This window comes from Pinus tabuliformis, chromosome 7, assembly GCF_031772625.1.
Source record: "Pinus tabuliformis cultivar Carrire ecotype Pingquan chromosome 7, CPIR1, whole genome shotgun sequence".
Classification (NCBI taxonomy): domain Eukaryota; kingdom Viridiplantae; phylum Streptophyta; class Pinopsida; order Pinales; family Pinaceae; genus Pinus; species Pinus tabuliformis.
In genome coordinates, this window is record NC_142293.1 from 466,048,640 (window position 1) to 466,336,997 (window position 288,358).

Genomic DNA, 288,358 nt, shown 5'->3' on the forward strand with positions numbered 1-288,358 from the left:
TACTACTCTTCCAAGAGAATTCGAAAGGATAGAAAAGGTTCAGACAACCTCCAAAATTTTAGAGAGTGCACGAGAACTTGAGAACAAGTGCACAAAATTATATGAGGCCGACATAGACTTATGGAATAAATTTTAGGACAATGTTGAGCTCAAGGAAATTGGTACCAAAATGCAAATTGTGGATCAATGGAATGAGACTAGACATATTAGTTTGACATCTCTACCTACGCCAAAATGCAGAGATGCAATGGTTTAAAGTGCGGTGTTGGGTAGGAATATTAACCAATGGAGAGTGGAGTAGTAGAAACTGATTTAGAAGGTGGTACAACTACATGACAAATCCATGCAACTCACAAATGATTTCACTGCAACACATACTGCAATGCACAACCTCATTGTTGAGAATGAACCCTTGTTCCAAAATACTCATATGCACGTGGAGGTTGACACAAATATTATTGGATCAATAGAAGCAACAAATAAAACCACACAAAAGGTGAAATAAATGTTTGAAAATTTTGTGGTGAAGACTGTAGAAGTACTTCCTTCCATTGGTGCACAAAAATAATAGAGTGGCTCAAGATGAGACACGAATAGTTTTGGGGTATTATTGGGCTTAAGAAGGAAAAAGAAGAAAAAGGAGATTTTTTTAGAAAATTTTCCTAAGTGTGGAGATGCCGCGTAGAGGATGGTGGACACTATGCACAACATTCCATGTAGGTGCCTGAAAAACCACATAGATGTGCGACGAATATTAGGAATACCATGACATAACTGAAAGAGTCTTTAATTAATCGTGTATCCTCCAACTATGAAGGTTGGTTATATACGGGTAGTGGTGGAGATTCATCTTGGTGTTGTCTAATAATCGGTTACAGCATGACATGAACAAGGAAATCTCACCAGGGTGAGCTAGCTAGGTGAGCTGGCTGTAGATTCCCTGGAGCCAGATGCCAAAGACAAAAGCTATATAAGGAGTTGTTACTGATAGAGTGATTTTGTTCTGCCTTTTGTTCTACTATTTGATTAATGGTTGTCGTGTAGGTTCTGTTTGAGGATAATTTTGTTCTTCTTTTGTTGTAATGTGGCTTTGATACACTGTTATTTTATTGTCAAATACTATTATGTTCATTGTAATGGTGTTGGCTAGATACTTGAATGTGAATGATGAAATTCTAAGTTCCCGCATTTAGGTGTATAGAGCTTGCATATAACTTATGTTATTGATGTTTAATACAAATATGAAGTATTCATAGGCTTTGTTCAAGATTCATGGTTTTGTCACTTATGTGTTTTATGCCAATGAACTGACCAATGAATGAGTTATAGAGTATTTGTAAGGTTTATGGAAATCGTTTTGTGGGGATAACTTATGTATTTTAAATAACTATGTCACTATATAAATGAATGGAGTTTGGTTCCTCTTTTCCACATCGGAATTGACTTGCACTCACACAATGAATGCTTGTTGGATGTTTAATTTTCTGATTAAACCATATACTATGATCGACCAATACCCATCGTAGATTTTGGGAATGTTTTGATTTATGTAGTAAGGGTGTATGAATATATTTCTGTTTAATGAGTATATTTGCAACATACAACAATTGTACTAGCTTGGGGTGGGTTACTTTTAACCGTAGTGGTCTCCATTTCCCCTGTTTCCTTGCATAACCTTCAAAGGTTCTGCAAACCCAACAATATACCTTTAATGAGACCTCATCTTATCGTAGGTGTTGAAAATTTTGGTAACCAAGGGAGATTTGTTGGCATAATTCTGAACCCTGGACCACGTGTACCACATGTATCAAGGAATAAATATAAAATCCACGTATTCCATGGAAAATTCTCTCTCATGGAGGCTTCCTAAAAGGGATATGGAGATCCAATTCAATCATTAAAATAAGGAGAATAATTGCGTTGGGAATAAACCACACATGGGGAGCATTTTATCACAATTGGAGATCACAAATATCAGATCATAGCGTCATGACCTTTTGACATCACTCCAAGGTTCACAACATCAAATATTCAACTTGACACTAAGATACTACTTCATTCCAAGGATCGATAAGAGGAAGTTTGATGATAAAGATCTTGTAACATGAATATTATGGATGGAGTAATCCTTCGATCTAAACCAACTTTCAACCTTACAAAAGGTAACTATTGCATCCTTATATTTAGAACAATATTTATTTGTATGGTATCGATGGATTTGTGAAAGGAAAAAGGATTATATTGTATCTTGGTCAATTTTAATGGGGGAATTGCTAGCACATTATGGGGATATTAAGATAAATGCATTATTTATTCAATTAATAAATCTTAGGAAAATAAGTTCAATTATAGATTACCTTCAACAATTCCAAAAAAATGTGTCTTAAGGTAAAAAACATTCTAGAGGATAATTTGTCACACCTCTTTATGGGAAATTTAAATGAAACCATCCAACATGAGGTGTGTCTCTTTGAAACTAAATCCATAGAGCATGTTTTCAGTCTCGCAAGGAAAGTTGGAATTAAAAATATGGCTACTAGAAGAATGTTCACTAACAACAATAGAGAACATCATGCTTCCTCACATAACCTCACCCAATCGATAACGTTGACACCTCAAAAAATGGATGAAATAAGAGAAAATGGAGTATGTTTCAATTGTAACAAGTATATATAGTAAGGATATTAAATATGGCGATAATGAATTATTATACATAGAATTTGAAAAGGAAAAGGATCAAGAATTAGAACCGTCACAAGTTCTAGAGCCAGAAGAGACTACAAAAAATATTGTCATGCATTGGTCGACATCATTACTCCACAAACCCTCAAGATAGAAGGATACATCAAAATTAAAAGCTAACAATGTTGATTGATTCATGTAGTATTCATAATTTACAAAATTAGAAAAACTTCTCAATTGCTTTGTATTTCTAGAACTAAAATTAAAGTAATGATTGCAGATAGAGGTACCATACAGTGTTCATGGAAGTGTCATAGTATTAACTTGAATAGGGGGAGTATTTATTGGATAGTCCTATGATTGCAATCCAAATGGGTGGTGATGATGTTGTATCAAGGGTCCAATGCGTACAATTATTGGGAACAGTGACCCTTAATTTTCAAGATATTTTCATGAAATTTTCCTCAAAAGGAAAAGAAATCAATCTTAAAGGTATCCAAGGGAAACCTTCTAAAGTGATAAGCTCTAACAACACAAAAAAATTACTCAAAATGGAAACCATGTTGTAATTGCGTAATTATGCTCACTATATGTTCAAATATCTATATCCTTTGCTCCAAATGTATGTGCAAAAGGTTATCAACAATTATTCCAAGGCATTTGGACATATGCCTTAGGGTCTTCCACTTGCTTGAGATCATGACCATGTTATTCATTTGCAACATAGAAGTATACCGCGTAACATTAGTACTTACAAGTATTGATATGCATGAGAGTGAGATTGAGCATATGATTTAAGAAATGTTAGAGGTTGACATAATTCAACCTAGCCAAAATGCTTTCTCTTCACCAATGGTGATTATTACAAAAAATGATGGTTCATGTTGTATGCGTTCAAATTATAAGAAACTCAAAAAAATTACCATTAAATATAAGTTTCTTGTTCCCATCATTGGTGAGTTATTAGATGAATTTCATAAAGCAATTTTATCTACTAAGTTGGATCTGCATTCAATATATTATTAAAACCAAAATGAGGCAAGACTACATTTCCAAAACATCATTAAGAACACCTAAAGCTCATTATGAGTTTTTTATTATGCCACTTGGACTTACTAATGCACCTTCATATTGCATTTGAAATCTTGATGAATTTTATTTTCAAATCCTTCCTTAGAATATTTATGTTTGTATTTTTTTATGACATACTAATCTACAGAAAATCATGGGAAGAGAATGTACAACATGTTGATAGGGTCTGAAAACTATTGGAAGAGAAACACCTAAATGTAAAGCCTTCAAATTGTATTTTTTGGGGATGAAAAAGTGGAATACTTGGTCATATTACATCTCATGAAAGTGTCAGTGGATCCTAATAAAATTAAAGTTGTGATGGAATGGAAAATCCCAAAAACATTGAAGAAACTCAAAAGATTCTTAGGATTAACAAGCTATTACTGCAAGTTTGTCAAGAATTATGTCCAAATAACAACACCTCTATCAAAATTATTAGAGAAGGAAGCATTTTATTAGAATTAAGAAGTAACCAAATCCTTTGAAAAACTTAAGGAGGCTATGTCTACAAGTCCTATCTTGGCCATCCTAATTTCACAAAAACCTTTGTTGTAGAGTGTGATGCCTTAGGCCATGGGATTGCTGTAATTTTAATAAAAGAAACACGACCCCTTTCTTTTAAAAGTATCCAAATTAAAGGGAAAATATTGCTCAAACCCATTCATGAAAAAAAAATATTGGCCATACTACACGTGATTAAAAAATGACTTCTTTACCTAATAAGAAGACACTTCAATTTAAAAAGAAATCATGATAGTTTTAAGTACTTCTTGGGGAAACAATTATCTTCAAAATAGCAACAAAAATTGGTTACCAAGATGCTATGTTATGACTTTGAAATTATCTACAAAAAGAAAAACATAATATGGTGGTAGATGCATTTTCAATGAAAGAAGAATAAACATAGCGTTACTATATGCTATTTCTATCCAAAAATCTAATTGGGTGGAAGAAACAAGGGAAAAATGGAAGCAATAGTAGAAGGCGTACTAGATCATTCAACAATTACAAGAGGGCCTAAGTACATTAGATAAATAATGATCTATTATGGTATCAAGATTGCCTATATTTATGTAAGAATTCCTAACTAAAAGAAAATGTTCTTTTGGAACCACACACTTATCATATAGGAGGACATTTAGATTTCTTGAAGACTTAAATAGGATCAAGAAGGATTTTCTATGGGCAGGTCTTAAAATTAATGTTCAAAATCTTGTGTCTAAATGTGTGGTTTTCCAATTGAATAAGGAAGAGACAATCAAGATCTCAGGTTTCCTACAACCATTAACTATACCAAATCAATGTTAGGAAGGAGTTTCATTGGATTTTATTATGAGTTTAATCAAATATGAAGGAAAGAATGTCATTATGCTAATAGTAGATCATCTGAAAAAACTATGCCCATTTTTTCTCTCTTTCTCATCCTTTTAAATCAAGTATAATAGCCACACCATTCATGGAAACAATCCAAAAGATACATGCAATCTCAAAGATTATTGTAAGTGAAAAATATATAGCTTTCATTGGAAAATTTTGGACTAAATTATTTTCTTGATTTTGTATGCAATTATCTCACAACTCATCTTAATATCTTCAATAATATGGGCAAACAAAGTTTGTGAATAAATATTTGGAAGGATATCTTTGTTTATTTGCATGTGATAAACATACATAATGGGTCAACTGGTTGACTTTGATAGAATAGTGGTACAATACATATCTCCATAATTAATAAAAAATGTCCCCATTTATGGCACTTTGTTGATATCATCACCCATGGATCACATAACCCTTAAAAGGGATTGAAAAGGTTGAAGTAGCAAAGGACCACATAGAGCATCAAAAAGAGGTTCTCAACTATTGAAGGACACCTTAGTTATAGCACCGTAATAGGATGAAATGAGAAGCATATCAAAATTTTAATGAAAGGGAATTTGAAGTGGGGGATTAGCAATTTTTAAGGCTACAACCATATAACCATATGTTCGTCAAGCAAAAAAAGAATGATAATAAATTAGCACCCAAGTATTATGTCCCATATAAGAAGTTGCAAAGGATTGAAAGTATGGCTTACAAATGGGAGTTGCGTCCATCTTCACATGTACATGTAGTATTCCATGTTTCTTGCTCAAATAAGGCAATACATGACAAGATATAAGTTTAAAATATTCTACCAGAGATTAATGAAGAAGAGAAAATCACACTACAACCAAAAATAATCCATGAAAGAATGATTAATCATCTGCAAAATTGAGCAATTACTGAGTACCTCATGACATGGAATAACCTACTAGTAGAAGAGGTGGCATGAGAAGATGAGTTATTCTTGAAAAAAAACCATTAACTAGTCAAGTGTTGAGGGTGACACTCGTTTGAAGGGGAGGGGCATGTTAAGAATAAAACCATTTTTAAGCCTTATATTGAGTTATTACATTTCTAGTGTTATATTAGTAGGTCAACCAGAACCTTTCAAGTTAACATTTCATTATAATTGTACTCTTCATCTCCGCACACGCACACATATCTTTTATTGTGCATTGGATTAATTATAAAAGGAGGGTTCCCCCTTAAATTGGACTATATTCATTGAAATTTTATTGTTTACAAGGTGCTTGGATTATAAGATCCAATCATAAATGTGACATTTTCCACTATTTACTTATCCTCTGAAGGCATTGAGAAAATTGTCTAGGACATACTTAAATTGCTTTACCGTGACTATAGACGCTCCTTTCATTTAGAGATAATCATTTGCAAATTTACGAGTGATTGTTCCATTTTACCCATCTTGTGAAACTTATTCCATGTAACATACTCAAATCTTTTTTAGTTTCATGTTTTCTACTTCAGGAGTTCACCATTAAAATATATAAAAGGTGTGAGAGAGGACAACATTATCTTAAGCCTATGTTAGTTTTAGAAAACTTAGTGGGTCTATAATTAAGTAAGGGGACTATCCATGGAGAACCAAACCATGTTGTTGGTCAGTATTTGTCATGGATGTCAAATCAAGGACCAAGAATTTTTTGAAGTAGATCTTGGAGTTATTTGAAGGAATTTTTGGAGCAGTAGTGTTGTTGAAGAAATCCTTCAAGACTTGTTGGAGGAGTTGTTGGAAGTCTTGAAGACAGCATTGAAACCTCCTTGAAGAATTGGAGCAGATTGAAATGGTTGGAGCCCTTAGAGGATTAAAGTCCTCACACATAGGGTTGGAGCCTTGTGGAAGATCAGGTTGGACCCTAGACTTGAGGATTGGAGTTCTCAAGTAGACCAAGTTGGAGCTTGGATCTATAGTGAGGATTGGAGTCCTCACCTCAAGTTGGAGCCTTGGAGAATTTGAAGAATTTATTGTACAGGTTGGAGCCTGGTTGTTTGTAAGAGGATTGGAGTCCTCATTGATTCTTATTAATAAAAATATTTTCTTGATTGTACATCTTATATCCTAATTTTATTAATTATCTAAACTAGCATGGTTAACAATTGAAAAGAAATATTGATTCAACCCCCCATCAATATTTCCAAAAACTTTAACTCATGGTACAAAAAGCTCATTAAATCCAATTTTTTGAGGAAAATAAAATAGTACTAAGTATTTCTCTCAATCAAACACATTATCCATCTCCATTTTGATAATCATTCTTTTCTATTTATTTGCTTTTTTAGAGTGTATAATATTTTGGACCAAAATAATGTTGCCTATAATTTTTCCTTTCTACTTGAAGCCACCTAAGTTGTCTAAAATAATATTGGAGATAATATTTTTTAGGCTATTTGCCATTATTTTAGTCAAAATATTGTAAGAAGAGTTGCACAAGGATATTACACAAATTCATGTGAAGGATGAGGGATTGACATCTTTGGGAATAAGAACTAGAAAAGAAAAGTTGGTATGATGACCTAGGTTCTACTTTTTTTGAGTACATATGAGCATGTGCCTTAGAATTGCTTTCATAATGGACCATCAAGCAAGAAAAAAATATATGGAGAAGCTATTCAGACATAGGGCCTTGTTTAGAGCAAGTCCTCATAGGGAGTATTGTTTTAGCCTCTTCTATCTTTTTGCATAACTCCACATTATCTCTTTCAAAGGTTAACATGGGGATGTTCTCCTACATTTATTGAGTTAATTCTACATCAACTTCTTCCTTAATGTAGATATTTTCAAAATGAGGTCTTTGTTCCATCAACAAGGATTATCTCCTTGATGTTCCTTTGTTGAGTTTTGTTTTTTTGTTTTTTGTTTTTAATTGGAAATGACAATTTTTGGAGAATTAGTAACTTCGATAAGATTGGATGCCACTATTAATACAACTATTTCATGAATTCCACTAACGAGTCAGTTACAATATGTCTCTGGAGACTTAAAACCACACAATTGAGGAAACAAACAATTCAACAAATAACTTCAACTAAGATCCTTTGACTTCTTCTGTTGAGTTCTTGCTTGTGAAAAATGTTGTGTTTTTGTTTGTATATTGAAGCCAAATGATTTTGGATTTTATTTTCCACATATTTTCTTCTAATCAATTTCTTTGTGTATTTTAAGCACAAATATCATTCCTCCATCTAGATTTGCTCCAAAACAACTTCATTTCCATTATGTAATAAAGATATTTCAATCACCTTTGAAATATTATTCTCTCTTGATCTCATTGTATAGAGGAGGTTTTTTCCCAATATTTGAGAGCACTTTTCATTGCTTCCAATCTCTACTCCTCGAAAAAGGACACTCAAAGATAGGGTTACTCCATTCTTCTCTCAAATGATTTCCATGGATGTTGAGTTATAAATATATAGAGGGGTGAATCTAAAGGTAAAGTCCCAAGGTCTTGAGCTTGACAGAAGGAAATAATAATGGGTTTATGGTCCAAGATCGTTGAGGGGGTAATATTGGAAGATATTATTTAGTTTTTTGGGAGAATATTACTCTAGATGAGGAAACTTGTAAACTATGTGACCTAGTCCAAGCCCTCTATTGATCCAAGTATATTTTCCTTTCGTAGGTTTAACGTTAACTAGATCCCAATCCACCATACAGTGTTCCATGCATTCTTGAAAAGGATCTTAACTATGTTTCCTCCTCTTTTTCATTATTGGAGAGGACCACATTAAAGCCTCTTGTCATTGTGCCATTCCTGTGCAAAGTATTTAATACATGAAGAAACTTCCAACATTCTTTTTTTTTCATTTTAAATAGTTGTCATATAGATATTAAAAATGTGTAATTTGTTACCTATTGGCTGGTGCATTAAACATGTCAAGATCCATTGTTTGGTTTGATTCCAAAATTCCATCTTTAGTAAGGAGTTGTTCCATAGGGTATATATGCCCCTAAGCTCTTGCCTTGTCTGCTACTCCACAAAATTTCCAGTTTTTTATATCTTTGACTTCCTCAATCTTAGTCTCTTGGATCATGAGAACAATTGATTTCTTGAATATAACCAGATATCTAAGTGCTTTTTCTTTGTACAAACTCTATCAGTGGATTTAGACAAGTCTATTTTGACAGTTATTGGAACCTTCACGACTAATGGAATGAAGTCGTTCCTAGTCTACCACAACTATCTGTTGAATTTTTTGTCTTTGAGAAATTCACATTGCTCAAAAGAGATTGAATCTGGAAACACCTTCTTTAACCCATTTTCTGTTACCTCTGATATTACCTTTAGCATTGCACTACACAGTGAGATTTTTCTTAAAATCTTTGAAGAAATATGTATTATCCTTTTTTTTGCATAAGCTAAATAAATATTCAGTTCTATATTGCCTTGACTCTTCTACTACTTGATAAAGATATTATTCCATAAATAATAGAAACCATTAAAGAACTCAATAGTCCAACCACATGGACTTAGGAATTTTCCCTTTTGAAAGGATTCCAACATTGATCTAGGCTCCTCCTTCATAAATTCTGCATTAAATTATCATTTTCCTCATTATCAAAGACACTAGGAAATAAAGTGGTCATTTTTAAGATCTATTCTATGTTATCCCTCAGAGGTTTTTTATTGATCTGAATTTATGAAGGAATGAAATAAAATACAATTTTAAACCAAAAACACAAAGGTACAATGAAATTGAATTTCAATTAATAAATAACAAATGTTGAAAACTATTTACATGCAGAATGAAAACAAACTAGCTTGGGCGGTAGTAGCTTATCTCTGAGAAGAGATGTGAAGACTACATGCCTTCTAAATTGAGTTACAATGAGGCTCTTAGGAATTTTTATCATGAATAAGAATGAGGATCTTAGGCCTTTTTATCATGAATAACAATGAGAAACCCTGAACATCCAAAAACCTAACTCTAGGAGATGAAGTGCCAAAAGCTTATGGGCTCGATTGGGTTAGTTGGAACGTTAACTTCCCGAGGTCATAACTTTGGCATATGATCTCTATTTGTTGTGCATGATATACCATTATAAAGGTATATCCGAGGACAAAATATTTTGATTGTAAATATGATTCAAAGTCTCAAATTTACTTGTTTCCCCAAAAAACACCATTTAGGGCCTCAAAAGAACTCTAAAAGTTGAAAACCCGAAATTTTTCTTTCTTTTATTTCAAGGATATGAACTTATTTCTATCTATAGTCATATGCATTGAGCAACCACTATCAACATACCATATGTTTCTGTTTCTTTGAGACTTGAGAGCGAGAGCACACCTTTCTGTCTTCCTTTTCCATACTTGTTCATTCTGATTTTACGAGAAGTCCTTTGAAGAACTTCCAAGTCTACAATCTTTGTCAAGTGTCCAAAATTGTTACATTTGTAGCATTCGACATCATCTCTCAAATGATCAAATCTATTGATATTCTGCTGAGTTCTGGAATATCCATTTCTCAAAGATCTCCTGGAATTATATTCATTCCAAACATACATTCGACATTCTGAAGCTCTATGTCCAAACCTTCCACATGAATAACTATGATCATAAAAGATAGGTTGATACCTGAGAGGAAATCTTATTCAAGGAATTTTCTTCCAAGGTTCTTCCTGCAGGTCTTGATCTCTCGATATAGATGGGAGATCTACCTGCTTTGTAGATTTTTCATATCCATATTCTTTAGTAGTCATAGAAGGACTTGACTCCTTTTCAAATTTTTCTTTGTAACCAAGACCAGTCTTATCGCTGCATGATCACTGGTTGTTAATGATTTCATCCAAAGTATTTGAGCTATTGGCGTAGTTTTGAAGAGTTTTCCATTTTTTACTTCCTTTTGTAAAGAAACGATTTTAGCTTTCAATGCTTCTATTTCCTTGTTGCTTTCCTTTAATTCTTTCCTGAGCGATTCTTCATTTCATTTGTATTCTTCAACCTTGATTTTAAGATTTAGGACCTGTTCCTTTTCTGTCTTTAATTCGTCTTCAAGAGTGTTGACGTGCTTCTTCTCGACCTTGAGCTCTTTGATAACCCTGATCACTTCGTTTTTAAATTCAACATCAGTCATTTCTTCTTCTTCGTCTCCTTCTATGTCAAGTGACTCTTGTTTATTATGCTTGGCCATAAAAATACTCTTCCATTGAATTCTTCTTCATTATCACTGTCTTCTTCGGATGAGGAGCTATCTTCTTTGGATAAGAAACTTTTCTTAAACCATTTCTTCTTTCCTTGCTTGTTGAACTTCCTGGGACTTTTATTTCCTTTCGTAACAACCTCATTTTTGTGAGGACATTTGGCTACAAAATGCTCAACCTCACCACAATCAAAACATATTAATGGAAGTTTAATTTTAATTTTTTCCGTACCTGTTCTCATTTTCTGCGAGAAATAGGCAAACTCTTTATATGAGAATTCTTCTTCATCTTCTTCCTTTTCCTCATCCTTACAATTGCAAGTTTTTACTTTCGGAGTTTGCTTGTCCTTACTATTCTTCTTGGATGCCACAAATGTTGTTTCTAAGTGAGATGTGCCATCCTCTTCTTCAACCCTCATTTCATATGCCGTAAAAATTCCATGCAATTCATATATGTTGAGATTGGTTAGATTCGATCTATCTTCCAAGATGGATACCTTAGGGTTAAATATTACTAGCAAGGTTATGAGGATATTTCAAACAACAATTTTCCTTTCAACAGGTTCCCCCAAACCTTCCAATGTATTTTTTTTTTCATCAACACACTGAAAGTATGCAGAAATATATTCATCTTCCCTCATTTTGAGTTGCTCAAATTTTTTCCTGAAAAATTGAAGTTTTGCTTCTTTCACCTTTGAGTCACCTACATATATATTTTCAAGCTTGCCCCATACCTCTTTAGAAATTTTGCAAGTCAATACCTTAAGATAAACAAATTCAATAAGCCCACTAATAATAAGATCTTTAGCCTTTGCATCATATACCATATTTTTCTTACCTTGTTCATCATGAGTCGGTGTGAAGCCTTTGTCAAAGTTTCCCATACTTCGTATCCTTGTGCCAACAAATGAACCTGAATTCTTCCACTCCAAAGTGCATAGTTATTTCCATTGAACAAAGGAAATATATTCTTAGTATACTCCATGATCTCCTTCCAGTTGTTAGACTACTATTGAAGGAACTAAGCTCTGATACTAATTTTTGGAAAATACTAAGTTGGGGGGGGGGGGGGGGGGTGAATCACTATTCCTTAGCAACTAGCACTTTTAAATCTTTTCAGAGCATTAGTTAATCTTCAATTAGTATTAACGTTTATGTAATAATAACAATAAATAAAAGAACACACGAGGCACAAAAATTTTAGGTGGAAAACCCCCTCCGGGTCAAAAACCACCGAACACTTTTCTAATAAATTCTTTAATCTTCAGCTCCAACTGAAATGAAAGCAACAACTTCCTAGAATTCTAGAAAATAATTCTTCTACAACTCCCATTGGAAGGATGCCCCAATGCCCTGGTTTCTTTAGTAATCAACGAAATGGATGCCCCAACACCCTAGACCAACCTACCACCCTTCACGGGCTCCAACCTGTAGGTGACATCATGCACCTTCCTAGCACCTCCCTGCCACCCTATAATGACTGAAATGAGACAAGAGTGTGGATTCTTGTACCAGGGACAATGATCCACGATACAATATGATTTACAATGATTTTGATCAAACACTCAATCACACTATGATCTGCAACCCAACCATGACATCATCCCAACAAAGACTCCTATACCTCCCAACAGTGCCTTTTCGACTCTAGGGAAGATTAATTTTTTTACAATAATGACTCTTCCAATGATGACACTTTTACAAATGGCTTTTTTACAACTTTACAATCATGAATCTTTTCCTTGACACTTCTTCACAATATACGGATGACTATCATGTCCTTAAAGGATGTCCCGCTGCAATGCTTCCTTTGATTTGATACTTCATCTCTTGAATGCTCACTTGATGCTGTCCTTGAATCTTCTTCTACTTGCATGCAAATTTTCCTAGCGAAACCCAATCTCAAAAGGAAAAGCAAAATACCCTTCAACTTACCTCTACCTGCAGAACACATGTAAGTGCATAATAATGAATAAATTAAAATTAAAATTACAATGCGTACCTGAAATGTTCTTGTCACTTTTGTTGTTGACTTGTTGCAGCAGTAGACAAAGACTCCCACTCTTGATATAGGCCTGGACTCTATGCAAGAATATATCCAAAAATGACCTAAAGATATATACAATAGAAACTGATGACATACTCTAGACTTGTGATGAACCAAGTTCTAAGTACAACAACATAGACCATTCTATCAACTATGACAAGACAAGTAACATTAACATACAACATCATATAGATTTAGCAGACTTGGTGTAGCATCAAATGTGTACTATCAATAATAGGACATCCGAAATGTGGTATCAAAACTAACTGTGACATTTAGAGACATAGAGATATAACCAAGACCCTGTATATACTTACGTTGTCCTCCAAAAATATATGTCAGAGATGATACTCAAAATTCAAATGTAAACACTTAATCATACATACCTTGTTGTAGGAGACTTACCCTTGACTGTTGATGTGTGGTCCTTACTGCAGTGATCCTTGAATGCATGCTTTTTCTTGCCTTCTAGGAGCTCGATATTGAATCTGTTGTATCTATGTCATTTCGGATCCCCATGGTCTGAAATTTCGTCTTGTAGTAGCCCTTTGAGTCCTCTTTGCCACCCCGTATGTCTGATCAAGATTGGATTCTTCAAGAAATAGTTATGTCCAATCTCCCACGATGACTGGATTATAGCCTAGTTCAGTAGAGCGAACTTGTACAAAGTACTATATATCACGGTTGCGACCTTCGGCCCTGAAAATTCTACTCAACAAACCACAATCTGTCCTATTTCTGTGACTATTTACAAAATTTGAATCCAATGCTCTGAGAGAAAGTTATGATGATTTTCCCAACATCACATGTTTGACATGGAATTCGAGAGCCTGAAAAAACCCTAACTTCCTTAGATCATATCTCCGAAAATATAGTGAACCAAGATTTGAAATTTGGTCACAAGGTTCATAAATATTTCGGCTCAAACTGATTTTAATTTCAGCTTCTTAAGCTTCACAGAAAAAAATTTATATCTAAATTTCCACGATGACGTTTTTGAAGCCACAAAATCCCTACAAGAAGAGGATATGAGCGTCATTATTTATATGAATGTCTTGAGTTGAGAGGGTCCTCAACAAGTGAACGTTGGAGGGATTTTAGGAGGAAAAAAACATTACTAATTATTGACTATTCAATGACCACAACCAATTATTTGTGCCATGCCACAACCCTATAGGGTTCCCACTAACTAGGGTTAATAACTTCAAATGCAAATAACTCTCAAACCATGAAGAAATGGGAGGCGTACCATATATCAACGGAAACATCTCGATGAGTAGAATCCATAGAGAATATATTTGACGCAAAATAATATGGGTTGTCAAGTCAAAATTCCATTGCAAGATCAGGGTAGCCCCTGGTGCTGCTTTGGTTGACATTAATGACAACCACTGATCAACAATATCCCCCTTTGGCATTGATGGCAACACAAGTACTCCCCCTGCGATCATGACACCTCTTCCTACTGCCTTATCTCCCCCTTTGTCATCAATGGAAAAGGGTAACTCCCCCTAACAAACATCCATCCTGCGGACCTGTACACACCTGCACTCCCCCTTTCTACACGAGTAGATAAGAGAAAGATTCTAATGAAAACTTGGGAGAATCCCAAGCTTTTAGCAAAGATACTGAAATGCTTCACGAGATAATGGTTTGGTAAGGATGTCAGCAATTTGTTCCTTTGTGGCAACATATTCAAGCTTGATATTCCTTTCGGCGACCTGCTCTCTAACGAAATGATATTTAATCAGAATGTGCTTCATTTTGGAACGCATCAAAGGATTCTTGGAGATACTGATGGCACTGGTGTTATTGCAAAATATGGGAATAGGCTCATCAAACTTGACTTGAAGATCTTGCAAATTTTTCTTCATCCAAAGCACTTGTGTACAACAAACTATTGCCGCGATATATTCTGCTTCTGTTGTGGATAACGAGATTGAAGACTTCTTTTTACTTAACCATGAAACAAGACAACCACTTAGATAAAATGCTTCTCCACTGGTACTCTTACGATCATCAACACTTCCTGCCCAATCTGCATATGTATAAGCTTGGATAACCATATCATTTCCTTTGGGATACCATAGACCATATTCCATTGTGCCCTTAAGATATCGATGAATTATTTTGATGGCAATAATATGAGATTCTTTTGGTGCTGCTTGGAATCTTGCTACTTGTCCAACATCAGGGCAAGAGGCTGTCACATATAAGAAACTACCAATCATGGATCTATACAACCTTTGGTCTACATCCTTTGACAAATATTCTAAGCTTAACTTGCAACCTTTTATCATGGGGGTAAGGACTGGCTTGAAATCTTCCATCTGGAAATTTTTGAGCATTTCCTTGATGTACTTGGTTTGATATATGAATATTCCTTTATCTTGCTGAGAAATATGAAGCCCCAAAAAGTATGTCAACTCGCCAAGCATAGACATTTCAAACCCACTTTGCATTTTTGTGGCAAAGTCTTTACTTAATTTTTCATCATTACTTCCAAAGATTATATCATCCACATATACCTCGATAATCGTTAGGTTATCTTGATCCACTTTCACATAGAGATTGTTTTCAACACTCCCTTTCTTGAATCCTTGTTGATGTAGATACCTATCAAGACGATCATACCAAGCCCTAGGAGCTTGCTTGAGACCATATAGTGCCTTCTTTAATCTACAAACATAGTTTTCTTTGTCAGTGAGTAGAAAAACTTTGGGTTGTTCAATGTAAACTTCTTCTTCCAATTCACCATATAGAAAGGCTGACTTAACATCCAATTGGTAGACCTTGATTTTTCTCGAGCATGCATAAGCTAGAAACATCTTGATAACTTCCATTCTGGAAACATGAGCAAATGTTTCTTGAAAATAGATTCCTTCAACTTGTGCATATCCTTTGCAGACTAATATTGCTTTATTCCTAGTAACATGTCCGTCCTCATTCAATTTGTTTCTGAAGACCCATTTAGTTCCAATAATATTTTTATCCTTTGGTTGTGGAACCAATTCCCAAGTGTCATTCTTCTCAATTTGATCTAGTTCTTCATTCATAGCTGCTACCTAGTGTTCATTTTGAATAGATTCCTCAAAATTCCTAGGCTCAAAAGTCGCTAAAAGGGCAAGATGGGTTTGCTATGATGAACAAAGCTGTCGACTTCTTCTGGTTCCAATTCCTTCATTTATGTTGTCAATGATAATCCTGCTAATCATTTCTTATTTCTTCTTGGTTGACTGGTGTTTCTTTATTTGATTGGTCTTGTTCTGGAGCTTCTTCTTCATCCTTCACAGATTCTACCTCAAGACCCTCAGATTTGCTTGAAGAGACGATCTCATTGTTATCCTTGAGAACACAATCTTCGTCAAAAGTAACATTTATATTTTAAACTATTTATTTTTGCCTTAGATTGTAGCATCTATAAGCCTTTATTTTGCGCGAATAACCAATGAAAATACCTTTGTCAACACGGGAATCGAACTTACCCAATTTTTGGTCTTCTCTTTTGATGTTGCATTTACTTCCAAATATTTTGAAGTATTTGACATTAGCTGGCCTTCCTTTCCATAGTTCGTATGGAGTCATGTTACAATTGTTCCTGAGCAAGCCTCTGTTTATAATGAATACGATAGTACCAATTGCTTGAACCTAGAATTTATCATCTAAGTTTGAGTCTTTTAACATGGTTCTAGCCATTTCCTATACGGTTCTATTTTTTCTTTTAGCTACTCCATTCTGTTGTGGTGTTCTCGTTGTTGAGAATTTCCTTTTTATTCCATGTTCATCATAGATTGCTGAAATGATTTGGATGTGAATTCTCCTCCATTGTCCGATCTTAGGCATTTGATCTTCAAATTGGTTTCATTTTCAACCAATTCCTTGTATATTTTGAAACATTCGAATGCCTCAGACTTTTTCTTCAAAAAAATGATGGTTGTCATTCTGGTGTATTCATCTATCATTAACATAAAGTATAATTCACCATCTAAACCTTTTGTTCTCATAGGACCACATATATCAGTATGTATTAGTTCCAATGGATGTGACGCAAAATGTTCCTTTGTCTTCAACTCAGCTTTTGTCTTCAACTCAGCTTTTGTCTATTTGTCGTGCTGACAAGATTCACATATCGTATTGGTAGGTTTTGAGATTTTCGACATTTCTCTATCTACTTCCTTTTTGCTGATCTTGACCAAATTGTCAAAATTTATATGTCCCATTCGTTTGTGCCATAACCAACTCTCATATTCTTTTGCCAAGAAACACCCTTTAGGTGTCTCATCCAAAATATATATGTCATTTGGAGCTCTACTTGCTGTAGCCACAATTTTACCAAACTTGCCTTTCCTAATTTCACATTTCTTCGAGTTGAATAACATCGTGTGCCCTTGCTCGCACATCTGTCCAACACTGAGAAGATTGTGATTCATATTTTCAACCAACAACACATCCTTTGCTAATGCATCCTTGCTTCCAAGAGTGACTGTACCTGCTCCTATGACATTTGAAGACCCATCATTTCCAAAAGACACTATTCCATCCTTCTTTTCTTTAAAGGATATGAACTTATTTCTATCTCCAGTCATAAGTGTTGAGCAACCACTGTCAACATACCATACGTTTATGTTGCTTTGAGCCTTGAGAGTGGGAGCACACCTTTCAGTCTTCCTTTTCCATACTTGTTCATTCTGATTTTGTGAGAATTCCTTTGAAGAACTTCCAAGTATACAATATTTGGTCAAGTGTCCAAAATTGTTACATTTGTAGCATTCGACATCATCTCTTAAATGATCACATCTATTGATATTCTACTGAGTTCTGGAATATCCATTTCTAAGAGATCTCTTGGAATTATATTCATTACAAACATACATGCAACATTTTGAAGCTCTATGTCCAAACCTTCCACATGAATAACAATGACGATAAAATATAGGTTGATACCTGGGACGAAATCTTCTTTGAGGAATTGTCTTCCAAGGTTATTCCTATGAGTCTTGATCTCTTGATCAAGCTGGGAGATCTACCTACTTGTTAGATCTTGCATATCCATCTTCTTTAGTTGTCATAGAAGGACTTGACTCCTTTTAAAAATTTTCTTTGTAACCAAGATCAGTCTTGTTGTTGCATGATCACTAGTTGTTGATGAGTTTGTCCAAAGTCTTTGAGCTGTTGGCATAGTTTTGAAGATTTTTTCCATTTTTTACTTGCTTTCGTAAAGAAACAATTTCAGCTTCCAATGCTTCTCTTTCCTTGTTGCTTTCCTTTAATTCTTTCCTGAGCGGTTCTTCAATTTGTTTGAATTATTCAACCTTGATTTTAAGATTTAGGACATGTTCCATTTCTGTCTTTAATTCGTCTTCAAGAATGTTGACGTGCTTCTTCTCGGCCTTGAGCTCTTTGATAACCCTTATCACTTCGTTTTGAAATTCAACCTCAGCCATTTCTTCTTCTTCACCTCCTTCTATGTCAGGTTCCTATTTCTTATTGTGCTTGGCCATAAAAAATACTCTTCCATTGAATTCTTCTTTGTTATCATTGTCTTCTTCAGTTGAGGAGCTATCTTCTTTAGAGAAGAAACTTTTCTTAAACCATTTCTTCTTGCCTTGCTTGTTGAACTTCCTGAGACTTTTATTTCCTTTCGTAACAACCTCATTTTTGTGAGGACATTTGGCTGCAAAATTCCCAACCTCATCACAATGAAAACATACTAATGGAAGTTTACCTTTAAATTTTCCTGTACCTATTCTCATTTTCCACGAGAAATAGGAAAACTCTTTATTTGAGAATTCTTCTTCATCTTCTTCCTTTTCCTCATCCTTACAATTGCAAGTTTTTGCTTTCGGAGTCTGCTTGTCCTTACTATTCTTCTTGGATACGGAAAATGCTATTTCTAAGTGAGATGTGCCATCCTCTTCTTCAATCCTCATTTCATATGTGGTAAGAATTCCATGCAATTCATCTATGCTGAGATTGGTCAGATTATATCTATCTTCCAAGACAGATACCTTAGGGTTAAATCTTGCTGGAAAGGTTCTGAGGATCTTTCAGACAACAACTTTCGTTTCAACAGGTTCTCCCAAACCTTCCAATGTATTTTTTGTTTCATTAACACGCTGAAAGTATGCAACAATATATTAATCTTCCCTCATTTTGAGTTGCTCAAATTTTTCCCTGAAAATTTGAAGTTTTTCTTCTTTCACCTTTGAGTCACCTGCATATATATTTTCAAGCTTTCCCCATACCTTTAGTAGTTTTGCAACTCAATACCTTAAGATAAACATATTTGATAAGCCCACTGATAATAAGACTTTAGCCTTTGCATCATATACCATATTTTTCTTACCTTGTTCATCCTGGGTTGGTGTGAAGCCTTCATCAACGATTTCCCATACTTCGTATCCTTGTGCCAACAAATGAACCTGCATTCTTCCACTCCAAAGTGCATAGTTATTTCCATTGAACAAAAGAACTCTATTCTTAGTATACTCCATGATCTCCTTCCAGTTGTTAGACTTCTATTGAAGGAACCAAGCTCTGATACCAATTGTTGGAAAATACTGGGGGGGGTGTGAACCAGTGTTCCTTAGCAATTAGCACTTTTAAATATTTTCAGAACATTAGTTAATCTTCAATTATTATTAAAGTTTATGCAGTAATAACAGTAAAAAAAATAACACAGGAGGCACAAAAATTTTAGGTGGGAAACCCCCTCCGGGTCAAAAACCACCGAACATTTTTCTAATAAATTCTTTAATCTTCAGCCCCAACTAAAATGAAAGCAACAACTTCCTAGAATTCTAGAAAAGAATTCTTCTATAGCTCACACTGGAAGGATGCCCCAACACCCTAGTTTCTTTAGTAATCAACTGAATGAATGCCCCAACACCCTAGACCAACCTACCACCCTGAAGTGTTCATATGCTCCAACTTGTAGGCGACTTCATGCACCTGCCTAGGACCTCCCTTCCACCCTATAATGACTGAAATGAGACAAGAGTGTGGATTCCCGTACCAGGGACAATGATCCACGATACAATATGATTTACAATGATTTTGATCGAACACCCAATCACACTATGATCTGCAACCCAACCATGAAATCAGCCCAATAAAGACTCCTATACCTCCCAACAATGCCTTTTTGACTCTAGGTAGATTGATTCTTTTACAATAATGACTCTTCCAATGATGACACTTTTACAACTTTACAATGATGACTCTTGGCCTTGACACTTCTTCACAATATACGGATGGTTATCATGACTTTAAAGGATGTCCCGCTACAATGATTCCTTTGATTTGTGTTGAGCCTCAAACCTGCACTTCTTTACACATCCTCTCAGCCTCCTTTTCCTATTCATTTCCTTCTTTTGTCACTCATTCCCTCCATCAAATTGCTCAAATCATTGTATTTTAGGACCTTTTACATGGTTTGTTAATTATGCTAATGACTGTGTTGTTGGTTTAGAATTTTGGTTCAAAGTGCTGCGTTTCCGTAGCTCACACAGGGTTTCCGCAGCTCACACAGGGTTTCCGCAGCCAACCCCAGATTCCGCAGCTGTTTTCTTAAACGGTATGTTCCAGGTGTCCTCGGGGAAGAAGAGCCACATGGGCAAGTTCGTGGAACCAAGGACATGGTGTGTGTCCCTCCAGCTCACCCAAACTGGTCATAAAAACCCGTAGTCAACGCAGAGGCAAATTCGGTCAAACAAAAGTCATTGGCGGTGACACGGCTCTGCGTGTTCTGTTTTGGAGCACGTGAAGAACAGGTGGCACCTTCTTCAGCCACGAAGACAGTGGGAGACATGAATCCAACAGCGGATTGAATGCCCACAACGACCGTTGCCTAAATCCGAGGACGCAGCCAGATTACGTGTTTTGACACAGCTGCTTGAATAGCTGAAGTTTCGTTAAAGTAGTTTGATTTCCTCTGTATAAATAAAGCGTCTTTGAACGCTGGATAGTTAGTTTTTTTTGTAATCGTTTTGAGCTCCCCACTGTATTTTTAAACTTGCAAATCAATACATGAGAAGACTGTTCTGTTTCTAAGCATGTAACTGTTCTTTGGATTGGCTGAAGTGGGCAGAGGGCCCCTGTTTACTACAGCCACTGTACAGTAGTTTAATTCCCTGCATTTCGTTTTCTGATTTCATGTATAATAGCTGTATATATGTCTTTTTATTTGCTGCAATGTTATTTCTTTTCAAGCATGTATAATAGCTGTATATAAACGTTGAATTCTGCTTATTTATATTTCTGCACTTTTCCATGACTGATCAGTGTGTTATGCAGGTTTCTTAGGCGTGCCCGGGACAGTTTCTTTCTTTTCTTTTTCACAACTAGTGACACTTGTGATCATCTTGTCTATGTTGCTGACCTTCTTTGTTTTGCAACCTTTGTTTCCTTACTATCATTTCTTTAATGTGCATAGTTGCTTTCTGCTTTTAGACATCAAGTTGTTTACCTGTAGACATCAAGTTGTTTACCTATTGATGGTTTCTTCTCCATAATCTAATATCTTTATTGAGGACCAAAATATCACTTAGCACAGCTTGGTTTAGTTGCTCAAGAACTCACAATTGCTTGGCTTATTTTTAACTGTTTCTCACATGATATATTCAGTTAAAATACAAGAGGTTAAGAAGAAGTTAAAGTATTTGTGACTAGTTTTTCTTTTATGTAGATTTACTTCAAGTTTCACATTGCTTAGTTTTTATTGTTAGCTAGATTTGACATAGATTTCATCTTCATTTTCTTGCAGCAGCAGAGATACTGGGCCAATGTCATTAGTCTTTTATTTGATGCCTTCATTTTCCTCTAAGAGTTGATTTCATTTCAGTTGTTGTTCAAAGCTTTCTTGTAGAATACTTTTAAGTTTTAAGAAATCATTTAGAACTCATCACAATCACACACACTTCACTCGCTTTATTTCATTTCCATCACATCACAGTAGGAGAAATATATTTGAAAACAAACTTAAAAAGTTAAAAACGACAAAAGCTTAAGAAACAGTTGCCTAAGTACATACAGTACACATCACTTCATCAGCTTACGAGCCCCGGATTGACATTTAAAAGTTGCAATTTAGACATCACTAAATTGACCAAACATTTTGGCGCCGTTGCCGGGGAAGTGAAATTAGGTAGCCAATTCTTAAAAAAAAAACAAGAAAATTTCAAGGAAGGAAAATTAATAACCTCTCAAAGTATGCTCTCCTCTTGCACCTAGAGTGATCTGGAGGATCAGAAAAGAGAAAGTTATTGGTTTAATAGTTTCTTGAGTATGCTCTCTTCTTGCACCTAGAGTGATCTGGAAGATCAGAAAGAGAATTATTACCCCAACTTGAAGGAAAATAAAAAAATGACATGAATAGAGCAAGAGATTCTAGGGGAAGGTTTTTAGCTAGAGCTAAGAGTTTGATTTTTACAAGTCCATCTACTTCAAGGAATAGACAAGAGACACCTCCCTCATCTCCAACTGACACTCCTAGCCCTAGGATTCCTGGAATTCAAGAGGTAAGAGTTGACTCTCCCACACCTTCTATTGAATTTGAATCAGAAAGAGATCCTTTCCTTCCTTCTACAGAAGGACAAATTGTAATTGAAGAGGGAGAAATTCCTTCTCATTCACCCTTTGTAGAAGAACCAGAAGACTCTGAAGTCTCTAGGGAAACTACTATGACAGAGGAAGGAGCTGGTAGAGGTAGAGGTAGAGGAGGAGGAGGAGGAAACAATGGAGGAGGTAGAGGTAACATTGGAGGAAATAGGGATGGAGATAACTCATTTGGGTTTCCTATAGTCGATGAGGACTCCCGAGCCACCATGAAAAACATCTCACCATCTGTCCTCCCAAACTTCCATGGGTTAAGGAATGAGGACCCTGAAACATTTCTATTTGAGTTTGAAGTTGTATGTCGAACTTATGATTATCTGGATGACTCTCAAAAACTCAAATTGTTTCCTTCAACATTGAAAGGACAAGCTTTGAAATGGTTCATGGGATTACTCACTCAATCCACTAGGTCTTGGAATGATATGAAACAAACATTTTTGGATAGGTACCTGGACTATTGTATGCCCACCAATCACAAGGATGAGGTATTCAAAATGGTGCAAAGAGAAGATGAAAACTTGGAGGATTTACTTGAAAGATTTCAATACAACCTGAAAAGAGCAAAAATGAGTAACTTAGATGAGGAGACCTTGAAAGCCCTCCTATTAAAAGCCATTAGAGATGAATGGATAGATATTCTGAACATGATGGGGAAAGGAGATATATCTCAACTTTCACTCAATGATATAGCAGAGCTATGTGTCCATCTCTCAAGGGGGAAATCAAAAACTCAAAAAGGGCCTAGAGATCCTTCTCTCATCAGAGCGAATAAATCTGCAACTGGATCAGTAAGTAGGGCTGAGATTGGCAATATGCTTGATGAATTTAAAACTGATATCTTAGGAAGTCTTAGTGAACAATTAGACACCCTTAAGATTCACAATAAGCAAAAAGCAGAAGCTGAGGCTTTGGCCATCTTTTGCCCAAAATGTAGAAAGAAACATGCTCTAAGGGAATGTCCCTTGGATGCAAAAGTTGTAGAGACATGTGTAATTTTTTCAGAGAATCATGAGACCAAGGATTGTCCTTCAATCCCTGGGCTCAAAGCTGTCTTTCAAGAAGATCCAAATACACTTGAATCTCTCTGTTTTGTTGCAAGGAGACCTTGGCAAGGGCAACAAAATCAAGGGTTTAACAACTCTATGAATTTTCAACCCCCACCGAATTGGAATCCTTGGCAACAACCTTGGTCCCAACCTCAAAATCCTTTTCAATCATGGGTACAAGGTATGCAAATTCCTTATGGGAGATTTGCTCAATTCTACCAATATCCTCCATATTTTCAAAACCAACAAGCTCCACAACTTCCAAATCAAAATCCACAACTATCATTGCCATTTCCACAACAACAACCTTCTCAACAGAATCAAAATTCTCAACTCTTGCTTCCATTCCAACAGAAGTCAAATCAACTTCCTTCTCAGCCACTGCCAAACCCCAATAATAAAAACCCTCAAAATGCTTACATGATGGAAGGTCAACCATTTCCTATCTATATGATTGTTCCTCTCAATGAAGTACAACTCAGATCAGGTAAAATTCTAGATAAACCTTCTATAAATACTCAACAGCAAAGCATTTTTGAGGAAGAGTCTCTTGAAGCAAATAAGGGTTCTGAAGCATCTCTTCAAAACCCAAACACTCAGAAAGGAAAAGAAAAAGAATTAACCCCCACAACTCCCATAGTTGAGCAACCTACATCTTTATCCACACCTCCTTTTCCTGAAAGATTACAAATTGACAAAGGAGTGGAAAAACAAATTTGGTTGCCTCACTATAATTTTCTAGATGAATTGAAGAATGTCTGTATCAAGATTCCCTTGTTACAAGCCATTAAGGAAATTCCTATTCTAGCAAAAACAATAAAGGAGTTGAGCCTTAAAAGACCAGGAAGGAAACCAAGAGATACCAGAAGGATCCACCTGGTAGGAAAAATTGCAGATATCATGATGGGAAAAATTACTATGCAGAAATATGTAGACCCTGGTAGTCCAATTGTCAAAACACATATCAATGGGGTAGAAATACCAAATACTTTGATTGATTTAGGGGCTGCTATTAACATTATGAGTAGACAGACTATGGAATAGCTAAAACTTCCTAATCTTCTTTTTACACCTACTTTATTGCAATTGGCAGATTGATCAATTATTAAACCAGATGGTGTATTAGAAGACATTCCAGTCTCCCTAGACTCTTGGGAATATCCAGTGGATTTCATGATTTTAACTCCCAAGAGTAATCTAGGAGGACATCCTCTTATTTTAGGAAGACCTTGGCTAGCCACAGCTGATGCTTTCATAAGTTGTAGGTCTGGGGATATGTATATTTCTGATGGTAATTCGACAAAGAAGTTCAATCTGTATCCTCCAGCAAAAGCAATTACAGAAATAAGAGATAATGAGTGGGTTGATGATGAAGATACTATACAACCTGTCTTTACCATTTCTGAGGTTAGTGAAGATAGTCAAATTCTGAACACATTAGAAAATTTTGAACCATCTTCAGAATATGACTCCACACAATTTCAGTTGGATTCTGACATTGAGTTTCTATCATCTAGACAAATGTCTCTTTTCTCTATGGAAGAGTTTGGTAGTTCTGCCATTGAGATTTTTCCAGGAAAAACATTGAATATCAACAGAAACTTGGAAAAATCACAACAAGGGGAGCTAACCAAAATCTTGCAAAAACATTCTACTGCATTTGCATGGGAGTATACTGATATGAAAGGCATTGACCCTAAGACTTGCATTCATCACATCTACATTGAGGAAAATAGTAAACCAATCAGACAACCTCAAAGAAGGATGAATCCAAACCTTAGGGAGATAGTGAAAGAAGAGCTCCAAAAGTTACTTAATGTAAACTTCATTTACTCCATTTCAGATAGCCGGTGGGTTTCCCCTTTGGTTATAGTACCTAAAAAGAATGGTAAATGGAGGGTTTGCATTGATTACAGGGAATTGAACAAAGCAACCTTGAAGGATCACTTTCCTTTACCCTTTATTGATCAAGTATTAGATACTTTAGCAGGCAAAAAGTATTTCTCATTTTTGGATGGTTTTAGTGGTTACAATCAAATTCAGGTAGCACCTGAAGATCAGGACAAAACCACATTTACCTGTCCATGGGGAACTTTTGCTTACCGAGTACTTCCTTTTGGATTATGTAATGCACCTGCAACATTTCAAAGGGCAGTATTAGGAATCTTTTCTGATCTAATTCATGATTGTGTAGAGGTCTATATGGATGATTTTACAGTTTATGGTAATTCATTTGAAGAGGCATTAGAAAATTTGGAAAAAGTCCTTATAAGATGTAAGGAAACAAATCTTTCATTAAGTCATGAAAAATGTTTTATGATGTTTACTGAAGGGATTGTTTTAGGACATCATATTTCAGGAGATGGAATTAAAGTTGATAGATCAAAAGTTGAAGTCATCTCCAAGTTACCTATTCCAAATTGTCAAAAAGATGTTAGAAGTTTTCTTGGGTTTACTGGATATTATAGAAGATTTATTGAAAACTTCACCAAGATAGCATCTCCTCTCTTCAAATTACTTACAAAAGACTGTGAATTCAATTGGGATCCTGACTGTCAATCTGCATTTGAAACTTTGAAAACAAGGATATCTGAAGCACCCATTTTGAGGGGGCCAAATTGGAAACTTCCTTTCCATATTTCTACAGATGCTTCAGATACAGCTCTAGGAGTTGTGTTGGGTCAAAAGGATTTAGTTCCTTATGCCATTTACTACACCAGTAAAAATTTGACTCCTACTGAGTTAAATTATACTGTAACTGAAAAAGAGTTCTTAGCCGTTGTTTATGCAATTAACAAGTTTAGACACTATATAACTGGCTATGAAACTTTTGTCCATACTGATCATTCTGCAATTAGATATCTTATGAAAAAACCTGTTACTAATGGCAGAGTTACAAGACGGCTTTTACTTTTACAAGAATTCAATATTACTGTGTTAGATAGACCAGGGAAACAAAATACAGTAGCTGATTTCTTGTCTAGAATCCAAAACACTAACGAAGATTCTCCTGTAGAGGATAAGTTTCCAGATGAATATCTGTTTGCAGTAACTACTAAAACTCCTTGGTATGCAGATATTGCTAACTATTTGGTTACAGGGAAGCTACCTCCACACTTATTTCCTAATGAGAAAAGGAAAATTATTCAGGAGAGTTCACATTATTCATGGATTTCTAATGAATTGTTCAAAACAGGGCTAGATTGTGTGATCAGAAGATGTGTTCGGGAAGATGAAATGCCTGACATCCTTAAGGCATGTCATGATGAACCGTGCGGCGGACACTTTGCTGACAAGAGGATGGCCTATAAAATCCTTTCTTTAGGATATTATTGGCCTTCTCTCTTCAAAGATGCAAAACAATATGTCAAAAGGTGTGACAGCTGCCAAAGAGTTGGGAGACCAACTCCTTAGAATGAAATGCCATTACAGCCACAGGTATGCATCAAACCCTTTGAAAAATGGGCTTTAGATTTCATTGGACCCATTAATCCACCATCTAAGCAAAAGAAGTATATATTGGTTTGCACTGATTATGTTACTAAATGGGTAGAAGCAAAGGCATTGCCTTCTGCCACTGAAAATTCAGTTGTTCAATTTCTTTTTGAGGATATTTTTACTCGTTTTGGTGTCCCAAGAGAAATTGTGACAGATCAGGGAAGTCAATTTACATCTAACTTGATGGAGAAGCTGATGGAAGAATACAAAATCAAGCACAGAACATCTACTCCATACCATCCGCAAGCAAATGGTCAAGTGGAATCTACAAACAAAGTTCTTGAGAGAATCATCACCAAAACTGTTCATCTCCACAGAAGAGATTGGGCAGAAAGGCTTCCTGAAGCCTTATGGGCCTATCGAACTACATGGAGGAACACAACAGGACATTCTCCCTATGAACTTGTTTATGGGAAAGAAGTCCTGCTCCCCATTGAGTTTCAAGTCAAGACCTTCAAGATAGCAGTTCAGTTGGGGATGAATCTATCAGAAACCCAAAAGCACAGAATGGAGCAGCTGAATGAGCTAGATGAAATAAGACAAGATGCAATTTTAAGGACCGATCTAGTTCAGCACCAAAGAGCTAAATGGCATGACAGATATATCAAAGAGAAAAAGTTTCAAAAGGGAGATTGAGCGTTACTGTTTGATTCCAAGTTTAAAGACTTCAAAGGAAAATTTCAGACTCATTGGCTTGGACCATATGAGATTGATGAAGTCTTTAGCAATGGAGCAGTTCGAGTCAAGACTATTGATGAGCTTCAAACTCCTCTCATTGTGAATGGCCACCGATTGAAAATTTATCATAAGCCACTCTCAAAAGAGGACTTTGTCAAAGTATTTCAAGAAAATTCTGCAATGAGGCTGGTGGAGAAGAGTCCTTCTCCTCCATCAGCCTAATCTTTGTTTCTTACAGTTGAAAAAAAAAAAAAGAAAAAAAATCTTTTGTATAAGCCTGAAAACCAATCTTGAATTGGCAGTCTTATACAGAAAATATAAGGTGAAAATCAGGGGCACCTGACACTTTATATTTTCCAAAAAAAAAATCTCTCTCTCTTTCCATCTCATTCGCCATTTCAATTCATCCACTTCACTTCCATCTCCATCTCCATTCCACTTCATTTTCATTCCATTTTGATTCATCTCATTTCATTTTCATCAGTAAAGTCCCTCTCAGGACTATTTCATTTAGTTAAGTCTTCTCTAACTACTTTTTGTAGAGACAGAAGGGTGTTGTTTCAGTTTCCGCAGCTGGGAACTGTTTCCGCAGCTAGCACCAGTTTTTGCAGCTCGCACCAGTTTCCGCAGCCAGCACACTCTGTCTCTACAACAGCAGTACTCTGTTTTCAAAAATCACAGTCAGAGGTATCAACATCACCAAGGGCAGCAAGGATAGGAGGCACCTGCAAGATAAGAAAGCAATAAGGGGTCAGCAACCTTAATCAACAAATGGCAAATCTATGAAGGTATGATCAAAATCTTTTCCAAACAACAATTTAATGTCATTTTACGCATAGTTATTAAATCGTGGAAAGAGCCACTAAATGCAATGATTCGGCAAGATCATCCCACTCCTTCTCCACGATCATGCCTCGTCCACCTCATACCTTTCTAACGGTTCCCTCATCATCATTAATTCAAAACTCGAGATGGGGCTGCTCCTCCATTACTGGCCGTACCTCTGTGACGTGACCCAATGTACCACGGCTCTCCTTACCGTCATTTCCGCAGCCAATGCTGAGACGTGTGCGTAAGCCACCCGACTCTAAAGGATTCGGCCGTTATTCCGTTCACTTATCACTCCATCTCCGCATGCATCAAACTCATTTCTCGTGTTTGTCTTCTACTCTCTCGTACTCACACCACTTCCACTCTCATTTACGCTGCAAACTCCACAGCTCTGTTCTCTGTTTCAAACCCCGATTACTGTTCTGCAATACACCTTGCATTACGTTACAGCTACTCCACTTACAGCCGTAATCCACCTGTTTTTCCTATGAGCATCCTCCTTGACCATTCACACGCAGTCAAAGCTTCAGCCGAAGTTGAAAAGCCGAAGATGGGGAAGCTGCTTAGAGCTGAACCTGAGGGTCCGAAGTATTTAGAAGGGTATCCACAGACAAAGGAAGCATTAAAGAAAGCACAATGGCTGAAGTTTATCCAGAAATTCAGAGGGTATAATAAGGAGGTAACGAAGGCATTTGCTCGATCATTCAATGGAAATACCGTGGAAGTGGGGGACTTGAAGTTCACAGTAACAGAGAACACCATAGCCACAGCAACCAGTCTACCTCAAAAAGGAGAAAGATGGTTTAAGAACAGAACGGTGGAAGACCAAGGATGGAAAGACATGCTTAAGAACCCAGGTATGGACACTTCAATATTCACTAAGGGGATTCCTGTACATGTAATTAAGGAAGAATGGACTGCATTGTTATTACTTGTTCAAAAGTTTATCACATGTGAGGGCCGCTTTGGCACTATGTATATGTACCATGCAAGAATTATGATGAATTTCATGGAAGGTCATGCCCTCAATTTACCCTACTTTCTGTTAGCAAGCCTAAAGAAAATGAGTTTCACTGTCCAAAAGAATGTAGGCCATATTGAATCTCACTTGTATCATCACGGGTTCATTAAAATTCTCATAGAAGAGCAGTTAAAGAATAACAAGGATACATGGGAAAAGTTTCTAACCAGAAACCATTTCCAAGAGGTGACTAAAGCCTCTAGCAGTTCCCCTAGAGTCCCAAAAAGAAGTAGGAGAAGAGAAAGAGGTGCTGCAGCCCAAGATCCTCCTACAAAAGAAACTGAGGAAACTGCTCAAGAAGAAGAGGAAAAGGGAGATAAAACTAAGAAACAGAAAAAGGATAAAGGGAAAACAATTGTTCAAGAATCATATCCATCACCTGAACCTTCAGTAGAAGAAGACTATCAAACCTTGGCTGATAGACTAGTACAACTCCAAGCTACTCCCCTCTCAAAGAAGAAACAAAAAGAAAAACAGAGTAGTCAGCAAAAGAGCACTAGTGTACAAGTGAGAAGAAGCAGTAGACTTAAAGAAAAAATGAGTGTGACTAAAGAAAAACAATCACATTTCATTAACTTGGGAGAAGGCACACCTGAAAAGACTCCAATTCAGCTAGTTATTGAGCCAAGTCCTCCACGAGAGGAAAGTTCCTTTCAGTAAGAAAGAGAAAACAGTCCTCAAGAATTCGACTTCAGGCCGAGAAGAACACCTGAAACTGACCCTGACCAGCAGGAGGCATACAATTATTTAGAGACCTTGGAGCAATCAGTTGCAGGTCCAAGCACTATATTGCCTCTTGAGGAACGGGTCCAATCTTTAAAACAGGAGGTGTTTGAGCTAGAAGTCCTGAACCGGCATATTAAACAAGAAAACGAAGCATTGAAAGAACAAAGCAAGGTGGACAAGATTGTCCATGACAATACCATGCTTCACTTAGGACTGTGGCAGAAGAAGAATAGAAAGTTGAACAAAAAGTGTAAGAAGCTGAGCAGGGCACTGATCAATTTGAAATTCAGGTGTTTAGTCAAGAAACCGAGGACCATTTTGGCATCAAGGAGAAAGAGAAGAAGGCTGGATGTTTTGGCAGAAGCATCTGAGCACATGGATTGAAAAACAATGACAAAGTTTTGGTTGCATGAGGACATGCAACACCTTCACAGTGGGGGTATGTTGAGCCTCAAACCTGCACTTCTTTACACATCCTCTCAGCCTCCTTTTCCTATTCATTTCCTTCTTTTGTCACTCATTCCCTCCATCAAATTGCTCAAATCATTGTATTTTAGGACTTTTTACATGGTTTGTTAATTATGCTAATGACTGTGTTGTTGGTTTAGAATTTTGGTTCAAAGTGCTGCGTTTCCGTAGCTCACACAGGGTTTCCGCAGCTCACACAGGGTTTCCGCAGCCAACCCCAGATTCCGCAGCTGTTTTCTTAAACGGTATGTTCCAGGTGTCCTCCAGGAAGAAGAGCCACATGGGCAAGTTCGTGGAACCAAGGACATGGTGTGTGTCCCTCCAGCTCACCCAAACTGGTCATAAAAACCCGTAGTCAACGTAGAGGCAAATCCGGTCAAACAAAGGTCATTGGCGGTGACATGGCTCTGCGTGTTCTGTTTTGGAGCACGTGAAGAATAGGTGGCACCTTCTTCAGCCACGAAGACAGTGGGAGACATGAATCCAACAGCGGATTGAATGCCCACAACGACCGTTGCCTAAATCCGAGGACGCAACCAGATTACGTGTTTTGACACAGCTGCTTGAATAGCTGAAGTTTCGTTAAAGTAGTTTGATTTCCTCTGTATAAATAAAGCGTCTTTGAACGCTGGATAGTTAGTTTTTTTTGTAATCGTTTTGAGCTCCCCACTGTATTTTTAAACTTGCAAATCAATACATGAGAAGACTGTTCTGTTTCTAAGCGTGTAACTGTTCTTTGGATTGGCTGAAGTGGGCAGAGGGCCCCTGTTTACTACAGCCACTGTACAGTAGTTTAATTCCCTGCATTTCGTTTTCTGATTTCATGTATAATAGCTGTATATATGTCTTTTTATTTGCTGCAATGTTATTTCTTTTCAAGCATGTATAATAGCTGTATATAAACGTTGAATTCTGCTTATTTATATTTCTGCACTTTTCCATGACTGATCAGTGTGTTATGCAGGTTTCTTAGGCGTGCCCGGGACAGTTTCTTTCTTTTCTTTTTCACAGCTAGTGACACTTGTGATCATCTTGTCTATGTTGCTGACCTTCTTTGTTTTGCAGCCTTTATTTCCTTACTATCATTTCTTTAATGTGCATAGTTGCTTTTTGCTTTTAGACATCAAGTTGTTTACCTGTAGACATCAAGTTGTTTACCTATTGATGGTTTCTTCTCCATAATCTAATATCTTTATTGAGGACCAAAATATCACTTAGCACAGCTTGGTTTAGTTGCTCAAGAACTCACAATTGCTTGGCTTATTTTTAACTGTTTCTCACATGATATATTCAGTTAAAATACAAGAGGTTAAGAAGAAGTTAAAGTATTTGTGACTAGTCTTTCTTTTATGTAGATTTACTTCAAGTTTCACATTGCTTAGTTTTTATTGTTAGCTAGATTTGACATAGATTTCATCTTCATTTTCTTGCAGCAGCAGAGATACTGGGCCAATGTCATTAGTCTTTTATTTGATGCCTTCATTTTCCTCTAAGAGTTGATTTCATTTCAGTTGTTGTTCAAAGCTTTCTTGTAGAATACTTTTAAGTTTTAAGAAATCATTTAGAACTCATCACAATCACACACACTTCACTCGCTTTATTTCATTTCCATCACATCACAGTAGGAGAAATATATTTGAAAACAAACTTAAAAAGTTAAAAACGACAAAAGCTTAAGAAACAGTTGCCTAAGTACATACAGTACACATCACTTCATCAGCTTACGAGCCCCGGGTTGACATTTAAAAGTTGTAATTTAGACATCACTAAATTGACCAAACAATTTGATACTTCAACTCTTGAATGCTTTCTTGATGTTGTCCTTGAATCTTCTTCTACCTGAATGCAAATTTTCCCAATGAAACCCAATCTCAAAAGGAAAAATGAAATACCCTTCAACTTACCTCTGCCTGTAAAACACATGTAACTGAAATAAATGAATAAATACAAATTAAAATTACAATGTGTACATGAAATGTTATTATCACTTTTGTTGTTGACTTGTTGCAATAGTAGACAAAGACTCCCACTCTTGATATAGGCCTAGACTCTATGTAAGACTATATCCAAAACTGACCTAAAGATATATACAATAGAAACTTATGTCAGACCCTAGACTTGTGATGCCCCAAGTTCTAAGTACAACAACAAAGACCATTCTATCAAATATGACAAGACAAGTAACATGAACTTACAATATCATATAGATTTAGCAGACTTGGTGTAGCATCAAATGTGTAGTATCAAGAATAGGACATCCGAAATGTGGTATCAAAACTAACTGTGACATTTAGAGACATAGAGATATAACTGAGACCCTTTATATACTTACGTTGTCCTGCAAAAACATATGTCAGAGATGATACTCAAAATTAAAATGAAAACACTTAATCATACATACGTTGTTGTAGGAGACTTACCCTTGACTATTGATGTGTGGTCCTTACTGCAGTGATCCTTGAATGCATGCCTTTTCTTGTGTTCTAGGAGCTCGATATTGAATGTGTTGTATCTATGTCATTTCATATATCCAAGGTCTAAAATTTCATCCTATGGTAGCCCTCTGAATCCTCTTTGGAACCCCACAGTTCTGATCTAGATTGGATTCTTCAAGAAAGAGTTATGCCCAATCCCCCACGATGACCTGATTATAGCCTCGTTCAGTAGAGTGAACTTGTACGAAGTGCCACGTGTCACTATTGTGACATTTGGCCCTGAAAATTATACTCAACAAACTAAAGTCCGACCTCTTTCTGTGACTATTTACAAAATTTGAATCCAATTCCCAAAGAGAAAGTTATGACCATTTTCCCAATGTCACATGTTTGACATGGAATTCAGGAGCCTGCAAAAATCCTAACTTCCTCAGATCATATATCCGAAAATATAGTGAACCAAGATCTAAAATTTGGTCAAAAGGTTCATCAAGAGTTCAACTCATATGGGTTTTAATTTCAGCTTCTGAAGCGTCTCATAAAAAAAGTTATAGCAAAAATGCCACAACGACCTTTTTGAAGCCACAATAGCCCTACAAGAGGAGGATATGAGGGTCATTATTTATATGAATGTCTTGAGTTGAGATGGTCCTAAGAAAGTGAACATTGGAGGGATTTTAGGAGCAAAAAAATATTATTAATTATTGACTATTCAATGACCACAACCAATTATGAGTGCCATGCCACAACCCTATAGGGTTTTAGCCCACTAACTAGGGTTACTAACTTCAAACGCAAATAACTATCAAACTGTGAAGAACTAGGAGGCGTACCATATATCAACGGAAACATATCGATGGGTAGAATACATGAGAAGATATTTGACGCAAAATAATATGAGTTGTAAAGTCAAAATACCCTTGCAAGATTAGGGTAGCCCCTGGTGCTGCTTGGGTTGAGATAAATGACAACCACTGACCAACACTATCCTATGATGAATAATGTTGAATGTTTTAGATGTCATAATTTTGGACATGTTGCAGGGAGATGCAGAAGTAGAATGGTTCAAGAAAATAACCGTCACACAAAAATATCATCAGCTTCCAGGTACTTTAAGGGATATTGTTTTTCTTGTAATATGGTTGGTCACAAAGCCATTGACTGCTATAGAGGAATATGAAACATATAAGATGTTATGATTGTAACAAGTTTGGGAATATAGCAAAATAATGCAGGAGAAAGTTTTAGCCAACGTACCAAAAGGAGCAAACATTATCACACTCCAAGGTATGGAAGACGAAGGAAGTACAATCAGAAAGATGTGGTATAGCTCAATATACGGACATAATAGACTCAAGGAAAGCTAAAAGTGTGAAACTTCATAATTCCAATTCTCATATGCAGTTATCATGAAGACAAGTCATTTATATACGTGAGTTATAAGCTGCACAGTCGCGTATATGTTGGTTTGATGAAGAAGTAGTGGAATAGACTTAGGAAAAGGGGTCTGATATGGTTCAGTCAGTTATCAATTATCTTTTCTATTCTGATTGATGTATGTATGAGTCATTGGTGATAGGCAGGTCATACTCACATAGTTGAGTTATAGAGTCATGTTATTCTATTGAAAAATATATTTGCAGACTCTGCATATGCTTAGGGGGGCATGGTTAACATAGTGCATCTCTAAGGGGGAGAATATCTTGGTCCACCCTTTCCCTTGATGTCAAAGGGGGAGAGTATCTTGGTGTTTTTTGATATATCTAATAGGTTCTACAGCTTGACGTAATAAACAGCAATATGGTTGCCATCAAGTCCAAAGGGGGAGATTGTTGGCATTATGATATGTTGGTTCACCTTGTCCAAGTAGCGTATACACACGGGTTCACAGAACAAGAGTGTATACATATGCACACACTTTCACATAAGGAAAAACGTGTATGGAATGGAAAATCAAGGATAATGAATACCAGCTACCATGGTATTTACCCATGGTAATGAGCGCAACAAAAAATATTGATACCATCAAAGAATACTAGTAGCATAACTATGGTTTTCGTCTGAGGTATTGACAAAGGATCTAAGTATATAAGGAGGAGAAGATCAAAGGGCTAGGTGTGCAAGTAATGAATATCTTATGAAGAGTTAGATCAAAAGAAAATATGCATGTTATGGGTTTTTGGTGCTTTTCTTGATCTGAACTAAGTATGCACATAAGTGGTTGATGATGGATGAGATCTAATGATGGATCAGGTTCATAAGACCTGAAATGAATTATCATTATGTGGTCTGATAATGGATAGTCTAGATCTGATTGCTAACAAATGTTTTATCCTTTATATGCTATGATCTGAGTATATGTGAAGTCTGGAATAGCTGCAAAGTTATAAGTATTTATTTGCAGATCTATATGCTGGTTCGCCTTGGTAAAGGTGTGTATACACGCTAGTTCAGCACTTCGAAGTAGCATATACATTATGAAATATGATGTTTGAAGTTATAGTTGGTTCTGGTTGTTGATGCAGAGTTCTGGGTTTTGCTCTATGTTCTGGTGACAATGTTCTGAATGCTCAAGTTGATTAATTGTGATTTGCTTTAGTGTTGATGGGTTTTCAATGATTGGTTGTATGCAGTGGTGATTGATTTTGAGCTTCAATGTTGTTGATGGGTCCATTAGGAAAATTGGATGAAACATGGCCTTCATATTGTGTTGTTGTGTACCAGGAGTATCCAGTCTGAAAATTTATGAAACGTGGTCCCTTGAGGAATAGAGAAGGTTGCAACCTTCTGTAGGTCAGCGCCTATGTACTAGTAAACATTTTAGCCAGTAAAAAAGCAAAGGGGTTGGAGCTCCCATCCAGTAGCAGCTGGAGAATGAGTGAAGGTTGGAGCCTTCTGTAGGTCTGTGCCTACATACTAGTAAACATATTGGCTAGTACAAGAGCTAGGGGCTTGTAGCTCCCTTCCAGTAGAAACTGGAGAATGAGAGAAGGTTGTAGCCTTTTGCAGGTGGGTGCCTACGTACTGGTATGAGTTTGTGCCAATACAAGATTGTAAACATGTTTTTATTATATTAAAATAAGACCAAGACGACAACAACAGGTGGTTTTTCTCCCGCATTGGGTTTCCACCTTAAATCTTGGTGTTTATGTGTGTTGTTTAGGTGTGATGGTTTATTCTATTATTACTGCACATGGTTACTGTTTAATGTTTAATAAAGTATCGATTCACTGATTCAAGATCAACCTATGATGACTTAACTGAATCATCAGTTCACTAGATATATGTTGGTTGCCTTAAGAATAGATGCATGCACACATGAGTTACCTTCACTAAAGTAGCGTATACAATTATGAAATGAAAAAGTTATTGATTTGTAAATACTGATTCACCCCCCCCTCAGTATTATTTCCAACAAGGGTCACCACAGAAAACATAGATTTCAGTTGTTTGTCTGAACTTCGGATGGCACAGAAGCACATGAATCTTAGACAAGAACAGGAGTACCAAGCCTCAGACAAGTACAGTGGATAGTATTTTCGGATGGTTATAGTGGTACAAAATCTCTGATAAAGTAATAGTGATTCTATGTCTCTCTAATGGTTAGTGTCCTAGTGTATTGAACAACCTCGACATAACTATGATCCCACAATAATATACTTAGCATACTAGACAAGATCATAATGAAGCTCTTGGTGCATTGATAAAGGCATGGAATCAAGGTCACAATGAAGATCTAAATGAAGACAAGAGACCTCGTTGACTGGTGAAGCAACAGTAATAAAGACCTCAGGGATACAGTAGTGATGGCCTCAATGATGATGATCTAAGCAATGATGAAGAAGAGGATTGGTGTCTTGGTCTTGGAGTGGCATAATAAGTCAAGGGTCATGGTCTTTGTATTCGTCAATTGGAATCTCTATAAGAAGAATTTTGTACGGGTTTTCCTCTCCAAGAGGGAGAGGTTTTGACCCTGGTAGAAAGCCAAACATCTTGTATTCTTGTCTTTTTGTTTTGGTAGCTATTTGTTGAACTACATAAGCCACACTCTAATAATAAGGAAAGATTGTACTAATAAGAAAACCTGACAAATAGTTATCATGCTAAGAAGAATCACATTAACTTCACTTGCCCTAGATTCTTCAACATGATTGGCTGCAGTGAATAGTATTTGGACATCCAAAAACTTGCAGTGAAAAACGCCTTCAGCATAAAAATAGACACCCATCCCCCTGGGTGGGTGCAATAGCGTAAAAACTGAGTGAGAAAATAAAATAAAATGCTTTGTTGTTGTTTTATTCATTTCTTGTTGGTTAATATTTTTGCTATAGTAGAGATGTGTCTTGTTTACAATACATATCTCTATTCTTTATAATATTACTTCATTCTTGTAAATACATACATATATCTTGTAAATCCATACATATCCCCATGAAATCTCAAATGATTTGTTGTTGTTTTATTCATTTTCTCATTCGTTAATATTTTTGCTATAGTAGAGATATTTCTTGTTTACAATACATATCTCTATTCTTTATAATATTAATCCATTCTTGTAAATCCAAACATATATCTTGTAAATCCATACATATCCCCGTGAAATCTCAAATGCTTTGTTGTTGTTTTATTCATTTTCTCGTTGGTTAATCTTTTTGCTATAGTAGAGATATGTCTTGTAAATCCAGACATATCTCTATTCTTTATAATATTAATTCATTGGTTAATGAGAAGTCTTCATATGGGGTGGCAAGAGGGGGAGGGATTCTCATTAATCCCGAAGTAATCATTGAATTTAGTTATGCTTGGGGACTAGGCCGAAATACCAATAACCAAGCTGAAGCTTATGGAATGCTCCTGGGACTAATCTTGGCACAAAGAAATGGGATAAAAAAGATTCAGGTGTTAGGAGACTCCATGATAGTTATAAGGCATATGATTAACACTTCAAAGGCTAAAATCTCTAACCTAAATCAAATCATTACGAGAGCCCAGAACTTGATCCATGCTTTCCGCTCGGTGACCTTCTATCATGTCTTGAGGGGAAATAATCATGATGATGACAAACAAGCCAATAGGGCAAGCCATTTAGAGGAGGAAAATGTGTAATCAATGATGTCATGAGCACAACAAAAATTCCTTAAGAAATTGAAGAGAGTTATATGTAGGCCGGAAATAAAGCCTCAATGGATAGATATGGAGGTGGAAAAGTTACAACTATCATTCCATAATGAAATGAAGCCCCACCCTTCTCCCCTAGCTCTCCCATGTCACATTCCCCCCCCCCCCCCCGCCTCCCCCTTCCTATCCTTTCCCCCATCCCCCCGCTTCCCTTCCCCTTTCTCCCATTCCCCCTCCCCTTCCTCATTTCCCTCTCCTTCCCCATTCCCTGTGGCCCCTCACCTTTATAACCGCCACCTCTGTGTTATAAGCTCTGCCCTGGGATCCTCCTCCCCTTGTCGTATCACCCTTTGCAAGCTCCTGCCAACCATGCGGACTCATGGCAAGCCGAACATCCATACTCGCTCGAAACGTGGCATCCTATGGAAATTTTGTACCACACATGTTTCAAGAATAAGTCACAGCATGTGGCCTCACCGTTTTGGCCTTGGTGCTTGGAGAATTGGACAACGCATCACCTCGGGCATCTGTAGGGATTTGAGTTTTACAGAGAAAAAAATTAATTCAAGACCTTAGTGAAGTCGGGCTAGTTCGTGGGAGAATTGTGGGAATGACTGATAGAGATCAAGAGCTTGGTGAGAAATTAATGGAGTAAGGTGGACTTATGATGGAGTACTCATGGGATCTCGATTGCAGCAATCTCCTTGCTCATCTCTGCATCACCTCCAGGTTAGGAAGCAGGTATAAAGTGCAAATCAGTGTGTGGATTTTGTATGTTCTAAGGTTTGAGGGTGGGACGATGGCCTCTACAAAACCCTGGTGGCTAGAGCTGAGGCTGTTGTGTATCAGTTTCTGTGTCATGGAGGTTGGGAGTTATGCTGTGAAGAGTCAAAATGAGGGAAGGAAGTTATGCCCATCTTAGGTTTTGAAGGAAAATAAAGAAATTTTGAGCATAATTGGAAGGTCACGGGTGTTGGGCTTGGGTTGTCCGGAGTGTTTGCAGTCAGACTGGCAGTTTTGGAAGCCAACATGTAGGGTTCTGAAGATAGTTCTTGGTCGGGCACGTGGGGAAGCCACAGGCCGAGGTCTAGTGGGTTGAGAGTTAGTTCCTTGGTGCAAGGTGGCAGATACAGACCCTCTTGTCTCACTTGTGTTCAAGATCATTGGGACTTGCGGGAAGCACTGTCAGAACTCCAATGCAGCATGCATTAGCAAATGCACAAGAATATGACCATTTAGGAAAGGGTAATTGAGAAAAAGGAATTTATCATGCAACTTGAGGATGAAGTGGACACACTACATCATCAGCTGCAAAATTTGAAGCTCAAGGTGAATGTAATGGAGGATGTTTTGGAGGCAAATGTGGAGGGGGTGACCGACCAAGAGAATTCCAAAGGCTTAGAAGAGGCCTCCCCAAGCCCGAATCTAAACAACCCAGCCTCTATGGATATCTGACCATCTCTATATTGGTTTTGTTTTTGTTTTATTAAAATGATGACCTATAAATCTATATATCTCTTATTTCAATTTTGTCGAACTTATAATTGTAGATATCCCAGAATGGGAAATTTTTGTAAGTAGGATAGCCATAGCTACTGCAATAGTCTATATGGACCAATAATTTTTTATCATCTTGTTGAAGCAGTGATAAATCGATGTAAAGACACAATTTTGTTGCGAATGGGCGCGACTTTTTTAACATAAACTATACTCATTCCAGTTAAAAATAAAATCAGAAGTCTTCATAAAAATATTGACATAGATTGGTAGGACACACATTTATGATAATCTTCTTTATATTAATATTAATAAATCATAATTTTAATACTAAATTATTTAGATTTATTAATTTATTTTTATTGTGAGGTTTTGTGGAGAAATATGTAATTAATTTATATTTAGTTAAGTTTTGATCATAATTTTTTGCATTTATTTTATTGCTTCATATTAGAGATATATATATATATATATATATATGAATTATTAAATTTGATTTCTCTACTATGTTATTGGTAGAGAGATGTGAAGTATTATTTCCTAGTTGCAAAGAAGATTGCTAATTTTGTTGAGATTTCAATTGTAGCTTCAATAAGCTTTTGCTTAGTTGCCTTGTTTTTCCTGATTTTATGGGGAAGATGGCTTAGCTAATATTTAATACTAAAAAATCATAAAATCACAAAAGTTTGTCTGTTGATCTTCTTCCATGGCGAGTCCAGGAGGACTAGAATGCTATGGCATTAGCAACCACAAACAAACAAGGAACCAACCAACGATTCTTGATCTAATTTTAAGGTTTTAGAAGATCATATCATATGGGACTGCATTAAATTACTCTATGAAGGTGGGTGCTATATCAACCCTATTTTTCTCAGACTTGAAAGACATAGTACTAGCGTGGAGGGACTATCACAGTGGCATTTTTTCATCTCAGGATAAACGATTCTTCTCTAATCTTATCGAAAAAAGGGCAATTTAACTTGTTTTTTTAGGTAGTTATTAACCTCAACTTACTTGGCTACATGAGATTCGTACTTGCTACCTTTAATTATGCATGCCTTTAGTGGGATAATCCCCTAGGTAATTTAGCTTAATTGAATCCATTCACACTGCAAATTTTTAAGATTAGGGTTATGCAAAAAATGATGTGTATGGCATGGCCTCTTACAACGTTAGTTGTAGTGATAGTGATTGAACTTGTAGGGCGATATTGCTTCTCATTAAATGGTGGTGCATGATAGTGAAATTACTTGCATGTTTATTCAACATAACAATGTTTATTTGATAATAACTTCAAGACAAAATTGCAGTGTGGTCAACCTATTGTTTTTTCTTTACCGAGTCATGGACGTAAGAATGTTTTTTCTTAGTTTGATTATCTTTTAACAAATAACAAATAACACTGGTTACTTGTGCACTTATTATATTAATGTTGACTTCATTATGGATTTTTCAATAATAATTGATTCATCGTTTACTTTGCATTACTTATATTTTGACTATAAATATTTGTCTATTTGTTAATGTAAAACATTATACAATTAATTTTTTTATTTTTGTGATATATTAGAATTTTATTTTTTATCATTTTATAGTTCAAAATAATTAAATTTTTATTGTAAAATTAAATTAAAAATTAGAAAAAAGGAAAAAAAATCAAAATTAAAAGGAAATAAAGTGAAATACAAGAATTAAAAAAAAATTATGATTAATGAAATGAAATGATATTTTAACGCCCACGAGACTAAAAATAGTCTATGAGACCATTAGTTCCCTGCTTTTTGCTCTTTGCAATTCAATGCTTTTTTTATTCAAATTGATGATGAGTTGGCCCAACCTTCCAACAATCCCCTCGCTAAAAAGACAATGCCAAGAAACTGATGCTAACATGTTCTCATAACTTTCTCTGATGTCTTTGAATGCATCACATTCCAAAATGAAATGTTTTCCCGATTCCACAATGCTAAACGTGCAAAATGTACTCACCCGTTCTTCCCAAGCTTCTTTAGGCCTTTTCTATTGTCCTGTGTCACACCGAAGTTGATGTGAGTTGGTCCTTAATTGAGCAATAAGAACCTTTGCCCTCCACGAAATGCTAGCTCTAATGAACTCCTTCATTTCATTTCAACATTATGTACATTAATTTATATAATAATATTATATATATTTATTAGTCTTTAGCAAAGGTTAAAATGATAGCAATCATTTAGGTTATTGACTTTGCATTAGTTATATTTTAACTATAAATATTTAGCTATGTCACAATTATAACAATCATAAGTTACTGACTTTGCATTAGTTATATTTTAATTATTAATATTTACCTATTCTCTAATTAAGCACATTTTTCTGCTAGGTAGGGGTGGCCAGAAACTGTTCACCCCAACCAATCATAAAGCTTCATAACTTCTTCGCTAATTAAGCATGCTATTTTGCGAGGTAGGGGTGAGCATTCACTGTTCATCCCAACCAACCACAAATTTCCATAACTTCATTTACATCTGCCTCCTCAAATTAAAAATCGGACACATGTAACTTATTTTACACTGCCAAAGTAATTTCTCTTATGGTTAATTGCTTTATGAAGGACATATTTGGGGTGAGAACTAACACCACTACGAAGACCATGGAGTAGGCAATGGTGGAACTCATATGGGAAAATGAAACGAGCCCAGGACGAGTTGGACAGGGTGGTTGGGTGCAACAAAAGGGTCGAAGAAAGTGACACCGATCATCTATTGGAGAAATTAATTCAACCACCTACTAGGTGTCATAACAGTCAATCCAAGTGTCATAGTTAGTTTGAGTTCAGTCCAATTTATTTGAGTTCTAGTTGAATCTCAGTCCAATCATTTATTACTATTGTCTCCTATGTAATCTATTTAGTTGTTGAGAATATTGAGAAGAGTACTTCATTCCAAATTTTTCAATCTTTCACATGGTATGAGAGCACATCCTGCATAAGACTCCTTGAGATAGAAGCACAGAACGTGAGAAAATATGAGTCAATCGTGAGAAGCCTATGATGTTTGAAGAAACCAACAAAAAAAGTCACACCACACTTTTTTTTAAGAAGCACAAGTTGTCCTAGTCATATCATGGTATCTGAAGCCACTCTGCATGCATAGGGAGCCTTCCGTGAAAGGGCTACGAATCCATAGTGCTTTGATTTTATGGTTAATTACATCCATAAAGATAGAACAAGTGCGATGGAAGTGGGAAGTTACGAAACAAAAAAAAAAATCTTGGTGAATCGCAAGTCCTCGTTGTCGAAAAGTGCAACGACAAGTGAACACTCAAAAACGTTGCTAAAAAATTCCGTTCGAAAACACTAGAGGATGCGACACAAAAATTCAACTTACGTCTTTTCATGAGGAAAGAAGTTCTCTATGGTGTATTCGTAATTTTTTGATTTAAAAGACCCCTTTTTTAATGCCCCTCCCAACATTTACCCGCTTTACAAGCTCTCAGGGTAAATGTGAGGCTGAGTGCTAATATGACATGACCCAACCTCCAAGTTCCAATTAAGGAAGTGGGGCCTACAAACTTAACACTTACTGACATCCTATAGGGACTATAAATCACTCAAGAGATGAAAAACCACCCTAGGTGATCAATCCCTGAGTTGGAACCCTTTTTTACCAACCTAACACCCCAACCACACACACAACAAGGCAAGAGTATGGTTATGAGGCCCCAACCACACACACAAACCTATTTCCATGCAGTTATGACCTAAATTCTCTAGTTCAGTGCCAACAGTCCCAAAATCTAAGCCACTTTTCTAAGCTAGCCTCCAAAACACTGCTCATAACTTCCTGTAACTTTCTAGAATCATAATTACCATGACAACAATGCCAAACAATCAAACTTGAAGCCAAAACATGACCTAGACTACCTAGTACACATTAGACATTTCTTCAAACATATAGTAAACATGTAAGTTATAGGTCATGAATTCATATCTGATTACAAATCTCTAAAATTCATATGAGGATCACCAAGAAGGTATAATACCCTCTCAATTAGTTGCAACAACACTTGTTAGCACATTCATTCATCAACCATTCAGATACTTATCAAATCATGAACAAGAGTCATAACTAGAGCACATCATAGAACCATGCTTATAACCAACATATAACCAGAATATTAACCATGACAAATCAACCATCAAATCAACATAATAACAAGTACAAGTTATCATAGATAATAATAGGAAAATAACTCTTATTAACATATGCAAAATCCAACCAAGTCAGGGACTTCCATGTACTACCCGACCATAGATTGGGCTGAACCAAATATTTCTTTCATACAATCACCCCCATGCCATATTCCAAGCATGAATGTGGGATCCCATAGGATAAACCAAGACATAATCAAACAAGGAATCCATAGGTTAAACCAACTCGAACCTCAAGCTATCGTGATCTCACTTAAACTAGCCCTGAGATAATAAAACCAAGCCCACCTTGGATGCCTCAAAATTTCTTCACCATATCTTGAGGAATTTTCTTGTCTCCACCCACCTCTTGAGGGCTTCCTGGAGAAAAGCATTTCCACCCCCAACCCTTGGGAATGTTCCTAAAATCACCTCACCCGACTCCAAAACCTTATGACAATCCAAAACTCAACCAAGAATGAACCCCATGATACCATGGCTATCCAGGAAATGGCAAGGTAATGATGAAACCATTTTCAAACTCAGAAAAACTCATGCCAATGACAGCGAATGAACCAAATAAACAATGCATGTACCATGCATTCACACCTTAGCTAGGAAATCACACATGCAACCTGTTATTTGCAAAATCCTCCTAATGAAGTTGTTGATCCCACCTTCTCCTTGCTTTCCTTCGCTTTCCTTTGCTTTCTTGTCCAAGTTCTTATTCTCTTTCCTTTACTACACTTTCTCCAAAGATGGAAAAAAAAGTTATGAACTGATTCTCTGATTTCCTTTTTGTCATTGATGTCTCATTTTTCTTCATTTTCTCTCTAATTTCCTTACCATGCAAATTTGTGTTTTTCACCTTCCTTTTCACCTATTTTCCTTTATTTTCATAATTAAAAGTCAATTATTGCCTCTTTGCCTTTGCCAATTTACATAGCCATTAATAAACTAAAACTAATGCCCACTATAGTGTTTCTCCAACATTCAACTTGGAATATATGTCCCATCACCTTGGTCTTATATTTACTTTATTATCCTTTATTACCCTTTATTACATGAAACTTTAACACGGGGTTATTACACCTTTAAAGATAAGTTTTTCCTTCATCATATTCGCAAGAATCTTTTTTTTAAAGGTGTTAAAAAAGGGTGTTTCTTTTTGTTTAAAGGTGTGTTCTATTAAAAGAAATGGTTTTCTACTCAAGTTTTTTTAAAGAGAGGAATTTTCCATAATAAAAAAAAGGGGCAATGCTTTATTTAAAAGGATTTTTTTTTCTTCTTATTTTTATTTATTTTTAAGTCAAAAGGGTTTATTCAAGGGGCTTTGACAAGGAGTTTTTGACAAAAAGGGGCGCATATCCAAATTTCAAAATACCTTCCTCCAACACTTTGTCACAACCATCGTTGTCAAAACCAGAGTTGATAGTTGAATTTATTTGAATTTGTGCAGCAGAGAAGCCATGCCTTATCAAGTGCAATGATTTAAGAGTTTGCAAAGTCATAACTACGAGGAAAAAGTTTTCATTGCAGAGAATTCACTATGTTTGCAGGTTAATATGCTTGTTGAGTCATAGTTACCCAGGGCTTAAAAAAAAGGGAAAAGCTAAGAGAGTGAGGAAGTCGAAGAAACAACAAGAGTTGTTTGAGGCTTTTTTGAAAGATTTGGAAGAAAAAAGGAAAAATAAAGCCTTCACATTGAAATTCATAAAGGAATGTGTAGATGACAACATTCTTCCCCTCATTGCAAAAGTAAAGAGAACCAAGGAGGCTTGGGATACTGTTTGGTCAATTTAGTGATGTCTAAATTGCAACTTTTAAATGTCAACCCGGGGCTCGTAAGCTGATGAAGTGATGGGTACTGTATGTACTTAGGCAACTATTTCTTAAGTTTTTGTCGTTTTTAACTTTTTAAGTTTGTTTTCAAGTCTATTTCTCCTACAGTGATGTGATGGAAATGAAATAAAGTGAGTGAGGTGTGTGTGATTGTGATGAGTTCTAGATGATTTCTTAAAGCTTAAAAAGTAATCTACAAGAAAGCTTTGAACAACAACTGAAATGAAATTAACTCTTAAAGAAAAAAATGAAAGCATCAAATAAAAGACTAATGACCTTGGCCCAGTGTCTATGTTGCTGCAAGAAAATGAAGTTGAAAATGACATATACATTAACTTAAAAACAAGAGCAACTATTTTAATTCTTCAATGAAATCTCAAGCAATGTACAATCTAAGTGACAAATCACACTACTTAATTTTCCTTTAACCTTTCTGCCTTTAGATGGATTGATCATATAAGAAAGAGTTATGAGTGAGTTAGCAATGTGAGTCTTAAACAAAATAACCAAGCTGTGTTAGTGATATTTTGGTCCTCGATAAAGATATTGAATTATAAAGAAGAGACCATCAACAAGTAAACAACTTGATTAGTAAACAATTATGCAACTTAAAGAAATGATAACAAAGAAATAAAGGTTGCAAACAAAGAAGGTCAGCACCATTAGACAAGATGATCACAAGTATCACTAGCTGTGAAAAAGAAAGAAAAGAAACTGTCCCGGGCACCTAAGCAATCTGAAAAAAACACACTCATCAGTCATGGAAAAGTGCAGAAATATAAATGGACAGAATTCAAAGTTATATACAGCTATTGTACATGATCAAAACGTAGTAAGCAAAAGCATTCTGTACAACTATTATACAAAAGCTGATAAGAAGAAATGCATGAAATGAAAAGCACTGTACAGGCCGTAAGTAAACAGGGGCCCTCTGCCTACTCCAACCAGCTCAAAAGATCACTTAAACGCTCAAATGGAGAACAGTATTCTCATATATTACGTTGCAAAATGGAAAGTACAATGAGGTTCAATATTACATAACAACATCTAGCTAATCAACATTCAAATACGCTTTATTTATAGCAGAAAAACCAAACTAACTTAATCACAAACTACGCTATTCTAACACATGTGTGAAGAACACGTAATCTAGCACAGTCCACGGATTTAGGCAACGGTCGAGGTGGGTATTAAATCTCTGGTTGGATTCGTGTTCCCCATCATCTGCGTGGTTGAGGAAGAGGCCAGTTGTGCTTCACGTGCTCTAAACCGAACACGCGGAGCCGTGCCACCGTCAATTACCTTCATTTGACCGAAGTTGCCCCCTCGTTGACCATGGGTGTTTACGACTGTTATGGCTGAGCTGGAAGGACACACACCATGTCCTTAGTGCCACGCACTTGCCCATGTGGCCCTTCTGACCGGAGGACACCTAGATCATGCCGTTTAAGAAAACAGCTGCGGAAACTGGGATCAGCTGCGGAAACTGCAGGTTTTGAACCAAAATTCTAATCCAACAACACAGTCATTAGCATAATTAATAAACCATGTAAAAGTCCTATAATACAATGATTTAAGCAAATTGATGAAGGAAATGAGTGATAAAGGAAGGAAATGAGTGATAAAGGAAGGAAATGAATGGAAAAGGAGGCTGAGAGGATGTGAAAAGGAGTGCAGGTCTGAGGCTCAACAGATACCCTTGAGAGGAGTTTTGTTGTAAGGGGGAGCAATCAAGTTGAAGATCAAGGTGAATCTATAGCAGCAAATTTAAAATAACATGAATAATTTGATGAATCCCACTTCAAAGTGGATGATAATGATGATGTTGTGTTACCAACAACAGAGAAAGAGTACAAATATTCTTATGAATTCCACTGTGCTCAATAACAAGTGGATGATGACTATGAAAAAATTGCAAAAGAAGCAAAGAAAGAGCACACAAATGATCCTCAATCCCACTGTGCACAACCAAAATTGGATGACAATCAAGTGAATCTAGCAAAAAAGCTAGATGATGATAGTGAAGCTGCCATTGAAGCGAATTCAACAATTAAATATATTGATGTTAACTTTGATGAAGACGAGTTGCCTAATGATGAATGGTTGCATATGATGCAACAAAAACATCTTTTTGATAAACTACTATTTGGTGAGAAAATCCCACTTGGGTCTGAAAACCAAGTGGAAGACAACCTCTTTGAAGCAACAAACGTTAGTAAAGAAGTGGAAGAAATAGAGGTAGAGAAGGAAGCACAAGAGGAGAAATCTCTCATTGCAGAGCTGAAAGAACATAATTGATCTAGTTCTACAAATGTTTTTCAACTTAACCTTAATTATGAATGTGCAGATGTTAACAACAAGTTGGAAGAAGCAAAAAAAATTGAAGAAGAATTAAGGTTCCTTGAAGCATGGTTTGGAACACCATGTTTTGATGGAGCTTGTGCAAAAGTTGCAACAATGAATGTTGAAGACAATATGGATGCTATAGAAAATGAAAATGTTAATGAAATGTTCAGGTATTGGATTCCTGAAGAGATAAATTTTCATTATAGACTTATGTCGTAGCAAAATATTGATGATGAAAAGCACACAATAGAAGATGACATGTGGCTAGAGTCCACATATAAGCCTACATTTTAACAAGTAGAGGAAATACATGGACAACATGGAACAATGAAAGAGCTGTAGCAAAAACTGAAATTTGAAGCCTGCAAAAAAAATAAAAATTTGAAGCAAGTTAGAGGCTACATGATCTGGAAGAAAAGAAAAATAAAAGGAAATCTAGTTGATGTCAAATGTTTTTAAATTTTAATCCTAGTTGAGACTCAGACTAGTTGACATCTTAGTTTAAATTTTTGTGGTTGTAATTAATGGGGGGTGTTGGAGAAACTAATTCCAAGCACCTGCTAGGTGTCATAACAATCAATCTAGGTGTCATAGTTAGTTGAGTTCAATCCAATCCCGTTGAGTTCTACTTGAGTCTCACTCCAACTATTTATTACTATTCTCTCTTATGTAATCTATTTAGTTATTGGAAATATTAAGAAGGATACTTCTCTCCAAATTTTTCAATATTTCACATTGACTTATTATCTTCATGAAATTGTGAAAGAAGTGTTCTGAATACACCCGGTAGTTTCGTTACTCGTTCCACACAGAACATATGACAACTTTGATATTGGGAGATTTGTGATACCTGAACATACCCTAGTAATCATGAACATGTGGGAGATTGGAAGGGACCCTGCAATCTAGAATGAGTAATTGTCCTTGAGATAATTATCAATGATGAGATGACCAATTTGGATTATAGGGGCCAACACTTCGAGCTAATACATTTGGAGTAGGAAGGAGAATGTGTGTAGGGCTTCCATTGGTGAGTCAAGTGATTCATTTGGCATTGGATTCACTATTCCATTCATTCAACTAGGCACTTGCGAAGGGCATGAGTGCAGAACAAGTGGACATGACATATAAGTTTGGACTTACTATGGCAAAGGCGGTGCCACTAGAAGTTATTTCTGTGCAAGGAACTGTTTCACTTTGTTTCATTTGGTCTTGGATTGGTGATCTATTCTATATCCACAATGTTTAGCAGCACTAGACACAATATTGTTTTGCTTGTCTTGTTTTCTAGGGATTCTTGTTTGGTGATTCTATCTTAGGAAAAGGATTTCCTGAATCTCGATGTTTCATTTCTATTTTCCATCATTTTTTTCCCAAGTTTCTAACAAATCCACTGGAATTAAGCATTATTAGCTGTGAGTGCATTAACTAACAATGCTTTGACCTGTTGAATGCATTCCATCGACAATGATTCTAGCTTTGTTTCCTCCCTCTCGTCTCTTTGTTTCTTGATTTATCTCTGAGGTACATTTTCCAAATGGGTATTCATCAGAAGACTTTATTTCACTTCATTTGCATTTTCCCATCACTATGTTTAAAGTTGGTTCGATTATGCAGATATTTATTAAGAGATATATTATTACATTTATAGTTGGCACTCTATGAGTTTGTCCTTGGGGCTTCATTCCCAATGATTTGTTGACTTAGAAATATTTTCAAGCCTATGTTATTTGCTGCTTAATAATATTTTTGAGTTGTTTTGGAAATATGAAGCTTTTGATGAACAATCGACATAAAATTTTCAAGCCTAGGTTTTTTGTTACTCAATCATATTTTTGAGTTGTTTTAGAAACATGAAGCTTTTGATGAACAAGAGACATTTGAGTGTAGTGACATTGATCTTTTTTAGTTCTCAGGTTGTTTTCCATTTATTAAAGGTTTCTGCAAGTAATATCCAAAGGCTCAAGTATTGACTTTAGGGTTCGGGAATCACCATTCCTAATTGTAGTGACTTGAATCAACTTTAGATATTTCTTCCATTGAATTAATATGGTGGATTCTTTCTCGTTGTGACAGTTTGGGGAGGGGATTCAATGCTCGAGGTCAAAGGACTAAATTGGACACTAGTTGCTTCAAAGTTAACTATATTAGAATAAGTAAGTGGAAAAATGTTTCAAACTGGGAAATGAAACAAATCAAGGACTAGACATTTAACACAAAACAACATCTTCTTGGTTCTACAGTGGATGCTCCATATCTCCATCACTTCTTGGTTCTATATTGGATGGTGTGAATCACCCAACAATTGCAACAAAGTCCACAGTTTTTGAATAGTGCACTTTACACTCCAACTCAAAACAGAAAATCACTTATAGCTTTCCATGTAGCTAGCTTTTTTGTTGTCTCTTCTCAAAAGAAACACAAAACTTTCTATTCTTTGGATTCACTTACCCAAGAAAGTCACACTTCTACAAACTACACATGGATTTATTTGTACACAAAAACTAACAACAAAAATGCATACTTATTTATGCAAACCTTAACAGTAGAAACTTGTGAAAATATCACCACTGAAACCATATTGCAGTAACTGGTATTATTTCTCCTAACTATGAATTACATTTGTAGTTTATTGCTATGACAATAATGAAATAAACACACTACAATCTTCACAAAAATAATGCAGAAAATAATAGCAATAAAAAATGAGAAATATTCTAGCACACACACATAAAAATTGACACAATTATTTTTGGACAAATGTCCCCGGAAAAACACAACTTGGGAAAATCAGTGCAGCAACTGAGGGTTTTTATTATTATGCAGCAGTGTAATAATCTGAGTATAATATAATTGTTAAATATTGTCTATCTTGCAAAAAAAATATTGGCAAATATTATCTGAGGGAAATTACCCTCACTCTGAGAAATATCGACACTTGGCTACCTCTAAAAACAAGTCATCCACCTACTTATGTGTAGTCCCCACGTCACCTCTACGTAGTCCCTCAAACACTTTAGCTTGGAAATTCTACAAATCAAGTTGTCCTCCCTGCTACTGACTGGGAAACTATCTCTCCGACACTCTGGAAATGTCTTCCAGCCTCTAGAATTGATAACCAGCTTCACCTCGGAAAAATTGAATTTCCTAATGAAGCTTCTTCATTGCCTCAATGCAACCTCCTAGAGAAATTTCGGCCTCTCTATAATGTACTCACTAAATTTTGAAAAATCTTCCTCCGACTTCACTTTCCCTTCCCCTCTCTGTCTCTGCTTTCCTTCTGAAGCTCGAACTCTTCTGACAATAGCTTCTCTTTGGAAAAATAAAACTCTCCAAGGAAATCGATCTTTGTGTGTGTGTTCTCCTTCTACCCAATGACTTCTTATAATCTTCTGTTGGTCATCCATTAAGCAAGATTAAAAATTAATCAAGGGATAAGATTACATCATAGTCAATCTGTGTGAGTTTCTAGATGATTCATATCTTATCTCAATTAATATTGATTAATTAACTAGATTTCCTAAGTTTAGACTTAGGAAATATTTCAAAATAGGCTAATAATTTAATTAAGACACTTTTATGTGGAATTTACAGAAACAATTTATGGGTTATGAAGAACTCGTGTGTTTTAGCCTCTCCACAAAGTTTTGAGCCTAGAACACCTCCAATGATACAAAAACTAACTCTCCCTCTTAGCGAGGAAGGTGTTATAGTGCTGCACCACCGCCACAACGCTCTATATCTATCATCCTTTGTCACACTGATGATGTCTGGACACTGCCCACCAACCACTACGTAACTCCGATGTTGCATTTGTGTTGCTGCTGACACTACTATACTGCTACCAACTCTGCATCTGCACTGCAACTCCCTCTCATCTATTGTTGTTGCAAATGCAACACTGCGACTTAGATGCATCCTAAATACTGAATCAATTGTGTCTTTTGCATATGTCTCCTAAGTTCTAACTACTACTAGCCACTTCATTGTCTATTGAATAAATTGTGTTGTTGCTGACTCTACTACTGAGCCACATGCTCTGCTTCCAACACTGCATTGCGCTCCTCAACACCTGACTGCCACTAGTCTACAACTATCACTTTGGTATCTGATTGCATCATTGACAGTGATCCATCCTGCTACTGAATACTATGGGCCCCTGTAACAAGGTAATGATCCATGAGGAGTGCACCTCAATGGACCCTGCCCAACCTTTGCATTACTCTGGGACTATAGCTCCATATCGCCCCACCTCTTTCTTGGAGGTATAGCTGTAAACATAAAGAAATCTCCCTCTAACCTAGACGAAAACTTGTTTATCTCTGTGGACATTGTTGCCTGGTTCTACTTCTCATGCTTGTCCTTCTTCCTGAGAGGAAACTACGCACTATAGTGGCCAAGCTCACCACACATGAAGTAGTTGACCTTAGATAGGTCCTTCTTCTTCTTCTTATCCCCCTGTCCATGACTAGGACCCTTTGATGCTAGGGCCGCATTATCTTATTCACCCTTTGTGCCCATTTTTCTACTCCTGTTGATGGTACTTTTCAATAGAGCACGCCTCAACTCCTCCCGCTGTAGGTATACCCACATTTTGTCACATCCAGGAAATGTGTCTCTGCCTAATATACTTTGGATGAAGACCTGTCAATCTTATGAGACACTATTCAGTGCCATCCGTACAAGCTCTGTTGGTTGGGGTGCCTCCCCAATGACTGCTCGATGATCTCAGACCTCCTGAATCCTGGTGAGGAAGGGATCTATGCCTTCACCGTTCTACATCCTGACGCTCCTCAACTTCTCCTAGAGGAACATCTTTCACTGCTTGGAATCACCCTTATATAGTTGGATGAGAGTGTCAAATATCTTCTTGGTAGTACATTTTCCAAACCTATATGGTCTCAGAGTCCATCTAGGATCAACCACTTTGCCTTAGCCATTTCTTTCCTATACTCCTTCAGTTGACCCGCATATTTGGGAATTGCTACCACATTCTCTGAATAGGTCTTTAGGACATATTCATCCAGTAGGAAGGACATCCTAACCTTCCAGATGAAAAAGTTGGAGGCTCCCTCCAACCTATCCTGATCTCTAAGCCTAGTTGTGGCCATCTCTAAATTTGATCGGAAATCTCCCTCTTTCCCTATGCTTGGTTGTTGAATATGCTACTCACACTCCCTTTCGGAGTGGGAAAATATGCTCACACCTACTACCAATTTGCAACTGGAAAAATCAGATCTCTAAAACTCAAGATCCCCTAAGAGAAATTTCCCTATGCTTGTGCTCTTTCTCTTCCACCTGACGTAGAATTTTGTTACTGAAAATACCTTCTATGTCCAAGCAAGGAATCTGCTCAGCAAAATTATGATTTTCCTCACTGTAATTGCTTTCCACATTTTCTACTGTCTGTTGGAACTACTTCTAGGATATGAAATTTTTTCTTGCCACCTGCACTGGAAAAACTGAACCCTCTGCCTAGTAGTTCGTTATGCTAAGCTAGCTTTTGTATAAATTTGGAAATCATGCTGCCATACTCCCTATGAATTTGGAATATTCCTGCCTATCATTTTTGAGCTTCTTACCTGATCTATCTCGCTCTGATACCATGTGAAAATTTCACCACTGAATTCCTATTATAGCAGCTGGTACTATTTCTTATAACTGTTAATTAAATTAGTAGTTTATTGCTACAACAACAACGAAATAAACACACTGCAATCTTCACAAAAATACTGCGGAAAATAATAGCACTGGAAACTAAGACATATTCTAGCACACGCACATAAAAATTGACACAATTATTTTTGGACAAATGACCCCGGAAAAACCCTACTTGAGAAAACCAGTGCAACAATTGAGGGTTATTATTATTATGTAACAATGAAATAATTTGAGTATAATATGGATGCCAAATACTGATTATCCTTAAGAGAAAATACTGGAAAAAATTATCTGATGGAAATTACCCACTCCGAGAAATCACTGAACTTGACTGCCTCTGAAAAGCAAGTTGTCCACCTAGGTCTGCGCAAGCCCTGTGTCACCTATGTGCAATGCCTCAAATGCTTTAGCTCGAAATGTATGCAAATCAAGTCGTCCTACTTGCTACTGACCGAGAAATTATCTCTCCAGCACTCTGGAAATGTCTTCCGGCCTCTGGAACTGATAATCAACTTCACCCTAGCGAAATCAAATTTCCCTCTGAAGCTTCTGCATAGTCTCTACGCATCCTCCTAGAGAAAATTCAACCTCTCTGCAATGTACTCACGGGATCTGGAAAAATCTTCCTCTAGCTTCAGTGTCCTTGCCCCTCTCTATCTCTATTTCCCATTTGAAGCTCCAACTCTTCGCACAACAGTTTCTCAATGGAAAAATCGAACTCTCCAAGGAAATTAGTGTGTGTGTGTGTGTGTTCTCCATCTGCCCATCGACTTCTTATAATATTTTTTTTGGCCTCCAATGACAAAGATTAAAACATAATCAAGGGCTAAGATTATAACAGAGTTGATTCATATGAGTTCCTAGATGGTTCACACCTTATCTCAATTAATATTGATTAATTCACCAGATTTCCTAAATTCAGAGTTAGGAAATATTTAAAAATAGGCTAATAATATAATTGAGACACTTCTAGGCGGAATTTCCATAAACAATTTATGGGTTATGAATAACTCCTATGTTTTAGCCTCTTCACAAAGTTTCTAGACTAGAACACCTCCAATTCTACAAAAACTAACAAAACCAATGCACTCTTACGCTACTCTAAACTCTCCAATCTATTCCTCCTCTAGTGAGGACTGCACTTCTGACAGTTCCATGATCCAAACTACTCACTTAAGGGAGTTAGGCCTGACCAATCTCTAATACTAGGTTGTTTACTAGAAAATGAAACAAACCATCTAATATATATTCAACTTAACATTTTTTTATTCATAAAGACATCCATTTCTACACTAGTAGAGTCCTACTAGAAGACTTCATCTTCTATAGTAACCAACTGCCATATTTTCACTCTTAAACCTAGAGCTAAACCAATATTAACAAAGAGTTGTCTACATTTGAGAACATAATCGCTACATAATATCTATTACATTTATTTGCATTGGAGCATTACACTCCAACGAATGGTGACATTATTAGTAGTCGGGAGCCTAAAACTTCCTACTCAGAAGTTAAACTGTGGGAGAGGAATCAAATCATAAGCTTAAGGAATTTAGCAAAAACCAGTTTAACCTAATTTGGAAACTTCTATAAGTTGGAGCCAAGGTTGGAATTGTACATTGAAGCTATAGCATAAACTATGCCATCAATTGTAACAACTACTATTACAATAACAATAGTTTTGAAAAGAAATTCAAGACATTACCATCCTTGGAAATGCTCCCTAGAAATGAGATTCTCAATGGCTACATATTTGTATGTGACATTGCCACTATGAAAGAAGATCTCAAATGACAACAGTTTGGTGAACCTCACCTGTCTCTCTCGTCATTGTTTTATTTCCAATTCTGTGCAATACAATAAGCCTATTTGTTTTTTAGTTTGTAAGTGGTTTTTTGTTAACAAATAGGGCCTCTGTCATTGGATTATATGCCAATTTCTATCAAATTCATCCTAAATTTGCATTTTTCCTCATTTGTTGAGATACACTCCATCTTTGTGTTATTAAGGTCACCAAAACTTTCACTTTAATTTGAATGGTGTAGTTAACTCTATTCGTTGCATGAACATAAGGTAACATGTATTGGGGAGATTTTGAACCTGTGTCTGAGCATTGAAAGTGGCTTGATTCAACACTTGATCACATCCTGCTTCAAAATTCCATAAAGCTAATTATATCATGAGGTTATGTTGGAATTTTCTTCTGGACTTGCAAAAAACTATAGATAGTCCCATTTAGTGAGGTTGCCTATGAGATAACTGAGCCATGATAGTTAAGTTAGAACTTTTCTAGCGTAGATTTAGGTTATAATACAATTTGTTTGAGACCCCCTTATAATGTAGAAATCCAAATAATATTAATTTCCCAACCATGCAGGGATCTAAGGAGGCATACAACTTTTTATTAGGGTGCTAGGAGAAAGCTTTTCCTACCTTTTTGTCTTTTAGCAGAAATTTCATTAGCATTGTTCGAGATAAATCTTTTTTTTACATGTATTCCAATATTTCTAGGGTTTGGTTTGAATTTTCTAAAATGTCTTGATTCATCCTATGCAACCTATGTGAATATATCTACTCCATGTTACTTTGTTTAGAGAATCTTCTAACAAGGCTAGTAACTTGAAAGATGATGATAAATTTCAGAAGAAGTTTTTAGAATTGAACTTATATGAAACTAAAAATGATAGTCTTGAAAGGAAAGATTTTGAGAAATGTTGTGGTAGACCTAGCTAATTATAGGATTCTCAAAAGTTCTATTAGTGCAAGTGTTCCCCTCAGCTTAAAGAGAGGCCCAAGAAATGTAGTGCAACCATGTTTATTCTTCAACATTTGTCCATATAATAGAAACATTGTCTGATGGCCTTAACAGTGAGGGGGAACAAACCTATATGAGTCATATCTCTTCAAGGGATCCCCTTTCAAACAAGACTTCTTTGGATAAGGATTCTAGATGCATTATCAAGTAATGAAGATGCATAGGGGGAAAAAATTGCATCCTTCGTTGATGATGGGTCCTCTTCTCAATCTCTATCACCAGTTTCTACATCTGTGATAAATACAAGAGTAAAACCATCCAATACAAAACTTGAACATACTTTTGCAGTTCAACAAATGGAGGATGAGGTATTGACTTTGCATAAGTTGTTTTAGAATATCATAAATTTTGTTTATCGATGGAGGGGTGTTTGCATTTGTGACCCATTTATTGCATGTGTAATCTAAGTGGTACAACTATTTGACTTCTTGTTTGAAATTTTATTAATTAAAATTATTTAAATGCTCAATCCATTGTGTTGATATACTATGCTTATCCATTTGACCACACTTATGAAGATGATAACCATGAGCTCTATATACCTGCATGTAATGGTCTAGTGGGATTGCATAACACATGCACACACACACACACATATTTATGCATGCATGTGTGTTTATTGATATAGATAATGATTGATATATATGTCCTATCTCCCCGTGTAGACACAGTTAATGTGGGTAAATCACAATACATAGTGGAATGAAACTACACAATATAACAAGGTTCTATGTAGTGGTGAATGATTCTAATATGCCTGAATCTCAGATTTATCTAATTTCATAGATGAACACCTTATCTATCTATTTAAACAATAATGTCATTTAATGAGACACAATTGGTTTATATTTAGTTTTAATTGGATTTAAACTTCGGTCAACCTTGAGATTTTGAAATATATATATAGTGGATATAATTTTCTCATCCTTAAAATTAGTTATTATCGATGAAAGTACTAGAAATACTGAGTGCAAGGATATGCTTTGCGATATTGAGTGCAAGTGTATGCTTTGCCATTTCATCAAATATGGCACTAGGAGTGTGCAATACTCTCTTTTTTTTGTAATTTTCCTTAGTACAACATTTATAGGCCTTACAGAAAAGTGATTATTATGCGGATGGAAGTCTGTTAATTTTGAATGGATAGAGGTCATGGTTGCCATTGGACAGTTGCAATTGAAAATGAAGCCAACCATAATACATATAATGGAATCACATTTTGATTTTGGAGGTGAAAAGTAGGGCAAATATCTTTATATTTTTTTACAACCATATGCTATCAACCACAATTAGTGGTAAAGCCCTAGAGTTTTTTGTACCTACATTTTCACACGCAAGATTTATTGAAAAGTGTTCTTTGACCAAATTTTCCCTGACCAATTTGCTTTCAACACTAAGAATCCTATGACAATTTTCTAAACATGTTGCGTAAATGGGTAGTGCATGATTAGATGATCATTTGTTTCATTGCATGTTTGATACAAAAATATACTAATTGGTTTAGAAGATATGAGAAAGGAATATTATCTTTTCTTGTAGCTATCTCTTGTTCTTCCAGACCTTAACATTATAGTTTATGGTAATTATATTCTCAACAATCTTAATTTGAATCCTCTCCCATATCTGTTGCTTGCTAATATGTAAAGAGAATGCATGTTGACTGTGCAATGCATTTGCTTCCTCCATGTCTTCTCTCAAGTAACCAACAACTAGAGTAGTAGCTATAATAGCAGAAGGTGTCCCAAAAGGAGATACTAAAAAATTGATTGCTTATGCTCGAGCTAATAATAAGGTAAAAACATTTTTCATTAACATTTTTTCCCTGATGTTTTTTCAATACCTTGTGTGCCAAGAAAATGTCACAGATTGGTTGTGTAATATGGGAGAAGGGAAAATAAGGGATGTTTGTCACTTATAGTTTTTTAAGGTCCCCTTTCAATGTTAGGGACTTTCTGAAGGTTGCTAAAAAAAGAGTCAGAATTACCCTTTTCCTTTTTAATTCTAAATACTTAAAAATGTATTGCAGGTTATAATTGGACCTGCTACTATAAGTGGAATTTAGGCCAAAGCATTCAAAATTGGTGATACAACTGGCACAATTGACAACATTATTCAATGCAAGCTGTACAAATAAGAATCCATTGGCTTTGTTTCTAAATCCATAATTATCCTAAGCTCCCTCTTAGGTTGGAGTTTCCTTAAGTAATACTCTACTAAATTTGACATGACATAGTTTTCAGTTGCATTGGTTGCTTTTGATCATCTACATGTATCAATCTAAGCCATTTCTTCCTTGTGGAATTATTTTGTTGTCTTTGAATTTGCTTAGCTTTATTTCATTGGTAAGTTTTTTTTGTTTAGGCATTGCTGACATTAGTTGCATGGAGGGGGGATGTTAAATGAACTCTACAATACTATTGCGTCTGTAACTCATGGGATATATGAAAGTAATTGATATTTATTATGGTCGTCGTGAACTAATTATTTACAAAGTTTTTTTCCTGCATAGATTCTAGTATCTAAAAGAATCCATATAATTCACATCCCTTGGAAACCTTACAATCCTTTAGGTATCATAATTGGTGGGGATGTGTTTCCTGGTTGAACATTGTGTGACCATGTCCTGCATTTTAACAATATTCCACAAGTAAAAGTTATATTACAACAAGTAACCTTGCAGATAAATTTATAATTATAGTAATATTTGTACATTGGTATCCTTTTTTTCATTCATAGCCATATTTATGGGTTTTACTTGGTATCTTGTATTTTGCAATGCACTTAAGTGCTTTATTTATTTTCTATTAATATTACATGAAGAAGCGAAAATTTGGAAGTGCCATAATTTTATTATCACAGTGAAAATATGAGTTGTATTGAAGAAAAATATGCACATGAAATACTGAGCAACTTGTTGCAATTAACTGCCTCAAGTTAAAATGATGGTTATGCTTTGGGGAACTCGGTGGTGATTTCTCTAATTCACTTTCATTTTAGTTAACAGTAAAAACATGAATCCAAATTCTTAATAAGTTGTTGGCATTAAATTCTCTGCTATAAAATGTTCTTAACTCTTGCATCCACTTATATCTTGAAATTTTGTTGTAATCTCGAAGCCATTTTATTTGTAACAAGGTTTAACCATTATGGTGGTAGTAGAAAATTCGCCAATTGATTTATTTTATACATGATTAATTTTGGAATAGTTTACACAATTGAGTTTTGTTGCAAAGAAAAAACCGATTCTTGGTAATAACTTATTATGTTTCGGTTTTCCAAACAATCACAAACATAGATAGGAGAATTACAAATTTCAGAGGTGGTTTGTAATATGATTTGTAAAGTCAAAAATATGGATTGCATAATGGTGACATGGATTTTTTTTCTTTGGTTACCTATGGTATTTTCTTCTGGTTGATCAATGTTATGGTAAATTTTATTGAAGGAAATTGTGAATTCTATTTTTGCAACTAAATTATGTATTATTGTATGGAGTGGAAACTTGTGGGTAACAGGGATTACTCACTCATCCTAGGAAGCCCTAGTTAGCAACTATCGATTCCTATATAGGACGTTATTTATGGGATATTACAATTTCTAAAGTATATTCAATCAAAAAACTCACCTTATGTCCTCTTACAAGATCTTTTTTGGACCTTAGGAAACTTTTATGGATTCTTCAAAACTATAGCAATGAATTATGATTGTCTAACTAGTCTAGTTCTTGCTATAGAACAAGTGTTGCATTAAAAGAGTCCTTAAACAATAGGATGATCCTAAATTTCAAGCAATATTTTTATCCCTCCACCATTCAAATCATAGATTATACTGACCAATCTAAAGATGAAGGGACTAGATCCATGTTAAATGATGAAACCCCTAATATCGCTTGCTTACCTTCTATGGAACCGAGTAATAGTAATACTCAATTGGATGATTATTTTTTGATAGCTTATCTTGGTTATACTCCATTCCAATACTTGGATGATTATTTTGTGGAGAAATCTATCAACACCTATGTTAAATTTATTGAAATATGTCTAGAAAAAATTCTAATATAATAATAATAATAATAATAAATAAAAAAAATCCTATTACAAAGATATTCCTCATCATTTGATTAAGATTGTAATAACATGCACAAAATTTCCCCATCCATATATATGCATGATATCTACATTCAATATGGGTTTCATCTTATTTGTCAACCACAATGATAGATGAATCTTACACTCAAGGATATTGTCAAAGAAGAAATAAAAAAATGGTTAACTATAGGATTCATTTATCTAATATTAAAGAATGAGTGGGTTTATCCACTCAATATTATTCCAAAGAAAGGGGGCAAGTGAATAAGGTGCTTTGACTATAAATAACTCAATAAATCTACTCAAAAAGATCATTTTATTCTACCTTTTATTGATCAAGTTCTTGACATTTTCCCCGAGAAAACAATATTTCTATTTTTTGGTGGTTTTAGTGGCTAGAGTAAAATCGAAATCACCCCAATTGATCAAGATAAAATAACATTTACATGCACCTAGGGAACCTTCACTTATTGGATCCTTCCCTTTAGGTTTTGTAACACACTAACTACTTTTCAAGAGACATGTTGAATATTTTGTCTAATTTAACACCTATGTACAAATGATCATGGATGATTTTACTACATTTGAAAATTATTTTGATGAACTTTATCTTCTTCTTTTTTTTAATTGGAATGAAATCACAAGAAATCCTAGAGTAATTCCCCACATTTCATGGATGGTAAACTGTTGGCCTTGATTATGGGGCCTCTCCCAAAGGATTAGCTCAAGTGGTTTAGACCCAAACATGAATTTATTTGATATTATTGTTGATCACAAGTTCAACTCTCTTTGATTCCTGTGATAAAGGTTTTATATAAATTAGAAAGAGTTCTTCAAATATGTCAACATGTTCATATTTCTATGTGTCATGAGAAATGTTTTATAACGAAGGCTGAACGGATAGTTTTAGGACACCACATTTCAGTTAAAAGAATTCAAATTGACCTTGTAAAAGTCATCATCATTAGAAATATTCCAAACCGTATAAAACAACAAGATGTTAGGAGTTTGTTAGGGAATGAAAGTTATTGTCATAATTTCATTCAATATTTTAGTAAACCAACTCATCTATTATTTGTTCTTCTTTATAAGAATACATAATTTACTTGGACTCTAACTTGCTTGCAAGCCTTTCAAATTTAAAAATATAAATTGACATTTGCTTTCTTTTCACAAGGACCAAACTATGAATTAACTTTTCATATTTATCTTGATGCATATGGCAAAAATTTGGGTCTCATGTTAAGGAAGAAGGATAGCATTGCTATGCATGTTATATATTATATAAACAAAAATATTAAAAATGTTGAGATGAGTTATATTGTGATTGAGATTGAGTTTCTAACAATGGTGGTCATAAAATATTTCTTCATTATAGGGTATCCTTAATTTTTCCACAATTATCACTCCATACATGTTCTTAATGTTACAATTATTCTTTTGTTATTGCTTCTTCAAGATGTTGACATAACTATGCAGTATAAGTATAGTTAGGTGAATGTTGGTGCAAAATTTTTGTCCCAAGTAGGAAGAAATGCAATGATGACCTAATGGATGATTCATTACCCAATGAGATTTTTTTTTTTTTTTTTTTTCCGGTATTTGTTAGCACACCTAAATTTGTAGACATTGCTAAGTATCTAGTAATGATCAAGATGCCACAACATTTGACTTATTAATGCATTGTGCACTAATATTAAAGAGTGAACCCTTCACCTACACTAAAGGCTACTTGTTTAAGCTTGGACTAGATCAGATTCTTCAACCATGTGTTTGAGAAGATGAAGTGTATGACATGTTAATGGATTTCTATGATGAACCATGTGGAGGGAATTTTGTTTTAGAAATGATTGCAAGGAAAATCCTCTCCACTAGTTTTTATTGGCCAATACCCCATAAAGATTCCAAGGAATATGTAATATGTTATGATGCTTATAAATGCATGGGCCTATTACCAACCCAAGTAGATAACCCACAAGAAGAAAATTTTCTCCTAATTGATTAACTTGATAGCCAACAACCTTTTATGATCCATAAAAGGTTATGTTTCATAGCTATCCACATATGTTTGATCAATTCTTTTTCTCTCACCTAACATACTTTTTGAAGGAAGGTGGTCCATCTATTACAAGGTGCAAAAGCCATTTCTATAATCACATGCTTTGGCTTGATGTTAAGGGAATTCTAATGTGAATTACATGCTTAGCCAGATGATTGAATACTCTTGATTATATCCTTGTTCCCTTGCTTCACATAGGAGGTTTCCCATTTGCCCCCAGTCCAGTGTGATGTTCCTTGAGGTCTTTCTATTCAACTACTTAGGCGAGGCACAAATAAGATACATTGGTTGATACAACATGCCTAAGGTAATCCATACTTATCTCTTTCCATCAGTCCCTTGTATTGAACTCCATTCTTTGGGTTGATTGTCATTTGTCACTAGCACTAGCACCCTCTTATCCTCAATTTTGAGCAAGGACCTAGAAACTTTTTCCCTTAAGAGGTTGACGCTACTAAAAGAAAGATAAAATCATATGTAGCCACAAATGAAAGAAGATGTAAAATTCAGAAGATGGTCGATACAATCTAAAGTGTGTAACAACCCTGGGTTATATTTCCATGTAAAAAGGCAAAAAATCAACCAAGGTCATGGGACACGTATTCCAAGTTAAATGGAGGGGGGAAACATGACATTGGGGTCACTTGTTGTTAATTAATGGCTATGGAAATTGGCATCGACATTGGTAAAGGCAATAAATGAAAATTAATCCAAGGAATAAAGGAAATTAGGAGAACAAGAAGATGAAGAGACAAGAATATGCATGCAAGGGAAATTCAAGAGAAAATAAAGGAAAATGAAAGAAAAGAGGAAAAGAAAAGGAAGAGAAACCATATATCAATGATAAAAGTGCACCTGATAAACAATTGACGACTTTTGATCGGTTCTAGAAATCAAACTCCAAGAGGAGAGGGAGAGCACCTAGACACAAGCAACCAATCAAGCAAAGGAAAGCAAGGGAGTGCAAGAGGAAGTTTGGACAACAATAAGTAAGGGAAGAAAATAGTTGTGGATTTGCAGGTAAAAATGTTCACGTGTGATTTAGCATGTTGAGATTTGAATGCATGGTACATGCATTTGGTCATTTGGTTAAGATTTGGATGGTCGGTAGACTTTAGATCCTGGTTGAGGTGGTCTCAAGAAAATTCCCATCAGTTGAGGGTGGAGATGGAATTTCTCCTAGAACTCTTGATAGGTGGGTGGAGATGTGAAAATCCCCCTGGGTATGGTGAAGAAAGTATGAGACATCCAAGCTTGTTTGGTTTTGGAGAATTTTGGACCGATTTACGTGAAATCATTATGGTTGAGGGTTGAGGAGGTTTAACCTCTAGAAACCCTAGTTGGTCCTATTTTGGTTTATCCCATGTGATCCCACATTCATGCTTGGAATATGGCACAAGGGCGATTGATTGAAAGAAATATTTTGCTTAGCCCAATCTATGGTCAAGTGGTATGCGGAAGTCCGTAACTTGGTTGGATTTATGCATATATTATTATGTGTTATTTCGTATTGAGATCTACGAGCACATGTATTGGTTATTGTGTTGATTTCATGACTAGTTGTTCATTATTATATTCTGGCTAAATGTTGGTTACATGTATGGTACATTTATCATTATGTGATGTGCTCTTGTTATGTTTCTATTCCATGGTTGACAGGCTCTTGGTTATATATATGAATGCATGAGCTAACATTTGTTTGTACAACTAATAAGAGAGGGTAGTGCGCCTTCTTGATGATCCTCAAATGATTTAATGAATGAGTGAGAAGATAAACATTCATGAGCTACGGGTAGTTTGTTTACAAAGTGTTTGCATAAATGACTATTGTGTGTTGGATGGTAGAGTTTAGGAAGTTGGCCTGGAGGCTAGCCCTGAAAATCTAGAATAGGGCTTCCAGCCTCCCCCTCAAATCCTAGAAAGTTTGGCTATAGCCACATGGAGGGTGAGTTGTGCATGCGACTGGTGCCTTCTAGCCACATGCACAAGCCTGCATGCATGTGACTGGGGGGTAAAATGGCTGAAAAAGATGGTTCCAGCTCAGGGAAAGGTCATCAATGAGATTTGTCTAATGTTTAGGTGATCATGTGCCCCTCAAAGGTTACAATAAGTTTGGATATGTGGGCCCCACTTCCATAACTAGAACTTGGATGTTGGGTCATGCCATAGTAACTCTTAACTCATGTTTTCCCTAGAGAGCTTGTAAAAGAGAGTAAATATGGGGTGGGGTGTTACAAGGTGGTATGAGAGCGAGGTTGCAGCACTAGACCTCAGGGTAAAATCAGATTGTCATCCATGTTTATATGTTTGGAATGCATAAATGATAGTTAATTGTTGTTATGTGCATTATGGTCATATGCATGCCAATTATTGTATTGCTGTCATGATTACTTGCATGCTAGATGCTAGTTAATTAGTGTGTTCATATGCATGTGCATATGTTATTCATGCATGATAGTTAATTTTTGTTATGTGAATTACAATCAATATTGTCATTGTGGTTGCTTGCGTGAAAGATAAGTTCTTGATATTATTATGTATCATACTAATCTAGATTGACTTGTGCATATGTAATAGCCTCCCGTTAGATACATTGAGGTATGGTTTTGACTATGTCTTCTATTTTGTTTATCTAACATGGTATGATTGCAGGACAATAGAAGATTAGGGATGAAGAGCGGAATAGTTGAGTATAGTTCATATGAATCCCTGTACAGACCAGAAGGGACATTGGTAGGATGGGAGAGATTAGTTGAGCAGTAGAGAGAGGGATACTCTCTTGGTTTAGTAGATACATTAAGAAGTCTGAAGGCAGAGATTGTAATTTGCAAGGAAAATAATGAGATTTTGATTGAGGCACAAGAAAGGCTTGTGATAACTCAAGAAAAGCAAGTCGAGGTTAATGCAATCATCCTCCTGAGCCTTTCAGATTTGCAGAAGCAGGGACAACTAGGAATTAGTCATGGGGATAAACAAGAAGAAAAGACTAATGGTGCAGATGGAAGAAGGTCTTAGAAAAGGCATTGGTTGGGCAAGGATGATACAGTAAAGAGTGGAAGATCCTTGGATACACCTGAGATAAGGGCTATCACTCGTGGATTTTATTCTAGTTCTTCTTTCAGGAGACATTATCGTCATCATTGCAAACATCCTTATACGAAGAGAGAGACGGGGTACTTTCCAAAAGAGTTCAAGAAAGCCAAGCCTCCTACTTTTGATGGTGATTTGGCTAAGTTAGAAGATGCAGAAGCATGGTTGCATCAGATGAGTTTGAAAAACTCTTCAGGAAGAAGTTTCTGTCTAAGAGATATTATAATGGAAAGGCCAGTGAATTCTATGGGCTCAAGATGGATTCCATGTGTTGTCTAGGTAAACCCTCTTTGTGGACAAAGACGATCCCTCTAGCCCAATGAGTGGGTCTAGCAACCGAAGTGATAATCTACCAGACACTTTCCTAAGTTACAATTGAAAAGAGAGACGAAGAATATGGCCTACCTCGTTCTGATGCTATCTCGATCTCCTTTGTTGAAGACCTTGGATCACTTGTGTCACGGGCTCGTTCCTGCTGCTCTCAGCATTTATGCACTTGCACAAGAGATCAAGACATAACAAGGCATGCAAATACAAATAGCATATTCAAAAGAAACCTACTTAACTGATCAAGGAATGTTAAGCTAAATGATAAATGATCATACGCATTTAGGGAAAATGAACCGGCAATTGTATATTAATAGAAAATAAGGGGAAGCATATAACCAAGCCTTGATGTTGATAGGCTCTCCTTGAATGAATATCCAAGTCCAAGATAGCCTCTCCAAGCACTCCTCCTCCAAGCCAAATGAGTAGCATATAGGCACAATCTTAGCATAAGGGTGCAAATAGACACAGACCAACCATTTGGGAATGGGAGAGGATGAATATATAGGTAGGGAAAGGGATTTAGGATCTCTCCAAAGATAGGAGCAAGCCCTCATCTCAAGGAGGTAGCTCATAGGGATAAGACCAAGAGGCCAAGTTGAGAGAACTCGACCTCATCCATGGCGAACAACCTCCAACTCACTGCTCTGGAAGCTTCTAAATCACGAAGCTTCTCATCCTCATTGGGAAAATTTCCTTTTTGGGATCATCGCGAGTATACAAGTAAACAGAGCGATGCCATCGTGGTTCGAAGATAATACAACAAGCGACCATCGCGGTTTTTAGTCTCATAAGAGCGATGATCCTCAAATTAGGGTTTTAGAGTTATTTCCTTTAGGGGAAGCTCAAGGCATTTTCCAATAAATGTCTTAGGGAGGATCTGAGATGCATATATGAATGAGTACACTGCGTGATGGTCATGTTTCGAGCACTTCGAGGTATGTCACAGGGAAATGCGGGAGGTGTGACAAAATAATGTCTAACACTGTGATAGATGAAGAGTATACAACCAGATTTCTAGAGTTTTTGAAATATTACCTCATCTCAAGGATGAGAAAGAAAATATCCAAAGGTTCATTAGTGGATTGCCATTATCATTTAAATACTATATTGAGTTTCATGAGCCTTGGTCTTTGGAGGAAGCCATCAAGAAGATGAAGCATGGTTATGAGAAATCAAAGCGCAAGCCTGAGTTCAAGTGTGACTGGAAGGTAATGAGAAGAATTAGAAGGAAAATGGCCCAAGAAGTGAGAACGACCTCAAGATGCAGGTGAGAAGGAAAATGTGGAACCTCATAATAAGTTTAATGCAATTGAGAAAGGACATGGGTCTAAGCCTGGGGAGCAGTAGAATAAAATCAATGACACAGAACCAATGTGGTGTTTAACCTGTGGTGGAGATCATCGCAAGAAGGATTTCCCTTTTTATCAGAGTGGCATGTCGGAAGCGTGGTAGGCCTCAGATCTACAATGCTCAGGAGGCGAAGAAAGTTGAGAATGCAGGTCAAAACATTCCCTAGATCTATGCAAATGTGGATAACGGTCAGGTAGATCATTAGACATCCATTATTGATATGGAAGGTGGAACCAGAGAGATACTTCCAGGAAGATCTCCAATGCATTTGGCAATAGAATAAGCTCATGCTTTAGAACCAAGTAATAGAGCAAGTTAAAGTGCATAGAAGTACTTTTGGGCTGAGGAAGCTACACGGAATATGGTTGATGAGATGCAGGTGTGATAGTTGGTTTCCATTTGTAGTTGAATTCGTCAAGGGAATGGGAATCCCTTGAGAGATGATATGTGCAGGTGTCAAGTTGCAGGGCAATGTGTTGGGTACAACAAGGCAAGGTAACTAGTATATTGTTATATTTATTTATGCACTGGCAGTTGTGTGTTTATCGCAGTATGATGCAGGAATTACATGGAAAAAGAAATTGTCGTGGATATTGAAGAAGGATCGATTTAAGCTTTCAATCATTGGAAGCACTAGGAAACATTGGGGGTTGAGTCATGGTGTTTGTTGAAAGTCTTGTGTTTTCTGTGTTTTGTGATTTGTTTGTGCTTGATTTGCAGTTTTGACTATGACTGGTGCATGGCCATGCCACTTTGTTTGTGGTGTTTTATTGTTGTTTGGGTTTCCTTCCTTTCTTTATATTTCCTTCTTGTTCTTGCCTTTTATGTTTCGAGGGTCTTGGGAATTGGTAGGTAAAAGAAGAAAGTTAATGGAGATTGGGAAGAGCCGATTGAAACCTAACAAGTAATATAATACCCAGATGAATAAATGACAACTAAAGGAAAGAATATGACAACCAGTTGGGTTGGTTAGGTCCATTGGGGTAAATGGACAATGGCAGGAAAATCATGAGAAAGGTAATCAGGAAAGGTAAAGTAGATGGATTTGAGGTACCATATGCCTTGGCTAAGTTGGGAATTATTGTTCTCAATATTGTGCATGTGTTTCACAGATAAAGGAAGTTCTCTTAACCTTGACCTTATGAACACTAGTAATTGTGTTGTGATCATGATTATGCTAATGTTTATATGTGTGTGTGTGAATTCCACTGTCTGACAAGGTCATCATAGATCATTATTGTGGAAGAATGATTGCTTTATGCAAGTGAATGGCATGAAAAGGTTCCTAGTTTTATGAGGAATCAATTGGGAAAGTAGCCTTGAAAGGTCTATGAGGTTAGTATCATGTGGATATGATTTTGATATTATGTGCTTCTAATTATGCCTATGTTTATGTCATGACAGGAAACGATGAAGGAAACATCAATGGAATGAAAATAGTGTGATATGTGTCATGTTGGGAAAAGCATGGATAGTGGAAAGAGCCATAGACCCGAGACTTGGGTTATGGATGCACACAATAAGGCATGGTAAAGACTCTATGGGAAATAATTCCTGGTAGAGACAACATGGCCTCTGGATGTGCAGTACTACTATTGTGTGCATGTTGTACATGTTGTGTTGTGTACATGCGGTACTGTTTCATGTGTATTGTGTAATCGTTGTATTGTGACATTTGTATTCATTATGTTGTATTATGTGTACGTATATGTGTTGTGTTGTACATTGTGTATGTGTATGTGTTGTGAAGAGGATTGGTTCTCAGGATCATCGGAGGTTGTGGGTTGGGACAAGATCTCTAGAGCCCTGTAACAACTTGGGTTCCCTAGAGGTTGTGGGTTGAAGCCCTATAACAACTTGGGTTCCCTGGAGGCTGTGGGTTGAGATAGTGGTCCTTGGAGACTTAGACAACTTGGGAAGAGACCAATATTGAGTTGTTGATACTGAGGATAGAGGCAGTATAGTCTCTGAATTCCATTGTTGTTGGGATTACATGTGGAAGAGAAGAGAAGACACTTGTTATGCAGCAAACTCATAGAAAAGGCAGATCAACGACTTAAAAATTATCCTCTTTGAGGGGGAACCTCCTTTACATTACATAAATAAACAATTCTTAGATGATACAAATGAAAAGACCTCCTTTGTATATATAGGAGTATAAGGGGTCACAATATAATTAGAGCCTACATAACAATAATAATGTAAGGGCACAACAATAACAATAGTGGGCTTCTATGGGGCACAACAATAACAATATGGGGGCTACATGGGCATAAAAATAAAAATAAGGGGGATACACTAGTATTATAGGGACCTAAGATGCCCCTCTCCTTCAAAAAAGTGTTGTCCTCAATGATTGAGTAGTTTTAGATGCTTCTGTATAAAATTATCATCCTCCCATGTGGAATCTTTAGTGGGTAAGTTCTTCCACTTAATGAGATACTCTGAAATTGATCGATTTCGTAGCTGTCAGGTTCTTGTTTCCATGACTGCTTCAGGATCAAATATGATTTTTCCTTCTTCGTCAAGTTTTGGCAATACTATTTGAACTAGAAGCTTGTCACCAATAACCTTCTTTAAGCATGAAACATGGAAAACTAGGTGTACTAGGGAAGATGCAAGCAACTCCAATTTGTATCCCATAGTACCAATCTTTTGCAAAACCTTGTAAGGACTGTAGTACTTGGGTGCTAATTTATTATCATTCTTAGCTTGCTTGAGAGCCATTTGTTTGTACGGTTGTATCCATAAATATACCCAATCACTTACATCAAAACTTATTTCACTGCGATGTTGATCTGCCTGTTGTTTCATTCGATTTTGTGCCAGAGTGAGGTTATCCTTTAAGAGCTGGAGAACTTCTTGTTGATGCTTGATGTGATATTACACTTATTGAACTATGTAGAATAATTTCTTCTCAGCACACTTATGACCTTTAGTGTATTTTTTATCACAACTGTAACAAAGTCCTTTTTCTATTTTTTCCTCCAATTGTTGTGGTGTCAACCTTGTAGGTTGTGGAAGACTAGGAGAAACAACACTTCCATATTTATAGTTGTGAGTAGTAGATTTCCTTGTTGCATAATTTTGCTTTCAACTTTTCTTGCCACCCTAAATGCCTTCTCCAATGAATCGGGTTCCCAAAGGTGAACCTCAGGTTGGATGTTATATTTTAAAGTCCCAAGGAAGACATCAATCTTATTCTCCTATGGAATTAACCTAATATTCAATTTTTGGAATCTTCATTGTGCTCCACAATTTAATCCTTTTGTTTGAGATTTATAAATTGGCTAAAGAAGGTGTTTCTATTTGTGTCTTCATAATGTGTTATCATTTCCTCCACAAAAAAATGATGAGGTGACAAGTGATTTATGAGAAAAAAGCCATCTATACCACACAAATTGATTGGGTTTTAAATATAAAGATATAATACATACCTTTTGTGAGGGTTTCACATCTTGTAGATAAAAATATTGCTCCATATGTAGTATCCATGTTACCGGATCCTTGCCATCAAACTTCCTTATATCTATCTTTGGAATGTGGTGGTTCTTAAACTCCACAACGGAGTCTCTAAAATCACAATTCATATTCCTTTTGTCCTCATCATGATTTTCATGGATTACCTTGTCACCACCGGGAAGCCTTTCTTGCAACAACTTGGTCAAACCTTCCATGTTTGCTTTTAAACCATTCTCGTCACCTTTTAAACCGTCCATGTCACCTTTTAGTTCATCTTTTGTTGCTATTTGTGAGAGCGAAATTTGTTGCACTTGGTCCTGTAATTTTGATATATCATGTTGCGATTCTTCCTCTTCATGCGTCATAGTAGAGCTTTCTGAAGGCTTAATGGGTGTAGAATTATTTTGATTAGGATGAATTTTAGAACCCAATACTGGTATTTATGATTCAATATGCCCTTGAAATCACTTCAAACTACTTTTTCAAACAAAAGTTATGCAATTTTTTTAAAAAAATACACACATTTTCTTGCTTTGAGGAGCTCAATTTTGAAATGGTTGTAACTCTGTAATTTCGGATCTCCAAGTTCTGAAATTTCTTCCTGTGATAGCTCTCTAAGTCTTATTTCCAACCCCATAATTCTGATCAAGATTGTATTCTTCAAGAAAGAGTTATTCCAAATCTCCCACAATGACTTGATTATGGACTGGTTCAATAGATCGAAGTTGTATGGGATGCCATGTGTCACTATTTCAACCTTAGGCCCTTAAATTCATACATGAAAAACTAAAGTTGGTGCACTTTCAACTACTTTTTACATAATTCAAATCTCATGCCTGAAACGAAAGTTATGACAATTTTCCCTAGGCCACCTGTTTGATATTGAATTTTGGAGCCTGCAAAAACCCTAACTTCCTTAGATCATATCTCTGAACATACAATGAACCAAGCTCTAAAATTTTTACACTAAGTTCACCAAGATTTCATCTCTATGTGGTCAAAATTTCAGTTTCTGAAGCCTTATAGAAAAAAAATTATAGCGAAAATGCCAAGATGACCATTTTGAAGAAGCGAAACTCTAGAATCCAAAGCTCTGATACCATATGTTCTGCAACCAGCTCATATAAAAGATAAATCAATGACTTAAAAGTTATTGTCTTTGGGGGGGAACCTCCTTTAAATTACATAAATGAACAATTCTTAGATGATACAAATGACAAGGCCTCCTTTTTATATATAGGAGTCTAAGGGGTCACAATATAATCACAGCCTACATAACAATAATAATGTCAGGGCACAATAATAATAGTAGTGGGATTCTATGGGGCACAACAATAACAATATGGGGGTTACAAGGACACAATAATAACAATAAGGGGGATACACTAGTATTATAGGGACCTAACAAACTGGGTGCTTTCCAGTTTGGGAAACCAATATAGTGTGTGTACGGAAAGGAAAAAAACAAAGGCATAAGCAGAGAACCATTTGAAAGATAAGTATCAACATTTCATTTCAATTTTTTATTTCAAAATTATGAACATAATCTAGGTTTCTCATTTATGATGGTTGAGTTTTGAGCTAATGAGAAGTGATATGTTTATACATGATGATTTGATCAAGGAGTTAATTTGACTTATTGCGACATGAATTAAAAAAATTGCAAATGTCACCTTATTGATGAGCTAACAACGAAGCATGATTTGAATGTATTACAAGTCCTTTTCAGTCTAATGGAAATTATGTGTTTGGTATAGGAAAGTATGGAAATCACTGTTGAAAATGTAGCAAGGAATGACTTCTTTGACTTATTCCTTAGTCAAAGATGCCAATTCAAATTCAATCTCATAGCTGCTTGATTTAGCTTTCAGTTAACACGTGTGATGTGGCCTATCACTGAGTTATTTTCTGTTAATTTGAGTTATATGGCATGTAGTGAGTTGCGGACTAGTTGACGGCTAAAATTAGCTAACTAGTGGATTTAACTCTAGTGTCTATTAGTTAACTAATCTCTAGTTCTAGAATAGATATAAATATGAGTTTAGTTGAGTAGTTGAATTTCTGTTAACTCAACTTCCTCTCAGTAATTTTATCAACTGCTAAATTTAGCCCTAGTAGATCATGAAATTCGAATTGCATATTGAGATTGAATGAAGGCACATATATATTTATTTATTGTACATAGGTTTTTGTGTATAGGATTGAGGATCAAGGCAGAGCAATTTCTCTAGGGAATTTTGCAAGGAAATAAGAGAAATTCTTATTGTTTAAGGGAAAATTTGCGCTCGGAAACAGGAGCTCCTAGCAGGCCTTATTTTCTTAAGTGTTTGGAAAGCCTTGAGAAAGAGTTGATCAATATTGTAGGGAGCTTCAGGCTTGAAGTAAATTCTATGTAATAGATCAGATTTCTCAATTGATTCAATACAAGCAAGAGGAGTTTTTCCTAGTTGGGTTCCCCAGATATATTGTGTGTTCTATGTGTGATTGTGTTTCTATTCATTGTTTTCTTTCCACAAATTTTTGGTAGAGAAATCTTGTGTCTTTTTTGATCAGTTTTCTCTCATTAGCAGTTGCAAGGTTTCAAGGATTTTCTACATGGTATCAGAGCTAAAAACAAGATAAATACCAAGTTCCTTGATTATATTCAAAGAACATTTAAGAGAAGATCAATTAGTGCAAGAATTATACAAGTGTGGGAATCATGTCATCCTATGGTTTAAGGATAAAGAATGCCCTAGAAGAGACTTCAAACTTTTTTGCATGGAAGGGAAGAATGGAGGTTGTTTTAGATGATAACGAGGTTTTAGAATACATCAAGACTGATATTCCTCAACCTTCTACATCAGATGCACAACAACTGGCTCAATGGAAGAAGGACACTGCCAAAGCTAGGAGGATTATCCTAGGAGTCAGAGACCATATTGTTCCAAATTTGCATGGGAAGAATACAACATTCTAGATGTGGAAGGCCCTTATTGATCTATTCGAAAGCAGTAGTGATGCCAAAAAACTTGCTTTGAAGGACAAATTGAGGAACATTCGAATGGGAAAGAATGAGCCCATTGTTACATATCTATCCAAGTTTTCTCAAGTGAGGGATGAACTTGGAGGTGTTGGAGAGACAGTTCCACCAACAGATCTTGTGAGCCTTGCTCTTCTTGGGCTTCACAAATATTGGCATAGTTTCTAGGATGCAGTGAATGGAAGAGATAAGCTCCCTAATTGGGAGAGACTATGGTCATATCTTGTGCAGGAAGAGATAAGGATTAACACAAGGGATGGAGTCTCATCTAGGATAGAAGATGAGGATAACTTTGCTTTAGATGGCAAAAGGAAGAAAGCCAAGGGTAAGAAGGACCAAGGCAAAACCGAGAGGCAAGGAATGAAGGGTCTTAGAAAGATCAAGTGTTTTCATTGTCATGAGTTTGGACATTATGCTACAAAATGCCCAAATAAGAAATCCAAAAAGCATGATGCAACAAAAACAGGAGGAGAAGCACTCTCTTCTTAGTTCAAATTGGATTTTTCTTTAATAGCTTGCATGGAATGCGTAGTTCGAGGTAGTGAGTGGTAAATTGATTCATGGGCTTCATTCCACATGACAAGGAATACAAATTTACTCAACAGTTGGGAGGAGAAAGACATGAAATTCCATATCGAGCTTGGAGATGATGGTAGATGCATGACCATCTCAAGAATGTGATGTATGTCCCAGGATTGAAGAAAAACCTTGTCTCAGTGGTAGTCCTTGAAGACAAATGGTATAATGTAGTATTCAACAAAAGGAACTCATACCTTAAGAATTATGCTTCAGGACAAGTTAAGCGGATTGGTGTCAAGATCGAGAACCTCTACAAATTGGAGGTTGATGCATGTGCAACCTTGAGCAGCAAGAAAAAGAGTTCTCACAGGAGAGATGTGGCAGTTGTGTGAGAGCAGGATAGAGCTCCCAAGATGAAGTCTCAACCAATATCTTAGTTTCAATGTAAGCTAGTTGGAAATTGGGCTGACCAACAAGATGATGATGATGACCATAACCTAGGGCGAATGGAGGAAACCACTCAATCAAAGACTTCCAGTATAGGGAAAGTTTGAGCCAAGTGGGTAGAGGATTTGGTTAAGGGAGCTCAAGAGAGAGTTAAGTCTCCCAACATCAAGAAGAAGACACCTAGGTACATAGGCACATGTCACTAATGACTAAAGTGGTGAACTCATAGAGAACGATGGGAAATAACAAGTCTTCAAAGCAAGTTTTAGAGAAGGAAGTTGTGAAGTATTCTAGTTTAGAGGGAGAAGTTGCAACAACAGAGAACTGTGTAGAGTTGAAGACAAATCCAGGTGGAAAATGTTCTTCCAAAAATCCCTTCCTTGCTAAGAAGGAGTGTTGAAAATGTAGCAAGGAACGACTTCTTTAACTTGTGCCTTAGTCAAAGATGCTAATTCGAATTAAATCTCATAGTTTCTTGAGTTAGCTTTCAGTTAACATGTGTGATGTGGCCAATCTATGAGTTATTGTCAGTTAGTTCGAGTTAGATGGCATGCAGTGGGTTGTGGACTAGTTGATGGCTAAAATTAGCTAACTAGTGGAGTTAACTCTAGTTTTTGTCAGTTAATTAATCTTTAGTTCTAGAATAGAGATAGATATGAGTTTAGTTGAGTAGTTGACTTTATGCTAACTCAACTTACTCTCAGTTAGTAGGTCATGCAATTCAAATTGCCTATTGAGATTGAATGAAGGAACATATGTATTTATTTATTGTACATAGGTTTTTGTGTAGAGGCTTGAGGATAAAGGCAGGGAAATTTTTCTTGGGAATTGCACAAGGAAATAAGAGGCATTTTTTTTTTTTTTAGGGTGAGATTTGCGTTAGGAAATATGAGCTCCTAGCAGGCCTTATTTGTGTAAGTGTTGGGTAAGCCTTGAGAGAGAGTTGATCAATATTGTAGGGAGATTCAGGCTTGAAGTAGATTCTATGTAATAGATCAGATTACTCAGTTGATTCAAGCAAGAGGGGTTATTCCTAGTTGGATTCCCCAAATATATTGTGTGTTCTATGTGTGATTGTGTTTCTATTCATTGTTTTCTTTCCACAATTTTTTGGTAGAGAAATATTGTGTCTTTTGTGATCAATTTTCTCTCATTAGAAATTGCAAGGTTTCAAGGATTTTCTATAATGCACAGGTTTTGGTGGTTGGAATTGGTTGCAAGAATGTTAGCAGCAACACCAAAAGGAATTGGAACATGCAATAGCATGTTGGTAAAGGAATTCAGGAGCAGGGCCATTGTGGGACACTGTTACTCAATAGTGTCCATTTCTTGCCATAATAATGCTATGATCGGTATGATGCTTTTGAGGCAGGTATATGCCTTGGTTTTTGGACCTTCTGATGCGAGGAAACCTTGCCAAGGGATGGATCGCCCGAGGGATTGGGTAGAAGAGAAGGGGATGTCAAGGAACTTAGAAAGTGAGTGACTGCATAGAAGGGGGTGATTAGATTTCCTGAGGGACTGGGAGGTAGAGAAGGGAAGGTCGGGGAATAATTTTTTTTTGGTCATTATCATTTCCAGATGGAATCAAAAGCACATTGAAAGTGTGCCCATGAACAATGAGCTGGTAACTGTTCACTGAGAGAACAAGTAGCGCAAGGATTGTAGTGTTGGACATTGCAGGCAAGCTTTGATTTTAGCAGTGGATTTTGGACTTCCTAGGAAGGAGGTGAATTCCTGGTACTACTTTGAGGGTGGAGGTGTGAGCCTCTAGAATCCCTTATTGCGGATGCGACATCGTATCCTTTTATTTGCTGGTAAGAGAAAATGTGCATATGTATACATGTGTATATTTCTATAAATACTGTATCAAGTTGAGTTTATAAATCTATGTAAATAATATGTTTATTTGTTGGTTGAATAAAATGTGCATAAATATATATGTGTTTATTATTGCAAATACTACATCGAGATGGGTTTATAAATCTCCATAAGCAGTATGTTTCTCATATTTCAACAATTGCCATTGTAAATACTACATCTAGTTGTGTTTATAAAGCTCCATAAGTAGTATGTTTTGCTGGTCATAAGTGTCATAGAATATTGAGGATAGTGTTCCCCCAAGGGGGAGGGGTTTGTAATGACCCAGGATTATATTTCCATGTAAAAAGGAAAAAAACAAACCAAGGTCATGGGACAAGTATTCCAAGTCAAATAGAGGGGGAAACATGACATTGGGGATCTGGTTAATTAATGGCTATGGAAATTGACATTGGCATTGACAAAGACAATAAATGGAAATTAATTCAAGGAATAAAGGAAAATAGGAGAAAAGGAAGATAAAGAGACAAAAATATGCATGCAAGGGAAATTAAAGAGAAAATAAAGGAAAATGAAAGAAAAGAGACACCAAACGTTAGTGATAAAAAGGACCCTGAGAAACAATTGACAAATTTTTATCAGTTTTAGAAATCAAACTCTAGGAGGAGAGGGAGAGCATCTGGACACAAGAAAGCAAGCAAGAAAAGGAAAGAAAAGGAGTGCAAGACCAAGTTTGGACAAGAAGAAGTAAGGGCAAAAAATAACTGTGGATTTGTAGGTAATAATGTGCATGTGTGATTTAACATGTTGGGATTTGAATGCGTGGTACATGCATTTGGTCCTTTGGTTACTTTGTTGTTATTAGCATGGGAATTGCCTAGATTGACAGTGGTTTCAGCCTTGCCTTTCCATTTCCTGGATAGCCATGATGTAGTGGGTTCCTTCTTGTTAAGCTTTGGATGGCTAGTAGACTTTGGATCCTGGTTGAGGTGGTCTCGGGAAAATTCCTAACGGTCGAGGGTGGAAATGGGATTTCTCCTGAAACTCTTGATAGGTTGGTGGAGATAGGAAAATTCCTTTGGGTATGGTGAAGAGAGTTTGAGGCATCCAATCTTGTTTAATTTTGGTGATTTATGGACCGATTTAGGTGAAATCACTATGGTTTCGGATTGAGGTGGTTTAGCCTCTCGAAACCCTGATTGGTCCTGTTTTGGTTTATCCCACGTGATCCCACATTCATGCTTGGAATATGGCACGAGGGTGATTGATTGAAACAAATATTTGGCTTAGCCCAATCTATGGTCGGGTGGTGCGTGGAAGTCCCTGATTTGGTTGTCTTTATGCATATTTTATTTTGTATTGAGATCTATGAGCATGTATTGGTTATTGCGTTGATTTCATGACAAGTTTGTCATTGTTCTATTCTAGCTAAATGTTGGTTACAAGCATGGTACATTTATAATTATGTGATGTGCTCTTGTTATGGTTCTATTCCATGGTTTGACAGGCTCTTGGTTATATATATGAATGCATGAGATAACATGTGTTTGTACAACTAATAAGAGAGGGCAGTGAGCCATCTTGATGATCCTAAGATGATTTAATGAACCAGTTAGTTTATAGGCATTCATGAGCTACAGGCGCACTTTATTTACAAAGTGTTTGCATAAATGACTATTGTGTGTTTTGTAAGTTTGAGCAATATTAGAGCCTGGAAATTGATTTCGGAGGCTCCCATACTTGGATGATAGAGTTACGGGTAGTTTTTGGAAGTTGGCTTGGAGGCTAGCCTTGAAAATCCAGAACAAGGCTTCTGGCCGCACCCTCAGATCCTGGAAATTTCAGTTGTAGCCACATGGAAGGTGAGTTGTGCGTGCAGATAGAGCCTTCTCGACCTATGCATAGGTTTGCATGCATGCGAATGAGAGGTAAAATTGGCGAAAAAGATGGTTCCAACTCAGGGAAATGTTTCCAGTGATATTTATCTAATGTCTGGGTGATCATTTGTCCTTGGAAGGTTGTAATAAGTTTAGATATGTGGACCCCACTTCCATAACTAGAACTTGGATGTTGGGTCATGTCATAGTAAATACTATGACATGACCCAACATCCAAGTTCCCCGGAGAGCTTATAAAAGCGGGTAAATGTGGGGTGGGGTGTTACAAAGTGCATGGACGAAATCCTAGCTTGAGCTCTACCCCCCTCATTAGTAACACCTAGTTCCTATTGTATCATGATATATCTAAATGAAAGGAACTTATGAATGTCCCAACCTTGATGAGAAGTAAATTGTTGCATCTTTAAGGTGGGATTGCAAAGCATCAAACAAGTTGGTTACCCAAGCTATGTAAGAAAAAAAAAGAAAATCATTAAAGTAAAAGACGCATAAGAGGGGTGGTAAAAATAGCCTGAGGAAAGGGGAGTCTCATACCCCTATAATCTCCAACTCTTCACATCATTACACTCAAGGTGTTGGACCTCATTCAATTGTTACCATGATAATGACTTCTTCCTTGAAGGATTTCCCTTTCCATGCCCAACTTTAATCACATGCATCTATGGATTTATGTGCCTCCCTAGGAATTTTCCTTCCCCTTGGGATTGGAAGCATATAATAGGGCTAATTGGACATAAGTGCAGTAACTTGCTCACAAATCATCAACTATAAAGACATTTGAAGGCAATGTTTTTGTGAAGCATTTTGGTGCCCTTTGCATTAAATATGGTCCACTATGATACTTTTATGGTTTCTTTATGTAATGATATTGATCTTAATTGATCTTGAGGGTATGTCTCAGGTGTTTTCTTCCAGATGCATTGGATATTCCTTAAGAGGTGGCTTGACACATTTACAACACCTTGAAGAGGATGTCTATCCTAGCATGAGAGCACTTATGACCTTGTAGCCACAATGTTTCCCACAAAGAGATGAGTGTTGGGCCTCGAGGATCCCTTGCATGGATGCATGGCACCTCCTACACCTCTAAATGCTAAAATGATGAGCTAAGAAGTCAGGGAATTATTAGGATTGTTGGGCCTTGAGGATCCCTTGCATGGATGCATGACACCTCCTACACCTCTAAATGCTAAAATGATGAGCTAAGAAGTCAGGGAATTATTAGGATTGATGATGTACCCTAGAGGACCTAAGATGCCCCAAAGTTGGCATTGCACCTTCTTGATTAGCGTTGCCTTGTTCCAAAACCCAAATGACGGTGATGATGACTTGAGACACTTTGGGAGGGATGGTACACCTTCTCTTTATGATGACATCATACTCTAGGGTTGCAACATGAGTATGATGACATCATACCCTAGCCCTTTAAGTAGGCATTCCATAGATTAATCTTTAAAATGTAAAAACTATGATTTTATGCATGTTTTGCCCTCAATTTTAGGGTTGACATTTAGGTCTTATTTGTTAAGTGATACACGAATAAATGAGATTTATATGTCTTTTTATAAATAAGTGTTAGGGGTACATTTATGATGAAAATCCTAGTTTGAGGTGCGATGTTGAGAGTGAATTTTACTAACACAATTGTGTTCACAAGCCACCACTAAACTTTCATGATAAATGACATTTAAAGACCATTAAAATAAGAAATGAATATTTGTCATTATATTTGTGATAGTTTGAAAACTAGCTTATTTATTAAATATAAAAAAATACAAAAACCTTAAAATATTTTAACTTATTATTAATATAAATTAATAATTTGATGTTTCAAACCTAATCTCACATGTATAATAGCTAAGAACATCAAAATCCATAATGTATGACATTTAATCATAAATCAAAATTAACCACTATATTTTATATTTTTTTTGAAATTAATCTCTATATTATTCAACAAAAACATATAATAAAATAATACTTCAAACCCCATATATATAATGATTTTGGATGGTAAATAACAAATAGGTTTGTAATCTCACCTCACATAAATCAATACGTTTATAATGTCACCTTACATAAATAATGATTTGAGAAATAAATTTGAAGTACTTCTATGTATTAATTAAAAGTAAATTTTTATAAAATTTTATTAATATTAATTAAAAGTAAATTTTCATAAAATTTTATTAATATTAATTAAAACATAATAAATATATTTTATTAATATTAATTAATAAAAATAATAAAATTTCATTCATGTTATTGATTTATATTTTAAATAACACACTTTATTGTATTGTTTTACGTGTCATGATTTTGTTGAAAAAGAGCTGGATACACCTTTGCTAGAAATTCATCGAGAACATGCACAAAGAAACTCTTATAATTATTAATTGCTGATACTACGAGGAGAAAAGGTATTAGGTGGTTTTCACTTCTATCTAAGTGGTTTTCACCTGATCTGATGTGTACAATAGTTGTTTCCGATTAACAGCAACGCGAGATCTTTTAGCCATTTTAAAATTTTGAATTGAAGCAATAACCATGCTTTCTTGAAAATTTGATTTTCAAAATAAAATTTCGGAAAAGCTAACCGTTAAGAAAAGCATAAAAAGATGGCGTGATTCACCATATATATAGAACTCAGGTCTCAATTTCGTTGATGTATATTTCGCTTTTCTCTGATCTTTTCTCAGGCGTTGGTGGTTTGGCATGTTATGATTGAATGTGCGGAGCGCTCCATTTTTCTTTGTGTGCGTTTGTTTTTTTTTCTTTTTCTTTTTCTTTCTGTGCGTTGTATGTTATTGTCTGTAGTTGTGCATGGTGTGTTCGTGAAATCAACGCCGGTGAGTGAGAGCATAGAACAGAGAAAAAAAAATTCCCAAATAAGAGCAGAGAGGGAAAGATCCCGAGGCATAAGTATTTCTGGCCGTTCAATCGCTGAACCAAACCGGCCAAGACATTCTCCATTCCTCTTCTTGTTGGATGGATGAGGTGAGGGAGATTTGAGTCGGTTTGTAATTTGATTTGATTTCTTAATATCAATTGCAATTGCTATATCTAATTCTCCCGTTTTTGTTTTAATAACCTTGCGAACTTTCTGGGTTAATGGTGTTTTTTAGTTTAGCTATCTTCTGTTTGAAGCTTTTCTTGGACTATATAGAAATTATATTTAGAAATTACATCCAGGAAAAAGAGATCGCCAGAGAGGAAAAAGTTTTTCAAGAAGAGCAGAGAAGAAATGGTCCCGAGGCAGAGTTGCTGTTGGGTCGTTCGATTGCTGCAATAAAGAGGCCAAGAAAATCTCCATTCCTCTTCTGGTTGGATGGATGAGGTGAGGGAGATCTGGGTTCATTTGTAATTTGATTTGATTTCTTAATATCAATGGCAATTGCCATATCGGGGTTAATGGTGTTTTTTTGTTTATTTATTTTCTGTTTGAAGCATAACTTTAAGGGTAGAAGGCCGAAAAATATTCTACAAGGTACATTGTAGCTCCTTCCCACTACATCTTTGTGCTTTTGTGTTTTTTTTTCAGATTTGATTTTTTTCAATTAACGGCAATTGCAATCTGTAATTGATTTATTAATTTATTTTTACATTTTTCTGGGCTGATGGTGCTTTGTTTGTTTAATTCTTTCAACTTCCAGAGCATCTGCTAACACATATAGACTAAGGAAAGGGCAGAGCGAGCATCACTGCTATGGAGCACATTCCTAAGGTACCATGCAGTCCCTTCCCCATATCTTCTTGCTTGTGTTGTTACAATTCATACCGTTTATGATATCAATTTTAGAAAATTTAAAATAAAAATACAGAAGCTATTCTAAATTTCTTTTGTGAAGTAATTATAAAAATAGCATGCGACTCCAAACACAATCGTAATGAGACAGTCTTAAGACTCCAGGCAAACAAACAGTTCGGCGTGTTTGTTATATAATCTTGAAATTCCAAAAACGAGCTCAACGATTCGGTTGATTCTAAACCCAGATATCTTGAAATAAAATTTATTCACTTAAAATGGAGCTGGGTTTATGAGAATTATATGTGCAACGGGAGCAGGGCTTACGAGAGTTATACATAGGACGGGAGCGGAGTGGAGCAGATATTACTTCAAACTTCGTCTTACTCCTGAAGTCATTTCTTCAATTAAATTATGGAATCCGAATAATGAAGTGCCAGGAGGAGAGAGACTTTAAAAGTTTTTTATTACCATCAGTAAATATAATTATTTATGTCAGAATTACTCCTAATACATAATGAGGCCTGACATTTACATTTGTTTTCTCATTAATATCCTTTCCTTCTTTCTATTGCATTATTCTGCCTAAGCTTTTCATCTTTATTTCCGGATCTTTAGCTTCCTCAGACATGGCTGCACTGCCCTTGTCTACGCACAAATTTAGAAAGTTGTTACATCTTTCCCTCAACTGGAGTTGTGGTGGTGGGGATTGAACTTGGAACTTTTGTCTTTCAAAAACCACATTCCTCTATTCATGAAACTACTTTCCTTTCTGTTTTATTTATTTTAGCTGACGTGACCGATAAACATATGTGGTAGAATCGCACACGGTGTGTCGAGCTTTATTTTTATCTGACGTGTACAGTAAGACCTGGTAACGAGCCACGTGTTCAATAAGCGAAGTGCTCGATGTGTTGGTTTGTTTCGTCTGACGTTTATGGCAATTGGCTAGCTGGGGCATTCAATATGATGGAGCATACAGGTTCAGACATGCCGTGCTCTGCTAAATCTCGATGACAGTTTCAAAATAGACGAAGTTATATTCTGAACATTTTATTGTCGGTTAATCAAATCGAAATGGTTACTGGTGTATTAATGCAATGCATGTGGTCGTTTGTATTTAGTTTGTTATGGAAAAGTAACAGTGGGTTGAAATTAAGAATGAAAAATTTAATTTATATGGATAATTAATTTTTAATTTAATATAAATGAATTAGTTTGCCTACTAGATTAGGGTTTATGGTGAAACGGTAACTGGTCTTAAACCCCGGGAAAATAAATAAATTAGTTTGAATAAATTAATTATTTAAATTATAGGATTATATAATATTTATTAAATAAAATATAATTATTATATATTTTTTTGGGTTGTCTATCTTAAGTTGGATAACTTAATATTTAGAAAATCGACCAAGTAATTTTTTTGGATATGTATATTAATTTGGACGACATATTTCAATAAAGTTAACATAAGTGTAAAATTATTAGTAATGATAAACTTGAATCCGTCGTATAATGTGTAAAAAATAACAAAACTCTTTTGGGATTAAATGTAATTTAAAAAATTAAAATGATAAATTTAAATCCATCGTATAACGTGTAAAAAATTAATAAAACTCTTTTGGTTGTGAATATACGGATAACATATTTGGGCAAGGCAATCGCAATCCAGGGTTTTTTGAAAATAATTATTAAACCTAAAACGTATATTGTAGGCCCTAGTTTGACGTGTGGTGTCGGTAAGGGAAATGCGGCGTAATCGTGTGGTGTCGGTAAGGGAAATGCGGCGTAATCAAAGTTTTAGCACCTTAAAGCCACCAGCAAAGCCGGCAAGATAACGCCGTACTTTGACATCCTCTAATTCCAGATTCCAATGACGAGAAACCTCCAGCAATTTCAGTGGTTTAAGCCAGGAGTTAGAACACACAACATGGTTAGGTGCAAGCAATTAAAGAGATCGAGGTGGCAGCAAGGGCAGCCATTAAAGAGATCGAGGTGGCAGAAGGGCAGCCATTAAAGAGATCGAGGTGGCTGCGAGGGGAGATTTAGTTCGAGTGGATTTTGTTGTTTAATTACTTGATCGATGAGCCGTTGTTTCATTTTACCAAGTGGCATTCCGGTCAGTATCTATGTTTTTCATAATTTTTCATATAACGTTATTTGGAAAATTTTCACATTATTGTTTTGGCTCGGAGGAGGCAAAAGCCATTTTTATTGTTATTATTTGGAAAATTTTCACATTATTGTTTTAGCTTGTGGGAGGCAAAAGCTGTTATTGTTGTGTTTATGTCTGGTGTCGGTGTGAGATTAGTAGCATGGTACAGAGGAAGAAGCTTCTGAATAAGAGAAAAGACGGAAAATTCCTAAAGCAGAAGTATTTATTTCTGGGTCGTTAAATAACCGAAGCAAACTCGCCAACACAATGTCAATTCCTTTTCTCAATGGATATATGAGGTGAAGGAAATTTGATTTCTTTATATCAGCAGCAATTGCCATATTTAATAACCTTAACTATTTTTAGGCTCTTCGCGTTAACGCTATGGTTTGTTTTTTAATTTCCTGTTTCCAGTTTTTCATCGACTATGTAGAGAACTTGCATGGCATTGAGTGCAAAAGGCGGAATAATGTTCTATTCTACCAGGTACATTGCAGCCCATTCCCAGCACTTCTTTTTTTGTGCTCATTTGTGGTGTTATTATCATTTGATTTCTTTAAATTAATAGCAATTACAATTGGTAAATAATTCATTAATTTATTTCTCAATTTTAATGGCCTAATAGTGCTGCCTCTTTTTATTTATTTCTCAATTTTAATGGCCTAATCTTGCTGCTTCTGTTTATTTATTTTTGCTTCCAGTGTTTTTGTTAGCATATGGAGAAGGGGACTGAGTGCCCAGGGCAGAGCGAACACTATTGCAAAAGAAGCAGTAAGGAAGGAGTGAGCAGTACTGCTATGGAGCAATGATTTTAAGGTACTTTGCCACTGTTCTTCAATATTTTCTGGCTTGCTTTGTGTTGTTCAATATTTTCTGGTTTGCTTTGTGTTGTTGTTGAGTTGACAATATTTACATGGAGTTAAAAATATAAAAGCTATTCTGAATTTCTTGCTGAGTGATAGAAAAAAATAGCAATGAAGATTAAGTTAACATGTAAACACTATCTAAATCAATCATAGTGAAACATAGACTCAAAAGGGACTTTTGACAAACAAACTGAAATAAATAACAACGTGTGCTCCATGTTAGAGACTCTATATGATCTTAAATTTCATGAAACAAACCTAAAACATCATCCAAGATGGGCTGTCTTGTGGTGCACCTTTTGTGGTGCACCTTTTCAAGCTGGCCACCTTTTCATGGTACAAAGCTGAGCTTCAATATAGCTGGTTCATCCTTAAAGCCTCTTGAAAGCTCCCTCACAGCACACAGAGGTCCATCAACCTCCCAAATTGTGTACAACAACATAACATATAGGCCCCTTCCAAATGGATATGCGAACTCCAAGACTGCCATGTGTCTTCCAATTTGCTACTCAAAGCCATTCTAAATTTGGTACACAACTCCAAGGTCCTCTTCTAAAGTGGCCAAGATCCCAAAACATATACCCTGTCACCACTTCCAATGTGGATAGTCCTTGCAGCCAATCACAGAAGGAACAGCCCTCCTGTAACATCCCAACATACAACACCAACTCCAAAAGCCGCAAAGCCCCCAGGGCTCCTTTTCCTTCACTAATCTTGTCTTAATTGAACCTTTAAAAGTGAACACAAAACCCTGAAGCAATACCCTGCTTCCAATGATCTCTCTAGCATATAACTTCATCCATAAAAGGTAATCAAAACACCCTAAACTTCCCTTGAAAGGTGCATATGAGGTCTCCAAATCACGTTCAAAAAACATTCAAACACCCATAACCATCTATAACGACATAGATCGGCCCAAATAGTGCTCCAGATTAGCCTCAAACAATGCAGGTCAGCCCAGGGTTTCCACATATGGGTCGGCTCAACACTCTTATTTAGTTTATTATTGTGCATCCTGGCTGATTGCTTGGAACAAAAGACGCTGCGTTATACAGTGAGCCCTCATTTTCATCGTGCAACCTGAGCTGCTGGCCTAGGCTTTCATTCACGCCTTCCGACTTCCGAATTCTTCTTGCACAACGGTCTGAGAGAAATAATCGAGGGTTCTTCTTCTCCAATCTGAAGTTCATTTCAATCTTATCAGCTATGCTAACGTGGGAATCCAAAGCAAGTGAAAACCTCATTGCCGAATCTAAATCCATATCTTCAGCGAAAGAATCACTATTCTTATTATCAAAAATTTCTGGCTCAAGGTCCTTCTCATTATTTGGACCAAGTTGAGGTTCCAGCTCACTTTTTATGCTATCACGGTGATTGACCTTTCAACAGCAGCTTCCTTTTCAGTATCATATACTGGAGAACCTTTAAAACTTACAAAATAGCTTTTGCTCCAATAACTTTCCAAGGGCTTCATCATTTGCAAAGTCAAATGCACACGTTTTAGACATCATTATAGTATTTAACCAATTCCTGGCCAACTCTGTCATATTCATCAGAGTGTTCAAATTTGTCCTTTATGGCATCGGAATAACCCTTTCCCTGATCATGTGTGCCACCAGACTGCTCACTTTTAGGGTCATCCCATTTGTTTTTATGACTGTCATCAAAGCCTAGTGGCTTTTCGAAGCATAGTCCATTTGAATTTTTATCGACACCATTGTTGGGGATGCTTTGTCACTCGCATTTTAACAATATGCTGGCTTATACCTTTTTGTCTTTATGGTCACGGCCAACCTCTTCATCAAAATCTGGAGGACAGAGTCCAGACAGAACACAGGAAATATGACTTGTCTCAACTTTGTGCAATGAATAAATCTAGTTCAATGTGTTCATTAGTGTTTTTTTTTGGTATTGTTCTGTTAGATCTGTAGCAACCTCCTCACTGATTTCAAGAGGATTGTCTTTCATAGCATCAATGCCATCATTCTTTGAATTGTTCTATTCTTGATAAAAAACACCAGTGCCATCGCCCCCAATGGGACTGCAAGGTTGTTCTTAATGTGGATCTGTGGCAATCTCTTTAAAAACAGCCCTGTCATCTTCGAGAGGAAGGCACAGTAGGTCCCTTTTTTGGAGGGCAGCCAACAACTCCTTATCATATTCTTCCAATCGTTCCTGAAAGTCTTCTTCTAATGCTTCATCTGTAAAACCATCATTATCATCATGAATAGGGGCTTCAAAATCCTTAGATGGCTGTTTGATGCCTTTATTTTGAATTTCAACAACATTGTCTTCATCGACGGCCAAGACATCTCAGTCTAGGGATGCTTCACCTTCATCTATTTCTTCATTTAGCACCATAGGGCAGTCTTCCTCCAGGGAGGCTTCATTGTCATTTTCATAGATATCTTCATTTCCCTCCAAAAGAGCAAGAAGGCCTTCCTGCTGCAGGGCTGACAACAAATCCTGATAAATACTTTCAAAATTCTGCGATCTTGGGTCACACCATCTGAGAAAGCTCACAATCAAATCCTTGAGGGAAGGGATAGCCTTTGGACTGCAAGAGTACTAGAGTCAACGAATTATTTCTGGGACGTTCGTTCGCTGAACCAAACCGGCCAAGACAATCATTCCTCTTCTAGTTGATTGGCTGAGGTGAGGGAGAATTGGGGTTTTTTTTTTTGATTTGATTTCTTAATATCAACAGCAATTGACATATCTAATTCTCTCGTTTTTATTTTAATAACCTTAATTACTTGCAGACTTTTTGGGTTAATGGTGTCTTTTTGTTTTTGATTCTCTGTTTGAAGCTTTTCTTCAGCCACGTAAAAGTTGCATAACTCTAAGTGCAAATTGCAGAATAGTATTCTACAAGTTACATTGCAGCGTCCCAACACCTCCCTGTGCTTATTTGTGGTGTTATTCATATTTGATTTTCTTCAATTAACAACAATTGCATTCTGTAAGTAATTCATTGATTTATTCCTAGATTTTTCTCGGCTTGACGGTGCTTTGTTTGCTTATTTCTTTATGCTTCCAGAGCATCTGCTAACATAGAGACACTGTGCAGAGGGCGGAGTGAGCGTCACTGCTATGGAGAAACATTGTTAAGGTAAGCTGTAGTTCCTTCTCAATATTTTCTTGCATAAGTTGTTACAATTGTTAGCATTTATGGTAGCGATTTTGTTTTGTAGATTTCAAACTTTACAGTAAGTTATTCTATATCTAGGTTAGCACGTTATTCCTCTCCAAAATTAATCATAATGAAACGCAGTCTTAAGTCAAACAAACACTACGGCGTATTCCATTTTAGGGTGTTTGTATAATCTTGAAATTCAAAAAAGAATTAGGTTGATTCTAAACCCATAATTGCATTTTGATACCCTCAAATAAAACCTATTCACTTAAATTGGTGCTGGGTATACGAGAATTATATGTAAGGTCCTCGCGTTTATGAGAGTTATATGTAGGACCGGACCGGAGCAGAGCAGAGATAAGATTGCTTCTTTCATGCTTCGTCTTACTCCTCCCGAAGTCATTTCTTCTACTAAATTATTGAATCTGAATAATGAAGATTGAAGTACTGGAAGGAGAGAGCGTTTGATAGTTTTATTTCCAGATTACCGTCGGTAAATGTGATTATTTATGATCAAATCAACGAACAAATTGGAGCATTGGCCTGACGTTTAATTTTTTTCTCTCATTAATATCCTTCCTCTCTTTCGGCTGCATTTCCCCTAAATCTTCTTAATTTTATTTTCGGATCTTTTGGCTTCCTCAAACATGGCCGCAGCGTTGGCAGAGGAAAAGAACTGCAGAATTTTGGTATTTTTGTCATAACTAGGCCCCTGTACCTTTAAGTGCTGGGCAGACTCTTCCTCCCGATGGTCGGCCTTTCTCGATCATCCGATGCTGGTCTCTCCTCCTCGACGAAAGGAAAGCCAGCCCCTCACCGGCACATTAAGGGTCAGTTCCGGTACATTAAACTAGCATGCATTCATCTTCCCCAAACCCAGGTGCTGTTATCTCCCAGAGCACAGGTTTTTAGCCTATGTAATACAGGGCATCAGAAGAACACCTTACCTAAACAGGCAATTAGTAGCTAACACTACAGTGCGTCACAGTTTACCCATGAACCTTGGTGAGGGAATTATGTATCTGATCGCTACCTTCTTTGTTATTTAGTGTGTCTGGAACCGAGTAGAAAGAAAAGAGTGCGGTCGAGCTCCGTCCCCAGGAGAAAGGACAATAACCCAACACTGCGGCAATTCCTGCTTTTGAACCCCACAAAAAATAGAATAGGGGAAGTGCAAGAAATTCTCCCCTAACCGGCACATAAAGGATCAGTTCCGGTACATAAAACTAGCATGCATTCATCTTCCCCAAACCCAGGTGCTGTTATCTCCCAGAGCACAGGTTTTTAGCCTATGTAACACAGGGCATCAGAAGAACACCTTACCTAAACAGGCAATTAGTAGCGAACACTACAGTGAGGCATAACTTTTCCTAAACACAGTTGGAGCCATGGCAGTCGGAGTTTGAACCTGAAACCTCTGTTTCTTGCAAAAATCACACTCTTCTATTTGTTGAAACCACTTTCCTTCTTGTTTATTCTTTTTAGCTTAAGTATATATAGATGGATGCATACCGTTTGTTTTTATTGACCTGTATAGCGAGTGAGACCTGGTTATGACCAAGTGTTCCAATTGGCCAAGAGCTTCTGATGGGTACTGTAAAACTAGAAACCGGATCTCAACCCACGTCTTCAATCGGCATGATTGAATATGATGTAGTGTATAAGGTTAGACTTGCTGTGATCCGCTAAATTTTAGTAATAGTTTAAAAATAAACGAAGCTATTTTCTTAAACTTTTACTGTGCTAATCAAATTGAAATGGTTGTGTATTAATCCAATGCATGCGGCTAGTATAATATTTAGTTTGTTACTGAAAAGTAATCGTGGGTTGAAATCTAAGGATGCCACGTTCAGGAATAAGGATGGGTATTATTAATCAGCAGGGGCATTAATGCCACATTTTAGAGGCTTGCCTGTCCTCTTGGGGGACCCGTCCAATGGCTAGCTGGGCGTGGTTTCATATGGATGGGCAAGAACGAGAAAATAATAATATTTATCGATGATTTAATTTAGGAGAAATAAATTAATTTGATTTACATAGATGAATTAATTGTATGATATCGTTAAATGAAATATAATTGCACTTTTTTGTGTATTGAGTTGGAAAATATTGAGTAAGGATGAAATATAAAGATGATATATTAAATTTGAATTGAGTTTAGGATAAAGGTAAAGAAATAAGTAATATATTTTATTGATTTTTGTTGTTGTATGTTAGTTAGTTTATGATTGCATGAATAATTTAGGGTGTGAGTAGTTTTGATTTATAGGCATTTAAGTTGGTTTGAGTAGTTTTGATTTATGGCATTTAAGTTGTGGAATGTAACGATTTTTTTAAAATTAAATATAAATTTTAAATTGTAATTTTTTAAAAATAAAATATATAGAGCAATGAGATATAATATTTTAAATTGAATTGTATTCCGAGATTTGTGAATTTAAGCTGTGAAATGTATTGCATTTATTTTTAAATTAAATATACATTTTAAATTGTAATTTTTTCAAAAATAAAATATATAGAATAATAAGATATAATATTTTAAATTGAATTGTATTTAGCGATTTGTGAATTTAAGCTGTGAAATGTATTGCATTTATTTTTAAATTAAATATACATTTTAAATTGTAATTTTTTCAAAAATAAAATATATAGAATAATAAGATATAATATTTTAAATTGAATTGTATTTAGCGATTTGTGACTGAAAAATGTGCATACAAAACATTGAAATAAGTTTTGGAATAATTTTTATAATTATAATTTTTCCATTTTTAATAAAAATAGTATATATTTATTATTTATAATTCGATTACAAAACATTGAAATAAGTTTTGGAATAATTTTTATAATTATAATTTTTCCATCTTTAATAAAAATAATATATATTTACTATTTATATTTATTTATTAATTTTTAATAAAAATAATATATATTTATTATTTATAATTCGATTAAAATGTGTAAGGGTAAATAAAGAAAATAAATTGTTTTTCACTGATATATTCAGTATTCACATTTTGTTTAATTTCTTAAAAAATAATGAATGTTATAAAAGATTTAAACATATTAACTTCAATTAAATTTAATGATCTATTTTGTACATTTTTATACTTACTTTGAAGTTAGAAACATTATGTTTAGTTCAATTTTTAAATTTATTTATTTAATTTTATTTATTTATTTTTTAATTTTGCTTAGGAATCCTCTCTTCTTTTCTGCTAGGGTTGAATGGTTTTTTTAGCAATTTTTTTTAATAAATTTATAATGTGATTAAATGAATTATTATTTATAATGTGATTAATATTTTAAGGAAGTGATCAACCTCAATCCCGAAAAATGGACTTATCTTTATGTCTTGACCAATGCTACGAAGAAAATGAACATTTCCAAGATAAAAATTAATTCTCATGAACTTCAAAGTGACATCGGAAGTTGGTCAATTTCCAAAATTCATTGGGACCAAAGAGATTGTCATCTTTGTAACACTAAGAGGGTTGAAGATGAAAGCACTTTCTATTTCCAAAATTCATTGGGACCAAAGAGATTGTTATCTTTGTAACACTAAGAGGGTTGAAGATGAAAGCACTTTCTCTTGGATTGCTCTGCTCTTACTATCAACCTTCTTGATCCTTCTTTTATTAAGTCAACAAAATTACAGTGATTTAAGAATATTCTTCTTCTTTAAAAAAATTGTTAAAAAACCTTAATTAATATTTACTTTCTTAAAGTCTTATAAACCATATTGATTTTATAAATTTTAATCAAGGTTGCCCCCTCTCCCCTACCCTATTTGGCATTTACATCGATAAGCTCGAAGGCTATTTAGAGGAAGCAGGATGTGGTGGCATGATCTTAGCTGGGATAGTCGTCATCCTTCTTCTTTATGCTGACGATATTGTTCTTTTGGCAAGGTGCCCATCTGATCTTAATAAGCAACTCAAGCTTCTTAAGGATTTCTGCTCTACCATGGGTATGACTGTTAACACTGACAAAACAAAAGTTATGATTATCAAATCCAAGAAGGACACTTATGCTAATTTTATGTATGACAATAATAACTTGGAGGAAGTGTATTCTTACAAGTACCTAGGAATTGATATTCATCACAAGCTCAACTGGAACCATAGCATTGAGAAAAGGATTAATGGGGGGTGGAAAGCTTATTTTGGTCTTGAAAATAATTGTAAAATAGCAAACCTCGTAATGTGGGATAAAAAAAAGTTCCTCTTTGAAACTTTAGTCACTCCTGTTATCTTATATGGCTGTGAGGTTTGGGGTTGCAGCATCTCCAGAGAATCATGGAGAAAGATTGAGCAAATCCAGAAGCATTTTATAACTTATAACCTGAAAATTAAAAGTAATACATCCTATCCTATTCTCCTTATAGAAGCAGGTCTTTCCCCTATTGAGAGCCTAGCTATGCTTAGGTTTCTGTTGTACAAGCACAAAATCAGTAACATAGACGATCATAGACTTCCTATGCTAGCTTTAAATTCTAGCCAAAACCACTTAAGGCTCAATCGAGGGTGGCATAAAGACACAAGGGCCTGGTTAAACTATTGGGAGATCAACGAAAATGATGCATTACAAAACATAAATAACATTAAAGATATTGTTACCTCTAAGTTCAAAGAAAAAATGTGGTGTGAGAAAGATTTAGCGGCTAAAAGAAAATTAAGTTATTATAAGAAGGTCATCAACCCCACCCTAGAAGATCAAAAGTATCTCTCTATTTTAACTAGCTCAAAGAAGAAAATTAATGTAGCAAAGATTAGAACGAATTCTCATGAGCTCCATAGTGAAACAGGTCGTTGGGCAGTTCCTAAAACGCCATGGATGGAAAGGATCTGCCATATATGTGAGAATAGGAACATCGAGGATGAAAACCACTTCCTCTTAGAGTGCCCCGCGTATAACCACATTAGATCTCAGTTCCACAATCTTTGTTACAATACTGACCTTCCTAGCCTTTTACAATGTCAAAATTATAGTGAGTTCGGGAGGCTTCTCTCCAAGCTTTTTGAGCATAGGAATAAAATCTTAAATCAAAATAAATAATTTGTTTCTTTAGGTCCGATAGACCTTTGTTTGGTCTCAGCGGACATTAACATCATCATCATCATCATCATCATCAACTTTTTGAGCATAGGAATAAAATCTTAAATCAAAATAAATAATTTGTTTCTTTAGGTCCGATAGACCATTGTTTGGTCTCAGCGGACGTTAACCATCATCACCACCACCACCACCACCATCATCAGCATCACCATCATCATCACCATCATCATCATCATCATCACCATCAGCATCATCACCATTAGCATCACCATCATCATCAGCATCAGCATCAGCATCACCATCATCATCACCATCATCATCATCATCATCATCATCATCAATTTAATAAAAATTAATTATTTTATAATATTAAATTTTTTTTCATACTTACGAATTAAATTCTTTCATATAATTTAGTAGAGAAGATTTCTTTCATTTTAATGTTCCCTCGCCACATATATTTTTAACATTTAGTGATTGATGTTCTAATTAAAATGAATATACATTAAGATTTATTTTTATTAATAATAATTATATTAATATATAATTAATATGGTGATTAATACTAATTATAAAAATATAATAAATATATAATAATTATTAAATATTTGATCTAAATATATTTTTAAAAATACAAAAATATTTTTTAAATAAAAAAATATATTTTAATATTTTAAAAATCAAAATCATAATATTAAATAATATTTAAATAATTATATATTAAAAATTAATAATAAATTTGTTTATGAATCTTGTATATAGTGATTGTGCATTTTCTCGAGGTACTTTTAGATATTAAGTTATTTTGTTCAATTCTTTATTCTATTTAAATATTATTCTTGAACATAGCTATGATTTAGATCAAATTTAAAATAATAATAATAATAATAAAATCATTTAAAATAATAATAACAATTAAATCAGTTTTAAAATAAAAATTTAATAAACACAAATTTTATTAAATTTAACAAATAAAAAATAATATTATAATATAATATAATATAATAATTAAATAATTATTATAATAAAATTAATTTATATTAAAAATAATGAAAAATTAAGATAATAAAATAAAATTATTTTATATTATATAAAATATAACAAATGAAATAAGGGGGTTTGATGACCATAACGGTTGGACAAGTCAATGCGGATCGGAAGATTATTATCAAAAGTTTTTAATAAAATACTTAAAAGTAAAGAAATTAAATATCCCAATTTAAATTTGCTTCGATAATTAAGAAAGTAAAATTTCCCGTATTTACCTCATTTTAATTTTTATTTATGTATTTTTTATTTATTTATTTTTCATAAATAATTTTAAATAGTTAAATTTACAAAATATATTTAAAAGTATCTATTTTTAAATTAATTTTACATAATATAAATGAAATAACAACAATATGATTAATGTAAAAAATATTAACAAAATAAAATTATAAAGTAATATTCAATCCATTATAACAAAAATTATTTTAAAATTTAAAATAATAAACTTAAATTCATCTTATAATGTATAAAAAAATAACAGAACTCTTTCGCTCTATATATTATCGGTGACATATTTGGGCAATGCTATCACAAACCAGGATTCTCTAAAAATAATTATTAAACGTAAAACTTATAATGTAGGCATTAGTTTGACTTGTGGTGTCCCCAAGGGATTCACACGAACAACAATGCAGTGTTATCAAAGTATAATCACTTTAAAGGCACCAACAAAGCCCGCGACATAATTTTGAGATACTCTGGTTCCGGATTCCAATGAAATGATGGAAGCAGTGTTACTTCTTACTCACCGCAAGGACGAGAAACCTCCAGCACAGGACGAGAAACATCTGAGCAAGCATGGGTGGTTTAAGCAACAATGTCGGACAACATAGGCAAAGGCAGCAGTTAAAGAAATAGAGGTGGCAGCAAGGTGCAACAATTAAAGAGATAGAGGTGGCAACAAGGGGAGAATTAGTTGGAGTGGATTTTGTTGTTTAATTAATTAACCCATCAGCGATTGTGTCATTTCATCAAGTGGCATTCAGGTCAGTATCTATTTCTTTTTCATTATTTGTTCTCTGACGTTATGTGGAGAATTTTCACAATAATGTTTTATTGTTTTAGCTTGTAGGAGGCCAATGCTATTATTGTTGTTATTATTATGTTTATGTCTGGTGTCGGTGTGACATTGACCTCAGAAAGCTAGAGAGCAAAGAGCATGGATATGTTTTATTGTTTTAGCTTGTAGGAGGCCAATGCTATTATTGTTGTTATTATTATGTTTATGTCTGGTGTCGGTGTGACATTGACCTCAGAAAGCTAGAGAGCAAAGAGCATGGATAAGTTCCTGAACAATAGTAGAGAGGGAAAATTCTTAAAGCAGAAGTATTTATTTCTGGGCTATTTAATAGTTGAAGCAAACTGGCCTAACACAATGTCCATTCCTCTTCTGTCTGAATGGATGAGGTGAAGGAAGTTTCATTTCCTTATATCAGCAGCACTTGCCATATTTAATTCTCTGGCTTTAGGCGTTAATGTTGTTGTTTGTTTATTTATTTCCTGTTTCCAGTTTTTCTTCGACTATATAGAGAATTTGCATGGCATTGAGTGCAAAAGGCGGAATAATATTCTACAAGGTACACAGTAGCTCCTTCCCCACTCTTCCTTGTTTGTGCTGATTTGTGGTATTATTATCATTTGATTTCTTCAAATCATCGGCCATTGCAATTTGTAAGTAATCCATTACTTTATTTCTAGACATTTATGGGTTAATATTTCTTGCGTCTTTAATTTATATTTGCTTCCAGCGTTTCAGCATATAGAGAGGATAGAGGACTGAGTGCAAAGGGCAGAGCAAGCGCTATTGCAAAGGAAGGAGTGAGCATTATTGCAAAGGAAGGAGTGAGCATTACTGCTATGGAGCAATGTTTTTAAGGTATTCTGCGGCTGCTCCTCAACATCTTCTGGCTTGCTTGTGTTGTGTTGTAGTTGATAGCGTTTATTCAGGGTTAAAAATGCAAAAACTATTTTAAATTTCTAGCTAAGCGATTAAAGGAATAGCTATGAAGATTAGGTTACCGTGTGAAGGGACCTCGAACAAACAAACTGTCTGAATACGTAACAACGTGTGTTCCATGTTAGGATGTCAACATAATCTTAAATTCAAGAAACAAATCCAACGATTCTGGCTGATTCTAGTCCCACATCCTGCATGTTTTCTATCCTCAAATAAAATATATTAATGTAAATTATAGTTGGGTTTATGATCTATTCTCAAATAAAATATGTTTATGTAAATTATAGTTGGGTTTATGAGAATTATATGTAACAATGGAGAGCGGGTTATTCTGGTTGTAGATTACCTTGTTTCACACTTGTCCTAGGGTCATTTCCTCCCGTCAATAACTGAATCTTAATAATGTGGGGGGTGAAAAAACTAGAATGAAAATTTAATTGATAGTTTCTACTCCCATTTGTAAATGTGATTATTTATGTTTCAAATTTTGGCTAGATTGTGTACTTTTAGTGCATAATGATGAGATCAATGAATAAATTGGAGCATCTTCTTCTTGTTTTCGAATCCATAATTAAATTGTAGCATCATTCTCTATCATTTGGTCACTGATCCTATAATTTTTGGCTACATTGGCCTGATGGTTACATTTTTTCTTCTTAATATCCTTCCTTGCCACTGCTTTTTTTAGCTGAAACTTGTCTTTGGCTTCCTCAGCCATGGCTGCACTGTCATTCTCTACATATTTTTCTATGCAGATCTAGAACTTTATTTCCTCCGTCCATTAGAGTCACGACAACTTGAGATTGAACTTGAAATCTGTTTTTCTCTCGAAAACCACTCTCCTCTATTTGTTAAAACCACTCTTCCCTCTGTTTATTCATTTTAGGTGACATGTGTAGTGGAATTACATGGTATGTAGAGTGTCAGGTTCATTTATTTTATTTGATGTGTATGGTATGAATTAGTCATAACCCACGTGTTCAATTAGCTCAAAGCTTAGTGTGTTAGGTTTATTTATTTAATTTGATGTGTACAACGGTATCTAGCCATGACCCACATGTTCAATCAACTCAGAGTTTCGTGTGTTGAGTTTATTATTTTACTTGATGTGTATAGCAAGACCTGGTCACAACCCCTTTTCTTTCTTTTTTCATTTTTATTTTCTTGGTTCCCTTCCCCTTTTTAATTTGATAATGGGACTTGGAGAAATTGAGCTTTATAGCAAGGTGTCATGGCTCTTGCATACCATTTAACTTTAGTTTCTTCTACCTTGAACATTTTAGCTCTTAGTTTTTTCTTAATAGGCCTTTTCATAGATGGAGCTTTTATTTTGGACCTTGCTACATTGGTATGATAAGTCAATCAAGAAAGGGGAAAATGAACCCTTGGAGCTTTGAATAGATGGTGATTGGTTGTACTGTTAACGGATTCCTTGAGGTTAAGTTCATAGGTTCAAAACTTATGGGTAGTCCCACTTGCCTAACCAACTAAAAAAAAGAAAGGGGAAAATGAAAATGCAATGGTAATGGAATCACAAGGCTTGGAAAATTGGCTAGGGAAAATGACTTGAAACACCTTCCTAGGTTGCTAGTAGTACAACTTGACTTATAAGGTAACACACTTCTTTGGAGGTAAATTATGAGCACCCCATAGTACAACCTAGTAAGAGACAACAATTTAGAGTGTTGTGAGCCATTATAGAATACATCATTAATCACTATGCCCTATGACCCACATCTAAAGAACAATATCATCATGTGTGGAAAAAAGAGGTTAAGGTGCAACATCACGAGGTTCATCTGAGCAAATGATGGGAACAATCTCTGGAAAATATCCTTACATAAGCATAGATCTCATTTGTGGGACCGTTGATTGTGATAAAAATCACAAGTGAATCAATCTTCTAGCTACCCTTACATGCCAGTGGATAACAAGGCCATAATTGGTAAACCTCTCAAAACAAGTAAAAGCATAGATCTCATTTGTGGAACTGTTGATTGTGATAAAAATTAGAAGTGAATCAATCTTCTAGCTACCCCTACATGCCAGTGGATAAAACAAGGCCATAATTGGTAAACCTCTTAAAACGAGTAAAAGGTTGCTAGACCATAATCGAAATAGATTCCTTATTTCAACCAATGTAAGGTCAAATCAAGGGCTTTCATTGGGGAGACTCTTTATTGATTGCACAGGGCCATCTGGCACTGACAACACATGGGAGCTACATGGCTTGATACCTAAGTCACATGACACGAGGACACGTAAATACGAGTATTCAACACGAGACACAATGGCCCCGAAAACAGGACACGAGGGACACAGGACACGAGGGACACAGGACACGAGGGACACAGGAGGGATCAAAGGATACATCAACCCCCAATGGCTAGCGGAGTGTGTGATATTTCTAAGGCACTTAATGCACACAACACCTGTTGATAATATGAAGCTTCCCACTTTCCATGAAGATTTGACATGCGTTGCTTAACCTTTCTTATGTTGACCCTTGCCTAGATCTAGATGAACAGGTTTGGTTTCCTTCTTTTCCATGTCTAGTTCCTAGGTGAAGTCCCTAGCCCCTTAGTCTAAATAATCCTTTGTCCTTGTCAAGGATTTTTGGGTTCTTACCTAAAACATTATCTTCCTAGCTCGATCATCCTCATCTTATGTGATGAGATTTTCTCCCTAGGTTAGTTAGATATGCCCTTGATAGGTATCAAACATTCTCAATTCCATTTGAAGGCACGCATAAGAGTTTACTTGGTCAAATTTTGACTCCCCTTTTCATGATATGTCTATTGCACATACTACATTGGTTGTAAAGCTCAACCCATCAATGTCTCTTGTGTACCATCTACAAAAAAGAGCTCCCATTTCTAGAAAAAGCCCTGGATTTCCAAGTAAACTAGCATTTTGATAGTACGCAAATGAGTAACCATGATGGAAGGATTTTTCCCAGTGGTTAGTTGTTATTTCCTTGAAAACTATACGATGTTTCCTTTTCTAGAAGTACTGTCCTTTTGTCTTTATAAGGGTTCCTTCTTGAACTTCTTTTGAATTTTCTAAAATGACAACACTATTAGATTTGCATTTTAAAGCACTCTAATCTCCTTCTCAACCTCTTGGGTTGCTTGGAGCAATTTGATCCTCCAAACTCACTTCCAACTAGAGGCTTTCCATCACAAGTATACTCTATCCATTTGTTTGGTTCATCTCTCTTGTTGAACCGGTTGCTTTGGTTTAGCGTTTCTTGCCTCTGTCCTTAGTGTTTCCATATATCCTCTTCAACCACACCCCAAGGGAGGTTACTAGCACATCAACTATAGGGAGCACCTCATAATGGAGAGCACACTTGATCTTGACTCTTTGGAAGTGCTCTCTGTATGGTAGATCGTGTGTTGTACATATTGTTTTGCTTTGGGAGACATTGTACAATTGTTTTGTTGGTAGATCCAACACTTTGGAGCATTGCAAGAGTATCAATGTTTGATGGCTCTCCCTCCTTTCAGTTTGGTTTGGTTTCTTTTTCTCTCATAGCTGAAACACATAGTCTAATTACCCTTAACCTACTTTCTAGTTATCTTTTTCTTTCCAAGTGTTAAAGACCACTTCTAAACCTAATCAATGTACTTCTTAAAATAAACCACATCCCTAGGTGAACATGAAATTAGATTTCATCAAGTGATCTGATGGCTCCTTTTCCCTCTTTTCTATTTTTCCCTCAGTCCTCAATTACCCACAATAACTGAGTGGAGGCTCCACTCGTTCCATCCTTCTTCTCTATGGTAGTTGCGCCATTTTTGTGGTAATGTGGTGCCTCACTCTAATTGCTGTGATAACTTTGGTAAGTCCACTAGCAAGTTCCTATAAACACTTCACTTTCTTACATGAAAACATAACTTTCCTTTTCTCCCCTTGTTAGCTCATCTTCATGGAGAACACTTGTTCTTCCATGTTCATGGAGAACTCTTTCTCTATTTCTCCTAGTCATAGGACTTGGGCTCCAACAATGTATTTTCAAAAGATGCTTCAAACCTCTCACATTTCAATCAATTGAGTATTGTAAAAATAGCTAAAAACGCTTACCCAAGTCAAGTATTAATTGAAAAAATCTTCCCAAGAGCCTCCTAAGCAAGGTTTTCCCTCAACAATGCCACTTCAACAATTGCCTCAAGGGCTTGCTTCTAACATAGGACCCTTCCCCTCTTTCCCACACATGAACCAAGTGTACCATGGATATCTTTGAGTGTCTTCCTTCAACAATACACATCAATTTTGTTTAAGGCAAGTGTTTCATACTATGCCACCCTTTCCTTAGAGCCAAGTTTACATGCAACCTTTGTTATTTCCACCTAGACAAATGGACATACAACTTACCTCGATGTGTAGGAGATTAGACCAACTCATGCCCTACATAGACAAATAACTTAGGAAGAATATAAACTATTCAAAAACTTAGAGAGTCACCTTCAACCCTTAGAACATGAACTTAGAGCCTTAGAAGCCTTTTAAGAGGTTGTGATCTCCCTCATATTGTAACTCAACCCAAACCCCAACCTTCAACCTCCTTGTTTGGTTTAAGTGGTTGCTCCCTTTCTAATCTAGAGTTCTATGGATCGATATGGGGATCTTGGGGACCAGAGATAGGAAGTGGTTGAACTTAGAAAGAATAGTCCTACCCATACCTAGCTGCCCATATATAAAAAAATAGGGGGCGCCGACGGGTAACATGCACCAGCATCAATAAGTGGGATGGTTCGACCTAGTCTTAACCATACCATGGTCGATTCCCTGTAATTCTTTCTCTGAAGCACCAGTGAGGATAGAAAGTGACTCTAATGCCATCCAAATGATGTACCTCTATAATATATCCAAGGTTAGCCGGGATCAAAACTTTTTGAGAAAAGTGCCTCTCCTTCTTCGAGGGTTTCATAATAGTAGGCTCCTTGATATTACACCTCATATTTTTTACCATTGTGCGGAAGGCAAAAGGTTGGTTAATTAAGCTCAAGCCCTCTTACAATAGGAACTGGCGAAATTCATTATGGAAGTGAGCCCTCCACACTTATAAGGAAGGACGAGGATAAGGAGATTGGAGGAAGAGATCCGGCTATCCACCACAGGAGGTAGGATTAGATCTTATCTGGCACCACAGAAGAGAAGGAGGGAACCACTAAAAAGGCCAAGTTGGAAAGAAAGGTAAGGCTAGGAAAGAAGGTAGGGAAGGACAGGAAGAGAGAACCAATAAGAGGGAAGGAAAGGAACCAAAGAGAGGATTAATAAGGTTGGTTAGAAGCACAAGGATTCAAATTGGGAGGGAGGAGAAAAGGGAAGGACAGGAAAGAAAGAAGGGAAGGAGTGGGATTGGAAGCGCTAGGTTTCAATAAGAAGCACAAGGTTGAATTGGGAAGAAATAAGGCCTCTCTAAGCTATTCATTCCCTCCCCCCTTCCATTTAGTTATCTCTAAGTATGGAAAAAGCACTTCTCATACCTTCTATTAAGGAAGTATCCTTGAAGTATGGGTTGGGCTTCTCTTCTTATCTTACCTACCTTCTTAGATAAGCTTCTTATCCTTCTTACTCTATCTTAAGGTTGCTAGTTATCATATGAGTGAAACCTCATTCTACCTTACTTCCCTTCCTTCTTGCATAGGGTAGCTTACTTTCCCTCTCTTAAGACAAAGTGAAAAAAGAGCAGATTTATGAGCAACGATACCTTCTTGGGAAGAAAGGGATGTTTGAGCACTTGGAACATGCACGTAGAATTCATTTATGAGACACTATGATATGGCACATTTTCTGACTTGCTGGATTCTCTCTTGCTAGCTAGTTGGGGCGGAGGTCATCACTGGCTGGCTGTTTCTGCTGGCTGGTGGGCAAAGGATAGCTTGATTAACAATGAATTTCTTTAGACAAAATGACACTTGGACAAGATCAATTACCCTAGATATCAAATAGGTCCAAAGGAAAAGTTATATTGCTTGAATGTAATATAATCGCTTTTCACAAACTATTCTATGACTAAATTTCTTACTGGATGATTGAATGGGCAAAGGATAGCTTGATTAGCAGTGAATTTCTTTACATGAAATGGCACCTTACAAGACCGATGAACCCAATGACCTTCAAATTCCGAAGGGCGGGAAAGAGTGACTGAAACATTGCGGTCGAATGCGGATTTGAAAAGCCTTAAAGCTTGTTTCCCTCAGTATAAGGTTGGGTAGCTGACTCCACACCGCTCATTGTTGCAATAAGTATAAGTCTGTATAAGGTTGGGTTGAGTCCACACCAACCAGCCAGTTATAAAGGTTGGAAGGCAAGCAATTTAACGAGCGAACTCTAGCTAGTGATAAATAAAGCAAGTTGCCGGTGGGTTTCTAGGTGTATATTGTGGTGGTAAGCAAATTCTTTATCCAACAACTAATGGGGTATAGGTGGGTAGAGTGAATCTGAGCATCCTTGCGGTTGCCTTAAGTATAAAGTTGGGTAGTTAACCGCTCATAGTGGCAATAATTCGCAAGTAATGTGGGTGGCAAAATATTGTAAGTAAAGAAGGTAAGTGAAGTAGTTGAATAACTAGGTAAGAGTTTGTAATTAAGGTCTGTCTTTAGGGTTTGGCAGGAAGGTAGTCTGGTTGGGTAATGTTCGTTTCGACAATTTGTCTGTCTGTGTCTGGTTGGGGTGTGATTCAACAACTACGGTATACTCCTACCTGTTTTCGCAGTATCTATGGGCATTCCTCTACCTGGACTGAACACTACGACCTGTTGCAAGAATTCGGAAGCAAGTAGGGCAGGCAATAAATGGTTATCAACAACAACAAAAGTGGATTGGTTCAATAATTGAGCTACTAACTACTTCTGGGGTATACTTAAAGAAAACAACTAAAAACAAATGGGGAAGAGGTAGCAGCTCTACACAAACTTCTGTCTGTTGAAAACAAACTTTTGTTTGATGGATTGGAGAGAGGCATCTTGTCAAGTAGTGGGTTTTTTGGGAAGGTGGAAGTGTAGATCGAGCTTGAGCAGTAGATTGCAGCGCTGGATATCACTTTGGTGGAGACCCTGGCGCGTTGGTGGGCAACACACAAGAGCACGTTGCAATCATGGGAATACACAAAATCCTTACAAACGTGGTTTCTATCAAATATTGGGGCTCCACCGTGTAAGTTCCTGCACTTTCATTTTGGTTCCGCGATTCAGTGGGGATTCGAATATGGTGAAGCACATCCGCAGTTGTGAAATCTCATGGATGACGCAAAGTGTTCCTACTCAGCGATGGGTGCATGAATTTGTGCACACCTTAGAGCCATTATTGAGGAGCTGGTATCTGCATGAGGAAATCCAACAACAGACACATAGTTGGCCGAAGCTATGGGAAAGGTTATGCAATACTTTCTGAATGTGTGGGGAAAAACATCATTTAGTGAAGTCTTGCAGTGCATTTAGTGTTTCTCGTAGCAGGATCATCCGCAATGTCTGAGTGTAGGCTCTGTAGAGGAAGGAAACTGCATTCACTCATTGTATCATATATGACACTACTTCCGACATACGATATCAATTCAGACTGTTATCAACCCATCAGCCATATGGGACTTTGTATGGGACTTAATACTTTTTATTGATCCACCATATTTGTATGTACGCTTGTTCATGCATTATTACTCTACCCCACCTGGGGCTCGTGTCATCCTCACCTTCGGTTGGTTCTCTCAAATGGGTGTCCCTATCTATATATTTTACGAGTATATATTAGGACATCAATGGGTGGGGTGAGTTGTTTGTGGGTAGGCTTATGCGAGACCATGGCAAGCCCCATATCATACAAAGCTAGCATGCATCATGTACTTTACAATCGTGGGGCCAATATCTATCGCCAGGGCGAATTGACTAACTTGAGTACAAACTACTAGAGGATTTAATTCAACCAGATTGGGTATGAACTCATGGTGGATTGGGTCCTATAGCTCTTATAATACCCTACAAAATGGGTTGGGCATGAACAACTTGGTGGGAGGGTACGAACAACTGGGGGGATTGCTTTAACCGGTGGATCACTGGCCGGGGTTGGGTACTGGCTGGAGCTCGATTGAGTATGATATCTCTACCACACAAATTGGATTGAGCCTATATCTATCTCTCTTACTATACGTATACCAAACAACCTGGATTGGGTCATACCATACAAACTGTGGGGACTAGATTGGATCCTAGATCTCTTGATGGCTCAATATTGACTCAACAATAGAAATAAGACGAGGTTCAAACTAAATAATATTCCAGGCCAACACCATTATTGTAGGCATCTATCTCTCGCATGGAATGGACAACCATCATATAGGGTAACGAATCATCGGTGCTGTAATGGACACCCATCATATAGGGTAATAAATCATTGGGGCACTGGACAATCATCGGGAAAACAACCCTGGCCAGTCACCGGGGGAGAACACAACATCGCTAGATAGTCATATATCTTGTGTTAGAGCTGGACAATAATCTATCTCTATGCCGGGAATGGGTGCAATACAACAACAAACACCATACCAATGGACCCCTAATCTCTTGCATGGTCAGGCATCTTTCTCTTGCCAGAATGGACATTCATCCTATGTATGGGATAACGAATCATGTGGGGCACCACTGGGTAGGCATGGCTAGGCATCTATATCGTGCTAGAATGGACAGCCAACACTAGACAGTAAGATACCTCTTGAATGGACAACCTAATAGATATATGTAATATATATCATATTGTGGATAGGAGCTAGATAATTAACAATGGCTAGATGGGATTTGTATTGCTGAATCATGGCTAGATAGAGTTTGGGTTAGTAGATCATTAATAATGATTTTATGAATACTAGTTTACAAGGTCAATAAAACAACCACACCTATATAACCTAGGTATCAGAAAATAGAAATAGGTATCACCTAGGCCTAGATATTGGATTACAAAACAATTCCAATCAACTACTTAGTTTGTTGGTTGGATGGAGAGCGAAGCAAGTTGAGACCATGTATGCTTGGCCATGAACAACTACTTATAGAGGGAGCCATAACCCACCCCAGCAGGTGAGTCCCTAAGATCTGGAGTATCCAGCTGTCTGAGTCATAGTTTTCTTTTATCTCATAGAGGCCTCGAATCGCTGGTCTATGTGGCTTAGAATGTAATCCACATCTCTCGAACTGGTCGGGGTGAGTCAAAAGGAGACAAGAGAAAGCTTTGAAACTTGAGTGCCCATGCATAGCTCTTCATTGGGACGAGTCTATTATACACATATTCACAAGGGCGAGCAAGTGCAGGAAGAAAAATTTCCCTACGTTTACTCAGCCGATGAACTAGGGTCGGGGAGGAAGGCCTGGTGGATCTCTAGAGGATTGGTTGTGAGCGCTCTTCTTGGCCTCCATAGCTAGCTGGATTGCTAATTTATCAGCGGGTGTCGGGCTTTCAATTACTTAGTCATTAATTCTTTTTGTAAGTTGGTATAGCGAGTGAAGGTGATCTATCTGTGACCAATGCCCGTGCATAACCATGGAGTGTACGTGTGAGAGCCCTAGACCCCATGCCATCTATGCCTTTTCCTTCTCCTCTAATAGTTTTAGGGAGGGCTCTATATTGAAAAAGGTCAACATGTTTCGGGCGAATATAGATAGCTGCCTAAAGGGACGTATTTTAGCTCTAAAGATTTGGCGGGTCGCTCTACATTTTGCTTATAAATCTAGTTGTTTTCGTCAGAGTCTGAAATCTATAGAGGTCCTCTATGTTCTACGTCGGCCGGTGAAATACGAAAGGAAGCTCGGCCGAAGGGTTGATTTGGTAGGCCACTCTAGTTTGATGCAAGAAGTCCCTGCTGAACTATCGTGCTGATGGAATGGTGGAACTACAACCCCCACGACATATTTTGAGCAAGGTTCGAGGTCTCTACTTCCAGATAGGTGTTCTTCACCATCCATGCACTTGATTGGAGAGGAACAACATTGATTGCACTCGGTCGATTAAAGAAGTTTTGGAATGACAAGATCTGCCTATACCTGTCGAAAGGAGTTTATGCCTGATCGAAGTTTCTCTGGGCAAGAAACCTACGGAGAACGGGAATGGCATGTGCATTTCTTATCAATAGGTTGAGCCATTAAGTAAAGTCACTTTGTATGCATATTAACTTTTGAACTTGAAAAGGGGCCAACAAACATTGAAGCTTGAAATCATTCCCCCAATAGTTTTGAAAGCTTTGAACCATGCAAGCTCTACCCCTTTCTCGCCAGTTCTCTTTCCGCGACCAAAACATTAGTGAGTGTTCTCCTTCGCCTGCTACTACGTATATAAAGTTTCCTTAGTCAGGTGACATCAACTATAGATAGTTCTCACTTAATCGATAATTTATTCCCATTTGTTAATACATAGATAATATGTTAATTTTTGGTATGTTCTATGTTAGAGCAATTTATTCAATTTCTTTTCCATATTAGCAATCACATCAGCATAAAGTAAACTGCAGTACTATGAGATCATGTGCATGGGCAGCACAATGATACATTAGCAGGGGCAACAGCATGATGATGATGCACATTAGTTTGAGCATCATTATGATGGATAAGATCATGGACTTGGGCAGCGTGATGATAATTATGATTAGTGTAGCATGGTGCAGTATGCAGTGGTGCAACTAGAGGACCAGATGGAGCACGATGATAGGTATCAGTTGAAGCAGAATGTCTTCAACTGATCTCATCGTTATAGGAGATGATCTATGCTTAGATCTAGACAAGTCAAAGTATTGACTTTTGTTGTAAATGTACTATCTCTCTCTCTCTCTCTCTTTCTCTGCTGAACTTTGAAGAACATAAAAGAAGAATTGATCAAGGTTTTCCCCACGCATTGTGGGGTTTGTCCCTAGCTTGTGCCACATCTTGTGTCCTCTTGTCTTGGCTTGTCTTCTGTGATTTATATTTATGTTCTATCTGCAGTTTACTTTATGTTGATGTGATTGCTTATATGGAAAAGAAATTAAATAAATTGCTCTAGCATAGAACATACCAAAACTTAACACTTGAAATGGAACACTTACCAGATCCATACTTAGTTGTCTCTAAGGAGATATCTCAGAGCTGGAGCCTAGAACAGTCAATAAAATTGATTAAGATTTCTCCTTGCCCCCTCGTGTTCGCTTAGGGCCCATAACTCGTATGGCCTAGAACTCTAAGGAGATATTTTGGAGCTACCGCAGTAAAGTTCCCACGTAAAATCTTAGAGCTGCATGTATGAAAATCCTCGAAGATATTACTTACACCAGCGAAGGAGGTAAGATTTGTGTGTCAAACCAAGCTTGGGCGACCCCTTCAAGTTGAATGATTGCAATCTGAAGTTTTTCTTCTTCAATCAGTCCTTCAGAAGTTTGACATAAGTGGAGAGACTACAGATCTAGGAGTCCACAACATCCCCATTCATTTACCTAGAGAAATTAGGAAGTTGTGTCTGGGTATCCAAATGGAGAGGTGCCGGAGAGCAGTGCTTAAGTCTGATGAGCTCATGAAGGGCGAGAGAGAGATCTTTAACTGGAGATGAGAGCGCAAAGGTAGAATCATCGGGAGAGTGCTCTCTGCAGGGCGACGTAATTTTCATAGGGTTTGAGCCCTAGATGGATGCTCGAAATGCAACAACTGTGATTTGGCAGTGGAGGTTGCAGGCCAACCCTAGCACACTGCCTGAGGGAAGGAGGGTGGAGCCACCCCTAGCACATCCTTATGAATCACCAATTTCATCCTACTGTAGTAGAAGCATCTCAGATCGAAGCTTTGATACTAATTTGATCTAAAATACACTCAGATTTGATAGAGAGCATTAAATAGTTTAACCTAAATGCCAATGAGAACACAGAGAAACAAGAGACACAGATAGAGTAAAATGACCAATTGCTTATTTAGGTAAATAGACAACCTTATATAGATTGATGAGAATACAATTGTATAGACCAAGTAAAACAACAATTATTCCATGTAGATGTGGAAGTGACTGGCTCTCCTTGGGATGTGCGACCAACTCATGGAGAGGAGGTGCGCCCTTGGGATGTGCACCCACGTCATCAGGATTTCCCACCAGGACTACCCACAAGATTACTTGTTGTACGTAAGGTGGATTGTACCCACTTTGGCCTCAAAGCTAGATCTTTGCATGCATGTTCTTCATCTTTTAAATCGGAATCTCAAAATATAATCTAAATAGTTGCATGAATCATCTTTGAGATTTGGAAGAGGAGAAAGAAAAAAGGTGGTTGCATGTTATTCCTAAGATGCATGTGGGGGACTTTCTTCAAAGAAGGCACTCCTCCCATTTAGGGCTTTTCTGTTGCAAGATCTAGCAATCTGTGTTTCTTTACACCATCTAGATATCTAACGAAGATGCACTGTTTGCTTTGAGCCCACAAGGCCTTCCCATTTTATAGAGGAATGGGGACCCACGCGTGAGATCCTAAAATGCGGAAATGTGTGACATTCAATTGCATTCCACTATGAGCTTCAAAGGGTGTTTTTCCCTTGATGGATTTGCGAGAAGATCTGTTTTTTTATGTATGTAGCACAATTGATTGCTTCAACCTATTATCCCCCACAATGTCCCGACTAGAGAGGAATCGATGGAGGTAACCATAGACCAAGCTTTTAGTTTGGTAGGGAGGGCTCTCTTTGAAATTACAGTCAAAAGATGACTGAGATATAAAGGATTTTAGGCTAGATATATTTAGATTAGGGTTTGATTTGATTTTGATTGTTTGTTGGATGATGGCTTAGGTGTAGGGAGCTAGGTCTAAGCTTTGAGAATCAGATTTGTAGAGATGTAATGGCGCAAGGTAGGCACACACTTCAGCATTCTAGGGTTGTCATTGTGTATATGGGAGATAGGTAGGGTTTCTAAACAAGCATGAGTTTCATGAATTCATTTATATCAGAAGAAAAATGAACAATAATGTGAAAGCTTCTCCAAAACAAAGCATTACATGAATGAATTCTGTATATTATCTTAGGAAACAAACACATCAAACATGGAAATGGAAATGAAAGATACAATACATTAAAATTTATGATCACAGAAGGAAAAACATTGCTAAAACACATACCATAGGAATCCCACTATAATAGCTGCAAACTCTGTCTATTAGTTCTTGCCAAATTTTCAATTACACTAGCATTCAAGGCTTAATTCCACTGCATCCAACCCTTGAAAATGATTACAAAAGGCCTCATATAGGCTCTGAAGTCGAAATCCTCCCTAGGAGGTCGAATTTCCAACAAAGAAAGTCAAATACATGCACCTATCTGATCATTGCTACATACTAGGGAGGTTACTCAACCATTTCCTCTTTTATCTAACTATCACAAGATATTTATCCAAAGCATTAAATGGAGGATAAGACACCTATTTACCCATATAGTAACCCATTTACATTTACATTTGACCATTTACATTCATCCACTTTCACCTTTTGACTTTTACAAAAGTCAAACTAGAAACTTTGAAAAATTACACAGTGAAAATTTTAATTAAAATCTCAGAAAATTGCAGAAGTGTAGCGCCAAGTTTGAGGCCATTTTTAGGTGCCTTCCTAAAGTCAAAATTGAAATCTGAAAGAATGGTAAACTAGCCTTGTCTGTCTAGTTTCCAGAACATCTTGAATTTTTGAAAATGACCCATGGGAAGGCCTCCAAAAACTCATTCTCCCAAGGTGTCTCCAGAAGAGTCATGCCAGAACCAAAAGGTTCGCACCAGAACTAGAAGGGTCACACCAGAACTAGAAGGTTCGCGCCAAGTTTGAGGCCATTTTTAGGTGCCTTTCCTGAAGTCAAAATTGAAATCTGAAAGAACGGTAAACTAGCCTTGTCTGTCTAGCTTCCAAAACATCTTGAATTTTTGAGAATGACCCATGGGAAGGCCTCCAAAGACTCATTCTCCCAAGGTGTCTCCAGAAGGGTTGCGCCAGAATCAGAAGGGTCACACTTCTCCCAAAATGCAACAAAACCCTCGATTTTCACAAATTTTTCTCCTGCACGATGATGACTGAGAGATGCTTGAAATTTTAAGAGTGAAAATGAGTTAAAAACAACTCATCTTACCCTTTTAAACTTGAATTTGGAACCTTGACACTTTATGACCTTTGAAATTTGAAACTTGGTAACTTTATTGGCTTTCTTGAGACATTGGGTCTTTTTGGAACTCTGAACTACAGCCTTTGGAACTTTGAAGTACTTATTACATATAAAAACATAAAATTACATTTGATATCAAAATTTATTGAAGAGACTTGCTTATTACCACTCCTCCTTTGCCAGATTTTATGCATGAAATGAGAGTTTTAGTGACCTTGAAACCCTAATGACCTAATGGAGACACTCAACTGAATGAAATCATGATGGTGATGACTGACATGATGATGATAGTCTCTTAATGATGATACACTTAACTGAGTGATGAAAATGACTGACATGTGAAATTCTTGAGAGAGGAAATAACCCTAGACACATTGACCAGTGACCAAATTTTATTCTGAAAACCTAGTGACATGATAAAATTTGACTTTGAGACTCCCAGCAAAACTTGGTAAAAGCATATTTGATCACTGGTGACATGCATAACTAATTGACACTAACATTGGCTCCAGCTGGGGATGGCAGCTCCTTAGAGGTGTCAAGAATACTGTAGACCTAGTAGCCTTGTTCATTGGGCATGAATCAAAATGCAAAAACTAAACTCAAACATAAAACTAACTAACTAATTCATTGACTTGACTATAAAGAACATATTGACTGAAAAACCGACTTTACAACATTTTAACAAAAAGAAAACAATAGTTGACCATAGAAGCCTTATGGCCTTCTCCTCGGGCTTCAAACTTCTGATGATAACTGCCAACCTGCTGAAGATGTGTATACAATCATGTGTAATGATCCCTCCAGTGTAACCAATCTAGCAAATGGCTATTTATTTGAATTATGCTCGTACTTTCTGTTGGAAATACTGAGTGGGGGGGTGAATCAGTGTTTCTTTTTCAAGTATTGTTTTACCAGCTAAAACGTTTATATTTAGAACACAAAATGAACAACAAGAATAAATGATTTTATTAATATAATCTTTACAGTAAAATAGATACAAATATAAATGGTTGCAATCAGTTGCCAGGCACCAACTTGGACTTTTGTGAGGCTCCAACCTCCAGAGCACCAACTCTATTTTTGTCAAGGCACCAACCTTGGACTTAGGAGCACCAACTCCCAAGACATCAATCCTTCCAGTTCTGAGGCACCAACCTCAAAGACACCAATCCTTCCAGTTTTTGAGGCACCAACCCCAAGGACACCAATTCTTCCAACTTCTGAGGCACCAACCTTAAGGGCTCCGACCCAATCTTGTCAAGGCATGTTTGATAGTAATGTTCTGCTCTCAGAACTTTTCTTTACTGAGTTCTGTCTGTTTACAGCTTCACTGTAGTCTCCATGCTACAACATCAATGGCAACCGGTCTTCTTATGAAGGAGTCTTTACAACTCTTCATGTTGTCCACACAGAGTTTGCAATAGCCATCATGATCTCTAATAATGTCTCCACACAACTTTAGTGAGTCTACTATTAGCTGCACTAAGCTCTGCACAAGAACCAACTTTCTGTTCAAGCATCTGTTCTCACTGTCACAGTAAATGCTTTAGCATGACTGCTTCTCTGCTGGCTACTTCTCCCTTCAAACAATGTCAGATAAAACTTTATTTATTACATCACAGAATTGTTCTACAGACTGCATTGTGTACCTGATTAATTCATCACAGGTCTGAGTCTTTCACAGGGTAACATGATCAGCAGAGATGCTCTTCCTTCGAATGCCTCCTATCCTGTTGGACCTTCGGCTCTTTTCTATCCTGCTGAACCTATGACCGCCTTTGTTTCTTCTAGTTTTTTCAACAACGACATTCAACTTTACTTGTTCTCTGTTTTTGTATCTTCCTGATGCCTCTGACCGTCAGTTTCCTCTTTCCGCTGGCTCTTCGGCTTCCTCCTCAGTGATTGTAGTTTCCTCTGCGCTCGCTTGATCCTTCGGCTTCCCTCCTCGGTCGCTGTAATTTCCTCTGCCTATTCGAATTAACCAATGCTTCACGGACACGTTAATTCAAAAGAGTAGGCCGAATTACACAGGAAATGATGCTTATTAAACAATATCAGAGAGGTCTCTTTTTTTTCTTTAATAACGTTCATACACAGGACTTTACTATTTACAGAGAGACTGTACCAATCAGGAGGCCCCACCTGCCATGTTACCATCACAATTGCAGTCACCATCGTTCAGGCCCACTGAACTATCAGAACCATTATTATAAGCTTTTGGCCTAAAAAACCAAACCCTGGGAAATACAAATATTGAAATACACAGGAATATATGGAAAAACTCGACCGAAACGCTTAAGGGCGGACTTCAAAATCATTACACCCGCATCTATAACTGCATCGGGTCCGCTCCTCCACAACATTATCGCAATCGACAATCGCGGCTTCCGGAAGGCTTTTATAAGTCGAGCTCATGACACTACTGATGGCCGATGGCCGATTCTCTTGCAGATGCGATATGATATTAAGCAGCAGTTGATAACCCCTTTGGGTCCGTGTGTAATCGCAATCGCAGTTTATAGTGCCATCCCTTTATAACTTGCAATGGATCACTTCCGACATGGCGGACACGATATAGCATTAAGTCAAACTATAATGTTGCATCGGGTCTGCAACATATATCGCAATCGACGCTTTCAGGGGTGACAGCCCTTTGTGTATTGCGATATGCGAGTTCCGATGGGCAGATGCGATATAACAATAGAGCCTTTCATAATGTTGCAGCAGGTTCGCAACATATCGCATATATATATATATATATATATATATATGTTGCAATTCGCAAGTTTTAATGCGGCAAGGCTTAGAGTCAGAATATATTAAATACACTGAAAAGCATGCTTCAAAACACTTACATATATATATATCGCACATGTATATCGCAGTCGAGGGTTTCCGGTACTGGCACATAGTAAAACCCGCCGATTATAACTTCTTCGATATATATACTTTCCGCCTCCGATAGTGTATTCCGATATATATATATTTTCCGCCTCCGATAGTGTATTCCGATATATATATGTTTTCCGCCTCCGATAGTGTATATTGTGCATATATATTATATACTGCTCGACCTCTTTTAACTCTTTTGCCTCCTTTAACTCTTCCGCATATGCTCCTCCGATATGTTCTTCTTTGGCATATATATGACATATATATATGGCTCCTCTGATAGTTCTTCTTTGGCATATATATGGCTCCTCTTGTAGCTCCGATAGCGCTATTTATGCTCCTCCGATATGTTAACTCCTCTTTTGATGACTTCTTCCTCTCGGTTCTACTTGGGCATGTATTACATGCGATGCTCCTCCGATGTGGCTCCTCTTGCTCCAATGTCTTCTCTGATACCTTCATACTTTGATGGCTTCTGTCTTTTTCGATATGCGTCTCTTGCTCTGATATTCTGCAATACTCTTAAGCATAAGCGATAGCTTTGATATGCCTCCTTTGTTAACTCCTTCGTTAACAGAGTCTTACTCATGGCTTGGCTTTCTTGATGGCCTTGCTCCTGTTTCTTCATGGATCTACTCTGCTTCCCCTTGGCTTCATATCATCATCTAGTATCTAGAATATTGCCATATTGACATCAATGACAACCTAGGTCAACAATCTCCCCCTTTGTTATTGATGGCAATATTCTTCTTCTCCCCCTTTGACATCAATGGCAAAGGAGTGCTCTGGGACTCCTCCTATCAAACTGCTTCTGTTCTTTATGAATGGTAGATCTTCATGGGTCTGTTACTCCCCCTGTCATGGTGCTCTTCTTTTTACTCAAAATAGAAGGATTGATACTATATCATCAATTAGCACATTATCCCCTCTTCATGTCTCAGAACTACTTTATTATGGCTTCTACAATGCTTAAAGATGCTCTACTTCAATGCTTTCAACCAGATTGCAAATAGCCACACACCAAGTGTCCAAGTCCAGGTTTTTATGCTTCAATCCATATTCTATTGTCTCCACAGTCAGAATTGAGAGGCCTTCATAGTCCGAATCAAGAGAAAATGCCACTGAAATTGTCTTTCTAGCTATCTTTCTTCAGATCCGAGTTCCTTTGTGTCTCTGTGCTTCTCCTTAAGTCACTGCCATCCAGTATTCAACATCATTGCATTTGGATGAAATGGTGAGAGGTTGTGCCTCACTATTGCTATATTTTCTAAGTGACCAGTATCAGCTTAAGTTATATTTGACTGCACAACATTCTCCTTTCTATGATCCATCTTTTCCTTGTGTTCTTGTACATATCTCTGCAAGTTATTTCCGCTAGCGGATTTAGATATCCAATCCGTGACTGTCTTTTAAATTCATTTTGCTGATTTGCATCTTCTTGCAATGCTTTAGTTTTGTTTGAAAGTTGCCTCTATTTGTGTACATAATTTTCCTGTTCTCACATTAAATCCCTGAGTCAAGACATTTAACATCTGTAATATCAACACCATAGTTATTTGCCCTATTTCTTTAGCATTAGATGACCTTCTCTGTTGCTCCAAATACTACTTAGAGATTAAGTGGAAAGCATCTTTAACAACAGTCCAAAGAATGGTTACAGGATCATGTTCTTCAATGGAGTACTCCTGAGAAATGATCTTTATCAAAGAATGATTGTTAATATAGCTCAACAAGGATTTCATAAGGACCCTTTCACTAATAGCTTCTGCAATAATGATCAAGAATCACAGGCTCCCCCTAACTGTATGCATCATCTCTTTTGGCAGAGTCTTCCCATCAAATGCTTAGATTGTCAAAATTTAGGCCAATAACATATGTTGTTGGCTGGAGAGTTCAAGGGACTTTCGGATTGTATTTGCTTCCTTCTCCATACTTGTGTAACTTTCTTCTTTTGCATGGTTCTAGCTTGTGTAAGAGCCCAAGTTAAGTTACAATCACGTGCCATATGACCAATGTTATGACACTTGAAGCATTCTACATTGTTCATGAATAAGAATTCATGATTTCTTCCTGCAAAATTGTTCCTTGGAGATTGTTGGGGACCATAATATCTATCTTTATGAGATGGTTGGGGACCACAACATCTATCTTTATGATATGCTTTACAATCTTTTGCCATGTGACCAAAGTTTGTACAAGAATAACAATAACCAAAAAATAAACTTTGGTACCTGGGAGATGGAGATTTCCTTGATGTACTTCTGAAGCCTTTCTGCATTGAAATCCTTTGATGATAACCATTGCTTCTCGCATCTTTGACATCATCTACATTTCTTCTTGGAGTAGGATTTCTTCCATTGTTGCCTTGATTTTTCTCCTCCCCTTTGCAGGAACTGGGAGCATCACCATTTCTTTCTGGTTTCTTCACATCCCTTTTGTTTGAAGCATTATTATTCTTGTTTGAGGATTCACCTGCATAGCCGAGACCTGATTTATCAAATGGACATCTTTGATAGCTAAGCATGCCATCCAAGGCTTGAGAGCTCTTCAAGATTTTGTTCATCCCTTCAACCTTTTTTCTGAGGAAGACAATCTCTTCTTCCAATCTTTCACACATTATTCTTCTTAGCAAGTTGTTTCTTAGTTTCTTCCTTGATACGAGTAGCTTCATCTGCTTCTATTTTAAGGGAGATGATATCTGACTTCATTTTGAAGATTTCTTCATTTTCCTTTGCTAGATTGCTCTCCATTTCTTCCTTGATCCTTGTAGCTTTACATGTTTCGGCCTTGAGAAGTTTGATGTTAGATTTTAATTTGAAGATTTCTTCATCCTTTGCTTTTAGTTGACATATCATGGTGTTTCTTTCCTTTCCTGCTTCATCAACTTGTCCTTCTATGGTTTCCAATGCTTCCATTGTCTTCTCAGCTCCTTGTACTTGTTTCCTTGCTTCTTGTAGTTGAGATTTGAGAGAGGAGACCTCTACCTTGTACTGACCAATATATTCTTCAAGTTTGTTCAAGCTCTTGTGCCTTTGTTCAAGTTGACTTGACAAGGTATCTTCCCGTTTCTTTGCTTTATCCAATTGATTTGTTATGGATATGACTTCTTCATGATGCTTTCTTTTGCTTTGATGAAATTCCTTCTTAAGCTTGGCAAGCTCCTCATCCCTTTCTTGTACTTGAACCTTGACAAGGTCAACTTTCTCCCTTGTTTGATCTTGGTCACCAGCTAGTACTATCTTCTTAAGTTCCTCATTTTCCTTTTTCAAATTGTTAATCTCTTCCATGGCAGCCATAAATTGAGCGAGGAGATCTTCTACAAATTTTTTTTCATTCTATTCATCTTCTAGGTCTGCTTTAGCCTTGATGTCATCATTCTCATTTTCAGCTTCTATGATGGGTTCTGGATTTCCTTCTTGATTTCCATCATCTTCTTGACTGATGGTCATGGTCAATGCTCCTTTTGAGTGAAGGTCATGAAGTTTGTCCCATATACCCTTTGCTGATGAATATTTTCCTAGATTGTTCTTTATAGAATCAGGCAACCCATTCAAGATTGCCTTCATTGCTTTTGCATTGTACTTCTTGGATTCTCCATCCATCCTGCTATCAACAATCACTGCTTTCTAGATTTCAATGCCTTTAGTCTGTAAGAAATTCCTCATTCTTGCTTCCCATATATTAAATTTCCCATTGAACCATGGAGCCTCCTCAAATTGATTGTCTTCTATTTTAGTGGTAGAGGGAGACACATCCTTAGGAGGATTGGAGACTTTCTTCCTTGACTTAGCCATTTGTGTTCTAAAGATCAACCTTCAAGCTGTTAGGCTTTGAATGAAGGTAATGGCTCTGATACCAATTGTTGGAAACACTGAGAGGGGGGGTGAATCAATATTTCTTTTTCAACTATTGTTTTACTAGTTAAAACATTTATATTCAAAACACAAGATGAACAACAAGAATAAATGCTTTTATTAATATAATCTTTGCAGTAAAATAGATACTATAAATGGTTGCGATCAGTTGCCAAGCACCAACTTGGACTTTTGTGAGGCTCCAACCTTCAGAGCACCAACTCTATTTTTGTCAAGGCACCAACCTTGGACTTAGGAGCACCAACTCCCAAGACATCAATCCTTCTAGTTTTGAGGCACCAACCTCAAAGACACCAATCCTTCCAGTTTTTGAGGCACCAACCCCAAGGACATCAATTCTTCCAACTTCTGAGGCACCAACCTCAAGGGCTCCGACCCAATCTTGTCAAGGCATGTTTGATAGTAATGTTCTGCTCTCAGAACTCTTCTTTACTGAGTTCTGTCTGTTTACAGCTTCACTGTAGTCTCCATGCTACAACATCAATGGCAACCAGTCTTCTTATGAAGGAGTCTTTACAACTCTTCATACTGTCCACACAGAATCTGCAATAGCCATCATGATCTCTGATAATGTCTCCACATAGCTTTAGTGAGTCTACTATTAGCTGCACTAAGCTCTGCACAAGAACCAACTTTCTGTTCAAGCATCTGTTCTCACTGTTACAGTAAATGCTTTAGCATGACTGCTTCTTTGCTGGCTACTTCTACCTTCAAACAATGTCAGTTAAAGCTTTATTTATTACATCACAGAATTGTTCTACAGACTGCATTGTGTACCTGATTAATTCATCACCAGTCTGAGTCTTTCATAGGGTAACATAATCAGCAGAGATGCTCTTCCTTCGAATGCCTCTTGTCCTATTGGACCTTCGGCCCTTTTTTGTCCTGCTGGACCTACGATTGCCTCTGTTTCTTCCAGTTTTTTCAACAACAACATTCAACTTTCCTTGTTCTCTGTTTTTGTATCTTCCTGATGCCTCTGACCATCGGTTTCCTCTTTCCGCTGGCTCTTCGGCTTCCTCCTCGGTCGCTGTAGTTTCCTCTGCGCTCGCTTGATCCTTCGACTTCCCTCCTCGGTCGTTGTAGTTTCCTCTGCCTATTCGAATTAACCAATGCTTCACGGACACGTTAATTCAGAACAGTACGCTAAATTACACAGGAAATGATGCTTACTAAACAATATCAGAGAGGTCCCTTTTTTTCTTTAATAACGTTCATACACAGGACATTACTGTTTATGGAGAGACTGTCTCACTCAGGAGGCCCCACTTGCCACGTCACCATCGCAATCGCAATCACCATCATTCAGGCCCACTAAACTATTGGAACCGTTATTATAAGCTTTTGGCCTAAAAAACCACGGGCAATACAAATATTGAAATACACATGAATATATGGAAAAACCCGACCGAAACGCTCAAGGGTGGACTTCAAAATCATTACACCCGCATCTATAATTGCATCGGGTCCTCTCCTCCACAACATTATTGCAATTGGCAATCACGACTTCCGGAAGTCTTTTATAAGTCGAGCTCATGACATTGCCGATGGCTGATGGCCGATTCTCCTGCAGATGTGATATGATATTAAGCAGCAGTTGATAACCCCTTCGAGTCCATGTGTAATCGCAATCGCAATTTATAGCGCCATCCCTTTATAACTTGCAATGGATCACTTCCGACATGGTGGATGCAATATAGCATTAAGTCACACTGTAATGTTGCATCGGTTCCGCAATATATATCGCAATCGATGCTTTCAGGGGTGACAGCTCTTTGTGTATTGCGATATGCGAGTTTCGATGAGCGGATGCGATATAACAATAGAGCCTTTCATAATGTTGCAATGGGTCCGCAACGTATCACAGTTATATATATATATATATATATATATGTTGCAATTCGCAAGTTTTAATGCGACAAGGCTTAGAGTTAGAATATATTAAACACACTGAAAAACATGCTTCGGAACACTTACATATATATATATCACAGTTGGGGGTTTCAGGTAGTGGCACTCTTCTCCGATATATATATACTTTCCACCTCCGATAGTGTATTCCGATATATATATATTTTTCGCTTTCGATAGTGTATTCCGATATATATATATGTTTTCCGCCTCTGATAGTGTATATTGCATATATATATATGTTTCCTGCCTCCGATAGTGTATATTGTGCATATATATTATATACTGCTCCGCCTCTTTTAACTGTTCTGCGTCCTTTAACTCTTCCGCATATGCTTCTCCGATATGTTCTTCTTTGGCATATATATGACATATATATATGGCTCCTCCGATAGTTCTTCTTTGGCATATATATGGCTCCTCCTGTAGCTCTGATAGCGCTATTTATGCTCCTTCGATATGTTAACTCCTCTTTTGATGACTTCTTCCTCTCGGTTCTTCTTGGGCATGTATTACATGGGATGCTCCTCCAATGTGGCTCCTCTTGCTCCTGATACCTTCATACTTTGATGGCTTCTGTCTTTTCCGATATGCCTCTCTTGCTCTGATATTCTGCAATACTCTTAAGCATAAGCGATAGCTTTGATATGCCTCCTTTGTTAACTCCTCCGTTAACAGACTCTTACTCATGGCTTGGCTTTCTTGATGGCCTTGCTCCTATTTCTTCATGGATTTGCTTTGCTTCCCCTTGGCTTCATATCATCATCTAGTATCTAGAATATTGCCATATTGACACCAATGACAACCTAGGTCAACACTTTCTTTGAGCAGGTAGAAAAAACAAAAGCTAGGCCACTTCAAGTGTCCACTGAACATGTGTACATGATCCATAAATATAATAAAACTCATCTTCCTTGATGACTGCAACAACTTAACAAAAGGATCCTGAAACTCATGAATGACTACCTTTTCTTGATGATCAACAATGAGACAAGAATCTTCTTCCTTTTTAGACATTGGTTGTTTTATAAAATGAAATTTGTCATTCTCAAGCAAAACAGATGTAGACTGCAAATTTTTGGATGAACTTTGTAACGAGACTCTTGCTGAACAAGACAATGAAGCCAGCTGCCTGATCAAATTCGTGTCATCTTTGTTTCAAAGCTCATAGTTAACTAATGGAGAAGGACTTTGACTACAGATACCATCCACAACATCAGCTATTGGATCAAGGAGAACTTGAGAGGATTGCTGCAACTTGTCATACATTGTTTCCAATGAGGCTACATGATTTTCTATAAACTCTTCATGTTCCACACTTTCGGCTGTATTTTCAAACTGAATGTTGCTTGGTAATGGTGATTGTGGACTGAAAAAAGGTTCTATATTACAAACAACATTCTCAACAACTTCAGGAGAAGGTTGTCGACTGCTTTCAACTTGCTTATTTGCTTCCTTGGTAACCTTATAGTTTGCTCTTATTATTTCGAAAGAAGAGAAACACAAAGGTAAGGAGTCTTGGTCAAGAATTTCATGGTCTTCTCCCTGCTCAACATCAAAACTGAAAGATTGCTTAATTAAAACCTCCTCACCCTTGTTTTCAGTTTCACAAACAACTAAAGGAGGATCACTAGGGTTGCAGAACCCATCCAAATAATCAGATATCAAATCATTCAAAATCAAAGAAGGTTGTTGCCATTTTAAACTAGCTTTAGACTGCTTCTCTGCTTTGGTGAGTTTATGATCTTCCTTTATTAATTCAAATGCAACATAACATAAAGGTAAAGAGTTACCGTCATCCATTTCATTACTCTCTTTGTGTTCATTGTCCAAGTTGTAAAACTGCTTACCTAATTTAGAGTTTTCATCAAACTCCTCCTCTTTGTCATAAACCACATGTGCAAGCTGACTGTCTTCCTTAAAGTGCTGAAAACATGCTGCTGGTTGCTCATCGAAATCATCATCATATTCATCGTACTTAGGCAAATCAGGTTCAAGAGAAATGTCATCAAACATGAACATTGATAAAGAAGACTGTTTTCCTTCATGTTGATCTATAAATCTAGTTTCAGGACTGTCCTCAAGCAAATACATAAAACAATCATTTTTTGATCTATGATAACTGAGATTAGCAGCAAAATGGTTAGGGTCAGCAACCTCTTCTTCTTCTGCAATAAGTGGGACATGGTGTTTTTGAACAAGAAGTTTATCTCTCATGATGATATTTTGCATCATTTCTTCCACTGTGCTTACCAAAATGTTGAGCTTCACTTTTGAAGATGTCAAGTATTTCTTCTCTATGTTCTCCCTCACTTCTCCTTTCAACTATGACCTTTTGACCAATAGATCAACAAATGTCAAGGATACAACTAGAGCTTGATCGAGATCATGAATCATTCAAAGGCTTTTCATAAGGCAATCAAGTGTCCCGACCACAGTTTGAGTTATAGTCTGATCTTTCTCTTGCGGGCTCAAAACTTCAGGGCATCGAACTAACACATGAAATATGCCTGGTCCTCCACTCGAGATAACAACTTGCCATTTTTCTAAATCGAAAGCAACTGTGCAGGGCGAGTGCCCCCATTATGAATTTTTGTTAAGAAATAATTATTTTCTTTTCTTCCTGTTTCATGTCGAAATTCAAGCCTTTCACTGCCTGATGTGTGGGGTGGAGGGGTTTGCTGCATGGTTGTCCCAGCCCCCAATGAACAGACCAAATACCGAATCTATTTGTTCCATTCACTATTTCATGCATTCGCAGAACACCATCATTCTTTTTCCCTACACACCGCTCGACAAACTGTCGTCCCACTAATAATAATGTGTGGATACTGAAGGAAGTGGATATCGAAGTAAGTCCAAGAGATGGAAAGACAAGTATCGAGTGGCGGTCCCAAATGCAGTGACTAGCTCCAATCTGTGACAAGACGCACGCCCTTCAACTCTATGTCTTTGTAAGGTTACACACCAATGCATTATATCCCAAGTGATTACACACCATGTGGCAGGGTGGTGGCAACTTCGTGGATCGACGAGAGTGAACTTTCAAATTGGTAAGCGAGATTCGAGGCGAAGTGTTCGACTAGGTTTGGGTTGGTCCTAATGGATTGCTAAGGTTGGCTTGCTTTTGAACTCTATCCTTTGGCTCACCAAATTATTATTTACCCACTCACCACAATCCCTAGAGGAAGGAACTACTCTCAACCAATGGGAGAGGAATGATGGCATAGTGCAAGTGGATCTACTGGTACTGTGTCATCGACTTCTGGATCAACTGGATCACTGACTGCTATACTGGCCACTTTCACTCCCAAAATGTCATATCTATCGTCTTGGCCCCCAAATTGGTGATACAACACGTTTTTTCTTAATAGCTTTATATTCGTCAAGGTCTAGAAATCTCGATCTTGACAGATCTAGATGAATTTTGGTTTTCATCAACCTTTAAGTAAAGCCCCAACATTTGTTCTTATGAAAATTACCATTAAGATTTATTCCCCTCAAAGAGAATAGCAAAGCGTAGGTTTCTATTTTTTCCCCTCATTGGCTTTCAATATGCTATGCCTTGAATAGGAAAATCCCAAGGGGAGGGGGGCAGGGCCCTTTGCTCCGCTCGCCCATGTTGCTTGTTAGTTACAGTATAGATGGTTTTACTTACATATATGTCTGAATGAAAACGAATGGGAGATAGAAGCAATAGCTCCGTGGAGCTTTCTTTGTGGTCCTGTTTGTTGCAGGGCCCAGTTGATAACTACAGAGTTTACCACCATCTGAAATGCACAAAACTTCAATTGGTGGGAGCCGTTTCATGAGGATCATCCCTTTTCTTACGTGCAATTCCCCTCTTTCGGTAAGCATTTGGCATCTCAACAGATAAACATTTATCTGAGCTCATACTGTTTCTTATATGTCGTTTGAAAGCTGCTCCAAGGATCCAACGAATAGCTAAGGTTTGTTGACGATCCCTGGCTACAATCTCAAGTGCATTATAAGTGGTACCTGCTACTCGTACTTCCCCCACTTTGCATATGGGCTTTGTTAGGGTCCTATAATAATAGGATTCATAATTTTGAATTGACTATGATTAAGTCTTGTAATATTGTACATACTTTTGCTTTCTGCAAAATGTTTTCCCATGTTAAAAATAAAAAATGTAAAGATGGTAAGTCCTAAAAGAAAAATCAAAGGACTAAAAGAAAAGGATCAAGAAAAATAAAAGTAAAATAAAATATGAACCCCACCAAAAAAAGATAAAAAATAGATTTTGAAAGTGATGCAAATTCAAATGCCACTATTTTTACTTTGCCTTGCAAAATAAGATTGTGTGCAACTTGTCAAAAATGCCACAATCCATGATGGTCAAATAGTTTAATCTTGACTCATTCATGCTTTAAATTTCACGCTGATAGATAGAGAATAAAGATCTAGCCAAATTGTTTAATCTTGGCAGATCAGTAGTTAGATAGAGAATAATAATGAGCTCATCAGTTTAATCTGAGCCATTGGAAGTTATAAAATTAGAATTAGATAGTTCACTTATCAAAGAAAAAGAAATAAAGAGTCAGCAAGCTCAAATGCACCCAATAAATGAAGAGAAAATGCTAGGGTAAATAAAGGGTAGGTAAAAGAAGTTTGGAATGCATAAGGTTGTTAGCTCAAATGCACCTTCATCATGCTTAATCCTATGTTTCATGTGAAGGAGGAATTATCAAAGAAAGAGGACATTCACAAAAGTCATATGTTACTTTTGGTATTTACCCTAAAAGTTCTATATAATTTTAGGCCTGAATACTAAAGCTCATTCACTAATTGCCCCTCATTTCACTAAACCCCTACATGTCTAATTTATGAATTTCCCTTCATTACCCCTTCATTACTTTTCATTCCCTAATATTTTTCCCCTTCTTAAATTCCAAAGGACCCTTCCCTTTTCATTTCCCCTTGTAAAAATATCCGTTCCCCTTTATTTTACCTTTTCCCTTATTTCATCTCATTTGCCCTTGTAAACCCACTAAAATCCCCTTATACTAAGTTTAAAAAGTTAAAATGTATTGGGCCCCTGAAACCCTTTTAACTCATCCCAAATGTTTTTCTAAACACTCGCTCTCGTATTCCCCAAACCCTTTATATTATTCTAACCTATAGTCCTGCTTTATATATTTCACCTTCCCACTATATTATACCCCTGATCCCTAAAAACCTTAGCATATGGGTTATAACCCATGGTCCCCACTTCTATTTTAATACCCACTGCATCACTTATCCTCGGGCCCTGCCAATCAACACCCCGACTCATCCCTCGCAACTCCACCATGTGATAACCCTTCGATCACCCACCTCTAGATCCAACGGCCCGCGTTTTATCTTACGCGAGGAGGCAGTATTATGGTTCATCACACCGCTTTTGAGTGGTAGGTGGTATTTTTCAGAGGATGCGATATAACGTGGGGTTGCGACGAAAAAAAAGGCAAGTGGGGAAAACCGCAAGAGCCACTAGCCCAAGCAAAACAACTTTTATGCGCCAATATCATTGACTCAGTCAATGATATTTGGCCATCTATACAGGTGATATTTGAGCAGAATGATTTGGTCAAAGAAGCTGGTGAAACAATTCAAAGGGTAAGAGCCGAACTTGGGAATAAGCCAGAAGAAGCCTCAAGAATAATCCAGTTCCTTAACTCAAAGAACAAGTATGAATTGCAAGAGCTTGGAATAAATGATAGAATTGAGACCATACTAGAGGTAAAGAAGGTAATCACCAAGAGGAACCTGATGATATAACTTGAGGAGAAATGCCAAACAATGGAGCTAACAATAGCCCGGTTTATGGTGAAATTTGATGCTTTGAGGCAGAAAGGTCTGTCTAGTCCATTGGTGATTAATGACATGTTGATGCCACATGAAGACTATGATAAGAAAATCAGAGAAGTGGCAAAGGAACAAGCCAACAATTCCTCCATGAAAAGGATTCCTACAGGAAAGGTGCTTTATCAAACTTATGAGAACCTCTTTTACCTCCAACATGAGGTAAAACATCTCTTTATAAACAAGCCTACTTTTGCAAAATACACAAAAACTGATGAAATCTACAGAAGAATGGTAAATATTGAATTACCAGATCCAGAGTCTTGGGAAAAGTTGAATGATTTACCATGAATATGAAAGGAAAAACAGAGCAATCAAGAGCAGTCAAGGTAAAATAGTAAAGAGTAACAGAGTTTAAAGATGAAAGAGTATCAGTAAAAGGAAGTATAAGAGAAAGCAAACGACAAGAGAGAAAAAGCAGCGTAATATCAATGAAAAGCCAACAACAAACAATAAAAGAGGGACAACTTGCATCAGTTACATATCCTTCTATATCTTCTTGCATGAAGATATTTCTTTTTCCTTGAATAATGCCTAAAACAATTTGGCATATTTTATAATAGTTTTTTTAATAAATACTTCATAATTTGAAGTATTAGGTGGATTGCTGAACATTTCTATAGTTATATTGATCTAAAACCTGAGGGTTTATTGTAACATTTTCAAGTCAGTAGACTAGACTGAGTAATAAAGGCATTGCATTACAGGATTCATGTGTTGGGCCACTTCAGTGAAGTATCTTTCATTTGTTAAATTGTTATTTTCTTAAGTATTTCACATACATACATGTTTTCCAATTTGAATGAAATAACTGGAATGTTACTACAGAATTTGTTTAAGTACACTCTGTCTTGAACAATTATTCATTTTGATGTTTTCTTCTGATATCCAGAGTAGGGAATTCTTCATTGCTCCCTAGTTTTGATTGACCTCTTTCATTTCCCTCATTATCCAGTTTGAGGAATCCTTAACTGCTCCTTGACCCCGATTGAAAAACCACTTCACCATCCAGCCTAAAAGATCTGAATTTACTCAGCTACCTTGCCCTGTGAACACTATCTTCAGGACTTCATTCAATCTTGTTCTCTTGACATTTGGACTCCATGGCCCAATGGTAAAAAAGACATTTATCTATCCATCTAAATCAGTGATTCCACCACCAAATCAAATCAAAACCCAACCAATCTTAAATAACTAGCCTAAAATCAGTTAATCCACAAAGTTAAATCATTAAGAGAGAGCCCTCTCTGAGCATTAGGAAGGCTAGATCCTGATCTCAAAAGTAGGTTTGTGGTTACCTCTATTATTTCTTTAAACACAACATGACAACCCTAGGGAAATTTTAGAGTGATAACAGGCTTTATATTCCCTATGATGTTAACCAGAAGTTTGGTTACACTGCGTTCAGTTCGCGCTAGGCGGTGGAGAGTTTGATAAGCAATAGCACAAGCTCTTGTTCTTTCACCATCAATCATGCAAAAGTTGATTGACTTATTGATCAATCGTTCTTGTTCACCATCCAACCCCCTGGTATAGCTCAAAATTTCGGAGCAATTGTATGTCCCTGCCCTATGACCCCCCTAGGTTTTGATGGCAAAGGCCCTTCCCCTTCTCTGGAATTTAGATTGTGCAATTATTTTTGTCCATCCTTCTTCGGAAAACTCCCTATCATGCATGCAACTGTTTATGCTCATCCTGCCAATCTACATCATGCAATATGTGCATGACATATAAGAGTGAAATGTTATGTTCCCCCTACCTCCCGGTAACACAAAAGGGTTGTTTATAAGGTTCTCCCTATCGGTTCGCAAGGTTATACTAGAATTGGTTATGACGATCAGTGAAGGAAATAAGTAAGTCGCCGATTGTAGTTTCATTTGTTATGGTTATCCCAAAATTTGTTCAACTACGATAGTGCCCTTTGCCCTTCTTCTCTAATACTGCTTGGGGGGAACCTTAACAAGAGAAGGATTTCTGTAGTGGCTCCCGCAAAAACCTACTTAATGGAATTCATTCCAAGGAATAACCTTACGAAGGGGGGTGTACGGGTCTCGAGAAGTAAGCCTAAACATTCCTCACCCTCCTCTGTTGGGTGAGTCCCCCTTCATGATTGGGGCTTTTCAAGTTCTAACTCAGGACCAATTAATAATGACTCGTATCATTTCGGTAACTAGATAGAGTGGATAAGTAAATGATTGACAGAATAGGTACGGGAATGCTTTCATCATGATAGAAATATCACTTTTCGTGGACAAAAGAGGATATTTGGAGGATGCGTTAGCAGGCTCGACCAAAGGAAGAGGAAAAAAGGTACAAAGTTGCTTTCCCACTGAGGGGAAGGAAGATGGAAAGATCTAACGAGAATCATATGAACCCTTATTATATACATAATTACGTATAATAAAGTCACTAGAGAGATAAGATAAAAAATGTTGCTATTTTATATGTAATTACGCTCTCGAATCCAGTTATTCATTATATATGTAATTATGAGCATAGAGAAATGACTACTTAAGTCCTTTATATATGTAATTACGCCACTTGTGGAGTATTTCACGTCACACTTCCCAAAGCCCTCATTTATTTCCTAGTCCTTTTGGCTTCAGCCAGAGAGATAAGAACTGAGAATCTCTTTTTAGGCTTGGCAGGACCGGAATAAGGGCTTATGCTCTTTCTTTGGCTGGAAAGCTCTAGCTATAAGCCCAAGAGATATGAATATAAAGACAAATATAAGTATCATTTCGGTAACTAGAGATAGATTCTATACTTATGCTAAAGCTAATTCTAGATAGAAATGAATATATAAAGTCAAGAATTATTGATTAATAGTCGCCTACCACTAACTTGAAATAGTATAACTAGATAAGCCTCTGGGAAACAACCCGTATTAGTGCCGTAACACGCTAACTCACTTTCATATAGAGTCATTACCTACTTGAATCTATATGTATGTCATTACTCACTATCTCTTTATTTATGTAATTATTGAATTGATTGATGCTCGTAATTAATGACATAAAGATGGAATGATATAAGAATATCCATTTCATGGCGGCGACTTCGGGTGTAGATTGATTAAGGTGCAGATTCGGGACAACCTACTATGGATCATCAAAAGGCTCATCACTCCTAATTTCTGGTTCGTGATTAGGGTAAATACAGTGACTACGGCGACTACAAATGCCGACGGACCTATCTTCTACAAGGGCCAGGGTTGACAAGCGAGGGAAAATGCCTCCCTCTCGTGGAAATACATAGTAGGGAAAGACGGCCGACTCAATCTCCACCGCAGGTAGGATGAGGATCGCCTTAGGGCTTTCGTACGTAGGAGGGGGTGCATCGGGCCCGATTCCATGGGGTTAGCGACAAATGGCTATATCAATAAACAAGCACAATCTCTTTTGGCATGGGCTGGGGAAGCAATGATACTTCATTGTAGCCAACAATTCTCGAATAACTCCTTATTTCTAGTAATAAATATCCTGCCTGTGGCTCTTCGAGCAAGGAGAAAAAGGACCCTCAAACGAGAGCTACCCACAAGCTCTCGCACCCTTCACTTCCATATTTCTATTTTTTTAAATCTATTTAATTGCCCCACTTTCACTAACCTTTCTCACTCTAATTCCGGAAAAGGCCTTCCTTTATTGCGTATATAGAGGAGGGGCCATGTTGAACCTTCAGGTTGATGCTCTATTGTTGGCGAAGCAAAGGGGATACTACACTACTATACTACATTTTCTACTTAAGCTGATCCAATGTCTTTATACCTTCAGAAATTGAATCAAGCTCAACTCAAGTTGTTGTTAGATTAGATATCTGCCTGATGTCAAATTAGTAGTTATAGCCATCCTTCTATACCAATTACTATGCTTTCTGACCTAAGGCGGGAGTAGTATTCACAGTTTATTACTCAAGATGGGAGTAGTATTCATAGTGTGGTGGTCAGTTCAGTTCGAAGCTAAGCTAAATAGAAGATGTACCAGGCTCTGCCTAATGAGTTTGAATGTATCTAGTATCAAAGGGTTGTGAGAAGTTCTCTTCCAGGTGGGCTTAATAAATAGTTAAGGCACACCATGTAGGTCTCTGATAATGAACTTAAGTAAGACCCAAGTTGAAATAAGCTCTGGTGGCCTTTAGGTAAGAAGAGATCCTAATGTGGGAAGATCCTAGTAAAGGTGTCAAGATGCTAACGCCGAGGAGTGGGGAGTGAAAGAAATATAATGCCTTATTGGAGGGAAATCCTATAGGGTGAAGACCCCTAGATAGGTCAGCATGCCAAGGCCCTATCTTTTTGGTAGGAAACAACCTTCTTACATTGGCCTGGGGATATTGGGGATATAAATTAACAAACTACGCGAAATATCTAGTATACTGTTATGTCTTTACTCCATTCGACGATTATATTAATTACGGGTACTTTTCCCTCCTCACCCTCTGGTCGAGCAAACCAGGGTTTCTTAAATCACCTCGACGATATAAGTCTAACCAGTCTCATTAGTCAGATCCTTTCTCTCCCATTATGAGGTCTTAACTCCACTTGGCTTTACCCCCTTCTTAGGTCGGGCGAGACACAACACGTACCTCGACTTCCTACGTCAATCGAGCGACTTTATAGCTCCCTCGTAGCTCACCCATGTGAATGAGTTTCGTTTCAATTCCTAACTTTGGCTGGCAGCAAGCATAATATCATATACAAAGAGATATCGAAAAGAGAAAGGAATATTGTATACAAAGAGATCAAATTTGAAGGTATCTCTTCTCCCGTTGATTCTTTAGGCTTGAACCTCGCACCTTTTTCATTAGCAAGAACAACCATCCACCCCATCCATCCTATCCTATCCAGCTAGACAAGCAATCATCCCAGCAGCAAGACTAGCGAGTGCTTTTACCCACTTGAGTTTATAGACCAAACCTATACCACTTGATTCATGAATGCACTTAGTTAGTGAGTTGGGATTGCCTTACTTAGGAACGCCAGAACCTTTAGCAGGCACAGAGTGGAAACTGCCTTATTCTCTCTCTAAAGCCAACACTTTAGTATGGATTGTGGGAACCTATTGATTCATTATAGCTAGAACATTTAGCAGAGATCTTGGATGGGAACTGTCGGATTTAGGATGCGCAAGTAGGCTCGACTGATAAGGAGAGGATGCCCACGACAGGGCTCGACCAACGAGAGAGGATGCGTAAGCATGACTCGACCAACGGGAGAGGAACTAAAGCCAGAACTTCAGAGATTGGAAGGAAGGGAGGCCTTGCTTGGACGATGGGTGGGTAGAGCATTTTGATATTCAATTTCCCATTCCATGCCTTGCTTTACTTTCGTGTTACCTACTATCCCTCCACCTTTCTTTTTACCAACATATTTCTTCAGGCAGGGATGCTTAAGGGGGTACCACTATTGATCTTGTTGGGGAAACAAGATTTACTTGGTCAGAGACTAGTGATGGATGAATACAATATTCCTAGGAGGACTTTGACCATGCCTAAAAGCCTTTAAATAATAATTGTTACCATAAACCCTATTCTCTTTACCTTGAATTGTTCGAAACTTTGTTATTGAACCCACTGCTTGCTTAGGCACTTACACCTTGAGTATTTACTTGGAACACAAGCCTACTTGATTATTACCCAACTTAATTGAAAAAGTGTCGGTTTTATTACAGAAGATTGGCTTTTTAGGGTGGTTACATGCTGCTAGGCAGGGATGGAAAAGCTACGATTGCTACTTGCTGGTTGTTATTGGCTTTGAGTAGTTATTTAATAGCCAATCGTTACTGGTAGGCTGGGAGATGAAATAAACCATGTGGGATGGCTAGGAGATGAAACAAAATGGGCTGGGCCAAGAAGGAAACATAGCGGGCGATATTATTTACGTTATTGTTGCCTGCCTTCTCCGGCTTCAATAACTGCCCTCATTGAACTTTTGAATTGGAGATCTGCTTTCATCGAACTTACTGTTGCTTTTGACCTTCCGAACTGTCTTTGTCAACCTTCCAACCTACCTTCATCGAACTTGCAACCGAATCAGAGACCTGAGATATTCTCTATCAATCCCTGCCTAGGATCTTTGATCTTGATACCCGGATCTCTTCTTCTTTCCACCTGACGACGATGAACTTGACAGGGATTTCTTGTGCTTGTTTCGGGGCTACGACTATTCCTCTTGCTTCTGCTTTCTCACTACTCTAGCCCTTACCGTTGTTGCTCTTGCTTGCCTCTGCTTGGTGGCGGGGTCTGGGGTCATCTGGCTTATTGTTGTTGTTGTTATGGGTGGTGTGGTTCTTAGGGCGGAAAGAGTCGTCTCAGGTGTTCATTTGGGTCGATGGGTGGTTCGATCGGTGGGTTCGTCCCTGCAAGTGGCTAGTTTGTCCCGCTTTGCACCTTGTCCCCGTTAGGGAATTTAATCTATTGGTGGTAAATAAATAAAAAAGGAATATATGTAACAGTTCCTTTGTTGCTCCGTCCAGTGGACAAGATCCCCTCTCCACATCAGTTTGTTTAATTGTCCCGTTCTGTGCCTGACCTTAGTTAATGTGCGAAGCGACCCTTCTAACAAGGCTCCTGGGCTACTGCACTTTCTATCGCTCACTTGGTGTCCATCCCAATGTCTATCCCTAAGACTTAATCCATCTATGTCTCTCCCTCCATAGATGCATAGAGGGGTCTAGCCTTCTTTCGTTTAAGTGGTAAATTCAGTAATGAAAGGTGGAGTGGTTGCTGAAAGGTATTGGCCATTGAAGATGGGAAATGTACTAATAGAAGGTGGTGTGTCAAGATATGATAGAGAATGCGAACACATCCTCACCCTCCTTATGTCAGGCGAGCCCTACGTCTTCCCCCTCGGAAGGACGAGCAATAAATCCCTATCGAGATGGGAAATGAACTAATGGAAGGTGGCATATCAAGATAATAGAGAGTGCGAACCTGGCCTATCAATACATAAGGCTAGTTTATTGATTGAGAATGAACTAGCTGTTAGTTTTTGGTAGCATCAGATATGCTCTAGCCATGAAAATTGGTGGAGAGGCTAAGGCACATGAGTTCTAAAGAACCCAAAAATTATTTGGTGAAATTCCACCTGGATTGTATTTTATTAAAATAATTAATATTTTTAATGGGGTTCCTAAGTCTAAACTTAGGAAAATTAAAGTATTAATGGGTATTAATCAAAATATGGGTGAGAATGTTCTAGAAAGCGGATCAAGTCAAGTTTTTAATCTTAACCGTTGATTAGAGACTTAATCTCGGCTGTTGAAGTCTCAACGAGAAAAGTATAAGAAGGAGGCTTGGGGTTCATTCAGGAACACAACGAGAGAACGAATTGATTTAGAGTTCGAAATTTATGGGGCTAGGAAGCTGAGAAATTCGAACTAAGTGATCATTTTGCAGTAGAGGGGCAGGGATAGTTCGGGAATACTGGGCAGAGAGGTGGAGAGCCACCAGTGGAGGCAGCGCAACACCTAGAGGGACTGACGTTGGGCCAGTCTAGGCCCACACAGAGCCAGAAGGGCTAGCGCAGAAGGGAAGTTGCCTTCACATAGAAATCTGGAATTGTTGGGGAGCTACCAGAACAGTCAGGAGAGGTTGACGCAGAAGCTCCAAGAGGCAGAAGAGACAGCGCAGGGCTGACGCAGAGCCTCTGAGGCTGACGCAGGGCCTACGCAGGGCCAATGTAGAGATAGCCGGGGGTTTTCCAGTTCTACTGTTGGATCAGCCGGAAACTGTAGGCTGAAGTGATGTAATCTCACTCAATTTTTTGCCAGTATCTTTTTCTCTATAACTGGACTGTTGGGACGGAATCTAGAATTGTATTAAGAACTACTGCTTAATAATATAAAACCCTTAGAGTTGTTCCACCGGTTTTCCCGCATTGGGTTTTCCCGGGGACTATTTTGTCCAAAAATAATGGTGTCGTATGTATCTTGTTCTTTGTTCAGTTTCTTGTTTCATGTAATCAAATTAAACTGGTGTAGGCTGCAGAAGTAATTTACTTCAATCTTTTTCAGAAAATAACTTGATAATGTATATTAAAATCAAGTAGGAGAAATAAATTCAGTTTTGCTGCAATAGGGGTTCCTTGAGTATAGGAAGTTTCACATGGTATCAGAGCATTTATTTTGAAACAAGAAGAGCAGATCCAACACTAAGTAGAGAGGCCAATAGTTGCATTTGGCAGCAATTCGAATCCCCTTGAAGGGATTGCATAGTCCTTGCCGGGAAAGCCGAGATTTTGAGGAAATCTCTCTCAGTTAGAGTCGACTGAGAGGTACAATTTCCGGTTCGTGAGCTTGTAGAGGCAGAGGGAGTGACACAGAGCCTTAACACAGTGCTTGAAGGGCGCAGTTTCTTTTGGGGCAGAAATCCGTCGGAAAAGAGCGAAGACACATAGAAGGGGAATTTTCTCCTCAGAGGACTTTTTTTGCCAAAAGTTCGATTTTTTCACTTTCCAGGCAGCAAACCAGTGTTGCGCAGTGACTATAGGAGTGAATTCGATAGTTTGGGTGAGATGGCATCACATGGGCTCAGAGATCAGGACAAGTTGGAAGGAGCTTCCAACTATGTCATATGGAAGACTAGAATATTAACTGTTCTGGAGGAGTACGATCTCGAAGCTTACGTCAAAAATGTTGTGGTTGTTCCCGCGGACAATGATAAGAAGAAGGAGAAGTACAACGCCGAGCAGGCAAAGGCAAAGAGGTACATACTCGATGGAGTTTGAGATCATTGGGTGTCTCACACTTGCAGGGCAAAGATACAACGCGAGAAATGTGGGAAGTTTTGTCTTCACTGTAAGGTTCTTCCGAACAACGGAAGATGTACTTAGAACAAAAGTTGCAGCGGACATTGATGTAGAAGGGAGAAGGCATTAACTTGTATCTTCAACATCTTCAGGACACCAGAGACCAGCGTGCTACAGTGGGGTCTACTGCTTAGTCTACCACGATGGTAAGGACGACCCTGAATGGAGTTTTGGATGAATGGCAAGCCTTCATCCAAAGTATATTGGGCAGGGAAAGACTACCTTCATGGGAGGAAATGTGGGCAACCCTTCAACAAGAAGAAGTAAGGAGGGATCTAGTTAAGGTCAACCTCAATGGCAGCAGTGGGAGTGGCATGAAGACCAAGGAGGAGGAGGAGATCGCAGCTCTAGCATCAAAGGGACAGCAGAAGCATAAGTGGAAGGACATTTTGAAGGTGAAACGTCTCAGATGTGGCAAGATGGGCCACTTTGCATCCCAGTGTCTTTTGAAGCAAAAAGATAAGGATGAGAAAGATGATCCTAAGGCTGCTCCAACAAAAATTGATGAAGATGAGTTTGCCATGAGTGCCCACGCATCTCCAGGAGGGAAATGGGGCGATATAGAACTGTAGTCGGGAGGACTACATGTGGGTAGGATCCTTGAGGAACACACGTCTTGGATCAATTCCTTGTTGCGAGAGCTCGAGATTCAGTAATAGTGAGATGGAATTAGTGTCAGATGATGCAGTGGGTTGGTTGGAGAGACAAATGTAGTAGCTTGAGACCAAAGACTGATCAACGCAGAGCAAGGTTGGCAGCAATGTAGATGGTACAGTGCAAAAGTCAGTGGCAACACAGAAGATTCAGAGGGTCGGAGACTAGTAGCAGTCAGATTCCAACATTCACATGGTATTATGCTGAACACAGTTAGTTTAGTAATTTTGGGTGTTTTTCAGTTGCTTCTCTCAACAACTGAGTTGCAGTACAAATGTAGTGTTAGTAGTGGCAGTGCTAGTAGCATCGCAGATGTAACATTTGAGAGGGAGTTGTAGTATAGATGTAGTAGTGGCAGTGGCAGTGTCATGGGCAGCAGTACCGTAGCAGCAGTAGCATATTGTTGATGGCAACGATAGTGCAGATAGGAGATGCTTCAGAGACAGAGCAGTGTGCAGTTGGACACTGTTGCTAGAGCACATTCCTCGCTAAGAGGGAGCGTTAGTTTTTGGTAGCATCGGATGTGCTCTAGCTGTGAAAATGGGTGGAGAGGCTAAGGCACATGAGATCTAAGGAACCCGGAATCCGTTTGGTGAAATTCCACCTAGATTGTATTATTTTAAAATAATTAATATTTTTAATGGGGTTCCTAAGTCTAAACTTAGGAAAACTAAAGTATTAAGGGGTATTAATCAAAATATGGGTGAGAATGTTCTAGAAAGTGGATCAAGTCAAGTTTTTAATCTTAGTCGTTGATTAGAGAATTAATCTTGGCCGTTGAAGTCTCAACGAGAAAAGTATAAGGAGGAGGCTTGGGGTTCATTCAGGAACACACTGAGAGAACGAATTGATCTAGAGTCCGAAATTTCTGGGGCTAGGAAGCTGAGAAATTAGAACTAAGTGATCATTCTGCAGCAGAGGGGCAGGGATAGTTTGGGAATACTTGGCAGAGAGGCAGAGAGCCACCTGTGGCGGCAACGTAACACCTAGAGGGACTGATGTTGGGCCAGTTTGGGCCCACGTGGGCTTGACGCAAAGCCAAAAGGGCTAACGCAGAAGGGAAGCTGCCTTAACGTAGAAATCCAGAACTGCCGAGGCGCTGCCAGAACAACTGATAGAGGTTGACACAAAAACTCCAAGAGGCAGAAGAGATAGCGTAGGGCTGACGCAGAGCCTCTGAGGCCGCCGCAGGGCCCGTGAAGAGATGCCGGGGGTTTGCTAGTTCTGTTGCCGGATGAGCTGGAAACTGCCAGGTGAAGTGAGGTAATCTCACTCAGTTTTCTCGTAGTATCTTTTTCTTTGTAACTGGACTGCTGGGAGGGCATCTAGAATTGTATTCAAAACTACTTCTTAATAATATAAAACCCTTAGAGCTGTTGCTCTGGTTTTCCCGCATTGGGTTTTTCCGGGGACTATTTTGTCCAAAAATAACGATGTCCTATGTATCTTGTTCTTTGCTCAGTTTCTTGTTTCATGTAATCAAATTAAATTGGTGTAGGCTGTAGAAGTAATTTACTTCAATATTTTTCAGAAAATAACTTGATAATGTGTATTAAAATCAAGTAGGAGAAGTAAATTCAGTTTTGCTGTAGTAGGGGTTCCTTGAGTATAGGATTTTTCACACTAGCACTGGTCAATTTCAGAGTGGGAAGGGTGAGAGAGTTCAACTCCTGGGTGAGTGAATGGGTGAATGGGTGAGCGATTTCAACATTGGGCTCCTGGGTGAATGGGCGAATGGCTTCATGGGCAATGGCTGGTTTTGTGTCCGGCTGGTCTTGTTTTTCTGGCTTCATGGGCAATGGTTGGCTTTGTGTTTGGTTGGTTGGTGGGTTTCTACTGGCTAGGTGGGGTAGTCACTGGCTGGCAAGACTTTCTTACTTTAAGGCTTTCTTAGTGATTTTTTAAAGCCAAAATGCCACTTTTTTCATCTTGATGACCCCAGATAACTTAAAGGTTCGAAAGGTAGGTTCAATTGCTTGAAACATGGTCGTAGAATGCGCTTTTGAAAAACTATTCTATGGTAGGCTTTCTTACTGGCTTTGTCCGGTGCTTTACGACTACTTTCTTTCTTGCAATGCTCGTTGACTTTGTATGGTTGGCTGGGGGGGCTGGCCAAGTTTTAATTTGACTGGCTGGCTTTATGGCTTTGTTATGTGAGTTAGAGAGTTCAACCTTTCTGTTCCCTTTCTAAGATTATATGAGAAGTTGAATGAGTACAAGTATTTCCTCCCTCTGCCTTTCTTACATGCATTCTTAGATTAGATGAATGAGTAAGCCTAATCTCCTTCCCCTACTTTTCTATGCTTTCTTTTCTTTCTTAGATGAATGAGGGAGGGGGTATTCTAGGATTCTTAGCTTCATTTTATAGCTATCTTCTTAAAAGGATGATTCAAACCTTCTCTTAGCTTATGGAAGTATGGAAGAAGGTTAATTTTCTTCTCTCTTAGGGCTCATGAGTGGGTTTCCATCCTCTACTCTCCTATGCTAGTAAGAAAATGAAAGAAACTTTCTTAGATAGAGTCGTAATCCTTCTTTCTATGGCTGAATGTATGGGTAGAAGTTGTCCCTTACCTTCCTATCCTTCTTACTTTCCTTCTTAATTGAGTAAGTCTTTCTACTACCTTCCTTTCTTAATGAATAGGTAGAATATGAGTTAGCTTCCCTTCTTAGCTTATTTTCCCAACCCACTAAGACTTCCCTAGCCTTCTTAGATGAGGTATCCTTTCGAAGCTTCTTTTCTAAGCCTTCTTAGATAAGTTGGTAGCCTTTCTTAGCTTCTCTTATTAGATGAGTAGCCTTTCTAACCCTTCCTTATACTCCAAGTTGGAGAAGACCTGGAAAATCACCTTGAACCCATGCCAATCCACAAGCCAAATAAACCCCACCACCTTACCTTAATATGCTTGGTAGGACTATGCTCTTCTTCCATAATACTTTGGCAAGAGAAGCTCCATAGGCTGACTGGGAAGCCCAATTTCTTTATGAAAAATGCATTATATGGCTTTTGTTCCGCCATGTTGATGATCTAGCTGGATAAGGATTTATGAGCACTACCATCAATAGATATAGGTCTGGTGAAAGCTAACCCCATCAAGATAAATCAAGGTGACAGGTCCCCCATAGAAAAGAAAAAGAAATAGGTCAAGGTGATATACCCCATTAATGAATACGATAAGTCAAGGTGAATATATCTTCTCTACTTGAACTAATTAATCCCACTTAGTGGTTAATCTATCTAATGACTGATCAATCTCAAGGTGACTATATCTACCCTATCAAATGGAAATCAAGGTGAAGTACCATCCAATGAACTTGAATGAGAGGCAATCTCCAATACCCAAACATGAAGTACAACTAGCTTGGCTACCTTAAAACCTACACCCACTCACACTAGCATTCTATAACACATACCTAGAGGCAATATATAACCTTCCATCTAGGTCATCTAGCGTACATTAGTCAATAAGAATTAGATCATGATTTCAACCTTGAGCTACTATACATGCTTAGATAAGGAAAGGAAGTAGCATTACTTACCTATGCTAATACGCGAAATGGGAAACCTCCTAACCTAGTTGGTGCCCTTATAATCCTTAGCTAGAGTTTCTGGGCTAATAAGCCGTGAACCTTACCTCGTGCTGCTATTTGTCTTGTTATCATCCCGACCTCGTCCTAGTTGTTCAGCTTGAAGCTGCAAGCTGGAAGCGCCATAGATTTCTTGTCACCGACCAAAGGCAAAGGCCAAGGGACATATCCATTTAGTTATAGGAATTATCAATAGTTCTCGTCCCTGTCGTGCTGCTATTATGCTGTGTGAAAATTTCTGAACTTAAATTCTACTGCAACAACTAATTTATTTCACCTACTTATTAATCACAATAAGTTATTTATGAAATCCCTTCAACAAATATTAAAATAAATTCTACAGCAGTTATCACACAATTACCTAGAGAAAAATACATGCACAAGAACCAATCATATAAACACAGTTGTTTTTGGAAAATTGTCCTCGGAAAAACCCAATGCGGGAAAACCGGTGCAGCAAATGAGGACTTTATTAATCTTTAGCAGCAATTTCTTTTACAAGGAATGATTTTTACAGAGAAACTGAAAGAAAACACTTGAGACTTTCCCTTTGATATTTTCTGACACTTTGGAGACCCTGCTCCCATTCCTGCATCACCTCTGCGCCACTTTGTGGCTCAACGTGGCTCTGCGTCCCTCTGTGTTAGCCTGCGTGAGGGCTACGTCTCTCCTCTAGACTGCGTCTCTCTTTGCACTGTCTCCCACTGTCCCTGTGTCACCTCCTCCTCAGTCACTGCTTGCTGCTGATGCCCTCCTCTTCCTCCACCCTGCAACTCTCCCTCTGAAATCGATCTCCTTTACTTGAGAATCGATTTTTCTTGAGATACTAAGTATCTGTCGGTGTGTCTCCAAATGATCCTCAAGTTTTCTCTTATACTTTTCCCGTTCATGAATCAACGGCCAAGATTAAGTTTCTAATCAATGACTAATATTAAAATAGACTTGATCCTCGTCTCTTAGAATCTTCTCACCCTTATCTTTATTAATACCCATTAATATTTTTCTTTTCCCAAGTTTAGACTTCGAAACCCATTAAAAATATTAATTATTTTAATAACTCCTCATCTCGGGTGGAATTTCTTAAAACGATTTCTGGGACTTGGAGATCTCATGTGCCTTAGCCTCTCCTCCAAATTTCAAGGCTAAAGCACATCCGATGCTACCAAAAATCAACACTCCCTCTTAGCGAGGAATGTGCTCTAGCAATGCTTCACCATAGAAGCATCACACTGATCCTCCGCATTGGTCCTTTGTGCTGATGCTTGACTTGCTGCCCCACATCCATTGCACTGCTGCTTCATGTACTGCTGCCCATGACATTTCCACTGCCACTACTGCATCTATACTGCAGTTCCCTCTCAACATGCTGCATCATGCTGCCCATAGCATTGCCATTGCTAACTGCTGCACTGCAACTCCTGACACTTATCCATTTCTGCTACTGAAATGGATTCTTTACCATCCCCATCTTCTCCCTGAAATAAACAAACTTTGTTCTTCCTAGAGCCTTGGTGAGGATGTCTGCCACCTGTTCTCCTGTAGGAGTGTACCTCAACTGTACTGCTCCTCGTTGGACATAGTCTCTGACAAAGTGACACTTGATATCAATGTGCTTCGACCGATCATGAAATACTGGATTCTCAGAGAGCTTGATGCAACTCTGATTATCACACATGATCCTGGTCGCTTCCATCCTTCTCCTGAATAGATTCACAAGCAATTTCCTAAGCGATATGGCTTTGCACGAAGTTGTGCTCGCTGCCATATATTCCGCTTTAACTGAGCTCAAAGCCATGGATTTCTGTTTCCTACTACACTAGGAGTTCATTCTCGATCCAATGTTGAAACAATACCCAATTGTACTTTTCCAATCTACTGAACTTCTAGCCCAATCTACGTCAGTGAACCCACTCAGCGTGATTTTATTGCCTCAGGTGTACAATAGTCCATGCTTGATTGTTCCTTGTATATACCTGAGAACATGTTTGCTTGCTGCCCAGTGCGCCCTCTTAGGTTCCACCATGAACTCACTGAGGGTGTTGACAGCGTAAAAAATGTCTGGCCCGGTACTGACCAAATACATCAGGGACCCTATAAGATGCCTGTACAAGGTGGGATCAACGTCTTTATATTCTGATGCATCAATCTTCTTCCAGCTGGTGATCATTGGAGTAGCCATAGGTCTACAGTCTTGCACCCTGAATCTCTTCAAGATCTCTGTAGCATATCTCCCTTGTCCAAGGAAGATTTCACCCTTCTACGACCAAACTTCCAACCCCAGTAAATAGTGCATTTGTCCCAAATCCTTCATGTCGAATTTTGTGGCTAGGTTCTTCTTGCAGTCTTTGATGAGCCTGGATGATCCTGTCAGGAAAAGATCATCCACATATAACACTAGGATTAGAGGCCCATTCTCTATGATAGTATAGTAGAGATTAGGGTCTGCGTCACTCTTGACGAACCCCATATTTTGCAAGTAGCCATCAATTCGAGCGTACCATGCTTTAGGTGCCTGTTTAAGCCCATACAAGGATTTCTCTAATATGCATACATGAGATTTCTTCTCATGTGTCTCAAAACCTTCTGGCTATTCAATGTATACTTCCTCTTCTCTTACCCTGTTCAAGAATGACGTCTTGACATCCATCTGATGAATATCCCACCCCATCTGTGTTGCAAAAGATCTCACAGTTCTAATAGAAGTATACCTAGCTACTGGGGTGAAGGTTTCTTCGTAGTCTATCCATTCCTTCTGAGCATACCCCTTAGCCACAAACCTGGTTTTGTATTTCTCCACACTGCCGTCTGCAACATATTTGACCTTGTAGATCCATCTCGAACCTGCCATTGACTTGTCCTGAGGCGTAGTTACCACTTCCCATACATCATTAACCATTATAGAGCTGTATTCCTCCACCATAGCATCTTCCCATACTTGATGATGCACGGCCTCCTGAAAACTAAAAGGTTCCCCACCCTGAGCTACTAAGGCTTGGTATCTGTCTGGCTGTCTTCGCTCCCTTTTATTATTCCTGGGTGCACCAATGAAGTCCTCTGCATCCCGTAGAATCTGTCGGAGTTCCAGGCTTGTTCTTCAACTAGTAGCAGGCACATCTATCAACTCTTCCTCTTCCTGAGATTCTTCTTGTTTTGAAGCATTGTCTTTAGGAGAATTTCTAGTACTAGTTTCTTCTGGTCGAAGTGGTTTGACCAACGACTCGTCTTTCCACTGCTCCTTGGAAGGCATTTCTCGGGATTTCCTGAAAGCTCTGTCCTCCATGAACTTTACATCCCACCGAACTAGTACCTTCCTACTCCCTGGAAGATATACACTATATGCCTTAGCATTCTCGCTATATCCCACAAGATATCCTTTCTCAGCAGTTTGATATAATTTCTTTCTCTTTTCTTCGGGTATACGGCAATACGCTTAACTCCCAAATATCCTGAAATCACTGACTTCAGGTGTCTTCCCTGTGAAGACCTTCTCCGGAGTAATTTTGCCCAATGCCTTGTGTGGAGTCCTGTTCTGGACATAAACTGTCATGCTGCATGCTTCTGCCCATAGGAATTTAGGCATATCCTGATCATACAACATTGCCCTCGCTGCTTCCACAATAGTCCTGTTTTTCCTTTCCGCTACTCCATTTTGCTTCGAATTGTAGGGAACTATCCACTTTCTTCTGATGCCTTCCTTAGCACAAAAATCGGTGAAGTCCTTGTCAACATACACACCACCATTGTCTGAGCGCAACACTTTTATCTTCTTTCCTGTTAGATTCTCCACTAGAGCCTTGAACTCTTTGAATCAACCAAAAACCTCATCCTTGGATTTTAGAAAGTAGATCCAAGTCTTCCTGGAATGGTCATCGATGAGGGTGATGAAGTATTCGGCACCACTGAGAGCTTTTGTGGACATTGGTCCACAGATGTCTAAGTGTATCAATCCTAGCGCACTTTTAGCCCTATTGTTACTTATGGAAAACGCTGCTGTGAAAATTCTATCACTGCAACAACTGATTTATTTTTCCTACTTATTTCCAAATAAGTTATTTATGAAAATCCTTCCGTAAACATTAAAATAATTTCTGCTGTAGTTATCACACCATAATATAGAAACAAACACATGCACAAGAATCAACACATTGACACAGAGATTTTGGAAAACAGTCCCCGGAAAAATCCAATGTGGGAAAACCGGTGCAGCAAGGGAGGATTTTATTATTCATCAATTCTTCAGTACAACTGGGTGCCAAACTGACTTACCCAAAATTTTTCAGCCCTTCTCCCAGTCTCAGCGTCAGGATGGCTGACCTCTGCTTAGCTCCCAGACCCTCTGCGTCAGCTCCTGCCTCTCTGCGTCAACACCGGGCCTTTCTGCATCAACCACACAGACCCTCCAGTGACTGCGCAGTCTGCTGCCTCTGCGTCTGCCTGAGAGACACTGCGTCTACCTCTCCAACCTCTGCGCTGGTCCTCTGGTGCAGTTCCCGACTCTTTTCCGTACTCGCTGCCTCCTATTGCTCTCCAGAACACTAGTTTGAATTTCTCAGCTAACGCCACTTGAGAAATCGAATTGACTGGTCTCCCTTAATGTGTTCTCCACCTGACCCTCAAGCCTCTTCTTATACTTTTTTCGTTGGTCCACCAACGACCGAGATTAAATCTCTAATCAACGACTAATATTAGATTTGGCTTGATCCATGACTTTTGGAACCTTATAATCTAGTTTTATATTAATACCCATTAATATTTTATTTTTCCTAAGTTTAGACTTAGGAACTCCATTAAAAATATTAATTATTTTAATATCTCCCAAACCAGGTAGAATCTGTCCAAACCATTTCTGGGTCTTGGAGATCTCATGTGCTTTAGCCTCTCCACTAATTTTCATGGCTAGAGCACATCCGATGCTACCCCAAATCAACACTCCCTCTTAGCGAGGACTGTGCTCTAGTAATACTCCTCACTGAGCATTACCCTGATCATTCAGCACTGGCCCCTGTGCTGATGCTAGGCCTCCCCACCCAACATCCTCTGAAGTGCTACATCCTGTACTGCTGCCCATTTCCCTGCCACTGCCATTGCCACTGCTGCGACAACTCCCTCTACATTCGTGTTGCTGCTGGTCCATCCTCCCAGCACTGCATCTGCATTGCAACTCCCTCTGCATCCATGCTGCTGCTAGTCCTTCTTCCCAACACTGCATCTGCACTGCATCCTCTTCTCATCATGCTACATCGTGCTACTGTTGACTGCTACTGCACTGTAACATCACCCCCATTTCTGCTATTGAAATGGATTCTTTATCATCCCCATCTTTTCCCTGAAGTAATCGAACTTTGTTCTTCTAAAGGCCTTGGTGAGGATATCTACCACCTATTCTCCTGTAGGAGTGTAGCTCAACTGTATAACTCCTCGTTGGACACAGTCTCTGACAAAGTGACACTGGATATCAATGTGCTTTGACCGATCTTGAAACACTGGATTCTCAGAGAGCTTGATGCAACTTTGATTATCGCACATAATCCTGGTCGCCTCCATCTTTCTTCTGAATAGGTTCACAAGCAATTTTCTAAGCCATATGGCCTCACATGAAGCTGTGCTCGCATCCATATATTCTGCCTTAGCTGAGCTCAAAGCCACAGATTTTTGTTTCCTATTGCACTAGGAGGTCGTTCCTGATCCAATGTTGAAACACTACCCAGAGGTACTTTTTGATCCACTAAACTTTCTGCCCAATATACATCAGTAAATCCACTCAATCTGATATCCTTACTCTTGGTGTACAAGAGTCCATAATCGACTGTTCCCTGTAAATACTTGAGAACATGTTTGGGTGTTGCCCAGTGCGCCTACTTCATCTCCACCATGAACTGACTGAGGGTGTTGACAGCATAGCAAATATCTGGCCTGGTATTGACCAAATACATCAGGGACCCTATGAGCTACCTGTATAAGGTGGGATCAACATCCTTGTCTTCTGATGCATCAATCTTCTTCCAGTTGGTGATCATTGGAGTAGCCATGGGTCTACAGTCCTCCATCTTGAATCTCTTCAAGATTTCTGTAGCATATCTCCCTTGCCAAAGGACGATCTCCCCCTTTTGCTACCAATCTTCCAATCCTAGGACATAATGCATTCGTCCCAAATCCTTCATGTCGAATTATGTGGCTAGATTCTTCTTGCAATCCCCGATGAGCCTGGATGATCCTGTCAGGAAGAGATCATCCACATATAGTACTAAGATTAGAGGCTCATTTTCTACAACCAGATAGTAGAGATTTGGATCTGCATCACTCTTGACAAAGCCCATTTTCTGCAAGTAGCTATTGATTCGACCATATCATGTTGTAGGTGCATGTTTCAGCCCATACAAGGCTTTCTTCAATCTGCATACAGGAGACTTCTTCTCATATGTCTCAAAGCCCTCTGGTTGTTCAATGTATACCTCTTCTTCTATCACTCTGTTCAGAAATGTCGTTTTGACATCCATCTGATGAATCTCCCACCCCATCTGTGCTGCAAGAGATATCACGGTTCTAATAGATGTATACTTGGCTATTGGGGTGAAGATCTCTTCGTAATAAATTCCTTCCTTCTGAGCATACCCCTTAGCCACAAACCTGGCTTTGTATTTCTCAACACTGACGTGTGTAGCGCATTTGATCTTGTAGATCCATCTCGAACGTACCACTGATTTGTCTTGAGGCCTTGGCACTACCTCCCAGACATCATTCACCATTATGGAGTTGTACTCCTCTACCATCGCATCCAGCCAAACCTGATGTTGAGCTGCCTCCTCAAAACTAGCAGGCTCCCCATCCTGAGCTACTAACGTTTGATATCTATCTGGCTGTTTTCACTCCCTCTTATTGTTCCTTGGCGCACTGATGAAGTCCTTTGCATCTCGCAAAATCTGACGAAGTTCCCTGCTCATTCTTCCTCTACCAGCAAGTGCTTCTGTTAGCTCCTTCTCATCCTGTGATTCTTCCTAACCCGAGGAAGAATTATTTTCTTCCGTTGGTTGAAGAGGTTTGACCAATGGTTCCTCTTTTGACTGCTCATCGGAAGGCATTTCTCGAGATTTTCTGAAAGCCCTGTCCTCCATGAACTTCACATCTCGTCAAACTACTACCTTCCTACTCCCTGGAAGATAGATTCTGTATGCCTTAGCATTCTCGCTATAGCCCACTAGATATCCTTTCTCTGTAGTTTGATCCAGCTTCTTCCTCTTTTCCTCGGGCATGCGGTAATATGTCAAGTTCCCAAATATCCTGAAATGACTTACTTCAGGGGTCTTCCCTGTGAAGACTTTCTCTGGAGTAGTCTTGCCCAATGCTCGATGAGGAGTTCTATTCTGAACATAGACTGCTATGTTGCATGCTTCTGCCCATAGGAATTTTGGCATATCCTGATCATACATCATGGCCCCAACTGCTTCTATAATAGTCCTGTTCTTTCTTTCTGCTACTCCATTCTGCTGCAGATTGTAAGGAGTTGTCCACTCCCTTCTGATGCCCTCTTTAGCACAAAAATCAATGAAGTCCTTATCGACATACTCTCCACCATTATCTCAGCACAAAACTTTTATTTTCTTCCCAGTCAGGTTCTCCACCAGAGTCTTGAACTCTTTGAATCGACAGAAAACCTCGTCCTTGGTTTTTAGAAAATAAATTCAAGTTTTCCTTGAGTGATCATCAATGAAGGTGAGGAAGTACTCGACATCACTAAGAGCTTTAGTGGACATGGGTATGCAAATATCTGAGTGTATCAATCCGAATACACTCTTGGCCCTGTTTTTACTTCTAGGAATCGCTGCTTTGGCATACTTTCCTAGAGCACATCCTCTGCATACATCATCTTTTTCCGTACTAAGATCCAGAATTCCTGTTACATTGCTCCGGAGAATTCTCAGAGCCCCATGGTGTAAATGTCCTATTCTTTTGTGCCATAGTTCATTCAAATCCTTGTCTCCATGACTGCCTATTAGTGCCATTGGTGATTATAGTTGAAGTTTGTACAACCTGTTACTTTTGATCCTGATCTACACTTTCTTTTTCCAGCTCGGGTGTTTGATGTATACTTTCTCCTGGATGAAGAAAATGTCATAGCCTTTGCCTTGAAGTTGCGACACAGAAAGTAAGTTCATCCCCAATCCCGGTACATGCAGCACATTGGTAGCACGGAACCGCTCTCCCGTTTTTGTTTGAAAAACTATGGTACCCCTCCTTACTGGAGTACACTTTGCCTTGTTCCCCACGGTGATTTGAAAGTTCATCTTCTCCTCTGGATAATCTGAGAAACATTCTCGAATTCCCGTCATATGCCAAGAGGCTCCACTATCTATATACCATACCTCTGATGATGCAGAGCTAGTCACACAAGCCACTTCTTCTTCCAGCTTGGAAGCCAACATAGAGAAATCGAAATCACTTTCTCTTGTGCAATTTTTTGAAAATCTGTGCGAGTCTCCTGACGTAGATGCCTCTGCATCATGGTCTCGACCCATAATTGATTTTCCCTTCCTGTCTCTGATTACCTCCTCTGATGCCATGTGAAAATTCTATCACTGCAACAACTGATTTATTTTACCTACTTATTTCCCAATAAGTTATTTATGAAAATCCTTCATGCCAAACTGGCTTACCCAACAGAGAGAAAATTCTCCAGCACTTCTCCCAGTCTTAGCGTTAGGTTGGTTGACCTCTGCGTAGCTCCCAGACCCTCTGCGTTAGCTCCTGCCTCTCTGCGTCAACACTAGGCCTCTCTGCATCACCCACGCAGACCCTCCAGTGACTGCGTAGTCTGTTGCCTCTGCGTCTGCCTAAGAGACACTGTGTCTGCCTCTCCAACCTCTGCGCTACTCCTCTAGTGTAGTTCCCAACTCTCTATTCCATACCCGCTGCTTCCTGCTTCTCTCCAGACCACTGGTTCGAATTTCGCAGCTAACCCCGCTCCAAAAATCGAACTGACTGGTCTCCCTTAGTGTGTTCTCCAACTGACCCTCAAGCCTCTTCTTATACTTTTTCCATTGGTCCATCAACGGCCGAGATTAAATCTCTAATCAACGGCTAAGATTAGATTTGGCTTGATCCATGACTTTTGGAGCCTTCTAACACAGTTTTATATTAATACCCATTAATATTTTATTTTTCCTAAGTTTAGACTTAGGAACTCCATTAAAAACATTAATTATTTTAATATCTCCCAAACTGGGTACAATTTGTCCAAACCATTTCTGGGTCTTCGAGATGTCATGTGCTTTAGCCTCCACCAATTTTCATGGCTAGAGCACATCTAATGCTACCCCAAATCAACAGCTGCTTTGGCATACTTGTCCAAAGCGCACTCTGTGCATACGTCATCTTGTTTAGTACTTAGTTCCGGAACTCTTGATACTGTTTTCTAGAGAATTCTTAGAGCCCCATGGTGTAAGTGTCCCATCCTCTTGTGCCATAGTTCATTCAAATCTTTGTCTCCATTACTGTCATTTAGTGCTATTGGTGATTCTAGCTACAACCTGTACAACCTGTTACTTTTGATTCCAATCTGGGCCTTCTTTTTCCAACTCAGGTGTTTGACATATACTTTCTCCTTAGTGAAGAAAATGTCATAGCCCTTGTTTTGAAGTTGAGATACAGAGAGTAAGATCCTCCCCAATCCTGACATTTGCAACACATTAGTTGCTTGAAGTCGCTCTCCTGCTTCAGTTTGAAAGACTACAGTACCTCTTCCTACTGGAGTACACTTTGCCTTATTTCCCATGGTGATCTGAAAATTCATTCTTTCTTTCTGATAATCTGAAAAACTTTCTTGGATTCCTATCATATGCCAGGAAGCTCCACTATCTATATACCAAACCTTAGAGGAGGCAGAGCTTGCTAAGCAAGCGACTTCTTCTTCCAATCTGGAAGCTAACATAGAATAATCGTTATTCACGTCCCTTGTGTATTCTTCTAGAAATCTACGCGAGTCCCCTTGAGTGGATGCCTTTGCATCATTCTCGTGATCCATAGTTGATTTTCCTCTCCTGTTGCCGGATCTTTGCTCTGATGCCATGTAAAAATTTCTAAACTGAAATTCTACTGCAACAACCGATTTATTTCACCTACTTATTATTCACAATAAGTTATTTACGAAATTCCTCTGGCAAATATTAAAATAAATTCTATTACAGTTATCACACAATTACCCAGAGAAAAATACATGCACAAGAACCAATCACATCAACACAGTTGTTTTTGGGCAATTGTCCCCGGAAAAACCCAATGCGGGAAAACCGGTGCAACAGATGAGGGTTTATTAATCTTCAACAACAATTGCTTTTACAAGGAATGATTTTACAGAGAAACTAAAAGAAAAAAACTTGAGACTTTCTGACACTTTGGAGACCCTTCTCCCACTCTTGCATCACCTTTGCATCACTCTATGTAGCTCAGCGTGGCTCTAAGTGGCTTTGCATCAGCCTGCGTGAGGGATACGTCTCTCCTCTGGATTGCGTCTCTCTCTGCATTGTCTCCCACTGTCCCTGCATCACCTCCTCCTCAGTCACTGCTTGCTGCTAATGCCCTCCTCTTCCTCCACCCTACAACTCTCCCTCTGAAATCGATCTCCTTTACTTGAGAATCGATTTTCCTTGAGATACCAAGTATCTGCCGGTGTGTGTCCAAATGATCCTCAAGTCTTCTCTTATACTTTTCCTGTTGATGAATCAACAACCAAGATTGAGTCTCTAATCAATGGCTAAGATTAAAATAGACTTGATCCTCGTCTCTTTGAAGCTTCTCACCCTTACCTTTATTAATACCCATTAATATTTTTATTTTCCTAAGTTTAGACTTAGCAACCCATTAAAAATATTAATTATTTTAATAACTCCTCATCCGGGTGGAATTTCTCAAAATGATTTTTGGGTCTTGGGGATCTCATGTGCCTTAGCTTCTCCAAATTTCAAGGCTAGAGCACATCCAATGCAACAAAAAATCAACTAGTTGTTGGTTATCATCCATACCTACAAGCAATTGGTCAGGTTGATGCTGTTACCAATCCAATTGGTCTGGTTAAAGCTGTTACTTATCCAGAGAATATCCAAGTTTAGCTTATCAATCCATAGACAAAGGAAAATAAAAAGGTGAAGCTAGAGCTAGTCATTGATATTGTGCAAAGCTGAACTTGGTATAACCAGAAGTTGTCCCATCAAAGCAAAGTTGTATAAACATAAGTCCTCCCATCAAAGCAAAGTGGCCGAATCAAGTTGATCAAGGAAACAACCTCTTTTCACCGGAATAAGAAGAAATAGTGTGAAGTGTCTCGTCTACCCATTGTATCATCCAAATTGTCTAAACAAAACATACTGTTGCTGGCTAACTCACCATCCAACCAATCTATCTCCAACAATTGCTATTCTTGCTAGCCATTCATCTAAGCAACCTAACCAGCCTACAGAGATCGAGAGACTGATTGACTGAGCCAACCAATCGAGCCTGCCAAACCTTCGAACCCTTCAAACTTGCCAAGATGTCTCACACTACTACTGATTAACCACCACTACTGATCAAGCATCTAACCACTACTTACAAAGTTACAAGCCTACCACTACTACTACTCATAAAACTAACTATTAATATAGGTACTCGTCACGTCTATAGGAAGGAACTCTCATAAGTCATTCTTCCTTTGACAACTTCCAACCCTTCTACTTGTTGCTTGGACTAGATGAGTTGTGTTGTCCACCTAAGACTTCTTGCGTTCGCTCAGCAAGGGTGGCCCTAACCCTTGACCTTTAGCTGGGTTGGCCCTGACCCTTATTGGGCTTAGGCTAGCGTGGGTTAGTGGGGTTTTGATCCTTGCCTTCCACAACTTGTGGTCTTGGCTTTGACAAGTTGTTCCCTCCCCAAATCAGCTTCCTTTATGGTCTTATCTCAGCGAATCAGCTTGGGTAGCGAGCCCTTACCTGGACGCCTAACCCCTTTAGCTGCTTTGGGCTTAACCTTCCCTAGTTGTCTTAAGCCTTACCCTTCAACTTGGGGCTTGACCTTCAACCTCGGGTGGGGCATCGATATTGATTTGAGGAAATTCCCCTTCTAATAGCTACTTAGATGTTTATATCGTGAGTGAGTGACCGAGATTCAGTGCTAAGATGAGACGAAATACACCTTTCCAACATCTGACAAATAGGAGAAGGACACTTGACTTACTTCCTTCTATGTAAATAATAAACACCTCACCGATGCATCTGATTGCCTTGAAACGTATGTGTTCCAGTTAAATCCAAATCCATGGTATGACAACAATTATGCTTCCTCCCCCACTCATTATGTATCTAAGTAATGGTTGGTGCAGATCGACCAAGATGCCCTGCATGCATTACGCGTTCTCTCTGCTTTCACCTATCTATCCCCTATCCCCAAGAATTGAGTGAGAGAATTGATTTGATTACCTAAATTCAATGGCGGAGTAGGGCTGGACAAAATATTGGAATAGTCAGTCGGGAAGAAGTACGCATAGTCCCGGGCGGGCAGCTGCTTCTTATCGTCGAACTCTCCCTATCTAAGAGGTAGTTCTCATCGCTAGCCTGACAATAAAGACTTGGGTTCTTCCCAGTCTGTGATGCTGCCTCATTCATTGCCCCTTCCCTACCTCCTAATAGAATAGGGAGTGCTTGTTTCTCTTCTTATACGATTCATGCAGGTGCCTTCCCCTTTTGTGATAAGATAGCCAGGCAACATTCGATAATATCCCCTAGGTCCGCCCGTTCATATCATAATGGGCGATTCGTTCAGGGCCCCTTAGCTACAGGCATTAATCGACCTACTTCGTTCCGGACCAGGTAGGATATAAGATCTCGAGCCAGGGATGTAAATCCAACTCCTATACACTTACTTCTTACGACGCTGGCACGCGAGCAAGCATTCGATCAACAAACTTTGATATTTATTACGCATTATTGGATATCTTTGCTAATTTACTTAGAGAAGCATTCCCTTCCCTCTGTAGGTATTTATTCTGTCCCGAAGGGAAATGCATTAGTGCAACCCGAAGGGGCAAGGTTGAAACATGACCCTAAGTGTAAAGGCATTAGTGCAACCCGAAGGGGATGGTGTGAAATGAATGGGTTACAACAATTAAAAGACAAGTTACTGTACAAATGGACAAGGAATGGATTTACGCCTGTATCTTATTTTTCCTTTGGCCCCCCCAATATAGGGAAAAAAATGTTGTCTCCTTCAAGACGTGACATTACGCCTCGTCCATCTTCTCTTCTCCATATGAAATAGCTACGAGAATTATACCTCTACCTATAGTATAGTAGCAAGGGGCCCCTTTAGATTCACCCACCCAACATCAAAGTAGCTAGGTAGACTTTGTTGATGAACAAGTTTATTGACGTGATACCTTGAGCATAATGAAGCATATGAAGCAGAGCTCAGGTCAGGCTATCCTTTTGCATGGTTGTTGCCCCAACATGTGTAGACTACAATATTGTAGGGTGGTTTCCCCCACAGTGGTACCATGAAAAACAATAGTGTGTTAGTACGTCAGTAAAGTGATTGTGTTAGGTGTCTATATTAGGGAATAAGTCGCACACTATCCTTAGTGGATCTATAGTGGAAAGAGAATGAAGTTTGTAGTTGTCGTAATCATTTGATATTATATGGTTTGCCGTTAGAAGGTGCTTGGAGAGGTGAATAAAGCGTATACTGAGAATCCGCCGAAGATTGACTCGTATCATTTATGTTTGGCCGATGCTGGCTGGAAAGGAAGGTGAAGCTTAGTGGTAAATTCCTAAATTACTTATAGGTTGAGGGGGAACCTTTGGATTAATTTATTGGATACCCAAGAAACATAATCTTTCATAGAAACAACTTCTACGACGATAGATGGGGGTTGGGTTTGGCATCTTTGCCCTGTATGGTTTTGAAGTTAAGAAGAGGAACCCTCCATACACCAAACCACCCACTTAGCTACCAGAATTCTCCTCTAAATCACGAACAAACTCAGATGAATATGTAGGCGGGGAGGGTTACAAATAGAACTTCACGCATGACGATTGGTGTTTTCTAATGTGATGCCGATTGTTGATTTCTGTAGCATCGAATCTGCTCTTGCCTCGAGATTTTGCAGAGAGGCTAAGACACATGCATTCTTCAATACCCCTAAATAGTTTGGGAAAATTCCACTTAGAGATGATTTAATTAAAATAATTAATTTTTTAAAATGGTTCCTCGAGTCTAAACTTAGGAAATCTGGTTAATTAATGGGTATTAATTAAATCAGGTGTGAATCTTCTAGAAGGAGACGAGGATCAACTCCCAGTTAATCTTAGCCCTTGATTATGTTTTAATCTTGGTCGTTGGTGCTCCAACGAGAGATTATAAGGAGTTCGATGGGCACTTGAAGAACATACTTGCGCAGTTCGATTTTGCTGGGAAGCCGATTTCTTGTGTAGCAGCTGTGAGTTGCCGAAAGTGATTCAATAAAGTCGAAGTGGTGAGAGAGGGGCAGGGATAGTAGACTAGAGGAGAGCTTCTCCAGATCCAGAGAGTGCAAGGCAAAGAAGGCAGAGAGAGGTTCAAAGAGGCAGCATAGTGCCATGCAAAGGGAGTCCGAAATTTTGCTGAGGAGCAGTCGAGATCTAGTGCCAGAAGCCAAGGTGTGAGACCGAAGGGCCAGAGGATCAAGTTTCCAGCCAATAGAAGATTAGAGGAGGAGGTGACATAGTTCTTAGAGGTTGTGACGCAGATCTACGTAGGCTGACATAGAGACTGCACAGAGGCAACGTGGGGCTAGCCATCTAGAGCCCGGATCAGATTCAAATCGCCAGTAACAGTGTGAGATTTTTCTCACTGCCTCTTTGCCAGTTTATTCTCTGTTATCAGATTTCCAGTTTGGGCATCTAGAGATTTGCACTTAGATTACTATTGCTTAATAATAAAACACTTAGTTGCTACACTGGTTTTCCCACATTGGGGACATTGTCCAAAAACAACTGTGTAAATGTGTATGTGTTTATTTCTCTCCAGTGCAATATTTAGTTTCCGCATTATTTATTTTGTGTAGGCTGCAGTGTATGTATTTCGATAATTGCTATAGAAAATTGCAAGTAATTTGTTTAAAGGAATTTAACAAATAGGAGAAATATCATTAGTTTGCTACAGTAGGAATCGGGTCACCGATTTTTCACACAGATCAATCAACTACGCAACCTCTTCATTTTCTAAATGCCCAACCGTTCTATCTCGTTGGGCGGATGGTATAATAGGCGTATCTCACTCCTTCCTTTGCATTCACGAAATTGGTTGGCTAACCCTCCATGGTAAATAACTAACCTCGCAAGGGGAGGTAGGCAGTCGGGAGGGGTAGGAGAGAGCCTGGTACTTCGGTTTGTTTTCTAGTCGGATCGATCCAAGAAAAAGATTGGGTATTGATCCGGGCACAGGTGGGAGTTGGGAGTGGGTAACACCTAACCTAGGGGGTATGAGTAACCCCGCCTTTCCATGAAATGAGTGTTGAGTGGAAATATAAAGAGTTTGTTCTAGACAGATAAAATAGTGGTTGCCGGAGGAAGGAGACAAAGCAAGTCGGGATTGCCCATTCAATCGAGAACGAATAGAGCTCCTTAACACCTTTGAAGGAGAAGGCCTACTTCCCCATTCGTATACCATTCTAGTGTGTATTGAAATAATCAGAATCAAGTTAGGCTATTGTACATTGCTTTTGAATGTATTCCCGCTTTCCTATATAATTTGCATTGGATTCAATCTTCTCTAAACTCCTCAGTTCTATAGAAAAACGGTTCTCCCCTTCGGCCAGTGGGTTACTTTGGAGCTTTTCTGTTCGACTACTAAGCGGGATTAGGTGGATGGACCACGAGCTCCCCATGTTCAGCCGACACTAATTCGAATGGTTTTATTGATGCTTGAATTAATAAGGGCGAGGAAACTATTCAAATGGGAGTTAGGGGATTTGGAGAAGTTCATCTGGATGAGCACATTGTAAGCAAAAGGTATATTTCTCTGCAAGCAAGCATTATGGCAATTACCATTAGGCATGGATCAATCCACCCCATTTTTGCATTTATCTATTTCAAGTGGGCTTCTCCCTTATTCCATCAATGGCTTTGCATCCTCACTCATTTTTTCTCCATCGAATGAATGCTAATTGATTGGTTTGACAGGTTTCTTTACGGCGCACCCAGGGTGAATGTTCATTCACGGTCCCTCTGAATGGATTTCCTGCTCTCGCTCTCTCCTGCTGTCGGTACTGTCTACTCCAGGTGCTTTTGAGTAGACCTATTATCCACATGCTTGACCGATATTGCTTCCACCAAGAATTCCTCCCACTATATCTCAATGATAGTAGAATACTATATCCATGGCCAAGCATTTGAAAAGGTGGGATTGGATCTAAATGGTAAACTTTCTAGATAATAATTGGTTGGAGTATTCCTCCTGTTATCCAGTAAGGACGGGTAGCTATAAGGAGTGGGTTCATCTCACTTGTGAATTTGAATGACCTACAATATTAGGCTGAGTATTCTGAATGACGTGGGATAAAAACAATTGATTAGCTATAGGCAGGGAAATAATGAACGCCGAGCGAATGCATGTGAATGACGAATCCCGCTTTTCTATATCATAATTTTGTAAGTTTCCATCCAATAGTATTGATAAACCTATAATGACCAACTTCCTTAGTAGTACAAAATTGATCAATTCTTTCAGGAGGAAATAAAGTGGTTTATGTATGTGGTAACGAATTCACAAATCGGGGAGGACCAAACACGATAAGAATCTGGATTCTGAAATCTATACCTAAAGTTTTTATAGCGCCAAACACCCCTACTTTTATGTTAAGTGAATCCCACCCACTAGATTAGGAAGGCTCGTGCAAAGTGTCACTTCCTTATCAAAAGGCACATGATCTAAGCACATTAACTGAATGACTAATCTTGGAATGAGAGCAAGCTACCACCTACATCCAGGGTTGGGGAAGGTCTTGGCTATGGTATGTGAAGATGCAACTACTGTGCTGGGAGATTCATTGGATCTAGGATCTGGAAATGCTAGGGAGTTCTTGTAGAGGTTCTTGCCCCCGCCCTGAAAAATGAGAAAGGGGATTGCCCCATGCTATTATAAAGCGGTCATTAAGATCATCTTTCGGGTCTACATGATGTACCATGATACATTCGAGGGCTATTGGACCTCCAAATCACCTGGGTTGGTTGGTCAGTTGGTTGTTGGCATGCATCCCTTGTTGGTTCCTTGGTTCATATAGGAATTAAACCCTAACGAAATGCGATTTCATGGGGTCTCTAGGTTTTGTATCTCTACAAGTGAAAGGATTTCTCCTTGTTAATTTGTTTCATTCTTGTTAATTATATCTACTATCTCAGTCTTGTAATAGGAATTTTGAATGAGTATCTTGGGCCCTCCCTCTAAAGATTGGGTATAAAGAAGAAAGAAGGTATAAGACTTCGGTATAAAGACCCTCCAAAGAATGATTCTTGGTGACTCAATAAATGATATTTGTGGATGGGTATTGTGTATTGCTTTATTAGGTCTTATGATTCTCCGGTTTATAGAAAGGTCCAAAGACAACCGGCTTAAAGAGGTATAAAGAATAGGGTATACCCGTTGCTTAAATAGGTCTGTGGAATAGGGTATAAAGAATATCCCTCTTTTGCCCTTCCGGTGCAAAGAGGGTGCGTTTAAGATTTAATATATAAGCGGTGTAAACCAAGGAATCTACTGTGTAAAAGAGTAAGTAATATAATACCTTTGGTGTATCTTCAGTCTCTCTAAGGCACAATTCCATCCTTATAAACCCTGGGTGTAAAGTGAAATCTGATGTCCGGTCGACCTCGTACAAAGTGGGGTCTAAGTGGTTGTCCTTGATACTCCTCGATACAACTAGAATATGAGGAAGTAATTTGTTGGTAACCACCCTATTCTTCTCATTTAAGCAAGGCTTCATAAATTCAAGCCCACTAAGCAGATGAATGGGATTAATAATGGTTATAAGAAACATTATGGGAAAGTAAGATGGGACAAATTGGCTGGAAACAAAGAGAACGTCTATAATAGCTGATAGTAATTACGTATATATAATGCTTATATACAGGATAATAGAGATGCCCAAGGTTACTTATTTGCCAGGGGGGTCGAATCGATACAAAGAAAGCGAAACCTTACCTACCAACGAGTGGATATTCACGAGTGAACGATTAGATATTGGAATTGGACTAGTCCCCCCCCTTCAAATCCCCGTGATTATCCCTCCATAACTACTTTAGAGTCGCCTCATCATCATAGCAATAATTAGGATTCTATCTCTTGGCATTTCCCTTGGATAACTGCTTTATGACTGACCCACCTTTATAGCATTTCGTAAGAACCCGTTCCCATAGCATTTCCCCTAGATAGTTACTCCACCACTACCGCAACTCAATAGTAAGAATCAATGTAATGATCTCCCCACCATCCCCCCTTTGTAATTGCCGCAAAATGCCCCAACCTGATAGCAGGAATTAGGTCCTCTTTTCCACCCTTTCCCCTATATAATTACCCATGTGAACCTTCCAAAACCAATGGCAGAAATTAGGTCCGTGAAGCCAATCCCACTAAATCCAAAAAGAAACTCATTAGTAAAGCTGCCCTTAATACTGGGGTGTTATTCAGTAACCAAGTACATAGGGCCCTTGAAGGGAGGTGTGGGTTGTTAGCTTTGATAATGCTTCGATAACACTTGTGCCCTCCTAGATGTTTGGTTTTATTATCCTATTTATCCCAAGAGCAATGTGATCTCAGTTAGTCACAACCATAAGAGAAAATACCCCCTACCTTGAAAGTATTTACCAAGTCTCTTAATCTATGAATGCCTATATTGTACAATGAAAGGGGGACTATAGTATTTTTCCTTGGCCCGAGCCACACCTTCTTAAATGAGTGGGCTAAATACGTGGTGGAATAGAAGGAGATATATCTGTCTTAATAGTAATCTCACTAACTCAGCTTTTCAGTGATGACACATTGTAACTAGAGATATTATAAATACAAAACATAACTCCATAAGAAATCCTTTCTCTTTATTTAGGATTCTATTAAGAAAATAGAGCAAGTCTACTTTTTCAAAGGTGAATGGGAACGTAAGGCACAACGAGGAAGGGGAAGACCTAGATAAGATAAACAAGCCCAAAGAGTGGGTAATTCTATGAATGGAGGCGCGACTTCGTCTTCCTTCCATAACCGTAGTCCATATCTACATTCTTTTCATAAGGTTGAATGGGAAAAGAACCATAGTACTTGTGCGTTGATTCCCCCCTATATGGCAACACCCTATCATAGCATTTGACCTATGCACGTTGAAAGCCTGGGAACAAGGCTACGAAGAACTAGTAGCTTCCTTTGCTTAGATGGTGCTTAGATGGGCCAAATCTAGTGCTCTTTGCAGTGACTTCTTATGGCTATGGAACAAGATTTGAAACGAACTATGGCTATGGATCTCGATATGGGACTTAAACCACTGGATCAACTGGGGAACGAATTCAAACTAAAACTAGGATGGATGATAGCAACCTTGTAGCGATCCGAGATTTGAAGAGTAGGACTGGGCAACTATAAGGCTAGAAAGCTTAAGATTTAACTCACCAGTGCATCACACAACCTATGTTACCAAGACTGGAGCACCTCTGCCCCAAATTGATGACCTTCTTACTCCAACTGTGGTGGAAGTGTTGCTGCAGTGTCTTCGAACTTACTCAGTACAATCTACTATACCTCGGTCGAGATATGGAATGGTTGCACAACTCAAACTGGATGGATAATTCAGTGATTTACCTATATACGTAGCACTCCAGACCCCTCGTCGAGGCCAGAAAGAAGGATTTATATACCTTTCTCCACTAGATGGTACTTGCAAGCAGACTCAACTCTAAGAGCAATAGTGTGAAAGCACTCCAGCTGATCTCTTTCTTTTCGAGGAGGATGACCCCCCATAGTAGAGGAACAATTTATCACATAACAATACTATAAGCACAAAAACCAACCGAAACACAAACCATGGGTAAACACGCATACAGGAACCCATTAGTGGCTCGGTGGTGAAAGACAAATAGCCAACTAGCACGTTTAGTTACTGCCCCTTTTGTCTGGGACTGGGATTGCTGCTTACACCTTGGCTCTGGTTGCTTTCATTGATCTTGGCCTTTGTCTTGTTAGACACTGGTCTGTGCATCCAAACCGCTCGTCGAGACTAGAAAGAGAAGGAAGGATTTAGCAGCGATTATCCACCATACATTACCTGCACTGCAACCAGGCATTACTCTGCCCAACACTACTATTAAGTAAGCAAGGATCATGCCCCACCTACCACCGCTCAATAATACCACCTACCTCAACACGAGGAAGTAGGGATGTAGTAACACTCACAATCGACTATTGATCGAAGAGAAAAAAGAAGCACCACGAAATCACAGCCAGGTACCTATCGCAACAACGTAACGAATCAACACCTCTCATTGATACCTAGCTCGCCGAGAAACACATCACCAATCATATGCTAACCAATTTCTCATAAATCCATCGCTAGCCCATCTACAGATCCATCGTCATTCATTGGTTGGAATTAGGAGATAACGGAAATGAAGTAATAATTAATCTATTGCTGAGTGAGCTAGCTCTCTACCACCACAGGGATGCTTGCCTACCTATCCGTTGTTCCATCCGCGCTTGGATCGATCAATGGGATGGCTTCTCTTTATCCCCGCCAATTCATTACAGAAAGAGACCAATCTATTCTAGGAAAGCCTCTTAAAGGCCTTTATGTAAGGGTTCGCATCTTGTCGTATGCCCCAACCAGATGAAAGCCCCACAACTGGCCAGGTTGAAGGGTTCATGAAAGCCCCAAGTGGAAGGTAAAGGGAGCAACCCAACCAACCACTACATATAAGTTCCGTAGGCACACAACCAAGCTATGGCAAGCAACTAATTTGTTGAGCTCTTTTAGCCACTTTGCCTAAGACACTTTTGGGACACTTTCTTTGGCACTTCTCCTACCCCGTGAGCCTATTGTGCTTGCCTATAGAGTAGCGACTAAAGTTTAAAGGCTCTACTTTGGCAAGGTCTTGAGCGATAGAAACTTGTCATTCGATAGATAGACCCATAGTCTAAGATGTGTTTTTCTCATTATGAAAATAAGTAGATTGAAATGAAAATGAGTGGGCTAGACAGTGTTTTTAATACTCGTCTAATAGACTCGTCTAATGGACTCTGTTATTACAGAGTATTATGGGTAAAAAATGTTGAATTTCCATGACGTTGGGTCCAGGTTAGAGTCTTAAAATCACTGACGCTACCAAACCAAAAATCTCAACCATAAACTACTTTGCACAACGGAAATATAAAGCAGCAAATCGCATATGCACAAATATACACAGTTTATAACAAAATTGTACAATATGTACAATCATCAATCTTCGTTATATTAAACCAAATTCTGAATAATACAACAGTCTATGGTATATAAGATACAATGACATACGTCGTTGCAGCTTCTATGTCGTATCTTGTCCTGTCGGTCCTTCGCTTTCGTACTGCTCACTAGCTGCCCCTTAGTCCTTCAAAGGAAAACACATCAAGACTCCAGGAGGGCTGCCACCTAACACTGCTACATGTCACTTCTGCTGCATGTACACGGGGTCATAAATATGCTCTCTGAGTAGGCCTAATTCCCGAGTTCCAAGTGCGAGGCTAGCAGTTACCTTTGTCCATCAAGGTGCTACACTTTGGCACCAATCTTCACCCAACCTTCAGCACCTCTTCGTTACTTCAAGATATTTCATCTAGGGCTACTTTGGGTAGCCAACATACTGCCCTCCAATCAGATCAGTGGTACCCAATCCAATCACTGCAGAATCTGCACTGATAGAGGCTTATGGTCACTCAAACAAGCCTCCAAATTGGCTCCCAAAGGCTGCTAGAAAACTGATCCAAATCTGACCCAAAAACTCTAATCCAACACACATGAAAACTGTTGTCCAAGTCTGCGTTTGCTGTTGTTCCTCACTGTGACTGGTTAGGGCACCTACACGCTGCAACAACCCTCAAACAGTCACCCAAAACAGCCTTCAAAAATTGCGGCCTTATCAAGGAAGGGTCTCCTCCATACGTGCTGCTGTTTTGGGCACTTTTCAGCCCAAGAACCCTCCATGCTATCCCTGTTTTAGTTAGGCAAGGTCTGCGGCCTACCACAGGGACTTGCTGTCACCTACATCCAACCAAAATAGTGTTTCCCTTACCTTGAAGCTGCCCACACAGACCTCTGTCCTCCCTTCTTCAAACTCGGCCTGGCTGTAGCATAGAAAAACGCTCCACACAGTCATCAAGAGGCTCCAACAGCCCTAAAGCACCCACGCTGTCCCTACCTTCTTTGCTGCAGCGAAATCAGAGTGTCCTTCTCTCCGATGAGTTTGTGATCAAGTGAGTGTTGCACTTTTGGATGCCTTAAAACACATCACATCACCCTTTATTTACATCCAATAAAGGGGCTCCAACGAATAGATGAAGAGACACATCTATTGGCTAATTTTTATATCAAGCCTGCATGACTTGAAAACCAATAATCAATTGTCAACTTCAAAAATTCATTTCTCCACTTCTACAACTCAGAATTCAACGATTCTCGAAGCGTTGGATTCTCCTTTCCGCCCTCTATCGTCTCAGGGCATCACATGTAGAAATGTGCCTCCAGAATTGCCCTAAACACGATTGGGTGCAAAACCCCATCCTTGGGTTCCAAGTCCACAAGTGACCCTTGTGTTGCTTTGCCCTCCAAATCCTGAACCCTAGAGCTTGGAGTACCTCCCAAGCTGCACAAATCAACACTCCCTCTTAGCGAGGGAGGTACTTCTAAGACTAGGAAGTAATTCATCATCATCATCATTACTCACAACACTTGCCCAAATCCTCGCACTCACAATCGCAACAATCCCTGTACATTGAACTACGCCCTTCTCGGAAGTGTCGTTGTCACTGTTGGAAGCACCCTGCTTCTTCTTCTTATCCTGTAACGCCTTCCACTCTCTCCATGATTCCTTCTTCGTAGTTGTAGGAGAACCGTTACTCCCCACTAACCATGTGCTCTTGTTGGACTACAGAGTCCCCCTCTGAATCTGCAAGCTCCCTCTCGAACTTGACTCCCTCTGAGTCTTTGGAACCTGGACCTTCTCTGGAAGGTGTACCTTCGTCTCGGGAACCTGTACCTGCTCCTCTGAAGCCTGCCGCTACTCCTGCTTCTCTGGAACATGCACCTGCTCCACTTGCTTATTTCCGTGATCCACAGGCTTGCCCGTCAACCTATAGAGACCATGCTCTCTAACTCCGAGTACAATCCCATTGGACTTAGAGCCTCTAGGCCTGAGTCTTGCCTTCCCATCCTGGAACAAGACCTCAAACCCCTTCCTCTCGATCATCGAGATGGAAATCACGCTATATCTGAGTCCTGGTATAAACAATACATCTTGGACCTGCATCACACGTCCTGTCTCCATCCTGAATGGCACAACACCTGATCCTCGGATCTCCAATTGAATCTTGTCGCCCAAAACCATGTGCAACTTCGAGTCCCATTTAGCCAGAGTCTCAAAAACCTCTTGTGACCCTTGCATATGCTTCGTCGTACCACTATCCACGTACCATCCATCCTCATTGATAGTACTTTGCGAGAAATGAGAAATCATAGCAAAGTCCTCCTCTTCCAATCTCTTGGTGAGATCATCTATCTCAGCTGAAGTGGCAACACTGGCGACCTGCTTTCCTTTCCTCTTCTCATCATCTCCCTTCTTCATCGGATGTCTCGACGAATAACGACCCATCTCGCCACAGTTGAAACTTGAAACACTTGACTTTACTCAAGTCCTTTTGCTTACCCTTCATTCGCGCTTCCAGTGCCATGTAATCATCTGAAGCCCTCTTCTTCGGATGAAGATCCTCGTCTTGCAACTCTTCTTGAATCAAGTCATCCCACAACCTATCCCAATCTGGCAGCTTCTCCTTGGCAACAATCCCTTTGATGAAGGGCTTCCAATCCTCAATGAACCCTTTCAAGGCAATCCTTACCATATCTCCATCTGAGGTAGACATGTTGAAATTTCTAAGTCTAACACGTCAGAAATTCTTCCTGCATTATCTGGCTTATTTCACCTACTTGTTTATTTCTTAACAAGTTATTTAACCATATAAATACTGAAAATAAATACAAATACAGTCTCAACCATCTACAGATCATCAACTCAAATAACAGACAAACACACAAGGGACACCGTTATTTTTGGACAATTGTCCCCAGAAAAACCCAGCTTGGGAAAACCAGTGCATCAGTTATGAGGGTTTATTATTAAGCAACTTTCTTGAGTACAACTAGGGTGCCAAACTGGCTCACCCAACAGAGATATCTATCTAATAGTAATGCCTCTCTTCGGAAGCAGATATTCATCAAGTCTGCTCCACGAAAATCTATCCAACGGTTCTCTAAGGCTCTACATCAGCCCTCTTGGCCTTTGCATCACTCTGAAACCCCCTGCGTTAGCGTTTTGCTGCTCTGTGCTGGCTCTCCGTGTTGAAAATGGCAACAAGAAATGCTAAAAATAGAAATGCTAAAAATAGCATTGCTATAAATAGCAGTTCGGGTACTAGTGTTGGATATAGCAACAAGGAATGAAAAATGGAAGTGCTAAAAACAGCATTGCTATAAATAACATTTTGGGATGGATTCCTATTTTAGTTAGTCCCTGAACTAAAATAGAGAAGTAAAATTCGAATTTGATCTTAGCAGTTGTTTGTAAAATAATTAATTAAGTTAATTAGTTGTAGAAAATCAAACATGAAGTCTATCTGAAGACATGCAACAGTTTCTCCATTGATTGAAGAAGTTATCCCTTGATTAAAGGAGATCAGGATGAGTTGTACTTTGAGTTGTAATTAGTTAGCTTAGTTAACTGAGTTAAGTCCAGTTAGATTAGTTCAAATAGTTTGTTGAACTAATTGTGAGTTCAGTTAGTTAATGCGTGCATGCGTGTAACTGCTGCACTTTAGATAACTGAATATTCTCTCATAAATAATTCATGCATGTCAGTTCAATCAGAGACCCAGTTGAGATCAGAGGAAGGGACAATGTACTATCAGTTGGAGGAATTTTCCTATATAGGAAACTCATCCATGTAGAAGGAATTATCTCCTTTAGGATTGTGCAGTTACTTCTAAGTTTAGTGAGTAGTGTGAGAGACCAATTCACACAGGTGGCAGCGTTAGACCCCAGGAGAAACTGCGCAAGGAATTAGGAGGCTTAGAGGGCAGAGGGAAAGGTTTGTGAGAAGCCTTTGACTGTCTATGAGCAGCAGAGGGATTGTATTGAGAGCTAGATAGCTTGTGAGCTAAAGCTTTGTGTAATCCGGACATATTTCCACTTGTATGATAATACAGAGATCAGGGTTTTTAGCTAAGGCTTTCTCCAGAGTATTTTTCTGTGTTTATGTGTGATTGATTTCTCATTCTCAGTTATATGTGTTCTCATTGATCTTGCTCATATTCGATTAAGCTTCCGCAAAGTTTGTTGTAGAAGTAGATCTTGTATTTTGCTTTAGTATATTGCATAATCTGTTGATCTACAGTGGGAATTTCTACATGGTATCAGAGAAAAGGTGATCAAAGGCGAAGAACAATATATAAGAAGGGAGAAGTTCGAAGTTTGAGGTTCCTGAATATAGAAATCGAGTTCTTATCACATCTCAATTTCACTAATGGTGTTCAATGGTTTAAGACTCGAGTATGCCCTTGATGGTAGCTCGAATTATATAGCCTGGAAGGATCGCATGGAAGCAGTATTGTTAAAATTGGCAATTAGGGCCAAACTCCATGTGGGTCATCTTATTTATGGCAGCTGATATTTTTATTGGATCCCTCTCATCAAGAGCTGTAGGATTGATCTAAAGATCATCCGATTCTGATAAATATTTATGTAGATATGAATTTATTTTGATTATGGAATTATTGTCAAGCCGACCAGCAACTTGAGTAGGCTCAGAAGCCCAATAGACGTGTCTATTCATCATCCACGTTTTAGTATAAATAGAAGAGGATTTGAAGTCATTTTCACACACTCTTCATGTGATCTCCTCCTTTCCACGTCTTGGGTTTTTGGTGAAGGAGAGACACTAATGAAGATACATTGAGCCAAGTATAATGCCCTAGTTGCAGATGAAGCCCTAGTCATAGTCAACGTGATGCCCTCAACATGATGCCCTAATTCGTGTCTATGGAGACATCTATATGCAGACATAAAACGCTGAAATGGAGATACATACACACAGTAATGACAATATATATTCATAGCAATAGAGATATATACATGTTGTAATGGAGTCACCTTATCCACAGTAAATGGAACATTCTTACGCTAATCATAAAGACCTATATACAGTTCATGAAGAGAAAATACACACTGTTCATCATGAGGATATTCTACTGTAAATGGAGACATATATGCAGGTATATGTAGACACCTATTCCGCTGTAAATGGAGACATATACGCAGGTATATGTAGACACCTATTCCACTGTAAATGGAGACATATGTGCAAGTAAATGTAGACACCTTATTCACAGTAAATGGAGACATATGCGCAGGTAAATGTAGACACCTTATTCATAGTAAATGGAGACATATACGCTGGTAAATGAAGATACCTTATACGCAGGCAAAGGAGACATTCGCAGGCAAAGAAGATGTATTAGGTACAGTCATATTCAATAGGATAAGGACACAGTTGTGATCTATGAATTAGGTCAATACGTGAAGCTGCATTCAATGCATAGAGCCGCAGTAAAGGCATGAAACCGCAGTCAAGCAAAGTCACAGTCAAATGGATTACTGACTTGCTATAACTGGATGATGAGATAAGGATTCAATGAGGAGATCCTTGGCTTATGTATCATCAACGTATTCTTGTGGCAAAGAGGATCTATGAAATCCTTCAGCAGCATTATCATGATTTGGGCAGCATGATGTATGAGATCATGGGCAGCATGATGTATGAGATCATGGGCAGCATGATGCATGGGCAGTGTGATGTATGAGATCATGGGCAGCATGATAGATGAGATCATGGGCAACATGATAGATGAGATCATGGGCAACGTGATGCATGGGCAACATGCAACATAGTGATCATGAGCAGCATGATGATGCAAGAGGCAGAATGATGGTGCTACATGGTAAGTTGCAGCAAATGGATGAGATGTAGCACTATGATAGGTGAAGAAGTCACCTTAGAGAATCAGTTGAAGCAATATGTCTTCAACTGGTCTCATGCAGATATCAAAAGTCAAAGTGTTGACTTCTATTGTAAATGTACTCTCTCTCTCTCTCTCTGTTGAACTTTGAAGAACATAAAAGAAGAATTGATCAAGGGTTTCCCCACATTGTGGGGTTTATCCCTGGCTAGCGCCACATCTTGTGTCCTCTTGTCTTGGCTTGTCTTCTACGATTTATGTTTATGTTCTATCTGCAGTTTACTTTAATGCTGATGTAATTGCTAATCTGGAAAAGATATTGAGCTGAATGTGAAAATTGAAATGAATTGCTCTAAGCATAGAACATACCTAAAATTAACAAGTATTAGAGGATAACAGTCTAAAGGACTTCATTGATCAAGAAGTCCTCAAGTCGGCAGCAGCTGATGCTACAGAATTGGCGGAATGGAAGAAATATGTGGCTAGAGCAAGGAGAATCCTCTTGGAGGGAGTTCGAGACCACATTGTCTCGAGCCTTCATGGGAAGGAGACACCGTTTTCGATGTGGAAAACATTGAAAGATCTATATCAGAACAACAACGATCAGAGGAAGCTGGCGCTGAAAGACAGGCTTCGAAAAATCAAGTGTGAAAAGGGCGACACGATCTCTACATATCTGAACAAGCTCACCACCTGCAGGGATGAACTTGGTAGTGTAGGGTTCACAACAGCCGATGATGACATGGTGAGTCTTGCTCTCCTCGGTCTTCCTAAGAGCTGGCATAGCTACCAAGACTCGGTTAATGGAAGAAAGAAATTGCCAGATTGGGAACGACTTTGGTCAGATCTGATGCAGGAGGAGATAAGAAGAAGCACCAGAGATGGTTCTTCATCCAAGGAGGACGAAGAAAATTGTGCCTTAGCGAGTAAGGCAAAGAAAGGGAAGGAGAAGGTTTCTCATCCCAAATCGAGTTCTTCCTAGGGTGGGAAGAAGTTTGACAAATCGAAAGTGCGATGATTTCATTGTCATGAGGTGGGCCATTTTGCAACAAATTTTCCATTGAAGAAATCCAAGATGGGATCCAAGGAAGGATTTGAAGGTGAGCCATTGGCCTCATAGTTCGAGTTGGATTTCACCCTCTTTGCATGCATGGTTTTATTCATGGTGGGATGTGGTTGGTTTTTTGATAATGGAGCTTCATTCCACATGACCGGCGATAAGAGTTTGTTCAGTACCTTGGAGGAGAAAGATCTCCAGATACTCATAGCGATGGGTAATGATGAAAAGTATAGTGTCTCAGGAGTAGGCACAGTTGTTTTTCAAAAGGAGCATGGAGCTCGCATTACCTTGATTGATGTGAAGTATTGTGCCAGGACTAAAAAAAACTTGGTATCGATTGCAATGCTGGAAGATAGAGGCTATGATGTAGTCTTCAGTAAGGGAAATGTTTTCCTACGACACATCACCATTAGACAGGTGAAGCAAATCGATTCTCGAGTCAAGAACCTGTATGCTCTTGAGGTTGAAGATGCATGCAAAGCCTTGAGGAGCAAGACAACTGTTGAAGACTTGGTGGTTGAGAGGGAGAGTACATTACCTCTCAACATGCAACGCCAGAAGAAGTCTCAGACAATTGTGGAGGAGCCACGATTGGTGAAGCAGCTTCAGGAGGTTGTGGAGCAGCCACAACTGGAGAAGCCGAGAGGAGATCGAGTGGAGGCATCCACTCATGCAGAGACCTCCAGTAGGGGGAAATTTTGAGCCAAGTGGGCAGAGGGAGCACATGCATCCATACCTCTAGGTAGGAGGTGGGGTGATGTGGAGTGACAGTCCCAAGAAGGCTGGAATAGGGGCAGGATCATTGAGGTACCCAACCTCTTTGATTAGACCTTGCTACGGGAGCCCCGACGAGGAGTAGCAGGACTGGCTGAGTGGGTAGAGACAGATGCGGATGGAGCGGCAGAGAAAGCTACAGTGCAAGAATCCCAGGACAGTGCAGAGCTAGCAGGCTGCAACAATGCGAGAGGCACAGGAGTGTTGCACCAGTGCAGGATGGCACAGAGAGGTGTGCAATGATGTGAGATGCATGGAGTGTTGCAGCAGCTCAGAGGTCAGAGAGGGAGCACTTGTCAACGACAGAGGGAGCTTTAGCATCAGAGGGTGTTTTTAGCTCAACAGAGAGGTCAGTTGGGAGTTTTTTTTGTTTCTAGAGTTGCTGGAGCAATAACACTTGGGAGAAGTGTTGCATGCAGAACATTCCAAAGGTTCAGGATCGGGTTCGAGTTGAATGCCTTTGAGAGGGAGTGTTGAAAATGGAAACAATAAATGCTTAAAATAGAAATGCTAAAAATAACATCGCTATAAATAGCAGTTCAGGTACTAGTGTTGGACATAGCAACAAGGAATGAAAAATGGAAGTGCTAAAAATAGCATTGCTATAAATAGCATTTCGGGATGGATTCCTATTTTAGTTAGTCCCTGAACTAAAATAGAGAAGTAAAATTCGAATTTGATCTTAGCAGTTGTTTGTAAAATAATTAATTAATTCATCTTGAGTTAATTAGTTGTAGAAAATCAAACATGAAGTCTATCTGAAGACATGCAATAATTTCTCCATTGATTGAGGAAGTTATCCCTTGATTAAAAGAGATCAGGATGAGTTGTATTTTTAGTTGTAATTAGTTAGCTCAGTGAACTGAGTTAAGTCCAGTTAGATTAATTCAAATAGTTTGTTGAACTAATTGTGAGTTCAATTAGTTAATGCATGCATGCATGTAACTGTTGCAGTTTTGATAACTAAGTATTCTCTCATAAATAACTCATGCATGTCAGTTCAGTCAGATATCCAGTTGAGATCAGAGGAAGGGATAGTGTAATATTAGTTGGAGGAATTTTCCTATATAGGAAGCTCATCCATGCAGAAGGAATTATCTCCTTCAGGATTGCGCAGTTACTTCTGAGTTTAGTGAGCAATGTGAGAGGCCAATTCACACAGGTGGCAGCATTGGACCCCAGGAGAAACTGCACAAGGAAATAGGAGGCTTGGAGGGCAGAGGAGAAGGTTTGTGAGAAGCCTTTGACTGTGTATGAGCAGCAGAGGGATTGTACTGAGAGCTGGATAGCTTGTGAGCTAAAGCTTTGTGTAATCCAGACATATTTCCACTTGTATGATAATACAGAGATCGGGGTTTTGAGCTGAGGCTTTCCCCAGAGTATTCTTTTGTGTTTATGTGTGATTGATTTCTCATTCTCAGTTATATGTGTTCTCATTGATCTTGCTCATATTCGATTAATCTTTCGCAAATTTTGTTGTAGAAGTAGATCTTGTATTTTGCTTTAGTATATTGCATAATCTGTTGATCTACAGTGGGAATTTCTACACTTTGGCCTTTTGGGTCACCCACACAGACCCTGTTAGCCTCTGTGTAGTCACTCTGGCCCTCTGTGTGGCTCTTGCTGGCTCTGTGTGGCCTCCTCAATCTCTGCGCTGGTCCTTCGACACTATCTCTACCTCTCTGCTATCTACTCACTGCCCCTTGTTGCAACTCAGATCACTTGTTCGAATTTTCTCAGCAAACCCCGCTTCCAGAAAATTGAACTAACTGATCAATCTTGGTGTATCTCCAACTAGCCCTCAAGCCTCCTCTTATACTTTTCTTGTTGAGTCTTCAACGGACGAGATTAAGTCCCTAATCAACAACTAAGATTAGATTTGGCTTGATCCATGTCATTTAGAACATTCTCACCCAGTTTTATATTAATACCCATTAATATTTAAATTTTCTTAAGTTTAGACTTGGAACTCCCTTAAAAATATTAATTATTTTAATATCTATCTAACTGGGTGGAATTTCCCCAAACCATTTCTGGGTCTTGGAGATTTCATGTGCTTTAGCCTCTCCACCAATTTTCATGGTTAGAGCACATCCGATGCTACCACAAATCAACACTCCCTCTTAGCAAGGAATCTGCTCTGGTAATGCTCCACCATTGAACATCGCACTGATCATCCAGCACCGGTACTTGTGCTAATGCTTGGTCTGTTGCCCAACATCCACTTCAATGTTGCCCATGGCTCTACGATTGCCACTGCTACATCTGTACTGCAGCTCCCTTTGCATCCGTGCTGTTGCTAGTTCTTCATCCCAACACTGCATCTGCACTACAACTCTCTCTCAACATGCTGCATCATGCTGCCCATAGCACTACCACTGCAACTGCTACACTGCAACTCAGTTACCGAGAAGGAAGTAACTGATCTACCCAAGAACTAACATCCTTGCCAACCTGGAAGCCTCCTGATGCTGAAGCTACCTTTGCTGCTATCTGGTGCTTTCTCTGTTGCCTTTGCACTCTTTCAAACACCTTTGTGCCTCTCACACTGCTGCAACCTCCTTTGTGCCTTTCTGCATTGCTGCAACCACCTCTGTGCCTCTCGCACTACTGCAACCTCCATTGCGTTGCTACAGACCTCTGCACTCTAGCACTGCCTTGTCGCTTCATCCGCATCTTGCTTCTACCAACAACCGTCATCCTACTACTGTCACTCAGGGCTCCCGTAGCTGGATATGATCCAAGAGTTTGTGTATCTCAAGGATCTTGCCCTTCATCTTCTGTAGTCCTCCTGTCTACAACTCGATGTCACCCCACCTCTTCTTTAGAGGTGCATGAGCATTCATGGCACAATCGTCATCAGTCTCGACTTCTTTCTCCGCCTTAGCCGGAGCTGCCTTGGAGTCAGAAGCCTCTCCCTTATTCTTCTTCCTGGGACATTGGGTTGCATAATGACTCAACTCTCCGCAATGGAAGCACTTTACCTTGGAGATGTCCTTCTTCTTCCTCTTCCCTGTTGTCCCGTAGATGCCAAAGCCGCATCCTCCTCCTCCTCTTTCTTGATTCGACCTCCTTCACTGCTACTTCCCACCTTGGTCAACCGTTTGATCTCTTCTTGGCGAAGAGCTGCCCACATCTTTTCCTATCCTAGAAGATCAGCTTTGCTCAAAATGCTTTGGACAAATGTCTCCCAATCCTCGGAGATTGCATTCAAGGCGGTCCTCACCATGAACTCCTGATCCGGTGTGGCCCCTATGGAAGTAAGTTGGTCCTGAATCTCTTGCAACCTGCTGAGATATAGATCTATCTGCTCTCCCTTCTGCATCTGATACGTCCACCGCTGATTCTCCAACAGCATCTTCCTTTACACGGAAGTGCCCTGATACAATGTCGTCAAGGTATCCCACATCTCCTTTGTCGTGTTCTTCTCGGCAATATGCAGTATCACATGATCCTTGACCCCATCAAGGATTATGCACTTTTCCTTTGCCATTGCATCATCATACCTTTCATTATCAGCTGGGTTGACGGGGACAACCACGGTCCTTAAGACGAAGCCCTTGATGTGATATCTATCCAGAACATACAGGATCTTGGCCTTCTAGATGACAAAGTTGGAGGCCCCATCCAACCTGTTCTGATCCCTCAGTCTGTTCATTGCCATCTTCGCTCTTCTAGTGGACTCCTTCTGAGTCTCGACTTCCCTTCTGGAAATTCTCTCCTAGACTCCCTCTGAGTCTCGATTTCCCTCCTGGAAATCCTCCTGCCAATTGTCGAACTACTCTCGGATCCTCTATGCACCTACAACACGGGTTTGGATTTCTTGGCTAGAAATCCCTCAAGGTAGCAGTTCCCTCTATCGTGGTTTTATCCCGTTAGGTATTGTTCTGCTTCGACAACAACAACGCCCCACTAGCTTCCCAATCCACAATCTGCCCACAGCTCCCTAGGCCCCAACAGTTGAAGAAACTGAGCCTCTTAGCTCTGCGCAATCCTAGCAAGGCTGAATCGCCCCTCTAGCCAAATGCGTCAAACATACCTAACTGAATAAGATGACGTGGCTCTTCGTGAGCCTCTTCTTCCTCTCTTTGCCTCTGCACTAACCGTCTATCTGGCTCGAAATGATGATGCAGGCCCTTTGCGTTACTCCTTCACCGCTGCCTTCTGCTTAGGAACAACTCTGTCTCTTGGGACAACTGTTTCTGCTGCAAATTTTTTGATTTAGCTAGTGCCTTCAGCTCTCCTGTGATCTGCAATGATCTGATAGCATGTTAAAATTTCTAAGTTTTAACACGTCAGAAATTCTTCCTGCATTATCTAGTTTATTTCACCTACTTGTTTATTTCTTAACAAGTTATTTAACCATATAAATACTTAAAATAAACACAAATACAATCTCAACCATCTATAGATCATCAACTGAAATAATAGACAAACACACAAGGGACACCGTTAATTTTGGACAATCGTCCTCCGAAAAACCCAACTTGGGAAAACTGGTGCAGCAGTTCTGAGGGTTTTATTATTAAGCAACTTTCTTGAGTACAACTAGGGTGCCAAACTGGCTCACCCAACAAAGATATCTATCTGGTAGTAATGCCTCACTTTGGAAGTGGATATTCAACAAGTTTGCTCCACGAAAATATCTCCAACGCTTCTCTGAGGCTCTGCATTAGCCCTCCAGGCCTCTATGTCACTCTGAAACGCCTTGCGTCATCCTTCTGTTGCTCTGTGCTGGCTCTCTAGCCTTCTACGTCACCCACACAGGCCCTGTTGGCCTCTGCACAGTCACTCTGGCCCTCTGCGTGGCTCCTGCTGGCTCTGTGTAGCCTCCTCAATCTCTGCGTTGGTCCTTCGGCACTATCTCTACCTCTCTGCTATGCACTCACTACTCCTCACTGCAACTCAGATCACTTGTTCGAATTTTCTCAGCAAACCCTGCTCTAGAAAATCGAACTGACTGATCAATCTTGGTGTATCTCCAACTGACCCTCAAGCTTCCTCTTATACTTTTCTTGTTGAGTCTTCAACGACCGAGATTAAGTCCCTAATCAACGACTAAGATTATATTTGGCTTGATCCATGTCATTTACAACATTCTCACCCAGTTTTATTTTAATACCCATTAATATTTTAATTTTTCCTAAGTTTAGACCTAAGAACTCCATCAAAAATATTAATTATTTTAATATCTCTCTAAACGGGTGGAATTTCCCCAAACCATTTCTGGGTCTTGGAGATCTCATGTGCTTTGGCCTCTCCACCAATTTTCGTGGCTAGAGCACATCCGATGCTACCACAAATCAACAAGACACAACGATGGCAGTAAGCGGATCTTTGACCTGAGACAATCTCGTCAGATACGAGGCCATGCTTTCAACCTTTATCATCTTGGTGGACTTCAACTTATCCTCCAATACCAAGACCCAGTTCTTGTTCCTATGCTGAAACAAATTCTGAAGAGCCATCAACATCTCATGTGCATTGTTCTTCCCAGACAAATGAGGTATTAGGGCATCCTTCACACCATCTAGGATGATCAATCTCGCCCTCACATCCAAATCGTCATATATTTCCATCTCCTTAGGGTCGGTTGGTTCTTGATCTCTTTCTTGGCGAACTCCCAAAACCTGTTGACCTGCAAGACTAACTTGATCCTTTTTTTCCAAGGACTATAGTTGGACAACCCCTCCAACCTGTCGTCATACCAGAGGCCTGCCTGCAACTTCGATATTGTAGTGAGCCATTCACTTACAATGTGACCAACTTTGAGCTCAGATCTTGCCCTTCAGGGTCTAGATCTAGCTCAGATCTGAAGATTTTCTTGGTTGATTTCTCAGATCTATTCCTGCACACAATCTTTGAGCTTAGATCTTGCCCTCTAGGGTCTAGATCTATCTTAGATCTAAAGATTTTCTTGGTTTATTTATCAGATCTATTCTTGCACACAATCTTTGAGCCTAGATCTTGCTCTCTAGGGTCTAGATCTAGCTCAGATCTGAAGATTTTCTTGGCTAATTTCTCAGATTGATTCCTGCACAAGTGAAAAAGAGAAAAACCCAATACCCAATATGTACAAAAATAGAGAAAATCTCAAAAACTCAGTGTTAAAATTCAAAATTATGTTACAAAATAACAGATCTATACAAGTAAATAACAACTCTATACAAATAATTTACAGATCTATCAGATCTGAGGAGTATGAGTCCAACTCCACTCCCAGATCTGATAATCTAAGGCTCTTAATAGCCAGATCTATCAAAATTTCCACAAAATATTTATAAGTTTTTGAAATTTTAGAGAGGTACTAGCCCAAAAACACCCTGCAAAAAAAAGAAAAAAATTATTGTTAGATAAATCCTGAGGCTTATATGAAGTAGCCTCTTCAGAAAATATGTGTTGAGAGTTGATTGGTCCAACCGAGGACTATCCCCAAACACTGAATGAGAACCTAAGAGTGTTGGAAATAATACTGAGAGGGGGGGTGAATCAGTATTAGCAAGTCAATTATTTTTCATTTCGCAATCAGATTTGTATATGCTACTTCAGTTAGTGAAACATGCGTATATACGCAACTGTAGTTAAGGAAACTAGCGTATAACCTGAAGACTTATAATTTAGTTAATTTTTCAGATGTTGATCAATAATCTGTGCATCAGAACCATATAAACAGTAACCAGGTACAGTAAAAACAGAGCAAACAATCACACACAAGAACACAAGATATAAGGTGAAAACCCAATGTGGGTGAAAACCAGCTGCTGCAATTCGTCTCTATATTCTTTTAATAAGAAACTTCTTTTTACAATGTTTCTGTATTGGTGCAGTCTTATACTAGTACGCAGGCTTTTACCTACAGAAGGCTACAACCTTCTCTCGTTCTCCAGTTTCTCCTAGAAGGGAGCTTCAACCCCCTTAGCTCTTGTACTAGCTGATGTGTTTACTAGTACGTAGGTGCTGACCTACAGAAGGCTACAACCTTCTCTTTTCTTCCAGGGACCTCGTTTCATAAATTTTCAGACTGGATCCATCAATAACATCAATCAAACATCTGCATCAACCAATCTCCTTGTACCAACCAAACTGAATCAACCAATCTCTTCTCTGAAAGCTGTAACCAGAATACTATACCAGTAACCAGAACCCAAGCCAGAACCCAAAATACTGCAGCAGCAAAACAGAAGTAGCTAAAGCATATTCTATGAGATGTACACTACTTCAATGTGACAAACCTGTGTGCATACACACTCTTCCCAAGGCCAACCTGCGTATACGCTGTTTTGGAATGCCGAACCAGCGTGTATACGCGCCTTTGATATACTGAACCTGCATACAGATCTGTAAAAGATGATTTAACCTTTGCAATTAATCAGACATCAGTTATACCTAGATCATCAGATTTACAGATTATGATATGCGCCAATAATAAAAGATCAAAACCACACAAAGATATTTCTCTTCAAGTTTTAAGATCTTGACCCATCAATAGAACTTATCCTTCATCAAGTGCTCAGGTTCGTCCAGCTATGCACCACAACCCAATAATCTGAATATAAGATCTTTTTCTTCATATGATATGCATTGCTTGAGGGCCTTTGCCTAATGATTTCTCCCTCATTTTATAGTCTTAGGCCTTACTCAATACCATGGTCCAAAACCACTTAAAATCAATACCTTGGACCAAATACTTGGGGTCAACACTTCGGACAAGATACCTTGGACCAATACCATGGTCCAAATACCACGGACCAAAACCAAATTCTCCAAATTGTACGCGCTTTTTCTTGCGTGAAAGTGCGTGTATATGCATACGCGCCTTTTGGTCATCTAACTCGCGTATATACGCGCCTCAGTCAACGGGAACCTGTGTATATTTCTGTTTACTTCATTCTGAGAGCCTGAACTGTCATCTGAGTGAGTTGCCATCAAGGACAACACCTATGTCATAGTGCCAAACCTATGTCATAATAACAACAATCTCCCCCTTTGGACTTGATGGCAACCCCAAGTCATTCTCCCCCTTTGTCATCAAGGGCAAAGGGTTATGCTCCCCCTGAGTACATGCTGAATTCTCTGATCTGTTGAAGAGTGCTGTCCATGCTTCCCCTGTCTGTAAACAAGATCTGCAAAAAGATGTTCTTACAAGAAGAACAAGACTCTATACATCATACATGACCTTTCTATCGCCAAATACTCATACATACATCCATCTCCCAACCAAGTGGGGATATACCAAGATTGACTCATCCACCCAACCAAGTGGGGATATACCAAAAGTTTATATATGTCAAAACAAGAACATTACATCATTCATCCCAGACGTAGTGGGGAAACAAAAATAGGCCGTTATGTGACCTTGATAATAAAAGATATACATGAAAAAGAGACGAAATATCTAAAACAAGATTATGATAGTCATCAACACTATCATCTGTAGCATCTGTCAGTCACCATTAACCATGATCTCCCTTTGCACCTGTTCCACCTGAATCAAAACAATTGTGAAATTGTACCAAGATCTTCTAAGATAATGCCAACAATACATTTAGAAGTATATGCTCCCCCTGAACCTGTACCAGATGGTCTCTGACAGACCTATATTAGACTCTGTTCATCCTGCGTTTGGCGCACTGATTTTCTTCAAACCAACAAATATGCAACTGTACCCACAGAAATCGGCGTATGTAGGCGGATACGCTTCATGAAACTCGCGTACAACCACTTTTCTCTAAAATAGATAAATTTCAACAGCAAGATGATGCATCAACTACTCCCAGCTTCTGTTTGAGGTATTCAAATGTCTCTTTGGGCAGTGGCTTGGTATCAACAACTTGTTCTTTGGATGGAACATACTCCAATTTGACCTTTTGTTCAAGCACTTATTCTCGGAGAAAATGATATTTGATAGGTATGTGCTTGGTCTTTGAATGCATGACTGGGTTCTTTGAAATATTGATTGCACTTGTATTATCACATAGAATGGAGATGGGTGGAGTACATGTGATCTGAATGTCTTGCAAAGTTTGCATCATCCAAAGAAGTTGTGTGCAACAAGATGCATCAGTCACATATTCTGCTTCAGCGGTAGATAATGCAATTGAACTTTGTATCTTGCTGAATCAAGATAATAATCTAGAACCCATATAGAATGCACCACCACTAGTGCTCTTTCTGTCATCGACGCTTCCTGCCCAATCTGCATCTGTATATGCATGAAGGGTAAGATCTGTCTCCCTAGGATACCATAACCCAAAGTTCTGAGTTCCTTGAAGATATTTGAAGATCCTTTTGACTTCCTGAAGGTGTGATTCCTTTGGATTTGCTTGGAATCTTCCAACTATTCCTATTGCATGCATGATGTCTGGTCGGGTACCTGTTAGATAGAGCAGACTACCAATCATGGATCTGTAGGTTGGTTGATGTACTGCTGCTGATTCATCATTTGCGCTGAGGCTGCATCCTGTTACCATAGGGGTACATACTGGTTTAGAGTCTTCCATGCCATATTTTTTCAAGATCTGCTTGAGATACTTGGTTTGTGATAGAAAAATACCATCTTTATGTTGTTGAACTTGTAAACCAAGAAAATATGTGAGTTCACCAAGCAGGGACATTTCAAATTCTTTCTGCATTACCAAGGCAAAGTTTTGACTCATGGCTTCTTCATTGCTACCAAAAATAATATCATCAACATATACAACAAGTATTAGCAATTTATCATTGTCAATTTTCATATATAGATTGCTATCAGTTGATCCTTTTGAAAAACCTTGTTGATGAAGGTATTTGTCAAGACGATAATACCAGGCCCTTGGAGCTTGTTTTAGACCATAGAGAGCTTTTCTGAGTCTGCATACAAGTTTTGGATCATTTCCAAGGATGAATCCATCCGGTTGCTCAATATATACTTCTTCTTCTAAATCTCCATTAAGAAAGGCAGATTTTACATCCATTTGATATACTTTGAAGTTCTGAAAGCTAGAAAGAGCAAGAAACATTCTTATGGCTTCAAGTCTAGCAACAGGTGCAAAAGTTTCTTCAAAATCTATACCTTCTTGTTGAGCATATCCTTTACAAACAAGTCTAGCCTTGTTTCTAATAACTTCTCCATTCTCATTCAGCTTGTTTTTGAATATCCATTTGGTTCCAATGATATTCTTATCATGAGGTCTAGGAACTAATTCCCAAGTATTATTCTTTTCAATTTGCTCAAGCTCTTCATTCATGGCCTTGACCCAACATTCATCTTTGCATGCTTCATGTACATTTTGTGGTTCAATGGAGGAAAGCAATGCTAGATAGCTTGAAGCTTCTGTAATAGTTCTTCTTGTCTGTACACCTGCCTCTTTCTGCCCCAAAATTTGAGTCTTTGGATGATTCTTCTGAACATACCTAGATGGAGTCTTTTCTTCTTCCGTTCTCTGTTCTTCTGGTGCTTCATTGGTTTCTTCTTCAGGATAGTCCTCATCTTCTTCGTGCTCGTCGGTTTTTACCTGCTTTGGATTTTTTCTTGCTTCATCAACCACAACATCAATGCTTTCAACAAATTTTCCAAGTCTTTTATTATAGCACTTATATCCTTTACTTCGGGAAGAGTAGCCAAGGAGAATGCTTTCATTTGCTCTAGGTTCAAACTTGTCGAGTTTTTCATTAGTCCTTTTGATGTAAAATTTACTTCCAAAATTTTTGAAATATTCAGTAGGAGTCTTACCATACCAAAGTTCATGAGGAGTTTGAGTGTTGTTTACCCAAACGTTTGTTTTGTTGAGGATAGTGACGGCAGCCAATGCATCTTCATCCGAGAAGGTTGCAGGGGTTCCAAATTCATCTAGCATAGCACGAGCCATTTGTTAAACCGTTTTGTTCATTCTTTCTACAACTCCATTTTGCTGAGGAGTCCTTGCAGTGGAGAATTCCCTTCTCATTCCATGTTCTTCACAAAAGTCAAAGAATTCATCCGAGGTAAATTCCCCTCCTCGATCAGATCTGAGACATTTGATTTTACAATCTGATTCATTCTCAACCAAAGCTTTGAAGGATTTGAATTTTTTGAATGCTTCATCTTTATGCTTCAGAAGTCCTATCCAACACATTCTGGAAAAATCATCAATGAACAATATAAAGTACTCTTCTCCACAAGGTGACTTTTTCCTTGAAGGACCACATAAATCTGTAAGAACAAGTTCAAGAGGCTTACTAGCTGATCCTTTCTTTTCAGGGAAATGTGCCCTGGTTTGCTTACCAAATTGACATGATTTGCATATTGTATTCTCTGGAATGTGGATATCAGGAAGATCACAAACAGCTTGATATTTGCATGCTTTTCTTATTTGAGGGAAGCTTAAATGCCCCAAACTTCTGTGCCATAGCCAGTGTTCATCAGTTTTGCTTAGATAGCACTGTCGTTGTCCTCCCTTGAGTATGTATAAGTTATTTGAAGTTCTTATGCCTTTGATCACGGTTTCACCTGTATCAAGCTCATGAACAACACATCCATTTGATCGAAATACTACTTCATTTCCTTGTTCACACATTTGACTTACACTCAAAAGGTTATGCTTTAGACCATCAACATACATAACATTTCCAGCTTTAACCTTTTCTTTTAAGAGAACAGAGCCTTTACCTTTTATGACAGCAAGAGTGTCATTACCAAATGAGACCTTCTTTTCTTTCTCTAAGGCATTATATGATTGAAGTTTTTCTTTATCACCTGTCATGTGTTTTGAGCATCCACTGTCGATGTACCATTGATTTTCTTGTCCTTCAGCATACAGAGCTATACCACATCTTTCTGTTTGCGGTTCTTTCTTTCTCCATGTTTTGGGACCCAATGAAGTCTGCTCCTTCTGAGATGTTTGCCGAAAATTACTCCTGCATTCAGAATCTTCATGACCAAAGTTGTTACAGATAGAGCATTCTATTTCATTTTCAAGAGTAGAGAAGTTATTGTAGGTCCTTTTCATGATCCCAGTCACATTCCTTTCATTTCGTGCTTCTCTAGTCATGATGGTCTTGTAAGCAACACATTGAGCAGCTTTGTGTCCAAAGTTATGACATGAGAAACATTGGCCATTAAAGAAATTCCTGCGATTATCGAACCTACTGACCTGGTGATTGTAGTTTCCATTGGCATTCATTCTTGAAGCAAATTGAGTATGATTTACCTGAGGTTGGTTGTAGCTTTTGTTCATCCTTGAAGTAGGTTGGACCCGATTTACCTGGTGATCTGCTTTATGCCTTTGCTGACGATTGTCGAACTGTTCACTTTTCCTTGCTGCATCAAGATAGCTTTTGGAGGTTGACGACTTTGGTGCTTGAGATGCTTCTTCAGTATATCCAAGACCTGTTTTTATCTGAGGAGAACGCTGCACTTTGATAATTTCATCTAAAGTTTCTGATCCTTTCACAAATCTGAGATTGAGAGCTTCTGTTTTTTCAATATCTTTTCTTAGACCCACAATTTCACATTCTAATTTTTCATTGTGTTTTTCCCTTTCAGCAAGTTGGAATGTCAGAGTATCTATAATCATATTCTTTTCTTCTAAACAAACTTTAAGTTTAGAAATTTCTTCATAAAGACCATCTTCATCTAAAGCATCCAAGAAATCATCATCTTCAAAAGCCATCAGAAGTCTATAGTTATCACTATTTTCATCTTCATCACTATTTGATAGACCATCGCTATCTTCATGCGTATAGTAACTCTTCTTACTTACACTTTGTTTTCTATTCCATTTTGTTGGTTCTTTACCTTTATCAAACTTGTCTTTATGAGGACATTTGGCAGCATAATGACCGACTCTTCCACAAGCAAAACATTTGAAAGGTAGTTTACCTCTGAATCTTCCGGAACCCCGTTGAAGGTTTTTGACGAAGTTTACTTCTTCCTCTCCTTCTGAAATATGCCCTGATTCTTCTCTTCCTGCAGCTTTGAATGCAGCTTCTCTCATATCTGATGGACCTCCTTTTCTCATTTCAAAAGCAGTTAATATTCCGTGCAGCTGTGTCATAGTAATAGTTTGAAGATCCTGCTTTTCTTCTATGGCAGACACTTTTGATTCAAACTTAGTAGACAAGGATCTTAAAATCTTTTCAACTAAAGTAACTTCTTTTATCTCTTCACCCAAATTCTTCATGCAATTAACAATCTCATCTACTCGTAAGAAGTAATTAGATATACTTTCATCATGGTGCATTTTGAGAGTTTCTTATTGTATTCTGAGAGTTTGTAGTTTTGCACATTTTACTTGAGAATCTCCTTCATAGCTTAGAATGATCTTGTCCCATATTTCCTTGGCGGATTTGAGCTGCATAACTTTGACAAATTCTGATTGTGACAGACTCCCTAATAATATATTGACAGCCTTAGCATTGGTTTCATATTGCTTTTTACCTGCTGCATCTGTAGGAATCGCTGAGGGAAAGGTATATCCTCCTTCTACGATCTCCCAGACATTTATTCCTTTACGCTGAAGATATGTCGTGGTTCTTACCTTCCAATAGACGAAGTTGCTCCCATCAAAGATTGGAGGTCTGATAGATCCTTCTTTTTCTTGGTTACTCATGATGATGGATCTTCCTTCAAGAGATCAAGCTTCTTCTGAAGGACCTGCTCTAATACCAATTGTTGGAAATAATACTGAGAGGCAAGGTGAATCAGTATTAGCAAGTCAATTATTTTTCATTTCACAATCAGATTTGTATACGCTACTTCAGTTAGTGAAACCTACGTATATACGCAACTGTAGTTAAGGAAACTAGCGTATAACTTGCAGACTTATAATTTAGTTAATTCTTCAGATGTCGATCATTAATCTGTGCATCAGAACCATATAAACAGTAACCAGGTACAGTAAAAACAGAGCAGACAATCACACACAAGAACATGATATAAAGTGGAAACACAATGGGGTGAAAACCACCCGCTGCAATTTATCTCTATCTTCTTTTAATAAGAAACTTCTTTTTACAATGTTTCTGTACTGGTGCAGTCTTATACCAGTACGCAGGCTTTTACCTACAGAAGGCTATAACCTTCTCTCGTTCTCCAGTTTCTCCTGGAAGGGAGCTTCAACCCCCTTAGCTCTTGTACTAGCTGACGTGTTTACTAGTACATAGGTGTTGGCCTACAGAAGGCTACAACCTTCTCTTTTCTTCTAGGGACCTCGTTTCATAAATTTTCAGACTGGATCCATCAATAACATCAATCAAACATCTGCATCAACCAATCTCCTTGTACCAACCAAACTGAATCAACCAATCTCTTCTCTGAAAGCTGTAACTAGAATACTGTACCAGTAACCAAAACCCAAGCCAGAACCCAAAATACTGCAGCAGCAAAACAGAAGTAGCTAAAGCATATTCTATGAGATGTACGCTACTTCAATGTGACAAACCTGCATGCATATGCACTCTTCCCAAGGCCAACCTGCGTATACGCTATTTTGGAATGCTGAACCAGGGTGTATACGTGCCTTTGATACACTGAACCTGCGTACAGATCTGTAAAAGATGATTTAACCTTTGCAATTAATTAGACATCAGTTATACCCAAATCATCAGATTTACAGATTACGATATGCGCCAATAATAAAAGATCAAAACCACACAAAGATATTTCTCTTCAAGTTTTAAGATCTTGACCCATCAATAGAACTTATCCTTCATCAAGCGCTCAGGTTCATCCAGCTATGCACCACAACCCAATAATCTGAATATCAGATCTTTTTCTTCATATGATATGCATTGCTTGAGTGCCTTCACCTAATGATTTCTTCTTCCTTTTATAGTTTTAGGCCTTAATACCATGGTCCAAAACCACTTAGAATCAATACCTTGGACCAAATACTTGGGGTCAACACTTTGGACAAGATACCTTGGACCAATACCATGGGTCAAAATACCATGAACCAAAACCAAATTCTCCAAATTGTTCGCGCTTTTTCTTGCGTGAAAGTGTGTGTATACGCATACGCGCCTTTTGGTCGTCTAACCCACGTGTATACGCGCCTCGGTCAAAGGGAACCTGCGTATATCTCTGTTTCCTTTATTCTGAGAGCCTGAACTGCCATCTGAGTGAGTTGCCATCAAGGACAACACCTGTGTCATAGTGCCAAACCTATGTCATAATGCCAACAGAGAGATTTTCTGCAAACACTAGATCAACCATCAAATCAAGAAGAGAAATAGAACAACAATAAAATTCTAAAGAAATAGAAATACCTGCTACTTCAATCAAAATTAAAAATGTTACCCTAGATCCAACAAACTGAATAAGATACCTGTATTCAGATTATTCTAAGAGAGCTATTGATTGATAGTTTTCACATAATAATAAGCAGAAATTAAAACAATGTTACTATAAATTCATGAAGAGGAACACTACAGCACGTTGAAACCCCAAAGACTTTTGCATTAATTCAAAAAAGTATACAAGAGAGCTTGAGAGCTTAGTACAAGATCCAGAGATTGGATGCATTAACTGACAAATGACTTCGTATTTAAAGATAAATCTTCCAACAGCTACTTCGAGTGATCCTTATCAAAAAAATCTCGACCGTTGATGAAAATCAAAATTTATTTTAATCTCATCCGTCGAAATTTCAAATTCTCAAGGAAATTCGAATTTTTTAATTAAATTCATTTTAATTAATTCAAAAATTAAATTTTTGAATTAATTTCCTCAAAATTTTGACTTTGACTTAACCCCAGGGACCAAAGGCTTAAAATTTAGCAAAATAATTAATTTACTTTAGTCCCAGGACCTTTTAAAATTTGAATTTTAAGGACCGATGAATTTTGCCTTCGAAGAATTTAAATTTACCTAGGACTTAAAACTAATTAAATTTTTGGCTTTGGATTTTAATTAACTTTTTGACCAGAAAATTTAATTAATTAACCTATGAGGGGATAAATTATTTTTTCCAACCTTCAAGACACTTTACATCATAATTTTCATATTTTACATCATAAGGGGAATACCCATTTGAAAAAGACCCTCACAAACTATCCATTTTTGCGACACAAATATAATCCAGCAGACCAAACAATTTGTAATAAAATAACCTAACCAAATAGTTAAGATTATTCCCAAATCACTTTTACATAGACTCGATCTATAACACTAAAACTCGCCTAAGATCCCAGTGACAAAATCCATTCCAGCTTTGGGGTAAGGCTGAAGGAAAACTCTACCGACTATCCGAGAATAGATCGATGAGACAAAAAACCTCCCGGAATGTAGATCGTCGCCAGAAAAGTAGGTTTACCTAGGCAATTACATACACGATATGGGTCTGCTGAGATTATTTACATTTTACATATGCAAAAAGGGTTTACATTATAAGCTAATGATCAAGCTGATGATGATAGCTGGACGACGTAGACACATCGATCAGGTGTTATCCCTTTTACGAAAAAAGGGGGTGTACTGCTATGGGTCGTTGACACGTAGTGGTCAACACAGCCCATAGGCTTGAAGTGGACAACAAAGAGCTTTGAGGAGAGACATTGAGAAACTACTTACTTGTGTGCATGTCGGTACCTGTCACCCATTTCAAGGATCGATGTTTCAAAGGAGACCGTAAGCATTTCAGGGGAATTTGCAAGTTCACTTAGGCCGTGGACCTTATTGAGATTTTCAACCATCTTTTGAAGGGCCTTTTGAGCCTTGTAGTTTGTTGTCGTATATTCTTGAGAGAGATTCTAGTTTTGTTAAATTTCTACACTTTGTAAATATCTCTCTCATATTGTGATCAACCTTTTAAAGACATTTTAACCCTTCACAAACACTAATAAAATAATTTTTTTGTTTTGAGAAAGCTTGAGATTTTTTCCATGGCATCTCCTTTCTTCATTTGAGGAGAGAATTCTTATGGTTTAATTGATTTTTTGCTTCTAGTTTTCTTCACTTCTAATCACTTAATTTCATGCTTAAAAATGAATTCATTCCAATCCACACGCAATTTTTCCTAATTTTAAATCTCTCACATGCATATGCTTCGACTTGTAAATTTTGAGTAAATTTTATCTTATGTGCAAACATTCAATATTGTGGCAAGTTTTGATTATTCCTTCCAGTACATCCTTCATTTTTTTAGTATACGCATTGGTAACTTTTGAAGCAATTCTATTGGAACAATCGTAAGCACATATGAGTTCATTTACATGTTAAATTCTCAAGGTTTTACAAGCTATCTCATTTTCCATTTATAAAGCATTTGCATGTAAGTATATTTTAATTGGGGAATTAACACAATCTTCACTCTCATCTAGGCATTTTAATATAGGAAGGCTTCCAAAGTCTCACTAAAATTAACTTCCAAGCATAAGTTTGGTTGATAGAAAGTATAGGGAAAAATGTTTTCTTGGAAAGTTCTTCCATCTGGTACGAAGTAAGGTAAAAATGTCTTGACCGTGCAATTATGAAGGTGGTTTGTCCTTTTGTAGGAACGAAGACACATGTTGGTTCGTATGACTCAAGGGACGAGTATTGTTAATGACACCTTTGTGCCCTCGCCCCTTCTTTCTTACAGTGATCCCAATTTTTACCCTTTGGTAAGAGCTCAAGAGGAGGAATTCTCACTTAGATTAGGCACTTTATATTAAAAATAACCAAGGCTAATTGCATTCAAATCTAGTATAAGTGCATCTTATGCTAATACATCTTATGGTTTTACTTGCAATTGTCCATTCTACTTGTCATTGTTGAATATTTTATGTTGGCAAACATTGTTTCATATGCTTCATTTTCCTTTTGCAAGTAGAACACTAATTGCTTTTTCTTTTGCAAGATATTTCTATATGCTTTGATTTAGGCATTGATTACATTTTGAAAGCATTTTATATTGATTATCGTGCTATCATCTTTGTTTCCATTTCAGGATTGCTTTGCTTTCAGTGTTGGAAGCATTCTACTTTTGTTTCGAGCAAATGCATCTTTCATTCATGTTGAACAATTTATCTTAAAGGCACTGGTTTTATGGTTTTATCACGTTAATGATTTTTATTGTTCATATCACATTTTCAATGTGAAGATGCTCAAACACTTGACAAAGATTTGATGAAGCCCTAGATGGGATAATCCCTATCAGACCTGGTTGGAAATTTGAAGGCAACATTGGTATATAAACCATGGACATTGATGGTGTTAATTGCTCATAGGGCTACATTGTTCTTTGCTTTGATAATTGCATTTTTTCATTAATACATTAAGTTCACCCCATATCATCATTACAGTATTCAAATCTACACCATTATTCATCAACGTATGAAATTATATAGAAAGAACAACATCATCATCATCAATGTAGCGGAACATAAATGAACAATAGAAGAAAAGCATGCACACACATAGAGACACCAGGATTGGTCCGAGACCAAGGCAAAATCCACTATGGGGAAAACCCTTGCAAATCCTTTTCTTCTTAGATCGTCATCAAATGATTCAGCAAAAAAGAGTACAATGATCCATAACTTCATCTATGCAACAAAACAACTATGATATCAATGAAACAGATCTAATCATGCTTATAGTCAAAACCCTCATTATGATGGTTGTAATGTGCTGTCACCGACTGTAGTCAATTGTTGGATACTGCTAAACGATGTGTTGAACACTGCTAAATACTGTTGTCACTGAGCGGAATCTTCGGAATACAATTATCTCGACTTTGAGTCCTGGACATAGGGAGGAGGAGTTGTGCTAGCGTCTATAACAATCCTAGACGCTCTCTATGAACTGTATGCCAACGTCTATGGCAGCCCGAATGCTCCCTAGACCATTTTGTGTGTGTTCGGGGACCAACTCACCAAATTTGCTCCAAACCCTTGGACGCTCTCTTCTAGTTGTTGTGCATGCGTCTAAGATAGCCTTGACGCTCCCATAGGCTTCTGTCCCTGCGTCTAGGGCTCTTTGGACGTTGTCTTAACCACTGTGTGCAAGCATCTAGGGACTAAAATGCCCAGTTCTGTGCCAGCGTCTAGGAATCAGAAAAACCTAGATCAGTGCGAGCTTCATCCCTGAGATTTCGGACCCTTGCGCAAACGTTCCTCCGAAAAACCTGTGTGAACCAAGATAATAAGAGAAGAGAAGATGGTTTGATCAATGTGTCCAAGTGAACTTGAGGTTTCTTCTATTTATAGGCTTTCATGAGGGTCCACTTGGGGTTGAGGCCGACCTAACCCAATATACATGAGTGAATAAAAAAATTCAAAAACCAACATTTGTTTGTCCGAATAAAGTGATCTTTAGGTCGATTTTGGTCATTTCGAAAAGATGAATCTAATGCAATCATCATCTCGGTCATCTGAGTTGTCCAAGGTGGAATTTGACCATAGTTGCAAAAGTTAACAGATGGATCTTGAAGATTGGTTCAAGAGGGAGATGATCACCTCTCATTGAAGATAAGTATTTCTTAACTTATGATGCCTTTTACTTTTGTTTAGACCTAGGGATCTGTCGATTATGTTTATTGCTTATACTTCCTACATATGTATTTGAGTATATGGATTTTTCTAACCTCCTTGATGAGATGTAATGAGTAGATTCTTCCTGAGGATCATTTGAGATGCAGGAAAGAAAAGCTAGATCTGGAGAGGGGTAAAGAGGTACTTGTTGAAAAGGTGACAAGCATTACAAGCTACCTATGAGAAGGTGAACAGGTATTTGAATACCACAAGATATGCATGGTATGTTGTATTTCAGTGGTAACATTGGATGGCTCGGTAAGCCCTAAGGTTGTATTTTTTAATATTATTACTATTTGCATTCTGTACTGTTGAAGTATGATTTATGTGCATCTGACATTATTGATCTGCAGCAAAGTCTCAAATATGAAGCTTATACGGAAATTAGGGTTTTTGTTCCAAACACGGGCATAGAACTGGAAAATCTCGTCCCTGGACGCACGCATGCTAAGGCCCAGAGAGCATCCAGACAGCTAAAGATGCTCCTCGGCTAACCTGAAGGGAGCGTACAGGGGTTTGAGTTGGGTTAAATTGCTGATCATATAAAAATGAACTATTGTGCATGAATTGGATGGTCACCTAGAAGATGTCAATTCCATAGATATGTTGCAGATAACAAAATCTGGAAGCGGGAAAGGCTTGAATGTTTTCTATAACATGAACATGCAGACTAAACTTGTGTTTGTAGGTGACTTGGACATACATATAGATATGTCACTATGTTTGTGCTACAAGAGGTTGGCATGATTTGGCTGATTGATATAGATGAACAATGTTTTGTCATGATGCTTGACAATAACATTTGAATTGATGATTGGGATATGTTTTGACTATAGAGCTCTCTACGATAGTGAATTTGGACTTGACATGATGTCTAATAATTTGATCTGACGATTGTTGAATTGCCCTAATGTCAATGCTATGACTTATGTGGGTATTCAGAAATTGGCCTTCTTGTTCCTAGCACAATGGTTGAGGTAATGATAGTTGTGATTCAACAGGAAATAGAACCTGCATGGCTCATCCTTAGTGCATGCATTTGCACCTAGCGACATAAATGACTTGTATTATGATTATGAGAATGACTTGCATTATAATGCATGGTTGATGAAAACTTCTTGGCCTAATATTAAATGAAGTCAGGACTTGATATGAGCTCTCCCTGTCTCCTGGTTGAACGAATTGATACTATGATGTTGATGACTTTGATAATGGTTGTGATCTCACTTCTAAACTTTGATAAGCTGACTCTGTTGATGTGATGGTACAACATTGATTTATGTAAGGCTGATTATGATGGCTTAGCAAGCTCCCTGATCCAGATATGTCTATATTTGACAGTCTTCTGATGAAGTCAGGATGGTGAGTTCCAAGGTATGGCTCTGATTTTGATTATAGTTTTGGTTTTATATCCTGATGGTCTACTCTTGACATGTGATGAACCTTTGATGATCTAAATCAGAGGGAGATAGATTCTGAAGCTCGAAATGATGTATTATGGTATGCAAAGCTATTGGAAAATACTTTCGTATAATGAAAATGAAAATCCTTGGATACTCTGATTTGAAGTTCAAAAATGTTGTTAAACTTGTATGGCATCCGACTGTTGATTGAAGCATTGATATTCGGTTTTGAACATCCATCCGTATATATATGATGTGCATAGAACCTGAATAAATTTGTGAGTGAGCCGCTTCATTCCCATAGAGTTGCCACTGAGCATCCTTTGAAATATCTGCATGAGATATTCTATTTTTGAAGCTGAGATATTTCTCCTATGATATGTGACTGCATGGATGTATTATTGTTGATAGAGATTATTGTTAAGCACATTTGGATGTTGCTTTAGTATGAGATCTTCCATGATATCTTGGATGAGAGGTCCATAGTACGATTGAGGATGAGTATGATGTTTCTAGCATGGCTAGCTATGAGGCAAGATGAAGAAGCTCCTTAGAGAGTTGTCTGAGCATGATCTGGATATGACATGGATACATTGTGATCTGATTGGCAGAAAATACAATATTTATAGTTGGCACTGAGATACTCTCATATATTGAGATAGTGCAGATGTTCGAAACAAGCTCAGGCTTGTGGTTGGCACCTCCTTGAGAGGGAGGATGATTAAGGTATCCTTTTGTGATTTATATGATTATATATGTTCTGACATAATATTTAATTTGATGTATTGTATGAACAAGAAACAATTGTTATTGAGACAAGTTGATACTATATTTGAGTATGATGAGAGCAACATTGATCGAGGACACTAAGCCAACTCTTCCTCCTGTCTGAGCTCCCAGGGTGAGGAATTGAGATGGAGGGAACTCTGGACAATAGGTTATGACCCCTATCTATTACCCATAGGGTTGAAGATGCTGCTCCCCTATCTTCATAGGGTCGGAGAATGTTGCTCCCTTGTTTGGTCTTTGCAAATATATCCTAGTTAGCATCATACCCAGAAGCGGGGCTTGTCGGGAATACCGCTCGTTTGGCCAACGAGTTGAGAGTGTACTTGGGGTGTACAACCCAAGTCGATTATGTTGCAGATGTTCTACCACATGACTATTCAGGGTCATCGATGGGAAGAGCAGTAGGCAGGGTTGAGATAACCCTATGCGCTTCCAGGTTTAGATTGAGCTCCCTGATGAGATCTTAGGGTTGAGATGTGCTCCCCTTTGTGTTTGGATATCCTATTGCTTGATACGGGGTTGTATATGTATAGCTCCCTCATGAGATTCCAGGTCGAGATGTGCTCCCTGATGTGGTTACAGGTTGAGAGGTGCTCCTTGATAATATGCTCTCCGATGACGATTAATGATGATATTCCAAGTAGTAGCCCACTGGCAGAGATTCCACGTAGCAGCCTAATGGATAGAGGGTGGTAGCTTAAGCTCCTCTCCAGTAACAAATTCTTCTTCTTCTAGATTCAAGAATGTTCAACATACGAATAGGAACAATCAAGAGATAAGCAAGAATAAGCAATAGATAGATTGAGATGTACATTGATGATTTGTGATGATGAGATACTTGAAGAAGTCATGTCATGATGACTAAATGAAAGAGATGATCAGGGATGACACTTGAAGACGCCAGAATGGCATATTGATCGATGGACATATATTGGTAGGTGGAATTCTTCCTAGTTGAGAGGGAGTGTTAATTTTTGTAACTGCGGTCAAATTCCACCTTGGACAGCACAGATGGTCGATGATGATTGCATAGATTCCTCTTTTCAAAAGGACCAAAATCAACCTAAAGATCAGCTTATTTGGACAAGAAAAAGTTGGTTTTTGAATTTATTATTCACTCATGTATATTGGGTTAGGTCGGCCCTAAGGACATGTTAAATTGGACAGGTCGGCCTCAACCCCAAGTGGACCCTCATGAAAGCCTATAAATAGAAGAGACCTCAAGCTCATTAGGACACATTGATCAAGCCATCTTCTCTTCTCTTATTGTCTTGGTTCGCATAGGTCTATTGGAAGAAAGTTCGTGCAAGGGTCCAAAATCTCAGGGACGAAGCTCACGTTGATCTAGGGTTTTCTAGTTCCTGGACGTTGGCACAGAATTGGGCATTTTATTCCTTGGATGTTGGCACACATTGGTCAAGATAGCTTCCAAAGAGCCTTAGACACTGGCACAAAATCCTATGGAATCGTCTAGGGTTTCAGAGGCAGATCTTGAGGTGTCGATCCTCGGATGCTCGCACAAAGTGGTCCTGAGAGTGTCCAAGCTGTCCCGGATGCACGCACATCAACTAGAAGAGAGCATCCGAGGGTTTGGAGCATATCTGGTGAGTTGGTCCCCGGACACATGCACAGAATGGTCTAGGGAGCATCCAGGCTACCATAGACGTTGGCATATAGTTCACAAAGAGCATCCAGGATTGTTATAGACACTCGCACAACTCCTCCTCCCTGCGTCTAGGACTCAAAGATGATATTTTTGTATTCCGAAAATTCCACTCAGTGATAGCAGTGTTCAGCACAATGTTCAGCAGTGTCCGACAGTTGACCATAGTCAGTGACAACACATTAGAACCATCAGAATGAGGGTTTTGATTATAAGCATGATTAGATATGTTTCATGGATATCATAGTTGTTTTGTTGCATAGATGACGTTATGGATCATTGTACTCGCTTTTGCTGAATCATATGATGACAATCTAAGAAAAAGAAGATTTTCCAGGGTTTTCCCCATAGTGGGTTTTGCCCTGGTCTTGGACCAATCTTGGTGTCTCTATGTGTGTGCATGTTTTTCTTCTATTGTTCCTTTATGTTTTGCTGCATTGATGATGATGAGGTTGTTTTTTCGATATAGTTGCATACGCTGATGAATAATTGTGTAGATCTGAATAATGAAATGATGATATGGGGTGAACTTAATGTATTAATGAAGAAATGCAATTATCAAAGCAAAGAACAATGTTGCCCTATGAAAAATTAACAATGGTCGAGTCACCACTTAGTACCTCACCCTCCACCATTTAGGGCAGATAACTTATTAACGTACCTCTCCCACATCAAGATAATGGGTTCGTACCTTACCCCTAGTGACAATTTCGATTTATCGAACCTAGATGGATCACGTATTTAAAGCCTCTCTTTGGATACTTTGGTCCATCAACAATGCTGCTCTTATATATGTAATTACGCAATCCCCATTGATTTTTGGGTTAAAGTCATCAGTTAGGTTCAATAGGTCTGGCCACCTTGAAGTACTGAATTTACCCAATATAAAGGCGTGTATGAATGTTCTGGATGGCTTGAATGATTGGGGTTAATTTTGCCTTAATGGAAATTAATACTATAAGTTAAATCCATTAACATCCACTCCGTGTCAGGGTAATTTCGTACAACATCCCATGATTCATTTCCTCGTTTTCACATCATTCCGTTTACCTCGCCCCTTTCTTTTCCCGGTGTAAAAATCAGAATCGGCGGACCAACCCCGCAATATCACACTAGTTGTTTGGGTAATGGATTTCTACAAGTTTTTTATGTTATCTCCCAAGCCTTGTGACGCTGACATAGCTATCTGCCAGATTGGAAGAAAGTATACTACCTGACCCTCCTGAATGGGACTACCTAACTTGCGTGAATGAGACACTACCTGACTGACTAGCATGAATGGGATACTACCTGACCTGCATAAATGACCCTACCCTTCCTTCCCTTAATGGCTCTATCTAGCCCTTATTTAAATACTAGCTCTGGCCCCTCCCCTCTCAGAAGAAACAAATCAAGACCCTCTCAAAAGACATTTAATATTTATCAATCAATCATTCAATCAATCACTATAAAGATCCACCTCCCTTCCAATACTATTGGCCCTGCCGGAGACTATATTACCCTGTGTACCTCCCCGGTAACGTACTTCTTCCCGCCCTGTGCTGTCCTGTACCAGTGGATGTGCCACGTTGTGAAGGTGAACAGTTTGTGAAGATTGTACCTCGATGAGTACGTGATATTAGACACCTTGATGGGAAGGGATAGAAATTCAAGTGCATCAACTCTCGAATCGACAGCATCTTATATCGACTCTCGGCATCTACTTTGATGATATGTGTTCTCGTGTATTATCTATGCACATCTTTATCCCCCGGTATCTGTTATGCGGCCGCTGAAAATGTGCTCTGTTGTATCGGCTAGCGGCGAGCGGGAAATAGTAAATGCCAGGTGTTGATCCAAGCGTTTATGTCGATTCTTAGCTTCAATTATACTTGAGTTTATCTCACTCCCAATACGAGGTATAATCTCACATACCCATCGAGGGAGGGATAAGTTCCCCATTTAAGTACAATCTCACAGACCCATCAATGGATTCTTATTGTATTTCTTTGATCCAATTTCTTCTTGGATTTATTTTCTATTTCTTCTTGTATCTTTTGGAATCGATGCATAATCTTACTTACGATTCACTTGCTTTTGATAAAGAAGTTGATAATACCCGTTGGTGTATTATAACATATATAATGCAAGCTAAGTCACAGGACACGTCCTCCAAGGTCCCGTGTCCCGTATTTTACGTGCCAGACACGAAAATGGCCCTAAAATGTGTCGAAAACGTTTTTCATTGTGTCCTGTAAAATGTAAAACGTATTCGCCGGTTTTCATCGTGTCCTACATCTAGAAAACGCGTATTCCGTTGATAGAAAACGTTGCTTGCATAAGCTGCAATTTTTTTTGAAAGAAACAAATAATTTTTGAGTGGGGCAGCTTAATGATCAAGTCTAGGCCCTAGTATTGATATGCTATTCATGGTAATGTTAAATTCTTAAAGTAAAAGTGACATTCTCCTTAATCTTCATTTTCATCCTTTTACTTAAATTTTTAACATTACCATGAAATGACTCAGGATGTTTGAGAGTGGTTCCGGCCTCATTGGATTTCATATGGAGAAAGTAGAATTTTAGATTTCATTCAAAATGCAGCAGACTTATCAGTTTTTCAGGATTTCAGGATTGGGAGATTGTAATGTTTCCAGGTGACACCACCTGCCCGGGCTACCCCTGCCACCAGTAGAGGACGTGGTCTACCTCCTATAGCTCCTACTTCTAGTTCTTCAGCTTCTAGAGCATAGCAAACTCCATTGCCAACTCCACCAGCACCAGCATCTACATCTAGAGGGAAAGGGAAAGTTGTGGCATTTTCTCGCAAGAGGGGCAGAGGAAATCAATAGGATTAGACTTTAGTTATTTTCTTCATTTTATTGTATATGACATTGTGACATGATGAGATACATTATTATATTTTTTGTTGATATTTTTAGGCTGAGTTGGGACTCAAGAGTTAGGACTTACTATTCAGGACATGATTCAATGTTATGTGTGATTTTAGCACTAGAAATGATATTAAACATCTTATATATTAGTTCTTTTATCATATTTATGTGTCAATGTATTTATTTTATGTTGTAGATGGTTTAGATATTAAAAAAATTGAATAAAAATAATAAAAAAAATGAATATTTTTGTACCAAACGATTTTTTCCTAATTATTTCTCGATAATTATGATTATTTCCGATTATTTCCCGATAATTATGATTTTTTCCGATTTTTTCTTCGCACCGATATTATCCCGATAATGATTAATGCAACATTGTTGTAAACACTGAACAATGATACATTTTGATTTTGATGACTTAATGGAAAATCTGCATTTTATGGTTTTAATATTTAAGTTCTAAATTTATAGTTAGTAGTAAGTACTTAGTAGTTTCTTATGTGCTTGTAAGTTGTACATGAACAATGAACATTGAATATTCAAGAATCAAGACCAAGCATATCACATTCTAATTTCTAAATAGTAAATTTTGATTCTATTTATTTTTTTAAAGTGAACTATGAACTTTGAGAAGTAGTTATATTTTAATTTGATTAGATAAGCTGTAACCTGCAATTTAATATGGATAAAAAACTATATTTCGGTATATATATATATATATATATATATATATATATAGATATATATATATATATAGATATATATATAGATATATATATAGATATATATATATATATAGATATATATATAGATATATATATATATAGATATATATATATATACATATATATATTTTATTAAATATATATAAAACGTGTCCCCCGTGTCCTGTTTCCAGGTTGCTGCGTTTCGTATTGAATACTCATATTTACGTGTCCTCTGTGTCTCGTGTCCTCGTGTCATGTGACTTAGAATGCAAGTGAACATATATAGGGGCCTTATTTGAGTTGATCCACTTAGGGCTACCAGCTTAAGCAACACCGTTTGGAGCAGACACAAAGTTCGGGTGGACCAGATCTTTGAAAACCTTATAAGTCACTAGTTTGATTTTGATCAAACATCTTTTTAGGGGGGGTGACAACCTGTGCTATATGCTAGTCAACCGAGAGTCAATTAGTAACAGGACAAGAGGTGCCAATTGATGGGTGTTTCCAAGAGATTTATTTCCGGTTGCCAAGACCCAAGAGCCCATACCCACCAGTCCATGCATTTATGCTTAGAAAACCTCATTACGGTCAATACTAGTTGGCCCGGAATTGATACAAGAATAGTAGACACCAGGACTTGATGCCAAGACTCAATGATAGGAGGATGTCGAAACTCAATGATCCAAGAGTCAATGCTTTTACTCAATGTCTACATAATTGTACTCTATCGATAACAGATTATATCTCGATGATGCTACTCCAGAGCTTGTACTCTATAATTTTACACTATTATGCTACTTGATGACGCTAATATGATACTCAATCAGTTTACCCAAGAGGAGGCATAGTCGCCGGTAGGTAGACGATCCAATAGTCGATGTTTATTAGCTTGGCTATGTTGAGGATTTACGAGGAGCGCAATGACAATGAACAATGTTTATGTTATTTGGCAATAGAAATTCAATAGTTATTATTCAATAGCGATTGGATTTGATTGATTTATTATACTTACCCCATCGGACTAGTGACGCCGGGGTAGGGAGGGGTTGCACGAAAGGGAAGAGATGGACATCCACCAGTCTCCACGATTAGAGAATGATCCTCCTATGCGATGGCACTACTCCAGTTCAACAAACGATATGGAAATATAGTTAATACCTCAAGGTCACTGAATGAGACGGAACTAACGTTGTTCCTACAACATCACTAGCTCATTGAAGAGGTCGAATTGAAGAGGACTGATACACAAAGAAGGTGATTAAAGAATTTTGCGCCGCAGGGGTGGGTCACTCAATGCGGCCACACTTAAAGCTACACGTTGGAGAGTACATGTTAGAGGTTCAATTACATGATGCATTAGCATCAATTAGGTTACATGATTGATGAGGTACAGTTGATGAGGTTACTTGATTAAGTTCGATGAGCTTACACAATGTCATGAGGTCAGGTTACACAATGATGCATGAGGTACGATGGTTACATGTTGAGGTTACACCATGCATGTTGAGTTTGATGTTGATGTAGTAGTAGCGAGTCAATAGCAATGCCAGTAGCAATTGCTTGCTTTTATATACTTTCACCCCGGCAGACTAGTGAAGCTAGGGTAAGACGAGAAGAAAGAGAGATAGGGGCTATCCAACAGACGGAGGATGTTGCCGTGTGAGGTGCACAAATAAAGAGAGGTATCTGAGTTGCTTGCCAATTTACCACATTATCCAATCTGACAAGTACGCCATTCAATAAGCATTACCCAATTAATGCTTGAAGGAAACAATCCTCCAGCTCAATTACCACCATTACCCACGTTAGTTAACAATTACTCATTACGCTTTCAGTAACCATTCCACATTCCACCTTCAAAAACCACATTCCCACATTGTATGCACCTGCCAACATACTTCTATAATGCATAGTCCACATAGCATTGATTTATACACGTTGATTCATACAACATAGCATAGATTAAATTGGTCCCATAGCACGAGGCTTGATCCGAATTCACATAGCACAATTTCAATATCCCAATTGAATTGTTGAGCTCGATTGACTTTTTTAGGCAAATGGATTCACTAGTAGCTCCCCATTACCTAGTTGATGCCTATTAACCCTTGTTGCTACCGATTCACTTGTTGCTTTACAGAATAGGGGTTGCACTATTTATATTCCGGTGGGACAAAACAAGATTCCCAGATACAATTTATTCATTTAGGCAACCAACATTTACAAGATATTCATGGATGCTCAGTCGCCATTGATAGAAGAAGTTGCCTTAACCAGACAACATTGCTAGGAGATCCATACCTTACCTTTCATGTTAGTTCCTCCCCTCCTTACCAACCATGCTCCAACAACCCCACCTTTGTTCCACACAATCTATTTACCCACTTTAAGAACTAGACCCATTATACCTATACCACTTGCTTCATGAATTGCTTAGGAGGGAGCCATTGCTTAGACCTTCTCTTTATCAACACCGGATTGATCAACTACTCGATCTCGTGTTGTATCAGTGACTAGATCTGCTCTTGGCGTTGTTGGCTACGACTCTTGTTTGAATAGTTGGATGGATGCATGGGGTGGATGGGATACACTACCTTTCAGTCTTTCAATTACCACGATTGAAAATCCCTACCATGTCTACAAGGGTAGGAGCAAACAGTGAGTTATAGGATAGGACAGGTTCTACGAGAATGCGTTGTGTTAGCGACTGACACTATTGCCACTGAATACACCACCTTTCAGTAGTGAATTTCCCCACTTTGATAGGGGTGAGGTAGGGCAGAGAAGGAACTTGGCTTGGTAGCTCTTGGGATGGTGGCCTGTCCAGTGGTTATCAATTAGAGGCCGTGGTACTTGGTTGATTGGAGAGTGAAAATACTTGTAAAGCTCTTTCAAAGAGTTTCAATCATGATGCACGGTTTACATAATTACGTATATAAATAGAAAATTCATGTATCTATTTGGAAGATGATTTTCCTATTTTCGATATTGGACAACAAAGGGGTTAATCTCTTCGTTATTACTCATCAATTTCTTTCCCATGATGACTAGGAACAAACAAGGGGGGGCGGTAAAAAGATATTCATCGAAACTTATCATCCTTATATAAAATACTACAGTGAAAGGAAAGGACATAATGTGGCTAATGTATAGAGAACTAGTTTTTGTTTCCGGGGTTGACTCAAAAATCACCACTTGAAATAAGTCAACCACAAAGACCTGTCTATCGTTTGTAACATTAGTTCAGGGTAAACAACTCAAATTTGAAAGCATAAGAAGTGAGTGGAAGGTGTTATTTGCACAATCATTCAATTTTGGTTTATGTAGCATATATTTATTTCAAAGTAGAGGGTTTAACAACCTCTGTCGTGAACTAACTTCAACTATCGTGAATTCGGAATCTCCTAATAATTGGGATTTCCTATTTTGGGGTATGAGTTGGGAAGAATTTTCTGCATGGGCACTTAGCCAAGCAAAACGAGTTAATCTCGTGGCAGTATGAAAAAAGGACCTCTCCACCCTGCAAAATCCATCAATGGTGATAGATGGTAAGGTAAATGAGAAATTAGTATATATCAAGTTTGATAAAGAAGTGGATGTCAAGTCCAGGGTGGCAGATGGATTCTGAAATCAAGACCGTAGAAATGGAAGAGGAAAGGATAATGGTAAATGATCAAAAAGTGTTGGATATTGAGGCCATAATGAGGGAAAGGGATGAGCTACGGTTTCGCTAGTTCTTCCAATCAGCTTTTGAGACCGCGGTTTATCTCACTTCTGGAGACCTTGTTGTTGAAAGAGATTGTATAATATATGGGGAAGTGGATATCGGTATTGATATGTATGAGGTACTAAAGTGGTTAGCCTACCGCTTCACTTATCCAGAACGAATGGATTATAGTGGTTAGCCTACTGCTTCGCTTATCCAGAACGAATGGATTATCAACTATGTGTCTATGGTGAACTATCGTTTGAGAGAAAGATATTTTTCAATACGTTAGCAAGATTTTTGGTATTATTCCGCGAATTTATAATTGCTTGGAAGAGGAAAAGATCTCGGTAAAAAGTTGAATGTATATCCTAACAGAAGATAGTCCTCTGATGTATTCTCCTAGCTTGGATTGGAATAGCGTGGATTGGTAGAGATTTCCCCTAGCTAGCCTTCTATTTCGCTTGCTTACAAGCGATGTTCCCGTAATACTTACGAGGTTTAACTATCCCTCCCATTTTAAGTCATCCACGGTTTTATCGAGAGATGTAAATATCTAAATGGGGGGCGGAAAGTCCCATGGATCTACTGAACCTGGATGAGGTAGATCTAGCTTACAGCATTTTTGATCTCATATTACAGTATATAAGAATGGAAAGACATGATGATTTGTGTTGTTAGGGGACTCTTGATCATCTCAAGTAAGTGGTTGACCATGTTGGTATTAATGATGGTTTTTATAGTAATAATTGAAAGTAGTTTGTTCCGGTGTAGTCATTTGATTCCACACCCTTCCATAATTATCACTTATCTCGGATTTCTCTGCAATCCTTTCCCCCCAATTCACAATGATCTGATTCAAGGAGCATCTGGGGGTTGCTATGTACCATAATCCTAATTTGGAGACGGAACCAATAACTAATGCTTAGCTTAGCGACGAGAAGAGTCGAGAAGAGTAGAGTCTTTATGACCGAAGAGTAGTAAGCTACACGTAAGGTTCATTATTACAGAGTCGTGAGTTGCACGTAAGGTTCATTATTTGTAAGTAATATTCTATTTTTTGTGATGGCGTTGTTGAGAGATGAAGGTTGGCTTGCTTTCTTTGACTCAATTCGACTCCGGGCGTTTCTATTTCTAGGATTGAGTACCTTGTCCAATAAGGGGAATAGAAGGGTAAATGGACTATGTTTCAAATCCGGGGGGCCTCTACACTTGAACTATATAAAGCATTTAATGCAGAACTAGAGATAGGTACCTATAGGTTATATACGTTATTATTTCAAATCTAAGAGGGTTCAGGACCTCCTTATATAAATCCTTGCGCAAGGTGAAAGTAGGGGCTGTTGTAGTGGGGTAGGTGAGCCTTCACTAATAGAATATCATTAAGCTACAGGTTTTCCAATCTCACAGCTACTTGTTTTGAGACTTTTCTAAGTAATAACTAATGACAATAAGGCTTTAAAGTGAAAAAGGAGGTGGATTAGAACCGTGTATAAATATTGTAATGTTAGAGTGTAGAGGTTGGGCGTTAAGGTCGTGCTCTCCCTCTATCTGTTCCCTTGTCGCTTGCTAGATTGTGTTTGTTAGCTTGCTTGTTAGTTGGGGAGCTGAGGAGCTTAACCCAAGGGCTGGGAGAATGAACCCAAATAAGCTGGTCCAACATGGACGGATGCTTGCGTTCTCACCAAAGCAAGAGCCAAGGAAACCAGGGCAGGGTTAGTGAAATACGACAAACTCATTGTATTTATTACGAGCATACACAGCAAGAGACAAGACCCAAGTTAGCGAAGCGAAAGATTGATTTATTACGCACGAATAAATGGATTTTAGTCCAAATGCATAATGAAAAATGATGGTATAATATCGTAGAAGACATCATCCTCCCAATCACTTAATAAAATGACGACAAAACATATAGCCAATTTGAAATGATTTAGTACATGTTGTCTTATACCCAACGTAGAGAGATGGCTCGTTAGGTACTTAACCCTCGCTAGCCTATCCATGCTCTAGTTCACTTGCCACCTTCTTAGGATGTGCCCACTTCTACCGAGTCTTTCGAGCAATCTATTATTTATATAGCCTCCTTACTAGCTTAGAACCTAACAACCCAATAAGCCTCTACCTCCACACAACGTCCTCCAGCTCATGTTACTCTTAGCTCATCACACATAAGTGCTTCTATTGGCCCATTTCATGCTACCATATTTACACTAGGAACTTCCTAGCCCACTTATGGTTGCATTCCTTCTACAGTTACTTTGATAAATCATGCTGGAAACATAATTATCCCCAAGGAAAAGGCCAACCCTTACATGTGAATACTACTATGATTCAATTCAAGCCCACATAACAACCCTACCTTGAGTACATACATGTCTTCTCCTTTTAGGGACCTTCATTTAGTACGGTTTCTCTTCTTAGACCTCTTACCTCATCTATCTTTGTTGGTCCCAGGCCTAAACGTTTAGGTGATGTCACCCATGATTTATTTCGAACTCCTTTTTCCTTAAAGATAGCCAATGTTATTCTCTTCTCCTTCTCTTGATGCAATTTAGGTTGTTAAGCTTACCAAATAAGGATAAGTCAATCTTTTACACCTTTCATAACCTTCTGAGCTATATCCTTTATGATTGTTTCTTGTATAGGAAGATCTAGTAATAGTTAGGAAGCACCTAGACTATAACTCCCTCACAACTAAAAAATACTCAGGTAGGAATATTTAAGAATCCCTTCCCATAGCATTCATCTTCCTTCAATGCTAGAATCTATTTGGTACCTCAATCCCCTTCTTCCTCTTTAGGGAAATAAGAGGCCCTTCTATTGTAGGGTTATTGGAAAAAGTAGACCATTTGGATGTTAACATGATGACGCTTAGACAAGCCACTACTAGTCTTACTTCCTCTTCTAACCCATGATTTTCCCATGTGCCATCTGATCCAACTATGATCTCGACCACTACCTCACCTACTACCACAATAGGTACACCTTCCAACTCAATTGTACCTTCTTTCTTCATTCCTGTGACCCAGGCTATTAGGAACCTAGCCCAACCTAGTCGTTTGGCTAAGTCTTACTCCTTCGTAGAGGACTTGGCCAACACACGTGATAATATCTCTTTCCTATAGCTAATTCATCTCTCTCCCTCTTTAAGAGACCCATTTATAAATCACTTTGACTCTCTCCCTACTTTCTCCTTAGAGGCTTGACCTCTGGTGGTTGAACAAGATGAAGATGATACGAGACCGCAGTGAGACATTGCGGAAGGAGATGAGCAATGAAGGGAGTAACGAGTTCTAATGGAAGGACATAAATGAAGTTATGGTGATGAATCAAGTTATGGTTATGGCTCCGGTGAAGGATGGAAGCCTACACTAATGGAGGAGTTACACCCCCGATGGGGAATGAACGACTATCGGAAGGAAGGTAGAAAACAGAGGAGGTAGTCGTCTAATCCTCTAGCTGGACCGGTTTCAATTACTAAACTGTAGGAGAGACCGTCAGAGAACTCGATGCCCCACTCCTAATCGATGCCCCGAGAACAAAAAGGTAGGACAGCCGGCCTAGCTTTCTTCCATCCATCCTTTCTCCGCCGCTCCTTTATTTGTTACTCCTCCTCCGGCAGTTCGTTTAGCAACACCTTCCAGTTAGAGCCATCCAAAGTTAGTTAAGGAAGTCAGGTTCTGTCCAGTCGCAAGGAAGGAAGTCAGGTTACCCGGCAACTAATCTATACCCGGCAATGAGAAGTTGGATTGTTCGAGCTACCCTGGTGGCTGGTCTAACATTCGGGTTGTCTTTCCTGCTTTGGCCTAACGGTTATCAGTTGTCAGTTAGCTAGCCAGCTGGACCGAGGGTGGGTGGTGTATTAGCTCTTTTTTTTGATTGGCCGGAAGGAAGGTCAATCCATAGCTCCTCCTTCCATTACCTGGTAGTTGCTCCGCCTACCATTTCCACACCTCCGTTTGTTTATTTCTCTTGGCTGGCCTAACGAAAATATAGTTTATATCTGGGTTTTCTAATCGGTAGCTCGAGAATGAACGAGGGAGGAAGGAAGGGCTAGATCAATATGGAGCTAGATAGATAGGGAAGAAAGCTTGGCAGACGAAGAAGAAAAGGAGCCGTAATGTTGATCTATTGCTATAGAGGAAATAATTGACCTCAACTGAACTTCTTGTTAATTTCATTCGCCATTATCTCTGTTTCAGCATTCAACGTGTGATTTAAGGACTCTAACAGAGAACCTGCATCAGAGGGCCTTTGAACAAACAAATCATTGGTTTTCATTCCATGAACAGAGAATATGAATATCCAATCTCCAGTTAGGGGTTCGATGATCGATCAATGACACACATCAAGATTGCTCCGTTTTTCCGCCCTCCTTAGCTTGGATGGTTCTGCCAGTTTTTCCCTCCTACTGAGCAACTGAGAGGAGAGGCCGATTCAGATTAGAGAGCAGCCATTTGTTCCCCCATGGTTGCTTCCCATATTGCAAAAAGTAATAATTGTGCGTGGCGGCAGTGATGTTAACTTTTTGCTCTGATATAGCCAGGGAGCGGTGTACGAGCCTGTTGGTACAGATAGGCGCCTACAGAAGAAGCGAAAGCAACGGTACTCATAATCACATAGAAGTTCGTCGTACGTATTACTTAGTATGATCTCGCTTTACACCTCCTTAAAATAGAGAAAGCGTGTAACCACTGAAACGGATGATTCCGAATGCCCGCTTCAATCAACAGGGTCTTGCCGGATGCAACTGTGCATAGTACCGTAATGATGCTTTTAGCAGTTCCTCCATACCCAAGTGGGAACTTTATATAAGGAAAGAAAGGGTGGGCTGGCAAAAGTCACTGTGGATAGCAAGCCCAACCCTCTCCCTCTGGCTGGAATGAATATGAGCAAGCTAAGGCAGGAAGGTAGGTGGGATTAGTACAACTAAGATAGAAATGATTGGCCTATACAGGTGGTATACGGGTGGTAACACGGGTTTGAACATCCTGTGCCTTGTTGTGCCATGTCCTATTATAGTCTTGATTGGCAGGTAGGACTGGACTTAAGGGTAACATGGGGTAATAATAAAAGGGGGTAACTTAAGAAATTGTATTATAAGGTGGATCAATGGGGAGGCGAGTCGGATACGATGGATAAACTCCTTCTTCGCTAAGGGTCAGCGCCTTGTAAAAGGGGGATCTATACTAAAGGAAAGGAAGGAATTCACTTTTTCTTCTCGCGCCCGCCGCAAAGCCTATGACTTATCCCATTCCTTACCACCTTACGTTCGATGGATGGATTTAGTGACCATTGGATAGAGATGATGAAAGAGAGAGCTATGTACCGCATAAAATCTCGAAGAAACCTAATGTCGTTGGTCAATACGTACCGAGCTACGTATTGCTTGTTCAATATCCAAACCAGCCTCATTTCTATAAGCTAACCAAAGTACGTACCGACGACTTACAGTTGGAGAGATAAATAGAGGTTCAATTGGTATGGTAAATTGGGCCATTACTACCAGTCTTTATGGCAATTGGTTGAGTGCCATTTCTTCCCTCAAACGTGCCGATGTATGGAGTAGTGATAGGAAAGTTATGGTCGCTACCTCACCCTGGTCTAATGAGGGTAGGGCTTTAAATGAGGGTCATCAATCGAAAGCATCGATATGTTAATAGCTTTAGAATGTCAATTGCTACGTCAATGATTATTGAGCTTATTTAGGAGGGTGAATGGAGGGTGAACGGATGGGATTCTATAGCATCTTTGGGGGCGACTAGATAAATAGCTTATTTAGGGTGACTAGCGTCACTAGCTGCGACAACTAACAAGCTACGTGACAACTAACTCTATAGCTACCTAGCTTCTATAGCTATCCGACAGATGCTTCTATAGCCCAGTTTATACAACGTTATAACCAGTTCGATAGCTACCCAGTAGAGGCAGGAATAGTGAGTCTAGCCTCATACTTACTCAGTGTAGCCCTGAAATGTATAGTGAGTCTAGCCCCGAATAGAAAGTGTAGTGGGTCCGGCTTGGGCCTCGCCCTCGAGAGCCTCAAGGTTTCTTCGATGGAGCCTCCTTCTTTTCTTCCTTAGTTCCCTAGTTTATTTAAGTACCCATATAATTATTCGATAGGGTGAGAGCTCAGGGTTATGAATGGATGAATCGCTGGGTTATGAACAATTTAGAACGAAATTGAACTGCTAAACAACTTTCTACAGGGGGAACTGCTTTATGGCGGCACTGCTAATTCCCTGCTTGACCTGCTTTTTGTAGGCCCAATGCTAGAACTAATAAAAAAATATATCCATCCACAGGCTAGGTAGCTGGCATCTATCGACCCAAGCCAGAGTAAGCATCTATCCACAGTAGCTGGCATCTATCCACGGGTTGGAAAGCAACTATACACAGGCTCTCAAGTAGGCGAGCAGATTGGAGAGAGAGTGTCCTTCCTGTGCTTCGCTCCACCACTTACTTCCCTTCAAAGAGCTAGCTTTCGGGAAGCCTTATATATGATCTGGGGCAAGGCCCCTCTTTGACGGGAAGACATTCTCAAGGCTTGATGTTACTTGCTTGCTTGAGGAGCTTTAGGCTTGAGGTCTTTTCTTGTTCTATTCCTATGTCGTTGACGCACACAGTTGAGCAAGAGAGAAAGACAACTACTTACTTCTCTTTCTAGCTGAGTGGCATTTCTATTATATATGCAATTATGCTTGCCATCCTGGAAGCATATGTATTGTATGAGAACCAAGACTTCCCCCTATTAACGAAGTGGGTGAGGGGTGATCGACCTAATTTGACTTAGTGAGTTTGTTAGCGAAGTGTAATCAGTTGGGGGCATGGCCCTATTTGTTTGTGGTGTCTTTCGTTTTGACTCGCTAACTCAGGCCTTCTTCTCTATCATTTGGTCTTACCTAAGTTGAGTGAATCTCTCTCGGCCTTATCTTTTGTCTTTCTAGATGCATGCGATCATGACAACCAGGCTGCTTGCCCGGAAGGTGATGTATGGATGCTTCTCTAATATCTCTTTCATCTTACGTACTATCTTTGGGTTTATCTCAGAGAGTACACTATGTTAGAGAAAGAGTCGCATAACGATCTCCAGACCAATTCATGGCACGATGGTAGAAACAAACAACTATGATTCTCCTAGAGACCCTCCCTTGTTTGGTTATGATGGTTTATAAGTATTCTCCCTCTTTATCTTATATAACCATAATAGATGATTTTACCTTCGCTATGCCTGGAACATATCCATTGTGAATAGAGAGAACATCCATGGAGGAAGATAAGGTTGGGGTTTACTAGGTGATCCTATATAATGATAATCCTTATAAACCCTTCACTATGGTAACGAAGCGAAGAAGTAAGTTGGCTTGGCAGGTAAAGCGATATAAGAGAGTGTCTTGGCTCTCTAAGATCCAATCTTTGGCCTTTGGGGCTCGGTTGTCTCCAAAAACAATATCAACAAAAGATAATGCATCATAACCATATAAAGCACAGAAAGGTGACCTATCGATGGACATGTGATGAGTGATGTTGTAGCAATATTCGCCCAAGTGCAGCCATCGAATCCATGCCCTCTGCTGCCGGTCACATAGTTCCTAAGATAACCCTCCAACCACTTGTTAACCCACTCGTCTGAATATCTGTCTGAGGGTGGTAGCTCGTGCTCAGGGTGAGCTCAGTACCCACTAATCTGAAGAGCGCTTGCCAGAATCCCCCCATAAACCTACTATCTTTGTCGCTCACTATGTTCTTAGGGAGCCCATGCAAACGGAAAACCTCCTTGAAGAACAACTCAGCCACCTGTGAGGCTGAGTACAAGGTCGGAATTATGAAGAATTGGGCATATTTGGTCAACTGATCAACCACCACATAGATGCAATCCTTGCCCTGCACTGTGGGAGCCCCGTGATGAAATCCATGGAGATACTCTCCCATTTCCCCTCAGGAATGGGAAGAGTTTGCCACAATTTGGCTGGATGGATCAACTCCCCTTTGTTCCTCTGGCATGCCTCACACTCCTACACGTGCCTCAACACGTCCCCCTTGAGGCCCTTCCAGGTGAAATGCTCTTTGACTGCCATATATGTCTTCCTAAACCCCTGATGCCCTGATAATGGGGAATCATGTGCTGCATGGAGTATCCTCTCCCTCAACTGTGAGCCTGGTACCAAAAATATGTGCCCCTTGTAATATATGACCTCGACCATCACCTTGTAGCGCTCATCTGCCTGTATCCCCTCCAAGCTCTTGCATGCCCACTAGTTTTTAGAATACTCTACCAACCACTGGGCCTTCCAACCATGGCAATTTCTCATGAGTGAGAGGCCTACAGGTCTCCTGGATAATGCATCAACCACTACATTGTGCTTTCCCTGCACGTACTCAGTATCAAAATCATAGCCTTGCACCTTGTTGACCCATCTCTGTTGTCTGTCATTGAGGCCCAGTTGCCCCATGAAGTGGCGAAGACTATTTTGATCTGTCTTCACCCGTAATCGGTTACCCACTAAGTACTGCCAGAATTTGGCCAATGCATGCATGATGGCCAACATATCTTTGTTTTATATGCATGATGGCCAACATTCTCTCATGGGGTAGGAGCTTCTAACTCTCGAAAGCAATGGGATGCCCATCCTGGGACAATACTGCCCCAATCCCCTCTCTTGATGCATCACACTCCACAGTGAATGGATGAGTGAAATTTGGGAGTGCCAACACTGGGAAACTACTCATCACCTTCTTAAGGTGATCAAAAGATGACTGGGCTCCATCTGCCTATGCAAAAGCCCCCTTCTTGGTCAAGTCCATGAGGGGTGCTGCCAATTGCAAAAATCCCTTGACAAACTTCCAATAATAGGTGCAGAGGCCCAAAAACCCCCTCAACGCTATCAAATGTCTAAGCACAAGCCAATCCCAAATAGCCCATATCTTCTCCTCACGCACCTTCACCCCGTCTGCACCAATGATGTGCCCCAAGTAGAGCATCTCAGTCAGCCCATACTCACATTTGGACAATTTGGCATAAAACTGTTATTCCTCCAAAATATGCAACATTGCCTCCAGGTGTTGCAAGTGCTCGTCCCAGGTCTTGCTATAGATCAAGATGTCGTCAAAAAACACCAATACAAACCTCCTCAACTGCCCCCGGAACACATGGTTCATACACGATTGGTAGGTGGCAGGTGCGTTAGTCAACCCAAAGGGCATGACCAAAAACTCAAAATGGCCATAATGACATCGGAAGGTTGCCTTAGGGATGTCTTGATCCCTCACCCTGAATTGATGGTACCCCGAGCGCAAATCTATCTTAGAGAAGTACTTGGCTCCTCTAAGCTCATCCATTAACTCATCGATGCGCGGGATGGGGTATCAGTTCTTCAAATTCTTCTTGTTGAGCGCCTGGTAATCAATGCACATGCGTAAGGTTCCGTCCTTCTTCTTCACCATCACTACTGAAGAAGCAAAGGGATTGGAACTCGGCCTAATATGGCCCAAAACCAACAAATCCTTGATGGCCTGCTCAATCTCATCCTTATAGGCCTTGGGGTGCCTATAAGGGGTGGTAATGACGGCCTACACACTTGGCTCCAACTCAATGGTGGCTCGAATCCTCTTTCTGGTGGCTACTCCAGTGGAATGTCCCCAAACACCACTGAGTATCTGTCTAATAGGGCCTGTATGTTCGGGTGTGGTTATAGGGCCTGTTCTCCAGCCTCTGAAATCCTCAGCTCTACGGCCCACGATATGTCTCCATGCCTCAAATCTGCCTCCATCCGATGTGCTGAAACTATCTGCGAAGGACACGAATGCATGCACCTAAGGACAACCAACTTGCCATCTGGCCTGGTGAACTCCATCTCTAGATTCCTCTAATTGGTGGTGACTCGGCCAAGGGAGTATAGCCACTGGACACCCATCACTACCTTGGTGTCTGGTACGTCCACTACGAAGAAATGGTCTATCATCGAGTAGTTCCCCATGGTCACTGTCAAGGCGGGAACATAATGAGTGCACTGCATTGTCCTGTCCCCCGACACCAGAACGGAAAACCCCTCAAACTCTGTGGTGGTGATGCCCCTCCTTTGAACCATCTGAGCATCAATGAAGTTGTGGGTAGCCCCACTGTCTACTAGGACTAAGACACGCTGCCCCTGCACTGTGCCTCTGATCCTCAGGGTCAGAAATTTGGGGACCCCGCATAATGAAGCGAGTAATCCCCCAGATGGTGTAAAAGATGCTTCTCCATGCGGTGGTGGTGGTGGTGGTCCCCTCATTGTCAGACCCTCATTGTCTCCCCTGCCATAGTCCAACTCCACATCATCCTCGTGATCACTATCTGAAAAGACCTCAATATAGTGGGCCTTTCCCGTTGTGCACCGATGACCTGGTGCCCATGGCTCCCGACAAGTAAAGAGTAGTCTCCTTCTCCTGAGGTCCCTTTGAATCTCCTCATCTAGCTGCCCACGTCCTTGGGCTTCTCTCTAGGGTGGTGGTCTAGTATCACTTCCCTTATGATGGTAGGGAGTGTGTGATGGAATAGGTGCCTGGGTCTTAGGGATGGCCCCCTGCAAGTCTCTAGCACATGTCACGGCCTCCTGTAGCATAGAGGGCCTGCGTGACTTCACCAGTCCACATAGTGGCTCGAGCAACCCCTCTATGAATGTGTACACCCTCCTAGCATCTGATAAATCGGCACCCTCCATGACTCGTTCGTCTGAGTTGGGTCAGCTCCTTGAAATGAGCCTCTGGATCCCTCTGATCAAAATGCTCCATCACTCTCCTTGTGAAATCTTCATAGGAAGTCACGTTGGCATGCCCCATAGTAGACAAGTCGTGAAACCACCAGTCGTGTGCCTCCCCCTCCAAGTGTAGTGTAGCCATTTTAATGGCTTCCACCTCCGTCATCCTGTTGAGCTGGAAATAAGTGTCCAACTTCTCCACTCAAGCCCGAGCTATGCATTTGGTATTGTCATCATAAGTAGGGAAGTACATCCTCCCAATAGTACGCTACAACTCAAAGCTCTGCATGCCATGGCCTCCATAATTCATGCCCTTCTCATTCTGCTTGAGCTGGCAATAGTCTCTGAAGGATAGGGCTACCTTGAAATCCTCCCCCATGGATTGCCATTCCCTAAAATACTCCCCCATGGGCATTTGGTCATCTGCTCCACCCTGCTCACTAGGTGCTCATGGCAAGAAAGATGACAGTGTGGTCCTAGTTGGCCCACCTGAGGTTGGTGGGTGAGTAGCCGGTGAAGGGTGGTGATACTGTTAGGAGGCCCCATAAGTCTCCCCAAATAGGAAATCTTGATGGATGCTCCGGTCCCAGTTTTGTTGTTTGATCTCATCCAACATCTCTTTATGCCCCTTCGCTAAATCACTGAGGGCCTTCAAAAGGCTATCAAAGGCCATATCCTCCTTACTCCTAGATTCCACCATATCCTCTACTACCACTACCTTCCCACGCTCCTTAGTGTCTAGTGTAATCTCCCACTCCCTCTCCTGACTCTGGTACCTCTGTCTCCTATAGGTGATATTCTGCCTGTCCTCCTCACTCATAGGAAAATCTCCCACAGCTGAGCCAAGATCTGGGCTTTGATACCACTGTAATGTTCCAAACTAGGAAAAACAGTGATATGCAAAGCAAATAACAAATACAACACCAAAAATTTTGAACATTCAACAAACACCCATATAATCTCCAAAAATAAGAAATAGCTTAGCCATTTTATTAATCAATTGGAGCAACGTACAATAGTGTGGAAGGAGTGCACTTGGGCTTGCCTCAATGGCAAGCGTGACAAAGCCCAGGTGACAATAACAAGCCCAAGTGCTAGAAACCGCTGCTCCAATGATGCTCTGTGCTGCGTAGAAATCTGCACTGCCTTCTGGAAAGGAATTGTTGGAAACCCCACCTCTGGTGCTCAGAAAATTCTGCAAAATCAATCTCAAGCTCCTCAACCAAAACCCAGAAAGGGTTTGGCCTGGTTTTGATCCCCGAAATTCGGCCCCCAAATACCATGTCCTCCACCAACTGCTGGAAAATACGGCCTGCTTGTAACTCACAAAAAAAGCTCCACAAAACACACCCAGAGCCTGAGATGCTCTTCCCCAAGGTTTCCTTTTTTTCTCCCAACAATCTCCATCTCCCCAAATCGTCCCTCAAGCTCCCACGTGTGCCCAATGAGAGGCTTTTGCGCTAGCCTAGGTAGCTGCAAATCGTGTTGCCGACTAGCAGCAATCTCCTGCTCTTAAACTCCTCCAAAATGTTGATATCCCACTGAAGCTCCAATGCCAAAATTCTCCTGGCAAATGTTGCCCAGAAGGCCACTGAAACAACCTTTGCATGCTCCCTTCCTGCATCCTCCTGAAACACGCACTAGCTAAGAAACACTGAAAGATAAGCTCTGAAATCCCTCCAGCTCTCCTCCAAAGTGGTACGATTTGGCCTTCCTCGGGTGGCACTCGAAATCCCCCAAAGAAAGGGTGAGTTCTCCGCTTGGAAAACTTGGTGCTAAATAGCAAGTGACCTGGCTAAGCAACTCGAACAACCAAAGTGAGTTCAATAGACAAAAGACCCTTTGTGAAGATGAGCTCCTCCTATTTATAATTTCATGGGCCTTCCTTCCCATGGGGGCCCCTCCTCCTTTCCTTTCGATTTCCCCTCCAAGGCTATTTGAACTTCACACTTAGCCAAATGTGTTTTCGCTATGTGGGTGGCCCCCACATTCCACTAACAAAATAATTTGGCCTTCTTTTCTCCCCTAAGTCCTTAAGTCAAAATTGGATGGGTTCCATGGTCACCAAAATTGTCCAAAATTGTGGAAAATTAAACCTGTAACAAAATAATTTAGGAAGGGACATTACATACATATTCATGTTTCGTGAGTCTTATCTCTCAAAGAATCAAAACCACACCTATAATATAAGTCTTTACAAATGATCTTTGATCAGGCTTAAGGATGCCAATCTAAATGACATAATAATAAATATAGTTATCTTGCCCACGTAGGTTGCAAGTATACAATTCATCAACAATTGTTTTTTAGGAAGAAAATAAATATACATAAAAGGCAATTCTATAGCTAGAGTTAACTCCATTCAACTTGCTTATGATCTGAAATATCTACATCTCGTTTGTTGGAAGAAGCAACACAATTTTGAATAAATGATAATTTACCTTCCGCTAGAATAGACATCACAATGATTGATAGGTTATCATGCAAACTATAATGCAAGTTAAGATGTCTAGTATGTTTCAACCAAGTTAAGATGTCTAAGATGTATCTATATTCAGCATGAGGCATACGTAAATCTACTCTATAATCTTTAGTAATAGCTACATGCTTAAACCAAATATATACTAGCTATGCGTTATTGAAACAAGGAAATCAAGGTCCAGTGCAATTGCAACAAGGATATCATTCGTATCAGTTCCAATTGTTGTAGCGAGACCATCACCCTCGCTACAGGGGCCCATAGTATCATAGTAGCAGACTCAGTGTCAGCAAGCATTGTCAATCATTTAGATGACACCTACAGATCTAGTTGCAGTCAGTACATGTGAGACAGTTGCAAAGCTAGATGAAATGACACACGCAGTGTAGATGCAGGTGCAGTTCTAGCCAGAAGATTCCTAGCATAAAACTACATAGTCCAGTTTCCAGTGCAGCAGGACAGTGCAAGTTTTCAAGAGGGAGCAGAGAGATTTCCCCTAAGGAGATCGAGACTCAGAGGGAGTGTAGCTTCAGAGGGAGCAACCCCATGGAAGCTAGCGCTTCAAGATCTAGGGAGATCAGACTCATCATTGCAGTAATTGCAGCAGCAATGCAGAAGCATCAACAAAGCAGTAGAAACAATAGTATGAGTAGATCATATTTTGCTATGTTTGCAGCCATACCTTCAAGAGAGAGGTGGGGTGATTTGGTGTTGTATCTCGTGAGAGCTACAAATATTGGGCAGGGTCCCTGAGGAGTCCACCTCATGGATGATTACCTAGCTACGGGGGCCCATAGTGTTCAGTAGGAAGATGGATCAGTGGCAGTTGATGTAGTCAGTACCAGAGTGATAGTTGAAAAGTAGTAGCAGTCAGATGCTGAGGAGCGCAGAGCAGTGTTGATAGCAAAGCAGGTGGCTCAGTGCAGAGTTGGCAGCAATGCATATTCTTCAGAGATAGTGCAGATGCTAGTAGCAGTCAAGATTCGGGAGACAGATGCATCACACTGAACACATTTGATTCAGTATTTAGGATGCTTCTCAGTTGCAGTAGTTGTAGTTGCATCAACAATGGATGAGAGGGAGTTGCAGTGTAGATGTAGAGTTGGCAGTAGTACATCAGTGTCGACAACAACACAGATGTAGCATCAGAGTTGCGCAATAGGTGGTGGGCAGTATGGCCAGACATCAACAGCGTGACAGAGAGTGGTATAGAGACAGAGTGTTGTGATAGGGTATGCAGCACTAGAACAGAGTCCTCACTAAGAGGGAGTGTTAGTTTTTGTAGCATCGGATGTGTTCTAGCCAAGGAATTTGGTGGAGAGGCTAGAATGCATGAGATCTCTAAAACCAAGAAATCGTTTTTAGAAACTCCACTGAGAGATGACTTAATTAGATTATTAACCTATTTTTTAATGTTTCCTAAGTCTAAACTTAGGAAAACTAGTTAATTAATCATAATTAATTAAGTCAAGGTGAGAATAATCTAGAAAATCACACAAATCGACTTCAAGATGAGCCTAGCCCTTGATTAAGTTTTAATCTTGGTTGTTGGTGCTCCAACAGAGGATTATAAGAAGTAGTCGATGGACACTTGGAGAATACACCAGAGAAACTGAGTAGCAGCAGCAGTGTCAGTGAGTTCGAGCCAGAGAGGGACGCAATGACAGTGCGGGGCAGGGACAGTGATCCAAAGAGGCAGTAGCAAGAAGCCGAGTTATTACCAGTGCAGGCAGCTCGAGTGCAGGGAGAAGCTCGAGTACAGGTAGCCATGCGAGTACAGGAAGAAGCCCGAGTACGGGAAACCACGCGAGTACGGGCAGAAGCGTGAGTACAGGCAGTCATGCGAGTGCAGGTAGTTGCACAAGTGCAGACAGTGGCACGAGTTTCTAAGGTTTCTTATGGAGGAAGGGAAATTCCCTTAGATAATTTCGGCCAGATTTTCTTGTTGTGGATCGCCAGTTTCAAGCATCCAGATTGTACTCAGAATTTCACTACTGCTTAATAATAAAAACTCAATTGTTACACCGGTTTTCCCAAGTTGGGTTTTTTTGGGGACATTTGTTCAAAAATAACAGTGTCATTTTTATGTGTGTGTGTGCCAGATTTTCTCAGTTCCAGCACTATTTATTTTCCACAGAATTTTATTTGTGAAGGTTGCAGTGTGTTCAATTCGATGTTGCCGTAGAAATAAACTGAATAATTAATTTATTAGTTAGAAGAATTAATACCAGTTGCTGCAATAGGATTTCAGTAGTGAAATTTTCACATGTGCTTTTCTCTTCCTACCCTGCTCATATCTGAAATTGCAATCCTTGTTGCATATCTTTTGTGCCTAGATTTGCTCTGTGAATCCACTGATCTACTCACCAAAACTGCTTCCTGGCAAATCCACTACCTGTTGGAATTTTGATTTGGGCTAATCGAATTTTTCCTACACTCTACCTCTGGAAATTGATTTTCCTACCCAACAATTCACACTACTTGGTTGACCTGTGTAGATCTGAATTTTGTGCTTCAAATTGCCCTCTGAAACTGCACGATCTACTGATTTTTTGCCTCTAAGCCTTCGATCTGATAACAAAGCTCTGGTACCATGTTAAAATTCCTTGATTGCACCAACTAGATATTATTTTCCTAATTGATTAGCAGTTTATTTGTTTATGATAAATACCAAATAATTCATTGATGCATTCTTCACAAATAAAATACAGTGCAAAAGATAAAATTCAAGAATTGAGAAATAGATGCACACAATAAAAATCGACACCAATATTTTGGACTAATGTCCACGGAAAAACCCAGAAGGGAAAATCAGTGCAACAGATGAGGGTTTATTTTATTATGCAACAATTTGGTAATTATTACAATTGAAGCTCAACTAGCAATCCTCTAGAAATAATTTGGCAAAATCAACTGGAGAAATTTTCTCCATTCTACAATCGATTCGGCCTCCCTCTAGCTTACTTGAACCCCCTCACTGGAGACTTGGCTTGCTTGCAATTCGCACTACCTAGCCTGGGAAATTTGTACAACCAGCTACTCATCCCAACTGAGCCATCCAAACTCTCTTTGCCTCTGCAAATGATTCTCTGCTTTCCGGGTGATCTCCCGACCTTCAGCAACTGAAACAACCCTTATTGTTGGAGCTCACATTAGGTTTTCTGGCTTCTCGCACTAGTTATTCGGCCTCTCTGCAGAATATTTTAGGCCGCCCTTTTCCTGCTACTTTGCCGCTAGAAAACTGTTGGGAAACTCTCTATAATTCTCCTCTGCTACTCCCTCAATCATCGATGCTTTCCTTCGTTGGCTCGAACTCTCTTCCTCGCTGAATCACGACAAATGGATAGCTCAATCTGCCAAGGTAACTCGCTCCCCTCTTGTGTCTCTCTCCATCTCATTGACTTGCTCTTAATAATCTCTCGTTGGAGCTTCAACGACCTGTTACCGCTCAAACTAGCAGGAGTCCTAGGGGGATCTTATAGAGAAACTACTAGGTCAAGGGTCAACAATGGACCGATAGCCCACTGTCACCTCAACGAAAGTTCCCTGCTCTTTATAGACTTTCACCAATGGAAGGAGTCTTGATGTGGGAGTAATCAAAAGAGTAGATGGATCTATGATAAGATATGGGGTGATTCCTAAAGCCTATTCACAAGAGAGACTCAATTGAATAACTTGCTTGAGAAGCAAGGTGATAGTCGCTCTAAGAAGGGCTAAGTATATGCTTGAACCTAGGTTTAGAGGATATGCCTTGACAAAGGGCTTCCTAGATTTAAGGATCCTTATGGAGAAATGGATTCTATGTGGTCCTTGTGGAATTTGAGTTGTAGAGTTGTCGGACCACAGAAGACCCAAGTGGACCCAAACTGGGTCAACGGTATGGAGTTAATCAACCAAGGAGGGTCTTAACCTAATTAGGGAAGAGAATAGAATTGAAGGACTAATTTTATTTTGAGATTTGAATGCAATGATCCAAGTGAGGACACTAACCCAAGCCAACCTAGGGAAAGAATTGGTTTTATGGATAAGGCTTTCTCTATCTCGAGATTCCATCGCTGGATTCGTCTCAAACTTGGAGGACCTCTTGAGAAATCTCTAACGCAATAGTGGACCAAATTTCAAGGAGTTTGGATGGTTAGAATGAATTTTGCATGATGCCCTAGGTGACCCTCTAGGGATAGGCCTAGAATTGGGAAAAGTGAAGAAAAGAGATGTAAATTTAACCACCAAAGGGATGCGAGGATCAGTGCCTTGATGCTTGGGCTTAATGGAGTCAAGATACACATAGATCGAGAATTTTTGTGAGCTAAGGAGCCCTAATTGACCTTCGTTATCCTTTCCAAGGGCAACATCTAGGTTATTGGGGATTTATACTTCAAATTTGCAAAGGAGACAGTTTCGAGGTCTTTCAACCTAGGAGGTTCGTCTAGGACATACAAGAATAATGATAACAATATACATGCACTTGACAAGTAAGATAACAAGAATAGCATTAAAAGTTCACTTACCTGAGAGATAGAGTATATCCATTCATCAACTTTGCATTAGAAAAAACCTTCAAAGACAATAGCGAAAATCCAAACATCATGGTGCATCAAGAAAGATTCAAAAAGTTCGAAAATCTCTCAAGAGATACTAATCCAATCCAAGTGATGATGAGAGGTTAGAATGAGCCTCTCATATTTATACAACTCTAAAGGGGATTCAATTTGCCTAATTGGCCTAATTTAGCCCCAAATAATAAAATGATACATAATAATGACATGACTTGGTGACAAGCCCACCAAGATAGCTCAATAATACAAAGAATAGCCTCTCAAGAGGGAAAAATAATAAATATGATGAGTCATTGGGCCTTTGGGAAAGCCTAATGGAGTCCAAATGTGCCAAGTTGAGTGAAAAGGCTCCAAACATAGTGGACAAGGGGTTGGCCCCTTGTTTTCCAAGCAAGTCACATGTGGTACTCCCTTGCGGGTGTGGGGTAACAATGACATCCTCATGGATCTCCAAGTGGATCGATAATGCCTATAAACCATCTGTAAGGGCTAGGATGATGACATAAGCCTCTCTTTGCCTCTTGCAGTTAGACACATCTTCACCTGGACCTAGAACATCTACCAAGCATGTGGTACTGTGTGAAGCTGGTTGGGCATGGTGATCCAGGTGCATCATCATCATCCAAAAGGCGGAAAACAAGCAATCCCTAAATGGTGTTGGGGATCCATGAAGTACTCTCTGCTATGGTGGAGGCCCATGGCTATCAAAGCTCACCCTACAAGTGCCAATGTAGCCCTATGGAGGGCTTGGGCCCTGTATAGGGAGACCAAACCCCAAAATGGAGATCCACCGGGAATCCTGCATAAGATCCAATGCGTCCCCTTGCCCTCTAATACAACAAAGCATCAGAGCAATTAAGTAAAAGAGTTTACAAATCATGGAATCAAGTGGGCAATTCATGGTGGCATACCCTTCCATAGTGGGCTTTGGCATGTATAGGTGTCTCCAAGCTCAATAAGGGGATTAGCCAAGAACCCTACTATTAGGTGGTTTCAACTTTTAAAGGGGGTGACATGTCCATGGTACATCCATCAATGGGTAGGTAGCATGTGATATAGTAATGAGACAGAGTAGTGATTAGGGGAAGGCTCCAAGCCACATGTCATGGTACAAAGATAGCTATGATGAGGGAAGCCCACACTTGGGTATATGAGTTTAGGAGGGAGCAAATTGTGGTACATGAGTTACCCCGACCTTTGTTTTTCCACCCTTCTTCATATGCCTTTTGCCTTTGATTGATTTTTCTTCATAACTACTTGGGGCTTTAGGGGATGAGAGCATGATGTGTAGAATATAGCAGTAGATACCTCCTTTTAAGGTGGGGCAACTCTTTTCCCACCAGGGGTTGGGACAATCATGGGTTCCTTAATGTAGAGGGGGTTCATCTAGGGCCCATAGGAACTAGGGTGATGGCCATGAATGAAGAGTAGAGCTCATGTTTGGCTTTTGCCCACGTGCTAAATTTGTATGTTCTGACCATCTTTTGCATTATGTGGTACATTTCTTGTTGTAAGCGGCCAAATTATGTTTTTTCCTTTCTTTTTAGTTGCATCAACCTTCGAGCATCGTTCCAGGCCCTACCCAAAGTGTGGACAAGGGGAGGGGGAGGCTAACCCTATGTGGATCCAAGGGACAAATGTGGACCCGGGTGGGAAAAGTGATGAATGGGTTTAAAATGAGCGTAGGAGAGTAATGTATATGGTGTTGGGAATCAGGACCACAGAACCAAAATCAGGATTTCCCATGTAATGCCAACCCTAAAGCTAACCGCCAGTAAAGGAGATCCCACGAGACTAGGATACAAGGCTAACTACCAAATCGGGTAGAGGAGACAAAAGTACAAACCTGGCCCACTCTTTCTGCCAAATCCCCCCACCAATTCATGCCCAAAAGTGTCCATGATAAGTAAACAAAATTACTCAACTAAACCAATGAAAATTCATACCTTTGGGGTCAGGAGGCCCACCTTCAAACATGCGATCATAACAAATGGGTGAGGGACCACAAGGTTGGCTTGGGTGGCGGAGAAAATGGCACATCAAGCTATCTGGTGGCTGTTGGCTGAGGACCATCTTGGAGAATTTTTTTCTCGTAGGGATATCACCCACAAAGTGGTGGGTAACATGGCCATGATTACATCCTCATCAACGGCTAAGATCATCTCAAAATTGATCCAAGTCATTTTCTAGAAGTCTCTAGAGCATAAGTCGATCTCTTTAATTAATTCACTTTAATTAACTAGTTTTCCTAAGTTAGACTTAGGAAATAATTAAGCGATGGATACTTAATTTAATTAAGGCGTTTCACAAGCTTATTTCACGAAACATTTTCTAGGTTTTGGAGATCTCGTGTTCCTTAGCCTCTTAGACACAAAACGAGACTAAAACACTTGTCTGATGCTACCAAAACAATAAAAAACTAACAGGTTGGATTTCCCACCTTCTAACATATGCTCTTAACAAATGGGCGAGGGAACATATGACTGATGCAGGGAGCGGAGATCAAATGGCATAATGCATCGGCTACATCAGTGGCTGTCAGGGATTGTTGCCTGCGCACTGAAGAGATATCTAGGAGAAAATGTTCTCCTATGGGGTCACCCACTTTTGGTGGGTAACACGTACTTAACATCACATTAATGAAATGAAATTACATTAATATCCCCATAATGTGCTATAAATTCCCCATAATAATGGACCAAGGTACAATAGAATCCTTTTTCCTTTCACAAAGCCATTGATACCATACATGTTGATCTTATTCTAAATACATGGATGTGATAGTTACTTTTTGTAAGGTTGACAGTTGGCGTATTACCCCATATGGAATATTCATGTTACAAGATCTTTACCGTCAAACTTCCTCATATCAATCCTTGGAATGTAGTAGTATCTTAGTGCCAAGTGGAATCCTTGTTGTTGCAAATCTTGGAGTGATGAATGATCATGATTACGTGATCCAAATTTGTGCTCTCCAATTGTGATACAATAATCCCCATATGTGATTGAGTCTTTATTACCCATCACTAGTGGCTGACCCCATAGGAGAATTTTTCTCCTAGATTTCTTTAGTCGGTAGCCCTTGACAACCACCAGTGTAGTTGATATATTGTGCCAATTGATCTCCACTCCCTGAACCAGTCATATTCCCCTTGCCCATTTGTCCAGAGCATATGTTTGAAGGCGGGTCATCCGATCCTAAACGTATGTTTTTCATTGTGCAATCGGGTGCTTATGCTTCTTTCTCCTTGGGCACATTGGGCATGGATTATTGGGTGACTTGGAAGAAGGGTTTTGACTGTAGTCTTGTCCCCTCACCTTAAATGGGGTGTTAATCCTCAATCCTAGTCCCATGGGATCTCCCCTATTGGCTTATAGCTTCAAGAAAGGCATTACTTTGGAAACCCCAATTTCGGTAGTGCGGTCTTGTTTCCCCATTTCATATTTTTCACTCCCCTCCACACATTACATGTCCTATTTCATCATCTTCCCTCTCTGGGTCCACAAGGCTCTGGTACTCCCCCTCTCCTTGTCCACATGTCTGGGCTGGGCCTAGAACGTTTCCCCACAGTTTGATGGAGCTAAAAAAAAGATTAAAAGCATATCATGGCCACATACAAATGAAAATAATATTACAAAATGTAAAAGATGATTAGGACACTATATTAGCACATGGGCAAAAGCTAAACATGAGCTCCACCCCCTATTATTATGGCCATCACCCTAGTTCCTAGGGCCTCATTAGTGCCCCCGCATCATTAAGGAACCCATGCACATCCCAACCCTTGGTGGGCGATGAACTGCCCCACTTTAATGGGGCAATAATTGCTTATATCATACACATCATGCTCTCATCTTCTAGAGCCCCGAGCAGTAATATTAAAGAAAAATCAAGAAAAGGCAAAAGGAAAATGAAGAAGGGTGGAAAAACAAAGACCTAGGTAATTCATGTACCATGATTGCTCCCTCCTACATCTATACACCCAAATATGTGGACATCCCTCATCATTACCATCCTTGAACCCATGGCATTTGGCCTTGAGACCCTTGTGTCCCAATCCACCCCATCATTATTCACATGACCTCTATCACTTGAAGGAAGTACTTTAGACATGTATTTCCCTTTAGGGGCTAGGAAAACCTAATAGGGTTGTTTATTAGCCATTCCTACCTAGGGAGGTAACACCATTACATGCTCAAAGCCCCAAATTTGGAAGGGAAGCCTGTTATGAAGTTTCATTTGTGCCCTTAATTAACAAGCTTGGTTCACTTAGATGAACTAATGAATTATTATACCTAACGGTGAGGAGATGCATTAAATCGTATATGTAATTGGCAAGTGGTTTCATCATGGGTCGGGCAACTTAACTGGGGCCCAAGCCCACTAGAGGATCATATTGACATTTGTAAGGGATGCGTTGAGAGCCATGGGACTCCATCATGTGTTGGAGCATTGATTCATGCCATGGGCACCCTCAACACCTTTAACAACTTGTTTGTTTCACTACATTATGTACTAGATGATGCACTTGGACCAACATTGCCCCAACCAGCTTTGCAGTGTACGCAATGTTTGGCAGTTGATCCTGTGAAAATTTCAAGTATGAAATCCTATTGCAACAACTAGAAATTATTTTTCTAATTGTTAATTAATTTAACAATTTATCTGCTACGACAAATATCAATTAATTCACATTGCAGCCTTCACAAATAAGCTGCGGAAGAAAATAACGTTGGAAACTAAGAAATTGTAGCACACACGCGCATAAAATTTACACAATTATTTTTGGAAAAATGTCCCCGGAAAGACCCAACTTGGGAAAACCGCTGCAGCAGCTGAGGGTTTTATTATTATGCAGCAGTGAGAAATTTTGAGTACAATAATTTGGTTGTCGAAATTTAGCTATCCTACAGAGAAAATAGTGGCAAAAATATCTAGAGGGAAATTACCCTCACTCCGGACAATTCGGGCACTAAATTGCCTCTGAAAAGCAAGTTGTCCAACCAGGTCTGCGCAAGCCCTGTGTTAACCAAAGCTGCCTGCTGCAACTGCTGCCCGAATCATATGCTAATCAAGTCGTCCTGCTTGCTGCTAGCTGGGAAAACGTCTCTCCGGCACTTTGGAACCTTTGTTTGGCCTCTCGAACTGAAAATGTATGCCCTTTTCAGCAAATTGAACTACCCTCTGAGGCTTATGCGTTAGGACTGTGCATCTTCCTAGAGAAACTTCGACCTCTTTGCAAATGCACTTGCTGGATATGGAAAACTTCCTCCAACCTCACTATCCTTGCTCCTCACTGTCTTTGCTTCGATCTCTGGCTTTTCGGCAACTACTGCTGTTCTCTGGAAATTGACCTGCCAAGGAAATCGAACTTCTCGGGTGTTCAAGTGTATTCTCCAAGTGCCCATCGACTTCTTATAATTCTTTGTTGGGGCTCCAATGACCAAGATTAAAACTTAATCAAGGGCTAGGATCATATTGGAGTCGATCGGTGTGAGTTTCTAGAGAATTCTCACCTTGACTTAATTAATTATGATTAATTAATCAGTTTTCCTTTGTTTGGACTTAGGAAACATTAAAAAATAGATTAATAATCTAATTAGGCCATCTCTAGGTGGAATTTCCAAAAACAATTTATGGGTTATGGAGATCTCATGTATTCTAGCCTCTCCACCAATTTTTCTGACTAGAACACATCCGATGCTACAAAAGCTAAGACTCCCTCTTAGCGAGGACTGTGTTCTAGTTTTGCATAACCTACTACACACCCTGTCTTTGTATCATCCTTTGTCACGCTACTAATGTCTGGCTATTGTCCACCAACCACTATGCAACTCTGATGTTGCATCTATGCTGCTGTCGACATTGCTAAACTGTTGTCAACTCTACATCTGCATGGAAACTCCCTCTCATCTGTTGTCGTTGCAACTGCAATAACTGCAACTAAGAAGCATCCAAAATGAATCAATTGTGTTTAGTATGATGCATCTATCTTCTGAGTCTTGACTCTTGACTGCTACTAGCCTCTGCACTGTCACTGAAGAATCTGCACTGTTGTTGACTCTGAACTATGCCACTCTGCACTGCGCTCCCCAACACCTGACTGTTACTAGCCTGCAACTGTCACTCTAGAATTTGACTACATCTTTGACACTGATCCATCTTGTTATTGAAAACTATGGGCTTCCATAGCCAAGTAATGATCCTATGAGGTGTACTCCTCAATGGACCCTACCTGATCTCTGCAATCTCTAGGACTACAGATCCAAGTCGCCCCACCTCTGTGTTGAAATTTGGTACCGGAGGACAGGTGGTTCCCTTAGGCTTTGATCTTTGGCCTAGGGAAAAGTGTCCAAAAGAATTTAATTTTTCTCCTAAAGTGACTTTATAATTTTATAAAGTTAAATCTAATTTAAAAGTGACTTTAAGTGATAAAGTTACTAAGTCTAATTTTAAAGTGACTTTTATAAAGTCAATGAAAAATTAGAAAGGAAAAGTGACTTTGGAAATAAATGACTAAGTGGGTCTTTATTAAAGTGGGGTGAATTAAAAAATAAAAAGTGAAATTTAAATGAGCATTTAATCTCAGCCTTAGATCTCAATCTATTTCAGCCATTGGATTTAGGGATCACCCAAAAGTCACTTGGATCACCCAAAAGTCACTTGGGGTTAGATTAAAGGAGGAAAAGGTCATTCATTCTTTCATGAGCAGATTGAGAGAAGGAGAGCAAGAGAGCAAGGGAGATTTCTGGACATTGAGCTGCGGAGTTTCAGCAGCGGAGTTTCAGCAGAGCGGAGTTTCAGCAGCAGAGTTTCAGCAAGGCGGAGTTTCAGCAAGGCGGAGTTTCAGCAGGGCGGAGTTTCAACGAGGTGGAGTTTCAGCAAGGCTGAGATAAGTTGTAAAAGTTTGCTTGCTGATTTTTGCTGAATATTTCTCTTACCGTAAAAAGGCATTTTCCAGAAATAAAGAAGAGCTCTCAAACTGGTCTTCTCCAAGAGTTGTAGGGGGTTTTTCCAGGGCCACATTGACCAAAAATCTGTGTTTAAATGTGTTTTAATCGCTGTTTATTACTGCTGATTTTATTTCTGCAATTTCCAACATTCTGTAAAATTTCCAGAATTTGTGTTTTCAGCAAATTTATTTTTTCCAGCTTGTTAAATGTATGGTTATGGGAAAGGGCATTTAACTATATGGGAGAAATAAGGAGAAACTGAAAACCGCGGTGAGAAATGAGAAATCTCTACACTCTGTCCTAGAGGTATGGCTGCAAACATGGAAAACTCTTGTTCCAACCTAGAAGACAGCTTGTCAATCTTTGCTAGCGTTGTTGCCTGGTCCTGCTTGTCCTTCTTTTTGAGAGGACATTGCGTGCTACAGTGACTGAACTCACCACATCTGAAGCATTTGACCTTTGATGGGTCCTTCTTCTTCTTCTTCTTCTTCTGTTGCTCCCCCTACCCCTAACTGGGACCCTTAGATGCTAGGGCCACATTATCCTCCTCACTCTTCACGCCCTTTCTATTGTTGTCGTTGATGGTACTCTTTAACAGAGCCCGTCTCAATTCCTCCTGTTGCAGATTGGACCACATCTTATCCCACCTTGGCAAGGTATCTTTGACCAAGGTGCTCCGGACAAATACCTGCCAATCCTCCGAGAGACTATATAGTGCCAATCATACAAGCGCCGTGGTTTGAGGTGTTGACCCAACAACTGCAAGTTGATCTCGGACTTCCTGAATCCGAGTGAAAAAGGAATCTATGCTCTCGCCCTTCTACATTCTAGTGTTCCTCAGCTTCTCCTAGAGATACATCTTCCGTTGCTCGGAAGAACTCTTAGACAAATCATCCCACATCTCCTTGGTTGTCCCTTTTTCTGCCACATGTGAGACTAGATGATGTCGGACACCATCCAAAATCATCCTCTTGGCCTTTGCCATTTTCTTCTTGCACTATTTCTGTTGATCAGGGTCTTGGGTAACTGCTACCACACTCTCTGCATAGGTCTTCAGACCATATTCACCTTGAAGGAATAACATCCTAGCCTTCCAGATGACATAGTTGGAGGCTCCCTCCAATCTATCTTGGTCTCTGGGCCCTGCTGTGGCCATCTCTAAATCTTATATGGAAACTCCCTCTTCCTCTGCTCGGCTTTTCCTCTGCTACTAGCACTCCCTCCTGGAATGCGCAATTCTATTGGCTGCTACTGGGAAAATCAGATTTCTTGGCTAGAAATCATCTAAGAGAAATCTCCCTATGTGTGTGCAATTTCTCTTCCATGCGACGTTGATTTTGCTGCTGCAAAACCCTCTGCGTCCAACTAGAAATCTGCTCAGTGAAATTATGAGCTACTACTTTTCCCTCTGACTATTGGAATCAATGTCCTGAGAAACTTCGAGTTTTCTACAAGCTTGTAACTGAAAATCAAACTCCTACCCAACAATTTGAACTGCCTATCTAGGTACTGCGCAGCTTCTGAGAATTTCGGCCTACTACTCGCACTGAACAGTGAAATTCCCTTCACCACTTCTAAGCTTCTCGAATAATCCCTCGCGCTCTGATACGATGTGAAATTTCAAGTCTGAAATCCTATTGCAAGAACTAGAAATTATTTTTCTAATTGGTAATTAATTTAACAATTTATCTGCTACAGAAAAATATCAAATAATTCACACTGCAACCTTCACAAATAAACTGCAGAAGAAAATAACGCTGGAAACTGAGAAAATATAGCACACACACATAAAATTTACACATTTAGTTTTGGACAAATGTCCCCGGAAAAAACCTACTTAGGAAAACCAGTGTAGTAGTTGAGGGTTTTATTATTATGCAGCGGTCAGAAATTCTACGTACAATAATCTGGATGTCGATATCCGGCTATCCTACAGAGAAAATAGTGGCAAAAATATCTAGAGGGAAATTACCCTCACTCTGGGCAATTCCAACGGTGAACTGCCTTTGAAAAGCAAATCGTCCAACTGGGTCTGTGCAGGCCCTACGTCAACCTGAAGTTGCCTGCTGCAACTGCTGCCTGAATCATCTGCTAATCAAGTGTCTTCCCTACTGCTAGCTGGGAAAACGTCTCTCCGACACTCTGGAACATCTATTCGCCCTCTGGAACTGAAAACATTTGTCCTCTTCAACAAATCGAACTGCCCTCTGAGGCTTCTGCGCTAGCATTGTGCAACCTCCTAGAGAAACTTCAACCTCTCTACAAATGCACTTGCTGGATCTGGAAAACTTCCTCCATCCTCACTGCCCCTACTTCGATCTCTCGCTTTCCGGCAACTGCTACTGCTCTCTGGAAATTGACCTGCCAAGGAAATTGAACTTCTTAAGTGTTCAAGTTTATTCTCCAGTGCCCATTGACTTCTTCTTATAATCCTTTATTGGGGCTCCAACGGCTAATATTAAAAATTAATCAAGGGATAGGATCATATCAAGTCGATCAGTGTGAGTTTCTAGAGAATTCTCACCTTGACTTAATTAATTCTGATTATGTAATATCCCTTATCAGGAATGTACCTCAAACACAAGCAAACCCCAACCGGAGATGGACTGGGAGGGCATTTACCAGATATGTCGCCTCTAAAAAGAGGACGAGATCCGAAGGCTACCTGGCCCTTTCCAGACTCTGTCTAAGAGTATAATAGAAACACACAAGTGGTATAATAGCCGAGAATGCTCAAAGAGATACAATAACAATGATACGATATAATCAAATTAACCATAAACAGATACACAAGAAATGTAGAGAGAATGCTAAGCCATTTTATTATACTGGGTAATAAAATGAGTGTAGGAGGTGATCAGGAAGATGGCACCTCTACTTGCACTAGGCAAGTGAAGAAATATACTCAGAATAGCGAAGGAATGGCCCCTTTCTAATCTGCGTCCAAGCTGCTGGGACACTGCTGTGTTGTTGCTGCTGCTAGAAATCAAATGGGGATTTGGGGCTGCTCCCCTCCTCAGAAAAGGCTGAAACTCTGGAATCAGACTCTACTCAAGAAACCCAGAAAAACCTAGAAAGCTCTCGTGGAATAGCTGACCCCCAAAAATCACCCCCTTGGGGTTCTACGCAGTTCCTCACTGCTCTGCGCCGCCATTGAATGAGATACTCCAAAAACCTGCTTGAAACCCCTGCCAAAACTCCCAAATATGCAAGGGTTGATCCCCTGCTCTACCTCTCAGCACCAAACCTCCTGCAAATCCCTAACCCAGAACTGCGTCCCTCTCACAGTACTGCGCAATCCTTCAGAACTGCGTCCCTCTCCTAGTGTTGCGCAGACCTCCAAAACGCTGCCTCTACTGCTGCAAAAAGGCTGATGAAACTACTGTTGAAATGCCAATGGGAATACCTTGCTCGAGCAGGCACTCGAAGTCCCCCAGGGCTAAGGGTGAGATCTCCGAATGGAGACACTCAATGCACTAAACAGTGCTACAGACTAGCTAAACAGCCAACATGCTCCAAGTCGAAATGATTATCACAAATGCTCATAACAGAATGATCCAAATAAGAGGGCTTCTCTCTCATTTATAGCCTTTGCCTCTCTCAATCCCAAGGCTCACCTCCTCCTGCGTGATTCCCCTCTTGCCACGTGTGTCTTCCCTCCTGCACAGTCCCTCCATGTGTCTGCGTGGGCTCCATTTCTGCGTCCCCCTTTGGCCCCCTTGGCTCCCCTTTAAGTCACAATGTGGTGCTACTTAGGAAATGACTTTTTATTCTAAAAGTGAGTTATGTCCCCCTTCCTCACTTTTATTTACAAAATAACTATAGAAGGCAAAAATTTGGACAAAATCGAATATTCCAATTAGCCATGGCTAATTAGGAATATTACAGATTAATTAACCAATTTTCCCAAGTTTAGACTTAGGAAACATTAAAAATAGGTTAATAATCTAATTAATCCATCTCTAGGTGGAATTTTCGGAAACAATTTCTAGGTTATGGAGATTTCATGTATTCTAGCCTCTCCACCAAGTTTTGTGACTAGAACACGTCCGATGCTACAAAAACTAACAGATCTGAGGCCCAGAGGAGGTTTGTCTCACTCTTGAAACATGGGAGGGCATGCACCATCTTCAGAGCTCTCATTTGGAGCAGTCTATAGGCTTATCTTTCATCAGGCCACGAGACCAGCATTTGTGCCCCAGAACTACCTTGGAGCACCACATGATGACCTACATAGAGATTGAGGGGCCATCCCCTTGTCCATCATTCATGGAGCCCTCTCTCTCATCATGGCACCCAGGACTCAACGAGGCTCTCCAATGGACCCTTCATCATGACGTCATCATTTTGGCTCACTTATGGTTCTCTTCTTCATCACTTTTGATAGCTACTTGGTGGGCTTGTCACCAAGACTTGTATCTAGCACATTATTTTACGATTTTTGGGGCTAATTAGGCTAAATCGAATTAGGAGAGACTCATATAAATAGAGATGAGTCTCATTTGTGAGAACTCATCATCATCACTTGGATTTCTCTTATAAAAAGAATATCACACTTTTCTCTTCGACAAATTGGAGACTCTTTGATGCATTTCGATATCTTTGGAAGCTAGAATTTTGATCTTTCTTGGAGCTACTTCTTGATTTGTGGTTGGATATATCTCATTGTCATCTTGTATGTAATCTCGAATGAATATTTTCTTTTGAAATGACGTCTAATGTATGGAATTGTTGCAACTAATTAATGCTATTGTGCCCTAGTTTATTGAATATCATTATAAAGGCTATTTTGGTTGGCAATTGCATATGTTACTCATTGCATGACAATAGATGAATGTTCCTAGTGGATGAATTTTATTTTCTTCCATGAAAATCCATAGATCTTGGTTGGGTAAATGTTAAAGCTTGGTTTCTATGGAATCCATCTTTAGCCTCCTTGAAGACAATTTTGGCAAATTTTGAATCATATTAGACTCCATAGCCAAGGGAAATAGACATTGGTCCAAGAACATTGGTGATCACCATTTCTTTTCCATCTCTTTTCATTTCCCAGAAGCGGCCCCTCTCCATAGGGCAGCTAGCTAGGGCATCCTGCGAATTTTAATGGAGTGAGAATTTTGGAATTTCATTTAGATAGAACTCTCCCTTTGTGTTTTCTCTTAAGGATTTCAAATTTTGGTTGAGTTCCCACGGTTGACTCTAGGCATACCTATCATCATTGCAAATTTCAAGCCCTAGGTCTTGACCTCCATCCTAGGTCTTTCTTGGAGAGCCTTTTGCTTCCTAGAAGCATTAAGCCTTAATTGAGCTTACCCTTGAACAGGGCTTGTGAAATCACTCCATACATAGTCATTGGCATATCCATTATGAGTGATTTCCTCCTACCAGGACTCCTCCCATTGGTGAAAATTCATAAAGAGCAGGGGACATTACTTGAGATGACAGTGGGTCTTTGTCCCATTGTTGTCATTTGGTCTAGTTGTTGTCCCATAGGTTCCCCTCCCAGGGCCCTGCTAGATTGTGTGGCAACAGTCCCAACACACAGTTTCAATAAACTATGACTATGTTCATCAACTTTGTTCTTTAATTGGAAGAACCTATATTCTAAGTCTTCATCTGTTTTTGGATGTCATATTTGAGTTTTTATGAGTAGTATTTTTTGTAGAACCCTTTGCCATATGAGAAAATAATAATAGTACTTCTTTTTATCACAACTTTTAGTTACTCAAAAAAAGATCTTTTCCAATTAAAAGTTATGCCAATTGTAAATTTTGTACATTTAAAACCTTAATTTGGAGACTGTCTAGATGGTTGACCTTTATCTTAATATATCTCTGACATTTGGGTCCTTCTGAGTCTGAAATTTCAGCTTGTAGCACCCTAATGTGATTTCTTAAACTTTTGAAAATTTCCTAATCAAAAACTTTATAATTTTGACTAATTCCATGGTTAGTCAAAAACCCTAACTTACACAAGATATATCTCATAAAATATAAGCATTCATTCAAAATATAAAATATAATCTTGCTATGTTTACATTGTTTTAGCATCTTAGTGTTTGGCTACTTTTTCAGCTCCTAGGTTCTTTTTCTACCCCAGTTCTCTACTTTACTATATATAATTTCAAGTCCATTGACCTACCTTGTGCTGGTGGAACAAGCTACACTCAAACACAAACCATTGTAAAACAATTAGAAGGCCACCAAGAGTGGGTAGTTAGCTCAGTTAATAAAGCAGCCCCACAGGCCAGGAAGGTGCTGAGTTCAATTCCTAGACTTCCCATTTCTCACATGATATCAGAGCCAGCTAGGAATTCCCAGCCAGTTGAAGTGCTTGAAGGGATGGTTGGTGTAACAAGTGACACTTAAACACAACTAATTGTAAAACAATTAGAAGCCCATTATTAGTTGGTAGAGCTGTCCTACCAGCCAGCGGGGTCCTGGGTTTGATTCCTATTTTCCTTTTTTCACAATTTGGTCATTTGTGGACATCAATATTAATTATTCTTTTCCTTTCTTTCTGTGATGAGCAATGCCCATTGTATGTTGTCTTTTCTTCAAATATGCACTGCTCCCTTATTTCATTCACTTGAGATTCATTGAGTTTTTGGGATGAGATTTCTCTTTGTGATCTTCTAATTTGGATTATCAAGATTTTATGATTGTGATTTTGCTCACTTTTATGGTGCTTACTTTCATTTACTTCATGAAATAAGTGCAGATGGTAGGTTTCATCTTAGTTTTCCATTCTTGGAGTAACCCAATTTATTCATGCATGACCATAATCTTACCAAGTGGAACCTTCCAAGCCCCCCTAATTTGGCAATCATGGAGGTTGACGAATTTATTTATGTTTTTCATGTTTATACAATCATTATTTCTACGGAATGCATGTTGTTCAGCCAGTTTCATCTTGGTCATTGATTCTTCGGTTATGCAAAGATTTAATGCATGATTGAAATTCTTTTTGAAACATCTTCATCCCCTGTTGCAGCAATCCTGACTTTTACGAGGAGCAGCTAACAAAAATTCCCTGTATGTGGCAGTCCTGACTTCTAATAGGAGTCTCCATTCTTGTTGTGCCAGTCCCGACTTTTAATAGCAGCTGACAAACATTCCTGTTGTGCCAATCCTGACTTTTAATAGTAGCAACTAACAAACAGAGTGGTTTAGCAGTCTCAGTTCACCATACTGTTATTTTAAGAAGCTGAAGCATGTGACTGACTCATGTTGCATATGCAAGTTGTGTCAATTTAATGCATAGTCCCCTCAAGGTCCTTTAATTCTGAAGAAATTTTCTATTTTCATTACAGTCCTGGACGCTTCATTACAAGTTGGCGGTTGATAACATTCACAGTAAATGGTTTAATATTGAGAGAAAATACCATGCATTAGAATTGAGAGTAATTGCCCCTATGCTTTATGGTAGCTAACAAAAAAATGTCTAGATGCTTCCACATGGTAGCAGATGTAATGCATTTTAGCTCTAGACGTTCTTAGTCCAGAAAATGTTCAGCTTTTCCGTTTCCTAAAAATTCCTGATAATCAAGTCCTGACAGGAAGTAAAAACATGAGTTCCAAAGCTTTCGTTCAGGGCTAATATATGTTTCAAATGTCTAGGAACGTTCGGGGCTAATATATGTTTCAAATGTCTAGCAAAATATAAATGAATTGCTTAAATTTGATATTTTCAGTAATTTATCTGAGAAAACATAGAGATGCAGCAAAAATCAATATTAGTTTGGTATCACTAAAACAATACATTCGTTATGAGTTATAATATTAAGTAATGTCACAAATTTTGAGTCAATGCTCTATATGTGAATGCTTACTATGTATGATTTATATCACTGATGTCAACCATGCTTTTGTTAATGGGTGGCATTTTGTTATTTCTTGCTTCCTAATTGGTGTTTCTTCTTATTTGCGTTGGGTTATGATTCAATGAATTGTTGTTCTTTAGACTTCAAGCCTTTCAACTTTTTACCTATTTTCAAACTTGAACATTCTTATTTGTTCTACTTTGCGAATTATTAATATTGTTCCTAAATGCTTTTCTTTACTTGGGTTGCTTGAAACTTAGTATAACTGCTATGAATGGATTTGCATGAAATCAAAATGATTTTCTCCATTTTTATCATGGAGTGAAGAGTTTCTTACTGGGAGAAATCTTGTAAATAGTGGAATTAGTTTTCCTGTAGCTATCCAGGGTAATGAATTGTCTTATAATTATCTCTAATTGTGAAAATATTAGCAAGTTTAAATTAAATTGAAAAGAGCCTATTTGCAGGAATACATTTCTTCTGCCTTGCAAATATGCTTTTTTATTCTCATGTTGTCTTTTCTTTCCTTTTAAAAATTGTTGGTACATTTATCAGAAGCTGCATATATTTTTGGACATCTGTTTCTATATTAAAACAAAATTACCAAAGTGGAGTCATATTCATATGAAATTCCGTTGTCTAATTTTTCTCATGTCTTGAATTTATGTGAAATTGAAAATGTCTTAGATACTTCCTAGTTTTGTGCTTCATAATTATTTCTTTCCTCGTCACTTGTTGCTTCTGGTGGCTTAAAATATCCACAATGGATTGCCACATCTCAAGTATGTCACTCCATTTGGAATTCTAACTTTTTTACATGATGAAACCCTAGGATAAAATTATTTCCCTCCTTTATATGGCTTTCTTGAAGTTATAATGTTTCCTTTCTTATCTGGTAGCTTGTTTTCTTGTTCCACAAAAAGTTAATGCATATTATTGGTAGGGGTCTGTATTTGTTAATCCTAGCTTCTTGTGTATGTTTAATGGTTATCTTGTTCTCTAAGATATTCATGCATCTTACTATTGCAAGTCCATGAGATGTAAATCTTAGCTTGACCTGATTGTACGTGATCGTTATTATTTTCAAATTGAGTCCATTTGAGCTAATTTAAGCCATTTCTGAAAGCATCCATCTTATAGGTATTATCAATTGGCCGCAGTATTTTGTGTTTGTTGTCTGATATGAACCCTGGTTGAAATGTTGGTTACAAGTGGATGCATTTCTTTAGTTTGTGAACATCTTGACACTGCCAATTGATGTTTGTTTCCTCGCTCATGGGTAAATGAAAAATGAATTCTTTCTCCTATTTGAATTTGAGAAATGCTTCTGGCAGACTAAGCTCATTTTCTTTAGTTTTTTATGATTGTATGTGCATAGGATGCAGTCGAAGTTAAGAATTTAAACCATACCACAGCTGACAAGATTTTATTCGGATATGTGCTAATTTTCTGAGTCTGATATTTTCCATTTAATGAATTTAAGCTTTTCATGCATTTTGAAACACGAAATATTTGAGAAACTTTTTGAATGTGTGTTAAGTTTGCAATAAATTTGACCATTGAATACTATCGAAGAGATGACTAGCATTGCAGTGTGCACAAATGTTTCAATCAGATAGAACATTGATTGCTAGCTTAAATTTGTTGGGTTGACCTGAGGCAACGTTTGTGAAAAGATAGGCACTGAACATACTTACGTTTACGTTTCCTTTATTTAGCCTACTCATAGAGAAGGTGTACTGGAGATACTTAAGCATCTTTTTCTCAACAGACAATAACTGCATAAACATTTCGTAATGTTAAAATTTGTTTACCCTTTGTGAGCAGATTTCAGTTGTGTCATTTGTGTTAAAAGGTGAGTTCAACTAAAATGATGATAGTTGTAAGAATGAATAGGATCTTTGAAACTTTTGGGATGCGGTCATCTAAAATTATCAATATTTTGTCATCCAAATGTGTTTTAGTACAACAGTTATACTAAGTACGGATGCTGTACAAAAATAAGTGCTATTCTCTTGTTCTGAACACGTGCAACTGACTTTGATGTTCAGTATATTAGCAGAAAATATTGCATGCATAATAAAAGTTGAATAGTTATCGGATTCCAGTGTAATTCATGTTTACCTCTAAATACTAATGAAAGTTACTTTACGTATGAGCAGAACATATTGCATGCATATAAAAAGTTGCATGTTTTTCGGATTCCAATGTGATTCATGTTTACTTCTAAATACCAGTAAAAAGTTATTTTACATATTAGCAGAACACATTGCATGTTTAAGTTCAAGTTGGTCTAAAATTTCATGATCCTCTTGCTGCTACATTTGTGTACCGTTGAGCAAGTCTGAAAATTGTTTATTCACTACTCTGGATTCTATTAGAGGTGTACCCTAAAAGTATAACTTGCATTTAGATTAATAGTATAGATAGGAGAGATTGCAAACCCTGTTGTAAATCCTTTGTTATTGCTTGTTTAGTGCTCGGTGAAGCAGGCTTGTCCTGAAGTGGTTATGTTTCGAAATGATGTGTGCTTGTATGTTTAAAATGGAATCTTCACTCGCCTAATGCAGAGTCTATTTCCACAGGCGTCAGAAAGAGGCAGAATTGAAGCTTTTGGAGGAGGAGACAGCACGGAGAATTGAAGAAGCCATTCAAAAAAGAGGTCGAGGAAGCCTTCTTGAAGTATGAAGAAGTTAAACTAGAAATACAGATATATTTAGAAGATGGCAGGAAGACGATGATTCAGGATGTTGCTATACAACTTCAGGAGAAGCAAGAAAATCTTTCTCAGAAAAAGCTGAAAGAAGTATGTTTAAAATAGCCACGAGAATACTGTAATATCATTGGATACTGCTATTGTTTGATCTTTCAATTAATGGACTGCTACGTTCCATTTTGGTAACTTTGATACAAAAAATCTGTTCTATTACAGGAGGAAGCACGGAAGCAGAACGAAGAATTAGATAAAATGGCAGAGAAAAAGAAGAGTAAATTGAACTGTAACAGTTAAGAGCAATACTGGAACAGCAACAGAAAGAGGAGGAACGTTATCGTGAGTTGGAGGCTCTTCTGCAACAAAAAGAGAAAGCCATTCGGTGTAAAAAGCTTGAAGAACAACAACGTGCAGAGCAAATGAAGATGCGGGGCAAAAATAAAGCTCGCCCAAAGCTTTCTTTTGCATTTGATTTCAAGTAATGTGGGTTGATAACTTGTGTCTCGAGCTCTAAAGATCTCTTAGCATTCTTGAATGGGGGGATTTAAGTTACTCTGTAGAAATTAATTGTCCATGGATATTCAAAATGAATTAGCCAAATGTTGGCGATATATTGGAAGGATCGGATCAACATCTCTGTATGGACACTTGAAAATTATAGAATTTTAATCAACATTGTGAGTGTAGCGGTCTTGAATACTCTCAGTTTAGTCTTTACTCATTGTTTGTTTCTTCCAGCTGTGTTCCAATAAAACATTCAACCATAATGCTTTCTTCTCTTAAATTTCACAAGGGTATGAAATGTCAGTTTTTCTGCAAGAAAAATAGCTCCCTAGCGGGAAATGAAAATGAACTAATATGTGAAAAAATATGTATTTTTCAGACCAAAAACAACAGTGAGCCATACTCTATAAGTTTGTATTAACAACTTTCAAAGCTGCAAAAGATGAAGGCTTTCAAAATTGATTCTTCCATTTCTATATTATATCGCATTATAATACAAAACTCCTGATCTACTATTGTCTAATCTTTTTCTAATTCAATCTTGTATAATTCCAATATGTGTTTCTATATAGTTTGCATGTGCTTCCCACAAATTATGTCAAACTTGCATGCATTTAACTTATTTCTTACTAAATAGTGAGTTGTTCGTAAATTCTATTTCTTAGATAAAGCATGTATAGAATCTTATTTTCATTAATAGTTTTTTACACAAAAGGCATGCATGTGTTATCATTTATTGGTCCATTCTATTTCTTGGATAAAGCATGTATAGAATCTTATTTTCACTAATACCTTTTTGCACAAAAGGCATGCATGTGTTGTCTTAAAATTACATTCGTTGGATCTACTTATTTCCTAAATTATATTCTTTGGATAACGATATTTCAGATGTTCATTGGATCTACTTATTTCCTAAATTATATTCGTTGGATAAAGATATTTCAGATGTCAACTAGAATTAGTGCACATGATCATTATTATTTAATACTTTAATGGTCATTTTGTTTCATTTCAACTGGTCACCAAATTTTTCAAATTAGTGATATACCTTATACGTTGTTGTTTTTGGAAAAACCGTGGCATGTGCATGAAATGCTTCTGAAAAAACTATGGCATGTGGGCAATGTTTCACACACACGCCACAGTTTTTCTAGAAGCAACAACATATATAAATTCTAACTATGAAAGCCTACACTCTCAAGCGATATATCTCCCAACTAATCTTGTGATATGCAATAAATATCTCCTAGCTAATCTCGACATATGTCCAACATCGATCCAATCCGCTTATGGTTATGAAAATCAATGTTCTTGTTTTTCTATGAAAAATACAATTATTTGTTAGTTAGATGACATTTTACATGGCATAGTTATATATTGAGTTAATTGTAAGTTCATGTTTCCATGCATATGAGTTATTGTTTCACAAGATACATTAATTGTAATTTTATGCCTTTATTTATGAGACGGTCAATGCATACTATAATTTGTGCTCCATAACAATACTATGAAATTTTGTGCTCTATAACTATATAATGAAGCTACTCTTCTTGATCTTTGACTAAAGTGCGTGCCATGTTTTTTCATTTATGCAATTTGTCTATGAGAAATCAATATATACCTATTATTACACATACATTTGGAGACCACATGTATTGTTCTTATATTAACTTCTAAGACTTTACCCAAGACCATAGTGTATTGTTCATCGTATATTAAATTTTAAGGCTACTTTGTTCTATTTTGTAACAAATAGGTTTTGGAAAATAAGTCATGATTTAAGGCCATTAGTATAAGTTCTATGTGGTCTTGAAGTCGGTAAGGTGGATGAAATTAGCTCATTGGGTTAGGTTGAGCGATATGTTGTAGTATGTTATGAATTATAAGTTGGAGGTTGCAAGGTTGAGTCCTCAAGCTTCCCACATTTGGGGATATTGTGGACCTCACTCAATGTCCCATTAGGTTTAGATTGCCAAAACTGCAATCAGTTTGTTTACCCTAGGTACCATCCTCGAAATGAGGGAAAGTGCCTAATGCATTTCTTGAAATGTCCATTTCATCGAGAAAAAAAATAGACCAAATTATTGCTAAAAAATCATTGAAATTTCAATGTATTTTAATATTTTTATGGAGTTATTTCTCAATTGAGAATTGCACAAAACACAATCTTTGAGTTGGTGTAAAGTCACATTTCTTTACAAAAACTTGTTGATTGCAAATATAAGTAAATGGGAAAAAAAATCATAAAAAAGGACAATTGTTTTTAAATGCTTTATTTTTAGTGATTTTTGGTGAATTAAATTTCTTAAGCCCCCCTAAATGTAAGTTCTTCATATTTAAGTAAAAGCAACATGCGATTTTATTCAACATTGAAAAAAGAAACATGCTATCCACATTCAGTAAGAGCAGCTTCTTGGATTTTGTGCATATGAAAAACTCATAAAATAAAAAAATATAAGAGACGAAGAGAAGTTAAGTATTATAATAATCACTTAAATTCTCCTCCTTCTCTTTCTTTCTTTGAACCTTTTGTTCTCTACCTGGGTGGGGGTCAATTGGTACCATTGCCAAATCGCTCATTGTTGTCTTTGGTGGGGGTTTTCTATTTGAATCAGAACTTTCTAACACATGAACTCATTTTGATCCCACCGTACCATCCTCTTTGTGTGCCACAATTTTCTGTTGCTCTAGTTCTTGGGTCACTTTTGATTCTGTGCCAAACTGTGGATGGGTTGCATTTCCAACCTGTACCTAAGTTCTCCCTTCTTGGTTAGGTGGGTACTTTGTTGCTTCCCCTTCTTCATCCTCTGTGATGAAGGGATTATATATATATATATATATATATATATATATATAGAGAGAGAGAGAGAGAGAGAGAGAGAGAGAGAGAGGTGTGGGGGGGTATATTTTGATCAATGTAACAATACAAAAAAATAGAGCTATCATTGTGTGTCTAGTTTAATATAATATAAACAAACAAACAAAATTGAGTTTGATGCAAAAAAAATAACATTATCTTTCACAAAAGATATCCTTGAATTTCTATGAATCTAAATTCTGAAAAGCACTTTTAATATTTAGCCCACTTTGCTATATATATGTGTGTGTGTGTGTGTGTGTGCTTTGTCATGCTAACATAGAAAGGGTAGGATTCTTGGTTCTCTATATCCACATCTTTAGAATAGGATTCTTGTTTTTCTATATCCACATCTTGAGAATGTGGTTAAGAATGTTATTTTCGTTAAGCTCTCCAAACACTAATATAGCTATCATTTTATGATTTGAAGCAATAGATAGAGAATCCCTATTCAAATTAGAGCACAAATTTTAGAGAGAGGTATTTAGCTTCAAAGGTTCAAGTTTTCTTTCTTTGTTAAAAAAGGATATCCATATTCATTGCATGTTGACTACTATTTGCTTCTCCATTTCCATGTATGCTATGATAGAAAGGATGGAGGTTGAATCCTTAATATGATCGTCATGTCTGTGAAGGAATTTTTGAATTTCATGAATTTACGAAAGAGGACAAGTTCTAACATTGCTAGGTTTATCCATATTCTTTTGATTTCTAGCTAACTAGGTCATGGTCGATGTGTTGTTGCTTTGTGAGTGATGCACAAATTGTAAGTGCCCAATAGAGTCTTCCACAAAAACCTCGAACCTCCTTTCTAACACACCCACTCAAGAAGGTAGATTTATCCCATGCATAATTTGAGTGCAAAATAGGTGTCACTGCCATGCAATTGCCCAAATTGGTCTTCTCCACAAATCCCCCACCTCTTTGCTAATGCTAATGCTAACAATAACGATGAACACAATTTTTCTAGACATAAAAATTGTTAAGGGAGGCTAATGTTTTCAAAATTCTAGAAAGAATCAAAGAAAAATAAATATCCCAATCCAAAAAGTAATGTTGCAAATTCTTAGTTCAACCCTATATTTGGGGTTCATTAAAATTCTAACTCCTAATACTAGCATATGCTCTGTTAAAGACCAGTTATATAGTTTCAATAATAAATTTCCTAGGGAAATCAAATCTAATTAGAGTAGATGAGAGATAAAGTTGCGCAATCTCCACCAAGCATAATACCAACTCCAACTCCATTATCCTGTCAACTTCCCATCTATATCTAAAGCTTGATTGATAATGTTGATTACTCATTAAATTTGGAATCTCAGATATGAAGACGTAGTCCTTTGATATATTGTCATTTGAAAGCATACTCGGAGGGCATACACTCTATATTCTTGATCATCATAAAAAAATTAATGGATGTGGTTAAAACTCCAAAATCTATTCAAGGCACTATGTGTGGTGAGGTCATCTACTTGTGGATTTTTCTCTCTCAAGGCATGATAATATTCCATGGTTTCAAAGTGACTCACTTCATTTTGATTTCTTGCAATAAGTCTTCTTAGTTTTCCAATGCAGGGTACATTTCTTTTCCTCATAAATTTAATAGCTATGGATGAATCCTTAATTACAATGGGATTCTTGATATGACATGAAAATAGAATTTTTAGCCCCTTGAATAGAGGATAGTCTTTGTTTGATTGTTTGATACAACTCCAAATCCCAATTTTTTGCTTGATTGTTTAATACATGTCCCTATCCCAATTTACAACTAACATCTCAGTTTCTATCAGGATTGAAGGCAATACCCCCAACATTTGCCACTCCTAGGTTGCCTTTTGAGGTACCTTCAAAATAGGGAACATATTTTCCTTAGGAGATTTTCCACCTTATTTCTCCTCCCACATTCGAAGCATCTAGTTTTAACTTGAGTAGGTTGTGAGAAGATGCATTTGCACTGAGTGTCATCTCTCATCAAGGCATCGCTAAGCTAGTCTTTCTCTTCTTGTTCCATAAGAGAGATATCATGACCCTTGATTCTCACTTTTATTGCTTCTTTCAATAGTCCTCATGTTTTAGAAGCAGTTGATCTAGGATCACATTTCCTTGGTCAAATATAGCTCTATCATGAGCTAACCACACCACCTAGCAAGAAAATTTTGGCATGGCTTGCCAATGTTGAAAAATGTAACTAGTGTCAGTCTTGATAATTGTATTTGAGTCATGATGTAATGTATTTGTCAAAAGAAAGAAAATTAAATTTTATTATTACAGAAATTGACTTATTAAAGCATGGGTTTCATGATTGGGTCAATGTTTTTAGGTCAAATCCTCCATTGTAGGCTTCTAGGGTCTATGTCAAGTATCATTGCCCATGTCATAATGTAAAAGACCCTTCTTGGGCTTCATTTGTCAAGAAAGAAATTTATTTTAATGTAAAATAGGTCAATTGGGCCTCCTCCACCAAGTCGGCCTCAAACTGGACAAGTCGACCTAATTGAGGAGCAGAATCTCTTATATAAAGGAAGCACCTCAACCTCATTTGGAGTACTCTCACTAAACAAGTTTGATCTGCAATTGTTGGAGGCAGAGAAAGATAGCGAAGTTGTTGGAGATGTTGAAGAAGTTGGAAGACCAAAATCAAGTTCTTGGGAAATCTATCTCTCACACGTGCGAAGTTTTTGGATTGTAGTTGGGTTGAAATTCTGAAGTTGTTGGGGTCAAAGTTCTGGATTGTAGCTGGGTCGAAATTCTGAAGTTGTTGGGGTCGAAGTTTTGGATTGTAACTGGGTCGAAATTCTAGATTTGTTGGGGTCGAATTTTGGGTTGTTGTTGGGTTGTAGCTATTAGACAAGAAGAGACTATTGAATTTTGTTGAATCATATTGGAAGGTTGACTTGGTGGAGAAGGAAGGTATTTTGAGTCTAAGGTCTTGGTCTATCTCAACTTGATTTTCCTAGTGGAAGAGTTTGACTTGATTTTCACCTAAAGAGGGGTTTTAGCCCTGGAAAAGTGCCTACATTTGGTTTCATTGATCTTCATGTTTTGTTTTGATGATTGCTTGATGAAACAAAGATAAAAGACAAACATAAGAAAGTTAATAAGAACACAAAGATACCACAAGTAACTATCAACATAAGAAAATCATTTTGCCTTTCTGATTTTTTAATAGACAAGACCTTTTGAGATTTGGTTTATTCATGGAATTTACTTTGTATGTTATTGACCAATTTGTGAAAATGTTCTTTCAAGTTACAAGGGTTTCCATTATGTGGTTGATTTCTTTGAATGTTACCTTCCACATTTGGATACTGAAATAGCAATAATAAAAAAATGTCTTCATTTCTTTACTTCCACTTTACAAAGAATACACCTTTACAACCCTCATATCCCCCTACCTTTGTAAATTCTTAGCTATGAGTAAAGGACCATGAAACATGATCCAACAAAAATTGTTGATTTTTGGTAAACCATCACCATTTCATATATGTTTCTAGATTCTAGAGCCTGGAGGAAGAGAGAGATTCCATATCTAAGCTTGGTATCCCTTTTTGAGGGAATACTCATCACCATTTTTGTCCCAATATTTGCATTCAAAGGAGTGACTTGTCAATTGAAGCATAGCCATTAACGAAATTGAAAAGAATTGAGGTGTGGGGATCTAGATGACTAGGGGCATGAGGTGTAGCCATCCTAACTATTGTGATTAGTTATTACTGTAGATTGGAAAGTCATACAAAGTTTTGATTCCTTGGCTACCCAACCAATCTCTTAACTCTAATTGTTATTGATGTTTTCTTATGGAGGGATTCTCGTGATTCCATCATCCCATGTGGAATTTTTTTGATTGGTGGCCCTAACCCCACCAATTCTATGAATTTTACATCTTATTAGACATATTTGCACACTGATTTAATTTGAATAACAAACTGATTGAAAACCAATTATTCAAAATTATTATTGTCAAAACGGAATAACCTAAGCATGGAAGAAGGAAATGAATTATTCATTCCTTGGCCTTCTCAATTTGGGAAACAACCAAAACTAATTTGTGGTACAAAGAAGCAACCTAATCAATAGGGAAATGAACATTTATGGGATTGCAGATCAATTCGATTTAGGAATGGAAGAATTCCTTGGGTGGGGGCTCAACTACTCATTCCTCGCATCCTCATGAATCTATCCATTTTGAGCCTTCAAAGGATGGAATGGTAAGTCTAATTATTTAGTGAAAATAAAGAATTTGGAAAGGAACATACATTATATCATATTGATGAAGGGAAACATTGAATTATTAGCCCTAAAACCCCTCATAAAATGGGTTCTCGAATGGGACATGATCAAATTTTTCATCCCTTGGTATGTGACTTTGGATTGAGTTAGGAGGGTCACAACATTTTATAGTTTCTAGATCTATGACCCCTTCTCTTCCAATTGGTGATCCAAGCATCTTTTCTTTCCGCCATGAAATTATTCATTAAGTAGATATTGTTTCCACTAGTCATACTTGCAAGTTATAAGGTGCCAAACTATTTTTCTCCCCAATGCAATGTTCATTAGTAATGTATCTCTTATTTTGATATTTTTGTTTTGTTTTAGTGATTTGGTCACATTCCAACTTATGACGTGAAAATTTTTCGTATTGGTTTTCCCTCCTCGTCAAAGGAATTTGTGGATCTCTCTTACAATAATTATAATGAGGGCCACCATTACAAAGCATAAATAATTGGAAGAACTAATAATATATATTTGATGAGAATGATATTTTGTGTCAAATTCAACCTTTGAGAACTAGATTGCTACATTTTTATTTGATTTTGTGTATAGTCCCTTGCTACGTAACAGCTAAATGATTGCCTTAAGTGATTAACATCCCAAGGTATTTAAGAAAGGTTTGAGTGATAATCGTTGGGAATACTAGCATTTCGTGTATATCTTGGATCTAATAAGTTCTTGCGTGCCAACGTTAAGCATACAAACCCTTATTAAGCCCTAGATATTGAGTTATTACATTTATAATGTTATAGTAATCGAGCAACTAGAACTTTTGATTGTGCCATTTATCTCCTATACACACACACCCAAGGAGACCTAGTTTTAGGATCATCATATCTTGTCTTGTGCATTCGAATAATTGTGAAAAAAGTTTCCTACTCAACGTGGAATGTATTCATTGACTTCTTATCATTTTTAAATTGCTTGGATCATAACATTTGGTATCAATGATATGATCCTACGAGAAATTAAACTTTTCTCCTCCAATCATCTCAGCTTGGAATTTTTGCCATAATTGTTTTTATGGGATATTTCAAAACATGAAAATTTGAGGATACTAAGACGAAATCTCAAGGTAGATGTAGTAAAAAATTTCAAGTTCTAGTTCATTACTTTTGGAGATATAGCCTATGAAATATAGGGTGTATGACTAATACTTTTTTCAGTTTTAAGCAAGTCATTTGCACATATTCATTATAAGTATCTATATGGGAAGTTTTAAACATTGTTTATTTGTGGATACGGGGGGAATATCTTAGTGCAAGTGGTTAAAATTTCAAGTTCTATTCCACTATAATTTCGAAGAAAAAATGTATGGACAATAGGGTCTTTACATAATCCTAAAATTATCTTTAAAAGAGCCATCTTGGAATTTTCACTATAACTTTTTTGCGCAAAGTATTAGAATATGAAATTTTCAAAATTATGAGATGATATAGATAGCTAGCTACATGTGGAACTTGTTTTTATATTTTGAATGATTATATTCTATCTCTTGTGTAATTTGGGGTTTTGGGCTAATCCTGAAATTAGTCTTAAACAAGTCATTTTCGGTATAACATTTCTTTAGTGAAGTTTCAAATTTTGAACTTTTCAAGAGTTTAAGAAATCACATCAGGTTGCTACAATCAGAAATTTCAAACTCAAGAGGACTCAAATGCTTCAGATATATTACTTGAGAAAGGTCAACCATCTAGATGGTCTCCAAACTAAGGATTTAAATGTTGAAATTTCACCTACAATCTAGTTTTCTCTTGTATGATTTCCGTCAAACACTTAGCCAATATTCTAATTTCCATCTCCAATAAAAAATTCACAATTAATGCAGTTTAAACTAAAAACATTCAATTTGATTTTTATGAGAAGAAATACACATGACTAAATCCGATCTTTAACAAATAAAAATGAGCAGTAAACAATACACATTTGACACATAATATTTTGGGCAAATCCCCTGGAAAAACTCTGAAGAGAAAACCAGTAGAGAAGAGGAATTTTAAAGAAAATTTCCGAGTTTACAGCAAATATAATTTCGAGCAAGTAATGCTCAATACATATCTTGAAAGTCAAGCCACTTTAACCCTTTATTTTTATGTTGCACGGTCACCCTTCTCTCAGTGGTACAACCATCGAAAAATGTGTTTTACAATATAGCAATATCTATTGTATGATCCCTCAAAAAATTATGCCAAATAGCTCAACAATAAATGTGTTATACAACCCTCGATTTTTGTTCCAAATACCTACTAAACAACCCTAAAAAATCGTGCCAATTGTTGTTGTACGATCCAATTGTATGGCCTTGCAATAATGGATGAAAAATTCCTTGAAGTGCATGCCCAATCTGGCTGCTAAATTCCTTTGGATTCGTGCCCTCTCTGGTTTCTCCTTTACTTTTCTTCAACTACTCTCTTCCACCTTTCTCGTCAAAAAATGTGCCTTTTCCTCTCCCTTTTCTCTTTTTATTTCTCATTAATTACTAAAATCTCTAACCCTAGATCCCAATGGTTGAGATTCAATATGGTCATCTCAAGATCAATGGTCATGATTTAGTTTCACATTGGGCCCACTTAAGTCACTGTTGACGATGCTGGACCTACCAACATGTCAAGGGGATCTCCCCGTTAAGAAGTCCCAATTAGATCTCAGACTGTTTGGTGTAGGAGTCCCAACAGTGGGTCGTAAGGTAATGCCTTGAACGCGATGTCGCACAGAGGCAAGTAAAATAACTTTGTCAACAGCAAGGGTGTGACTGATGCAGTGAGTCAAGGAAGGTGTATGAGAGGATCCAACACTTCGAAAGGGGAAGAAGGTGAAGGTGAGTTACAGGTTGAAAGGGATCAGTCCCAACTCAGCTAGGAACACATAACACAAAGGACATGCACAGTTTACGGCAGAGAAGTCCACTCGGATGCGGAAGTCACATCATACAAGGTAAGATAACACGTACAACACTCATAGATCAGTCCAAGACAAGTGTGACGATTGTTACAGCAAGGTTCAAGTGAAAGGTTTGTCTGATGTTCGGCAGAGCAGTCGACACAGACGATGACAGCATTAACAACATATGCAACACATTAACAACAAGATTCATATAATTTCATGTGAATCAATTCATACAAAAGTACGTAAGTTAAACAACACATATCATTAAAGCAACCGGAGCAGTCCAACTACAATAACAACATACATGAAAATGTGTTGGCTCTTATTATATAAAGGAGTGTAAGTCACAATCATATAATACATCCATGTAAACCTGCTAGCCCTAACAATGGAATGTTACAGCCACATCCACCTGCTCCTCCAAATACATGTACTAGCTTTGTGCAGTGGAGATGTCAAGGCGCGTTACAATATTGTCCAAGCCTTCTTCAAAATAGTCTTAGTAGAATCTTGGCTGACCAAAAGCCTATACAATGAGTTATGAGGGACTATTTATAGCAAAGGGTGGGGTGACCCTTGACATTCCCCTTTGTGACAGTTCAACTACCCTCATGACTTTTCACCTACTCTATGACTATTACATCCAACCATTGACACTTGACTTACACTTGACATGACTCAACATTACAATGCACATGTACTCATGTGAGACAACATGGCTTGAGCAAGCCTTACAAGACATCACTGACACTCGGTCCGTTGTGATGAGACCAACTCTTTGACATGCTTGTGATGGTGAAGGTGGTGAGTTGATGCCAAGCTTGGTCATCCGTGATGGTGTGCATGCACCTCATGGTGACATCTTGTTGAAGCGAACTCTTGCCTCCATTGCAACCGGTGCATTGGTTCAGCCCCTTCATCCAACTCGTCTGCTAACATGCGCATGGTCTTCTTGGGTATGGTTGAACTAGAAACACACTGATGCATAGTGTCCATGCTGATCTTCAAGTGTGTGTTGGTGGTCATGTGCATCAACTTGCCGAAGTAAATGTTCAGCCCTAGTTGGACTTGCTTCTTGTCTTTGCCTTGGTGAATGTGTTAAATGGGTTGGATTGCATGTGTGCGCTTAATGACACGCATGTTGTCGAATCTCTTGCATGTGATCAACAACACTTCTCACTATGTCTGCTCTGTGTCAACTGCTAGGATGGATCCTTAACTTATACAAGTGCAGTTTCATCCGCGAGTGCATTTTGCACCCACTATTGTTCATGTTCCTGTTGTAACTCATTCGTCTGTTTTTGCAGCTTTATGTTCTTCCTGTCAAGTTGATACTTCAGTACATGCAACTCCTTCTTTGTTCCATCTTCTGCCTTCGCGTGATATTCATGTCGTGTCATCACTTCATAGCTGGAGTCTCCAAAGTTGCTTTCATCATCACTGGACCTGCTTGAGCTTGCAACCTTGTTCCACCTCCGTGTTGTCAGCAACCCTCATCTTGCATTCGTTGCATTCAGTATGCTGCCTTCAACTGTTGTTCATGATGTTGCTCGTTGTGATGATGTTTTTGTCATATATTGATGTCCTTGTCTACAAACAACTTGATGTCTTCGTGGGTAAGCAAGTCCATGGACACTTGATCGACTGCATCCCCAAGTGTGCTCTTAACGGTGTCTTCATCCCTGATCTCCTGGAAACCATTGTACATGTACTGCTGAGAGGCAGATGAACACTTGGGATACCTGGAGACATGGCAACACTCATGGCAAGCAATCTATCAGTCGAAAATCAAAATGAACATGAGAACTGACTTGCAACATACCTGGGTGCATGATCATAAAGGTCACACAATTTCAGCTGGGAGGTCGGGAGACCGACTGCCAAGACTGCACAAGGCATAGTCTGGGCTGCTGAGAGACTGACTGATTGATGGAACTACGCAATGCACAGTCCAATCTACCTGCTGATTGTTGGGATTGTGTAATGTGCAATTCTAGCTGGGAAGGACTACTGGCCTAGGGACAAATTTGCACAATTTCTTGGGCCAAGCAGCCACTGTCCTCTAGAAATGCGAAAAACAGTCCTAGAGGCCAGTACTGGGCAGGAATGCACAAATCTAGAGAGGAAGGTGAGCCTTCCTTTCCCATATTGTGCAATGCAAACTTGGTGAAGAAAGAGCCTGGGCCAAGGTTGTCCCGACTAACCAACGGGCCACTGAAAGCAAATAAGTCAGTGAATGCATGGTGTCACTAAGTGATAGTAGAAGTGATTAATAGTGCATGAAAAACATGAATGAAATATTCAGCAAACAAATCAACATGCATGTGGGTGAGGCAGTTCGTCAGTTGGGTGAACGTCCATGCAAAACAGTTTCATGCATGCGACAATAGTGAGATAGCAACGAAAATTGAAACAGAGCTAGGAAAAGCTAGTATATATGTAAACAATAGCAAGAGTTCAAAGAAACCAAGCAAATAGTACTCCCACAAGCGAAAACACAAAAAGCGATAGAAATGCAGCACAAGGCATGGGAGGCGGGCTTACCCCAAAACAACTGAGTTGAATGTGTCGATTGCTCCTAGATGTAATGTGGGATGTCAAAGCTGCAAGGTCGATGTGAGGAATGAGATCTGCAGCGTCCAATTGATCAGTTTTGGTAACATCGAGGTTGTGACGTGCATTCCACGAATCTAGGGGAAGCGACACTTGGTGGGAGGTTTCAGAATTTCTCCTTGCATTTAACCTCCAACCGCTAAACGTAGATCCCTGAAACAAGGGATGCCTTTGCATGCTACCTTGGGAGAAACAACCCATGCATGCAAGTCTGTTTTGCTCAGTCCCAGAGGGAACTAGTCAACTCAGCTACACATGTAAGAGACTGCGTGGCTGCTAGAAAAAAATGTGCATGTCTAGCTTGGAGCTGGGCTGGCTGCCCAGGATATTTGTACAATTTATGGGCAGAGCAATTGACTACTGCCTAGATTTGCGCAAATCCTAGGCTGAATAGCCTGCTACTTGGAAATTTTGCACAAATCCTACTGGGAGGATTGGTTGGCAGGATTGCGCAATCCTGGAGCCCAGTAGGCTATCAGAGAGGATTGCACAATTCCTAGAGGGAAGGCTAGTTGCCCTCCAGAAATGCATAATTTTCAAGGGGAAGTTGCTCAGCCTGCAGCTGGACCAAGTCCGGGTGAGCAGCTTGTGAGGGGAATGGATCAACTGTGATCGATAGGCTATCTTTGTGTGAGGAAAACACTGAAGCTTGAGTACTTGACGAAGCAAGACAAAGTGTTGTGTAAGGTTGGTAGGGAGACTCCAAAACAGGCTAAGGCAAAATTTTGGAGGGTGGTTGTATCCGCTACAACACTTGGCGACACACTGGTAGAACTCCAGCTCTCTACATAGACCTTGTTCATGAAAAGCAAGTCTAACACCTCCGAAAGTATTGTTCAGTTCTTAGCTCATATTGGTTTTACACTAACTTGATTGTAAGATGTAGCATCTACCAAGCCCTTGGTCAATTGACACACATTCCAAGCCAAGGCAACACATTTGTTTCAATTGGGGTTGAGGGGTATATAGGTGCACAAGCAGTATAGTCGTCAAAGTCTTATTTTCATCTCTGGTGTTGCTCCACTGCCAGCAGGCCTGGACAGTACCCTGGTGGAGTCACATAGGAACACAAGCATGGCTCGCTGCTAGTGAGCCTGGGCAATACCTTGGCGGAGTTACTTGCATCACCTCCCTGCGTAGGAAGCCTTTCTCTTCTTTTGCCTTATTCATTTTTCATTTTTCATTTTTGACTTTCATTTTTTTCATTTTTCACTGTGCATAACACTTATTCATTTAAGAGGCGGAAGAGGGATCCCGACTTATTGAGAGCAGAACAGATTGTTCTAGCAGAGAAGTAGTTTATCGTATCTCTGATGTGCCTGTTAAGATTTCCCCCCTCACCTTACTCTACTTAACTGAGCTGACAAGAGTTAACCCAAAAACAATCGAATAGAGAAGGTGACACTAGTTAGCACACAAGCATTGTGTTTACACCAAGGTTCACTTCGAATGGTATGTATTTTCCTTCGACGTATCATGGACTAAAAGTAACAAGCTCATCATACGGAGGCAAGATGACAGATAACCAAGTAGTGATAGTTGTACAAGCCCTCTTGTACTTTACCCAGCAAAACTTAAGAGTCATACATGGTTTCATGCAAAACTAACCTATGAACAAAACAAGCGAACGAACTAACAATCAACAAAGCAATGCAAGAGCAGAAGCAAAAATGAAAGCGAAGCAAGTAAACAAACAAGCAAACAAAAAAACAAACAAACAAAGCTCGTAAGAAAACAAGCATGCAAGAAAACACTACTCCTACTCCTATACTAATGGTACTTGGGCCTGATCAAGTGAAGTGATACTTCCAATGCAGCCACCGGTGCATTAGTAGACCCATGTTGGTGAAGGCTTGGTTCGCGAGCAACCCAGTGGTGCGAACCAACAATCAAGAAAGATATAACAATGAAGACAACCACACTTCGTGTTTCAAAGTGCCCACATGACATAAGTGAGTGCAAGTGCATTACAGACAGTGTGTGGACTTCTCATGGTGTTGTGTGACACTACGTGCAAATTTGAAGCATAAGAACACTGTTGACTGTGACATGCAAGCAAATGAAAGAAACAAAGACAACATGCATCGCGAACGAGTGCTTGCAATGTAAAACTCCTCCAAAGCATGAGCGATGGGATCGTGCAGTTCGAGTGGAAGAAGTGTGATCTGTGTGTGAGATGGATCTTCAATGCATACAAATGAGTGATGAGGAGCCTTGGGCGATTGAACGATTTCATGATCGGAAGTAAGACTAACCTCAAGAGAGCAAGGGCCTGACATAACCATCAGCTCGGGCTAAAGTGCCTCGACAGTCTTGGGTGTCTCAACTTCATCATTAGGTAGATCATCATAAACCGGTGGCTTCGAAAGATTAACTGTGATAGATTTGTGATCGTGATCAAAATTGGATGCAAATGGGTCATGACCACCATGATAAAAAAAATCAATGAATTCTTCGGCATACTCATGATCAGAAGAATGAAACAGAGGGGTAGATGAAAAGCGAACGAGCTCATCCTCTGTGTTTTCGGAAAAGACAGATGAAGGATCAAGTGGATCTTCAACGAATAACTTATCCTCTCTGTTCTCGAATGATGGACTAACATCCGGTGATTCCTGCGAGTGATCAACAATGGGTGCATCCATGGATGAAGACACACATGCAAAATCATGGATGGCAGGTTCATGTTGAGTCCCAAACCTGCATCTTCCCTATATAACTTTTCAGCCTTCTTTTCCATTTACTTGATCCACCAAGCTGTCAAATCATTGCATATTAGTCTAAAAAGAGCTTATAAAATGGTTTCCTAACTATGTTTGTGACTGCTGTTTGATTTAGATTTTTGTTTAATCAGCTGCGGAAACTTGTCACTTTGCGTAGCCAGCTCAAGTTTCCGCAGCCATTTTGTCAAAGACTATGTTACAGGTGTCCAATGGAGAATCCGGCCACATGGGAAAGCTGCAAATGACATGTACATGGAGTGTGTCCCCTTGGTTCAGCCGAATCACTCACAAAAAGCCATCGTCACAGACGGTCAAAGGAGGGGTCAAACCAAGAGTTTTGCGGTGGTACGGCTCTGTTTTGCCCACGTGAAGTTTTGCGTGGCAAGATCCTCAATTTCTGGAGGTGTGCTAACACCTATGGAGCAATCCGTGAACCGAATCGAGCAGCCACCACTCCATGGATTTATCTGTCATGATTACCATACCGCTAGATCTCAGGCCATGGAGATTTACGTGTCTGTTTGGCAGCGTAGAATCTAGGAATTAGTTATAGCATTTTCACTTATAAATAATGTGTTATCATACGCTTGACAGTTAGCTTTTGATATGTAATCTTGACTGTGTTTACGAGCCACTGTACCGTGCTCTATTTCTATGTTTTCACTGCGCTTTAATATATGAGAAGACAACATTCTTGAGTTCCATTTGTGACTGAGTATTGATTGGCTGAGGTTGCAGAGGGCCCCTGTACACCAAAGCTCTGTATCTACTGTATAATTTCTCGCCTTCTTTCATTATGTTACTGTTGTTATAATTAGTTGCCTGTATGTATTTCCTGATATTGATACTAACTGCTGATTCATCTTTCCTTTTATGCTTTCTCATGGTTGCTAGCTGATCAGTCTTTGTCTTTCAAGTTTTTGTAGGTAGCATGGGCAAATTACATAGTTTTAATGACTAATGACATGAGATCATCTTGTCCTTTCTGTTGATTCATTTACTGATTTTTAATTCCAGCATTGTCATTTCTTTCAGTTTTTCTTTGCTTATTTACTTTTTTGCCACTTAGATATCATATTACTCATCTGTTTATGATTTCCTTCCTATAGCCAAGCGACTCACTTAGTGAGGAATCAGAATATTATTTGATGTAGTATGATTTAGTTTGCTTTCCTGCAAGTTAGTGATTAAATTACTTATGTCATTTTCAGGAATTGAAATATGAATGAGTAGTTAAATCTTAGTTTCATTTTATGCAATCTGATTTCCTGCAATTTAGATATCATATTACTCATCCTGTTTATGATTACTTCCTATAGCCGGAGCGAGTCGAAAGGTGAAGGGTCAGAATGTGGGTTGAAGTAGTGTGATTTAGTTTGCTTTGCTTTCAGTCTTTGAGTTGCTTTGAGTTCAGTTTTTATTTTCTTTTCATACAGCAGTAAGGATACTGGGCCATTGTCACTAGTTCACTGTTTTGGTACATTTATTTTCTTTTGAGAATTGATTTCATCACAGTCAGTTTGAAACCTTCTTTTTGAGAACTTTAAAGTTTGGAAAATCATTGTAGAAATCACCATTACCATCCACACTTGACTTTCAATTTTGCCATCTCACACTAGGGAATCCATAGAAGATAAACCCAAAAATAAACCAAAAACTCAAAAACGACAAAGAACTAAGAAATCGGTTATCTTGCATATACAGTGCACTTCACTTCAGCAGTTTACGACTCCCGGATTGACATTTTAAATAGCAATTTAGGACACACTAAATTGACCAAACATTTTGGCGCCGTTTTCGGGGAAGTGAAACTAGGTAGCCAATTTCTTAAAAAAAAAAAAAACAAGAAAATTTCAAGGAAGGAAAAATTGATAACTTCTCAAAGTATGCTCTCCTCTTGCACTTAGTGTGAAATGGAGGATCATAAAAGAAAGAGTTATTGGTTTAATAATTTCTTGAGTATGCTCTCTTCTTGCACCTAGAGTGACCTGGAAGATCAGAAAGAGAATTATTAGCCCGACTTGAAGAAAAATAAAAAAATGACATGCATAGAGCAAGAGATTCTAGGGGAAGGTTTGTAGCTAGGGCCAAGAGTTCGATTTTTACAACTCCATCCACTTCAAGGAATAGACAAGAGACACCTCCATCATCTCCAACTCACACTCCTAGCCTTAGGATTCCTGGAATTCAAGAGGCAGTAGTTGAATTAGGAGACTGTCCCACACTATCCATCGAATCTGAATTAGGAAAAGATCCTTTCTTTCCTTCTACAGGGAGACACATTGTAGTTGAAGAAGTAGAATCACCTGAAGAAGAAGAGGGAGAAATTCCTCCTCGTTCGCCATTAGTAGAGGAACCAAAGGACTCTGAAGTCTCTGAGGAAACTATCATGACAGAGGAAGTAGTAAACGGATTTGGTAGAGGTAGAGGTAGAGGAGGAGGAGGAGGAAACAATGGAGGAGGTAGAGGTAACAATGGGGGAAATAGGGATGGAGATAACTCATTCAGATTTCCTATAGTCAATGAGGATTCTCGAGCAACAATGAAAAACATCTCACCCTCTGTCCTCCCAAACTTTCATGGGTTAAGAAATGAGGATCCTGAAACATTTCTATTTGAGTTTGAAGTCGTGTGTCGAACTTATGATTATCTGGAAGACTCTCAAAAACTCAAATTGTTTCCTTCAACAATGAAAGGAGCTGCTTTGAAATGGTTCATGGGATTAGTCGCTCAATCCATTAGGACTTGGAATGTTATGAAACAAACATTTTTGGATAGATACCTGGACTATTGTATGCCCACCAATCATAAGGATGAGGTATTCAAAATGGTGCAAAGAGAAGATGAAAACTTAGAGGATTTACTTGAAAGATTTCAATACAACCTGAAAAGAGCAAAAATGAATAACTTAGATGAGGAAACCTTGAAAGCCCTTCTATTAAAAGCCATTAGAGATGAATGGATAGATATTTTGAACATGATGGGAAAAGGAGATATATCTCAACTTCCACTTCATGATATAGCATAGCTATGTGTCCATCTCTCAAGGGGAAAATCTAAAACCGGAAAAGGGCCTAGAGATCCTTCTCTCATTAGAGCAAACAAATCTGCAACTGGATCAGTAAGTAGGGCTGAGATTGGCAACATGCTTGATGAATTCAAAACTGATATCTTAGGGAGTCTTAGTGAGCAACTAGACACCCTTAAAATACAAAACAAGTAGAAAGTAGAAGCTAAAGCTTTGGCCATCTTTTGCCCAAAATGTAGAAATAAACATGCTCTAAGGGAATGTCCCTTGGATGCAAAAGTTGTAGAAACATGTGTGATTTGTTCAGAAAACCATGAGACCAAGGATTGTCCTTCAATTCTTGGGCTCAAAGCTGTCTTTCAAGAAGATCCAAATTCAATTGAGTCTCTCTGTTTTGTTGCAAGGAGACCTTGGCAGGGGCAACAAAACCAAGGGTTTAACAACTCTATGAACTTTCAACCCCCACCAAATTGGAATCCTTGGCAACAACCTTGGTCCCAACCTCAAAGTCCTTTTCAATCATGGGTACAAGGTATGCAAAATCCTTATGGGAGATTTGCTCAATTTTATCAATATCCTCCATCTTTTCAAAATCAACAAGCTCCACAACTTCCAAATCAAAATCCACAACTATCATTGCCATTTCCACAACAACGACAACCTTCTCAATAGAATCCAAATTCTCAACTCTTGCTTCCGTTCCAACAGAAGACAAATCAACTACCTTCCCAGCCATTGCCGAACCCCAACAATAAAAACCCTCAAAATGTTTACATGGTAGAAGGACAACAATTTCCTACCTATATGATTGTTCCTCCCAATGATGTACAACTCAGATCTGGTAGAGTTTTAGATAAGCCTTCTATAGATGCTCAAAAGCAAAGCATTTCTGAGGAAGATTCTCTTGAAGCCAATAAAGGTTTTGAAGCATCTCTTCAAAACCCAAGCACTCAAAAAGAAAAAGAAAAAGAGTCAACACCCACAACTCCTATAGTTGAGCAACCTGCATCTTCATCCACACCTCCTTTTCCTGAAAGATTACAAATTGACAAAGGGGTGGAAAAACAAATCTTGTTGCTTGACTATGATTTTCTAGATGAATTAAAGAATGTCTGTATCAAGATTCCCTTGTTACAAGCCATTAGAGAGATTCCTATTCTAGCAAAAACAATAAAGGAGTTGAGTCTTAAAAGACCAGAAAGGAAACCGAGAGATACAAGAAGAATCCACATGGTAGGAAAAATTGTAGATATCATGATGGGAAAAATTACTATGCAGAAGTATGTAGATCCCGGTAGTCCAATTGTCAAAACACATATCAATGGGGTAGAAATTCCAAATACTTTGATTGATGTAGGGGCTGCTATCAACATTATGAGTAGAAAGACTATGGAACGACTGAAACTTCCTAATCTTCTTTTTACACCTACTTTACTGCAACTTGCAGATCGTTCAATTATCAAACCAGATGGTGTATTAGAAGACATTTTGGTCTCCTTAGACTCTTGGGAATATCCAGTAGATTTTATGATTTTAACTCCCAAGAGTAATTTAGGAGGACACCCTCTCATCTTAGGAAGACCATGGCTAGCCAATCTGACAAAGAAATCCAATCTGTATCCTCCAACAAAAGCAATTACAGAAATAGGAGATAATCAGTGGGTTGATGATGAGGATAATATACAACCTGTCTTTACCATTTCTGAAATCAGTGAAGATAGTCAAATTCTGAACACATTATAAAACTTTGAAACATCTTCAGAATATGACCACACACAATTTCAGTTAGATTCTGACATTGAGTATCTATCATCTAGACAAATGTCTCTTTTCTCTATGGAAGAGTTTAATAGTTCCTCAATTGAGATCTTTCCAGGTAAAACATTGAATATCAACAAAAACTTGGAAAAATCACAACAAGGAGAGCTAACCAAAATCTTGCAAAAACATTCTACTACATTTGCATGGGAGTATACCGATATGAAAGGTATTGACCCTAAGACTTGCATTCATCACATCTATATCGAGGAAAATAGTAGACCAATCAGACAACTTCAGAGAAGGATGAATCCAAACCTTAGGGAGATAGTGAAAGAAGAGCTCCAAAAACTACTCAATGTAAACTTCATTTATCCAATTTCAGATAGCCGATGGGTTTCTCCTTTGGTTATAGTACCTAAAAAGAATGGTAAATGGAGGGTATGCATTGATTACAGGGAATTTAACAAAGCAACTTTGAAGGATCACTTTCCTTTACCCTTTATCGATCAGGTATTAGATACTTTAGCAGGCAAAAAGTATTTTTCATTTTTGGATGGTTTTAGTGGCTATAATCAGATTCAGATAGCACCTAAAGATCAAGATAAGACCACATTTACCTGTCCATGGGGAACTTTTGCTTACCGAGTACTTCCTTTTGGATTATGTAATGCACCCGCAACATTTCAAAGGGCAGTACTAGGAATATTTTCTGATCTAATCCATGATTGTGTAGAGGTTTATATGGATGATTTTACAGTTTATGGTAATTCATTTGAAGAGGCATTAGAGAATTTGGAAAAAGTCCTTATAAGGTGTAAAGAAACAAACCTTTCATTGAGTCATGAAAAATGCTTTATGATGTTTACTGAAGGTATTGTTTTGGGACATCATATTTCGGGGGATGGGATTAAAGTTGATAGATCAAAAGTTGAAGTCATCTCCAAGTTGCCTATTCCAAATTGTCAAAAAGATGTTAGAAGTTTTCTTGGATTTACTGGATACTATAGAAGATTTATTGAAAACTTCACCAAAATAGCATCTCCACTCTTCAAATTACTTACAAAAGACCGTGAGTTCAAATGGGATCCTGATTGTCAATCTACATTTGAAACTTTGAAAACAAGAATATCTGAAGCACCCATTTTGAGAGGGCCAAATTGGAAACTTCATTTCCATAATTCTACAGATGCTTCAGATACAGCTCTAGGAGCTGTGTTGGGTCAAAAGGATTTAGTTCCTTATGCCATTTACTACACCAGTAAAAATTTGACTCCCACCGAGTTAAACTATACTGTGACTGAAAAAGAGTTCTTAGCTGTTGTTCATGCAATCAATAAGTTTAGACATTATATAACAGGTTATGAAACTTTTGTCCATACTGATCATTCTGCAATTAGATATCTAATTAACAAACCTGTTACTAATGGCAGTGTTACAAGATGGCTCTTACTTTTACAATAATTCAATATTACTGTGTTGGATAGACCAGGGAAACAAAATACAGTAGCTGATTTCTTGTCTAGGATCCAAAATACTAACAAAGATTCTCCTGTAGAGGATAAGTTTCCAGATGAATATTTATTTGCAGTAACTACTAAGACTCCTTGGTATGCAGATATTGCTAACTATTTGGTTACATGGAAGCTACCTCCACATTTATTTCCTAGTGAAAAAAGAAGAATTATTCAGGAGAGTTCGAATTATTCATGGATTTCTAATGAATTGTTTAAAACAGGGCTAGATTGTGTGATCAGAATATGTGTTCGGGAAGATGAAATGCTTGACATCCTTAAGGCATGTCATGATGAACCATGTGGTGGACACTTTGCTGACAAAAGGACGGCCTATAAAATCCTTTCTTTATTATATTATTGGCCTTCCCTCTTCAAAGATATAAAACAATATGTCAGAAGGTGTGATAGCTGCCAAAGAGTTGGGAGACTGACTCTTTCAAATGAAATGCCATTACAACCACAGGTACTCATCGAACCCTTTGAAAAATGGGCTTTAGATTTCATTAGACGCATTAATCCACCATCTAAACAAAAGAAGTATATATTGGTATGCACTGATTATGTCACTAAAGGGTAGAAGCCAAAGCATTGCCTTCTGCCACTGAAAATTCAGTTGTTAATTTTCTTTATGAGGATATTTTTACTTGTTTTGGTGTCCCAAGAGAAATTGTGACAGATTAGGGAAGTCAATTTACATCTAACTTGATGGAGAAGCTGATGGAAGAATACAAAATCAAGCACAGAAAATCTACTCCTTACCATCCGCAAGCAAATGGCCAAGGGGAGTCTACAAACAAAGTTCTTGAGAGCATCATCACCAAAACTGTCCATCTACACAGAAGAGATTGGGTAGAGAGGCTTCCTGAAGCCTTGTGGGCCTACAGAACTACATGGAGGAATACAACAGGACATTATCCCTATGAACTTGTTTATGGGAAAGAAGTCCTGCTCCCCATTGAATTTCAAGTCAAGACTTTCAAGATGGCAGTTTAGTTGGGGATGAATCTATCAGAAGCCCAAAAGCACAGAATGGAGCAGCTGAATGAGCTAGATGAGATCAGACAAGAAGCAATTTTAAGAACTGATCTAGTTCAACATCAAAGAGCTAAGTGGCATGACAGATACATCAAAGAGAAAAAGTTTCAAGAGGGAGATTGGGCACTACTGTTTGATTCCAAGTTTAAAGACTTCAAAGGTAAATTTCAGACTCATTAGGTTGGGCCATATGAGATTGACAAAGTCTTTAGCAATAGAGTGGTAAGAATCAAGACCATTGATGAACTTCAAACTCCTCTCATTGTGAATGGCCAATGATTGAAAATTTATCATAAGCCACTCTCAAAAGAGGAATTTGTCAAAATGTTTCAAGAGAATTCTGCAATAAGGCTGGTGAAGAAGAATCTTTCTTCCCCACCAGCCTAGCCTTTGTTTCTTTTAGTTAACAAAAAAAAAAATTGTATAAGATTGAAAACCAATCACAGATTGGCGGTCTTATACACAAAATGTAGAGTGAAAATTAGGGACACCTGACACTCTATATTTTCCAAAAAAAAAAATCTCTTCTCTCCTTCTTCTTCCATCTTCACTCCACCTCATTTTCCATTCCACTCCATCTCTATCTCATTTTCATTTCACTTCACTCCACTTCATTTTCACTCCATTCCACTCATTTCATTTAATTTCATCAATAAAAGTCCCTTTCAGGACTATTTTCACTCAGTTAGTTATTATATAACTATCTTTGTTCAGCTAAGAGGGTGTTGTGTCAGTTTCCGTAGCTGGTAGCAGTTTCTGCAGCCAGAAGCAGTTTCCGCAGCCACCACTCTGTTTTTCAAATCCACAGTCAAAATGTTAGTGCAATAATCATGAAAATGCAGGTGTGATTGAGCATATGCTATGAAGACATGGAGCATCTCCAAGACATCAAGGAAGAGCAGTTGGTTAAAAGATAATGAGCAAGAAATGACAAGGTTTCCAAAGGTATGAGCAAATTTTTTTAATCAAATAGCAATTAAAGTCACGATTATGCATAGTTATCAAACCATAAAAGCTCTACTATGTGCAATGATAGCTCCATTACCCACTACCATTCCACGATATTATTCCGCACACCATGCATTCATTTCTTAACGGTCTCATGATTGATTTTCGGGTTTAAAATCATAGTCGAATGCACTTTCATTCACCACCTGTAATCATGAGATGTGACCTATCCCATTACGGCTCCTCTCCACCGCATTTTCCGCAGCCATCCATTAAAACGTGTAATATTTCGTACGCAGCCGTTTAATTCAAAATCTCGACTTCACTCCATTCCCTTACCATTCTATTAAGACCATCTTCTTCACATACATCCGCATTTCATCTTGTGAACTCATTGCGGCTACTCATCCTCTGTTCCGCCTGTAATCCCGAAGCACTCTCGTTACCTGCTATCCATCTACTGATTGCAGCCACTGTATTTTGCCATAAACCCTGCAACCGAGCCACCTTCCCTCTACTAAACCCTCACACGTAATTGAATTTTCAGTTGAAATTAAAAACAGAGGAAGGAATGGGAAGATTACTAAGAGCAGAACCAGAAGGACCTAAATATTTAGAAGGTTACCCTCAAGCAAAAGATTTGCTGAAGAAAGCCAAATGGTTATGCTTCATCCAAAAATTTAAGGGCTATAATAAAGAGGTAACTAAAGCCTTTGCATGGTCTTTTGATGGCCAAATGGTGGAGATTGGAGACTTGAAGCTCATGGTGACTGAAACAACAGTAGTAGCTGCCACAGGCTTACCCCAAGAAGGTGAGTGATGGTTTAAAAACAAAAGCGTGGATGAACAGGCATGGAGAATTATGCTACGAAACCCAGGTATGGACACCACTATGTTTACAAAAGGAATTCCTGTTCATGCATTGAAAGAAGAATGGGCCAGTCTACTGTTAGTTATCCAAAAATTTATCACTTGCGAAGGACGCTTTGGTTCAATGTACATGTACCATGCTAGACTGTTGATGAATTTCTTAGAGAGTCAAACTCTTAATTTGCCTTATTTCTTACTGTTGAGTTTGAAAAAGATGAGTATTACAGTGCAAAAACACATAGGAAATATAGAACCTCATCTATATCATCATGGACTTGTAAAGATTCTCATTGAGGACCAACTGAAGAAAAACAAAGATACCTGGGAACAATTCTTGATAAGAAACTACTTTCAAGAGCCATCTGAGGCATCTGAAAGTAGTACACCAAAGACACCAAGAAAGAGTAGGAGAAAAGAAAAGAGTACCATAGTCCAAGACTCTCCTACTACAGAAACTCAAGAAGTTGGTCAAAAATAAAAAGAGAACAAAACTAAGGACAAGAAACAGAGAAAAGTGAAAGGAAAAATAAACATAGAAGAAGTATACCAATCACCTGAGCCATCTATAGAGGAAGATTATCAAACATTGTCAGAGAGATTAGTGCATCTTCAAGAAGAGGCTGCTATAGCAAAGAAAAAGGAAAAAGGGAAACAAAGCATACAAGAAGGGAGTACTAGTCCACCATACTTAAGGAGAAGCACCAGGCTTAGAGGAAAGGGGAGTAAAACACAAGTAAAACGGCCCCACTTCATTGACTTGGGTGGGGAAACACCCGAGAAACCTCCAGCTGGCCGTAGTCCACCTCGTCCTCAGCCAAGTATTGAAACTAGTCCTCCACATGTTGATGAAAGCCCTTCTTGACCAGAGCTAGAAAGCAGTCCTCCTCCTCCAAAAGATTTTGAAATCAGTCCAAGAAAGACAGCTGAAATAGATCCCAGTCAACAGGAGGTATATGACTACCTTGAATCTTTAGAAAAAATAGCTGCAGGTCCGAGTACCACTCTGCCCCACATGACACCAGATGCACAAATTCAATCCTTAAAGCAAGAGGTATTTGAATTAGAGGTTCTAAACAGGCATATCAAGCAAGAAAATGAAGCACTTAAGGAGAAGAGAAAAGTAGATAAAATTATTCATGATAACACTATGCTTCATTTGGGACTATGGCAAAAGAAAAACAAGAAACTAAAGAAAAAGTGCAGAAAGTTGAGCAGAGAATTGATCAATCTCAAATTCAGATGTCTAATAAGGAAACCCAGGATGGTGGTAGCACCAAAGAAGAAGAAAAGAGGACTAGATGTCCTAGCAGAGGCTTCAGAACATACGGATTAAAAGGGAATGACTACAATTTTGGTTGCATGAGGACATGCAACACCTTCACAATGCGGGTATGTTGAGTCCCAAACCTGCATCTTCCCTATATAATTTTTTAGCCTTCTTTTCCTTTAACTTGATCCACCAAGCTGTCAAATCATTGCATATTAGTCTAAAAAGATCTTATAAAATGGTTTCCTAACTATGTTTGTGACTGTTGTTTGATTTAGATTTTTGTTCAATCAGCTGCGGAAACTTGTCACTTTCCGCAGCCAGCTCAAGTTTCCGCAGCCATTTTGTTAAAGACTATGTTACAGGTGTCCAATGGAGAATTCGACCACATGGGCAAGCTGCAAATGACATGTACATGGAGCGTGTCCCCTTGGTTCAGCCGAATCACTCACAAATAGCCATGGTCAAAGACGGTCAAAGGAGGGGTCAAACCAAGAGTTTTGCGGTGGCATGGCTCTATTTTGCCCACGTGACGTTTTGCGTGGAAAGATCCTCAATTTCCAGAGGTGTGCTAACACCTGTGGAGCAATCCGTGAACCGAATCGAGCAGCCACCACTCCATGGATTTATCTGTCATGATTACCATACCACTAGATCTCAGGCCGTGGAGATTTACGTGTCTGTTTGGTAGCATAGAATCTAGGAATTAGTTATAGCATTTTCACTTATAAATAATGCGTTATCATACGCTTGACAGTTAGCTTTTGATATGTAATCTTGACTGTGTTTACGAGCCATTGTACCGTGCTCTATTTCTATGTTTTTACTGCACTTTAATATATGAGAAGACATCATTCTTGAGTTCCATTTGTGACTGAGTATTGATTGGCTGAGGTTGCAGAGGGCCCCTGTACAACAAAGCTCTATATCTACTGTATAATTTCTCGCCTTCTTTCATTATGTTACTACTGTTATAATTAGTTGCCTGTATATATTTCCTGATATTTATACTAACTGCTGATTCATCTTTCCTTTTATGCTTTCTCATGGTTGCTAGCTGATCAGTCTTTGTCTTTCAGGTTTTTGTAGGTAGCCCGGGCAAATTACATAGTTTTAATGACTAATGACATGAGATCATCTTGTCCTTTTTGCTGATTCATTTACTGAGTTTTAATTCCAGCATTATCATTTCTTTCAGTTTTCCTTTGCTTATTTACTTTTCTGCCACTTAGATATCATATTACTCATCTGTTTATGATTTCCTTCCCATAGCCAAGCGACTCAATTAGTGAGGAATCAGAATATTATTTGATGTAGTATGATTTAGTTTGCTTTCCTGCAAGTTAGTAATTAAATTACTTATGTCATTTTCAGGAATTGAAATATGAACGAGTAGTTAAATCTTAGTTTCATTTTATGCAATCTGATTTCCTGCAATTTAGATATCATATTACTCAGCTTGTTTATGATTACTTCCTATAGCCGGAGCGAGTCGAAAGGTGAAGGGTCAAAATGTGGGTTGAAGTAGTGTGATTTAGTTTGCTTTGCTTTCAGTATTTGAGTTGCTTTGAGTTCAGTTTTTATTTTCTTTTCAAACAACAGTAAGGATACTGGGCCATTGTCACTAGTTCACTGTTTTGGTACATTTATTTTCTTTTGAGAATTGATTTTATCACAGTTATTTTGAAACCTTCTTTTTGAGAACTTTAAAGTTTGGAAAATCATTGTAGAAATCACCATTACCATCCACACTTGACTTTCAATTTCGCCATCTCACACTAGGGAATCCACAGAAGATAAACCCAAAAACAAACCAAAAACTCAAAAACGACAAAGAACTAAGAAATCGGTTATCTTGCATATACAGTGCACTTCACTTTAGCAGTTTACGACTCCCGGATTGACATTTTAAATAGCAATTTAGGACACACTAAATTGACCAAACAATTCACCAAAGAGGCTAGGAAAGAATGGAGGGGGCTCGGATGGAAGGGAGTCATCCTTCGCCGAGTGTTGATGTTCAATCTCCCACTCATACTCTTCATGAATGACAATGCATGTTGGTTGTGCAACACCAACTCCGTCAGTGGTTTGTTCCTCATTCGCAAAAAAGTGAAGAGTTCGGAGGAACACCTGAGTGTGAAGACGGAGGTCGAAGAAAAGAATGCACATGGGAACTAGAAGGACTCACAACCAAATTTGCTCGAAAATGGAGTGGAGTGATGTTGGGAGAGTGTGAAGGATGAACAGGTGTGCAAACATGATCCTTAACATCACTGGGCGATGGTGGAACTATTGAATGAGAGGGAGGCAGACAGTCCGTTGAGACAGTGCCTGCTCCCACATGAGATTACGCAGTTCCATCAACGAAGAAGGTTGAGCGAGTCTTGATCTCAAGCTTTCTCTTGGGATGGGAAAATTCCTTAAGACAGTACTCGAACCCGTCCCAGAGATAAGCAAACTTCATCTGGCTCCTCGAAGCTTGAAAATGGAAGTCATAGAAGCACTGCCAAAAATCAATAACAGATTCATGCAGAGCCCTCTGTTGCTGTAACAGTTTCTGGTCAAGATGGTCTGGATCAAAATCATAGAATGTGTCTTCAATAAGATCACAGAAGTTCTCACATGAGTGCATGGTGTCAGCCAATAGGCTGAGCAACCAACAAAATGGAGATTCATGAAGTGTGTATGCAAGCAGCAAACCGACCTGTTCATTAGTAAACTCATCTTCCTCATAAATCATGGAAAGAAAGTTATGGAAGTGCTCAAGCCAGGCCACATCGCCTTCACCATCATATGTGTGAGTGGACAAGAGATTGAAAAGCTTCTCCAAGATGGAGACATCTTCACGATTCGAAAAACACCTCGAGGGAATAAGAATGCATGACTCCATGAAAGATATGCAAAGGTTCAAAACTAGATGTAAGGACACTGCTTGTCATCAAGGCCTCCTTCTAGCTCTAGAAATGTTGACGGTGCTAGACCCGCCAACATGTCAAGGGGATCTCCTCGATAAGACGTCCCAATTAGACCTCATACTATTTGGTGTAGGAGTCCCAGCAGTGGGTCGTAAGGTAATGCCTTGACCGCAAATAACTCTATCAACAACAAGGGTGTGACTGATGCGGTGAATCAAGGAAGGTGTATGAGAGGTTCCAACACTTGGAAAGAGGAAGAAGGTGAAGGTGAGTTCTAGGTTGAAAGGGATCAATCCCAACTCGGCTAGGAACAAACAACACAAAGGACATGCGCAGCTTCCGGTGGAGTAGTCCACTCGAATGCGGAAATCACATCATACAAGGTAAGATAACACGTACAACACTCACAAATCAGTCTGAGACGAGTGTGATGGTTGTTACAGCAAGGTTCAAGTGAAAGGTTTGTCTGATGTCCGACAGAGCAGTCAACACAGATGGTGACATCATTAACAACATATGCAACACATTAACAACAAGCTTCATATAATTACATGTGAATCAATTCATACACAAGTACGTAAGTTAAACAACACATATAATTAAAGAAATCGGAGTAGTCCAACTACAATAACAACATATGCATGAAAATGTGTTGGCTCTTATTATATAAAGAAGTGTAAGTCACAATCATCCAATACATCCATGTAAACCTGCTAGCCCCAATAGTGGAACGTTACAACCACATCCACTTGCTCCTCCAAAGAGATGTACTAGCTCCGTGCAGTGGAGAAGCCAAGGCGCATTACAATACTATCCAAGCCTTCTTCAAAATAGTCTTAGTAGAAGATTGGCTGACTAAAAGCCTATACAATGAGTTATTAGGGACTATTTATAGCAAAGGGTGGGGGGACCCTTGACATTCCCCTTTGTGACAGTTCAAATACCCTCATGACTTTTCACCTATTGTATGACTGTTACATCCAACCATTGACACTTGACTTACACTTGGCATGACTCAACATTACAATGCACATGTACTCATGTGAGACAACATGGCTTGAGCAAGCCTTGCAAGACATCACTGACACTCGGTCTACTATGATGAGACCAACTCTTTGACATGCTTGTGATGGTGAAGGTGGTGAGTTGATGCCAAGCTTGGTCATCCGTGATGGTGTGCGTGCACCTCATGGTGACATCTTGCTGAAGCAAACTCTTGCCTCCATTGCAATCGATGCATTGGTTTGGCCCCTTCATCCAACTCGTCTACTAACATGTGCATGGTCTTCTTAGGTACGATTGAACTGGAAACACACTGATGCATAGTGTCCGTGCTGATCTTGAAGTGTGTGTTGGTGTTCATGCACATCAACTTGTTGAAGTACATGTTCAACCCCAGTTGGACTTGCTTCTTGTCTTCACTTGGTGAGTATGTTGAATGGGTTGGATTGCATGTGTGCGCTCAATGGCATGCATGTTGCTGAATCTCTTGCATGCTATCAACAACAATGCTCACCATGTCTACTCTGTGTCAGCTGCTAGTATGGATCCTTAACTTGTACGGGTGCAGTTTCATCCATGAGTGCATGTTGCGCCCACTGTTGTTCATGTTCCTGTTGTAACTCATTCATTTGTTTGTGCAACTTTATGTTCTTCCTGAGTTGCTACTTCAGCACATGCAACTCCTTCTTTGTTCCATCTTCTGCCTTCACACGATCTTCATGTTGCACCGTCACTTCATATCCAGAGTCTCCAAAGTTGCTTTCATCATCAATGGACCTTCTTGAGCTTGCAACCTTGTTCCGCCTCCATGTTGTCAACAACCCTACTCTTGCATTCGTTGCATTTTGTATGTTGTCTTCAGCTGTTGTTCATGATGTTGCTCGCTGTGATGTTTTTATTTTCATATCTTTATGTCCTTGTCTACGAACAACTTGATCTCTTCGTGGGTAGAGAAGCCCATGGACACTTGATCGACTGCATCCCCAAGTGTGCTCTGAACGGTGTCTTCGTCTCTGCTCTCCTGGAAACCATTGTACCTGTACTGCTGAGAGGAAGATGAACACTTGGGATACCTGGAGACATGGCAACACTCATGGCAATAAATCTGTCAGTCAAAAACCAAAATGAACATGAGAACTGACTTGCAACATACCTAGGCGCATGATCATAAAGGTCACGTAATTTCGGTTGGGAGGTCGGGAGACCGACTGCCAAGATTGCGTAAGGCACAGTCTAGGCTGCTGGGAGATGGATTAACTGTTGGAACTGCGTAATGCACAGTCCAGTCTACCCGCTGACTATTGGGATTGCGTAGTGCGCAATTCCAGCTGGGAAGGACTGCTGGCCTAGCGACAGATTTGCGCAATTTCTTGGGCAAAGCAGCCACTATCCTCTAGAAATGCACAAAAAAGTCCTTGAGGCTAGTTCTGGGCAGGAATGCGCAAATCTAGAGAGGAAGGTGAGTCTTCCTTTACCAGATTACGTAATGTAGCCTTGGTGAAGGAAAAGCCCGGACCAAGGTTGGCCCGACTCGCCGACGGGAAATTGAAAGCAAGTAAGTCAGTGAATGCATGGTGACACTAAGTGATAGTAGAAGTGATTAACAGTGCATGTAAAACATGAATGAAAGATTCACAAACAGATCAACATGCATGTGGGTGAGGCAGTTCGCCAATTGGGTGAAGGTCCATGCAAAACAATTTCATGCGTGCGACAGCAGTGAGATAGCAACAAAAATTGAAACAGAGCTAGGACAAGCTAGTATATATGTAAACGACAACAAGCGTTCAAATAAATCAAGCAAACAGTACTCCCACAAGCGAAAACACAAAAAGCGATAGAAATGCAGCACAAGGCATGGGAGGCGGGCTTACCCCAAAATAACTGAATTGAATGTGCCGACTACTCCTAGATGTGATGTGGGATGTCAGAGCTACAAGGTTGATGTGAGGAATGAGCTCTGTAGCATCTGGTTGATGAGTTTTGATAATGTCGAGGTTGTGACGCGCATTCCACAAATCTAGGGGAAGCGACACTTGGTGGGAGGTTTTGGAATTGATTCTTGCATGTAACCTCCAACTGCTAAACATAGATCCCTGAAACAAGGGATGCCTTTACATGCTGCCTTAGGAGAAACAACCCATGTATGCAAGTCTGTTTTTCTCAGTCCCGGAGGGAACCGGTCAACTTAGCTGTACATGCAAGAGACTGCTCGAATGCTGGAGAGAAATTTGCATTTCTGGCTTGGAGCTAGGCTGGCTACCCAGGAGATTTGCGTAATTTTTGGGCAAAGTAGCTGATTGCTGCCCAGATTTGCGCAAATTATGGGCTGAATAACCTGCTACTAGGAAAATTTGCGCAAATCCTACTGGGAGGGTTGGCTAGCAGGATTGCACAATCTTGGAGCCCAACAGGCTGTCAGAGAGGATTACACAATTCCTGGAGGGAAGGTTGGTTTCCCTCCAAAAATGCACAATTTTCAAGGAGAAGTTGCTCATCTTGCAGCTAGATCAAGTCCGGTGAGCAACCTGTGAGGGGAATGGATCAACTATGATCGACAGGCTGCCTTTGTGTGAGGAAAACACTGAAGCTTGAGTACTTAACGAAGCAAGACAAAGTGATGTGTAAGGTTGGTAGGGAGGTGTTACACAGTAATTTGTCACCATTTGTCACCGTCCATGTTACCCCTTTCCCGCACTTTGGAGGACTCATTCCGGGACCTGTGAGAAGTGATATAACTTGAAAACACTTGCATTATGTTCCCCTAAGTATGGACTTCATATGCCCTGAAGACATCTCCTGCAGAATATCCTTAAAAAGTCCCCTTTTTCCATTAGCGCGGATCCACAGTGTATTACCCGCGCCAATGGGGGAAATCCTCCAAAGAGGGCGCGCCAGTTGGCGCTTTGTCTCAGATCTATACCCGCGCCAACCGAGTTTGGGAAAGCTTTTTAACAAACGCACGCACGAAATTTTTTTCCTTTCGACTCATGAAGCTTTTTAAGGATAATGCCAATCCCATGGATGTCTTGATTCATCGTATCTCCCTTTCCTCTATCCATAATAGCTTTTGAGGATAAACCCAATCCCATAGATGGTGTGATTGATCTTATCTCCTCCTCCTCTATCTATAAAAGCTTGTTCTGTTGCATTTGACAAGCTAGTTGGAGCATAGGGAGAATTATACTTTCAGAAGTCTAAGGGATTGCTGTAAGAGTCTTCTTTGCATTCATAATCAAAGAGAGAGAGGCTTGTTCCCAATCCCGACAAGCTTTGCAAGACATATGTAGCTGATCACCCAGCCAAAGGAGGATTTGACGTCAGAACTATGGTTGTATTCTTCTTTGTTGTTTATCAATAATAGATGACTATCATTATGGTTCCACTCTTGTTGTTCATTGTAATGATGTTTGAGTTATATCTTTTCTGACCGGTATATAATTGCATCTATTTGATTTTATGCTTGTATTTATGTTGTTATTTGCATGTGCAGGTGTCCATTCACAAAGATCGTGAGGATCGTGACCGGTCGGAGCAAAGGAATGGGAGTGTCGACTCTTCTACAACACTAGCATTGGAATTCAAGTAGGCTCTCATCATTTACCTTTAATTTGTAATTAGGAACCTGCGTGTTAGCATTGTTTGATTGTTGCTAGACCCATTCTGGGCTAGTGGGGATTGCCTCTGTCCGCAGAGGGTATTTACCTCATTAACAGGAGGCTCCAAAACAAGTTAAGGAAAAATTTTGGAGGGTGGTTGTAACCGCTACAATAGTCACTTGAGTGAACTAAACTTTATAAAGTTTAACTCATTTTATAAAAAGTCACTTTTTAGTCATAAATATAAAAAGTACATTTTCCAACTTTATAAAATCACGTTATAAAGTAAAGTGCCTATAGAGAGAAATGTGCTCAGTCACTTTTGCATGCTAAGCACGGCTAATGCAAAAATACCCTTAGCTACCAAAAACTAACACCCCCTGTTTGCAAGGGAAGTATTTTCTCTTTTTATTTCTCATTAATGACTAAAATCCCTAACCCTATATCTCAATGACCGAGATTCAATTTGGCCATCTCAAAATCAATGGTCTTACTCAATTTAACATTGGGCCCACTTAAATCACTTAAGTGACCTAAAATTTATAAAGTTAAAATCACTTTATATAAAACCACTTTTTAGTCATTAAATATAAAAAGTACACTTTGCAACATTATAAAATCACTTTATAAAGTAAAGTGCCTAGAGAGAGAAATGTGCTCAATCACTTCTGCATGTTAGGCACTGCCAATGCAGAAGTACCCTTGAGCTACCAAAAAATAACATCCCCTCTTTTCAAGGGAGTTATTTATGGCACCTTCATTACTAGAATCTATCTCCAATCCCATCCCAGTACCTATAGTTGCTCCTTCTAACCCTGAATCCTATCTTGCTACCTGACCTAAAACATGATCCGAGAACTAATCACAACCAACCATGCTTCAAGGAGATCTATCACACTTATGAGAATATATAAATTTCATATCATACCAATTAATTCCCTTGGTGGTACCTCAAGAATTGCTTTTCCTAGTCACTTGCCCCCTCTCAACAAATGTCATTGATCCTGTATCCAAGATCCCCTTGGATACACCCACAAGTTGTCCCAGAAACCTGTATGACTACCCCTATTTTATGTCAAGAACTATTGTTTCATCTGAAGTCACTCCCTTTGAACATAGAAACATATGTCCATCTTGGAACAAAACTCTATATCCATCATCCTCTAAGGATGATACTGAGATCAAGTGTACCATTATCCCTGCAACAAATAACATATTTGTTGCCTCCAGAATTCCTCCTAAATCTAGTCGTAATCTAACACATCCAACCCCCTTTACTGCATATGTGATTCTAGCTCCACGATGCACATGGCAGTATGAGCCTATATCTGAAATATTATGGAGCAGTGACCTCATCCCCATCTTGTGACTGGATGCTCTATTGTCCACTAGCCATAACCCACTTTCCTCATACACAACAATAATATTGTCTAAAATACATGTAATAAGAGAAAACTATTTCTCAAATTTCTCAACAAAATCATTAATATGAGTTAATGTCAATGTTGCTACTTATTCCTCTTTCTTCTTCTTTTCATATGGACATTGGCTTGTATAATGACCAGTCTTATGACATGCAAATAATTTCACTTTGCTCATGTCCTTCACAAAAGTAGATCCATCATGTCCCTTTACCTTACCTTTTCCTTTTCCCTTTGTAGTAATAGGAACATTCTTTTTATTGTCCCCACCATCATGTTGGCCTACATTTTTGGAACCTCTCCTTGTATTTTCTTATATGAAATCATCCCACAATCTATCCCAATAAGGAATATTTTCCAATACAACAATCCCATCAACAAAGACATCCCATTACATAAGAAAACCATCCAAGGATGATCTAATCAACTCTTCACTATCATTAGTTTCCCCCACTATTATCAAGTCATATCTAATTTGTGTGTTCTTGTTCAAGTATGATGCAACTATGTTAGTTCCAAACATTCTATTATTTCTCAGTTTCTCTCTAAACACCATCTTTATATTTTGGTTTGTACTCTGGAATAACTTGGTTAAGGATGCCCAAATCTCATAGGAATTCTTCTTCCCTGCCACATGAGGTATAATATTTTCTTTAAAGGAATCTAGGAATATTCTCTTGGCCTTAACATTATTTTTGTTAAACTCAGCCAACTGAGTAACATCTATAGGAATAGTGACAGTCTTCTCTACAATATCCCACAACTCCTCCTCAAACAACAAAACAATCATCTCCTTCCATGGGATAAACTTTCTTGCACCATCCAATCTATCCTCATAATGAAAACTAGTAGCCATCACTAACCCAAATGAACAACAGTAACTTTCTGTTCAATTTTTCCTAACACAACCCCTTGCACTCCCTACAATATAACTATGTCAAATCTTCTCGCTGAACTTCAACAACCTTGCTCTGATACCATGTTGAAATTTCCCCTACAAACTAGTTTTCTCTTGTAGGACTTTTGTCAAACACTTAGTCAAGAATCTGAGTTTTGTCTCCAATAGAAAAATCACAAATAATGCATTTTAAACTAAACATAATTAATCTGATTTTTATGAGAAAAAATACATGTGACTAAATATGATCTTTTAACAATTGAAAATGAACACTAAACACCACATATTTGACACATAGAATTTTGAGCAAATCCCCTAGAAAAGCTCCAAAGGGAAAACCAGTAGAGAAGAGAAATTTTTTAAAGAGCTCACAAAAATTTCTAAGTTTACGGAAAATACAATTTCCAACCATTAATGCTCATTACTTATCTTGAAAACCAAGCCACTTTCACCCTCGACTTTCCTATTGTACAACCACCTTCACTCAGTTATATGGACCTCAAAAAATGAATTGTATGATACATCAAAAATGTTGCATGGTCCCTAGAAAAGCATGCAAATTGCTGCTATACAGACTAGTTGTGTGGCCCTACAAATAATGGCGGAAAACTACCTTGAAGTGTGTGACAAATATAGATTCTAATTCCTTGGGATTCATGCCCTCTCTAGCTACTCCTTTATTCTTATTCAACTCCTCTCTCCCTCCTTTCTCCTCAAAGATTGTGTCATTTACTCTCCTTTTTCGCATTTTATTTCTCATTAAGAACTAAAATTCGTAACCCTAGATATCAATCACTGAGAATCAGCCTGGCCATCTCAATATCAATAGTCATGACTTAATTTCACATTGGCCCCACTTAAATCACTTAATTGACCCTAACTTTATAAAGTTAAACTCACTTTATAAAAAGTCACTTTTTTATCATTAAATTTAAAAATTAAACTTTCTAACTTTATAAAATAACTTTATAAGTTAAAGTGCCTAGAGAACGATATGTGTTGGGTCACTTCTGCATGCTAGGCACTACCAATGTAGAAGCACCACTAAGTTACAAAAGCTGACGTTAAAAGTACACAATTTACAGTTGGCATAAATTTTGATTGGGAGATCCATTTTTAGTTGATCAAAAAATGTGATAAAAATAAGTTTTGTTATTATTTTATCATATCGCAAAGGGTTCTACAATAAATATTAGTCATAGAAACTCAAATATGACATCTGAAAAAAGTGAAGACTTCAAATACAAGTTCCCCCAATTAAAGAACCAAGTTGATCAAATGAGTCGTAGTATGTTGAAACAAACAGATTTATCATGTTCTAAGGAAATCCTACAAAATGAATTGGAAAACAAAATGAATGAAAATAACACATGGAAAATGAGATGAATGAAATGGAAAACAAGACGAATAAGAATATGGAAGAAATAGAAGGCATCCATTAAGGAAAAAAATATTAAAATCCATGAATTCCATGGAAAAATTTCTCTCATTGAGGCTTCCTAAAAGGGATATGGAGATCCAAGGAATCATTAAAATAAGGGGAACAATTCCATTGGGACTCAATCACATATGGAGAGTATTTTATCACAATTGGAGAGCACAAATATTGAATCACATAATCATGATCATTTATCACTCCAAGATTTGCAGCATAAAAGATTCAACCCGACACTAAGCTATTAGATTCCAAGGATCTTTATGAGCAATTTTGATGGTAAAGATCCTTTGACATGAATATTCCAAATGGAGTAATAATTTGATCTACACCAACTACCAACCTTACAAAAGGTAACTATTGCATCCATGTATTTAGAACAAGATCAATTTGTTTGGTATCAATAACTTTGTGAAAGGAAAAGGGATCCTATTATATCTTCATATATTTTTATTGAGGAATTCATAGCACATTATGGGAATATTAAGAGAAATACATTGTTTAGTCAATTAGTAAATATTTTGCAAAGAAGTACAATTACAAAGCACATTAAACAATTCCAAAAGTTGAGACTTAAGGTAAAGGCAATTCCAAAGGATAACTTGTTAGACCTCTTCATGGGAACTTTAAAATAAAGCATCTAACATGAGATGTGTCTCTTTGCACCTAAAGCCCTAGAGCAAGATTTTAGACTTGCAAGGAAAGTTGAAGTAAAAATATGGTTACTAGAAGAGTGGCCAATGTTGAAATTGTAACTAGGTTCGGTCTTCATAATTTTCATTGTACTTGTATCAATATGTGTTTCATGTGAAAACAAAAATAAATAAATAAATGTATTAATATTTTTTTTTTCAAGCATGTTATTCATGCTTTATATTAGTCAAAAGAAAATTTAAAAGGGCATATTATTAATGACCCTTGCAAAAGGAACAAATTCGAAAATTTTCAACTGTTATTGGTCTCACCAAGTTACCAAGTCAGCCGTCCAAGAGTTCATGTCAACCTGCTTAAGGACACACTCATTCGCATGTTAAGAAGGCTATATATAGCCCATTCACTCTCTTTCCAAATGGAAATTCGGATCACACATTCTTTTTGAAGCTAATGCAAAGGAATGAGGCTACACTTCTATGGAGCAGTATGCAAATGTAATGTTATACTTTTTGTGGAATGCGATCTAGTTTGAGGGTATACTTCTTGTGGAATGCGAGCTAGTTTGAATCTATACTTCCCATGGGATGTGAGTTAGTCTAATATACATGATGATGTGAATTTTAGAAAGATATCGTCCTATGATGATGTGAGTTTTATAGGTACAAAAACATCTAAGGACATTTATGGCAAATTGGTTGACTACCTTATGGACAAAACATGGCAGAGTTTGGAGGGCTGAATTCGCACTTGATTCACTGGTTAGTTTGACTTGGATTTCTCTTGTTGATAAAGAATCTATAAGGAAAGGAATGACATGTTTTCCCCTGGCCTCTGGCCTAATCCTAGTGTGTCTTGTCTCTTGTGCACTATGATCTCTATTTTCTTGTATTTTAACAGTAATTTCTTTATGAATAATAAAGATAAATTAAGAACACTAAACATTTTCACAAGTAATTATCATGAGTAACAAATTCAATCTTCCAACTGAATTTCAACATGGTATCAAAGCTAGTAAGATCAAAGAGAAATCATCTAAGAAATAAATGAGAGCCTAAGGAAAGTTACAAGGTCTATTGAGATCTGGAAAAGACATGTGAGGCAGTCGAGTTCATCAGTGAAAGAAGGACTATGTCCTTGCATGGTTCTAGGCTAGATAATCTATGTTTTCTCTCTATGATTTTTAGGCCGAAATTTATGTGTTGGGTGAGACCCTTAGTTTCTTGGGAAAGAGGGTCGAAAGGTCTACGATATATCAAATGTAAGGGTTGAATTCCTCATGATGTTACATTGGAAACTAAAGGCTAGAAAGGATACAAAACAATGAAGTTTTTAATGATTGAGGTAACCCTAGACAGAGGTCAAATTCTATGACATTATTATACAATGCTAGTTAATTCAAGTATAGACCTATATTGATCCAAACTCTTTTGAAGGCATAATACTATTGTTTTTTGAGACAAATATTTATGGTAAAGTCTGAAGTTACATGATAAAAAAAAAAACCAATATTCCTCTATGATATATGATTCGTTTCACAAGTGGGACCTTTTATGTAAGTCTTGTGGTTATACAAATTCAAATTCCAAATTTTTGTGTTGGTGATCTAAGTTTACAAGTGAAGTGTGCCATCCAAATTATATATATATGAAGTGTGATCTGAGCTCCCTGTGATGATCAAGCTAAGACTATTATGTCTTAAAGAAGCCTTAAATTGCATCATCTCTCAGTGACATCTACATGAATATGATCCCTATGTATCAAGCTGAATTTGTATGGTATATCAAAGTTCTAGTCTCCTCCCTCGTAAACAAGTTCAAGCTCTCTCAAGAAATGGTCATTTCCAATAATTCCATGACATAGCATCCTTGGAATTGAAATTATGGCACAAAATATGCTATGTAAAAATAAGTATTTCTACTCACAAAATTGAAAGCACCAAATTTGAAGCTTGAAATCTATATCTTTAAATAGAAGTATGGTTGACAAACTATATCTATTCTCTGTGAATAATTCAAAGGTCGATATTTGAAATTCTTGAAGACCTCACTACATAATTCTTATGGACATAATTGGAAAAATGACTTGATGAGAAGTCTATGAGGTTGAAGGTTCTAAGCATATGTTCAAGCAACATCTCCATGGAAGATATCGAAACCTGAAGAAATACTCCTTTGTGACAAAAGAATTTCTTGAAGTATATTTAATGTGTATGACATCCTAGTAGCATTGCAAGCAGCCTCAAGAATTTGTGATTTGGCATAGTATTCAAGGAAGACAAGTAAAGTTTCTCAAGAGGTACGTATAAATATTGTTTTAATTTCTTAAGAATTTGGCATTGATTTATGTTAAAGTTCTCTTGCATCTAAGATGTATGCTCCTAGAAGATCTCATCTATCATATTGCTAGATATGTTATGAAGGAGTCACTTTAGATAAGAATCGACATGAAGTATGAACTACCAATCTTAGGAAAGAAATAGTTGACACATATTGTTCTATGAAAAGGTCTTTGCATAATGAGTTATGTCTTCTCACTTGAGGACAAAGACATAATTAATACGATAGGTGCTTGGACCCTTTCTGTTAGGTACCTATAATACTAGTGTAGCCCCCATATTGTTATTGTTGTGCCCCTTGTAGCCCCCGTATTGTTATTGTTGTGCCCCATAGAAGTCCACTATAGTTATTGTTGTGCCTTTACATTATTATTGTTATGTAGGCCCTGATTATATTGTGACCCTTTAGACTCATATATATACGAAGGAGGTCTTGTCATTTTTATAATCCAAGAATTATTCATTTATGTGATCTAAAATGAGATTCCCCCTTGAAGGTGCTTATTTTCAAGTCATTGATCTATCTTTTCTTCTGTTTCGTGATCCGGTTACATAACAATTGACGTTGTGATCAACACCCTCCAAAATTTTTCCTACACTTGAATTTTGGAGCCTCTTGAGGATCTTACGATCTTCTGTCCCATGGTCACTTCATTGTCAATTGATGTTGTGCTAAGTTTTTAAGCCTTCTTCCAAGTTTCTAACTATCAAAGCCACTTGCTCACACATTCCTGATCACTGATGAGTTCATAAGTGCACTTCCTTTATGCAAGCTTGAACAGGCGTAGCGTAGTCCATCAAGACAGTGCTTGCGCAATGTTTAACCTATGTCAACAGTTAGTGTGCATTCTCCATTGATAGTGTCCCTCACTTTGGTTCCAATTGTACTTCTATTTTGGTGAGTGTTATCACTCAAATATCCCCGTGGCTGTGAAATACGAAGTCCTAAGGTAGCCTTTTCAAACTAGGCTTGTAGATTGAAGGCTAGTCCCTTCAATCCACAGAGGGATCTCTCTAAAAACCTTATCGCTAAGCTTAGCAACTGGTTGTATCTTCAAACAATGGTTAGAACTTCAGTAGGGTTTTGGATTTTGAGTGTGGTGGTTCAGATGAAACAGGTAATCTAGTGGGCAATAGAGTCAATCAATCTAGTTTCAAATGTAGACACCAAGATCTTGACTGTTGATGAGCCCCAAAAATGGACAATTATTTGGGCTCATCCAACCTCCTAAGTTGACTTAATCCACCATTCTCATTAGTTTATTGCATGTTTTTTATTATATTTATGTTAATAGAGTGAATTTGGTTAGTCATTATGCCAACAAGTCTAATGGGTGCTTTGTGTAGCCTTTTTGGTCAACTTGGAGACAAAATTGAAGGTCTTAATGAGCACTTGGCAGCCAAATTCGTGGGAGAACAAGCTAGAGGATTTGTAGGAAGGTGTCCCCCTCATTTATGGGCCCTTACCTCGAATTCTCCACCATCAGCTCGGAGTTCAAAGGCCACCAAATCAATGAGCACAAGGGCAGCCAAGCAAGTCAAGTAGGACTGCTGTTAACTACAAGTCTTGGGCAGCCAAGTCCCTAACTTTTAGGAGGACTGTTGGGTCCTCAAATTGTATAAATAAGAAGGCTTGGGGCCTCATTTTGGTTAGCTAGTTGGTAGTCATTTTTGTAGCTAGTAGTTAGTCATTTTGGGGAGCTAGTAGTTAGTCATTTCATAGCTTTGTTGCAGTCATTTTGTAATTCGATTTTTATGCAATAGACTAGCTTTGCTTTCAGCTGATGTTCAAGTTCTTCTTGTGGACAGTTTTGATGTAACTCTTCATTTCTTGATCAATAAAGATGAATCCAGCTTTGCACCAGCTCTAAATCTCTCTTAGGAGGCTACAGCTCTTGGGGTTGGGCCCATCTCAAGCGCCCAATACCTCCTTTGATTATCTTTATGTGTCTTTGCTGCATTCTTAGAATAAAATTTGCTATTTAGATCTAAATCTTGTTTTGTTATTTAGTTTGTTTTTTTTGATGAGTAAAATATATTTTCATGCTCAGATTTATTTGATAGGTTGTTAACAGAAAAAGCTTCAAGAAAAGGGCCAACAAACATCTGTGGTTTCACCTCTCCCTTAGTGGGATCAGGAGCTGTGACTAGGATGACTTTGCTGCCCACAAAAACACTGACTTTGCTTTACCATGCAATCATTAGTATTTGGTTTTCATTTGCAGAAGTTGGTTACATGTTCAGAGCTTTGAATGCTTCATTTCATAGTTAATATACATGGTCTCCTTGCAAATAAAGTTGCTGTCCATTCTTATTACTGTTCGCTAGATCATATTAGGGTAGCATAACTAGATCTTTGTTTTTTTTGCATGTCCTTGTTTGTTCAGTTTGGAAAACCACTTGCAGAGTACCTATTACCCTTCCTTACCTGCACATACTCCATCCAACCTACCTGCTCCATCCTCTGCTTAGAACCCTTGCTTCACGTTTGCCATTCGCTCCTAAAACCATAATTTTTGTGCAACATTGCTTCACTCTCCCTTGAACAAATCCAATTGCTCCTTAGCCTCATCCACCGAGCCTTAGACCTCTTCACATCCCTATTTCACCTCCATACTCATTCCTCCATCTTTTTCCCTCCATCCATGCTCCAAAATCCCATTTCGAACCATCCTGTAGAAGAATTACAGAACATCCTGTAGAAGACTTACAGAACTTCCTGTAGAAACCCCTGCAGACTTCCTGTAGAAGTTCATAAACACGGTTGCATGGCCTCTAGACTTTGTGAAACTCTCAGAAAGAATGCTAGGGATCCCTTAGACCCTCTCTGTACCATCCCAACCTTTCCCAAATCATTTCATCCCTTGATCCATCCCTGCACAGTGGAAAACTAGTTAGAAGCACATGCATGATAATTCCAACAACCTAATCAAAAATACAAAAAGATGTTCTCTTCAGATAGTGATAACTTAGACACATTCATTTTACCTTCCTAGAAGTAATGGCATCTCTTCTCATAGTTTGCATTCTCATTTTTGCATCAGTAGGACTAGTTGGTAGAATTAGGGTTTGTTAGGATTTGCTAGGGTTTGCGTTTCTTTTTGGCTTTCAGTTTCTTTCCGCAAGTAGATTAGCTTCCTTTGAGTTAGCTTTCGTCCATCAGTTAAAAAGCTTCTTCTAAGAGCTCATAGAAGTTGGCTTGAGCCCCTAGCGGACTTGTGCCAGCTGACCAAGTGACAGCTGCGGCAAGAGCTAGTACTTGTGCATACAGCACCGTCGCTTCCAAGTTTGTTACGAACTACCGGGTTGATAAAATTAAAGAAGGGAGCTCCAGGAGTTGTAGCATTATTGCTACAATACTGGAGCCCACCATCTTTTTGGCGCTGTTGCCGAGGAAGCGGCAGAGTATTGGTGATTGTTGCTATTCTTCTATTTTCCACTACAACCTTCTGCTAAGTAGTTTATTTCATTTCCATTATGCAATTTCATTTATGCAAAAGTAGATTAGCATTTCTTGCTTTCATAGATTAGCATTTCAATTCCGCAATTTCATTTCTGCAAGCGTAGATTAGCATTTCAATTCTGCAAGCGTAGATTAGCATTTCTTTTCTGCAAGCGTAGATTAGCATTTCAATTCCGCAAGTGTAGACTAGCATTTCATTCCTGCAATTTCATTTGAGCAAAATAGATTAGTCCTTTCCTGCTTTCATTTCAATTCCGCATTTTCATTTTCGCAAGATAGTTAGTTGCAGTTTAATCTATTTCAGTTTTGCAAGTAGAAGTAGAAAAAAGAAAAAAAACAACCAAAAAGATTTCATTTCATGCTTTGCAGGAGTAGAGATAAGTTAGAAAAATGATTGCACAACACCCCCACTACTTCACACAGCCAACGTTCTTCTTCGATGGCTGTGATGAAAGAACCCCTGGGTGGACATCAAGGCATATTTAAAGAACCTCTAAGGGAGAAGAAGAAGAAAACATTCCTCTGGAGAAAATGGCTACAAGCAGAAATGTTAGGAGCAGTCCCTTATCCAAAGATGAATTTGCAAATCAGATCGAAGATTTCAAGAGTGACATGAGGCAGTTTCTTGCCATGCAACTGGATACCTTGCGGACCCAAAAGAAGCAAGAAGAAGCCAAGAGGGCTTTGGTCATTTTTTGTCCTAGGTGCCTTAAAAAGCATCCTAGGAATGAATGTCCAATGCACTCCCTAGAAGTGTGTGTTGTATGTGAAGAATACCATCCTACAGATCAGTGCCCTTCCTTGCCCAGAATCAAAGCTGCATATCAAAGAGCCAAGGGAGCCACTGAATCACTCTATTATATGAACCAAAGGAGGCCACATGGACCTAGCTCTTACCAGCAGGAGCTGCAAGGGATACCCGAGACCTATTATGACCCTTATCAAGCCACTTTCATGCCTTCTTGGGATCCCCCTGCTCATCCTTCCTGGTCTACACCTCCTCCTTGGTCATATTCTCCTTGTTCCTTCACAGATCCATATTATGCCCAACCAGTTGCTCATTCATTTCACTCTTATGCTCAGCCACAGCCTCAGTGGAATGCACCTTATCAGGAGTGGAGGCCCCAGTACAACTCTCATCCCGCTCATTTTCCTCCACCACCTGCTCATCCACACCCATCGCCTCCTCCTCCACCAAGGCAACCCCAAATGCCTACCCAATCACAATGCCATCCATCTCCATCTCAATTTCACACCTCCACTCAGCTACCCGTACCATTTCCAAAGCCATGCAATGGAGTAGCTCAACCCCATTGCAAATCTGAGGCACAACATATCCAAACAACTCCTCTTGAGCCCAATGATCTTCACCAGAGCTCAGGAAGAGTGTTGCAAAGCAGAGATTATATTGACAACATTGAAGGACCAAAAGAAAAAGAAGATTCCAAAGAGGAGATCAAAGAACCATGGGCTGCACTTGATGAAGAGAAGAGATCAGAATCAGAGATAGAGAGAGTTCCTTCATGGTTACCATCAAATCTTCCATGTATTCAAGGGAAAGATCAACAAAAAGAGGAAGATCAGAAGGTCATGATAGAAGGTGACATGAAGAATGATCCAGATCAGCAAAAAGACCAAGGATATCAAAGCTATATTGATACATGGTTCCAAACAGTCACTAAGTTGCAGCAGTACTCTCTTCCTCAGCTATGTTTGATCCATTCAAAGTCAGATCATTTTGTCTCTGAAATCTGGATCATTGTCAAAGCATGTATTTCGAGCCTTCACATCATCTTGTCTCTAATCTTGATGTGCACATGGCTCCATTGGAAGTATTCTTATACTTGAGAATGAGTTTTTTCTTCAAGTAGGGTAGGGTAGAAAAAAAAAGAAAAAGAAAAAAGAGAAAAAAAAAAAAGAAAAAAATGAAAAAAAGAGGAAAATAGAAATCTAAGGTGAAAACCTCCTCGGAGGCGCCTTAGATTGGCTCATTGATTGAAAACCTCCATGAGGTGGTCAATGGGTTGGAAAAAAAGGAAAAAAGAGAATAAGATCTCTGGGTGAAAACCTCCCTTGGAGGCGCCCAGGGCAGGCAATTAGGGTGAAAACCTCCATGAGGCGCCCTAGTTGTTTTTCAAAAAAAAAGAGAAAAAGAAAAAGAAAAATAAAGCTAATCTCCATTGAATAATTTCATGTTGCAGTAGTGACATTGCAGGTTGCGAGAAGGACGTTTCATGACAGGAGGAGCACTCGAATCAAGGTCAAAGGAATTTTTTGTGCCTTCTACAGGAAGCTCTGTATTTCTACAGGAAACATCCTGTAGAACCTTTGGACGAGCCAAATCCAATTTAAAAAGTGAATCTAATGGTGGGAATCTGTTGATCAGGCCTACAAGCACTTGTGTGTCCATCCCTTGCCTCTCTCCATCATTTTTTTCACCTCATTGTGCTTCTACAGGAACTTCTTGTAGAAATTGTGGGAAACTAGACATGTATTCCAAAAAGTGGTTTGGCGAACATTGTAGCTTCCTCAAGGGTTCAGAAGCCCTCATGCAATCTTCCAACTCCTCCTCCATCATCTCCATACCTGCATCACAGCCAAAATTCATTTTGTCATACCATGCAAACACATGCAAAGTGCCTTGAAGCAAAAATCCATAGAGCAAAATTTGTTTTTGCCATAACTTGAAAACCATGCATCCATTTGACAAACCGTTTTATGGGGAATTGTACAAGGTTGATGAAAACATGCCTGAGCAGTTTCATGCAATTCTGGTGCACGGTTTCCAAGAAATCAGCCTCCATCACCATCTGCCATTTTTGCATTTTCTCCATATCCGTGCATCCGTTTTAAAACCTGTTTCATGGGGAGATGCACATGGGTGATAGTAGCCTACCCAAGCAGTTTTAGCCGATTCCAATGCACGGTTTCCGAGAAATCGAGCTCTGAAATCTTCAGCCATTTTCCATTTTTCTCGAAATCCGTGCATCCATTGATCACGAATTTGCTATGGGAGATGCATAATGATGGTAGGAACATGCTCACCGAGTTTCAGATCAAACCGATCTACCATTTGGGAGGAATGGCAAAAAGAAGTTCTGGTTTTGAGACCATGCAGCAGCAGCAGCTTGAACGGGCAGAGTTGAACGTGGAAACGATTGCATGCAGCTCAGATCCGGCCAGAGGACACCTGCACAAGGAAAAGCATTCAAGGATTAGCAGCCAAGCCACATGCAATCAGAAAAACTAAGCATGCAGCAGCAGAATCAAAGCAGGCAGCAGCAAAAAGCTCACGGCAGCCATTTGACTTCAGGTACGTGACTAACCTCGTTCCTCTATTCGCATGAATGTAATTCATAAACAGCATAAGCAATGAGATGGTTGGATTTAGAAAAATCGGTGGCCAGCTAACTGGCCACCCTCATCTAGTTCAACAACGCTTGGTGGGTGGATGAGACACGTGCGCTCAGCCATCTCAGGAAGGAAATTGAAAACGGGTAGTGATGGACAGTTAAACTTCAGCGTGCTTGATGGATGAGATTAACAGCAAAGAAAAAATAGTTAAACACTGCAGTGGAGACAACAGTTGCATGGGCCAGCACACGTCTTGGCCACCTCACTCAACCAAAAATCACGCAGAAGTCTGAGCGCTCAGCTGAAATTCAAAGACGGTTGTTCAACTTGCACTTGCAAAGCATGTTCTTTTCACCCAAGCTGGCTACGTTGTTGCATCAAGGAAGCAATGTTCGGGTTTTCTTGTCGGGTTCCCTTTCTCACATTGTCTAGCACACAGCTGAAGGAAGTTTGCAGGGCCCTGAAAGTGGATCTGACCAAGAAATTGATCAATCACAGGTTAAGTGAAGGCTCATTACAAATGGGGACGGTATGAATGTCATGTATGCATTCTCTAATGAACAGTCATGTTATTCGCCAATGATGGTCTGTGTTCTTTTTTTATAATCGTTCAGCAGATGCAATTTTTAACATTGTTGTCAAAGCTGATGAGTCAATCGAGTCTCCTGTTGAATCTGGAGCACCAACAACAGAATACATGATCAGCCCGTGGTCTTATCAGAACCACCAAAAGTTATTCCTATGCAAGAGATTCGCTGTCTTGGTCCAGGTCAAACAATAGAGGCAGAGTTGTATGTTTCTTTTCATCATCAGTTAGTGCCTCTCAAGTTGGGTGTCTGTTGGATAAGCCAACAAGAGGGAAAAAGAAGATTGTTTCGTTGCAGGAAGATGTTGCAGGTCTGAATATGCAACTTAACCAAGCATTGCAGAGCAAGTAGATGGATCTTTGACATTATCAACTGAACAAAAAGTTGATGGTGAAAGTTCCAGAGAAGAGGAAAAAGCAGTTTCATATTTGAATGATGCAGTGTCTGAGTCCAATCCATCTGGTGAAACTATCAGTGTACCTGTGAATGTAAGCCTTCAGCAAGCCACTAAAACAGAACAAGTTGAGGCAATACTGCAGGCAAAATCAGAGAAAATTGTTTCTACAGGAAGTCGTCTATAGGAAAGCAGAAACAGGCTTCTACAGGAAGCCCGAAAATAGAGAAAGGGTCTTCTACAGGAAGCCCGAAACTGACAAAAGGGCTTCCACATGAGTACAACCTATTGAGGTAGCAGCTAATGACATGAACAAGCATATGGGTGCAAGAGGTACCCCATCTTCTTCAGTTCCTAAAAAGGACAAGATGCCAGTGAAACTGGATACACAAGTTGCTTATCATCCTTTGCTCTCTAAAGATCTACATCTACATGACCAGAATGTGAATCCTTCCAAGCAAAGTGAATATGAAGCTAGAGGAAGATGCTCATTCCACTTTTTCCTCAACTGCAAGTGCAAAATCAATCAGAGATTCTAAGGGCAAGTCTGGCAGTGCTCCTTCCGGAGTTGGTTTTAGCTTTAGATGTAATGAGAGAGCTGGCCTCATTTGGCTAGGTCGCAGTCAAAGGGAGAAACAACAAAGGTGTAGGAGCAGATTTGGAGCCATACACAGGAGACTTGCAGCAATGTTTGGGATAGTACTAGATTGTCATCTCAAGATAAAATACATAGAACCAGTGGTCAAGAGAGGGTATGTTTGGTCACTTTCTTGTTGGCAGTGTTTACTAAGTGGATGAAGTTTTGATGCAGCAAGTGGGAGCCATGTGTTGAGGTTGAATTGGGCAGTTAGAGACCTCAACTAGGAGCAGATCTTGCAGTGATTGGATTGGGTGCCATCGGACCAGTGGAGGGCAGTGTGTTGGCAGGCCAAAGCATCCCTTGACAAGTTGTCCTGAAGGAAGTGTGATAGTTGAAAGTTGGGTGAAGTGGATGAGCCTAATGTGCAGTCCACTGATGGACTAGTGGACTGCTAGATTGGCAGATTGGAGCAATTGTTGTTCATTAATATCACACGGCCCAGGAATTCTTCCTTGAGTCAAAGGGGAAACCATCAACAGCATTCCCTTTTCTAACCAAAGCATAAGGAAAGGAAGAACTCTCACCATGCCAAGGGAATTCACAATTCATCATTATCCATGGTTATCATTTTAGGTTGTTGTGTGCACGTAGACATGGAGTTGATTCACCTCCATAAAAGAAGTTAAGCATTTCCTATTTTCTTCTACAGTCATTAAGTGAATGTGCCACAAAAATAAATGAAGAATTTTGGCCAAAGATATCAGTCCTTCTAACAGTGAGGAAGAAGAGCAGAAAGGGGGAGAAGATGAAGGCTGCCACAGCCAAGCTGAAAGGAAAATCGCCCACAGCCAAGCAGGATACAGTGGTGCTGTCTGTTTCTACAGGAAGACAGAGGATTGTTTCTACAGGAAGCCAGCGAACAGTTTCTACAGGAAAGTTTGAAAAGAGGGAAGCCAAAGGAGAAATCAGCCGAGATGTTAGCCAAGGAAGCCACCAGGGCCATCAAAGACGAGGGGAGAGATTTGGTTGCTCAGAGGATGAGCAACACTTTCAGTAGGGGGGTGATGATGAGCCCCAAAAATGGACAATTATTTGGGCTCATCCAACCTCCTAAGTTGACTTAATCCACCATTCTCATTAGTTTATTGCATGTTTTTTATTATATTTATGTTAATAGAGTGAATTTGGTTAGTCATTATGCCAACAAGTCTAATGGGTGCTTTGTGTAGCCTTTTTGGTCAACTTGGAGACAAAATTGAAGGTCTTAATGAGCACTTGGCAGCCAAATTCGTGGGAGAACAAGCTAGAGGATTTGTAGGAAGGTGTCCCCCTCATTTATGGGCCCTTACCTCGAATTCTCCACCATCAGCTCGGAGTTCAAAGGCCACCAAATCAATGAGCACAAGGGCAGCCAAGCAAGTCAAGTAGGACTGCTGTTAACTACAAGTCTTGGGCAGCCAAGTCCCTAACTTTTAGGAGGACTGTTGGGTCCTCAAATTGTATAAATAAGAAGGCTTGGGGCCTCATTTTGGTTAGCTAGTTGGTAGTCATTTTTGTAGCTAGTAGTTAGTCATTTTGGGGAGCTAGTAGTTAGTCATTTCATAGCTTTGTTGCAGTCATTTTGTAATTCGATTTTTATGCAATAGACTAGCTTTGCTTTCAGCTGATGTTCAAGTTCTTCTTGTGGACAGTTTTGATGTAACTCTTCATTTCTTGATCAATAAAGATGAATCCAGCTTTTCACCAGCTCTAAATCTCTCTTAGGAGGCTACAGCTCTTGGGGTTGGGCCCATCTCAAGCGCCCAATACCTCCTTTGATTATCTTTATGTGTCTTTGTTGCATTCTTAGAATAAAATTTGCTATTTAGATCTAAATCTTGTTTTGTTATTTAGTTTGTTTTTTTTGATGAGTAAAATATATTTTCATGCTCAGATTTATTTGATAGGTTGTTAACAGAAAAAGATTCAAGAAAAGGGCCAACAAACATCTGTGGTTTCACCTCTCCCTTAGTGGGATCAGGAGCTGTGACTAGGATGACTTTGCTGCCCACAAAAACACTGACTTTGCTTTACCATGCAATCATTAGTGTTTGGTTTTCATTTGCAGAAGTTGGTTACATGTTCAGAGCTTTGAATGCTTCATTTCATAGTTAATATACATGGTCTCCTTGCAAATAAAGTTGTTGTCCATTCTTATTACTGTTCGCTAGATCATATTAGGGTAGCATAACTAGATCTTTGTTTTTTTTGCATGTCCTTGTTTGTTCAGTTTGGAAAACAACTTGCAGAGTACCTATTACCCTTCCTTACCTGCACATACTCCATCCAACCTACCTGCTCCATCCTCTACTTAGAACCCTTGCTTCACGTTTGCCATTCGCTCCCAAAACCATAATTTTTGTGCAACATTGCTTCACTCTCCCTTGAACAAATCCAATCGCTCCTTAGCCTCATCCACCGAGCCTTAGACCTCTTCACATCCCTATTTCACCTCCATACTCATTCCTCCATCTTTTTCCCTCCATCCATGCTCCAAAATCCCATTTCGAACCATCCTGTAGAAGAATTACAGAACATCCTGTAGAAGACTTACAGAACTTCCTGTAGAAACCCCTGCAGACTTCCTGTAGAAGTTCATAAACACGGTTGCATGGCCTCTAGACTTTGTGAAACTCTCAGAAAGAATGCTAGGGATCCCTTAGACCCTCTCTGTACCATCCCAACCTTTCCCAAATCATTTCATCCCTTGATCCATCCCTGCACAGTGGAAAACTAGTTAGAAGCACATGCATGATAATTCCAACAACCTAATCAAAAATACAAAAAGATGTTTTCTTCAGATAGTGATAACTTAGACACATTCATTTTACCTTCCTAGAAGTAATGGCATCTCTTCTCATAGTTTGCATTCTCATTTTTGCATCAGTAGGACTAGTTGGTAGAATTAGGGTTTGTTAGGATTTGCTAGGGTTTGCGTTTCTTTTTGGCTTTCAGTTTCTTTCCGCAAGTAGATTAGCTTCCTTTGAGTTAGCTTTCGTCCATCAGTTAAAAAGCTTCTTCTAAGAGCTCATAGAAGTTGGCTTGAGCCCCTAGCGGACTTGTGCCAGCTGACCAAGTGACAGCTACGGCAAGAGCTAGTACTTGTGCATACAGCACCGTCGCTTCCAAGTTTGTTACGAACTACCGGGTTGATAAAATTAAAGAAGGGAGCTCCAGGAGTTGTAGCATTATTGCTACAATACTGGAGCCCACCAACTGTATGAATCAAGAGGGACAGAGGTAAGGTAGATGGAAAATTGTAGACATGTCAAAAATCATTTGAATGGTAGTAGAAAAAGAAAAAAAATCACTATAGCAGGGCATGAAACATGAATCGTGCAAGCTTTAGGAGAAATAGTATATATGCTTAAATTATCTGAACCAGATCATTAATTATTGAATTTTGTCACATAATCTCATTTGAATACATAAATCCATAAATCCTAGTACCATAACTGTAAAATATTGACAATATATGAGAGTTTAATTTACAAAACCTAATTAAAATCCTATCCTTATGGCTATTTAGATCTTTATTTTTCATTTAAACATTGGTCAAAGCATTTAAAAATTGTTGTATGCATCCTCTGTTGTTCTTCTAGTAAAATGATGAGTCATAGTTGAAGTGTAGGACTGAAATTGTTCACACCCTTGTAGGTTTTGTATATGGAACTGCAATTCTTATACCTCCTTTGTAGCAAAACTGAAACATGAACCTTTGAAATCGATTGAAACTGTGCAATTGTACTGTGTAACTGTTTACACTCTTTACGACCCTTCTTTCTTGTGTTGACTCGTATTTTCTGGTCTCTTTTAGCTACAAAACCTTTATGATGTATTACCATAACATATCAAAAATAAAATAACTGTCAAAAAGATAAAATGGAGCATGCCAAAATGCTAAGGTAAAATTAGGGTTTTTTCAACAAAATTAGGGTTTCATATATTACTTTGTCAATGAGGTAACTTGATCATTCTTCCATGACTTTTGCATCCTGAGCAAGGAGGTTTAATTTGTCTTGGCTTCTTGTCATCCTTCTATTACCCTTATGTATAGTTCTTCTGTATTCTAGATTTCCTTTCCCTTTCCTACATGCATACTTTGTTTTCCCATGTCTTATAGCCTCTTTCTTGCCCTTTGAAATCTTCACATTCTCCTCTTCATCAATTATCACTAGTTCCTTTAGCGTAGGATTAATATTTTATTTAAAACTCGGTCTTAATTTATTTGTAGGGCGAGTATGGGGTTTCCTATAGTATACCCTAGGCTCTATTTCCGTGTCTTCATCTCCTATTTCCATACTATGCTTGTCATTCTCACTTTTTTCTGCGTTATGCTTTACCTCCTCTTTTGCTAAGATTTGTGTTTGTTGTCTTCTTGTTATCTTTTCATAGACCTTAATCTTTGGTTCCTCTATAGGGTTTTTCTCAACAAGCACATGACTGGATTCAACCTCTTTTTCGAGGGCTAGGGTTTCAACATAAGTTTTAGCCTTACCCTTTCCTGGTCTTCTGGGTGCAAGGTTTCTCCATGTCCTCTGCCTCAAGGGTTGTATTTTCTTGTTTAAATCATGTATATACAATATCTTAATCAGGACATGGTGACATAGATCATGAGGTAACCATTCGGGTTTGGTTCTAGCCATAGTGGACATTTTAAGCAGATGTTGGTGTAAGAAAGAAAGTATGATCATCTTTCCGAAACCAGCTAAATGACATAAAAACTTCATGTGGTAAAGATAGATTTTGGAATACCTATCTTCACATGTAAAAAAGAGCTACACAATCTTCAGAATGTTAGACCATTCGGGGTTCAACATCTTCTGAGGGATTCCCATGCTCCAATTACAGTTCTAATATTATCCCTTTAGGAAGAAGTTTAGATCCACATTCTGCATCATTCGCTTCTTGAACAACTTCTCAGCCTCGGCAGGAAACCTCGTGGCTTCTGTTATTGAATCTTTAGTTTCTAAAAACTTCATTCCTCTTATCTGAGCTTTGTTGGCATCAAAAGAGCGAATAAAAGCATAGCACCAACTCAAATTGTAACCATCAAACTATTGGAAAATCGGATACCATCTTGCTTTTCTGAATAAATGTGCAACTTCAACATTGACCTTGAACCATACTCCATTTGGTTCAAATCATCTTACATCACCTAAATTTCCCATTGCTTAATAGAGAAAAAATGAGCACTTGTTCGTTGTCAAAAACTACTAAAAGTTTCATTGTCTGTTGCTAGCGAGTCACCTACATTTGATGGAAATAGTTGATTTGCATAGAACTATGGTTTTAACCCTCCTTCTCACTAAGCCTTCTTTAACTTTTTGAAACCACCTCAAACCATCACATCAAATCATATCACATATTAGTTACATCAAATAGCTTTAAATATTTTAAAATAGCCCAAATGATAGCTTAATTTTTTTATTTTATTTTTATTTTGTAGGCACTACAAAAAAATTTCGTAGCACGGCCTGTAGGAGCTACGAAAATATTTCGTTGCACCACCTATTTTTTTCCCTCTGATTGGTG

General features: G+C 38.6%; 1 pseudogene across 1 annotated transcript; it reads left to right on the forward strand.

The window, feature by feature from the left end:
- The first annotated feature begins 85,236 nt into the window (after nucleotides 1-85,236).
- LOC149247967 (uncharacterized) lies at nucleotides 85,237-234,833 on the forward strand (annotated as a pseudogene). Its single transcript, XR_016265683.1, has 8 exons — nucleotides 85,237-85,371; nucleotides 85,487-85,558; nucleotides 85,774-85,888; nucleotides 89,009-89,050; nucleotides 96,693-96,759; nucleotides 96,931-97,058; nucleotides 233,739-233,959; nucleotides 234,086-234,833. The product of XR_016265683.1 is annotated as an uncharacterized LOC149247967 (transcript).
- The last annotated feature ends 53,525 nt before the right edge of the window (nucleotides 234,834-288,358 follow it).